General features: G+C 46.8%; 8 protein-coding genes across 10 annotated transcripts; 2 read left to right on the top strand and 6 right to left on the bottom strand.

The window, feature by feature from the left end:
* Window positions 1-3,134: 3,134 nt before the first annotated feature.
* On the bottom strand, window positions 3,135-32,180 carry LOC126539006 (kelch-like ECH-associated protein 1B). 2 transcript variants are annotated; one of them, XM_055075281.2, is made up of 9 exons: window positions 32,089-32,180; window positions 26,479-26,899; window positions 25,760-25,958; window positions 22,768-22,917; window positions 20,756-21,037; window positions 18,554-18,966; window positions 17,982-18,187; window positions 6,411-6,587; window positions 3,135-4,507 (listed from the first exon to the last, which is right to left on the bottom strand). In XM_055075281.2, the coding sequence occupies exons 2-9, from the start codon at window positions 26,832-26,834 to the stop codon at window positions 4,356-4,358; spliced, it is 1,935 nt and encodes a 644-aa protein (XP_054931256.1). In that variant the 5' UTR covers window positions 26,835-26,899; window positions 32,089-32,180; the 3' UTR covers window positions 3,135-4,355. The 2 variants fall into 2 exon arrangements, with proteins under 2 accessions (XP_054931256.1, XP_054931257.1); XM_055075282.2 differs by lacking the exon at window positions 25,760-25,958 and having other exon boundaries at window positions 22,768-22,888.
* LOC126539230 (uncharacterized) lies at window positions 9,029-13,021 on the bottom strand. The gene has a single exon (XM_050186000.2). It carries the CDS (start codon window positions 12,047-12,049, stop codon window positions 9,779-9,781), a length of 2,271 nt encoding a protein of 756 aa, XP_050041957.1. The 5' UTR covers window positions 12,050-13,021; the 3' UTR covers window positions 9,029-9,778.
* Window positions 32,181-35,188: 3,008 nt separating the features above from the next.
* Window positions 35,189-113,120, bottom strand: LOC126539007 (gamma-interferon-inducible lysosomal thiol reductase-like). The gene is made up of 8 exons (XM_050185695.1): window positions 112,698-113,120; window positions 67,834-67,902; window positions 46,896-47,048; window positions 44,855-44,932; window positions 42,861-42,956; window positions 42,027-42,179; window positions 37,474-37,560; window positions 35,189-37,047 (listed from the first exon to the last, which is right to left on the bottom strand). The coding sequence occupies exons 1-8, from the start codon at window positions 113,118-113,120 to the stop codon at window positions 36,988-36,990; spliced, it is 1,119 nt and encodes a 372-aa protein (XP_050041652.1). The 3' UTR covers window positions 35,189-36,987.
* A 2,101-nt stretch (window positions 113,121-115,221) lies between these two features.
* On the bottom strand, window positions 115,222-146,770 carry LOC126539225 (uncharacterized). Of its 2 annotated transcripts, XM_050185991.3 has the most exons (17): window positions 146,437-146,770; window positions 136,458-136,550; window positions 135,494-135,709; window positions 134,528-134,854; window positions 131,905-132,120; window positions 131,361-131,534; window positions 128,682-128,826; window positions 127,652-127,812; window positions 126,966-127,037; window positions 125,596-125,778; window positions 124,476-124,563; window positions 123,763-123,954; window positions 122,930-123,103; window positions 121,090-121,268; window positions 120,170-120,347; window positions 119,024-119,319; window positions 115,222-115,439 (listed from the first exon to the last, which is right to left on the bottom strand). In XM_050185991.3, the coding sequence occupies exons 1-17, from the start codon at window positions 146,671-146,673 to the stop codon at window positions 115,299-115,301; spliced, it is 3,072 nt and encodes a 1,023-aa protein (XP_050041948.1). In that variant the 5' UTR covers window positions 146,674-146,770; the 3' UTR covers window positions 115,222-115,298. The 2 variants fall into 2 exon arrangements, with proteins under 2 accessions (XP_050041948.1, XP_054931258.1); XM_055075283.2 differs by lacking the exon at window positions 119,024-119,319.
* Window positions 146,771-147,294: 524 nt separating this feature from the next.
* LOC126539008 (uncharacterized) lies at window positions 147,295-154,740 on the bottom strand. The gene is made up of 5 exons (XM_050185696.2): window positions 154,241-154,740; window positions 150,929-151,083; window positions 150,651-150,816; window positions 148,300-148,451; window positions 147,295-147,581 (listed from the first exon to the last, which is right to left on the bottom strand). The coding sequence occupies exons 1-5, from the start codon at window positions 154,606-154,608 to the stop codon at window positions 147,295-147,297; spliced, it is 1,128 nt and encodes a 375-aa protein (XP_050041653.1). The 5' UTR covers window positions 154,609-154,740.
* Window positions 154,741-169,797: 15,057 nt separating this feature from the next.
* Window positions 169,798-196,272, top strand: LOC126539227 (post-GPI attachment to proteins factor 6-like). The gene is made up of 12 exons (XM_050185994.2): window positions 169,798-169,988; window positions 171,862-172,027; window positions 173,935-174,148; window positions 174,828-174,955; window positions 176,158-176,432; window positions 179,563-179,909; window positions 180,989-181,120; window positions 182,115-182,320; window positions 184,115-184,275; window positions 185,500-185,678; window positions 186,892-187,152; window positions 188,111-196,272. The coding sequence occupies exons 1-12, from the start codon at window positions 169,907-169,909 to the stop codon at window positions 188,489-188,491; spliced, it is 2,532 nt and encodes an 843-aa protein (XP_050041951.1). The 5' UTR covers window positions 169,798-169,906; the 3' UTR covers window positions 188,492-196,272.
* A 2,767-nt stretch (window positions 196,273-199,039) lies between these two features.
* On the bottom strand, window positions 199,040-200,993 carry LOC126539244 (BET1 homolog). The gene is made up of 3 exons (XM_050186024.3): window positions 200,822-200,993; window positions 200,198-200,283; window positions 199,040-199,317 (listed from the first exon to the last, which is right to left on the bottom strand). Exons 1-3 carry the CDS (start codon window positions 200,856-200,858, stop codon window positions 199,105-199,107), a joined length of 336 nt encoding a protein of 111 aa, XP_050041981.1. The 5' UTR covers window positions 200,859-200,993; the 3' UTR covers window positions 199,040-199,104.
* A 1,128-nt stretch (window positions 200,994-202,121) lies between these two features.
* Window positions 202,122-215,015, top strand: LOC126539237 (coiled-coil domain-containing protein 130 homolog). The gene is made up of 7 exons (XM_050186011.3): window positions 202,122-202,319; window positions 203,321-203,454; window positions 204,461-204,635; window positions 205,583-205,667; window positions 207,739-207,911; window positions 210,601-210,739; window positions 214,626-215,015. The coding sequence occupies exons 1-7, from the start codon at window positions 202,317-202,319 to the stop codon at window positions 214,916-214,918; spliced, it is 1,002 nt and encodes a 333-aa protein (XP_050041968.1). The 5' UTR covers window positions 202,122-202,316; the 3' UTR covers window positions 214,919-215,015.
* The last annotated feature ends 6,341 nt before the right edge of the window (window positions 215,016-221,356 follow it).

Raw genomic sequence — 221,356 nt, forward strand, 5'->3', positions numbered from 1 at the left:
TTGCTGAAGCGCTCGACCGAAGCACTACATTAAACAACATGACATAGTGTGTCTTACAAAACATGTACTTAAAGTTTGTTGAGGTGAAATGGTATCGGAAACACCACAAGAAGTCGAAAATTGTGTAAACTAAAGCATGCCACAATAGTACATTGCATGCTTTATGCAGTAGTGATAAATTGCAATGAAGTAGTGATCTTAGATGTGGAGATCAAACTGCTGAAGGAGGACTGGGCAAGGTGACGCAGTGGTTCTTTGCTTGAAAGGGCTTGTGGAAACATGGGCAGTCAGCTGATGTGTTTACGCTGAGCTGAGCGACAACATGCGGATTCCGGCTGTTTGTTTATCTCGCTGTGGTGGTGCGGCCATGCGGAGCTATGCGGCCCTTGTTCCTTTGCCTGGCCCAGCGAATCACTGCTGCACAAGTAAAAACAAGGTAACCTTTTCCATGTGCTTCCTGCATATATTTATTGAGGGCACGCCAAGTGTAAGCCAGTTCCAAACTGAACAAACTTCAACCTGGGGTGCCTTTTTTTTTAATTAGCAGGATTTTCTTGAAATCACATGTGACATGTAGCACTATTCTACTACTTGAGCTAGGTTACCCTCAGAGGCAGGCGCTATATTCACGAAAAATCTAAATGAATGTCTGAATAATTATCAAAGTTCTCAATCGGTCAATCAGCTTTATTAGCCGAACATAGAAAATGGTTACACAATAATTGAACCGATAGCCATTAGGCTAGTTTCCGATCTAAAAAGAATTGCATCTACATATAGGTTACAGGGAAGAACTCAAAAAGAAGAAAAACAAGGAGACAAAAATGAAATACTTAAAATGTGAACAATTCATCAAAATTGCAATCAGTCATGAATGTTGCAGCGACAAAAATTGGCTGCAGTTTAGCTCAGCTAACCCTGGATATGCAAAGCTTGGTTTAGCCTGGTTAAGTGTTGGTTTCACTTGGTTAACCTTTGATTCAGCTGTAGTTATTATACTTGAATGTACAGTCATCATTAAGCTAGCTATGACAGCTGTGCCTAGGTCGGTGGCTTGACGTGACTGTGATTAGGCTTGGGTAGACACGCATCGTTAGCCAGCTATATCTGTTGGGTGGTCAGACGCTGCTTGGCGACGACAGCTCAAAGCCTCCCGCGCCCACGCAACGCTCGAAGAAGATGGCCCGGCCTGTCCCTCATCGATGGCCAAGCTTGCACTCAATAGGCGAGCGCGGCGCTCCTCTTAGCCAGGTGCGCGGTGGGTCATGAGGTCGGGTGGTGACCCAGCTGTAGAGAGTGCACGCGCCAAGCCAGCAGCGGCAGATCTCAGCACGGCGAGTCACGTGATGCGTTGCCAAGGCTACGGCGCGGCTGTGGTCAAATGAAGGTCAAATTGCAGGCGATGACGAAACTCGGCTCGACTAGGTTCTTTCCCTTTAAATATACAACTGTGCATAAGCGAACTGGTAGGCCACTCGAGAATATTTTGATGATTTACGTAAAACAGCTTAGATAATAGTTTGAAGTTTCTGGCAGTTTTATTACAAGTGGCGATTCATTCCAAACCTGCTAATGAATGCTAATTAAATTTTAAGCTAATTATTGTTATGGCACATGTTGCAATTTACAAACCGTGTACAATTACGTCAAAAGTCATATCCACTTGGAACCAATTCGGAGGATGACACCGGTTTCGAGGTATGCGTTCCCAAAGTTTGCGATTAAATGCATTGATGTTCCAGTAATTTTCTTACTTTAATGTTTAAAAAGACATTTTCTTGAAGAGAGTTTTTTAAAAAAAGAAGTAAATTAAACAACAGTGCATTTTTACCACAAGTTTGACAGTGCTCATCTCAATACTGGTGCTTGTTTCTAAATTTGTTCTGAGAGAGTGCGCCTTGTAAAATTGCTGACTTGAATTCGTGCATTAAAGTGCACCTGTGCACTAAACTAACTAGTTACATAGTTGATTTGTGAAATTTTGTTAATTAGTCAAATATGCATATTGATTTCTATTGCTACCAATGTCCGCCTATTCGTATAAACCAGCTCATTGAGTATAATTCTGCTATATTTCACAGGCAATTTTTCAAAATTCTGTTATTAGAAATAAATGCACTTAGTATGTATATATATATATATATATGTGTGTGTACAGGTTGTTTCAGCGAAAACTTTCAAAAATCCTTAAAAGTTGCCTGTGGCAGATATCACAATTCTAGTTGATGAGCTGGTCTAGACAAAGCGGCGGACAATACTTGAAAAAAAAAAAATTGGGATTGAAAATCGGCTAATTAATAAAAAAAATTGCTAATTCAGTCTTTAACTTATTACATTATGGCCCACATTGCAATTTACAAATTCTAGCCGTGGAGTTCACAAGGTGGATCCACTTGGAACGAATTCTCAGGACGACACCAGTTTCGAGATATAAATTCCCGAACTTTGCGGAGAAATGCATTGGCGTTCCAGTTAATTTGTAAACAAAACGTCGTTTCATGCACTGAAGCACACAAGTAACTGAAACGCCAATGCATTTCTCCGCAAAGTTCGGGAATTTATATCTCGAAACTGGTGTCGTCCTGAGAATTCGTTCTAAGTGGATCTGCCTTGAGAAGTCCACTGCTAGAATTTGTAAATTGCAATATGCGTCATAAGATCATTAGCTAAAAAGTTAGTGAATTCTTGTTAATAAGTCGATTTTGCATTTCCATTTATTTTTGCAAGTAGTGGCTGCCGCTTCGAGTAGGCCGGCTCATAAACTAGAATTGAGCTATCTGCCACAGGCAACCTTTAAAAAATTTTGAAAGTGTTTGCTGAAACACCCTTTATATATAAAGTAGGCTCATAAAGAAGCTTATTTAGTATCTGGAGAATTCAGCTTTTGCTCATGAATTGTGAGTTTTGGTTAGGTGAATTGAAAAAAAAAAATGAAAAGGAACAGGTTACAAGCTTACCTGCAAGGTTAGTTTTGCTGCACTTCGTGAATTAACGAACCAAAGGTATTTCTCACCTGTATGTGAGAACAGAGAATTTTCTGAATATCCTTCATGGGAAACTTTCCTGCAGAACTTTTCCCGGAATAAGTGTTCGCAGCACACACCGCCACTAGTAGAAGTGAACGAAAGTAGTAGTGCCCGCTTATAATGCCATTTATTTAGGAGCAACAATAAATTTTGCACTTGGAACTTCTGTACAGCCACTGCTGACCTTTTTGGTTGAGGAAAAGACACTACGTACTCCACCTCACTCTAATTTCACAGCAAGTGAAGGCTTCTAGGACTTCTGGCTGCAAGGTTGGCAATCGATACTTCATTTTTGTATGCCCGAGTATGCGGACATTTGTCTGTCAATATTCTTTTTTAATTATACTTCCTAATGAATTTTTTGTTTAAATTTGTTATGAATTGCATTGTGAGAAGAGAGGAATGGTGGCAAAACCTGCATTCAGCTTGTGTTAACATGACAGTTGTCCGTAATTGTCACAATACCCTTGATTGAGTGTGCTTCGCATTCATTTTAAGCTGTATACTGGCCAAATGATTCTCTGTTCGATTGACCCTGTGACATCCCCCATGAAAGATGTGGAATTTCTGTCATATTAAAATAGACATCAAATCACATATAATATTAAAAATGAAAAGGTTTTAAATGCATCTGGAGTCATAAGCAATCAAATACCTAGCTGCCTTTGCGATACTGTCTCAGCTCTCTGCTCTTCTTCGTTGTTCGTTGTTTAGTACTTGTTGACATGCAATGATGCCACTGTTCCTTCTCACATTGTTGTGCAAGGCTTTGGTAGTTTTGGGATGGTCTTCAAGATATGTTATTAAGGCTTCGTGATCTTGGAAAGCATAATGTTGGCAAAGTTTGCTCCAAGTTTGCTACCCTGTCTACAAAAAAGCAAGGAACATATGGGGGACAGGGGGTCATAATAGGCTTAGGCAGATTACTAAAATGCATTGAATACAGTAAGACCTAATTAGCCTATGCAGGCTAGGTGACTGTTATCATCACCATGATTCAAGGGGAATGCCATTAGAAGTCAACATGAGATTTCTGTTTTTGGTTGTTCCAGAGGGACTGCTTTGTCAAAAATATCGGAAAAAGCTCGACCAATGTATGTTGTGTGTATTGGGATGTTGCGGCAAGCATGAAAACTTGCAGGGGTTTTTAGAAGTTCGCGGAAAAGGCGAGTGGTTAATTTGTTTGAAATCATGGACTTCCAGCTATGTGTACAAGAAGAAGATTTGAACCCGAGTGTTCAATGCCATGGTCTTGTTTACTCATGTGCCTGCGTAGCATTCACATTATGTCAAGTTACAGTGAGGGGGAGTATGTAGGTTGCCTCGGAGTCATAAGACTTTGTGGAGTACGCAAGGTGCCGGGGAAGAGCACGATGCCTGGCCGCTCTTGCAGGAAGGCATGGGTGGCCCCGTCGTCCACACGTTCGTCGCAGGGTCATAGACTTCCACAGTCGACAGGTACTCCTGGCCATCATAGCCACCTGCCAAGAAGACGTGCATCAAAGCACGCATGTTAAAGTAAGGGAGCAGCATTAAATAACGAAAAAGTAAGCATTGATTACTACAGCTTAATTTTTTTCAGCCAGAGGGAGACCTGGATGACGTGCTTGATCCTGTTTTCATTGTGTCTGTTGGAATACCTTGTACGCTTACTGCTAATTTAGACTCGCATGCCTGATAGTGTAATCTACTAAAGCAGGAACGATATGAGGCTCCTATGATAGTTTTACTTTGGGACTTCCTCGTGTATCACTTATACTCCAAACGCTTCTTTATCTTTATGCTGTAATAATAAATTTCAAACAGAAGGAAGTGGACCTGCCGGGGATGTGGTCTGTGGAACACATAAACAGTGGTTTATTAGAATAACAGGAAAGGTACTGAGGGTAGGTAGGTAGGTAGATGTAGTAATTGGGCAGGGTAAAGAATTTGGCAGTGTTAGTGGTTTAGGAGATTCGAAGCTCTGCTGTGGACGTGGATTACATGAAACAGGGTTAACTGGCAAACAAAAAAAGGTTTTTGTTCCACTCCTGACTTTGTTCTGTTGATGAGGACACTTTCTGTTGAGGCATGACATCAGTGGTCACAGTCGTCAGGGTCATCATCACCGTCATGCCGTACTAGATGATTGGTCTACCACACTTAATCTGGAATATCTTGCTTCGTTCCTGGGCGTTAAAGTCTACTTAGCATGGTCGTCGCGGTAAAAGCTTGTCCTCCCTGCGTGGAGGGAGCCTAACCGACTCTGCAGGCGTTTTGCACTAAAGTTCTTCTCTCTCTCTCTCTAGTATGTTTGCACTACCGAAAGCAGCTGTGAATGTACTTAGCAAATCTGCTGCGTATAATATGCGAACGTTTGTGGTCTAGCACGAAGGGTCGTCACTAACTTTTCGTTATGGTAACTCGGGTGCTATTTTATCTCCAAGCAGCCATGGTTCTTCCCCGTCACAAGCATGACTACTGACTTGGGTTGTACATATGTTCACAAAAATACTCGTGATGTTGCTAACATGCATTCAAACACAGCTACCTACACAACTACAACCCATCTCTTTAGGTAGTGGTGTTACTATATGCCGTCATGGTCCACACCGTGTTGGGGTGCACTACCTGACCGACCAGATCCCTTTGTGCATTTACTCTGCTTCATCCTCTGTTGTATGCTCCTTATCCTTAGATTTCTGTATATTTGCTTTCCTGCATAATGTTATCAAATTTTCTTGGCACATTGTATCAAGGTCATGGTCTGAAATTGATTTAACGCACTATGTTTCGAAACATTAAAGCCTGTTGAACCCTGCATCAATAGCAAGCTCATGTATTTATGTTCCACTTTTAATTGACTCTCAGTTTGTTCGAGAGACGTTTTAGTATAGTTTCCTAGTCAAATTAACTGTTTCTATTGTCTGTTGTCAAACATGCATGAACAGATGGTAACTTTTAAAGGTTTCATGGAAACGTCAGCTACAGTCAGTCCTAACTAGCAGCACTTCTAGAGGCTACGGCGCTATTCCTTCCTGATGCATCAGATGTTGCTTATCAGTTGCCCAGTGAACAATACTAGTGCCCTGTGAATTTATCTTTCACTTTAATGAACCCTCACTAAAGCAAACGATTTCTTGAGGTCCTTTGAAAGGGAAGTTTTACTGTAGCATGTTAATCACTACTAACGTTTGTCTATACATGCATGAACAAATGATAATTTCTAAATATTTTGTGTATTCGACCAGCAGATACCCACTAGTGGCAGTTAGAAATAGCAGACATGTGTGAAAATGTTCTTGGTAAAGCTCTAAAGCTACTGCATGATACTCTCCTTATGTCTTACTATGCATCTTATTGGCACTCCACACAACATATATACTCTTGCCTAGAACCACTTACCTAAGGCATAGATCTTGCCATCCAAGACAGCAGCACTGAGAGCACTCCTTCGTGTGTTAAGGGGTGCCACCATTTCCCAGATGTCATGGTCTGTGTCATAACGCTCGACGGAGCTGACTTGGCCTTGACCATCGTAGCCACCAATGACATAGATGTGCTTGCCAAATGCTACGGTTCCTGCATGTGTGAGAGTGTCAAGACTGAATGTTAGGAACTGCTTTCTTCTGGGTAGGATAATAACTTCACCTAGTTGCGGTATGTCTTTCGATTTCAGAAAGTGCGATTTTGCTTTCTCTGGTAGCTTGTACAACGGCTGGTATTGTGAAGTTTGAGTCTTGCCATTTGTGGAATTCAATGTTGAATGCAACCGTATGGCCTTCTATCAGTGTACAGCCACACTGAGAACACATGTGCAGATAATCGTACAGCCGAACCCCAGTATAACAAATAAAGGTATAACGAGTTATCAGATACAAGGAAGTCTAAAATTTCTATTGCTGACATCAGCATGTGACGAATATAAGCTTGTAATGACTACAGCAAAGGTATGTTCATGTTCGATGCAGCCTCATTACGACATGGTTGGACTGTATTGTTACAAAAGATACATGGTGACATGCTTGTGCATTGTGACATCAGAAGTACAAATTTCTCTCACTTGTGGAACCTGTATTAGTACATTACCCTTCTATAATACCAAGAATGGCCCTGTTACTGCGAGAAGAAACTTGGTAAGCTGGAAAAGACGTGAAAAGTAAACACAAGTGGCGCCGCTGCCTTGAAGTTCTTGCACCAGCTTGCCGTGATGTCATCAATTTTGACAGCATACGGTAGGGCCTAGTATTGATAAAAATGGACTGAATTGTGTTCTAAAGGAGCCAAAGATCGAACATGGCAAGTTTCGGTAACTTTTGTTGAGCCAACACAACCCAAATACGAAAGAATATGTTGAAATCCCTGCCATCACATTGGCGCAACACTGGGGTTCTGGCACGAAATTAAAACGAAAATGGAACATCAACATTCAGTTCGTTTTTTCTAATAATCAACCTGTTATCACAAAATTAATGGAAATAGAGTTTTCGATATGAACACTTTATCCGTCTAAGTTTATGTATTGTTTCTCTTTGGTGTCCCTCCAAGGCATTTGGAATGGAACAACCTGCCATACATGATGACAGCCTATAAATTCGGTTCAAGCTCCCTCTACAAGACTGCTCTGCACCTGGCCTTTGAGCTCTATTGCTCCAAAACATAGTTCCAGGGAAATGCCGATAACAGAAGCAGCTCATCCCTGCTGCAATTTCACAACAATGTGGAAACATTGTTGCCAGCATCTGCACGAATTCTCTTCGAGTTGGAAAGTGGTATGTTCGCCACGGCATTCTTAACTCGTCCTTGACTTTATCGAAGAAGCTAGAGCAGTGATGTGAAGCAGGTAGCATTGATTCTTGGTAAAGTAGAGAAAAAGTGCACCTTTACAAATGCCATTGAACCCCTGATGATGAGCTAGGAGATGTTGACTACACACTAATTAGTGAATTGGCCTACATTTTGGCCAATGAGTAGTGGTGCGGGCCACTCAAACCTGGTACGCTGTGGCAAACATGCTGTATCTCTTCAATGGCTACACAATGAAACCAGAACTGTAAGTCGGAGGCTGCCGCTTTCCCCGTTTTGGTCAGTTTATTAGACCTAGTTAGCGTCACATCAATTTTCTTTCATCGCACATCATGCGGAAGCAAATAAGTGGTTGCGGGACAGCAGCAGCAGCCAACAAAAATGGTTCATGCTGTTGCAACAACAGTCGTATAAACTCAAAATGGTTGCACCTCCGCAGTGGATCACAGGCCACCATGCATTGTGGAGCAACTGGGCAGGCATTGTGTGAATATACAGGACATTACAGTTAGACACTCAGTGAATTTTGCGAGGCCAAATGCCATCGCACCGCCATATTCGTAAGAGTGCTTTGATTCATACCTTTTCCATTAACTGAACCGAGCACTAGGCAGCGCTGCCTCCTTGAGTGGAGTAGGTGTCGCACTTGAGTCAAGGCTACTCCGAGATTCGTGTCACAAAGAGTTGATTGAGCAATATGCCTTGATGCCTGTGCCTTTCAATGTGTGTTGAGAGTGCATGGCTATGATTGTTAAGCTTGGTGATCATTGAAGAGGACTACTGATGTGCTCGGAGCACTATTGTCCAAGAAGAGTGCCTTGAACTTCAACTTAGCACCCTGGAGCGCCGGTAAGTGTTCACTGTAACACTAATACATTTCGCCGCATATTTTGAGGACGTATTTCTTGAAATTTGTGCTCAGATTTCTGCTAAATGGATATTACTTCATTGCTGCTGTGTTTCAATTCTGCTATAGAGACATGTTCTAAGATGATTAACTATAAGGTAAATTGGTGTAATTTTGTTAATTAGCTTACCTAAACCTGCAATTTGCTTTGCTCATGTCCACTGATACAAGTCATTCAGCTGATGTAACAATTGTGAACCACAGGAGATCTGTAAAATTCGTTCCCATGAAAATAGATAACCCAGTGCGTTTGTGTAATGAGAATCTAAGTCATGTCAGGAAATTACTTATGTGAATGAAAGACACTTACGCTTTAAAGATTTTATTGAAACACTTGATTACATAATAGTATCACATTCATGAACTTTGTGGTGTGCAACAAAAACATCTAAATACACAGTATTGGTAAAGTTTATATTAAAACCCACAAGTCAATTCATGTTTAAGCTTTCTAGACTGGACTGTTGAAAGCTAGCAACAGTGTTCATAGCTACATTTATGCACTTATACGAGGTGCCTGGCTTTTGTAGAAGGCTGCTGCAAAGTAGGATCTTTTAAGACTAGCAGGCACAAACAACATTCATCCCAGGATAATGTTAATGTCTTGTAATTTTTCAAGACCTCTAAAATTAAACATGGTGGGAGCCGTCATTTAAAACATGTAGTAGTTAGTGTATGCAAGTTTATCTTACAGTGTTGGTTTTTAATACAATGCTGAACTGCACATAAAAGTTTAAAAAAACGAAGCAGAATGTTAACAAAATGTCCTCCAGCCTTGAAGACAATAAAGATATCCCAATGCAAATTTGATGGGAACTAACATTAAGATCACAAGGTAACTAGTCTATGAAAGTCTCTTTGGTAAAACGCTGAAATGTGCATAATATTAAGGAAGTGAACAAGGATGTTAAGAAAATGTCCTCTATCTTTTGAAGACAGTGACAATCTCCCAACGTAAACCTGGTGGGAACAGTCATTAAGAACATGAGGTAATTCGTATGCACACATTCTATCTTCTAGGGCCAAATCTCGGCACAATGCTGAACTGCACCAAAGAGGCTCAGAAAGTGAACCTAGGTGCTGAGTCGGCTGCCCCAGCCATGGAAAGGAAGCCGCCTTCTCCAGAATCGTCATCTTCACCAAACAAAGTGAAACCACCGTCTTCAACACTGGCTCCAGGACTCGGTGCTGCGGCACCAAAGGAAAACTCGGACTGTGACGGACTCTCCTTCGGACTTTGACTATCCACACGCTTTGGCATTTCCCCTTGTTCGGGAGACTGCATATCAAGAGAATTCCATTCAGCTGATGCAACTGGGGACTGTGCTACCCGTTTTTGTCCCACGTGAGAAGCACCGACTGTGGGTGTTTGTTCCAGCATGTGCCCTTGTTTGAGATGCTGTGCAAGCTCAGCTGCACAGCCTCCCTGCCGCTCCTGGCGTCCCCTGCTCGCTTCGGATAATGCAGTTGAGGGATGTGGAGGTGCCTGTCTCTGTGTTGTTTGGGTAGGACCAGGAAGGCCCAATCGTTCCTGCTGGAAACTTGCAGGCTTCGCAAAGTGAGCTGTGTGGTGGGATTGCTGCTCTTGCAATGCCGCGATCCATTTAGCTGGCATGGTTGTGGACTCTGCAGGCTCTCTTGGTGCCATGTTGGAAGGACTAGGCAGGGGCATTTTTTCCACAACACGCTGGTCATCTGGAGGGTGTTCAGGCTGAGCTGCGCAAAAGAGTCTCTCTTCCACCGGTTCTCTGCTCCACTGAGACGATGACATGGCCAAGGACTGCGGAAGAGCTTGTCTTTGTGCCGTGCTGGAAGGACGAGCTGTAGACAACTGTTCCAGAAAATGCTGACGAGCTGGAGGCTGAGAAACCCGAGTTCCATGGAGGGTTTGTTCGTCTTGCTGTCTTCCATGTCCGGGAAGCTTGTGATCATTTGGTGCGGGAGCACAGCGGTCCGTTGGAGAAGCAGGGATAGGGTGTTTTTCTCGTAGTGTTCGTGGAAAGGCTTGCTTGCCAGAGGGTAAGGCAGTATTAGCAGCTGCAGGCTTGGAAGGAGTGGCTTGAGCAGGTGCAGAGGAAATTTCATGCTGGGCACCAGGTGGCACAGGAGTGGCTCTAGCTGCCAGAGAGGGTGAGGTTCTCTCACTGGGAGAAATGTGAGGGCGTTGACGTGGTGGTTTGAGAGCCGGTGTAGATGATGAAGCACTACCATCATCGATTCGTGGCTGCTTGCGAGGAGGAGCAAATGTGCCGAAATCTGCAGAAGTGGACGACACAGGTCGTCTCTGAGCTGGAGGCTTGGGAGCAGGAGCGGACTCAAGCAGCAGTTGTAGTTCACTTAAGAGCGTCAAAGGATCAAGCTTAGGGCCTCCGGAGGCAGGCCTTGATCGTGCCACAGCGCTACTTGGTGGCGGCATCAATAGCGGTGACATGCTTGGAGCGGCACTTCGAAGCGGTGGTCCTTTCTCTAGCCTTGAAGGGGCTTCCGTTAAGATGCTCTGGTTCTTGGTACTTGGAATGGCATGTGTTTCAAAATGGAATGAAGTTGATGCATCAAATGACACTGAACAGGACTTGTTCTGAGGAGTCTTGACGACAGGATAAAGCTGCAATGTCCGAGTCTTTCCAGAAGTGTTGTCCCTTGCTTGTGTATGTAACTTGCCCTGAGTAAGTGCTGCCTTCGTGGACTCCAACTGTTGGATTTCGTCTTGCAACTCTTGTACTTGCTTTTCTTTAGTTGCGCCGTCGACCTTAAGCTTGGCGAGCCCAATAATGAATGCATTGAGTTCATCTTGAGCAGACCTCTGTTTCTTTGAGCGCGCCTTTTGCAGTTCCTCATCAATGGCACGCTCAGCTGCTTCCTTCGATTTGCATTCTTCCTGCAGCTCCGCGACTCGCTTTTCCAGGTTCGGAATGTCATAAGGGCGTTTCACTTTTTCCTCCAGCTTTTTTGTATGCCGAAACATCGCGTCAACACGTTTCTTGTGCTTCTCCAGCTCCGCATCTAGGTCGGTTGACCTTTTCAACTCTTCGTCGAGCTGCTTCTCCATGGCACTAGCCTTTTCCCTCAACGGCTTGTTCATTTGTTTCAGCGACTTCACGTACGCTTCCTTGGTTTTCACATTGTCTTGCTGGGCTTTCACAGCTGCTTCGTCATTTTTCACCGCCTCTCGATAGATCAACACCTCCGATTTGGCCTTTTTCAGTCGTTCTTGAAGCCATATTTGTTGGTGTTCTGCGGCGCGGACTTCTTCGTTAGCGAACGCTATTGCGGCAAGCTCGGCATTTATAAGCGACCGCGCAGTTTCTGTGGTCGCCCTGGGTGCGTCCATTGCTTCGCAATTCACCGTCTGGCACCGAAATCACTTCTCAAGGTTGAACCAAGTCTAAACTTAAACGAGACTCACGCTAGCACAACGGAAAGTTGGTTGCTACGGGGCACGCACGCAAGGGACTCCGAGCAGAAGTGATAAAATCGTTGCGTTCGTTGGCGTCCAGACGTGGGCACCGAAAATGTTTACTGTCAATAAAACGTGCCCTACTAGCGTCAACTAAAGTAGCTCACCGAAACTTCGCGCCGAGGCTGCCGAGACGCAGTTTTGGTGGCTAGATGAATATGTGCACCGACCGACCCGTCTAGAGAGTACTTCACCATTTCTCCGCATCATGACGCGAAAGTGTCGCTGCGGTCCGTAGAACGTAAAGCCACTAACGGTGCTGAGTGGCGCGTGTCGTCTGGTACGCCTGGTATTCGTGGCCAGACCTGGCCAGACCATATGGCGAGTTGGCCCGCAACAAATATTGCACGCTCAATGAAAAATTATGTTTGTCACAGTAAGTTTGCGCAGTGAGGCTCTACGGGTCTCTATTATTGGGTGTCTGGATGTTGCTGAAGGATCTGTAGACTTCTACGACGCAAACGTGAGCGGCGGAATTAGCGCAAGCTCGCTTACGAGGACAAATAACCGTAGGCCACATATTTTAGTGTTAGCATTTCTTTCTCAGAGAAGATTGACACGCACACTTATTTCTTCGCTCAAAACTGTACGTCAGGTTTTAAGTTTGCGAAGACGGTGCTTAAAGCAGCATTGTTCTCGGCATCTACAAGAGCAACAGATAGAAGATACGTATACCAGCTGTGTTCGAAGCCCGCGCTTAAGGACAGTTCCTCAATCGCGATTTCACCCATTCGATCGAACAAGATTTACCAAGATGCCATGATATGGTGTTCCCGCTCTTCTCTATGATATAATGCCTGAAAAAAGAATTAAAAGCGAAACATTCTTTCATGTTTCTGTGCTTGAGCTTACCAGCGGTTTCAGCGCGTACGTGTTGCCCCATGCTCACTGTATCTGGCAGCGGGAGGTTCTGCGGCTACTGCATTTTCTGTTAGTGCAAAATTAGATGGCGACACCACCTTCGATAACATCATTTCGGAAGCATATGAGTGTCTATGCCAGGAACCGACGGCTGAACCATATCTCTGCAGGTAATTCGCTTGTTCCTGAAATAATATTATGCCACCTGCGGCATGAAAAGCAGTGCAACTTTTTCACGAATCTTTAGGAAGGGCAAATGACAATGTAAACTCATATGGGAGCAGGCAGTATAATTGCAGCTGCCAGGCCAACATCCTTGCTCCATACGCGGAACCCCATAACTTATTTGATACAAACAATACTTGGCTGCACCGAATCCACGATAGAAGCTACGTGCTAGTTCATATAGACTAAAAGTCTAAACTAACGCCCCACTTGCCGCGAAAACTGCAGTGCTATCTAGGTTCTTGCACATGAGCTAGAAAAACAATTCCAGCACTGCGTGACTTCTTTCCCATCCGGCTTTGCTTGCACTGCTCAGACTGGTACTGCTGGTACTTTGAACGTACAGCATAGGTTAAGCCAGCGGTAGCGATATCCTCAAACTTGTTATACTGATAGCAGCGCCACGTTTGCTTCATGATGCGGAGAAGTGGCGAACAACCCTCAGTTGGCACTCTTACTCCCATGTCGCAGTTGTCCCACGGTCACGAAAATCTTTTCTCAGCCTGGACACACCGCGTACCCTCTCCGTTTCAATTAGTGAACATTTCCTGGGCACACCCTCTAGTACTTAAGGATTTTAGCGCCACCAATGGCCAAACATCCAGGCATAGTTTTACGAGATATTGTGCTTACAATGTGAGAAGTAAGCTTGTATTCGCGTTTAGGAGGCGACAGAGCAATTCGTAAAATGATTATTTTTTTCTGACGCGAGTTTTGTGGTAGGAGGGGAGGGGGCTTGCACTAGAGTGGTTGTTTATTCATCGGGCTGCCCGCCAAAAGTTGCCGCCAAAAGTCGTATCGGTTACGAAGTTCACGCAGTGCGCGTTCATGTTTTGAGGCAACAGCAACGGCAACAACATTTATCTCCTGTTTCTTGGAGTGCATTTGAAGAAGCAGTCCTGTCGCGGCGCGCATCGTGTTATCGTAGCTCGGTGTATACATAGTACGTGGAAAGTGGCGAAACATTCCCGAGTGCGACTTTTAAGACCGTGTTAAGTGAGCCTGCTGTGTGCATCTCCCGGATGCATAGAGTTTCCGAACTGATCACAGGTAATATTCGGTGCTCCTCCTTTCCGACGCCATGGCTACAGTTCTTGTCACGCGTGGTGAGTGCATATGTACGATGTTTTACGTCTCGGCGCGGTTTAGCGAGATAACGTGCGTTTTTGAGACTGGCGTGTTTCGAAGACTTGCTTCGCCTGATAATTTCCCGCCGGAGGTTATGCTTGGGTTACGTGCTTCACCTCCAGTCTAACGGCGTGTGCCGTAGGAGGCTAGGAGAGCGAAATTTGGCGCAAGCGCGGATGCCAACGTTATCTTGGCCTATCGCGTGCCTTACGAAGGGGGCGTCGCCACCCGTCTCACGTGCCTCCACGCTGGTCCAGAGTAAGGTCGCTGGATGTTTTAATACGAAAGCATTATATGCCCCATTACGCGAAAATCCGGCGTTGTCGTCGGCGGCTTGAACGAAAGAAAGATGGTACCAAAAGATGGCCGACGGCGCGACAAGTGAAAACGCTTCAAAAAAATGCTCGGATTGACGTCAGTTTCTCAGGGGAGGTTCCTGAAAAACGAAGTAAATGAATGGCTTTGAAAAGAAAATTGGGTACATTTCGGTATGGGTAGGTATCGATCCCGGGCCTCCGTCGGATTAGACGAGCACGCTTCTCCGATGCCATGGCGGCTCCGCGTTTCTGGCTTACTAAAGTGCGTGTGTCAACAACGACAAGGACATTTATCTCGTGTGTTCTTTGAGTGCACTTGTTGAAGCGGTCCTGTCGCGGCAGCTCCCATCGGCACATCGTAGTTCGGTATACGTATGTGGAAAGTGACGAAACGTTCCCGAGTGCGACTTTGAAGACCGTATGAGGCGACAAGTGAGCCTGCTGTGTGCATCTCCTGGATGCATAGAGTTCTCGAACCGATGGTCAAGTGATATTCGGTGCGCCTCCCTCCGACGCCACGGCTACAGTTTTTTTCACGCGTGGTGATGTTGCGTACACACGCACGTCACGTTCAATTTGTGGCCTAGTGCGTGCGTCACAGGGCACGTGACGGCGCAGACAAGGTGGCGCCACGTCACCAGTACGAAATGAGCGCGTTCATGGCGTTCCGAGGCCTGCATACAAACGGTACAATTGCTTTCGCATTCCCACACGTGAGCAGTCTTCAGTGTGCATACTGAATTTTAACTAGGGACCTTAGTCCAGGGCGTTCATGCGCGTCCTAGCTAAGCGGGGTACGTCGGCGTTACTTCTGCCGCGTGACTGGCCGCTCGATGCACTTTGCGTGTATTCGCGGGCCTCATTCACGCTCGGAAAAACACGTCTACGCAGCACGTATTGAGCAACAGAAAGCTGTATCGGGAGTTTTTCATGTCGCTCTGCAATTATCTCACTGACACATCGAATCTACTTACGATATTTAAGAAGTTGATTAATTAATTGAGACTAATTATCTAATTAGGCGGAATGAATAAAATAATCCAAGCGACGACAAACAACATTACGTTAGTGCGATCTAGCTACGTGGCATTCGCATATTTTTAAAACTCTGGCTAGCTACGTGGCATCCGCATATTTTTAAATCTCTGGCTAAATCTAGCTGAGACACCCTCTATGTGTGACGTAGCGATTTATGGGCTGGCAGCGGCAGTTGTATTAGGACAAGGCCAAGACAAGGCACTGTGTAGTGCAATTTCATCGTAGCGATAAGACCCATGAAATGGAGCCGTTGCAGATGACAGCGGGAACTGGAAGCCCAGTTCGAACGCGCTGATGTCTCGGCTCGACCCTACGCTACATGCGTGCCGTCGTTGTCCATGACCAAGGAGGGTATAGTAGGAAGAAAAACCGGTCCAGACTCGTCGGACGCGAGCTCATGCGAACGCAGTCGCGTCGGGATTCGGTCAACCCGATTTCTGGCTCGACCCGCTTCTGTCGGGTTCATGTAACCAGCAATGTAACCAGCTGGCTAATGTAACCATTAGCCAGCAACGCACCGTTCGATCTCATTGTATCGACGCAGCATACAGACAGCATTCTAGACAGAAATACGGACGACTTTACGTGGCCGCGTCTAGAAATGGCATTTCGCTACCAAGGAGTGACAGCCGCTACATACATATTTCACTTAAAATCATTGCAAAATCTTATTTCAATGTCTGTAAGCGAAATATGCACGTGCCTACATGTGTCGTTGCGTTGCTGAACTCGAGGCCGCGGTTTTGGCATGTAAAATCCCAGAATTTTTGAGTGACAGCCGCTAGCGGATTCACGGGTGGGGGGAGAGAAGGGGGGGCTGGGGGTCGGTACCTCGGGGTCACTCCGGATTCGCTCCTGGTGAAATCAATGTTTTGCCAACACATGCCAAGCCTCGCAGGAAAGCAGGACGTTTCGAGCAGCATTGTTGCTACAAAAGTAGCTAAAAAAAAAAAAGGTTTGCACACTTTGAGGCGTATCTTGTCGCCAAACAATGATCGTCATACGCCTTGATTGCGTTTCCTTGAACTCTGCGCTCCCGGTACTTCCAGGTCACGAGCCACGTGCGCTATCAGCGTTTACCGGAAAGTAGCGCGCACAGAGTTTTTTTTTTTAAATCTCTAGGCATGATGACCTTGCTCATAAAGAAATAATAAACGAGTGCTGCCGTCGTTCGCATGTGGCATGAAAGTGACTCGTTGCAAAAAGTACAGCAGGTCCTCGATATAGTGAAATCGTTTTATTCGAACTAACGCTTTATTCGAACTTTTTCGTGGTCCCTACTGCAGTGAATGCAAGCGCAGTGGTGCGGGACTCCGCTACTTAGTACAGAGTGGAAGCGGCAAAACCGCACGAGACTACTCGGTGCAGTGCACGCGATGGTCCTTTGCTTTTCTTTGTATCAACCTAGAGAGTCAAAAAGCGCTGTGAAGGCCAGTCTGCACGTGGAAAAATCTCCTTGGAACTAACTGTGTCACGTGGTGATAGCCGACAGACGATCCAGCTGCTAACGGACGTCAGCACAATTTCACCTCTATCATGCCGCCACTAAGCGAAGCTTTGTTTCAGTATGCGTTCTACTAGCTCCCGCGTCGTTGGAGCGCAAATTTCGAGTTACTGCGGCTCTTTTATAGCCTCTCCGTTTTAAACGAAATATCGCATATAACGAAGTCCATTTAGTGGTTCTGCTACTTGTCTATAACGAGGGTTTATTTTGTGATAAATTATTTAGGACGTGCCGACGGTCGCCAGTGTTTTTAATGGAGAATCTTCAACCTTCATTAACCAAAAAAATGACAACTCGACAATGTCATGTCAATATTTATGGAGAGGTTTAACTTGTCCATACACGAAATTACTGTTTACGAATGCAGGACTACGAGGTACATAAATGTGAGCAGCCAGGTTGGTGGCGTCATCTTGTGGCGGAGAGTTTAACCGGAAAGGACACAGGAGCGCTTGTTACAATAACTAGCCACATTCTGCTTATCTGCTGGTGTAAAGCGTCGGCAAGCGGTGCAGTCAACAACCTGTGGCCACCGTTCATTTTGCTTTACTCTTTCGACAGGAACGCACATGTAACACAAGTACGTTTCACGCGTTGCTATTCGACAAAGCACAACTAGGTGTCGCTACCATCGTTACTCCCGTTCGCATTTATCGTAACCCGGCGTTCCCGTAAATTTTAAGACCCGCATGCGCACACGCTAAATCTCCCTTGTGACGTGGGAAGCACTCGCCTGCTCCGCTGCGGGGCACCTTGAGAGGAGCCACGACGTCCCACCGGTCCCGCTCCGGGCAGTAGCGCTCGACGAGGCCGAACTTGGTGGCGCTGTCGCAGCCGCCCACGGCGTACAGTCGCCGACGGACCACGGCCGCGCCGAGGCCGTACCGCGCCAGGGACAGGCCGGCCACGCTCGTCCACGCGTTCGTCGATGGGTCGTACCTGCGCATCGCACACCGAATAAGCGCCGGCCTTGTATAGGCAGTGAGTTTTTGGGCGCCGGTGGGCCCGTTATATATTTCTGACCCTGCTTTAGTGTTGCTTTCTTGGTGTATCCAATGTAGTCACCTACAAATAACGTTCTTTTTTTTCCCCCCAGTGTGACAGGGTCGTTAAGTAGGCCGTCGTTCGTTCCCCCTGGCGCCCGTTCAGAAGTGGCTTCGTTGTAGACGTATCGCGTGTCGCGTAAACACGAAGAAGTCGACACGGAGTCTTAGCCATGTCAAGCTAAACCTCCGTCACATTGACGCGCGCGCTCGGGAATCGCCAAACCCCGAGCCCGAGATCATCGACAGGCATCGCGCTCACCTCTCGACGCTGCTGAGGCAGTTGGTGCCGTGCGATCCGGCCACGGCGTACAGGAGTCCGTCAAGCACGGCAAGCCCGAGCCTGTGCCGGGGCACACCCATGGGGCAGCGCTCGCTCCAGCAGTTGCGCGCCGGGTCGAAGCAGTGGACCACGGGCACGTCCTCTCCCAGCTCGGGCGGCGGCCGCAGCACGCGACCGCCGACCACGTAGAGCAGGCCCGCGAGGAAGGCGCCGCCGGGACCGCTCCTCTCCAGGGGCAGCGGCGGCAGCGCGCTCCACAAGCCGGACTCGGCGCTGAAGTAGTCCACCGTGCACAGCGAGCGGCGCAGGTAGCCACCGGCCACGTACAACAGCGACGGGACGCTGGGGCATCGCTCGTCGCAGCAGCTGCAGCCACGGTACAGCGTCAGGTCCTGCGAGCGAGCGCGGGTCTTATGGTTCCTGACCAAATAGATATAGACGGGTTCGTGGGGTGCGGAAAGGCAGGCCTGCAAATACGGGCGCAACCGGAACGAGACGGACAGCAAAAATTCCGGCAGAACCAGTCACTCGACGGCTGTCAACGTTAATGAGAACACTATAAGAAAAACGCACATAGAGGACGTAGAAAAGGAACACACACCACACGCACGTGTGTATCCCTTTTCTACACTCTTAAAACGGTTGCACCCTTTGGGGTGTATATTTGTCCCACAACAATAATCGTCATCTGCCTTGCTTGCGTTTCCTTTCTTGAAAACTCGGCGCTCGCTACTTTCCTGTCGAGAATGCTGCGTCACACTGATAACGCGCATGCCGTTCGTCACTGGGAAGTACCGGGCTCGCAGCGTTAGAAAGGAAACGCGGGCAACACAGATGACGATTATTGTTGTGGGACAAATATACACCCGAAAGGGTGCAACTGTTTTTAGAGTGTACGTCCTGCGTTTTCACAGCGCTCTAAGTTTTCCTAATAATGCATTGCCAACTAGCCCACCTGTCCATTATTCTGTAGTGAGAGCATTAGAGCAATGTAGCGACGCCACCGTATCGCCACCGCTCGGAACGCCCCCTTGTGTGAGGCGCCTGCTGCAGCTGGGCTCCTCTCTCACGTTTCCCTCTGTGGACACGATGTCCCCCTCCTCTTCCGTGGTCTCCCACAGACCACCTGTAGCACGCCAGTGCGTGAATGACGCCGAGAATTAATCCTTCGCTACCCGTGGGCATTCGCGGTGCAGCGGCATAAAGCGTTGGGCTGCTTTGCTTGAGGGGCCCGTATGACGCGGGTTCGAATCTGCGCAGCGCCGGATAAATCTTAAAGTATCTTTTTGATATTGAAAAGTGGCGCAAGGACGCTAGATGGACACAAAGTGACCGAAGCATGCTAAGAACGTTAATCGCATTAAAACAGCATTTACGTTATCCTTGCTCTATTCGTGTTCATGGTTTGCATGCGTGTCTTTCTGTATACCATGTATCTCCCTGCCAACTTGCTTCACGCTCAGTTGCTCTAGAAGATAGATGAAATAACGGCTTCGGGCCTTGACGGAGTATGACCGCGGTTAAAGGGAGGCAAAATAGAAGACAAAATAAATTCGATCTGGTAAAGATTGAAGTATATTCAAGTCAACTTGTCGGTTTCATTTCACGGTAAGAGGTTAATTACTAGAACAGAGTACGTGGAGGTCACTGTCATTTTTTTTTTTCGAATTTCGCGCAGTAACCCCAGCGCCAGCACTTTTAGTCCGACGAAGGGATCAAGAGTGGTCGAGTACGATATGGAGCAAACGTTTTCCGACAAGGACACTTCCGTACACAGTAAACCTCCGTCTTCCTGCCTACTCCTGTCTTGTGTAACTGTGACGTCACCTATTTCAACGTAGACGTCGTATTCGGGACATTGTTGCGCAGCAGCGGTTCTCGAAACTTGCATGATAGGTTGAAACTTGCATGAAACTTGCAATTGGCCGAATAAGCCAGAATTACTTCGTTATATTGATCAGCACATGTACTGCACTACACATTTATATAAGGATTTCAAGGGGAATTTCACTTCGTTATATTCATTGTTTCGTTTTGTCCAGTTTCGTTATAACGAGGTTGGACTGTAGCCCGACGAAATCGCTCGCTGACCGCGAAATTAACGAAGACAGCGTTTCTAAAGCGTACCTTATCAGCCTAGAAGTTAAACATAGAAGCTAAACAGCTCCTGCGCGCCCTCACCCGGACGACGTCCGCGACGTAGTCCGCGCAGCCGGGCCGGTCCCTCAGCAGGGCGCACTGGGCCAGCTGGCGGCGCAGGAAGCTGGGCGCGAGCCGGTGGCAGCGCACGGCCTTCCTGAGGGCGCTCTCGAGGTCGCCCGCGCGCCGGCGCTCGTCGTGGCGCACCCACCGCACCAGCGCCTCGTACACCTCGGTCTCGCTGCGCACGTTGAGGCCGTCCCTGCGCAGCAGCTCGAAGAGCCGGGACCACGGCAGGGACAGGAACTCGTCCAGCCGGCACACCTGCGTGGCACGAAGAACGAAGGGAGGGGGGGTGGAAGTGGTGCGACGTCTATGCGAAACCACGTGCAAGCAATTTTGAACGGTGACAAGCGACAGGTTTGGCCGTCGCGTCGAAGAAGAAACACGGCGATACAAGGATTTGATGCGTGGAATGAAGCTTATAGTTCGTGCACCTCGCTAAGGTTGGGCATGTTGGTGTGCCATTAGAACGTGTATAACGTTGCGCGTAAAAAGGCGCGAACAAGCGTGTGCATCTTCGTTCCTCGTTTTCGTCTGTGTCTTTTACTTGCAGCGTTACACGTTTGATTCGTCCACCTCCTTGGAATCCTTGAAAAACATCGAATTAGGGATGAAAAAAGAAAGCTTATTCAAGGTCCCTTGAAACTAATTGGAAATAAATTATTTCCTTTGTTTTCCTTATAAACAAGGGCTTGGGGCGACTTCTAAAAATTCAAGGTGATCAACTCCTCATCGGTGCTATCCCGTGGACACTCTCTCTCTAGGAAAACGAACCTATATATTCTCTTTTGGGAGTTTCGCTGAGCGACTGCAGTCTCCAATGCCCACAGCCACTCACGACTGGCTTGTTTGAATCGCCATTACCTTCGTGGTGCTAAAGACGAAGCCATATCAAGCGACCAAGCCGTACCACCATTTTTGTTGTTTTGCTAGCTTACCGACATTGCAGTCATCGCGGCTTCGTTTTCGAGGACTGGGCTCTAGAAATGCCTGGAGGAAAGTAAGTTTTAACTATTTGACTTTAACGTGACGAATATCCTTCAGTGAAGCCGTGCACTATTGACCCTTATCGAACGAACTTTGACGTGCCACAAGGCGATTGACATCGCTACAATGGGAAAGCCAACATTGAAAAGCCACCTGACGAGCTTGAATCGTTCGTGTAATTCAGTTGCTAAAAAAAGAACTGCAGCTAAGTAGGAGGAGATATGAATACTTAAATTTATGTGTATGACTGAAGTTCGTTTCAACCTCCTTGAATTTTGGCCTTCAGCAACCCGGAAATCATTTAATTTTGCTTGGGTTAATCTGCACGAACCCTCATAATGAACAAAAGCTTTGTACTTCTTCGTCCACGGGCATGTGCTGTCCTTGCAGTTCAATAGTGGAATCAAGAACAAAATGAAGCCGTCGCTTCGTCACAGCGACCAACATTCGTCACATGAGAGGAACTGCTTCAATCCTTTAAACTATAGGCCATTCGGTCTCGGCGAGGATCTCGAATGCGACAGCCTTGGTTCATTGAGGTAACGTACGGTGGTTTACCGGCCAGTTGCCTGCTCCTAAGCTAGCGCATTACGTCACTGCTACGCGAGTGGCGCTGGCTAACACACCCAGTGCTAGATCTAGTACGCATAGTCATCCGCCTATATTATGCTCAATGCAGGACAAACGCCTTTCCCAGCGATTACTCGTCTCTTGCGTCAGCTAACCTCATCTTTATGTGTACAAATTTCTTAAGTTCATCACGCCACCTGATTCCCTGCCCTCCTCGACTGTGCTACCCCTCCCATGGCACTAATTCTTCAACCCGGGGTTATCTACCCCGCGAACTACGTTGCTTGCTCAGCCCCATTTGTTTCGTCTTAATCTCAACTAGAATATCTGTTACCCCCTGTATGCTCTCTACTCAACACCGCTGTCTTCCTGCCTGGAAGCAGGATCGGCAAGCGTTGGGCGTATACTGTATAGTATGCAACGTGGACACCCACCATGGAAAAGTGCTGCTCGGCGAAGCGCTCAGCGCGGTCTTGCAGGTCGCGTATGTGGTGCTGCTGGCAGAACTCGGCGATTCCGATGCAGTTTGAAGGGTCCAGCTGGCGCTCGAGGAATCTGCAGCAGGCGTTTGTTATGCGTTGCACCTAAAACGGTGCCGCTCGGAGAATCACTTCCACTGTTCCCCGCCACACGGGAAAGAGAGAGAGAACAAACATGAATGCGCTCAGCTAACGACAGCTGCTGCGTACTGTACAGCTTCAACTTGGTCTGCGTATAGACCTTTCCAACGAGAGCTTCTGGGGCGTCGCCATAATGGCCTCTGGACTGTTGTAATTACGCTTGAGCCACCAGCAAAAACACCGCGCATGCCTTTGGTTGTAGCCCCGCGCAACAGCCCAAAAAAGAGGTGCTCTCTCAACCTGATGGAAACGTCTATAAACTCTAGTCCATTTGGCATGTGGTTGACGTGCGCGGCCACTTTACATCCTGGTGCGTCGAAAGTTAGGGATGCAGTTAGGTGCAGCGGAAAGGGGAACATAGCGTACTATGTGGAATAGGGAAACGTGCGCATGCGCCGGCTAAACACCTCGTCCTATAGTCAATGACATCAATGCGTAGAAAACGCAACACACAGGTGGCTCCCGAAAAAGCGTGATGCGCCTGCTTTTTATCCCTCCGCGCTCAAGAAAACGACTACCCTGCCCCCCCACCCCTCCCCAGAGTTTTGCGCGCGGTGGAAGACGGCACGCTTCCTCCCTAGCGCGCGCGAGATCAAGCCATCGTCTTCGGCTCAGCCTCGCACTCTTTTCACCCGCACTTGCAGCATACGGCGCGCGGCCACGCTTTTATCCCAGTTGGACGTTATATGGAGCATCACGGCGACGCCGACGGCGAAAATGCGCCTGGAGTGTCCGTATAATTGCTATCGGAATAAAAACAGCGTCGTATAGACATGCCACCGGCGCTAATAGGAGGTGTCCCTGTTGTATATAGCAACCATGAACACGCCGCCTTCGCGCACTACACGCATGAACATTGTAGGGACGAAGAATGATTATAGGACAAAGGGGTCGTTAGAAAATGGATTAGGATTTGTGATCGGCCAACGCGAGCATTTTGCGAGACGAGGACTTGGCGCAAGCTGCTGCTTTGGCGATGGCTGCAAGTTAAGTATCTGCGGCGTACAATGCAGAACGCGTGGTTACGACTCTTTTGTTTCTTTTTCTGCATGCAAACTGGAGCGTTGGCTGCACTATTTCAAATCCCACGCATTGCTAATGCAAGATGGCGTCCCTCAGAGATATACTGGTTACTAGATGCTTAAATCTGTGAACCAGTTGTCTCATGAATCTAGACGAGCATAGAGAGGACAGGCAGTGAAAAATGCATTAGGAAAAGTCCGTTTCCCCTCGAGGCATCCTTTGCGTGTACACTTCTAATCTCGCTCCATATAAGTCCTGCTAAGTAACTTCCACTAAGTGAGTGGAACGAAATGAATACCGTTATGTTGTAGCAGTGGCAATGATCTACACACACACACAAAAAGTAAGAAGTCGACGTAGATTCCACTTAATATGTGGAACAAATTTGCAAATATGTTCCCCTTGCGGCACCTATGTGGAACAAGTTTAAGTGTACATACGTAGACGGTCGCTGCGCAGGCGCACATTTCAAAAGATCGATCGAAGCTGAACTGCTCGTTTCGTTATATCTCGTTCTTGTTCGCTTTACAGAGGTTTTGGTACCTCTCACGACATTACAAGCCGTTGGAACATTCTGCAGGTGGAGTGTTTAAGCATGACCTCAGAGATCGGGCAAGTGACAAGTGTTGCGATTTCGGAAGCAAGAGTTAGAGCCCAGGGCTGCACAACAAGCCAGTGCGGGCCAAAATCAGCCTCTCTTGAGAGCCACACCGGACGCACTTTTGTGAGAACTGTTGGATGTTTTGATCGCGGAAAAGGAGGCGAGTCTTTTGGTGTCATCGCACTCGTTGCTGTCCTCAGAAAGTCTTGTAACGGTCGTGTCGGTCATAAAAAAAAATTATAATAATAGAATGATGCTGTTTTGCAGAGTCGTAACAAAGAACGTCTGCTCACACATGTAGGTGCTTACGAAGAGAGACGCCAGTTTAGCGCCCCGATTAGAGACGATTCTGTATTTGCTCTCTTCGAAGTTCTCATAAAGACGAATGAGGGGCTGCTTTCGGTTCGTGTCTTTTATAGCTGCGGCACAGCAGGTTGGTGCTATAAATGTTATAAATTTCGCATTCATGCGTATATACACACGGGCTGGTCATCGTTGAGTTCTAAGGAATACTTAAAAATCGCATGTGGCATATGGCATAATTCTTGTTCTTGAGCTGGATTATTCGGAGAGGCGGACATTGCTAGCATGGGAAATCGACACGCATATTTAGCTAATTCACGAAAATCCCCCTAATTAACTTCTTGATTACTTTACGGCACATATTGCAATTTACGAATTGTAGCCGGTGAGTTGGCAAGACGCACCCACTTGAAGTCAATTTCCAGGAGGACAGACTTGGCATGCAGTTCAGACATGGCATTGCGAAATTTCCGTACACTCGTCGGTTTCAGTTTATGCATGTTATAATGACGGATAAATTTAGTTTTCTTTTTTTCGGTGACCCTGTGGTCCGCATACTTTTGCTCACGGCTGTACATGTTGTGCAGCCCCTCCCCCTCTGTGGTGACTATAAGTATGGCAAGCTCCCCACCATTGAGGCGCCTTCTGCGCATGCGCATTTGATGCCTCGCGCGAGGATGGCACGTATACGTATATAGCGTCCGTAAAACGCGTGCTCTCGCCCTCCCCTCCCCCTCTGTGGTGACTCGGTATAACAAGCAGCTCCCCCCGCCGTTGAGGTGCCTTCTGCGCATGCGCATTTGACGCCTTGCGTGAGGATGGCACGTATGCGTATATACATAGCGCCCGTAAAACGCGTGCTCCCGAGTGGACGCCCACCTGCAGCATGTTTGCGGCGAGCAGCAGCTGGCAGACGCTCTTCTCGTCCACCTCGATGTGGCCGGTGTACGCGAAGTGCACGATGAGCTCCATGGCGCGCAGCCCGACGTCCTTGATGGAGACCCTGCGCGCCTGCGACTCGCGGAGGTTGCTCGTGAACATGGCTCTGAAGTACGGAATGGCGGCGGCCAGCACCACTCTGCGCACGTCGAGAGAGAGAGAGAGAAAGATTGACGCCAGTATAAAGTATGTGACGAGAATCGCCGAAGTCCCGCGTTTTTAAAATGTATATGGATGTTGCAAATTGTGTCATTTGGCGACTCGCTCAAACTGGGAAGTCTGCTTATCCATTGGAAATCAATAGAAAGTGTATACGGTTATTTTTTATGTGGTTCGTAAAAGGGTTGTACAAGGTGCCTATGAGATTATGACCTGACACTGTTCACTTTTCTCTCTCCACCTCTCCCTCTAACTGGACTTTTTCTTTAAGCTGTAAAATTTATAGATTGCTCACAAAAAACTCTTTAAAATGTTTGGACTACAAACAAATCAAATTAATGGTCACTTGTCTTCGGCCAGTTATCGCTAGTTTTTTGGCGACCCGTCTACAGCTATACAACACACAAAAAAGAGGACAAGTCAGAGCAGTCTCTACGGAGTCTAATATTAGACAGTCTGTAAAGCTTCTGAATTTTTTCACGAATATTCTTCCCGCATACCTGTGCGCCTGGACTACGCCTTCGCCGGACGCGTCAATCTCGACATCGCACAGCTTGCGGTCGCGCCACAGGGACTCGAGCGAGGACAGGGCCTCGCGAGGGTACGACGCCCACTCGGACTGGTCCTCCCGGTCGCCTGAGGACCGCGGCGGCAGCGGCGGCGGCGACGACCTCAAGGCGTCGTCTTCGTCGCTGTCTCCGCTCCCATCCGCACGTCGCGCCCCCACGCGGAAGCAGCGGCCGCGGCGACGTCTCGCGGCGGACCACGGTCGGCACACTCGGCTTCGGCCTCCTTCGCCGTGGGCCGTGCATTCCGGACGCATGCCAGAAGACTCCTGCTGCTGCTGTCCGTCCATTGCAGCCCGCGCGCAACCGCTGGTGGCCGACGCGAGACCGCCCCGCAGGTCCGTGACTTCGTGCTCTGTACGTGAAGAACGGATGTGGCGAACACGCGAAAAGGTTGGAGTCCAAGACGAATCCCCATCATGATCATCATTAGCTTGGTAGAATACATAGCAAGGCAACGTCCTCTTTCAGACACGTTCATAACCCCTACCAGTCTCGCAACAACACATTATTGTTTGTTTATTTTTTTACAGCCAGGCCGTATACCTCTGCCGTCCAAGGAAATTTTCGTGTCGTTGTTGGTGTGGTAAGCAAAACACTACCTATGCGTGGGGCGATCCCGAGGATAGTGCATAGCCGGGCCGACCTGCGGCGGAGGTGCAGTTCGCCATTGAGGGGCCCACATGCACAGCTTCGCTGGTCATCCTTGTTCACAGAGTGGAAGGGCACCGAGTTTTTTTTTTTTTTTTACGCGGCTTGGATGCGAAAACGATCTGAATATTCAGGTCCTAAACTGTGGCAAAGCGTACCATACGTGATCTGTAGACATCGTCATCATATTTCTACGTCCACTCCAGGACGAAGGCCTCTGCCAGCGATCTCCAATTACTCCTGTCCTGCGCCAAACTGATTCCAACTTGCGCCTCCAAATTTCATAATTTCGTCACTCCGCCTAATTTTATGCCGTCCTCGACTGCGCTTCCCTTCCATTGGGACCGGTCATTCTGCGACTCTGATGGACCACCGGTTGTCCGAGCCCTACGCATCTACATTGCCTGCATTACGTGCAGTGTCACGACACTGCAAACATGGCACACTACATACATCTGCGACAGCTTGATCGCGACCAGCCAAAATAAATGCAATGTAAGGTTTGTCGGGTTTAGCCCATGCTTTCTTGCGGCTTTGAATTCCATTGTGGGCGTTTGCGCCGATATTTAACAGCGACTTGAACTGCGTTCGTGAAGTGTGCACAGTGCTCGAAATCGTAGCGAGGCGCACCGCTGTTCCAGTAAATACTTTGCTGCACTGTGGAGAAAGGCAGCGGGGCAAAACGTTAACTTGAATAGCTACGCATTTTACGACGTAATTTCAGTTCGTATTTGACGAAGCTGATGCAATGTACAAAGTTTACAGCACCAGGGCGTTCTAGCATTGTGCGATTACAATGTTCCCCACAGTGCAAATGATCAGAGAGTTTATCAGTGAATCTTTTTCGAAAATTACTAATAAATTGGAAATTACTGCGTATACGTTACGATGTCCGCCACTGCTACAAAACTTGGTAGAGAAAAAAAGAAAAGACGCCGTAATTCGTAATTTTACTTCATGTACCTTACTTTTAAAAATAATCAGGCCATCGTCAAAGAGGCACGCGGTATACGAGGTTGTGCGAACTTGCCACATATCGCTCTGAGCTGACTGATCCTAAACACCTCTAGCAAGTGACCCTACTTCTCGTCTCTGACATATCGTAAGCTTAGGCGCCGTATTTCCTCAGTAGAGCTGTGGCTTGGGGCTCCACAGTCATTAAAATTGGCAAGTTCGGAGACTCTAAAGGCACCGCGTTGTGCGACGTTCATATTTCTGGTCGTTGTGGTTATTAAAAATATGAGCCAACATGAAAAAAGCCGTCCCGTAGTGCAACCTTAAATTGCCGTTATTTGCTAGCCTTAATTCAATGATTGTGGGCGTCTTTGTGGACTTAGCAATATAGGAGTATCTCGTATGTTAAAAAAAAAAAAAAAAATGCGTCACCTGATGTGTCGAAAATACAAGCACTGATACTCGTATTGATGACTGTATCAAGATGCAGATACAAGATATCCGAACAGTATCGTAAGATGGTAATAATATATGGTTGTCTTTCTTACTGCCAAGACCTTGGCGACGGACATTGGCTTTTAAGGCGAGGCGTTATGGATCCGAGTCGGACGTGCTGGTGCTGCGATCAGTGTTTGGACTCGGGTTGTTGCGGATGTTGCACTAAAGAAGCGAAACTTTCTTTGTTGGGTCCGATAGCTTTAAATCGTAGCGTTTGGACTGTGCAGAGGAGTGTGGGTGGTGAGCGGGATAGCATCAGCGCCTGGGAGAATTTCGCGGCAACAGATTAAATACTAGAATAGAAAACGAAAGTCAAATTACTACTTTCTCTTTCTTTTTTTGAATTTCGCGCCGGAATTCCAGCGCCGTCAGTGACGTCAGTGCCACGTGTCACAAACGTCAACGTACTTTCTCGTATTCGGGTAGTTAAATGGCGCAGTGCAGATGTTCTCAAAACTTGCCAAGACCGTTCCTTTAGGCTCCTTTAGGCTACTTTCGGCTCCGTTACAATACGACGTGGTTCCATCTTTACCGCTAAAAAAAGGTTAACTGGGGCCGAGAGGCTGACGTCACAAAATCAGTGGCGTCACGGCCAGTTGGTGCGGAAAGTTCGAGGCGGCGTCGCCACCCGTCTTTAGTGCTCACTTTTTTTTTTCCTGACTTACAAAGTTCGCTTTTGCGGAAACGGCGACCTTTCTTTTCTCGTTTTGTACGAGTTCAGTTTACTGATGGCGCTCAATTAAAAATTTCTTTCTCGTTAGTGGGTCCCTTTAAGCTCCATAATTTGATTAATTAAAGCTGGCTGCGCAATTATGTATACTCATCGACGTCCCGTCACGGCTGCACTCGTGGAGGGAGGAGGAGGAGGCCGAGGACGGATTCGCGTGGTTTGATAAGAGAGCTGTTTCCTATCTAGCCGGGCGCGCGTGCCGATAAGGGCGAAAGTGCGACAAGCCGCGGAATGCCGTTCTTGTCTCCGGGGGCGGAGGGGGAAGGGGGGTGGGGGGTGCGATAAGTGACTTTGCGAATATTACTCCCATGGAAGCTACGCTCCGCTATCTCGCGTACTACTTAACTGCGAACGCGCGCTCACACACACACGAAATACGAATGATGTTCGCATTCCGTTGTCGTGTGACCCAAGCTCTGACGGAAATGGAGCGAGAATAAATCCGCACGTGATAATAATAATAATCATGATCATAATCATATTATTATTATTATTATTATTATTATTATTATTATTATTATTATTATTATTAAGCATAACACTCGAAGACAGGCTCACAGCTATTCGATTGAATGGGGTACGTGGTATTGTCGACTATTCATTTTTTTTCTTTTCGTAAAGTGAAGGTCCTGCCCCTCTAAATCTAGAAAAATATGGTGACAAGCCTCGGAGTACCGCGTAAATAGTTCAATGCAATAGTTCTTGTGCAGTAAGTTTCGGTTTCATTTCTACTGTGTTGTGACGTCATGACGCAGTATGTGATCGCATGGGAGCAGGACATTGCGTGTGGGGTAAGATGCGGGCACCCCAGCTCGGTGGACTTATAAAGTTTTCAATCAATCAATCAAATTTGAAAAGTTTTGACACTCGCCCCGGATCGTCGGCTATATGCTGCCGCATCGGCTGTCGCAAGGAACGAGTAGCAGCATAACGGACGACCCAGCGAGCGGGAGCGAGTGTCGATACATCGCTCTCGAGTGAGTGATTTGAACCACTGATTTATGAGTGGGTTTTCTTTTTTCTTTTTCGATACTTTCGTAAACGCAACAATTTCCCTCTCCGCTTGAGATGTATCTACAGACGCAATTTACAGAACTGCGATTCTTGTTCTTGGTGCAGAATTGCAGGTTTGTGATGTTTGTGCTTGAATTTCTTGTTTTTTAAGCTTCTCCATTTTCGACAATATTTATTTTTTAAATCTAGGAGGCCATCAATTTATATTCCGCTTCCAAAAGACGGCACATGCAAGTTTTTCTCTGAAGTTCAGCAAATTTCATTTCAGACGGGTCAGCCTATACTTGATGAAAGAAAGGTTCCGGCGTTTTGCATGTACTTGAACACGGAAATCGGAGTTGGCTCCGAGCCATAAGATTCCTCTCAAGGCTCTTCATAATGATATGACTGCGAAAGAGTTTAATTGTTTGCGTAAGGAAGACGATGAGCTGCAGTACCTTCGGAACCGTTACAATATCGTACAGAGTGGATCCAGTGGATAACGATGACGAAATTTAGGGTGGGGACGTATGCGTCAAAGAGTGCTAATCTGAAATGCTTTCATGCGCCGCATTTGAGCCACGTGGTTTCTATTGTTTCGAACCGAGACGTCGAAGAATGGCGTGTGAATATTTCTGAAGGTTCGTTTGTTAGATGGCTCCATGTAGAGAGCGTCGTGGTATAACAGCGAAATTGCAGCTAGCACGGCTTCGCTACGTAAGCGAGGCTTCTCGGCCGGGAACGGTCTCTTCCACAGACCCGTCTTCGGCCCTGACCTCGTCGGTGACGTCATTAAAGCGGTGTAGCATGACGGATCAGACACGTAATAGCCACGTGACCCAACCTAAAGAGCTCCCTGACCGGTGCGCCTGGAAAGAACGCTCGGGTTTACGCGCTAATAACTGACGACTTACACACGGTTATATCGTCCAATGCCCGAGGTTTAGCAGTCGGTATTTCGTTGGTTTCTGGAATGGTATAACTTGTTATTGAAGACGACCGACCAGCAATGCGGTTGTGTTGTCTTCCATGGAGATGGGGATAGCTAAACCTCCTCACGTGGCAATTATAAAGCGTGATAACTAAGGCCCTTCGCGTGCCTCTAGACAGTGTATTATAATATGCACATGTTTCACCGTCAAATGTATATAGCAGCTAAGGAAGAGCCTGTAATCACAAGGCCTTGCACTTATTGTTGTCTCCAATTTCTACCGTCCTGGTTTAAGCAACTTGCCTGAAGTCTGTATAGACTATACGCGCAGGGTAGCAAACCGGATGTTTCCGTTTTGGCTAACGCTCTTTTCCCGTCTCTTCTCACACACTTGACTGACATGAGTGACTTAATGTGCCGTTAACAGGCTGTGTACGCTTTTAGGTTCATAGACCACAGTAGACCGACAGAAAGAAACTTGTTAGCGACTTTTGAACAGACTATGTACAGAATGCCAAAGCCAGTCTGTATACTACCACAGTCACTGAGGACTGGCCTGTACAGCACTTGATACTTTAATTAAAGAGAAGGTAAATTTAAGGGTACGGAAGGTGTCTGTCTGTGCAGGTCCTGTGGAAAGGCGAGGACAACGCAAGCAGATGTGCCCGCAGAAAATCTATCGACCCTGTACGCAAATTCGTTTTCTTTCTTCTTCTTCTTTTTTTTTTTTTGCTTACATTAGGGGTCCTAAATGCCCTGGTCTGGTTACGCTTGTACAAAGACTTACCGTAATCCGCGGGCGATCACGAAGAATCCGCTGGTCCCGGCGTCTTCCCGCGTCCGGTCACATTCAGTGACGGGCGCTGCGCCCGAAGCCTTCCGTTCACACAATCCTCGACGTTCTCCCCGACGGGGCTTCCGAGCCTTTCTCCGAAGCTTCCGTCGTCTCCCACTCGCTGCGACGTCGGGGTTCGCCCTTATCGTCGCGGGTGAGAGACGCCAGCCCCCTGACGCGCGAGATAACGTCGTCGCCTAGCGGCGGCGTTGAGAAGAGCGCCCGTCGTGGTCCAGGGCGATGCGTCAAGGACCGCCGCAGCGGCCGCACCGTAGCCCCGCAGCCCCGCGTGTGTCGACGCTTCGCGACAGCTAATAGACCGCCGTTGAATCATCGCCGGCCTTTTGGATTACGCGCTAAACCACCTAGCTGGGCTCATCTCGGCCATCGGCCCGATCTACTTTGCATTTTCTCTTTCCCACCGGCGCAGCTACCTGCTATTTCCGTCCGCCCTCGACTCGTCCCTCTCTGCGAAACGCGTGGTGACATTACCCAAAATATATGCTCCAGAGGGGCCTTTTTAAATTGGTTGCCCAGTGGTTATATTAACTGAGAGAAGCAAAGACGCCCGTCTGGCAAGCTATAACGCTGTTGTGACGTAATCAAACGCGCTGCAGGCATTCCTGGAAGAGCGATTTGGCAGAAAAGGAGCCAAGGGGACTAACTTGGAGGGACTCTTTGTTAAATGCTTCAGAAGGAGTGAACTGGGCTAGTTTATGGATATTTGTGGTGTTGAAATGCAAAGACAGAACAGAGGCCAAGGCAAGTGCTTGCCCTGTCTTGGCCTTTGTTCTGTTCTTGTTTGCTTTTCAGTGTCACGAATTCAGAAAATTGGTTGATTGACTGCATTTTATCTCTAGAAGCGGCACCTCTGGTAGAAGCTATTAAGGTATGTTTAATCGCCTTTCTTGACTGGTAAAATCCAGTGGTCCCATAGCTCTTCAATAATGGCCGCACAAAGCACTCGGTAACTCGGCATTATTAAGACACTAGTTATCTGCTCTAAACTGACTTATCCTCAAAGTGCAGCTTGAATGCTATTTTATGCAACTTTGTGCTCTGGTGCGCTCTGAAACGGGCAGCCAAGGATGGACGTAATTTGTATAAATTACAGTGCTTGGACATCTTTTACACTCCCCTCTCATTGGAAAGCAGCCAGAAATGTCCCGGCACTACGGAAGACTGACATGTCATGGCTTTTATGGCCACTAGATTACAAAGAGTTGTGGGTAGGTCTTTCTAGACCGAGTAAAATATTTTTGTGCGCACAATTGACAAAAACACAGTGAAGGGGGACACACGAGTGCTCGTGTGTCCCCCTTTCACTGTGTCCTTGTCAATTGTGCGTGCAAAAATATTTTACTATGAAATTGTACCAACTTGCCCAACTATCAGTTCTGCTGCAGTTTATTTCTATACCGAGTTGGCATAGCATGTGCAGTGTGGCTTACTGTTGAAGGGAAAACATCGGTGTAGAGCACATGCGATTTTCCCCCCTCTGGCGAGTGGTTGGTGGCACTGGTACCTTTCTACACACTGGTGCAGTGCGTTGACATTGCCTCAACCGGAATTTACATCTAGAGCACCAGCAATGTGAGAGCCACCCATTAGTGTCCCCTTTAAAAGTGGACTGCTGCACAGGGTGTTTCAGTGTAAAAGGAATACCTTATTGGTATTTGGTGGCAACTGCTGCAGCAATGACCTCCGGCACATCTCACTCAATCATTCTTGCTAAGTAGAAGTTCTCCTTTAGAACATACTGTTTGTACAAACGTGCCAATATAGGAACCTACAGGTTCATGAAAATCCTGCGGAAATGACAAAGGGGGGATGGTAGTATGATTTTTTTAGTTTCTCTTGAGCACAAACCTGTTGCGGGATACATATGCACTTTATTTATGATGATTCACCTTTAGATGCAGCACAAAAATGAACAAACTAGAAACAGCAAAGACTGAAAAGCAACACTGTTTTGATCACATTTACTTTTTCAGCGACTTTGCTATTGCTGGTTCTGCCTACTTCAGAAAGCTATCTGAATAAACTTGCTTGATGCAGGTAGTCCTCTGTCATACGATATCTTGTGCTGCCTCAATAGGGTGACTTAGAATAAACTTGCTTGATGCAGGTAGTCCTCTATACGATATTTTGTGCTGCCACAATAGGGAGACTTAGATGCAATCACAATTTCTTTCTTGTATGCATTTTTTGCAGTCTTGTTTCTCGGCATTTTTGAACATTTTGAAAACTTTTTTTACGAACAGAATCAGTTTTTTGTAGAACTTCACGCAACATTCGTAAAATCGTAAAACAGGCCTCAACTCGTTTACCTCATGAAAATTTGGGAGTTGGCAGGTATGCTTTATGTTTGTTCATTTTAGTGTAGAAGGAAGGACAAAGTTTGCAGTTATAAATGTTAATGACATCTTCCCTTCTGTTCTCTGCTGTAAAAAGTTCTTTGTCACACTGATGTATTTCACTATGCAGTGTCTTCATAGCGTAGCCTACTCGAGACTGAAGAATTGCACAGTCCCTGTTGTGGCTTTCTAGAGCGTGGAAGACCCGTGGTCCCACCTACCAGAGCAAGCTGGAACAACATAGTTGCTTCTGCGCATGTGCTGCCAGATGGACAGAGCTTCGCCACTTGTCATAGCCATGCCCCTTTCGGATGAATCTGCCCGATAACAGGTTACAAGTGCACGCAATTTTTTGTCATGTGATGAGTGGCTGTGTTGTCGTGACAGGATGTGCACCGATTCAGAAGCGTTCCTGGCGCTTTGCATCTATCCCGAGTCTCCCTTTCATTGGGCGGAATCATTCAAAAGAGTGAGTTTTGCAATGTACATGGATACAACAGCGAGGGGTAAAGCCTTGTCCACCGGGCAGTGCATGCTCAGAAGCAACTATATCGTTTAAGCTTGTTTTGGTAGGTGGCATAAGAGTCTCAAAATTGCACAGCTCCCACGCTCTAGACAGCAGTGTCGTGTGCTCATAAAGGTGTGGAATGAAGAAAGCTTCATGCAACACATAGCACAAAGGAAAAGAAGAAAAGGAGGGTAAAACAGTTTTATTCATTCTTCCAATCACACCCTGCGTGCTACAGTTGAATGGGCACAGGTTCGATTCTGTTGTTCATTGCATTTGATCGATCTGCAAACTCCTGGTTGATACAGGCAGCACTGCATCAAACCTATTTTAAGAAAGACTAAAACAGCAAAATGACGGCTAAAATGAAGAGCTGTAAAAAGCTACTTTGAGTATGTTCACAGCAGCTGACAACACACCTGCCAGTACAAATCATAGGGACAATGTCTTTGTTCATAGCCTCCAAAACGCAATGTTAAGCAGCACTGAACTTGCAGTGTGTGTCTGTTCCCTCTGTGCACACGTGCTTATAGAGTCTCCAAAGTGCATACAGGCACGTGTATTTATCAGTAGTGCTGCCATCATCTTAAAACTGTGCCTGCACATTGTAAAATGGTAGCTACTTTAAAAGCACAGACAGCGATTATAGCTAACAATTAAGAGAGTGCAGCCTCAAGGAATGTGAGGCCTGGAAACAGTGCATTCACAGAAACTGTTTTGTTCAACAATTCACACCCACACAAGCCACACCTTTTCACATGCTTAGTTAAAGTAAACAGTGAACAAAGCTGAAAAGAAAGGAGAATGGCACATAAAGCTATTGATGTGCTTGGCTTGGTAACAGTCATATGAAATGCCAGGATGTGGCCTCAGATCAGGATGAGCAGTTAGTTTGTGGCTGCAGCGCAGCGAGTGCTATGCAGACCCTGCAAACTAACATAAGAAGTCTAACATGAACACGTATAATGGAATCGGGACATTTGAGGCCAGCAACACATACAGTACGTGAGATCACCACTACAACAGATGCGGCTACAGTACATCAATTTTCCTAAAAAGCAATATTGCTTTGCTTATCATACAGCCTTGAAAACCCCAGTACGCAGTTAAAAATGTGTGGGAAGCCACATTTAGTTGCGAACAGTTTGAACACTAGCTGAAGGAACTGCACGTGCTCAAAAAACCATATTGCCGGCAAATGTGGGTCTGTGCATGTACTGGCCCTTCAGAAGTCGTGTGACATCACAGGCACTACACGTAAGCTCATGGCTGTTCATAGGTCGACCAACACATGTTAAGTCACTGCCACAACATACTATAGGCATTTGATATAAGCACAGCTGCATTCCTGTTCAAGTGGTTCATATGCATTTGTTTCACGTTTTTCGTGTAATTCATGTGGAAATCATATAGGGTTAATACTATTACGCAGTCCTATTTACATCAGACGAATGCACGAAACATATGGAATCATTGGTACACGAAATTTTCCTGTATAAAGGTAGTTTGCAACAGAGCTGGAGCAGAGTGTTAACTCTGCTTGTGATACGCAAGTAGAATTCAAATGTTCTAGAAAAGCTTTCTGAACCCTTTGTACAAAAGCTAGCGATGCTGTTTGCATCAGTATTTAGTGTTTACAGTGTGTGTTTGACACAGTGAGGAATGTCAACTGGAGAAAGGGTGTAACAGTTCAAGCTCTCCAATGCACTATACATGGTGTTGCTTAAAAGTGTGTGACTGGAAAAGAGAATAAATGAACTAGTGTAAACAGACACCTCACACGAGTACATAGCCTTCGCTAAGGAAAGAAAAAGAAAGGAACATATACGCAGAAATTAACTTGTGTGATGATGTCCCAGTTCAGTCCAAAACAGTTGTTGACACTGGTCCCACTGACATTGCGAAAGTCCAGGCAAAAAGGAAAGTTGTTTCGTTTAGATGGCCAACAAGATGATCAGTTGCAGTTCAGTCGTTATGGTGTTGTCCCTAGGAAAGGGCCGCTTTACAGGCCTGCGGAAGCTCGATTGGCTGCGTGCTCGGGCTGTCCTGCATTCAGAGAAGGCAAAACCCTGTTTCACTATTTTCATTCTCAGCTGTATGTGCAGTACTTCCTTAAAAAATTAACTTGTCACCACTGCTTTTTAGTACATAAGGATGTCCAGTATGTCTAGTTATCAAGGGTCATAAATATAGCGAGGAATCTAAGGCCTGAATCTTAAAAAAGCACAACTGCCCTGAAATAAAACTTATTTGTTACAGTGTATGACCCTCGTTATTAGTGTAATAAGTCAACTGTGTAGGAGGATGAAATAAGGAAGGAAAAGTATGGAGGTCAATCAGACGCACGTCCAGTTTGCTAGCTTACATGGGAGAAGTGGTTTAAGGGATGAAAACTGCGTAGCCGCATCACAGTCTGTAATGTGATGGCCACACATGAAAAAGAGTATTGAATTGTAAACACAGTGTACGTACCCCTGTGCACAGTGTTTCGACCATGCTCTTGTACTCTTCGCATAGTGTCCTCTTGAAGCTGGTGAACGCGTCGTACATCTTGTCCTTCTGTGATAAGAAAGCCAGGAAGAGAATGCTGAGCACATTTCTGAACATAAATGAAGGAAGACATGAAACAGCTTCATATAACCATGAAGAAAAGCAATTGCTTAGCATAAACGTACATGCCAACTCTACAAAACATTCTGTGATGTTTACGAATTTGAGTCCATTAAAGTTGCTTCAAGCTTTATGAAAAATAAACTTTGTTGCCGTAAAGGTTTTGCTCGTCGGTATCTGAACATTGAATCGGAAGTCTTCTGATGGCGAAAGGAGATAACAGGGGCACTTGCTCCATGCAAGTTTTTATGGTGAAAATGTTAACGCTGAAAAAAAAACAGTGTAATATCAAAACGTGTTGCTTGTCAGTATTTGCTGTTCTAAGTACATCACTCTTTGTGGGCCTATTATAACGGGGTATCATATTTAATGAAGTACATACATAACCATAAAAAATGTGCGTGTTCAGAACAAGCTTTAGAAAAAATTGTGTGCTGTCCTCCAGCCTTTCCTTCCCACTCGGTGTCGTGTCTTCAGGATTTTACAAATGTTGGCAGGTTGGCAGGTAAACATGAATTGAAATAGTGACATGACATTTTTGACTTGTAACTTCTTTGCCTTTATGAACCAGCTTTGGTTTTTGGTAACCACCTTATTATACTTATTTAATGAGCAACATCATCATACTTAGCCTTACTGCTACAACATGTAGTGTTGTGTCATGATGCGAAGTCTGGTATTTCGAAACTGGCATCAAATTAAAGTATCATATCAGCCTACTCGCCAAGCATAAACTTTTTACATGTGAAGAGCATGTGGTAGAGCTTCTACAACTTCTATATTTGTCAGTATACTTTTGTGGATTACACTTCCAGAATAGCAAATAGGTTGGTCTGAGTACGGCTAGCGATGCCACCATGATATTCCTGCATAAGCTGCCCGTGACATTGTATCTTTTGATGGCAGCTGCTCTGAAATGGTTAACTGTATACTAGTAATAAAAAGATAGATGTCATTGTATTCAGAAGTGGGGAGAGACGTGCAGCCTGGCAACTTTTGTGCGGTTTTCATGTGCAAAAAGAAATTATAATAAAGGTCAAGATACGTGAATATACTGTGGAGCCCGTGACAGACTGTTGTGGTTGGTGCTGCTGTTATGGCGTGAAATTCTAAAGGGAAAGTGTGGCCTCCTTTTTCTCCCACGATGGAGTTTTCTTCCCATTCTTGCTTCCTATATCAATAAATAAGTATATGTGAAGAAATGATTGAATGAATGAATAAGTAAACAAATAAATAAAATGCAAACATACCTTCAAAAAAGTAATGTACAAGTCTGAAATTGTGTAGCGTTTGTATTTTTGATCACTTTTTACAGCAGGAAGAGGTGTTGCTTATGCTGCAGAAAATGGCATCCTTCGTCTTGAAAATTTCAAGCTTAACATTGGTGCATTGTTTCAAATTGGTTGCTTGTCTTTTAACGTTTTCTTTGCATAAATAGAGTTTGCAAGCACTGACTGGACCCATAGCCCTATGCGAGCGTAAGTTCAAAGAAATAATTTTTTGTAAAGATGGTTAGGACAATATAAACACTGCACAAAAATGAAATATTCAGAAATAACATGTTGGGGTTCTGTATGTGTACAGTAAAAACACACATGCAAAAAGAGACTTGTATAGTAAAAGCCTGAAGGAGTCTAATATTTGTTTACATCAGATACCTATAAATTGCTCCAAAAAGTGTTTCTTTTTTCGTTTTTAATGAGTTAGAAAAGATACTTGACGTTTTTATTCATAGGAAATTCCATGAGACCATTCGGGAAAGTAATTTTGTCTGTTTCTTATGGTCGATTAAGAAAGTTACTACAATGTGTTGCAGACAAAGATAAGCCTTTGCCTACGAAAACTTACCTCTGGGTGCTGCAAAACAAAGATTTCAGTGGTAAATTATTTTAAGCTGAAGCATTGGCTATTCAGAAACTAAAGCACGTCTTATAGTTCAACGCTGGCTCATTTGTGTTACAATATAACCTGTACTTTTATGTTCCAATGATATCAGGGAGTTTTGGCTTGTCAGAGGCAGCTGTAGAGGGGGTGGCCAATCCTTCAATAGAGTTTTAGCATATCCGGTATTCCCGCAAACGCGGGCGGATTGCTGGATGAGCGGGGGCGTAAACGTGAGCGGGCGGACTGGTGACGCCACCTAGTGGCACAGTGCTCAACCAAACACAGAGCTAATGTTGCAGTAACTTTCGGTGCTGGAGCAAATTTTCGACAGCCGCATAATAGTGAACAGGATTGCGCCGCTATGGAAAATTTACACGATCAGCGAAGAATATAATTGGCTCCATTTTCTGGTTGAAATTTGCGCCACGAGGTGGCGTGATCAATCCGGCCACCCACGTTTACGCCCTTGCTCATCCGGCAAAGCTTGCCAGAATACCGAACATGCAAAATCTCCGATAGAGAGTTTTAGCTACACAACTACATTACTGCAACTCTTTAATGTAAAGTTTTAGCGTGTCCGGTATCCCGGTAAACGCACCTGGGCTGGGCGTTTTACTGTTTGAGCGGAGGCGCTAACGTGAACGGTCTACATGGTGTAACCACCTGGTGGCTCAGAGCTCAACCAGACAAACAGCTAATAATCGCAGTGACGAAGTGTATTTTACTTTTCTGTTGATTTAAATTTTCGGCACCAACACGATTATGACGCTGCCGAATATTTACAGGAGTAGCAAAATAGGCTGCACTTAGTTACTGCATTATCATCTTAGTGCAGGCCGCTCACGTTTACGTTTCCGCTTATCCGGTAAAACGCCCAGTCCGTTTGCATTTACCGGAACACCGAACACACTATAACTCTCTATGAGAGAGTTGTAGCGTGTCAGGTATTCCAGCATATATGCGAGGGAATTTGCGTAATATCGGACGCTGGTAGCGACATTTTGTGACGCTTCATCTAAGCTTGTAGCCTTACATAGACATTTTGGTGTTTAGTGAATGTTCTTGCTGACAAAAAATAAATAGGCAACGTATTCAAGATTATAGCGCGTCCGAACATTGAATATATATGAGGTTTTATGGAGCAAGGGCCAATGGTGGCCAAAAGAGCGCAAAACTTGCGTTAACAGCGAAGTAGAATACACTTGGTAACTGCAATATTAGCTCTATTAACAAAGAGATAATATTGTAGCTTATAAGCGCAATCAATCAGACCGCTTACGTTTACGTCTCCGCTAACCCGGTAATCCGCTCGCGCCTGCCGGAATAACAGACACACTAAAGCTTTACTACCGCCTGACTGCCCATCAGCCCCCTCATAGCACCATGGAGTGCCCCAAACAAAAGTGGATAATCATGTTCTGCCTCTTAACAGGGCAATTGTGGCGCCACCCCTGTAACTTGTCGGTATACGTATTACCGTTCACGGAATACCGGGTTAGCAGAGAGGTGTACGTGGGCGGTCACGTTGGTGGGGCGATCTTGTGGTGCCGATATTAACCAGAGGTTGCAGCGATCTACTATATTCTGCTCAGTTGCTGGTTTGAAACATTGGTAGCGATGTAATTAACACACATTTTAAAAATTTCACCATTCAGAAAACGCCCATGAAACGCAAGAAAAAAGACACGTTTCTTACATGTTGTTTCGTAAGGCGTCACAAGATGTCGCTAACAGCGTTGCTTGTGTCGGCCACCTGTCCGGTAACCCGGTATATCGTAAAGGGTAATGTGCTTACTTACAAGCTAAACTCTGTTGCCCGTTATATATCGTAAATGGATAAATATTCATGTTTATGCGAGCGGCTTGTAAGTTTTCCGTAGACCCAGCGCATTAGACAGGCAAACATATGAGCGTTTGCAGAATAGCGGGTTACAGGAGAGGTGTGCGGCAACAGCGCTGGTAGCGACATTTCTTGACGCAGATTTTAACTAGAGAGCGAAGCTAATACTGCAGCGACTTGGGTACACTACTTAACTACTGACTTAAAGCAAAGGTAGCGACATAAATGTTAACGTGCAGTCTTTGAATGATTTTCCTTCTGCGAGAACGCTCTCGTGACACAAATTCTACAAACGCTTTTTAGTTAGACAAAGGGTCGCAAGATATTGCTACCAGCTTTACTGTTGCCTCCCACGGCATCGGTAAGCCAGTGATCCGTAAATGGTGACAAGTGTTTACTGCCAACCTGATACTCTATGTGCCTATTCGCTCCGTCGACGTTACAGTGCCGGAAAAGACAAGATCATCGAAGAACGCACAATGCGCATTAACCAGACGCGATGATCAATTCTTCGCGACAGGCGTCTGGGCAAACGAGGGGACTTTATTTTTAGGAACCACGTGAAGCCACGAGGAACACCTAACAGCGGTATTATAAGACAGGGGTAGTTTACATTGGCGTCATTGTCTGTTGGGTCCGTACGGTTTCTTCTAGCGAGTTCTTCGATATTAGAAGAAAAGCGTGTACTTGCCCCGTTCATGCGAATCCACGGAACAAACTCTAGCCGGCCCTTGCTGTTCACGCTCTCGGTCCACTCGGCGAATCTCAGCTGGAGGTCGTTGCCCTCCTTGCCGGAGACGCACTTCTGCAGAGCCTCGGTGTCAAAGCCCTGCTTCTTGGCGCACTGCGCACGTTGGCGAAACAAAAGGTTGCACGCACAGGTGAGCACAGGAGTTCGCTTGCTTGCCATCGTCTCGCTCAGCTAGATCGCCCAAGTTGAATAGCACGACAGCCTCTTCTCTTTTGAGAAATTTCGAGTCTGAGACGCACGCAGCTGTCGTCGCTATACAAACTTCCGTTGTAACGACGGGAACTTGCAAAGTGTATACACTGTCGTGTATACCGTCTGTATACCGTATACCGTCTGTATACCGTATACCGTGTATACCGTCATAATGTACACCGTCTGTCGTCTTCCCATCACAACAAAATGAGTTCTGCCGTCGAGACAGCAGATTATGTCCCGGCTACAGGAAACTATCTCGTCGTGACAAAACCGCAAACTTACGACAGAAAAATTTGCGGTGTTTTAGGCTATTCTGTGTCGTCTGGGAAACTTCACTTGCAGTTTCCCGGTAGTCAGGATGTAGGACCTAACTCACCAGCCAGCGCGCTTAACGAGTGCGAATTTACTTTGTGCACAGATGTAGCTTGAACGTTCACGACATTTTTGAAAATGTAATTTTATGCCGACTGTTGCCAGAAAGCTATATTTCAATACCCGAAACAAAAATAAAGAAGAAAAGAAAAACGCTAGTTTATTGTTACGAAACACACACATTTTGAAAAGAATAGGTTTACTCACCGCTTCATACGCCCGGTTTGGATTTCTGGACGAGAACATGCACACAACGAGTGGCAGGTGTTGGCTGGGATCTGGGTAGTACTTGATCACGCATGTCTGTAAAATAGAAGGCAACTAAAGTAAATGCGAAAGTCTGTGTTGCGTGCAGTAAGGAATCGCAGTACAGTAAGGTGAAGTTTCGGGGTGCGCAGTACTACGCTCAGTAACCTCTCAATGCACTCCATCTACTCTAGTATTCGGTATTTACTGCGCTTTCGCGTTGCTTTTAACTGGTGGCTTTGGCTTGAGCTATGGGAAGAGAAAAAAAAGTGCCCAGCGTTCCTGACGCGAGAACATGCTGCAGCAAATCTCGAGGAACTTCGATGTAACAAGCACAGATATAACGAATTGTCTAATACAACGAAGTACAAATAATATAATTCCCACCGATATCGTCATGTAACAAGTGCATGCATATGAAGAATACTAGGTATAACAAACGTTATCGTATCGGATGTGTCTTCGTTATAGAGAGGATATTACAAAATAGCAGGGAACGTACACACATCGGTGACCGCATAGACTGATCGCATAGGCTAGGAAATCCTACGCCATCTTACGGCAGAGACATACTACAGTGCGAATAATTTTCTTGCTAAGCTGTAATACGTTCACAGTGTAACATTCGTTTTTTGCAACGCACTGCTAATCGAGATACCTGAGCTCGTAACATCTTTCACAACCCTTTTCCTTCTTCCCTCACTCGGCGAGACCAACAGCTATTGTGCCACGCAGTGGAACCTCGATATACCTAACTCGGATATTATGAATTATCGGATATAGCGAATAATTCTAAGTTGCTTCTCGCAGCAGTCAACCAGTAATGAGCATATGCCTATAACGAACATCGGATATAATATTTTCTCGTAGGATGCTACTTCGGTGCAACGAGGTTCTACTTTTACACGGAAACTGCTATCCTCCCGTTTAACCTGGCCAACTTCTGCTAAACAGCCAGGGCAGAATCTTGTTGAAGCTAGGCTCTGACATTGTCAAGGGCCCCTGAATATAAAGTATGTTCATACCAAATTTTAAAGGGTTCAGGTGCTAGCGCACAAGTTTCTTTTGCCTTCTTGCCACCCAGTCGTGATCACTGATGCGTTGGGGCCGTTGGGCATTTCGTTCTTAAGGTTCTCCGTACAAAGTCGAAGGAATGGCTTCGTGGAGACATCTGTGGAAGTCGTCTACAGCGGGCAGTAAACAGTAAATATCACTTCCGCCCTTTTTTTCTTGAGTGTCCTGTATAAATACCCATAGAAGCAACAGTCCAGGTTGTTCACCGTCGTCTTTCTGAACATGTTTCGTTAGAAACTGATAATAGTTACTAAGCGTAGGCTTCTTTGTAGCACTTGTAGCTGGGCTTGTTGGTTGGTGCATATTCAGCAAATACAGAGAAGCGCTACCTGGAACGCGGATGGAGAGGGTGGGACGAGTGCTGTACTGTCAACTGTATACATTTCTTTGACTGTTCAGCCCCTCCCCGCCCGCTCCGTTTCACCCTCTCCATATGTACTGTTTAACGACTATGTTCTCTGCGGCATTGTGTAATGAAACGACAAGAGTCAACGATAAATAGTGACTAACAAATGTGCGCCGTTGAGAGCATCATTCCTTTAATAAAGCGAATAGCTTCGCATAAAAGCATTCGCCTTTTCGCTTATATAGACAATCGTGGTCGATGATTCCTGCGCAAATGTAGGTACAGGCTGATCCCAAGGGCAGTGCAGCGTCATATTCGCCCGCGTGTCTCGTATATCAATTAGCCAGTAGATCTAACCGATAAGTATCCCTAGCAGCACATATCAACGGGTCTACCGGGCAGCTACCACTTGCCGTTGATAGTCAATCATCCTCTAGTGGTTCCTGCCCAGATTGTGTTCATGCGTCATTGGTATTCGCGCGGTGCTTTTGGTATTTGCGTACGGTACAAATAAGGTGGGTGGCGTGGCGCTTACCTGCAATAGGTTTCCGTAGCATTCCTTGTCTCCGTGCTGGCAGTCAAAGCTGTACCACTTATTTGGCAGTTCCCTCCTCTGGAAGCAATAGGAGTGCAAGAAATAAAAAAGGAAATTGCGGTGTAAAATGAGAATTTTTTTTTTGACTGCTAGCCATCGTGAAAAGAATGGTTGGCGGAATGTTGTATACTTACTCGAAGATATAATGTAAGGGATAAATACTTACCAACTGCGTGTGTGTATGTGTCAAGAAGAAAAATAAAAGGATCAGACCATTGAACAACCTCATAAGGGTAGCTGAGTGACAAGCCAGTATCGCTGACGATTGCGCGGTAGGTTGGCAACAAGTACTGTACATTTACGCTGGCGAACAAGGACGTAGTGATTTCAAAGGATAATAAATCGAGCTGCGCAACACGTCAAGAAAATAACCACAGAAAATTACGACATAATTTAGCCAACGAGTTCATTTGGAAATGTGGTTTGTCACAGCGTAAAAATGATGAAACTCCCTACATTAGCTTTTCACGCGTTTCCAAAAGATGACTAACTTTGTTGAAGGTTAGGGAATAAGGCTCTCAAACCGGTAATTAATTGCGTACATCGATACCTTGCGCAAAGTTGCGATGACGATAAGTTTTGGGTTGCTCTTACTGTATCTGACGTGAGTTAAGGGTCTGTGTGAATGTTCCGTTCGATCCTAGAAATCTGAACACGCGAAACGCTTGAAATGCGAGGACACAGGTCGGGTTAACCGTTTGAAGGAATGAATTACAGTTCAACGCTAGAAGCACCCTTTAATATCCAAAAGAACGTTTAGGGAAAAACAACGGGAGACTGAAGAACTTCGATAGATACTGTTGCATTTAGCAGGCTGACTACCATCCGAGAAAACCTGGAAAAACTGGAGTTTTCAGGGAATTTTTGTCACCTCTGCAAAATTCAGGGGGATAAATACGGTGAATTTTCGCCACGGTTGCTTTGAACCAGGGAAATGGGTATGTGCAGTGGTTAAGGCAAGGCTGGTGGTACGAGCCAGAAGGGAAGCCCAGTTTTCGATTGAACCTACGCAATCTGCAGTTAATGGCGTCTTTTGGCGATTGTGTGAGTACAAACGCAGCCAGGAGTTTAAAATATGGATAAACACACGATTGAGTCGCATCTGATAGTGCACATTACACCTGATTTACAGCTTACAAGTACTGTCCTTGTTGAAAATTTAAGGACTCGCATAGTAGCTTTGCCAGCTATAAAAGACCACTTCTTCCTCGCGCCTGACCCTCAGTGTCACAGACTGCTAGGAAATATTGATAAGACAAATTCATGCCAAAACCCGGGAAAAATCACGGAATCGGAAGAAGTGCCAACGTATAGTGGAGACTTTGTTTAAGTGACATTAAGTAGAAAAAATAAACCGAGTTGTATTAGTAAACTTCCCCGCTAATATAGCAAAAAAGCCTCTCTTACCGTCAGAGTATAGGCTTCAAAAGCTAGAAAAAGCGGCGAATGGAAAGGCTGGTGACGACACCGCCTTGAAGTTCTCGCACCGGCTAGACGTGACGTCATGGATTTTGAAGGCGTCTGCTAAGGCCTAGTTAATTTTTCTTCGCCGGTAAAGACGGCCTAACACTGTATTTATTCTAAAAGAAGCAGACACCGAAATTTGAAGATTTCCAGAACTATTACTGAGCCACAGGGACGCAAAACGCTAAGAAACATCGAAATCTGTGACGTCACACTGACGTGGCGGCACCACAGTTTCGGTGCGAAATTAACAAAGAAAAAAATGCGGATATCGGGCTTCTACTTTGTCTTTTAGTATCAATGCTAAATTAATAAAAAATGTGGAGTTTTCAGAGATTGCTTTATCGGTCGGTCCATAAACTGATTCACTGTTTCTATTTAGCGTCGTTTTAACCAGCTTGTAATGTGTGGAGTTGGCCAGAATGATCCTTGGCCAGCAGTGTAATTATTGTTTGACAGCTGTCGTCGGCTGTGACACCACCGGGTACACTGGAAAATTGTGGCTGTGAAAACTTACAGATGCCTTTCCGTACGGGACGAGCTGAAGCTGCACGATGTTTGGGAGCTCGGCGTACGTCGAGTTCAGCTGCTCGAGGACAAAGTTCCTGCTGTCCGGGCAGTACGTCTCGTAGAAGACCTCCACGGAAACCTTTGGGTCGTGCTCGCATGCCTGCGCACAGGAATCGGAAGGGAGGAACACGAATACGTGAGTGAATATAGGTGGGCATTTGCATATTGTACAACACCGCTCGACGTTTCACAGTTCTGCAGCGAAATGAGGTTTGTTGCGCGGTTTCGAGGTGTGTCCCTGCGTGCGTGCGTAACCAAAATCGCGTATTGCATGGTTTTGAGCGAAATTCCTAGCCCATGTTGTTTCGCCTCGAAGCTTCCGTAAGCACTCGAAAAAAAAAAGAAAAAAGAAGATGGTAAAAGCACACAGGATAGATAGCAGCAAATGCCATTTCACATTACAGCATATATTCTAGAGCACACTTCCTTCCCCGCCTTCCCCCCTTCACGTTTACGTGATTGCTCAAGATTGAATTATTCTTTAACGTGGCCATATACACAACTGCACATTATACGATATGATTTAGGGTAAAACTACCTTTCGCTGTATGTTATTCTGTAGTCTATAAGGCAGAGAGTTGGGCTAGTTGGGATTTAGACGCACACATGTTCCATCGTGTAAGAAAAATTAAGCGGTGCGGAGGCAAAAGGAAGGCAGGAAAGGTAGAGAACGATGGAGACCTTTTGTATATGGATACATGAAATGGACTTCCTTTTTATGTGGATACATACATATAATAAGAAAAGGTATTTTAGAGACATGTCCCTGTATTCTGTAGTCAGTTATGCATTCTTTTGTCGCACATAGTTTAAGACCAAGATCACATACAGCTCAAAAATAGTTATGTGTACGACACTGTGGTGTGGTTACCGGTGTCAGAGTCAATAATCAACAGCTGCCACACAAGGGCAAGGCTGAGTGCGACCGGGGAAGGTTAGGTGCCTGCTGCAATTATAGAATGTTTGTGTGGTATATCGCGATTTGCGTGCCTCATTTCCTCAGTGTAAATGCGTTATAACCGTAGTCGCTTAACTATCTCGCCAACACCACGCATTGCAAAGTAAGCTACGCACAGCGTTTGCCGGTTTGTGGCATGAAGCAGAATAGCTGCCCAACCGCCGCTAATCCATTCGTGCGGGTTGGATGGATCATGGAAGGATTAGCGGGATATAAAGAGCGGGGCTATCCGTCCGTCCATTCGTCCGTCTGACCGTCTATTTCCGTGCCGCGTGACTACAAGCGCCTGTATTCACAAAAGCAAAAAAAAAAAAAAAAAAAGGTTCGCACGCTGGAGCTTTTAATGTACAGAGGGTCTCACGCAGAGTTGCAGAGTGGAGAACCTCTAATCCATTCCCACTCCACTCCGGAGAGTGGACGTATACCCGTTAATAGTCCTCGGAATGGCGAGAGCTGCAGACCATTCCCACTCCTGGAGTCGTTGAGCTGGCCCATTCCATTTCTCCGGTTCCAGTAAATGAAACGCTGTCTCTATACGGGGTGATCATGTTTAAGTTGTACATAATTTTTAAAAGTCGCGTGTTGCAGATGACGTAAATCTAGCCCTTAAGCTGGGTTATTCAGCGAGGCGGACATATTTGCACAGGGAACCGAAACGTTTGCTCAAGAAATTAACGAAAATTCACTAATCAACTTAATTATCTTACGGCACATATTGCAATTTACGAATTGTAGCCGGTGAGTTTGCAAGGCGTATATGCTTGGAATGAATTTCCAGAATGACAGGTTGGGAGATATGCGCGAATCAAACTCGCTGTAAAAAATGGAGTGTTGTTGCACTTACTTTTTAAAGGCACACAATTTGTAGATTGCAATATGTGACGTAAAATAATTAATCATAAAGTTAATTACTGAATTGTTGTTAATTAGTTGAATGTGTTTCAATTTGTCGTGCAAGTAATGTCCGCCTCCGTAAATAGTTCAGCTCAAGGACTAATTACGTTATCTGCAAAAGGCGATTTTTGAAAATTTCGTAATACTTAAAAATCGTGACCCAGTATAATTGTTTGCTACTTGCCCTTGCGTGCTCAGCGACAAAAAACAATACATGTTTGATGTTTCATAAATGTGAGAAATGATGTTCCCAAAAGAACAAACGCGCTTTTTCGCCTCTCATAGCTTCAGGCCGTTGTTGCTTTATAATCTGTCTATTTATTAACATTTCGAATGCACCAAAGTACAAGATAATCTTACACAATGCACGTGCAGGAATTCTGGAAGCTGACTCTGCAGTCATCTGTCGAATTTCGCCGCAGTACTCCAGCTTAACTCAATGGGTAGCATTAATATATATTGCCACATCCTATATGGTCGCCGCGGGTATGTGCCAGGCGATGAGAACGACGCTGAAGTAGCGCGCGAGTAGAAAAACAGAGACGACAACGACGTCGCGTTGACTCCTCTCATAAAGTGCTTTTACACGTCCTCGACACCGGCTTTGCCGTCTCCTACTAGGCTGTGACAATATTATATATACTAACTTCTAGCTAAGCTAACTTCCAAGTCAACGACTTGGAAGCCGGCAACGTCGAGAGGGTACGCCCCTTTTATTAACGTGCGCATCGACGGCACTCAGTCGTAACACGACTTTGCTCCGTCGTAGCAGAACATTTGTCAGGATTAAAACACCGCCATCGCGCAGCGGGATAGCTACGGATAAGTGCTTGGCTAGCGCTATAAGCTGGGACACACAGCGCATGCGCAATGCATGCTCTCTGCCGTAGAGCGCGCTGCCGTTACACGCGCGGACAACGTCGCCGTGTTCGCCCCCCGTCCAGTGGCCTTTGGCACCTTTCCTATTTTTATGCTCCGTCTTCGTTCAGTGCAACCCACTCGATCACGCATGGCTGGGGACACGGCTTCACTTCCCGCCTCCACCCCCATCCCTCCCCCCTCCCGTCACCAAGGCCGGACCAGCCGGCCAGGTGGGTGGAGTGCCGAGGTTGTTCGTTTTTTTTTTTTTTTTCATTTCCCACACTCTACGTCACGCGAGAACGGCGACAGGCACGTATTATAACGCCCAACTTGCTCGTTGTTTCCCGATCGCGACCTCCGCGTATGCCGTGAGCAGTGTGTGCACACGTCACACGCGCGGGCACCGACCGGTCCCCCCTCGCTCTGTGGAACTACCGTGCAGCGCTACCGGTGCTACTGGAAACATATTCGCGAGGATTCAGTTTTTGCTTTTCTCTTTTCTTTTTGGGCTATTTTCGGTAATGGCGCTTACGAAAAAAAAAAAAAAGAAAGAAATCAGTGGTCTGACGAAACACCGCTGTCTTCTCGGCGAAGGTCGCAGAATAGTTACGTATACAGCGCAGTTAATAGGCTAGGCGAATGACCATTCGCCTTTCGCTGTCGTAAAACAGTACTTTACGTTGACCGGTGCGCTATTATATGGTTAAAGAAAAAAGAAAAACGGTTCTGCTGTGAGTATTGCATTCTGGGAAATGCTATATGGCACGGGAGATATCAGCCTTTTTTTTTTTTTGCAGTCCCTCAAAAGGTATCTCTGCAGATTGAAAAAAAAAATGATGATTATCCCACTCTGTAAAGATGAAATGGCAGCGAGAGCTGACGACAGTAAAAGCTCTCAAACGAAAAGCAAAAGTCATTTCGCTGCCATTCCATCGTCACAGAGGGGGATGGTTGCCCGGGCTCGCGATTGTCGTTTTCGTTCAGCATCGCGGGAACGTTCTTCGTCGGGTAGTCGTTTCGCGCCGTTTACATTCTCGTTGCTGTTCCCTCCGGCGCTCCTCGTACGCATGTTGTTCTTCGGGCGCACGAACTATACGTGTCCGCCCCCATCGATAACGCAGCTGTTTTTAGCGCCGTAACCTCTCCTGCTTATACACTGCGATAACCTTGACGTCTCGCTATTTTTGACGGCGAGCGTCCTAACCTGTTTCGCATTTTGACATCTGCGCCGCCGCACTGCACCCGTACGTGATCGCACACAGAGCAAACAATGAAACCCATTGTGTATGGGCTTGTATCAATCAATCAATCAATCAATCAATCAATCAATCAATCAATCAATCAATCAATCAATCAATCAATCAATCAATCAATCAATCAATCAATCAATCAATCAATCAATCATTTAGATTTGAAGGAACGCCGTAGTGGATGCCTACGGATTAATTTTGACTACAAACGGTTCTTGAACGCGCCCCTAAATCTAAGTACACACGACCGTTTTTGCATTTTTGCCGCCCATCGCAATGCGGCCCTCGCGGCCGGGGATCGAATCCGCGACCAAAGGCAGGAGACAACTCGCAACGTACACGCGTTCTGCAGTCGCAGCGCTAGGCAACACGAAATGCACAAAATAAAACGAACGGCCGGAACGCACAGAACCTTCCTCGCATTCATCTCAGTCGCCGTTATGTCGCGCTTTCGTTGCAAAATGGAAGCCTATATATAGCGACTCCAGAAGCATTTACACGTTGATTGCATTCGGGGCGAGTAACATATATCATCGCGATGCGCCTTCCGCCCATATATATATATCCGAGACAACTTGCCTCTGAGGCGCATACTCGTCTTCCCAAACAACGCTGTGTACACGTATATGCTACTGCGCTTTCAGTCGAGACGACGTATGGGTCCTTCGGACGGGGCTATGAACAATGCGGTGCGCGGCGGCAGACGAAGAGGAGGGTGGGGAGGGGGGGGGGGGCGTCTCCCCCCTCCCACAGTAATGACGACGCACTCGGCTGACTGCTTTTATGGAACAGCTGTCGTGAGTACGCGAGCGTGAGCAGCACTGGGGCCGAAAGTATGCAGTTGCCCCACGCGCGTCTGGACTCAGGTCGGGCGCCCCATTCGCGAATGCGAAGTCGACGGGGTTGGCACAAACACACGCTTATAGTGCGCGGATTGGGATTTATTTTTTAAGGGAAGCGCGAATGTTAAAAAAAACAAAGAACTGGATGCGTATATATATATTCTGCATCTGAATATAGGAAACAGTTGTGAAGGGGAAACTTGTGCTGCCAAAGCAATCCCGGTATAACCATCTATACCGATGACTGACGATGTCAGCGATAGCGTTTGAGTGAAGAAGACTGGTTATAGTCATCGCCATCGTCGTGAGAATAACGTCATCCCCACCCTAACGGGCACCGTCATCGGCATCATCTAATCACGTGGAAAGCGAAGATGTCACCACGTCATTATCACCGTGGAATATAAGCATCGTCGTCAACATCATAAACACCGAGGGTCATCATCATCATCATAAGCATTCATAGTGCCGTCACATAGTCGTCACGGACATCCATCATTGTGTGTCGTTATATAAGCGGTACCGTTGCTCCGACATGCGCAGTTTGTGCTCGTCAGACAACATTGTGTCGCCGTCTGCGGAGCCATAGAAAGCACATAGAAAGGCCAGAAACCCAGATTCAACAAAGCGCGGGTGTACCCGTAGGGAAAGAAATGCTCGAGCATTTTAAGAATATTATTTCAGTATGCTTGCAGCTACTTGCTGAATTATGATGGGCACTTGGGAAGCTGGTTATGGACCAAATGAACGTACATTATTTTTTTCTTCTTGCATAAACAGGCTGACTTAGCAATTGTGATAACGTACATCCTGTGTATTGCTCCGTAATAGTATATTCGAAGGAATTGAACATACTTAGATTCGAAAGAAAAGTCAGAGGAAGCAAAGTGACATTTTTGTGGTAATAAAAAAAAAAAACGACGGGAGGCATCATAGGGGAAACGAACGTTTGTATTCCTCTCGTAAAAAAGAAATAAAGAAAGACAAGAAAAAGAAAAGGACAGTTCATATAGTCATCGCAAAATTAATTGCCGTTGATGAGCCATTAGTCATATCCGGGCGTGTCCACATAACTGCTATCGCAACAAAATTAAAACGATGACGCGCGAACGAAACGAGAAGGCAGAAAACGTCTTCATAGGGAAATTTTCGATTTTGCTCGCGCTTGCCGCGCCTTGTCCACGGTCTCGCAAAGACCACCGCACACGTGTCGCAAGAAGAACCGACTACACCCGGTACGAGCAGTTGTGCAGACCGCTTTTCTTTTCCCCTCCGAAAGGGGAAATTCCGCCGGACGCGCAGCAATGCTCGCTCGTACGCGGCGACCTCTAAACGAGTGCTGCGAATTAAGTCGCCGCCGCCAGCGGCGGCGGCCATGCCGCTCTAGTGTGTGGACTCTCGCTCACTTTGGCTGCTGGTCACTGTCATCGCGGAAACGTCCATGCATGCTGTTACGCGCGCTTACAGGAAATTAACTTCGGTGGTCTATAGATTGTGTTTGGACTCTATGCAGACTGAGTTTGCCTGTTTACGTATTGGTTTATTGGAACGTCCCGAGGCAGCACGTCGGTTGGGAGAGACGCCGTATCAGAAAAGCCGGTGTTGAATTTGACCACATGGGGTTCTCTAACGCCGCACCCGAATGCTAACTCTACGCTGCACTCTAAAAGTGGGGCACATCCTGTCACCAAACAATGGTTGTCAGCTAATGTTGCTGACATTTTTTTTTTCGGCGAAGCTGTACAGCTCTACCTCTCAATGGGTTTGTCGTGTCCGTAGGCAAAAACTCGGCAGGTGCGCCGCGTGCGCTACTGGGTTCCTTGCAGCACCACCAGATGGCGCTCGCCTCCGCGGCGGCGGCGCCGGCCGTGCGGGCGAATAAAAGAAAAGAACCAGAAAGCTCGCCTTCGCGCACAGTGCATGCCGCAAGCGTTTCCCGGTAAAGATTACAGTTGCATAAGCTGATATTGCTGGGAAGCGGCAACTGCAGCATACGAGACAGGGAGTGACGTAACAACACTTTCGTATGCAAAAGAAGAACCCGCCTAGCAACTGATTTGTGTTGCGACGGTGTTATGGGAAGGCCACGTATAGTGAGGACTCCTGAAAAGAAGTAGCGTGCGTACGAGGCGCGGCGAAAGTGTGGTTAAGTGCACTTCTCTCTGGTTCACTCTTTCTACGTGCACGAAGTCGCAGCCTGTTGAAACGTCTGAGGCTAAACATTAGGCGAAGTGCATGCGAATGCCGCCAGGTGAATAATTCCAAGCTACGTCGCAATGTGCAATCGTTCTACTTGTCTACAGTTTCGCTTTCTAGCCGCCTTCACAGCGTTGATTTTCGCTTTAACACTCTGCACTCACTACTCTTATGTCAAGAACACTGTGTCACGAAGATACGCGCTTGCGGTTCGTAACCTGAAAGTACCGGGCTCGCAGCGTTAAAGAAAGGAAAGTTACGCAGTGTAGATGGCGAATAGTGTCTGGGGACAAACCCCGAAGGGTGCAGACTTTTCACACTCACTCACTCACTCACTCACTCACTCACTCACTCACTCACTCACTCACTCACTCACTCACTCACTCACTCACTCACTCACTCACTCACTCACTCACTCACTCACTCACTCACTCACTCACTCACTCACTCACTCTCGAACAACTGTGTTCAAGGGTTAACGGGCGACCAATATAAAGAAACAAGCGTATTAACCACGTTTTTCCACACACAGTCTGGACGGCATATGTGAAATTACTTTTTTTTCACACAGTTTGCCCGACCATTTATGGCAGCGTTTCCGGAAAAAGTTCGTAGGCATATGGAGCAGCGAACAGCGGCCGAAACACGTACAAAAGGAATCAAGGAAACCGAGCGATGAGACGTATTAGGGAAACTTTGCCTTTCTTCACAATAAAGTCCACTCAAGAAAACTGGGCAACGTCTGCCCAGCTGCCTCAAAATCTAAACAGTCGGTGCAATGAGCACAGTGCGCGACGTTTCGCTCAGGGACGTCCGGCTGCATATACGGTACGATTTCGGCAAATGCGAACTTCGCATTGCCATTTCACATGCACCCCGTGCGGCAGCTGCGATTTTTGGCATTTTCGAGCACCTAGCGGATGGTTGAGTTGTTCTTGGCGTCAGCTTGTTTCGGCAAGAACAAAGTAAATTAACTTAGAAACTGTTTTCGTGAAAGTTCTTTGTGTTTGAGCGCGTTACTTTACCGAAACAAAAATTAAGTAGGAAGGCCACAGTGACGTGTCTACGATCCACGTTGCGATTGGTTCCGCGTCCTTGCTTCACGTGCGTTTTCGCAGAGAGTAGTTCACCACTGCGAACATCGAAAAATCGCACGCACGAAGGGTCCGACGGCCCATTTGCTGCATCTGCGAATTCGCACGTGCGAAAACGCAGTCAAAATCGCACCTTGTGAAACGGGCTTTTAGAGAGTTTTAGATTAGGGGCGCCCTTAGGGCGTTGTGGTCCCCTAGCGCTTGGGGACTCGGCACTGCACATGTGTAGACTGGCCCCGAAGCGCTAGGGGGCCCCAACATCTCCATGCGCCTAACATAAATCTCTCTATAGCCTTTGGGGGCAAGCCGCGTCTTTCAGCGTTTGCTGGATGAGACCTCTCGATACGCGGTAAACAACGTTCGTTGCACGCTCGCCTGCTGGAGATTACGGCTCGAGTCACCTTCTCTGGCTGTGGACTGACTAGCGTTCTTCTTTCGTCAACGCACCTAACCTGTCTCGCCTTATCTCTACGCCGGCAACAGAAAACACTCACGTTGTGCCTAGCTCTGCAGAGGCAACACAATCGATGCGCTTCTCCTGCGTTGTGTATAAGTGGACGTCTGAGAGCTTCGAGTGCGTTGCAACTAAAGCGTTTCTCCTGGGGCATTGGGTAAAGGGTAATCCAAGTGTGCCAAGTACAAGAAGCTGCTTGTGTATACAGCGGCACACAGTCCAAGAGCTTCGAACGAACCAGGATGAAGCGAATAATTCAAGGGGTACTGACACGATATTTTCGACCGTTCATTTTGTTTGTGTGTGCGCGTTTGCGTGTTAAGTGAAGGCCCTTGACCTCTGAACTCTGAACAAAGTAGTGACAGGCGTGAGAGCATCGTAAATAACGTAATATAGTACCTTTCCAACAGCTGGTTTCGGTTGCCGGAAAGGATACTGTGTCGTGACGTTACGACACAGTATGTGGTCACGTGGGACGAGGACAGTGCAACGTTTTTGACGCTCGCTCCCGCTCTCTCGGTCGCCTCGTATGTATGCTGCTACTCGGTAGGTGAGCGCCGGACGCTGGCGTAAAAATAAGTTTTTTCTTCTCTCTCTCTCTCTCTCTCTCGTTAGGCGAGGTCCGAAATGGCAGCATAGCGGACGACCGAGTGTGCGAAAGCGAGTGTCGAAACGTCGCAGTGACCTGCTTCCACGTGACCACATACTGCGTTGTGGCGTGTGTTGTGAGGTCACGACACAGCGTCTTCTTCGGACCTTCAGTTCACAATCATAATGGCGTGAAATGTGGCCAAAGAATTATTTGAAGACCATTTTTGTGCCACCCAACGTAGAGGGCCGTGTTTATCTACGGCGCAAAGCATACAAATTATGCAATTAGCACTGCTGACACTCGGATTTTGTGCAAGCATCTTTGTTTTTCTCGATGTGGGATATTTCCCGTAAGATATTGGTTCCTATGGAAATCATCTCACCAAAAATGGGTTAAAAGGCATCCACATTTTTTCACTGAATTTGTTTTTTTTTTCTTTGGCAAACTATAACAAATAAATTATGCGCCAGCAACTTTGTGCAGGATACGATGTGACCGGCGTGCGTATTACTGTCGCGTAGCTTGGGAGACGCATGGAACTCACGGAGACGTCTGCGTATAAGGCAAGCCTGGAGAAGGAAGCTTCCTCTGGACAATGCAGGGGAACGATGACGGCAACGATAATGACCGCGCCGCCACGTGGGCCGTCGTACGTCGGCCACGAACAAAGCGATGTGACAGGTCGCTCGCTCGCGCGCTCGCCGCCGTATATACATTCCCGGCGCTGACGAAGTGAGCGTCGCAAGACGACGCAACCAAGAACAAAAGAGGTGGGTGGGACCGCTTTTTCGATTCGCCCGGCCTGTGCTCGGTGCCTATTCTGAAGCTTCCATAACGGGCGTCGCTCGAAAACAATGCATGCATCATAAGCTCCCGGCCGATGTGCCGCAGTAATGTGCAGCATGCTCTACGTGTGCCTCCGGAGAGATGTGTATACAGCGTTGTGAAAAACGAGTGTGCGCAGTAGCTGTTGCGGTCGCTTTCTCTTACGTGCGATAGTCCCTCGTTATAACGAAGTCGCTTTATTCGAAACATCGCATTACTCGAAGTTTGTCGTGGTCCCGACTGCAGTGCGTTCTATATAGACGGAAGTGGCGTCAGAGTCCGCTTGATACGAAGTGCAAAAGTGGGAAATTCACACGGGATCGCTCGGTGCGTAATCCACGGTGGCTCCTTTGAGTTTATTCGTGTTAACTTCGACGGGTAAATACGCATTACGTAAGTCTTTTAGAGAGTCTTCCCTTTTAACGAAACACCGCTTATAACGAAGTCGAGTTCACATCGTGTTGAATTTTTTTTTTCATAGCGAGTCTTTACTATACTTAACTTTTGTTGCGTAAGAACGTTTCCCCGTTGGCTGGAGTTCAGGCCCTTTTGTTGATAGCGATCAGCTTGGTAACCAGGCCATAGGCTCGGCGATGGCTAATCACGAAGGACATTTGTATAATGGAAGTTTCGCGAGTCTGCACCGCACAAGTTCGTTACGATTGGAGGCAACATCACATGCAGGTTGCAGTTCGCACCCGGTGTGCGTACCCGTATACAGTAAGGAACTCCGTCATAGTAAACCGACCTGGCTGAGGCAGTACATTCGCTATACCGAGAGTTTGCTACAACGGGAATCGTGCCAAATACGTGTACGACGAACTCACCGACGTTATCGTTCGTCGAAAGAACCCAGGTACATGGCGCCAGGCTTTTTTCGCGAGCCCGCTGTTGTCGAAAACAAGCCAACGGCCGAGATTAAGGTCATTCCAGAGTATTTCCCGAGATATTCGTCCCCGAAATCTGTCACGAAATGCAGCATTCCGCTGTTTGTGCCTCGCAGTGCGTTATAAACGGGTCTTAACATAAGCGCAACACGTTGGACGTATTGCGCCGGGACTTTCAGAACACTATCGGGATCGCAAATAAGTCTGCATGCTCTGAACACTGATCGGATTTAGTTCTGCAGCATATACATATTAAAGGAGTAATTAGCGAATGTTTAGTGAAGGGCCAATCGGCGATTACCGCGGAACTTGTGATGTCAGCAGGAACTGACACTGTGTCGCTGTAGACGCAGTTCCATCTTGAAATAGTCAGTGAGCATCCTACAGGTTATCGTCATCATTGTCATGATCACTTCATGTCCACTGCAGGACGAAGGCCTGTCCCAGCGTTCTCCAATTATTACCCTTGTCTCACGTCAGCTTACTCCATCCTAAAGCCTGCGAATTTTCTCACTTCATCACACCACCTAATTCCTTGCCGTCCTCAACTCCCGATTTACTTCCCGTGGCACCCATATTTTGTAGTACCGATTTTGTAACACCGTAGTCTTAACACATTGTCACACATCTCTAACGCGTTTCGTAACACCGGTAATACGCTCTACGCATTCCTTGGTCAGTACAAGCCCGTTTCTTCTTCCCTAATTCCAGGCTCTTTATGCCAGATGATAGAGGTTAAGACCGTGAATGCACAGTTCAGGACTTGTGGAAATCTTGTACATGTGTCCATAGTACTTATGTTTTTTCACGTGAACGGGCACTTTATACACAAAGAAGTTGTTGCGAACGACATCCGCCGCATGCTCTTGCCATGTGCTGCGCCCAATTCCAGCATCCGACACGCTGCATGCATTTAACGATGCATTGAATAGAAAGCGCTGGGAGGGCGCAAAATAGCTTCTGAATAGAGAGAGCGAGAGTGACGGGGCCGGCTGTTTAGTCTATTCCGAGGGCCGGCCTCGGAAGTATACTGTACGGCCCGCATAAAAGAATGTACAGCTTCATTTAGGTACGCGTGGTGGCACACGGGAGTTGTGCAGTGTGGTTCATCTATGAGGAGCATCCGGCTGCTCCTCTAAGGAGCAGCCGGCGCTGTTATCTATAGCCGCCGGAATCACGCGTCGCGGACCTGTTACGTTCAACGAGAGAGAGAGAGAGAGAGAGAGAGAGAGAGAGAGAGAGAGAGAGGGAGGGAGGAGTGCCTAACGGTTTCCCTAGTTAAATGGCAGTGAGGCTTTTGGCGCGCTCTCTCTTTCGACATTGTCAGGGATGAAGTAGCGCAATACGCAGGGTGCTGTGGGCAAGACGAAACAACGAGAGTGCTATTGGCGAGCGTTTTGTACGTGCGTCTTTCGCTTCCGTTTCCGTTGCTGCAGCGGTTGCAATCGGGCGTGCGCGCCCGCCTAGCAGTGTTCGCAACGCTCATGGCCGCCGCGGAATGAAGCGTTGTGACGCCGCTACATCTCGGCTTCGCTGGTGTGCATTCATATTGACAGCGCAGTATCGAAGAAAGCACGCGCATGAACAAGGGGGGGGGGGGAGAGAGAGAGAGAGAGAGAGAGAGAGAGAGAGAGAGAGAGAGACGAAGTAGATGGAACGAGCTTCGGACATCGCCGAAAGCGCGACGCGAGTACGGGTGCGCGAATTGTCAATTGTTTCATTTTTTTTTTTTACACCGAATTGCATACGAATTGAATAGTACCAGAGGCGAATAGAACCGAGGGTCAGATGCCTTTTCGAATAGTTTTCAAATAATTGAATGCCGTTTTCACCATATTATGAGAAAAGTGCTCACAACGTGGTATAAGATAACGTTAGCAAGTTTCTGTCATCACATCGCACTTGATGAAGCCTCGCGTATTGAAAACACAAGTGGAACGTTAGGGGAGAAATAATGTGCAGTCAATTGGTCGCGTAAACAAGGCTCCTGGAAGAGTGCGAATCATTGCTGTTCAGCAGGTATATATAGTCTGACTCCTGTGGGCGATGTAGCCTGCTCCCATGCTTAACTTGTATCACTGCGTAACTTATGCCAGTATGCTGTGGCCGCGGATATACATAATGTAGATGAAATTTGTGGCGCTTTTCCTCCAATGTCGTGTTTGATTGAGCACAGTTGATGATCGTGATATATTCAAAACCTATTGGCGAAATGTTTAGAATATTTAGAAAGTTTAGAATATTCGCGCCCCCTTATAGACGCGAGCCCTGGACGAAAGCGAAGAGAACACGTCTTGTGGTTCGATGCTTAAAAGCAGGCGTCTCCAGGGTCTTGGTGGTGGTGGTAAAAACGTTTATTTCCTCTGAAAAGAGGGAGTTACATGGAGGGTGCTCTGGAGTCAGGCTTAGTGCCCTTCCCCTCACAAACACTAGGTGGAGTCCCTAGTACGGGACCCCAGTGGCTTCCGCTGCCGCCATAGCTCGTTCGACCATCGCCTTTTGGGCTTTCAGGTCGCAACAGGCGAGTAGGGTCGCCTCCCAGTCCTCCCGGGTGGGGTTTGGGTGTGGAGTAAAAGCAGGGTTGGAGGGGCACGCCCACACCATGTGGTAGAGGTCCGAGGACCTCTCCCCACAGTGCGGGCACTCCCCGGAGAAGGCAGGGTCAAAGTGCTTTAGCGAGGCCGGGCACATCATGGTGTTCGTGACAAGGCGGAGGAACAGGCGTTCCTCCGCTCTCGTTAATCCTTTACACGGGTGGGGGTACAGTTTATGTCTATCTTTGTATAATTGTGTTATTTCTTTGTAAGTGTAGGTCGGCGTGGCTTCCGCTACTTCTTCAGAGGAGGCGGGGGACGAGGTTGCCCGGTTAGAGAGCGCGCGGGCGGCTGCATCTGCTGCCTCGTTTCCTCCTAGCCCCGAGTGGGCCGGAGCCCAGACTATGAAGCGGTGGGATGGACCTCCTACGTACGAGCTATTTTGCAGTAGCCGGTAGGCCAGGTACGGGACCCAGCCCTGTTGGACGTTCCGACACGCCCCTCGCGAGTCGGTTATGATTGTCTTGGAATCGGAGTGTGTTGCCGCTAAAGCGATGGCGACTTCCTCTGCTTGAGTGACGCTTCGGGCTTTGAAGGTGAGCCCGTTCACCGTTTTGGACTCGTGGATCACTGCCGCCGTGTACCACCCGCCATGGTGCGGGCCGGATGCGTCCACGTAGTATACCCCGGGTTTCCTTCCGTAGTGGTGAGCTAAGGCCTCTGCCCTGGCCCTGCGTCTACCCTCGTGGTCGTCCCTGGACATCTTAATTGGGAGTGGTCTTACGTGCAGGGCGTAACGCCATTCCTGAGAGAGTCTTACTCTCTCCTCGGTTAGAGTCGTGTGTTCTATGTGCAGACGGGCCAAAAGGCGGCGTCCTGACGGCGTCTGCGATAATCGCGTGTATTGACCTGTGAGGTGGGCTTCTCTAAGTTCATCGAAGGAGTTCGTCATACCCAGACCTTGGAGTCTCAGGTTAGACGTGGTTATCGGGAGGTCGAGGGCCTTCTTCGCCATTTTGCGTATTATCACCTCGATGATGTTCTGGTCGTGTTTGTTGAGGCGGAGATAGGGGGTCGAGTACAGGATTCTGCTTGTTACAAAGGCATTGGCCAGCCGCAAGGCGTCTTTGCTTCGCAGTCCCCCTTTCTTGTTCGAGACTCTGCGGACCATTCGGCCCACCTGCTCTCCCACCTTCTTTAGTTTGTCGAGCGTGGTCGTCGCCAGCCGACGCTGGTGGATGAAAAGACCTAGGACTCTAATTTCTTTTCTTTCGGGTATCGGTTCCGATCCAAGTCTCAATTTCCAGGGTCTTGGAGAAAGTAAATAGCGCTTCATTCGCCTGCTATGGTAAAAAAAAAAAGTTTTCAATGCTAGAACGCAGGCGTGAAGGTGCAACATCACGCGGTATACCACGTGGTGTTGCCGGCACGTTGAGGCTGGCAGTTTGATGCTGTACGTCCAGGATTTTCGTGACAACTCGAGGCTGTTCGAAACGCACTCTCTTCGTCATCTGTGAGACACGACAGTGCAGACCAACTTGGCGCCAACGTTCACGAAAGCTGACGGCACGGTTATGAATTGGGCCCTTCTGGGCACGAACCTGACTGTACAACCGGAATAAACTTCTTTACCCTGTCGTTTCCGAGTTAATTTCGAAAGAGAGAGAGAACGATTGGAAGCAATGTGCTTTGTGATATAGAGTGGTGGCACTAGGATGTGGTATGCGTAGATGTCAGGGTGAGTCTAAGCGTATGATAGACCTAATGATCGCAGCGCCGCCGCGCGGATTTATGTCGAACCGGACCGCAACCGGGTTCCGCCATGGAACATTTGACATAGTACTTCCCGAGGACCAGCGCTACTATTTCGCAAGCGACTTGGTTCTGACCACAGCGAGGTCGCAGGCACGACTCCCGATCGTTGCGGCGGCGTTTTGAGAATAGCGCATATATATATATTTAGAGAGAGAGAGAGAGAGAGAGAGGCTAAGTAATCTCTGTATGGTCCACGTTAACTCGCAGTAGTTCAAGCCGCGTAATCGGCGCGCAAATGTGAAAGGGAAGATGCAAGTCCACTCAAAACGAAGTCCTTAAGTGCCGCATAAAACTGCAAGAGGTGGCGACATCATGACGACGACGATGTCACAGATGGCGAACAGGTGCGACAACTTTCGGGCGGCGCGGCGTCAGCCTTTCGCTGTTTTCATGTTTTTCTTATCCGCGCGGTGCTTTTCCTTGCGTTCTGTCCCGTATGGGTCGTGATACTCCACACGTGGCTATTTTAGAAGCTTATAGTTTTTCCAATGCCACTTAGCGTCTTACAATTCCTCTGTATCTTTTCTTTTTTTCTTGTAAGTGCGAGCTCAGTCCTCTCGCGTCGTCTCTAACCTAATCGCTTCCAGGCGGGAGGGCGAGGCACGTGAGAACGTTTGAAGTGCCACCACATTTGAATTTTAAAACAAGATCGCTGCAAGTAAAAAAAAAAAAAAAACTGCGACGAGGCTGACTGGCGCGCACCTGTCCGAGCAGTCGATGTATAAACGCGTCCTTTGTACGCGCTGTCATCTGTTCTCTCTTAGCCATACTTTCGTATGTACATACGTCCCGTGCAGTTGATGCTCGCCTGAGCACGCACTCTCTTCGCGCACCAGCCGGATTGACTGTCGCCCAAACATTAGCGTGAAATTACGTTTGGCCCTATTCTCTGGGCACACACACACGGGAGTTGCCTGTACCGTGCACCAACAGGCTGTATATGCTAGGGTTTCTAGTACCAGTAATATCAAAGGTAATAGCAGCGCAATTCTGAATTTACGTTATCGAGCCTTGCAACAACAAGAACAGTCTTTATTGCGTGTGTTGAAGCGAAATACAATTCTGGAGTTGCCAAATTAAGGCACAGTGGGCTATATAGAGGGGCAGTGCCCGCCAGTTGCGGGCACGTGACTTATTAAACAGAATATGTCACGAAAGTATACCCGACTTGCAAGGCTTTCGGGGCTCATCGACGAAGTGGACATGCCGTTTGGTATAGGCAGATTATAGGCTGTAGGTACAGCGCAAAACGCATTGAAAGAAAAGGCAGTTTTTTATTGACGAATGCCTTTTATTGACGTATGAATAGTGCATGGTGAAACAAGATGTGCCTATTTAGCCAACGTTTCGACATGGGGACAATGGGCCTTCGTCATGACGAGGACAAGTCCATGTCGGAACGTCGGCTCCAGAGACGCATCTTTTTCGACACACTGTTCGTCATTTCAAGCATCTATCTTCCTTAATTTGGACCAGTGTTTCGCCTGGATTGATGTGTACATGTCCGATTAGCTGAATAGATCAAGAAATTATTCTATCTTTTTGCATGTGCCAATACGGGACATATATGTACAAGTCCAAGACGTTCTTCAATAACCTATATAGTTGGAAGTAAGCGCTCGTGTCTGTCGCATTCTTGTTATTCTTTCTTTCTTTTTTTTTTTCGCTATGCATTAACAATACAAAGGGGTCACAGGAAGATAGAGTCCAATTGATCGACAGTGTGAGAACAAAGGGAACGTCAGCCCGAACTAAACGCTTCGACAAGGAGGTCGACTGCACGAAGGCGGCGTGTCCCTCTTCTCAAAGCCTTTGGCTACGGACTGACCCGTCCCTTGTCGGCTCGCTGCCTAACAATACAAATAAAGCAGGAGTTTTAGATTAGATTTTAAGTAATTCTGGAGCACTCTAGATAAATGAAAAGAAAAAGAAGGAAAAGGTTTCCGTGGGCTCATTATTTTTGCCAGTGGTCTAAGAAATTTCTCGGTCAACGATTGACCGCGTTATCTAACCGTCTAGTCTCTAACTAAACTTTATATAATTACTCTAGGACACACGTTGCAGTTGGGTGAGTGAAGCCGGCGAGCGGTGAAGGAATATGTCTTGGTAAGAATTCCGAGACTGTAGTATCAGTTTTTGACACACGCATTCGCGAGTTTACGGTGAGAGTAGCTGGCGTCGCCCTTACGCGTTGAGGAGCAAAACTATGCGAAACTGCCGTGTATTTTCGCTGTCGCAACTTCACGAAATTCACGCTCGCATCAGAACTTCGCGATAAAGCAGTGACATTAAATTACTTAGACTCCATCTTTAGGATTTTTCTTTTTGCGTTTAAGCGCTCCCGCATACAACGGGTATAAATTTCGTTCAGTATCGTCTTCTTGGCGCAGGCGTTAATAAACTAAAGCAAAAAAGAAAGAAGCGAAAGTCTGCAGATTCAACACACATGTTAAAATTTGTGAAGGGAATTGCTTTCGTGAAGCAGTTGATCAAATGCTATTAATTTGTCCATTTTAATTCCTGCGTCTCTGGCATCAAGTAAACTGGCATGTGCGCGCATGTGCTCCCGCGTCACCATGTTGCGCAATGTGAAACACGCGTGCGACCATCTCAAAAGAGCCAGTCATGGCGTTCGCACTATACAAGTATTTATATGGCTCAATGGCTAGAGCAACGGGATACTAGCTGTGCTGTGAGACCGTATAGGTTCGATCCAACCAATCGGGCACGTAATTCAATTTCTTATGTAAAGTATGAGCTACTCGGCAAGACAGCAGCAGCAGCAGCAGCAGCAGCAGCAGCAGCATCGGCGGTGGCCACGGTCAGGAGAGTCCGGGAAAGTTGGCGAAGAAAGCATCGCTTTAAAACGTGCGACGTCCGATTGTCGAGCGCTGCAACCCAAACGAGCTCCGCAAACCAACGCCCAAAGAATGCGAGGTCATTACCCTCCCCCTCTCCCCCTTCTTTTTGAGTTGTTTCGTAAACGTAACACTAAAATAATTCGCGCTATCACTTTTGTAGCGCCGCTGTCTCGAGCGCTCTAGCTCGCGTTCCACATCGTGCCGGTTGAATGAGAGATTACGAGACGAAAGCGAACGTCCTCGCTGTCGCGTCGACCGGAGAGAGGGAAAGCATAGCGCGATATCGAACCAGTTCCTTATCGGGCGGTCGGGAATCGCTTTTGCATGCCGCCGCATTTGCGACGCCCACGACGCCGCGGCGGCGCCTGGAGGGGCGGATGACTTCCAAAACTCGTCTTCCGAACCCACCCTCTCTTTTATTACGTCTTGATGGTGGGGACCCGCTTCGAGACCGGTGGGTCTTTTTCGCGAGTTTCTGCTATGGATTCGCGGTTTTCGCGGTTGTGTTCGTCGATGTCGTCTGTCGCAGCGAGTTCAATCCATATATAGGCTCGCCTCTACATTTTTTTCCTTTTGTTCCAATATATTTTTTGAATGGAGGCGCCCACCCGCGTAGACTACCACTCTGAGTCGATCGGACGAGTCGTTAGATAGCACGCTTTTCGGGTTGCATGCTTTTTACGAGCGTGCTATTTTAAATACGACCTTCATCTTATCCGGACACACGTTAGGTAGGCGCGGAAGGCGGTAACAGCGCTGGTAGCGACTTCTTGCGACGATTCGTCCAACTACGACGCGTTCGATACATTTTCGTTTTCTGTGGATGTTCTCTCGTAGGAAAATAATAATAATAATAATAATAATAATAATAATAATAATAATAATAAAAAGCACGGTAATTATTTCGTCTCTGTCGACACCTTAGATGCCAGCAGCCAAGTAGAATGTGGTTGCTCACTTGTATACTTAATACCTCTGCACCCTCTCTGGTTAAACCCTGTGCCGCAACGTGGCGCCACTAGTGCGACCGCTCGCGTGTGCGTCTCTGGTATCGCGGTATTTCTGCTAAACGGTAATTTGTTAAACACACACTAACTCTCCCTGTCCTTGATGGTGCGAGTTCGCCGTGATTGCGCAAGCTTTTTGGCGTTACTGCTTTGTACACTGAACAGCACTTTCTTTTGACTGCTTCCCCCGTCGAGGGGTGATAAGGAGCGGTTTATCTCAGCGAGCGAGAAGTTGCGACGCTGATAACGAAGAAATCGCGTTCCAGAATGTTTGATTTGGCCGCGTGCGGCCAGCGCAGGAAATGACGTACGGGGTGTTACATAACGTTCGCCTCGCTACACCTCCGGTAATAGCCAGAGATTTCAATAAAGACCTTTTCTGGCGATTCACTCCCCGTCCGCCCGTGTTGCATAGGTGTTGAGAATGAGAGAGTTTCGCGTGCGGCTGTATAAGGCGTCGTAAAAGGAACTAGCGCGAAAGGACGAACGTCGAGATAGTTCTTTTCTTCTTTTTGTACAGCCCGTGTTACACGCGGTGATAAACCGGTTTCACTGCCGCTCGATGCAATAAGAGCGAAAGGGACCGCATAGACAAAAGGCCGCACTAAAAGTCTTTTCGTGTGCGCCGTGAATGCTCTACACTACTTTTGCCTCCGCTGCGCATTGCGTGCGTGCAGAAAAGGCACAAGGCGTGCTGTCTGAATCACCTGGCTTCTTTGTGGGCGTTTTTTGTGAGATCAGATAGCGTATACAAAATGAGCGAATTCGTGTTTTCTTTTGTTTTTGTTTCTGGGACAATCACGAATGGTTAAGCACTGACTACAAGAATGCGCCACCCGCGGGGAAACCGCGAGGGCTCCATTTTTTTTTTAGGACATTTTCCATGGCGGCAGCCGGTCTCGACGTCTCCTGTCTGGCTGTTTTCTCATAACCCGCGTGTAGCCAACAGAAAGTGGACGACAGACAACAGGATTCGTTGAGGCGCTAATTGCGAGGTCCCGCGTTCGATCCCCGGCCTCTGCGGCCGCTTTTCCACGGGTGGGTGGGTGGGGGGTGTTATGCAAGAACTACCGTGCACTGTACATTGGACAAATGTTGAAGGGACCTCGGGTTGTCAAAATTAAACCACAGCCCCCCCCCCCCCCCCCCCCACTCATAATGATATCTCGGTTCTGGGACGTAATACAGTAGGATTTCAAATAATTTGTTGAGTTTTTTTTTTCCTCTGCTTTGCGAACACTTTGCAGCCCTCTCCTCTTCAGTACTGTCCAGTGAACAATAGATGAATCAATCCATAAGTTAATCAGTATATTTTTTATCTATTTTTACAGATTTTGCATTTCTTAATGTTTAGTAGACTTATAAACAAATTTACATCTGGTTGTACAAAATCAGCTAGAAGAGCCGCTAAGTTGACTAAGTTTCAACTACGGTTGCACATGCTTACTTCACTACGTACGTGCTAGCGTCAAGCTGCGTGAGAAAAGCAAGACAATGAACAACGTATTAGCAAACAGACATGCCGAAAAAAATCTTATTCGAGAAAAAAAAAGTTTTTCATACAAGCGAGAAGTGCTCACGACAAACAGTATTGCAAAGCAAGACACGTAGATACACACGCACATAAAGCGGTCGGGTGCTGACAAATATGGACGAGCAGCCGATGCTTTTCTTTTTCTTCTAGGTTAGACAATATATACACAGGACGTGCAAGCACAACGGACGTGTCAACACGTAGAACATTAAAGAAAAAAAAATTGTGCGCATATCTTGGATATTCACGGCACATTATATGCACACATGCGCGTGGCCTACCGTTTTTGGATGACAGAGCCCCACCAGTGAGCACCCGTACGAGGTCATCAGAAATATTATGACTAGGAGCTGCAAGAGAAAGGGAGACCGGCTGATACACACAAACACACACTCATGCAGACCGCGTAAGCAATGACACAGCACATAAGGTGCCTATAGTCTATACGGGGTGGTACCACACATACGCGTTGAAAAGAAATGTCTATAGGCCATTGCAAGAACACCGTGTTTGTATAACGTTCGGGGAACGTCTCGCGTAAGGAAAATACGGAAGCGCGGTTTTGCGAAGTTTGCAGAAGCTGCGTGTGATTTAATCGACCGTTCGATGAATCGGGGTAGATAGAAATTTCGGCATTCGCAGGTATATTCAGAGTGTGCGTGCGACAGATAGGGCTTCTTATTGTAGAGGGGAAAAAATAAAGAAGTCAGTTTTCTAATGGTAATGGAAACTGCACGGAAATAAGGGAGATGAAAGCTGATTGGACACGCGAAGCTTTGCTAATTGTATCCTAGTATTGTACCTTATATCTGTCGCTCTCCCACCCCTTGTATTGTTGGCGGCAAGTTTCCACAAATACGATCATACCAATGTGACCAGTCTGCAAACTCTGCGGAGTTGGGACTTTTCCACCAACAACCAGGTTACAACAGTAACTTCGTTAAATCGAGAGCTTCGTTAGGTGGAGAACTTCGTTAAATCGGGAGCCACGCTAAACCGGGTTTCAGATGTACGTCTTATAGTAAGGGGTGTACGTTGGTCTCTTTCCATAATTATTACACACCAAACTGACTAACGTGCTTGTCTTTTGAGTTGACCTTTTCCACCGGCAACTTGGTCAGACGGTAACTTCGTCAAATTGAGAGCTTCATTAAATGGGGAACTTCGATAAATTGGGAACCTCGCTAAACCGGCTTTAATTGTATAACTGTTCGCGACGTTGCCTTATCGAGGTGCGGGCAGACGAGACTCGGCAACTCCTTTATACTATAGATACCGTGGAAGTACCTCGCAATCGCCTCTTCTGCCGCAAAATGTTGACGATTTCGTTATGTATCCGGTGTTTCGTACTACGCCGCATTCTTACCTGGCTATTGCTCCGTACAGATTAACAGTCGTTCAGAAATAAGGATTATCTCTCTCTCCATGGAATACATCGCTGGTGCGTATGTATTACGAACTGGTAATACAGATAGGTCTACATTCTTTTTACCCAGTATTACTGAGAACCATGAATTGGGCCAAACAACTAAGTATTCGTTAGGTGCCTTGAGATTGCACATATGTTTTGCCCAGAACAACAATTATACCCAAGTGAAATTATCGTAGGGGCATGTCGGATTCTAAATAAGTTTCGCGGGGACTTTTTGAATGTAGAAATACGCAAAGAATGGGGAGCACAAAAGTAAGGTACGCTAATAATATAACTAAGATAAAGCGGATATAACAGGAAGTAAACTATTCAGATGTCAGTAATATTTTTTTTTTACCCAACACTCTGTTAGCCGCCAGGAAATTTCCTGGTCCACACACTTATTTCATATTTTAATTGGGCGTATGCTCAATTGGCGAAGAAGATGATGATGATGATGGAGATGATGATGGGGTGAGCAGTGCTTCTGTCAATGCAAACAAAGTACGCAGTTGTCGTTCGTAAAAATTCGCGGTATCCACACTACAGCGGCACGGCCATTTTATACGGGTGATGTTAGTCAGATGTGCACCCTTCTTGCGTGTGTGTGTACCAACGAAAGAAAAATATATATACATATATATAAAAATGTTAATACAAGGGAAGTGTTGTTGTACGAACGATTCGCCAAACGGCCGCGGCGAGGTGATCAGCGCCGGGAACAATCCAGGAGACGAGCCAAGCACGCTTTACGACGACCGCGCGAAGCGTAAACTGCGACCTAAAAGGCTCGCGTTGCACAGACGCCACTTTTGTTCTTGCTGCAGCTCGACAGAAACAGCTCGGCAAGAACGCATTGTGCAAACGCGCACAGACGCACATGCATCGGGAGCTTATAGCACTGCCCAATCGTCGGGAAAACAATCTGCGACGAAGCTCGCGAATCGATCCTTTCCGGCTTGCAGATCGAAGCGGCCTTTGGTCCGTGTTCGGCTCCGTCGCCTCGTACTTTTTCTTTTCTGCATTTTGATTGCTTTCTTCTAGTTTGAATATTTCTCGACTCCTCGTGCGCTAGCTTTTTTTTTTCCACTTAAATATCTTTTTTTTCCAACATTTGCTCTTTCCTTCTAGCGGACTCCATCTTTTCTACTTTGAATACTTTTTTTTTCTAGTTTGATCTCCTCACTCTACTTCGACTCCTTTATTCTACTCGAATTCCGCCTTTCCTGTGTTGATTCCTTCCTTGGACTTCTTTCTTACCTTGATTCCTTTGTTTTACTCTTAACAACTTCAGTTTGCGTTGGCTCCTTTATCTTACTCGAATGCATTTGTTTTTTTTTTTTTTGTCCTGCATTGACTCCTTCGACCGAATTTTCTTCTCCTATACTTAGACTTCTTTCTCCTTGTTTAATAGCTCTATAGTCTACTTTGATGCCTTCTGTTGCAACCCACTCGTCTTCGGTGTTTTTCTGTCGAGTGCCTCGAAGAGAAGGCATATGTCTACCCGATATCAACGGAAAACCGGTTGGAGCACTTTATTTTATTTATTTCTTTATTTTGTCCTTTGACGTCGAAACAAAACTGAACACTTGGAAAGATCAGTCTTGCCACGCGCACGGGCAAAAGTGTGCGTTTTCCCTGTCAAAGGAAATAGGCTCTGCGAAAGTCGATTTGGTCAGTTAGCTGCGTGCGCCACAGTCGACGCTGTGCCATTTCGAAAAAAATTAATGAAAATAAGAATAAAAAAGAATAGAAATAAAATTGAATAAAGAAAGAAAAAGGTTAAAAGAATGGTTCCGCGGTTGCTTCCTACGAGAGTTTTCTCGGAATTCCAAGTCATGTCCGGATCTAGGAACGATTGGTTACCTTGTCGTACCAATGGAAGTACGACGAGGCTCCTCGTATGTATGTATGTATGTATGTATGTATGTATGTATGTATGTATGTATGTATGTATGTATGTATGTATGCCTGTATGTATGTATGTATGTATGTATGTATGTATGTATGTATGTATGTATGTATGTATGTATGTATGTATGTATGTTGGTTGAATGGGGTTTATTGGCGCAAAAGCGGCTGAGGCTATGCTGCGCCAAACACGAGGTGTTTTAAGATCAAGTTTATGAAGGAAAAGGCTTTGTTAATCTATATTTTATGTAGAAATCCAGTGTCGTGTAGAAATTTACGGACGTCACATAATGGGACTAGCGGATCATCACCTAAAATTAGAGCAGGGTGTAGAGGTATGTGTAGTTGATATAATTTGTGCAAAAGTGTTCGTCTGTGTGTTTCAGTCTGCGTACATGTGAGTAATATGTGCATAACTGTTAGTGGCTCTTGACATTTCTCGCATGTTGGTGTGTCTTCTTTGGTGAGTAAGTATGTATGTATGTATGTATGTATGTATGTATGTATGTGTATGTATGTGTGTGTGTGTGTGTGTGTGTGTGTGTGTATGTATGTATGTATGTATGTTCAATGTCGCGCCGAAACCTGTGCGACAGCGTATACGTGATTGTAACCTCACATATCGCTATTTGGGTTGCTTTGGCCTCAGGAAAGGTTGGGTTGAGCCCCCTTGATTCTTCTAGCATGCGATGTAATCATTCTTTACCACCGATGTAAATAACTGTACACCTCCGTATAGATGTTGTAGATGTTAGTGACGTCACGTGTTGGTGACGTCACTGGCACTGACGTCGCTAGTTGGTGCGAGAAACACAGGGCGGCGTCGCCGCTAGACTTGCGTGTTCGCATCTTTTTCTGGCTTGCCAAATTTCCATTCATTCATTCATTCATTCGGTTTAATTATCGTCCCGAAGCGACACTGGGGCTATGACAGACGTCGTATTGGAGGGGTACGGAATCATTTTCACCGCTTTAGAAGAAGAGGAAGTATTCTATTTGTGTATTGTACAGAAAATTGAGGTTGAGCTAATGGCCGGAGGCTTGACAACGGCTTACCGCGAAAATATAAGCATTTTGTAATTCAAAGCAACAATCGTCATGCATGGCAACAAGATGCAAAGCGGGTGAACGAGAAAAAAGAAAATGACCTGGGGGTTTCCTTAACGTGCACTTGAATGCACGAGTGTTCTTGCATTTGTAATTTAAGGACTCTTTGATCTGAGGAACGAGGAGCGGGAAAGAAAAAAAGGAAAGAACAGTGTGTGCCAACATTTTATCCGCTGCAAACCTAAGTACTTCGCCCCAGCTTTGGTCGTCAGGGGCGTTAAATAATGGGGTTCTTAGATTGGAGTAAACGTGATAACTTAAAAGTGCGAGGCCATTTAACGAGCATATAGCCATCCTCAGGACTTGTCAAACTGCGCGCGAGCTTTGTAAGTCTATGAAACGCATATATGCATCACGAACGCCCGGCTGCATACTTTCGAAAGAACAGAAAGTAACATTTTATTATTCGTAATCAAACAGATTACAAGCTTTGTATAGTCGCATGGGTCCCAAAACCAAACTCAAAAGTGAGTTGTGGAACGGATATCTATGTCAGAGAGCGGCGTCTGATAGCGCATGTGGTACAGGGACCAAGATTGGCGAAAAAAAAATACACCTGTTATAAACAAGAGAAAGCAAGCAGTAGTGGCTTTGTAACGACAGAAGGTGCGAACAAGAAGTCGGCGAAAAGGCATACGGTTGTATTTCCTCGCGCGTCAAAGTTAAAGAATAAAACAAATAATGAAATGGGGCACTCTGCGGCAGCCATATACAGTAACTCTAAAATGGGAGATATTCAGAAGGACGCAGACAGAGTTTCCCTATCAACGATGCGATTCCGCGTAACCGCGGTATTTCCCGCGTTCGGTGCGTGAAAGAGTCTAAAAATAAGTCGGCGAAATCGGACGTGAAAGAACAAAACAGTGCTATAACGCAACATTAGTTTTTTACCGATTCTCTCTCTCTTCTCGCGCGGCCCTTCGCTTGTACGAAGGCGCCCCCCGCATTATTGTAGGTATAGCGCTGGCTACTGCGCTTTTTGTTTGTCGAGCTCAGGTTCGGCACGGCAGGTTCGATGCTTGCACGCCGAGCGACTTTCCTGGCATAGCATCTCTAGCGCTCGACGAATTCGCCCACGCGATACGCCTGTCCACGCGCAGGCCTTTGAAGGGAAATCGATTTGTGCAAGTGTAAGCGGTCAGTATTAACAGAGAGAGAGAGAGAGAAACCAAGGCGTACATTGTGCTCGCTTTGGTCTGCGTTGGCGGGAGGAAAAACACGCGGATTCGGCGGTGTTCTCCGTTTCTGCCACGCGAAACAAAGAGGAATATTCCTGCAGCGATGAGTTTCTTTTTTTTTTTGCTAGCAGCTTGCTTGTATGTACTTTATTTGATGCGAGATAACACTGAGATATCAGCTTGCCGCGGCGGCCTTATCGTTATCCTCTAAAAAATAAAGAAGTGTACAATCATCGCATTCTACCGATGCTAATATATATGGTGCAGCGACTTGAAGGCTGACAAAGGAGCTTAAGAGGTTAAGGACCGCGCTAGCAGGCGATGGAGGCGATATTCTAGTTGGCATTAAGAGAGAGAGAGAGAGAGAGAGAGAGAAAATAAACTGTCGGCAGGACATATAATGCGCAGGGCAAATAACGGGTAAGCATTAGAGTTACAGAATGGGTGCCAATTGGGAAGGGAAGCGCAGTCGAGGGCGGCAGATAATTAATGAGGATGGTGTGATGAAATTGGGAAATTTGCAGCCGCAAGATGGGGCGGGCCAGCGCAAGACAGCGGTAGTTGGAGGTCTCTAGGAGAGGATTTCGTCCAGCAGTTGACATAAGAATAGGTTAATGATTATGATGAGCATTGAGATCTTGCAACGGCTTCCTAATAGAAGTGGTCGCCTATAGTCTGATGAAAAAAAGAAAAAGAAATGTGGTTATATATTCAATCTTTGTTTCGTTATTTTCTCCGTAAGTTGTAGAAGAAAAGACAAATATAACCTGCGCTGAGGGACGCCGTACGGTGAGGTCTCCGGACTGATTGAGTGCTTGTTTTTTTCCGCATTCGGATGCCTTATTTTTGTTGAAACGTGCCAAGAAAGGTACAGAACTGGGATGTACGGCAATATCTGACAGAGGCCGCTGTACCGCTTATACAAATAATAGATAGTATTTCAAATACAGTTCTCTCGCGTGCGCCAAAATCGAAGTGCTTGAGCGTTTTTGCATTCTGCCCCATCGGAATGCGGCCGGCACCGACGGGTATCGAACCCTTGACCTCGCGCTCAGCAGCAGCACCGGGCCATCGCGCGGCGGGGGTGTCCGTAAATATAGCGTCATGCAGTAAAATGTACACTATTCAAAATTGGGTTTATTGCTGCGGCAGCATCTGTAAAATCTCGAAACTGGGTCTCGCTTGCTCGCTCGTTCGTTCGCTCGCTCGTTCGGTCGTTATATGCTGAAGATTCAGTTCAGCACATCAGAAACGCAACTATGGGCTCTGCGTTAAGCCATCCCGCGTTTAATTTAGCATTTTGACGCATCAAAGTCATCGTATATGGCTATACGATGCGTTGGGCATTGCAGGGATAACGTCAAGAAGATCGTAAATTCCGTTATTTAAATTTGGTTCATTAATGAACGAACATTCGCGATTATCGCGAAGGTACTGATATCGGCCGCTGCCGTGAAGCTTAACTGGTCAGCAAAAGTTATCACTATGTCTCGAATCCGCCATTCGTAATAATCCTAGACGGCTATAGTCGCGTCGCTAAAACACAGCACGCGCCTCTGTGCACCTCGTTCAGCAGGCACGTGGTGCGTGACCGCGTGCTCTCGGCTGCAGCCTCCAGCGGAACAGGTTTCTGACGGCCAACACGGGTTTCTTCCCATCCGCTTCTCCTTGTCTTTTTTTTTTGTTTTTCCTATCTCGAATAGCGCGTATATTCGGACCCCGGCCGGCTGTATAGCAAGCATGGCTGTGGCACGAGGGACTCGCGGAGAGGAAAAGACGTTACACGCGCCAGCGCACGAGAGACTGACCGCGGCCGCAGTTCGGCCGTGCGGTCGGTGCGCCGGGCATTAATTCGTGCTCCCGGAAAGACCCTTCCGCGTGACTGCTGTTTCGTCGTGCGCGGTGCGGTGTAGACGTTGAGGTGTTTTTGTTGTGGTTGTTGTTGCTGTTTGAGCCAGTGCTTAATTGCGGTCGCTGGGCTTTGTTTGTACCGCTGCCCGAAAGAAAAAAAAAAATCTGGACGCTCTCTCGTACCCGTTCCCCAATATTTTTCTCGGGCTTTGTGCTCGCTCTCCTTCATGCTCGCGCCTAATCACACTGACCAACACCCGACACGTGTTCGTTGGTCACTTCGATTCACCTTTAGCGTGCGGCACGCTCGATTGTACTCGCATCCAATCGCATTCGTGTCGACGGTCACTTACATCCGTGCTTACTTACGTCCAGTCGAAATCACCGCCGCCGGACCTTTCGTTCGCATCTTACGTTACATTCTGCTCGTGTGTACTCTGGCTATACTCAAACTCGTCGGCGCCCGCCGTGGTCGCTTAGTGGCTTTAGCGTTTTACGCTGCTAAGCCCGAGGACGCGGGTTCGAATCCCAGGCCGCGGCGGCCGCATTTCGACGGGAAGCGAAATGCAAGAACCTACGCCCGTGTATAGGGAAAGCGTTACGGAACCCCAGGTGGTCGAAATTAATCCGGAGTCCCCCACTACGGCGTGCTTCATAATCAGATTATGGTTTTGGCACGTAAAACCCCATATTTTTTTTTAAAGCTGTCTGACTCGCAGCGCGATTACACGCCCCTTCCGATTGGTTCAAAACCGCGAACGCGTGCTGGGATTTGATAACGCGACGCAATTTGGATGCCAAAGAATGCCCTTGGACCCGACAAGCCCGGAACGATTTGATTCAATTAAGCGGTTCGTTATGTGGAGTAAGGTTCGTACCGCGTGGACAAAGGCCGGGCCTCGAGCATATGGAACCTAGGTTTGTCGAGCTCCTTAGTACAACCTTAGCTATACCCTGCGCCGCGATGGGCTGAGCTGCTGTGATGTGCTGTAGGTGAACGCGACGCCATGGGTTCGACTCCCGGATTATATAGGTGACCGCGTTCATATGGGCACGGATTCAGAATGCTCGCCTACCTAAATTCGGGCGCAAGTTAAAGGAACTGCAAATTATCTAAAGCAGTCCGGGACACTCCACCATGACATCGTTCGTAGTCCCAGTCGGACCATTGTTTTACGTAAATGAATCCAACTGGTTGCGCATATTTTTGCAACGGCGGGCTGCACCTACTGCAACATGCATGCCTGCGCGATGTACGCTTGCCCTTGGAAGTCCGATAGCGCGATACTCTGCCTCGCGCTTTGGGCACAGATTATATAGACGAACAAAGGGCGAATTGTGCATACTGGCGCACTGATAAAGATGCTGCATTCGCCTTCGTGATTAGATTAGCCAGTTAGGCTGCGAGTGCAAAGTCCGCAACTAGAACTGATTGGTTCACTGTTTCTTCATTAATCGATGGGTCGATCGAGTGATTGGCTTTTTTTGCCGTCGAGAAAGATCACACAAGCGCTGCATGGGTCTCCTGATCAGTGTTGAAAACTTCCGGTTTCGTAAACCTGCGACTAAGCACGAGCTGCTTTTCGCGCTCAGAAGTGGAACGGCGTACATACAGTGAGCCACTGCCGCGGTTTATGGGAACTGCGGAGTAGCGAGAGCCCGATGAATTTCGCAGTCTCTTCTTGCCTTTAAGGCGCCATAATGAGGTGGGCTTTGTTTGGCGCTGCCACGTCTCACGCTGAAATGTGCAGCGAGTTCCCACCGCCTTAGTATATACGGTACGTGCAAACGTCCGGTTGTGGAATTACCCTGAGTTGCACGTTCGTAAACTAAAGGTTGCTACTAAAACGAGCAAGTGTATACAGTCAGCAGCTCCCGTCGATTCGACCCTTGGGGAAGGGGGAAGGGAAGGCCGAATTATCCGAAACGTCGAATTAACAAACGGCGGCAAGATGAACCAATCTAAATCTTTCTTTTATTGCCTGGAGTAGTGCAATAGTCGGCCGGCTACTTCAATCCAGTATTAGAACAACTATACTTGTAGGTCAGTAACCCGCAGACCATCCTAGAGACATCGTCAGGGACACCCGTCGCGGTGGCTTAGCGGCTATAGTGTCGCGCTACTAAGCAACGAGGTCGCTGGATGAAACCCCGGCCGCGGCGGCCGCATATCGATGGGGGCGAAATGCGAAATTATACCGGTGTCCCCCAATACGGCGTGCCTCACAATCAAATCGTGGTTTTGACTCGTAAAACCCCAGAATTCAGACATCGTCAAACAGACGTCGTCGCACAGGGCACAGTGCAAACCAATGTAATCACTGCAGCACAGGTTCCTGACGTTACCGTCGTCGCCAGGTAACGCCGTGTGCTCCATTTCTTGTGTTTTTAAGCTTTTAGTAACCGTTGCGGCGCATGAGAAGTCACCGGAGGGGGTCAATGGTGCTCGAAATAAACGAGCTTTCCCACCACATCAACGAATTGTTTGATACCTTCTCGACGCGCTCGTATTAAGCGAAAAGTCGGATTAACCGAGGCCCAAATAAAGGGACCGTATCCTCGGTAGGGAACTATCTAAAGCTCGCCACGATGAGTTACTCCTCTTTCAACAAAGACTTCCGGCACTGGAACGGTAGCACTGCATGTATGGTACTGTACGGTAGCAAACGGGACGCTTGTCTCGTTGACTTCCTTATGCGTTTCCGCATTTTGCTTTCTCAGCGCAGCCGCACAACCTGCAAGCTCGTTAGAGCACGTCACTCGACTGGAATTCTCCGAAAATACATCCTGGTTACCTAAGGGTGCACTGAAAGACGCCTCGTCAGACGCTTACGTCCCGTGTGACGAATAGACGTTTTCAAAAATGCTTGTTTCTAACATAGGAGAAAGGAGGGGAGGGGGGGGGGGGGTCATCTCACATCGGGCAAACCTTAACCCTCTTTCTCAAGGCGGAAACCTTTCTGTGGCAGACCCTCGGAAAAGTCGTGCATGATGTTCAGTTGCGTCTCAACAGAAAGTCAATTAAGGCAAGGAAAAGACAGCAGAATTTCTACGGCGACTCTTGGAAGGGAGAAGGCAGGGAATGTTCTTCCAAGTACTTATAACAAGCCCAGTGCTACTTTACCTTTGCTAATAGTCTTTTTCACATATTTACCCAGGTGGAAAAGTGACGCTGCAGCGCTCTATACAGTATGCGTGGGAATTTCGAAAACTGCCGTAATGCCGGAGCTTTGATTGTCATTTTTTTTTTCTTAAAGAGCCGGGACTCCCTGAATGCGTTCCTTTGCGAATAGTGTTTCGTCTTTCCCGATCGTCGGGAGAGTGCTATTTCTTGGCGCCGTGGAACTCCACCACGTAAGTGGTCGATCGAATTTCAGCATTCTGGCGTGTTCCAGCCAATCAGAGACGCCGTGGCAGCCCTGCCATCCAATCAGAACTGACAAGTTCGCGAATTTGGCAATGCCCACAGTAGCAGCGCCACTCTCTGCTAAAGCAGCGTGTGAAATACTGCCTTTTATGGTTATGTAAGAACACTTTTTCTCGACAACTTAAACACTCGTGCGCGCCGAGTGCTTTATACAGATGTGCAGCGAACGTTAACAGATTCCGAAGGTCGGTAAAGATAGACAAAAGATACGAACGTCTACGTCCATCGTGCGTCGATAAGTTTTAATCGTATGTTTCCGTATTGTTCGTTTACTTTCAATATGTTTCGCAATAAATTAAGACTCACTACGTGACAACCAACACCGTTTATGAATGTTTCTCACGTTTTGAGAAAGCTTTAATATCTCCGCATCTATGTTTTCTAGGCCTACCCATGTTTAAGCAAGACTACGTCGCTAAATATGGTGGGCAGTGGCACAGCGCAACGACGTCTCTTAGGAAACTCTCATTGACGGTGGTGCTAGATTTTCCTCCTGTGTACAATATTTCAGGAGACTATGACTTCGGTCATGGCCTTCGAGATCAGCTCGCAATTTCAGAGGATCGTCATTCGGCGATCTGACGAGAAACCGGCGTATTTATAGCAAGACTTGGCCGGTGGCCTCGAACGAAGAGTTGCGCCCCTTTATTTTTGGGTCGACTGTATCAAACGCGCACAATGCATTATAGCGGAAAGAGGAATTACCGCGACGAAGTGGGATCACCACGACGGAGCTGACCCGAAGAGATCCAAGCGATGATGGTGACTGATAGAAAAGTTGGCTCGCGTATATTGAACGCGCCATCCGTCACAGAAGCACCACTGGCGCGTCTTCCCGCAGCTTCCTTACGAGTCGAGTCGGCGTCGCGCGCGCACGAACAGAGGCGCCTCATTTGCATATCGTGACGGGCCGATGCACCGCAGCGCACATTCTGTCTGCCTCCGCGTCCTGTGCGAAGCCGGTCCCGCCTAATACGTGCAGAGTGTAGCTTATAATATACTTCATCTCAGTAGTTCAGTTCAGCGCTGTGGATGTTGCAGTTTATAGCCTTATGAAACGAGGAACCCGCGGACGCGTGCTAAAAGTGTATTCGTGCGCGCGTCTTCGTCTGCATCTCGATCGTCTGCGTGTCGCCTAGCTTGTCTGCTCAGCGTTTTTTTCCGTGGTACTCGTGAGTTCATCGATGCAGCATCGATAATTATCCGCGTTACGTTATTGTAGTTATCGAAAACATTAATAATTAAATTAAAATGAACACGCAGGCGCAAAATTGAAATCTTGAGGTGCGGTCCTCCTATGCTAGTATGAGATCTCGGAAGAAAGCAAGCAATCAGTGAACAGGTAAAGTTACAATATACGTAAGCGTTAAAGCAGAAACACATTGTGCTGTCACACTCCTCAAAACAAACAGTTAGGCCCATTTGCTCGCAGAAGACATATAAGATTCATCGTAAACAGCTGCAGTGGGCAATTTCTTTTATTATTTTTGAGGGCTTCATTCATTCCTAAATGAGGTGGCAGAAAGAGAAAAAAGGCACCGTGAATTTTTCGTAGGTGTTATTCAGTTTCAGTAACAACAGTTTAAGTCGAAATGCGAATAATTTCCTATTTCGATGTGGGATCGCATGCCTGCTGATGCTGAGAAAAAAAAAATGTGTATGAAACGTGTGTTTAAAGAAGGCTCCATCGTGATGAGACTGGTAAGAAATGCGCGTTGATATGCGGTCTACTGATAGGAGCCAGGGGACTCTCCTGCATTTCAAGTCTTCCCGATTGCACAGGCGCGCGCGCACAGATAGCATTGACGTGCACTGAGCATGCGCGTGGAAACTCCCTCATAGCGTTGTCAGCGCTGAACGCAACTAACGGCGGGAGGGAGCGCATAGGTGCACACCCCGTGGCAGGCGCGGCGAGCGCGAAATCGCGGAAGCGTCTTCTGCCGTGCCGTTGCCTCCCCTTTCTGGCCTCCCTCGACTTCGTACTTTTTCTCGGCTAAGCCTGGTTGCGCGCGTGGTTGGAAACTTAAGCAGCTGTCGGCCGCGGTGTGCCCTGTCTGTAGGGTCGGGTCCGAGAGGGAAAAAGAGAGAAGGGGCTCGCGAACTTGCTATACGCGCTCTCGACATCTCGGCCCGGCGCGCCTATGGGAGTCTGTATCACACCAATGGTTTAACACCCTTGTAAGGATGTATGGCGAGTGCTTAGGTTGTACCGCGGCAAATACCCTCACCCTTAAGGGGGCTCGAGCCCTCAGGTGATGTCACTCGCAAGGCGATGTGAGCAGCCGTTGATAGGCGTTATTTTGACATATGTCGAAACTTCTGCTGTGCAACCCGATGATTTATTTCGAGCTTGGAATTGCGTGCAGTAAACATCCAGTTGAACGCCAGCTTCTTGTTGTGTCTGCTGTTCCTGCCCCCTTTAATGAATCCACTAAGCATTCTGAAACGACGCATCAAATAACCAGTATGCCCCTAGCTGTGAACAGCGCAGCGCAACGTAAGGGTAACGGCGCAGTCTGTGTGGAGACGGCGACCTCGTTGGATCTCTTTCCAACCCCAGTGCGCCTTCACCTTCTCCAAGGTACCACGGAACGCCCCCATCCCCCCTCCTTGCATACACTGCGGCGACCGCCCGAACACCAGTCACATCGTGTGGATATGTCGTCCTCTCCCTCCTATACTTCCTTATCTCACCTCTTTGTCCCTGCCACCAAACCCCAGGTGGCTGATCACAGCCACTACGTATCAGGAGCGGGAATACCTAGAAGCGTATATTCCATCCGCCATATCAAGCACGCTGACAGAGGCGGCCTAGACTGAGGCCACCTGCTCAGTAGTCCACTGAGCGACAATGAAGTTCTTTCTTTCTTTCTTTTTCTTTCTTTCTTTCTTTCTTTTCTTTAAAGTTGGATCTCGCCCAAGCAGTCGTGAACAAGGTTACGCCGAGAGCAATAGTAAAGTGGCTGCTACTTCGGACGTTCCGAAAAGCGAGACAGTGCTCTTGCAGTGGGAATAGCGTATGGCCAATACATTCAGCCACCTTGTACGTATATACCACCACCTGCTGAAAACTGGGCAGATAGCCCATTCGCGTGTGGCGCGGGCGTATCGCGGCGGCGCACCCGACCTCCCGTGGAAGGCGTCGCACGTGCACGACAAAAAACGCAAAAAGTTAAAAGGGGAACAAAAATATCGCGGGCGTACTTGCAGCAATTTTCATTTTCGTTATAGGCAGGCGTTTCCGCCTTTTAACGCTGTCCTCGAAGCGTTAAATGAAGGGGGGGGGGGGGGGGGGTGCACGACGGTTGGAAAGGAAATTCAAGTGACGGCTTTCTGATAGCCATCTCTCATTCGATTGCTTGTTTTCTTTACTTGTTCACACTGCCGGTGCATGAATTCATGCCAAGGAAAGGAAGAACGAAAGAAGGAAGGAAGGATGGAAGAAACTAATGGCATGAATGAATGAAAAACGAAGGTAGGGATGAATAAAAGAATGAATTAGTGAATGGAATGGATTAAGAAACGAATAAACTACAATTGCGAAAAAGAAAAGAAAATGAAAAAAAACGGGGGAATAAATGAATGAATGAAAGAAAAAAAAAAGAAAGCGAAAAGCCAATCGCCGAGGTGTATAGTTAACAATTCAAGGACGCTTCGACAGACGTCGAAACATCCTTCAGATTTTGTTAGACGTCCCTATATTATTATGACTTTTTTTTTTCTACCGGGCTATTCGACCCACGACTTCCAACAATCGCGTTCGTCGCTGCCGGCCGGTCAGGAAGGAAGGAATAACAGGAAACGACAGATGAAACAGCGACTAAGTAGGAGGCATTGCACCGTCGAAGTTAACACTTGGAGAGCGCGTTGCCGTGCATTCTATCGGAGCAGAACGCTACATCCGTTTCGGTGTAATCGAAAAGCACAGTAAGCAGTTGAAACAGAAATTCGTCCAGATTCGGGAATCGCACCCATTACCAAAAAAAGAAAAAGGTGGCACGCAGTGTAGTGTAGCTGACGAAAGCGTCAAAGTCACACGAAGATTGAGGTAGGAATGATTAGCAGTGAGCGAATAGGAAAGCTTCGCAACAACTTGCTCCTGAGCAAATTAAAGTTATGGGGTTTTACGTGCCAAAACCACGATTTGATTATAGGGCACGCCATAGTGTATGTGTGTGTGTGTGGGGGGGGGGGGGGGGGGGGCTCTGGAAATTTGTACTATTTGGGCAAATTTGAGCAAATTGGTTGATACTTGGTGAAGGCATTGTCACTTCACCAGCGTCCTCAAAAACTTCGAGGACGCTGAAATGTGGGTACTTTTGTATCAATTCGCTGCAGTCACACGAACGGCAACATTTTTCTTTACGCGAAACTTCCTCCACCTATCGGATTTCTGCAAAAGTAATGGCATGCCACGCGAAACATGAGTGTATGACAGCGCAGGCTCGAAAAAAGGCAGAAACTGAGAAGAGGGAAGCTTTAATCACTTATAAAAGCAAGCGCTTACCAACATATAGCGCGGAATCCGAATACACTGAAGCGCAGTAACGTATTAACCCTCACCCTTATACTCCGCCACCCCTATTTTTTCTTTATTATTAATTTTCTTCAGTACACCTGGGAGCTAGATAGAATTCGTGTGGGAGCTGGATAGAATTCGTGTTTTCATCGTATCTCATCGCTATTCCATGCCTTATGAATGTCTGTGTAGCGGTCAGCCTTGGCAACTATTCGACCCTTTCCGCAGCGAAAGCTTGCTTTTTTTTTTTCGCAACATATGCACTTTCACATATAGGCTTTCCCTCCGAAATCCTTGGCTTTCCGAGTGTTTCAAATGTGTTCCATTCAGTTTGCATGCACGCGCTGTCTTGAGTCGTTGCATCTTTAGTCCTTGATTTTTTTTTTTCTTGCATGCTTGTGTATAGAATAAGCTCACGCACACGCTTTCTGCTTGCGCATTTATACGCAGGTGTATGCGTACACTACGTGCGCACACAGCTATATATATATACATGTACGAAAGGTTCTTGGAGTTCGCGCATACGGCTTCATTGCCCGGCTCGTAAACCATTGTTTGCAAGCGCCACAGACACATTTTATAGCGTCGCTAACGCAATTCAACACACGCGGCTACACCGGGGAGGCGAGACTGACTATATACACGCTCGATTGTTACAGGCCGCTCCGGTGTGCCCAGTCGAGAAAAGCGAGCCGTGAATGAGGAACATCTCGCGGAGGACGATGCTTGCGGCTCGGCGGACAGCTGCTGCACAATGGGAGGGAAGATCACGCTCGGTCCTGAGCGCTATATATACAACCTACAACCGAGACGCCATTGATTTCGGGGCGCTGGCTGCGCGGGCCGACCGCTCTCGCGGTTAAGACGCAATGCGTATATAAGGTTCGGGTGGATAAGTAGAGCCGCGCCTTCTTTGGCTGAAAAACGGCTGGAAATGCTTGGTTCCCTACGAAATCCCTTTTCGCCGATCCAAACTGCTATGTGTGTGTATTTCATGGCAACGGCTTCAGTCTGAAAAGAGAGACAGAAAAAGAGAAAAGTTTGATGCGTTCAATAGAGAAACCTCGTCTGCATGCAACGAACGCGCCGCGTCGTGATTATACTTTCCGCGTTGACTGTTTCTGCAAAAGCGGAGAGGAAGCCCGCCTTGATGAACTGTTATACACAGAACTGATATCATTAGACTGTGCTATAACAAGGTGCAGCGTTCTGAGGACCACGCGTATTGCAGAGACGGTTTCTTTGCACGTAAGTGTTATCGATACGCAACATGCTTCGCCCACACATTACGCGTGATCAACAGTATATAGTCGTGCGCATCTATCTGGTGTTGGATGAATGCGTTTTCTTGGGGCCATGCACAGCGCCAATAGTTGATCGACTTTGTTTATAGTCCCGAAGTTGTGCGCCTGGCGTCATAATCTTGGTCGTCCGGGTGAAAACGCCGAAATTTCGAAAGGACGCCATGGTTGGAAGATCAGTTTTGATCGTCCGTGGATTAACGTGCAGAGCCGTCACATTGGTGCGGGCGCCTTTCTGACCATCAATCTACGCTTAGCTTTTTTTCCCCCCCAACCCTATTGCTTCCTATGCCGGACTGCAGCAAACCTGCAGTTGTGAGCGGTGTAAGGATTGGGGCGCTCAATCCCATCGCTCGTAATCAGTTGTCAAGACTGGAGTCGGGCATGAATTAGATGGTAGCTGGCGTATGCCGTCGTCCAACTTATCAACGCTGAGGACGTTGTTGAAGGGAAGGACTGCTTCTCATCGAGAACGAGGAATATGGGTTTATTTACAGTATCTACATCAAGATGTTGCAGTTCAACAGTCTAGCATGACTGCGAGAGAAAATACACTGAGCAGCCGCACAACGGCGGTTTATAAACACTCGGTCCTCAATCGATCCCAAGGTGAGGGAAACGTTCGACCAGGCACCGTATACGAGACTCCTCTCTGCGCGAGGGATTACACACACACACACTTCCGCACAGGTTCACGGTCCCCACCGAGGGCAGACGGCCTTCGCAGAACTCGGAGCTGACGTAAGGAAAGGCGCCTTTTATTCCCCGAGCTGACCCCCGCAGCGCGGCCGCCGGCTGTCCATTGTCTGAGTCTTGAACGGCGCGTGGGAAGGGGCCTCCGTAGACGTTCCCTCGGCAACCCCCCGCTCATAGCATATCAGGTCGGCGGTGGCGGGTTCAGTAACAATAGTTGGTCCGCCGATCGCGTTTAGTCAAAACAGCGCCGAGGCCAGAGCGTAACGGTGGCTTTCCAAGAAAAGTTGACGCCGCTGTCGCAACTGGCTGGCAAAACTTGCACCTCAACGGGCCGTTCTTAACAGCGGATGACTGTGCGAAAAATTAATTCCTTGCTCGGTGGTAAAAGGGCAATGACCCTTCTTGAGTCCGTATGTCAAGGTGAGAGGTATCTTATTAGTACAGAAAATAAGGGTCAACGTTAGATTTTTTTCTTTTATTCGGTGCAGAAACCCCAGCGCTCGTACATCAGTGTGACGTCACTGATTTCGGAATAACTTCCCCTTCATTGGACGACCGTTGTTGCTCAGTAAAATTTCTTGCAACTTGCTAAGATTTGTCGTTAGACTAATTTTTTAGCGATAAAATCCAGTCATGAATCTTTACAGTAAGCCTGAAGAGGCGCCTCTAAAATTTATGACATCATGGCCGGCTGTTGCGAGACTGTCAAAGCAGCGTCGCCGTCTTCGTCGATGTCTTCTTTTCTAGCTCATACGAAGCCTCTTTTCACGGTGAGAGTGCCTTTGTTGGCATCGTATAACGGTAATTTACTAATGCAACTTAAGCAAGATTATTTTTTTCTGTAAGTGTCACTTTCAAGTGCAGCGACAACCCCGTACAGCATACACGGACGCACTTCGTTTTGTCTCGTAAACTATGTCGTCCCATTATGCGCGCTGGCTGGCGTCGCTAACAAAATTCAACACGCCGCTTGATGGCGGAAGGCGAGAGCGACCGCGCTCGGTTGTTACACGCTGCGTCATTCTTCATTCAGCGACGAGCTCATTATGGCGCACGGAAAAAAACAAGAACAATGGAGAATTACGCCTGCTCAGGCCGATCGACGACGACAAAAGCGTGCAGAATGGCGGACCCGTTGGAGAGCCGTTCAGCGCCAGGTACATAGCATCTGGATTTCGTGTGTACGTGACAGCAACAGTGAAAATATAAGGTTTTATTTCACCGACGACCGCCTCCCCAGTTATTAAACAGAAAGGCGGCGGGGGGGATTCGATACAGATTGAATTTATTTTTCTGACCAAGGTTCACAGCGGAGGTGGTTTCTGATTGGCTCAAAAGGTCAACGTGGCGAAATCGGGGGAGCCCATGTTTTCGCGTCGGATTATGCGATATATATATATGGTACGCTACTCCAAATTAAATTCTGGGGGGCTGTAAGTGCCTACACAACGGTTTGATTATGAGGCGCACGACGTAGTGGGGCGAAACTCCGGATTCATTTCGACCACCTGGGTTCTTTTCCTCTTTTTCTCGCGTATTTTTTTTTTTTTTTGTTTTATCGTGCATCACAATTTAAGTGCACGAGCCTTTTTTTGCATCCCATCCCATTCGGAATGCTGCCGCCGCGGCTGGGCTCGAACCCACGACCTCGAGCTCTGCTGCGTAGCCGCAGCGTGTTGTTTTGGCTCCCACAACGCATACCTATGCGCCGCCGATCTCGGGGTCGCGGGTTTGATCAACAAAAGCTTTTAGGAGGTACTGGTTCGATCCCTGTCGTAGCGGCGGCATTACGAACGCGACGGGTTGAAAAGAAAAAGAAAAAAACGGCACGTGTACCTAAAGTTAAGTGCACGTTAAAAAAGGAGAGAGAAAGAAAACAAACAAACCGGGTGGTCATAATTAGTCCCGAGTTTCCCACTATACGGTGCGCCTCACAATCAGGGCACGTGAAACCCAGGAATTAATTTTCTTCTCTCTCTCTCTCTCTCGCTCTCTCTTTTTTTAAGCTTCCGCGACGTAGTGCGGTATTCGTCAGACACCTCTACGTGGAGGACAGCTGCTATTTACGAAGAGCACGGCAAGGAGAAAAGGGGGGAATGAGGGGAGGGGGGAGCGCACCGCGCGTGGCCATACTGCGCATGTATGCGCAGCCGCGGAGATACGATGCAGTTGATTCCCCGATGCTTGGCGCGCGAGTGTCAAAGCGTGCTCTCTCTCGGGGTTATTGCGGCGCCATCACTCCGCGCTCGCTAGCACAGCGCAGCTGTTCGGAGCGCGCGATTTCCGGAGCTCGACCGTGTACGTGCACGGCGCACGATTTACACCTTTCGATGAAAAGGACGGGGCAAGCCGTCGGACGGCGCGTGCGTGTGTGTATTACGGCGAAAGACGGCCGCATGCCTAGAATGCATGGCCCGTCTGCATACGCGTGGGCCGCGGCTTTGCTCAGAAGTGTGTGTGTGTATTACCGCGAAAGACGGCCGCATGCCTAGAGTGCATGGCCTGTCTATACCCGCGCGTGGGCCGCGGCTTCGCTCAGACAGGACAGTGACGGATACAATAGGACGTACTGGAGGGGGCGGGGCGAAAGGCGGTAGGGCGAGGGGGAGCTATGATTCTAGCAGTCCTTCTTAGAAGTTGTGGACACCTAACTTGTATTGAGCGAGAAAACGAATAAGGGTGGCGAAACCTCGAGCTTCTTTTGTTTAGCGAAAGCCACGTGGCCCACGATGAAACCAGTGTTGGGCTGCTGAGCATGAGGTCGCGGGATCGAATCCCGGCCACGGCGGCCGCATTTCTATGGGGGCGAAATGCGAAAACACCCCTGTACTTAGATTTAGGTGCATGTTAAAAGAACCCCAGGTGGTCGAAATTTCCGGAGTCCTCCACTACGCCGTGCCCCACAATCAGAAAGTGGTTTTGGCGCGTGAAACCACATAATTTAATTTTTACGATGAAACTAGAGAGAGAGAGAGGAGAACGCGGGAACAAATAGCCGATATATGCGGTAGACAAGGAGAGCCAGAACATGTTCCAGCTATGAGCGCACAAAAAAAAGTAACCAGCAAGTCGTGCCAAGTGTAATTTCGCAGGTTATGGCAACCGGTTTAGTTTATACTGCTACTGTAAGCAGCTTCGTACCCCCTCCCACCCTATAACCTCTTGTTTACATCGACTTTAATACGAAGAAAGAGCGGTGCCTCTTACAGACGAGCCAACTTCCCGGAGGCGAAGGTCACGGGCGCACACACGTTGAACAAGTTCCGCCGCTGCAAGCAACAATAACGCCAAAAGTGTCCGTGTCGAGAACGTCGAATTAGTTATGCAATAGTTGCGCGTCGGCGCGTGTGTCTGATTCCGTATGCGACCTCAAAACGAGGAGGCAGAGCCAAGAAGGTATATTGGAAAAACGGCCGTTTCGATGGCATCGTTAGAGCAGGTTACAAAGTACCACAGCTGCACTCATTTTCTCCCTCTCTTCTTTTTTACCCTCCCTCGGTTCCCGCTGATTTGTTATGCAAAATGTAGCCTCACGGCTTTGTATTTACTTTGTCTATATACAGTGAGGCCCGCGATGCCAGATCCCCGCTCCTTTCCGCGAAGCATGAATACCTACGGTCCCCACCGCTTGCAACGTCACGTTGCACCCAATACCACATTCACCTTGTTTCGCGCATGTGGTTTCCAACTGTGGTGTGTTTAACGTCTCGAAGCTGCACAGTTTTTATACTCCGCTCCCTTCACATTACGGTCGCCGCGGCGGCGGAATCGTACGCGCGACATCGCGCGCTCAGACGAACCCCTTGTGGGAGTGTTAATAAAAGTCACTGACGTCACATTCGTCACGTGACAAAGCACCGGAGCAGCGCTAACTAAAGCCCCTTAAACTTCGTAAATTAGCGACACTCTCCTCCTCCGCCTTCACTCCTCGTTTCTCTTTCACGCTCCCTCCTAAACCCCTCAAACTTAGTAGCGACACTCTCCTCCTCCGCCTTCCCTCCTCCCCGTTTCTCCTCTCTTTCACGCTCCCTCCTCGACCGTGGCGCCGCCTACATTGCTCGAGCGTAGCAACGGCGCCAGGGCCCACGTGATACTATTAGGCTAATAGCGACGGGGCATCCGCCAGAGCGTGCGAGGAGGAGGAGGCATTCTTCAAAGCGTGTCGCTACTTTACGAAGTTTAAGAGGCTTTAGCGCTGACGAGTCTTATGAGGCGCTGATCGGAGCTGAACGAAGGCGAGCGTTCGCGGTGACGCGAATCCGTTTCCCGGATCTCGGAGGCCGCACCCGTCTCTGCGACGACGTGTGACGTCAGCCTCACACCTCTCCTCTGTCGGCGATCTCGGGAGTTTGCAGTGTAGTACGCCGAAACGATGGCGGTAGCGGTGGCTCGCGTGGCATCAAACAGTAGCGACCCAACATCACTTGCCGTTAGCCGCGATCGGGGAGGGCGAGGGTGTGCGGGAGGGAACGCACGGGCGGAAGCGCCTCGCCGCTCCTGCCAATGCCCCACGCGTCACGGATGGCGTGGGTCCTTTCGCAACGACCGCTTTTCCGGCGCGACTGCGTTGTCCCATACAGCACCTCCCGCGCCTATTTGACCTCACACACCGCTTCGTGTTCCAACGTTGTCTCCCCCTGTTGCGTACTCAATGCGAGGTCCTCGACCGATTACTTATCGGCAGTTGTTTGTGGGTGCACCGCGTTGTGCCTACGGAAAGAAGTGGCGGAACGCAACGGATGACGACTTCGAGGGACACCAAAGAGGAACGCTAAATCTGATTAGTGTGATGAAGTGTTCTTTCAGAAGTCTGTTTTGTTTTTTTTTTTCCTTTAAATTTGCGCTAATTGGTTGGTAGAAAGGAAGGTGGAGGTCGTAATTTGATCTTTCGAATTTCGGCGCCGCAATCTCCAGCAGAGCTGCGCCACTGTGACGTTACACGGTTTTCGAAGTATACTGGGTGTACCGCGTGACTTGTGCCGAAATAAAAAAAAAAGAAATATTTAAGTGCCACGTAGCTGGACAGAACAGAGGTAATGTTGTTCGCCGTCGCTTGAAGCAAGTAGGATTATTTTGTCGTGTTTCGCCTAAATACATACTTAGCTGTTATTGATTAACCAACAACGGGAGCGATTCATGAACTCGTCTTCTTGCGCGCTGCTTGAAGTTGTGCTAAATTGATCAATTTCGATAAAAAGTACAGAGCGTCCACATAAAATCTCCCCGATTTTAAAACAAAACGAAACAGAAAGAAAGCTGATACTTAGAAACCTACATAGAAAGAGAGAACAAAAGGAAGAACGAAAGAACCTATAGGTAATGCATTAGGCGCTCGCATGTGTAGCTGATGAGGTCGACCTACATCGCCACACGTTTACTTCACACCACTGTTCATTATGTATCCCAGTAGGCCTGAGCCCTGCGATTTTATAACGTAATGCATTACCACGTGTGCAGCAGGCTTTCGCCTTCACGCGTTACAGGAGTGTAACATGCTGCCAACTTGTGTGCATCTTTCCTTGCTCACAAAGCTTTCTGGCGTTTTTCCTTTTTTTGGTATGTAGGATCGTCATTTGAAATTATATTTATAGCTCGAGCACCTGTTGTTTGTTTTTACTTTATTGTCCCTATAGAAGCAGTGCGAGGAGCGGCATTGGTTATCAAAGGGCGGCGTCACAGAAACTTGCGCGCGGAGAGTGGTACGAGAGCGCGTTTGCACACCGCGCTCGTACCCACGCATCGAACCCACGACCTCGTTTCCGTTACCCGCCGCGCGATGATGCCGTGTCAATGGAGTTGCATGTTGCTGAGGTTACGGGTTCGATACCCGTAACTTCCGATCGGGGCGAAATGCGAGAAATTGCTGGCGTTGTTTTGTGCTTCGTCTGCACGAGCGCTTTGAGGAACCGCAGGTGTGTAATCGGAAGTGAAGTTACCAGGTTAAAGAGACGTTGGCGGGCTAGTTGGTTTGAATCCATGACAGAGTGCGTAAGCGCGAGGACGTACTATAGAATAAAGGAGGTACACGGAGACAGCGCTGTCTCCGTGTATCTGTTTATTTCTGCGTCCTCGTTCAGTCGCGCTTACACCGTCACGAATTTACCAGGCTGTATATATATCGGGAACTTTCGAAACTGTGCGCAGTATACGTTGACGGAGAGAAATGGCCCGCGTTCCGTAGCCGTCGGTTGGATAAAGACAGCGCGCAATTGAACTGATTCCGGAATCATTTCGTTTCTTTTTTCTCTTTTGGACGCCCTGAATTGAGCGGGAATGGAATGATGCGACAGTTGTGCCTGGGAGAAATGGAACCGTTACCTCCTTTTGTCGGAATGGAATAATGGAAATCGAATGACCGCCTCGTTTCCATAAAGCTTCCTTGCTTTTTTTTTTTTTTTCTATAGGAGGCACCAAGTACGCGCGCACGTGTATGTAAATTGTATTGGGGCGTCTCCGCTATATGTGCTGTCTGAAAGGGTAAAAAGCACCACGTTGTCGAGGCTGTTTCCTTGTGGCACCTTGCCGGATTCAGAGGAATGTAATGGTTATAATGTGCGGCCATTTCTGGAATAGAAATTTGCTCGGTCTTACCAACTACTTAGAATTGATAAAAGGGAAGGTGATCTATGCCACTAGCTTAATTTATTCCGCGAAATTAAATGACAAATTGACAGCCCCGTTTCGCAACCCTGATCTGCACCATCTGCATCATTTCTCCTCACGGCACCGTCCTGGTGAAGGCGTCGTCCTTACCACAGAATCACTCGCGCGAAAGCAAAATTGAGGAAAATCCTTCTTTGTGCTCGCACTCAAGGCCTTGCGGAGGAAGTTTGGGGGCGTCACATTTTTATTTTCTTTTTTTAGCGGCGTGGTATTCGAAAGATTCAGGTTGCATCACAGTCGCGTACAACCGCCTGCAGGAACTCGTGTGTCTGACAGTGCACGGTGCTTACACACGTTTTTTTTTTTTCGTTTTTTTTTTTTTTTCACGCGTCCGAGTCCCCACAGGCTGAGCTGCGACATGCGCCTCAAATGCGTGGATAAATTTTTTTTTTTTTTTTGAGCGTTTGCCCGTGGTTGCATGCGAGATCAACAGGCGTTGGCCTCTGTACGCCCTCTGTGCAACCGACCGTCGTCGGAAAACCTTTTACTGGGACCGTGGCGGGAGTGCGATGTTGTATATAGCGAAGGATACGTCTGGACACAAAACTAAGCACATCTGTCTGTCGTTTATCTGTTCATACTGTCAACCATCTAACGAGTGTTCTTACAGGGAGGGTGCACAACTGAAAGGAAAGATGAATCCCACGTGCAGAGCGATGTCACGATGCCGTTTATTTCTTGGTAACTCAAATCTAGAGAGCGTTGAAATGCACGAACATCGCTTTCGTTCACTACAAGGCCTTGCCAACGTAGTGAACAATGCGCTTAGCCTCAGTCTCCGCATCGTCACCAAACAGCCTTCTCTTTTTCACCCTCTTCTGTTTCCCCAAACCACAGAGATAGCTTACCCTTATTATCACTTTTTTCTCTCTCTCTCTCTCTCTCTGCTTGCAATGTTTGTGTGTGTGTGTGTGTGTGTGTGTGTGTGTGTGTGTGTGTGTGTGTGTGTGTGTGTGTGTGTGTGTGTGTGTGCGTGCGCGTGCGTGTGCGTGTGCGCGTGTGTTTTAGCTAGCTGCCTTACACGTTGTCTCTATGTAGTCTCTGAATCTCTCTCCTCGGCGGCGACCCTGCGAAAGCGGTTGCGCAGACGCAACACAAACACAGACGCCTGTACCTGCGCGCGTTGTCAGATGCAGCTGCAGCGTCTAATGGGATCTCGTTCATTCGCGTTAATAGCGTATATCTGCCCCACTCGCCCGTCCCGCGAGGCGCCGGTCACACTCGCGCGTGCAGCTGGTTCGCACGCGTATTCGCGTGAAATAAACGCGGTCGGCGTTCCCTGTCTTTCTGTCGATTTCCTGAAACCCGCGCTAACGAGCCTCATTCCGAAGAACGGCAACCTACGCTCGGGCTTCCCCTTCCCCCCTCTCTCGCTTTGCTGTAGATCCGGAGGGAGCGTGCTGTAGAAACTGCGACTGAGGGGACGCCTGCTATAAACGTTGTACATATCTATTGACGAAGAACGACATGAGAAAGAGAACGTTTTGTCATCATCATCGTCATCAGCCTGGTTACGCCCACTGCAAAGCAAAGGCCTCTCCCATACTTCTCCAACTACCCCGGTCATGTGCTAATCGGGGCCATGTTGTCCTTGCAAACTCCTTAATGTTTCTTTTGTAACTTTTTGAACGTTTTGTAATTATCTATAAAAGGACGCACTTCCTTTCCGGCACCATCGGATGTAATCGGAATGGTTCCGTTCCCGGTGATATATGTCTAATTCACCCCCGACCCTCATCGAATGTCGCCCCCATCGTGGCCCCATGATATCCCTTTCCGATCCCGTGGAAACGGCGTCCGCCGCTACACCTCCAGGTGTCGAACCCTCGACCTCGCGCTCACCAGCCGGACGCCACAGCCACTGAGAATCGGGCACGTTACACGAAGGTCTAGCGCAAACGAAGCGACAGCGCCCACCCACACAGGGCGCCCCTGCAATGCTTGTATAGCAGGTGCCCGACTCTAATTATTTATTACACGTTCGCCATACTTGCAGCCGTGGCTGTGGACGCCAATTCCAAACTCGTCCGTACACGCATGTGACGTTGCTTTTAACAGTCTCAAACCCCTGTTCGAGCCACTGGAGATAGAGCCCCGTTGCAGCGTCGCCGGCGTAGCATCGTACGCTTGCAGCTCCGAGCGGCAGCCGTTGGCAGATGCGTGGGAGCGGCAATTTGGCTGTCAACTACCGTGGCTGAAGCGCAATCGAGTTGTCGAGAGAGCGCTCGCGGTTCAACTCTCACGACTGAAGGTATATATGCACGTGTATACGCGGAAGTTTGCGCTGTCGGCACTGGCACGCGCCCGCCGAGATTTCGCTATGTTGGCCGCCCTTCGAGACTCGCTGAGTAATATATACGCTTACGTGTGTACGCGAAGAAACGAGATACTCGCATCGTAGCAGGATCGCGGCAGTGTTATATTTGTCAAGCAATTATAGGGAGTTGTAGAAACGGGCGGCCAATAGGTATAACGGGGCGCCATCGGCTGCAGGCCTGAACGATGGAACGAATAATGATAGGCGTAACGTTAAGAGACTGGAAGGCCGCATGCGGTGTGGAATGTAAAGGAGACGTGGGTATAGCCGATATTCTATAGTTGAGAATAGATGAAGAAAGTGAGTTGGGCTGGCAATGTAATGCGCATAGTGCAGATAACCGGTAGAATGTGCCAATAGAGAGGAAGCTCTGCCAAGAACGGCAAAGAATTGTGTGGTGTGATGAAACTAGGAAATTTGCAGGCAGAGTATAAGTAGTGCCAGATGGCGAAAGACAGCTGGGGTAATTGGAGACCGTTTGGAGAGAGGCCTTCGTCCTGCAGTGTACATACTTGGGCTGATGATTATGATGGGGCAGGCGAACCAGAGAGTTTGGTTTTTGGTTACGCGAATAAGCCGCTCGGTGACAGTACTTCTAAAACTCTCTATTGACTGAGTGAACGTCCCGAATCAAGACAGCGGCGATGAGAGACTCCGTACTGTGGGGGAGCTCCTGGTTGATCTAGAAAATTTCGGTTGTTTGCCGCCAACCGAAAGCTCGCGGTATGGACAACATTTTCGATTTGTGGGCGCGCGCGACGCCATCTTGTGCTGTCACGCGAACAATATCTCAGTTTTGCGCGAAGCGAGGTCAAATTATAACGTAGTCATGAGACATCAAATACATCTGAGCACACATTTTTGTACGTACCAATTCTGACTGCACAGCAGCGTGAATTTGGTTGTTACAGATAAAAAGCGCGGCACCGTTAATAGTCCAAGAGGGCAACTCTCATACGCTTTCGTACGCTTTCGATTTGGTGCTTGCATGCATTTTCGATGTAGCTCGAGCGTGAGCCGAGTACTGCATAAACATGAAAACGGGATTCAAGTTGCTACCCTTGTGGTGGACCAACAAAAACACTGCCTTGACATTACACCTTGTACTGCATGAAAGTAAATATGATTGTGCGCATCGCTGTTATTTGCATATCATTTAACAGCGTCGTTTCACCTCAGTTCCAACACGTGCGTTGTTCCTCTCGTTGTTGACATAATACGTCGTAAAAACAGGGTTCTAAGCAACCCTCCCCCTCTGTCATTCTTTTTCCAGGTTGGCAGATTAATATGAAGAGGTGCAAGCGTTGCAATTCAGCCGCTCTTTCGAAAGGTCCTTAGCGGCCGTCACGTCACTGTAATAAGATACTATAATTGGCTGGTTCATCGGCACAAAATTCTCTACCAATCGGAGAGCGATGTATTAGCCATTGTATGAGCTGTCGCCGTCGATAGGATATCAGTTACACTCGCGCTTACTCTTTAATCAGTACTGCAGCCATCTACATATATCTTTTTGCGTTATAGGCTTATCGCTTCTCCTTCTCAAGTTGTTGACACAACACGTCGTAAAAACAGGGCATTATCACAACACCGGTCTCTTTTTCTTTCTTTTTTTGTTTCTCTCTACGTCGGCAGTTGAGGTCAAAGTGCTTTCGCACAATAAGCAAAGGGCGACGGTATGAAAAGGCGAACGCGGCGGAATTCAGCGCCCCTTTCAAAAGCCCTTAGCGCGCTGAACGTGCGGCTCTCGCCTCCCAAGCAAACGCGAAAGTAGGCGCAGCGTTTTTATATAACGACCGTTACGGTCGTCCCCCGGGCGCAGCTGCATGCCTATAAAGCCGCCGAAACGTGAGCGCAAGGCTATTGCGCGGTAAGCGTCGCGGTGTTTCACACCATAGATGAAAGTATTTCAAAGCCCGCGAATTCCTTGTGCGGGGTCTGCTTTCTCTTGCATAGTTTCGTTTTTCATCTTTTTCCCCCCTCGAGGGCGAAAAATGAGCTCGCTTAGCGTTTTTCGTCGTGCGGAGGCAATTTCAAAATGTGAAAAAGACGTTATTCGGTGCGCGGATACAGCGTTGGATAGACCCGTGCATATATACAAGGCAGTTGCATTAGATGTACGACCGCGCAGTTTTCAGGGGTGTGCTGTTGCTATAGATCGAACTTCGCTACGTTGCTGCAGCTCTGACGTTGCCCACAATGTTACGTCACACCTTTCGGGGCGCTGCAGCGTAGTTTCAGCGGACGTTTTGGTGTGAAATGTAATTACGGTGTTGTTTCGCGAGGCCTCCCCTGCAGAGAATCACAAACGGAGGCATATGGTGCATAATACGGAAGCAGTCGAGGATTGTCCGTCGTGCTTTCCGAAGTTCTTGGCGACGTCACACAGTGACGTCAAGGAGCCTAATTGTGACTGCAATTGACGTAATCAAACGGGCAGCATTTTGACGCGCTTTTCGCGAAACCTCGCGAAACTACTGACGTCACGATTTCCTGGTGCGCTACGGTGACATGTGTCACGCAACTGAAGGAATCGACGGACTGCGTCATAACGAGGCGGATCTCTATTGATGTCGTAGTTACAGATCACGTGATGTTGTGCCTAGCGACCCAGTTGATGATGGTGACCGGCGCAGTGGTAGCGATGATGGTTATTCGCTGTTCTTATCGTTTTCTTACATACGACAACAGGGATGTATGTAGCAGCGAGAGCAGTTTGGATCCAGTAATGAAGTAGAAGAGATCGCCACTTCCGTTGTTTCGCTGTCGCCGCTCCATGCTTCTTCAGGCATGCGTCATCACGTACGCGATCGTTTGCGGAAACTTCGTTAGACACACGTGGAACGGATAGCGTCCTTACGATGGCTGCACGTATATAGCGCTTCGCGCTGCGCAGTTTGTTCTAATCAGTCTCAGTTCTCGGGAATTCTTATTTTCCACTGAAGCACATCGTTAACGCTACCTTTAACGACGCAAGTGGACAACACGCTGCACTAAATTCCGTAGTGAAGGCGATCACGTTACGCGAGCACATTGACGCGCGGCCGTTACACTCAGCCGCTCGTCATATAATTGTGGCCTTCCATCGAGGCTTTCAATTGCTCGCGGGTCACTAAGCTTCGTTACATTCACAAGATAATGCTCAATGTCTGCGAGGTCCACACGAGGCAGCAGTCCGACATCGCGCCGAAGCCTTTGAGTTCGAGCGGATCGACATAGTCGCACCCGCCGTGGTTGCTCAGTGGCTATGGTGTTGGGCTGCTGAGCACGAGGTCGCGGGATCGAATCCCGGCCACGGCGGCAGCATTTCGATGGGGGCGAAAACACCCGTGTGCTTATAGATTTAGGTGCACGTCAAAGAATCCCAGGTGGTCGAAATTTCTGGAGTCCTCCACTACGGCGCGCCTCATAACCAGAAAGTGGCTTTGGCACGTGAGACCCAATAATCTTTAACATAGTCGCACACGCGCACTTTGTTTTCACAGCGTGAATTTTCTGGTTCACTCAGCCCGCGCACTATACGCTTAAGCACATCGTTGACGTAAGACGTATACCACTCGATAGCCAAGTCAGAGAGATACCTTGAAAAGGACGTTGGATGGTTCGCGCTGCGTATTGGCAGCTGCTTGGCGACACAGGCCTGCTCGCGTAGGCAGCGCGAACTCGTGACCAAAGTTATGGCGGACGCCGCTGTAGCGCTCCTAGCGGATGACGTCATGTGCGTATCCCCTATATACACGTTAAGGGGCGGTCCTGCGCCTATGACGTCTCGCGATATGTCCGAAACAAGAGAACTTTAGCACGGCCTATCCGCCTACTGCTAATGCTGTCCAGGCTATAGCTTCTAACCGCGAACATACTGGTGAGCTAATCAATGCCTCGTTTACACCTAACAAGGGCTGCGCGGGCGAACTACAGCTCGGTGGAACGCTAGCAGGTGCATGGCATAGGACCAAAGCTCCAACGGCGAGGGGTAACGTTACGCTGATGCCCTCGAAAGAACATCGACGTAACGAACGCACATATATCGAATTGTCGGATTTAACGAAGTGAATGTAAAGATGTTTCTCGTCGACATCAGCATCTAGTGAAATAGGCTTACAACAAATATCAAATATAGCGAAGGCATTTTCTGGCCCGGATGCGACCCAAGTTCGGCTCAGCTGATTCGGCCTTTCATAACCCCGCGGTGCAGCCTCAGAACGTATGGGCTGTAATATATAAATATATTTTTTCTAGCATGGTCTTTTAAGTGGACAGCAGTGGCCGAACAAGGGAGCCCTCAGTCCTTGTTTCTGCCGCCATCACTCACCTCAAGTCTCCGCCTCATTTTACTTGGTTTGCGTTGCCGTGATTTCTAAGTGTACAATACACAAGCGAAAGACTCGTCATTATAAGGTCCGTTTGCGCGTCATCGATACGAGGCTCCAGCTTCTGCGCACATGCCCCAAACTCGGCTACAAGACAACCATTAACGCTGCAGGAACAAATGCGCAACGCGGTCGTGGGGTTGCATTTTTTTTTTTTTTTTTTTTTTTTGAAGAAAGCAGCTCAGCAGCAGCAACAACAAGAGTGTTCGGAGCCAGGTGACGACAAAAAGGGGGGTCGAGGGCGTCGATAAGAACGGGAAACTGTCAACGACGCCAATTACCCTCGTCAGCATACGGCAGCGAGAAGAGACTGGACGCCGATACTTCCTCGTCCCCCAGTAGAGACCGTAACGACTTCGGAGAGAGGCTGAAACGAGCTGTAAAAGGGAGGCGTTGGAATAGCCGACACTAATGGTATGGCGTTTGCAACCGCTCCTTATTGAAAAGACGGTGTTGGTCGGTGACAGAAGTGCCATATATATATACACGCACGCTGTACGTGCGCGTCAAACGCCTTCGTCTGCAGTCGTCTGCAGTGCGAGGAGAGAGAGAGAAAAGAAGCGAGCCTGTAGTGACGAAAATTGCGGCAGACGCGCTGCACGTCTCGCGCCGCCAAAGTACGTTCTAGATACCGTGTTTTCTCCTGTATGACCCACATAGCCTCATTGAAGCTTTCTACGCTGCTGCTGCTGGTGCTGCTGCTTGTCGCCGTCTTTGCGAATAACGTGCGGTCACGTGGGTCGCGTGGTGGGAAGCTTCCGCGTCTTGCTGATTCACTGGAGAGGCACGCGTATGCGTATCGCTATGCTGCAAAACAAGTTGCAGAAGGTGAACAGCTTCATAGCATACAGCATTCCAGAATGTGCGTTTGGATCTTTGTACATTATATATATATATGACAGGATGCGTGCGTTTTGCAACGACTCAGGTGTGTAAGCTTGGTGAGAGTGAAAATAACAGTTATTCAGTTATTTGAGCCGGGTGTTCTTCGCACGAAGTGGGCGGCCTCCCTACAGTCTAGGAAGCCGCGGGCCTGCGCTGCCAGCGTGGCCCTGTCCACATGCGTTGATGGTCATGGATGTCCGCACCCGACAGCCGATCATCCCACTGCTTTCCGGTACATATGCTTTTTGGTTAAAGCACAATCGGAGTATATATATTTCGACCATACTTCAAGCTCTTTACGAATTCGCTGAGACGGCAGCTGGCACCGCCATCTTCTCAGGAGCGCCTTCGCGTTTAGCAGGAAGCCGTCTTCGTGCGCTACTGAACAGGGTGACTGCGAGGCCGCTCGGTTACTTAGATTTAATCACTCGTTAAAAAAAAAAATCAGGAAGATGTTATCAACAGTCATTTGGAGCTTGCCAACACGCCGTCTTGCAGTCTTGTGTGTTGCATTCGTAACGCATAATCAATCAATCAATCAATCAATCAATCAATCAATCAATCAATCAATCAATCAATCAATCAATCAATCAATCAATCAATCAATCAATCAATCAATCAATCAGTCAATCAATCAATCAATCAATCAATCAATCAATCAATCAATCAATCAATCCCAGCTGAGGCTTTGTCTTTGGAATCCTCGAGCTCCGATGTTGGGAGGAGTGCGGGTCTTACGCGAGTAACTACGGTACGCCAGAGCCGGCCGGGTCCACGGTCAGCTCTTCTAGACGCGGCTGCTCCCCTATGTGTTCCCCGTAACGGTTGCACTCCTACCGTGGCACGCGGGTTGCTGTTCCTGCTTATTCTTTTCCTCCGTATTGTTGTTCTTTCCTTCTTTCGTGCTTTCTTTCCTTTTCTCGGGGGTTGTACGTTCGCACGTCAATCTAGGGTCGTGTGTCCGCACTGCGAAACTGTGCCTTGCTCGTCTTTCTTTCTTCCTTTCTTTCTTTCTTTCTTTCTTTCTTTCTTTGTTTTGTCGGCTTCGCCACGAAGCCTCGGCCATGCTCGGTCCTGCTTGTCCTCATATCTCGGTGTCAACTGTTTTGCTTACCGTCTTCTACCTTGCTTGACAAGTTAACGCTTGGACAGCGCTTTGATCATTGTGATCTTGCTATTGAACGCTTTACTCTTATGGGGGGGGGGGGGGGGGTGGCTCGAAATTCGGGGTATACCGGTATCGCGCAGCAGTGCTTCTGCTGCGGCACACTGAAGCGATACGCTGAGCTTCCGCGGCTTGTAGCTTCAAAAAAATGCCGAACGAAAAGTACGAGACGACTTAAGCGGCGTCGCTCGTGAGGAAAACACTCTGAACGCCCGAAACAGTCCGGCGACTGGGACCGCATTTTATTTGTCTCGTTGCTTTTCGTGCACTGAAGTCGACAAGCGGAAGTGCTTGAAGTGTATACGGGCGCGTTTCTAAAACTCGCCCCGACGACCACGGAGCTTCCGCTCGATATCGACGTGGAAACACGGAAAGCACCGCCCTAGCCATCCACGTACACCCCCCTCCCCCTCCTGCCCCTCCCCTCCTCCTCCTTTCTTCCCAGGCTCCTCACAGTAGCTGCGGTTGGAAAGCTTGCATCGATACGCGCGGCCACTGTTTCCCAGAATTTTGTTCATTGAAGCAGCCGCAGTACAGAGTGTGTTTACGCGGGGTTCTTTAATTCTATTCTGACGTCGAAAGTAGCCACGTGCGCGCTCGGATTATATATAACCCGGCGGTTTGAGAAACTGCACGCCGATTCGTATTTGGGCGTCTGCGTATTGACGCGTCACCTGTGGGAAGGCATATAAAAAGTGTTGGCGTGATTTGTTGCCACCGAGCCGGTGTACTAGATAGTTTGGCTGTTTAATTATTCGCGGAGGGCGCGCTCACGTCTGCATATATATATATATGACTCCGAGAAAATCGGCATTGGACGAGACTGGAGCTTTGAAAAGCATTTATACGCAATGATCTGGCTAAAGGGACGCTAATGAGCTAAATGAAAGTGGTGTACCCCCTTAATCCTATTCTCCCTTCTTTAAAAAAAAAAAGAAAAAAATAAGAAAAAAAAAAACCTATGCGGGACGAGGTTGATTACTGTCGGAGGAAATGAAAGCGTCCAACCTTTACATAATGCGGTGGCTCAGTCCCTGGGTCATTCCGCTGCTGTAGTTGGGCGCGAGGTTGCTAGTTTGGTTCCCGGAAAAGGACGATTGGTTCTTAGTTCTGGCATAGCTTTTTCACTTATTACTTTCTTTACGACCGCACTTTGCCTTTTTAAATTTAGTCTGGAGTTCTCCACTTCTCATCATAATGACCCGTGTGTTGCAACTGCGGTGTTAAAACAACATCGACCAGACGAACTAAGGATGGCCGTCTGCTGGCCGTGTGCCTTCAGGGTATCGAGAAATACAGCGCTAGCGAAATAAAAAAATACAGGCGAAATACAGCGCTAGCGAAATAACTGTTTCGATGACGGTATACTGGTTAAGTTAGGTTAGGTTCGTCTGTCATTATACGAAATTCATGGAATACACGTCATTTCGAGAAACTGTCATTACTGAGCGGGAAGTTGTGAGCCGAGAAGGAGTCGCCCGGTGCCTCGTGGTGACGGTGTATATACGTATGCACTCTCAAGGACGTGAAATATAGAAGCAAGGATAAAGTCTCGCGTTTTTTGTTTCCCTTTTCTTTTTTTTTTTCGGTATTAATCCTTCCTAATTTGCAGCGACGAACGAATGAAAAATTATACTTTTTGAGTCAATGCTTCGTCAGTGACGTCACGGTCCGTCTGATCAAACTGACCCCGATCGTTCTGAAACGCGGCAGGCGGCCGGGTACGTGGGCTTGACGAGATAGAACAGCACCGGATCGAGCTCGATCCGATGTATCCAGGTCGCACACGCGCCGGACAGTAAACAAGGTGCGGAAGGGGAGGGGGGGTGCGCACCGTCCTCGTTTGTGTCCGAGCCCGCCAGCGAAGTCGGCGATTACGAGGAGTAAGTGCGGAGTGCGCTGTTTCACAACGGGTGCTCCATATTGCACGGGCGCGATAGCGAACGCGCTACACTCCGGGCGACGAAGTATGTAACACGGAGGAAAGAAAGCGCCTTAATACGATATGGACTGAGAAGAAGCGGCGACCAGAGGAAATTTAACTGCTTCGGTCTGAGCATTGCGGTCCTCTTGTTTGCGCTGGCTCTCCACGCCTGAGAATGGGATATCCGATGCCCGCGGCTTATGTATATATATAGGCTATGGTTCAGTTCTCGTTGGTCGGCCACGTCGTGGCGTTTGAACGTTTCGAAACTTCGCAGCGGGTTGTGGAGGGGGGGGGGGGGGGCGACGTGTGGTGGAGGACTCTGGATTAATTTTTGACCGCCCGAGCTTTCTTTAACGTACGTGCGGCCAAAGCACAATACACGAGCGTTATTCTGGCGTCCACCACGTGCTAGGTGATCGCGTTCTTGCACGTGCCCACCATCTGGGTCATCGAACATATATCACTTCTTGGAAAACGAAACCGAAAGCTAGCTCAGGAAACTGTTACAATAAACTATTTAGGGCACACTGAGGAGTATATCAGTATTTTCCAAGGTTCTCCAGGTCAGAGCCTTCAATTAACGCAAAAAAAAAAGAAGAGTAAAAGTGAAAGTCGAGAGAAAATTGTACATATTGTCAATGTAAGCGAATAGCCCGAACGAAAGAACGAGAGAGAGAGAGAGAGAGAGAGAGAGAGAGAGAGAGAGAGGAACAGAGAGAGAGAGAGCGAACGTTCTGCTTCCCGATTCCGACTATCGGCCGACTAACCACGAAAACAGTCGAAAGATCCAAAGAAAGCCATTCGCTTTAAAAGTAGGGTCATTACTCTTTTTTAAAATCTGTTAGAGAGGGCATTCCTCACGCCCGGTCTCCTTTTCACAATGAAACTGCGTGTAACGACGCACAGCACTGAGTGTATTCACTTGCTCCGAGTCCTATGCACTTAACAAAAGCGCCAGAAGCGCACAATTAAGAGACGTTTCGACTCCGGCAGAGGTCACTTACAATGACGCCGGAGGAAGCGTTTCTCACCGCCTCTGTGTAGGACGCGCTCGAAGCACCATTCACATCGCGTTTTGAAAGGCCGTCCGCGTGTTAACTGCCTCTGGACATTGTCTCGGAAACAATCGTGGAAAGCGTAAAACTGTAAAATTACGAGTGCGGATGTACACGCGTTGCGCCTCTGCAGGACGTCCCGAAAACAGCGCTTCAATTAAGTGCGGTCAAAGCGCGCGCTAGTAAATTAAGACAAACAGAAATAAAGACCTAACCGAAAAAGAAAAAAAATAAGCGTTTCGTTCGCCAATTACGCTTGCCTCAGAGAATACTAACGTGACATTTTCGTATTGGCATTATTTCTACGCGAACGCAATAATTAGCGAAACTGAATGCGAAGTTATATAGCGCACACTGTGGGTGCCATATTTGATGACGGAATATAGTATCTCGAAACACAAGCTCTCTTGAAAGAGACAAAACAGCTCCCTTGAAGAAGACAAGTGCACTTGTCGAAACGCTGGCTCCCGCTTTCACCTTGTTCTCGTTTTGCTCAAGCTCTCTGAAGGAATCACACAGATCGAAGTTGTAGTATGCTAACACGGTCTTCTTCGCCTATAGATCTCAAATAAAGCTGCATGTGCAATAATCGCGAGCTTCTGAAAAATTAGCAAGTATTTGATAATGACGTGTGTGCCGCGTCTGCTGGTTGGCAAAAAAGAAAGAAATTGTGTCCGCCAAAGCACACACAAAGCCAGCCGTGCGAGCAACATTTGCTTATGGCTAGCCTAGCGTGTTTATTAAAATCACTAATGCAGCTTCGATTTTGAAGGCCTTGTATAAAGGCCCGCCGCGGTGGCTCACGTGGCTATGACCTTGCGCTGCCGAGCCTGATGGCCGCGGGTTCGCGTCCCGCATTTCCGTGGGATCGAAATACATGAACACTCGTGCAGTTTAGACTTACGTGCACGGTATAATGAACCCCAGGTGGCCAAGCTTAATCCGGAGCCTTCCACTGCGGCGCGCCTCATCGTCATACTTCTGTGGCAGAAGTGTTAGTATATGGTGTTCACCTTTAGAATGTCCCTCTACGCTTTACCAGCTGTGGTCATTCGCCTTGGTTGTCAAGGCGGCGGCCGCATGCGACGCGTCGTTGTCGCCGGGAGCGGCGCTTTTAATTATACGTCGCTCCCCTTCGCGCGACGCGGTGGTTGGTCCCTTCCTCGTGCGTAATAAGCAGTTCCACCCCGGCGCCGCGAGCTCTCGCTACAGGGGGAAGTTCGTGACCCGAAGCGGCGAGGTTGCCTCCGCGAAGGAATCATAAATCGGGGCAGCGTAGCGAAACACAGAGTCAACGTGCGGCTTCTCTTGAGGTATTTACGAGCCGCGCCGAGAAAGGGTTGCGAGTCGCCGTTTGTTCCTGCGTACGTATTCGCGCGTACGGAAGGGTGGGGGGGGGATTGTAGTGCTTCTAATTTTGTTCGTCCGCAGCTACCGTATGTTCCCGACGATAACCCGCGTGTAAGCCCGGTTTTCTTCGGTTCCTGCGCGTCGCTGGTCGGTATTATATGCATGAGCCGATGCTCAATCACACTCATCCACCCGTAATTTCGCAGGCTATGTATACTGCACTCGCACTGGTGAGCTTTCGTGTACGCTGCCTCTCGGGCACACCCACTCACCATGCCGCTCACGGAACCGTACTCGCCATCACTTACTCGCATCCGCTCACCCTCGCTCAATGTGGCAATGAGGAGTGTAGCATATATGCTATCGTGCTGTTGTCGGCCACTGCTAATACGCGATTTTGGATAAAAATATATAGTTTATGGTTGTAGTATAGAATGTGTTATGTAGATAGCTATAGTATAACCTGTAGGCTTCGCAGTACGAAATACGCGTTCCTAAACGTGTATACAGTTTGCAGGCTATGTCGCGGAAAACTCGGTAACTCTCGTTAGCGTGCGTCACCTGGCTCCGAGTTTCAGTATCGATGCTGTCAACGTCCTCAACGAGTTCGTCGCGGCCGTGAAATCAGCATCCAGCTTGTACTAGCTTTTTTTTCGTTCTGTTATTTTCCCTCCTATAAACACATAAAACGGGGACAGCTGCCCAGTTCGGTGTATATACCAGGCAACATCAGTTTTGTGTAACTCGCTGGGCAGCCAGTTTCCTGACTTACGTGACCGGCATAAAGCGAACGAGCGAATGGAAACGTCAGAATAGCCGGTGACACGATGACACGTGTCGACGATATAGCTGGGATGGCGTTCGCATTCCAGACTGTCGTCGCTTTGCGGAGATGTTAATCGCACTGGTATAGTCATCACCACTGCGATTTTGTCATCGCCAAAAAAACATCCTAAACTCGCCGCTCTGGCTGGATGGCTATGGAGTTTTGGATAACAGTGGTCGGGACTTTATGAAAACAACGCACACTTGTTGTCAGGACCACGGATGCTAAATCATTGCTGAACAGAATTTGAAAATACTGCAGTCCTTTCAAATTCTGTGTCACATCCATGGATGTGACAGGGAACTTGGTTATTGTCACAGTTTGGTTAGTGCCTGACCAAATGATTATGTTATGTACCCGGCGTTTTCGAGCTATAGAACGGCTGTGGCGCCGCGGAGCCCTTCGGCGTACAGTGGGTCAGAGGCTTGCCAAATGACCGGTTGCCATTCTTTCTTGTCTGTTGTGCGCCATTTCGCTTGGCGAGCTCAATTAAGCTACTCAGTACCAGACAAATATATGTGTTTCGCATACGTGTTTCGTTTCTTCCCCTCCGTTCTCTTTGGATTTTTTCATTTATTTTTCCCCACATCGTTGATTTCAGCGGGAAGTCCTTTAATAACGCAACATCCGGCCTAAGTCTCTGAACGGACATCCGTTACTGAGATGGTGAATCGGCAGATCCGGCTCAATACAGCCTGAAGGAAAGTGACAGCGCCGCGAAATATCTTGTCCGCTGCATTCTGCTTAATAAGGGAATGAATGAATGAATGAAATCAGTAAGCTGCGTATTAGCAGAATTTATTGCCTTGCGAATAAAGTCTAACTTTTGTGTGCGCTGTGCAGCAGCCTGTACATAATTTAGTGGTGCGCTTTGTCACGATAATTTAGTAGGCCAGTCTGTGGAAGCTCTGCAGATGCCTGTGGCCTGTGATGTCTGTAAACCATTTTGCACCCGCACAGTCATAGCCTATGGGACGACGCCAGATAATCTATGATATTGTACTGATAGTCCTACTCGATCGAACGTCGTCAGGAAGGTGGCGATTTCGCACTCGCCTATTTAGTTAATGGAATGCCTGTAGATTGTCTACAAATAAACTATAAATACAGTCAATTACAAAATCTTACGGGACACGAGACTTCAGAAAAAATGCTGAATACCTGCGCACGCAGCCTCACAACGGAGCCTATGGTATTCGCCTACATGTTCGGTTTTACTGACTACTTGTTACAGGCTGTTCGGAAATTGATCGTTTTCCGAGATCCCCTAGTCCGTAAACTATTGTGGTTGACTGTACATAGGCTGTACATAAGGAATGCGCATACTTATGGCCAGACGTGTTTTCTGAACTACTCAAATAGCGTGGGCCCGTGTGATAAGGGTAGGCAAAAAAAAAGTAAGCCTACAATAGGGAGGCGTTAGTAGCTTATCGTGCCCCATAGATAAGCTAAACTGACTAGTATACGCCTCTTTTGGAGACACACGGTCGTAGCTTATTGGCCCTTTCTGCGTTGAGTGAATCTACCCCGTTATGTGACGAACATTGCTTTTATTCTTATTGTGGAGTATGGTGGAGCCGAAGCACAGTATGTAATATCGCGGTTATCGAAACTATCTGTATGTCATTGACCCCGCCGTGGGCGTTCCGAGCGCTCGCGCCACGACGCTGACCTCCGCGGCCAACAAGCTAAAAAAACAAAAAAAAAAAAAACAAAGATAAAGCAAGCGATCGTGTCTGGTGGGCCGTGAACAAGACGCGTCCGCTGTACACATGGCACGGCTCCCATTGTGTGTTGTTACGTCGCAGGGTCGATCGAGCACGTTTCGCGACGTTCGACCCACGCGTGAAGCAACGTCGTGGTGTACCCGTGGCGCCCGCCCCAAAGACAGTAAACGTTGCAAGCGCATTGCACTACGTATACACACGCCCCCGCCGTCAGAGGTCGCGTTGTGTCGTAACTCCCCGCCCTCCCTTCATCCTTGTTGTTACCACACGGCCCGCTAAGTTGGCTGTTTGTACGAAACTGCGGTTCGGGTAAACTGGGGGTGTGCGGTTCAGGTGTCAGCAGACTGCGCTATACAGTTAGTGCGGTCGGCAGGAATTTCTTTCTTGTATTCATTTTATTGATTTACCTCATTCAAATGAACAACCCGTTACTACTGCTACTATACTAGACTGGGAAACGGGTTGACAGGGAGCGCTGATAGAATTTAACGATCGTGCTTAAAGGGACGCCAAGCAGAAATGAGCTGTATAACCGGTGGGCTGTAAGAACAGTCTTTTACATAGCAAGCACAGACTTGGTACGCCAGAAAGAGAGGCTGCGGTGCCACCTTTAGATTTCCGCTTCAGCTACCCATGGCATCATATAAGTATATTGTTATCGGTGATTAGTTCATCGCGTATCATTAAAAATATAATGAAAAATACAGACTGCGTTCCGCCCTCACCTCCCTCTAACGTAAGCAAAGGAAAAAAAATCTCAGCTTGGTAACTTGCACGAACTTCTGCACCAACTTGGCTGATTTGCAAAGTTGCTAGTTCGAAATTCGTCGCTTCACAGTGATCGCGGTTGCGCAGTGGCTATGACCTTTTTTGCTACTGAGCACGAGGTCGCGGGTTCGATACTCGACCCCATTTCGGTGGAGGGCAACGAAGTGCACAAACGCCTGGGTGCTTAGATTTAGCTGCACGTCAAATAACCCCGGATTGTGAAAATTTATTCGAAGTCTTCCACAACGCCACCCTTCAAAGCGCCAGTGCTGCGCCGACACGTTAAACCAATAAATAAATAAATAAATAAATAAATAAATAAATAAATAAATAAATAAATAAATAAATAAATAAATCATTCAATCGGTAGTCAACACACGAATATACACAAGGATGCAAGGACGAAATGAGACACAGATGAAGCACTTAAATGGCTCTCTTGTTTGGCATTTTGGCAACGACTTTTGACGTAAATACTTTTTACAGGCCCAGTGGTCGAGTCAACTGTGACCAGTTGTGCAAAGTGGCTCATTTGGTGATGCGGACACGCAGCTATACCCGAGATGGCCAACTAGACTCAACAGGAATTTTTTTCAGTTAATACAGAAGACAATGTTTGCACGTCGTGTGTCACGTGTATAGCGTTACGCAGCCCGTAAGATATTACAATCGGTTCGCTGATATCTCCGGAGGAAAGCGCAAACGCTTACGATATTTGAAAGCGTGGGTATACGGACTATACACATGCTAACGTGCTACCTCCGCGCGAGCACACGCGGCTTAATACCGCGTCGATTCGGTAATCGAAATACTCCAGGTGAAAGCATCGCACCCGGAAGGCCTGCTTTTAATGCGATGGCATTATAGGCTGACTACACCCAATTTGGATGCGTCTGTAGTATTTAACAGAAACTGAAGGTCGATCGCGAGGAGAGTTGCACATAAAACAGCGCTTCGAAGCGCTAGCTAGCTGTCACGATCGTGGACTAATATGGTTAGAGCGTATTGGTTAGAGCGTATTGGTTAGAGCGTATTGGTTAGAGCGCATGGTTAGAGCGCATGGTTAGAGCGCATGGTTAGAGCGTTGGACTGTGCGGGAGGACGAAGGTTCGATACCACCATCGGCCGCGCATTTCGCTGTGTAGCATTATAGGCAGACTTTGCCCACTTTGGAGCTAACGGCATGCAAACTCGAGGTGCTTTGAGCGTACGTGCGACTGGCGTCACAGTTTGCCCGATATCCCAAGAAACGAGGTATTTGGGAACGTCACTTTGATAAATGAGAGCGGGCGCAAGGTCGCCCGTGATCGGCGTTTAAAGCCACTGTGCCACCAGGGCGAGTTGCTCAATAGGGGAGAGAGAGAGAGACAGAGACCGTCGGACGCGGAATATGCGTTGGACTCCTCCCACATTGGGCAATTTGTCTTTTCGTCCACTTTCATTCCTCCGATTCATGTTAGCCTTATTATTTCTGCGTGTCACTTTAAAAAAATCGAGTCACCCGGTTTCCCCCATTGTTATTCTCGCTGAGCGTGTTTTTATGCTGCACTACATCAATCTCCTGATTCTTTTTTTTTTTTTAGACCTGTTCTTTGAAGCGTTCCATTCCAGAAACTTTTCCGCCGGTGGTCTTTTATCATCATGTTGAATTTCAGCTGTTGTATTTTATCTTAATAGGAACGGAAAGTTGGGCTATGGTTGGTTTACACTAAGCGTGGTCTTAAGTAGCGCTAACTTGACGAAGCACAAGGGAGGTAAACTCTTAACTGAAGGTTATTGGAAGAAAACAATGTTTTTTTTTTTTTCTGTAGTAAACCAATAAACTTCAGTTGAAAGTTGTAGCACTTGGTGTGTTTACCTCTCTTGTGCTTCGTCAAGTTAGCGCTACTTAAGAGCATGCTTAGTATTTCATATTTTGCGATTCGTGCCATTTATATACTTGCACCTCTATTTCTAAACCATAAAGTGAGGGACCTGTAATGTGTGTGTTTTCGATAGGGCCTGCGTAACCTGTTCCACTTATTTATTTTTTATTAGTATCGTTTCAAGCTGCCAATGTAGGCTGGCCTGCGGCTAGTCAAGTTGTCGTGATGATAGCGTTCATTATTTCTTTCCTGCTGGCCTGCAGCGTCTTGTACTATGTATACGTTGATGTAATGTGCAATCACGCCGACGCCTTCTATACGCCGTTCCCGGCAGGAAGGAACAAGACATAAGACGCTGTGTTTGTGCCAGCAACCGGACGCCGTTCACTCGGCCTCGGGTAGTTTGCGACAGGTTCATTAAGAGATCCAGGCAGAAAGGAAAACGAGGAAACCATAGGCAATCGTCTCTCTTTCTTTCGTTCGTTCTTCTGACCCTCTCACAATGGACTAGCGGCGGTGGCAAGGGTGAACGCCAGTGGCCGAGGCCTCGTGTGGTGAAAGGCGGTGTTTGACGCGCGTACGCAACCTCGGACTGTGTCAAGGTACGCGGGATCATTGGCGAGAGAGAGGTGTGAGGGAGAGGGAAGACCTTACGGACACGCGTCTTGGTTCCGAGCCGGCGGCGGCGCCTTTACTCTGCACGCTACAGGGTAACCTGCACGCCGAGTTGCGAAAGAGGCAGCAAACGCCTTGAGATGTAGTACGTCTCTCTCAAGCGTCGCAGCGAAACACGCCGACGACCGCATTCGTTGAGGAGCGACCAGAGTCATGTGCGACGCGAGACCCGTTCGCAGTAGGCAACGCGTTAGAGTAGTCAAGTGTAGCAAATCACCGTTCCATCGGTTACCGGTATAGGTAATAGAGTGGCAATGCCATGCTAGAGAAATAGTCCAGCGCGAAACTTCTCGAGTAATCCGTGCGCCACTACTTGCGTGTAAACAGCGCAGACGTGCCGAACTGGGAAAAAAAAAAAAAAAAAGCTTTCTCGTTGGACGCGTATCGGGAAAGTTCTCGTCTTCAAGAATGTGTCACGCGATAGATTGTTTTTTTTTTTTTTCACTTCGCAGTGAAATGATTAAGAATGCATTTTGATGATGATAATGACAGCTTTTCTTTTTCTGGCTCAAGGAAATCTATGCGCCATTGATTGCCGGAGACTTCGTGGGCACCGCTTCACGAGCTTAACGTTATGAATAAAGGCAATGTTTTAACAGTGTCGAGTTTAACGTCCAATGCATCGGCTATGGTAGGTTAATTTCTGACCAGCAAAAGCGCGGTACACGAATTTTTTTTTTCCCCGCCGCGATAGAAATGGGGCCTCTGCGACGGGGAGTCGAACCGCGGACCTCGTTCTCAGCAGGTGAACGCCACACAGCCTGCGAGCCGGGTACTGTTTTAAATGACAAAGGGTGATTAGGAAAGCTGTATACTTTGTCAGTCTGTAACACATTTGACGAGGACTTGGTTCTTCGATGTCGGTCCGGAAAGCGATCCTCACGTGTTCTCTTTCTGTAGAAATGTTTAACCGTCAGGGGACTCCCGAGTTGAAATGGCGACAGGAACCACTGATCGCAGGCTCCGTCCCGTTGGGCTTCGACCGACAAAGGACTTCGAGCGGTGCAAACGTTGCAAGACGGGGACAGAGCGCAGTGTCCGATTGCGGTGCGCTTTTAGAGTGCACACACCGCCCAAAGGCCGCCCCCCTAAAGAAAGGGGTTGTTTGCGGGACGCAAACAGAAAGAGGACAGGGTTAAACGACGAGTGTACTTGTGAAATCAGCAGGCTAAAAAAAAAAAAAAAAGGGTGACTCCGCGACTGGACACACAATGGTAGAGAGTCGCTGTGGGGGAACGTCCCCGGCGCGACCGGTTTGTGTAGTCTGTGTTGTGCGCGACTTCGCGCCTCGGGCACTCCGTATAATGGGCAGAACACGGTTTAACCTTCCAAAAACGCTATTTTGTAACTGCCGCGAGAGAGTCGACTCTGTATACACAAAAGTCGGAATCCTTGTCAACGCGGTTTGTTTCGGTCACTGGTGTATGTCGCGACCTGAACGGGCGCTGTGTCGCATCGTACATCGCCGTGCCGTCTGCTCGAAGTTGCCTCGAGGAGAACGGGGGGGAGCTTTCAAACCGTGGGCACAGAATCATCTACTCGGCGGCGTATGGGGAGATCTCGGCGCCGAAACATTACCGGGGACTCTCAGTGTCGTTTGTATATGCATATGTCGTATGCAGACGGCGTTTTTACAAAACTCTCTCCCGACTTGAAATAATCCCTATTGCATCGAGCACGACGCCTGGCTGTTTGAAGTTCTCGCAAAAAGAGTGGTTTCGCTTGGTCGGTACAACTTTCAAAGTGTAGTCACATCGGCTGCTCGATGTTCTGTCGCAATGAGAAGGGTTTGGCGGTTATGTCAAATGGGGGGTTAGTGTGATTAAAGAACCATCCTGTATGAATAAACCGTCCTCTATTCCGTTTGAACGATACGACTTCCGAACGGGCGACACATTCGTCTGCTCGACGCTCCCTCCTTGAGGGGGAGAGTGGTTTGCAGAGAACGCCTCTTTTTTTCCAAATCCGCGGCTTTCTCAGCGGGGAGCCGGGCGAAATACGTTCCCGCAGAGAACCGTCACAGCGCGCGTCTCTGAAAAAGCGGGCAGCATCGCATCCTGCCGGCGCCTGATCTTCTAGCGAGAAGATGGGAAGGGGAAGAGATATTTGTTTAGGGCGCTGCTCTCTCGATAGGAGAAGGCGGGTACCCACCTGAACACACAGCAGTGCAATGATGCCGATGAGGATAACGGGTAGCATGGTGGGTAGGAACGACCGTCGCGGGCTCGGCAAGGCCACTTGTGAAGAAAGAAGTGCCGGCGTTTTGCCGTCGAGGATGGGACGCGGGCTGGAGCGGAAAGCCGGTTTGCAGCAGTGCTTCTCCTGTCTTGGTGCTGCGTCGTCGCGACTCGGTGGTTGCTGGCGCGACGACCGCCCCGGCGCGGTGTTGAGAAAGAGGAGCGGTGTGTGGTGGCGGCGCGCTCGCGGTGCTCGCAGGGCCTCTCTCAGCACACCGTTTCCTTTTTTTTCCGCCCTCTCCAGCGGCGTGTTTTCCTTTCGTATCGCGAAATCGCGCCCCACGTGACTGGCCGGCGCAGCCCCTGACGTCACCGACTCGCAGGCTGGTGCCGCCATCTGGGATCGAGCGGTGGAACTTCGCCGACGGGCGTTTCGAAACCGAAACCAGGGCTCTTTGATCCGAGGTCGCGTCTGCTGTTAGGTGCTGTCCGGCTGTTTCGCGCGACGGCGTTCTTGAGAAGTCCGGTTAGGAGGCTGAGTAGTCTTTCGCACACTTGTTATTGCACTTACGTTCGGTTTAGTTAGCCTTATGCGTTATTTTTGTTTTTCATACTGCCTCCCCATTTTCGGCCAGTCCTGCAGAGTGTTTGTTTTAAATTAAAAACAATGTCTAAATAAACTGCAAAAAAGATTTAACAGAATAGGTGCTCGCTCCTGACTTTTATGCCGTCATCGACGTTGTCGGCATCAGCGTTATCAACTACTGACCCTGTTTTCAAGCTTGAACGTTTATCAAATAAAGCGAAGTGCGACTCGGACGACCGAACTGTTACACAAACTAAGTAACCATTCGGGTCATTAATCGCTGACATCACTGCGCTGTAAGCAACATCAGCTATTTCCACTACGACGCGTACGTTTGCTGTTTCGTTCATGATTGTGGACACAGACATACAGATCAATGAACCTGTTGGTTCAAGGCGAGCTTCTGCGTGACCGTTATCGCCGATAGCTTCAACAACCGTGAATAATAATAATAATAATAATAAAATTAAGTAAGCTGTCTGGTTCTGGTTGAAACGGTTCGTGGTGCAATCAACGTTCCAGTCTTCCAGCCGTTGTGACTGTATGTCGTTGATATTACTCGAGCACTATAGCGGATATGGACGAAAGAACGAAAACGTGATACCTACGTTGAACATGACCTAGTACACTCGAGCGAAGGGCTAGTCATTTTCCCATTGACGTGCCGTACCTCAGTGCAGATGTCACGGTTTCTTGCGGATACGTCATATGCGTTGCACACGTTATCATCATCATCATCATCAGCCTGGTTACGCCCACTGCAGGGCAAAGGCCTCTCCCATACTTCTCCAACTACCCCGGTCATGTACTAATTGTGGCCATGTTGTCCCTGCAAACTTCTTAATCTCATCCGCCCACCTAACTTTCTGCCGCCCTCTGCTACGCTTCCCTTCCCTTGGAATCCATTCTGTAACTCTTAATGACCATTAACTCTTAATGACCATTGTACGTATGTAATGATCATTGACCATTGACCATTGCACACGTCACACAGAGATTATGAACCGCGTTGAAGTACGTTTCAGTGTCTACAGCAGGAAGCTCAATCACGCAGTTACGTCGACGACGACGTGTCGTGACACGCCGGATGTAGTTTCTTTTCTCCTTTTTTCTGATAAACTATCGGCCACGTATAATTCTGTCTTAAAATATTTTAGGTTTCTGAAATGTCTTCGTGCACCCGTTTGTAACACTTGTGACGTCACGGTCTACCTGATGAATACCATAGGCCACATGTCCGATTTCGAACGCTGTGCCTATATGACCCAAACAAATTCAATTTCTTTTTTTTTTTTTTCGTAGCATCCGTGTTCGAGAAGTTATCCAGGTTCTGGCAAGATGGGTCGACCGAGAAAAGTCGTAGTTTATCGACGGTTGAAGAAAAGAGAAACTACAGAAATAATTTTATCCGTTAATTTCCTCCTTTCGTTTATCATTGCTTTAATTAAATTAATAAGTACAAGTAATTTCCCCTGTGTTGTCCTTGGTGTCTTTGTTCGTTGGCTTCCTATGATATGTATTGCTACGTGCAACTCGAAGACGATGATGCGGACGCTCAGATTTAGTGGGGTACAGTTCTATCGTCCCACGCTCCACTATCCAAATATAGTTTCGCTTTACTTCTAAGCATATGGAAAACCGCCTGCTTCTTGGCCAATCCCCCATAGTGGATACGCGCCACTGTTGAGGATACAAGACAAGACAAGACGTTCCCATAAGAGGCCTCTGCTGATCTGATGACGAGGAAGCGCCTTTGCTTGATGTTGGCTGGCTTCCATGTACGCCAGTGCTTGCTACCCTTGCAAATATAGCCTCTACACAGTCTCCCTACTGTGCCTTCACGTAACGTATATATGTATATATGGGTGGTGTACCCCCTGGGGAAATGAAATGACTTGAGCGGGAGACGTGATGTGTATGACAAGCCGTGGCAACAAATATTTATGTACACAATACGTTTAAACAGTCTCAACAGGCGTGACGCCCGTGTCAGATGATGACGCAGATCGAGCAACGAACAACTCGGTTGATCACTCGGTTCGGTCGGTCCCAGGACTGTGGCGATCCCGGATTACTGGCGTCGGACTCTCGGTCGTCGTCCATTGGGACGGATGCGGCGGACTGTAGTTCCTTTTGGGAGAGAGAGAAAGAGAGAGAGAGAGAAATTATGACCTAATTTTGTTTAAAAAGACTCGCATCAATGCCGCTTGTTTGTCCTATAGCACAAGAGTACTCGACACAACACAGCGCGTCTGTTTTTGCATTTTACGCCAATAAATTAAAAAAATTATTTCTATTAAGGGTGTATAAAGGTGATGGACACACGAAAGTCGGCATGTTGGGCACCGAGTCTTCCGCGACGATAGTAAGAAAAAAAAAAAAGCTATAGCGAGGCAAGAAAAAGGCACGGCGTGATTTATGGCGAACGATTTGCCGCACGACTGTATAGAACCAAGAACGGCATGCATTATAGCCACCCCATTTACGTATCTATTTTTTTTTTTTTACCATAGAGAATTCTTTATGTAATTGCCTCTGCCAGATAGAGCAATTGTAGTCATTGGCTTGAATACTCAGTGGGTAGTCACGTGCGAGAAGTCGAAATGCATAGTCAACTATCAGAGGATAACTAATTAACTTTTTAAATTAATTACTTCACGGCACATATTTCAAGTTACGAGTTGTAGCCGGTGAGCCCACTTGGATCGGATTCTCAGGATGACACCGGATTCGAGATATTTTTATTCCAAAAGCGGGTGACGAAATACGTGTGTGTTCCAGTTACTTTCGGGCTTCAATCCATAGAAGAGCGCCTTGTTAAAAAAAAAAAGAATGTGAGAGGAACAAAAGTGCATTTTTTTACCGCAAATTTGATTGCGGATATCATCGAACCGGTACCATATATATTCAGATTTACTCAGAGATTTACTCAAACTCTTGCCTTTGCTTCGAGTTGTTGACAAATCCGACTTCGCCCTGCCATCTGCTAACCGCCTGGTTAGCTCAGATAGGGGCATATGCTATCTATAGGTGACATACTGCTCTTAAACGTTCTTACTTCGAAAATGAAAAAAAAGATGAGCGAAGTGGACTGTGGCCAACCCGCCCGCAGACGGTCTTCCCCCCGTCGTCTGCAGCCGCCCCTTCTCGCATGCAAGGGCCGGCAGCGCGGGCGAGTTGTGACCGTGACCACGAAGGACCCTCGCCCAAACTTAGGACGAGGATGCGTCGGCGGCCAACCGGGGCCACACTACCGCAGTCCACCCAGCGAACAGCCCGAATCAGGGTGATCTATGAGGACACCCCGCCACAACAATGATCTCGAACCTTCCGCCTACCGACCAGACAACGTCGTGTACCTTGACCACTCTGTCACCGATCGGGTGATGACCTAATAGTCTTCGGCTCCCAATATGCCTGTGGACTTCTTGCAAACCGTGGCGTGCGTGCGTATAGGATAATTTATGTGTGTGGGCTGCCACGTGCTATATCATCAGTGTGCTGATGTACAGTGCAGAAAAGTGTTCTACAGTTACGCGGGCCGCGCAACAGTTAGCAAAATTTGGCGGCTCACTGCCGCGATTGCGGATGCCGGCCGTACTTCGATAACACTGGCACAGTATATCGCGACCCGGACTTGCCCGCACGGCTGATAGCAGAGGCTGCCGAGATGAAGAGGGATGACCTCATAGCGGTTAGCGCGCCGTCCATTTCGTTAACTAGTATAAGGAGCGGCTGTTTCTCGCGATGCCACTTGCGCGTGTTGACGTTGCATGATGTAAACATTCTTATTCGCACGGGTGAGCACCATATATTGGGATAACCTGTCTGAGTTTCTTCATCTTTCGTTCCTTGTTCAGGGTCTATCACGAGGGTAAACGATGGATGCCTCGCCATAAAGCTTTAGTCGAAACCATATATATATCGCCTGTCTTGTATTCCTTGTTCCGTCCTTCGTCTCTTTTGAGCTATACGAAGTTATGGATTTGTTAAGACTGGCTGTTCAGTCTAGGTGGAACTCCATTGATGAGGAACAACGCTGCATGTAGAGTTATATTCCATCAAGAGGCAAATAATCCTGTCCAGTTAAATTTTAGTTCCGCCACATCTCTCCCACCTGCAGAGTCGTTAGAAGCGCACTGCAGTTGTGCTGTACTGCAGCTTGAGTATTTTCAATATTTCAGTGATATTTGTCAAATTTACTAAATGTGGATGGACTTCGGGCGTCAACTTTGTACACGAACGTGTGATGCGAGAACGTCACCTATTTATTCCGACATGTGTAGGCAACTCGTTTTAAAGATCGTTATCTTGATGACTGTTTTTGCCTTTGATGCAATATTTTAGCATGCGCGATTGTGCAACATGCGTCTGAAGCTGATGTTGCGGTCGCCGTGAATTCATGTGCCAAATTTCTCTGCTTTCTATGTTTTAACAGATGAACTTTACAAAACTACGATATCTGCTTTTCGTGCAGAGTTGCGAATCTTAACTCTCTGCTTCAATATTTTTTTTAACTTACCCATTTTCTAGAAATTTTGTGAATATTTCCAGGCCTTCAATCAGCATTCTGATTGTTAGTCAGTGAATATTTCCAGGCCTTCAATCAGCATTCTGATTGTTAGTCACTACAGTTTAACTTTATCTCTCAAATGAAACATATTTAAATAATGTTGGTGCCACGATTGTTTCATAAGAGCATTTCTGCGTTTTACATCTATTTGATTAGGGAAATCAGAGTTGGCCCCGAGCTAAGATTCCTCTTAGTAGCGCAAGGAATACGAAGACATGAAAGCAAAAAAGGTCGCAGTTTAGCCCGAAAGCCGAAACATCGATTGCGATAGCAAATTAGTGGACAGCTATACGAAATAAGGATAGTACTTTTATCGGCCGTATAATCTTATAAACATGGGCATACTGTAACTAAATTAACAAGAATTGTGTCACGCGCGCACGAGCAAACATGAACACATCCCACTCGATGACCGCGAAAACTCGCTGTCGAAACGCTTGAGTGAGGAAGCGCGGCAGCCGCAGCGAGCGAATTGACCTTCGTGCTGCGTTTCGCATCAACGCGAACGAAGCCGCGAAAACACAGCGCGCGGCGGACTCTGTCCCCGCTGCAGATGGCTTTCAAGATACAACGGCCCGGGCGAGTGCGTGCGGCCGGCCGGGCCGCCTATCCTATAGAGTAGAACGCATCCTTCCCCCCCTCCCCCCGAAGCCTTGCGCGCGACGGAAGACGGCGCGCTGCCTTCCCGCTTTCCTATTTTGCGTGCACGAGATTTAGCCGCAATCGCCGGATTACCCTCGCGGGATTTCCCTCGCACATACATCACACGGCGCGCGGTGATGGTTTTATCGCCCTTGAACTTTATACGGAACCTCACGGCAACGGCGACGGTAGAAATGTGTCTGGCGTGTCCATATGATTGCTATAGCAATAAAACGATAGGACGAGCGCTTCTGTGAGGAGACGGAAGCACTGCAAAATAGAAAATCACAGAACACATAAAAGAGCCCCGTGTACTAGAAATTAAACTTATAATAACCGAATTTTGGCCAAGTTTTGTACGAATGCACGTTTGCCTCAAAAGCGCCGTCTTCCCTTCGCTATTGCGGCAAACAAACACATTTGCATAAGCTTGCCCATATTTCAGTTCTCGCATATAGGCCAAGAGAGCTTCACTTTTAGAAGGTCGTTCGCTGCGTACCCGTTCGTCGTCGTTCCGGACCGGATTGGCCTGGCTGAAGCTGGCCCTGGGTGACGGTGTCGCCGCCCTGGCGGCGTTGGTCGACGAGGCGGCGTTGGCGCTGGCGGCGGGGCCAGTCACGGTCGCGTGCTGCGCGAGCAGCGGCGCGAGCGTGGCGGCGGCGGCCCTGTGCTTGTTCGAGTGTGGCCTGGGCGCGCTGGCGGGCGGCGCCAGGAACTGGGCCACGCGCGCCACGATCTCCTGGAAGCGCATCTCCCAGTCGGCGCGTCGGCCGCTGCCGCCGTGGCCGCCGATGCCTGCGCGTTGTGCGGCATCCGTTGCGATATCACAGTATACATGGCATGCACGTGACGTCACGTCCGCTGCTGTCGCCTGCTTCCGGCATACCTTCCGCCATCTTGGGGAACCTCATCAACAGGCGTGCGCATAGGCATAGTGTACTAGAATAATGTATTCTTCTAGTACACTATACGCATAGGCCTATAGGTTCCCCAACATGGCGCCGCCGTTAACCGGAAGTCGTGGAGTATCCTTGAATGACGAACGTGCATACTGTGTATACGCTTTTCTTCCTTGAAAAAAAATATATATATATAATAGCGTGCAGTCATTGCATTTTACCGGTACTATAGCTTATGGGGCCCAAACTTGGAGGTTGAGGAGGAAGCTTGAGAAGTTTAGAAGCGCGCAGCGAGCGATTGAAATGAGAAATTTACGGGACAGGGCGGTATGGATTATATAGCACACCTTCGCGTATGCATCCATCTCGAAGGCACATGCGACACATAGGAGGCGTCGGACAAGAAGCTCCACTGATTAGTGCAGGCAGTAAGTAGAACTTTTTAAGTTTGTGTAGTGAAATTATTGAATTTATTAAAGTTGAAAGTGCACTCGGGCAATTACGGCTGTTGCTTCCGAGATTTGGGCGCGCACGGATGTGAATACACCGATCTCGGAAGCACGTATGATATTATAGGCTTCAGACAAGAAGCAGCGCAGAAGAAATGTGATTGAGCAAGCGACAAGAAAGCTTACTCGCGCAGTAACTCTTGTCAGTTAAAAAGCGTTAAACCTGCGCACCGAAAGGAAATCTAACGATCTCGGCGACCATGGCGGGCCGGCGGGATAGTCCCAGCGCGTACTGACCGCACAGGTCGACGTAGACGAGCGCGCTGAGCACCACGGCCAGGGGACCCGGCGGGGGCCAGGGCGTCGGCTCCACCATGACGGGCACGATGGGCTTTCGCAGCACGTCGGCCAGGCTCAGCTCGCGGGCGCACGCCGACGACGAGGCGTACCGCGGAGTCAGGCAGCACAGCACCACCTGGTTGCCGAGGAGGAGGTGGAGGGTGTGGTGGTGTTTTCCGGCATTCCCCACAAGGCCTAAATGTTGGCCCCCGAACACCTTCTTCCCTTTCCGACGGACGAACTCTCAGGCCGTGCTAGGCAAGCCTGCCTGCCTTAGGACTGATGAATTAATTTCGTCGTTTGTACTATGGGATATCTATATACATTGAATTACGTACAGCCGAGAGCAAGAGTCTGGAGACCACGGCATCAACAAGACAAAAGAAAAAATCTAGCCCTGCAACGTTAAATCATCTTAATGCGTGACGCTGATTGGAACAGGCGCACGTATAAAAAGTCAGTTAGTACCATTTGATTTCAGCCTTTATGCCTAGGCTGCGAAGAAAAAAGACTTTAGTGCTAGCTCTGGTCACCAAACTTTTGCTCTCGACTGTACATGTATATATACTTCAAGTAATTGCGCAGAATACAAGACAGGCAATTAGCATAGGACTACACCTTATTAACACAAACTAGCCTAAACTAATTATTTGAACCATTATTATTCATTGACGTCACAGCCTAAATATTGTAAATAAGTCGCGCATCTAATTAAAAAGTTTACGAATTCACTAACTTAATTAGCTGCAAATTGGCATGACCTAACCTAACCTTACCCGAGCGTGAAGGTCCTCAGTCACACTGACACGGCGGCGCAGTGTACCAGCGCAGTCGCGCGCTTTGTACGCGTCACACACTCGGGCATCGCACCCACGCACCTTCGCCCTGCTGATGCCCTCGTAGATCTTTCCGTAGAGCGAGTCTCCGCCGCCCACTTGTCCCACGTCCATCCAGCAGGGGAATCCCGAGAACTCGAGGTGCTGGCGGATGTTTAGCACCACCTCCTGGGCGTCCCACTGGTAGCTGATGAACACCGGCGGCGCCAGTGATTCGGGCTCTGCGTGTCGGTGATTGGCCGAGAGCGCGCATGCGTCCCGCTATGCAGGTACAGCTGTGCGCGTATACTTGACAACGGCGTTCATCGCTATGCTTCGGAAGAATCGATGAGCTGGGAGATATATATGTCACTCCGCAAGGACATCTTAGTACGCTAGTCGTGCAGTTCGCCCCTTTGCTATGTTGCAGAACGTCTCAGGGCAGATGGAACGGTTCAAGTCGAACAACCGAAGACCGTGATACTAGTTGTAAACTGCCTCTTTGGTAGACGATATAGCATCTGTTGAGATATAGTAATCGTGTGCTACACGTTCTCCGCATGACAAACTGTGACTGTACACTGTGTGACGCGGGATTGTACGGTGACACTGCGTAACGATAGGCACGCCTTCGCCGACTGCGTGACAGTGCCCACAGAAACAGTTCGTGTGTATGTATGTTATTTCAATATTTTTGTTTCATTTTTTTATTCTTTTCTCTCTCTCTCACCTATCGCATCCCTTTGCCCCTCCCCCAGTACAGGGTAGCCAACCGGAGATAATGTCCGGTTAACCTCCCTCTCTTTCCTTTGTCTCTCTCTCTCTCTCTCTCTTTCGTCCTCGCATGTTGACGAATCGCGTGGAGATGTGCGTCCGCAGCTGAGGCGTGCACAGCATGCAGACTCGCTGTGTGTTTACATCGGTAACCTGCGAGATCGCGCAGTGCGCGCGTGCCGTCCTATACTCGGATGTCACGGTCCATCGTTTCCAGTTTCGGGACTTGCCGCTCCTGGCGCGCTGTACAGTCTGTTCGCGCACGGCGGACCGTTTCTTCGTCTCTCCAAACCTCGAACTTCCGAAGGAATACTCGCGTACGTGAGCGATGTCAGAGGAATAGCACCGCGAATACTAGGAAATGGCACGCGCTCGCGAGTCGTGCATTCGATCCGGACGTGCGAATCTGTACGAATTGTTATTTCGACTGGCTGGATATTTCGCCTCGCCGAACACAAGGCTTCGTTCGGCACGTTTCGTCGGCGTGGCTTTCTTTTTCTTTTTTTGAATGCAAGATTGGGTGCGCTCTTGTCCATCGCTGAAGAGCGTGCGTTCATCTATACACATACACGCATGCGCTGGATGTTCACGAACCTACGTTACCCAGAGGTCAAACATGTATATATAACATGAAACCGCCCAAACTAAATCACTTGGAAGAAGTGTCGCCCGTACGTTCTTCTAATCTTGAAGAACTTTAACGTTTGCTCTCTATTAAGTGTCGTGCACGACAAGCATATGTACTACTGCTTGGGGTGTAGTTGCGCATTACTCTCCACGTCGAACGCGAGAAAAGAAAAAAAAACCGACCTGAGCGTTCGTGACATGCCGCTATACTAACAACAATAGGGGCGGCAAACTTGCTGTGTGCCGTGGTTGCTCAGCGGCTATGTTGTTGGGCTGCTAAGCACGAGGTCGCGGGATCGAATCCCGGCCACGGCGGCCGCGTTTCGACGGGGGCGAAATGCGAAAACACACGTATATTTAGATTTAGGTGCACGCTAAAGAACCCCAGGTGGTCAGAATTTTTGGGAGCCCTCCACTACGCGTCGTGCCTCACACTCGGAAAGCGCTTTTGGCACGTAAGAAGAACACCGTAATCTTGAAACGTGCAGTGCCGCCCGCTCACCCATCTCTTCCTGTATGAGCCTGGCGACGTCGTGCCGGCTGATCTGCTGCAAGCACGAGATGAGCACGTCGATGCAGTACCGCGTCGCCCCGTTGCTCTCGCGCCAGTCGCGGAGCAGCGCCACGCCCGGACTCGTCTCCTCCACGAAGCGACTCAGCTCCTTGTCCGTGTAGCCTGCGCGTAAGTAGTAGTAGTGCGGTCGGAGTAGAGAAAGCTTACGGACCCGCGGGGTGGGCAATAAGACATTGAATTTGCGAGCAGTTTCCGACTGCATCTGGTAAAACGATACATCACATCACCCATAAACATCACCCATAACCCACGTATCCAGTTTGTGAGCATATTGGATCGGCACATGTTCATATACTCAATATAATTTCTCGCATGTGGATGTAACAATTTATCCTCTACTGTAACAGTTCTTTCTCTCTCTTTAAGTATTAACAGGAGGTCTCGCCCTTACAGTTTGAGACTTACTTCGGTATATATATTTAAACTTAAGTGCACCTAAACTATATGTAATTAATAAAATTGAGTGAATTTAACCATAATTGTGATGCTGTCTAAAGCTCCATGCTTGCAGATCTTACGCACACTAGGGCCTGGAATTACCTCCTGTAATTTTCCAGGAAATGCTGCGCGCAATTGTGCCTAGAACATCGAACGGCATTACCGGCGACACAAGTGAGGCAGGTCTCCAGCGGCTGGCACCGAAGTGTTTCGCACGTTTCTAATGGAAGGGTCTCTATGTAACGTTCACTACTGCATCGTCCGGTAAACTTAAGGAGCGTATATATATTGCATATTACTTGTGCTCGGTGCAAACAGCGTACCCAGCCTCTTCGCGAGGGCGAGCCAGTCACGTCCCGTGTTTCCGGACTCGAGCAGCTTGGCGGCGTCCCGCAGCCAGGGAGGCTCCTCCCAGGGCCCGAACCGTTCCTCCCAGCCGAAGGCCGAGAACCCCAGCGGCGGCTGGTCCGGGTCCCACACCGCGGTGGCGCTCGAAGCTCGCTGCATACCTGCGCCTGCGATTGCGCAAGTTGGCTAGCTTGAATGGACACTGCGCGGTGTCACAGCGTCGCTGAACAGCCTCAGCACTAAATCAACTAATAAACCTTCGAGTATTTTTGAGTGAGTAACTTTGTGTGCCTCTTCCTCCAGTTAGTGGTTGTTCGTAAGTCGCGCTTTCATCGCCGAGCGTTGGTATAGGGACTAATTGTTAACGTGATAATAAAATTATTGTGCATCGTCGAGAACACTCACGTGACACAATTTTTTTTCAAGCACATTGTAGTTAGACAAAGCGTTACAAGGGGTCGCCACATTCGTTGGCGATTGCTGTCCACAGCTCTGGTAACCTGGTTAAGCGCAGACGGTAAGAAGCTTGCAGACAAGCTAGAACTGTCTAAAATTCAGCTCTTTCATTGAAAGTCACCTGTTAAAGCAAGCAGCGCTAGGCATCATGGAACATTCTTTTAAACTGTAACTGTTCGAACTAAAAAAATTAACAGGGTGGTATGTATGATGACGAGGCCGTATACTCAACTGTATCCTCTCATTCCGTGGAACGATGCGTAAGGGAAGTGCCGCCTCACGAACTCAGTTTGGACTCGCCTGTAGTCGCAGTACACCACCTGCGTGACAAACGCCGTTGCTGAACGCAACAAAACTTGCCGGTGGGCAAGGCGTGGTACATGGAGATGCGCAGTAGGACGACTGAAAGTTGGGCATTATTGGAAAGGATTCATTATAATCGATGCGCAAAAGAAAAAAGAAAAAGGCCGAGTCAGTACACAGCGCAAGGAACGACAAGGACGCAGCGCTCTTGCGACTGAAGAAACCTTTCGCCGCAAGTGACAGCGCTCCCATAGATAATTAGCACGTGACGTCACGAGCACAGCTTCTCGCCGTGATAATACTCCAACATTGCGGCTAAGATTACCGTCAGTGTATCATATTAAGTGGGTTTCCTCAATTATTTGTCCCTGAAAGTCCCGAACTGCCCGAGGCGGTGCTTTTAGCCAATCATCGTTGCGTATACAGCGTATCTGACAGTCCGGAACTGCCAGGAACGGATGGTAGAAGAGGCCGCCTGCCTCGGGTAGCCTGCTTCAACATTATAGGGACGCGGCCGAAACGATATTGGCGCATATTTGCCAGAACGACGACAGAACCGGCAGAACGACCTCGCGAGACGCCAACAGAGCAGTTTCTCGCCCTGTTGGTCTTCCAACATGGCGGCTAGAATGACGTTATTGCAAGGTTCTAGAAGTGGTGTCCAAATCCACGCCCCAGCGACGGCTCTCTGTCTCTCTCTCTCTCTCTCTCTGGGTAACAGTATCAGATCTCGAAGGCCATGCTTTCGCTCACTGCATGCACCGGAAGCAATTTTGGAGCAAGAAATACGTCATAGACGCCACGTTTTAAACACCCCACCCCCCGTATTTCTTGGTTTCTGTCCCCATCGTTTTGCACATTGTTTATATATACTGGAGCTACAGGATGCGCACTTGTTGCAATGCAAATTCAATATCAGTTGTATTTGATTTGATTTGATTCTGTCAAAGGCCTTTTCGAGCAACTCGCTCGGCCCATAATTGCGTGATTCACCTCCAGAAGGAATGGAGCCCAGCGATATCTGCTCTCGCGACGTTAACGCGCAGTACCTTTCTGTGCAGGCATTCGTCGAGAGGCAAGAAGTGCAGGCAGTTCTGGTCCTGGCAGTCCTTGGACGAGTGCAGTGCGCACGGCAACGACTTGCAGGGACACGTGACGAAGCACTTGAAGCAGAGCCGGGTGTACCACAGCTCCCGGAGGGCCTCGATCTCGGCCTCGATCAGGTGAACCACCTGCGCGATCAAATCTAATCCGTTTATTTCAACAGAACAATCCGAAGAGAACTCACTTTAAGGTTGTGACATAAACTCCACAAAATGTCCTAGCAAGGTTCATGGTACTTTGAATTGATGCAGGTGGGCAGGAACATAAGCGCAGATGAAGTAGATAGTTTACCTTTATAAATCAAGAAAGTAAAAACGATGTATGTATGTATGTATGTATGTATGTATGTATGTATGTATGTATGTATGTATGTATGTATGTATGTATGTATGTATGTATGTATGTATGTATCTGTCTGTCTGTCTGTCTGTAATTAAATTAGAACAATCCGTCTTGAGAGGGAGGGACCACACGGACATATTCGATGAAGGAGAAATAATTGCCTAACTTAAAGGCGTGAAGCCATTACAGGACAGGTGTCGAAAGCATGCCCGCCTCACCCACATGTTTGTGTGTGTGTAATGCGGCTTCGCAAATAACCAGCTCTTTTCAATCGCAATCCTCAAGAAATGAAAAAAAAAACGATAAAGAGCGCATAACCGGCACACGTGTTGCATTCAACAATGCCCAGGCGCTTATGTAAACAATTTCAGGCAATTAATATTGCCGCAAGGCGGATTTTGAGAAACATGTCTCTATTCTATAATCAGTCGTGTTATAGTTTTCAGAACTTTCTGTAGAAAGCATGGTGCAGCTTCACGGCAATGTGATACGAGATGCCGTGAAGGCGCAGCGCAAGGGAAATTCCGTGTAATACTTGCACCCCCGTCTTCATTGCCGAAGCGATTTCATTGGGTCTTTTTTGAGCGTGCTGTGCAATTTTTTCCGGTTGAATTTATGGTCTATAGACTATAACGAATGCTTAAAATTTAGCATAATCGAACTTTGCTATTCAGCTTGTTTATCGCACTTCCAAAAATAGCCTGAGCAATTGCTCAAGTCGACTTCAAACCGTACACTGTTGGTCTTATTCAAGCAAGGCGAAATCCGTTTTTCAGGAGCCAGTAGCTGGTTCGAGCTGCGTGGAACACTCGGATGTAGCGAACCGATAGCCCTGGGAGTGTTAGCAAATGCCACTCACGGCATGGCGGGAGACGTGGAACATCATTGCAGTGGCCAGGTAGCATGTGACTTCTGCAGTTATAGGTATACACCATACAGTGTACGCCATGTACTACTTGCAGGAGGGGTATACCTTTTCGCAGATGCTCGGTTGAGGGATGCCGCCCATCCAGTTCTCCATCGTACTCGTCCTCTGTATGACCACCTGCGCCGACGAGAAACGGGGATGAGGTTTGTGTTGAATAATGGAACACCGTGATTTCGTCAGTCTAATGAGCCCTAATGTACGCCAATGCGTTCGTCCTTGCTTACCCCTTTGTTTGCCAATGCCGACAGTTGATGTTACCGCCGTTTGCGTTGTTAGCACTCAGGCTTTATTGAAACTTTGAATATCAGTGGAGAGCGTGTGTGATATTCACCCCCCTCCAAAAATAAATAAATAAAGAAACCAAAATTTACGGGGTCACCGTTCGTGCATTTGGGGAATGATTGAACAATTGATTCATTGGCTGACTTATTGGTTTGATTGACCAGACTTGTGTGTTTTAGACTTACTTGTCTCAGTATGATTGGTCGATGGGATCAAGCGTTCGAAAAGAACATACGGACTATATCAGACGCCTCATCGAGGAATTTGACGTTTTGACGACCTTGAATTTTTCGGTCGCGAACCCAAATCTGCACGAGTGACGAACAAGAGCCGAAAATCTCAATTTTTCTCCGATTTCATAAAGGGAAACAGAGTGGTCCATGAACATAAAAAGGAGCGCATTTCATAACCTCATCCTAATCTGACCGCTATTTGTTAGCCTGGCTCACCTGGATCCTTCCTCGGTTCTGGCTGGGCGCCGTCTGGTGCAGCTTGAGCAGCAGGTCGTTGTCGCGGTCCAAAGGTATGGTGGCGAAGCCGTTGACGAAGGTCGCCTCGCGCCAGTCGCACCAGCGCAGTAGGCGCACCACCAGGCGCGTGAAGAATCCCACTGCAGAACGAAGGTTTCGCCAAACAACAAACTCAGCTAGGCAGCGCTGTTAGAATAGGTAGGGCGTTATGAACAACCGCTTGTGCTATACATTTAGCGTTTTTGTTTCGTTAGAGCTTTTCGACTGCCTGAGAGACATCGTTTACTCTTTTGATGGAGCATGCTTTCGCTCTGCTTGTCGTGTCCAATGAAACTGTACGTACTTCGTCCGGCACAACCAGATATCTTGAAATTTTGGAGTCAAACGTGGAACAGTAATTCAGTGTTTTCTTGTTGTCAGACAACGACAGTGAGAAACAGTTGTTTCTATTCTTAAGAAGGCACCAGCGCCTGACAATTTGTCAGACCCATTTCAATCACGGTTCTCTCGCGCACATTACTCATACTCAGAGAATAAGAAAAAAAAAAAGGATTAAAGTACAGCGGTAATTGAAATAAAAATTTGTTCAAAAAATCAACGACAGCGAACTCGTTCAAATTATTCACTTCAGGGCATGCATGAAAAACACGTCAGGACGTCCAAAGTCAGAACACACACGGCCCACAGAAAAGTTTCGTGAGGTAATGTCGGACTTGAAAGCTTTTGGTCACACATTAACAATCACAGGTTCGAATCCGCAGATCACGCGTCATTTTTGCTTAAAAGCGAATTCATTGTTTCCTTATATTGGTCTTGACCGCGCACAAGTATTTATTAATTCATTATCAGAGTATAGAAATGCACGCCTCCTCCAGCAGCACATGCTGGTTAGTAAGTTTTGTGGCATATACTGTTTGTTTACTCAAGATTTTACCGGGGCTTCTATTTTTCTGGGCGTCACCTTTGTTTTGACCAACATTGCGGAATCACACTTGAGACGAATACACACCTGGTAGAAGTCCTGCGAAGTCGATGAAGAACACGAGCGCATCACTGCTTGGAGAGTTTCCCAAGGCCATCGACCTCGTCTGTAGCGAGGTCGTCAACCAAGGCACGACGCAGAAGGCCTCTTCTTCATCGCCGAGAGACATTTCCTGCAAAAAAAAGAATTAGTGGTGGGTTGGAATCCGCGCCTGCTTTTCTTCAACCCTACTTGCTCCGGTTCGTCGAGCGTTCGCGTGCGTCATCACTGTGAGCTCAATTAGAATTAAATTGTCGGGTTTGAAGTCCTTAAAACTGTACACTTGGTCATGAGGGACGCCCTAGTGAAGAGTTCCAGATTCATTTAGATCAACTAGAAATTCTTCGTGGAGCACCTAAATCGAAGTGTGCGCGAGTATTTCGAAATTTAGCCCTCACCGAAACGCCGCCGCCGCTGACTCGAATCGAACCCCTGACCTTGAGCTCGGCAGTAGAACGACATGGCCACCGTGGCCAGTCGCTGTGAACTCAACACTTTCGTTCGGTTGCAGCTAGTCTACATTATTACAGCGCGCACATCCAACACGGACAGAGATATATAGGAGACGTAACAAGAACGCTAGCTAACTCACGACTAAAAGTTTATTGCTTACAAACAGTCATATAAATAGAAAAACTCACACGCGCGTACACCCGCGCACCATACATTCCCTCAACCAAAAGCGGAACAAGACAAAAGAGTGGTAAAACAAAATAGTGGGATATTTTTAAGGGTTAAATACTTAAAATATATTTTGTTGTGTAGTGCGAGTGACGCCTGGCTTTTAGTCGTGAGTCAGCGCTCGTGTTACGTCTCTCCTCTTTGTCTGTGTTTGATGTGTGCGCTGTAAGTAAATAACGCAGGTGTACCGACTCGCCCAGCTAGCTACCGTACTGCAACTAGTCTATAGGCAAAGGAAAAAGGTCTAAATGAGGGCACGTAATATTTCTACTGGTAAATGCACGACTTCATGCAAATAACAGCAGCTGATGTCAAGCGGACGCCCTGTGCGTGCTTGACGGTTTCGTCTTGTTTTCACCAGCGCTGTTAAAGGAGTACTGACGTGACATTTCTGACCTGTTATATATATATATATATATTTTTTTTTTTGTCATGGAGGAGGTGTTAGCCTTTTGTTGGTTGGGAGTCTCACCCCAAAAACAGTACCGCCGCCTAGCGGCCGCGGACACTGGGACAGACCTCAAACGGCAGCTGGAAAATGGCTTTGTCTTTGAGTATCTGCAGCTTGTAAGTAGTACTTTACAAATTTTCTGACGCAATTTACTTCGAGAAATGCAATTAGTTCAACAATACATTTGCGTTTGGCGGAAGGCCTAGGAGAACCAGGATGTATGCTGCACTTCCGTACACGTGCGTGCGCGTATTACGTACGTGTGCAAAGAACGTGTATGTCCTCGATACAACTCCACGTATATGCAACACAACGTATGTGTCCTTGATACAACACAACGTTTGCAACATAACGCGTATGTGCTTGATACAACACAACGTACACGCAGCACAACGTATGTGTATTTAATACAACACAACGTTTGCAACATGATGTGTATGTCCTTGATACAACACAACGTTTGCAACATGTGTATGTCCTTGATACAACACAACGTACACGCAACACAACGTATATGTCCTTGATACAACCCAACGTATATGGAACACAACGTATGTGTCCTTGATACAACACAACGTTTGCAACATAACGCCTATGTGCTTGATACAACACAACGTACACGCAGCACAACGTATGTGTATTTAATACAACACAACGTTTGCAACATGATGTGTATGTCCTTGATACAACACAACGTCTGCAACATGTGCATGTCCTTGATACAACACAACGTACACGCAGCACAACGTATGTGTATTTAATACAACCCAACCTATATGCAACACAACGTTCGCGTCCTTGATACAACACAACGGTTTCAACATAACGTGTATGTCCTTGATACAACACAACGTACACGCAACATAACGTATATGTCCTTGATACAACACAACGTTTGCAACATAACGTATATGTCCTTGATACAACCCAACGTATATGCAACACAACGTATGTGTCCTTGATACAACACAACGTATACGCAACACAACGTATATGTCCTCGCACAGCGTGTGCTGCGACCGTAATCTACGTTATGGCAAGCACTGTCCAAAAACAGTACCGCCGCCTATAGCGGCCGCGGTTACTCAGACAGACCTCGAACGGCAGCTGGAAAGTGGCTTTGTCTTTGAGTTTCCGCTTAACAGAAATATGTTTTCTCGTATATTCGAATTACAATCCGAAGCTGTCGTGTCTGCAGCTTGTGTGTAAGTCGTACTTTACGCATAGTCTTACGCAAACCCTGAGGCACCAGCTAGCGACCAGGGAGGACGGCCTTCTGGAATCTGAAGGCCGCCTACCTCGGTCGAAGACTTCGCTCACTCAGAACAGTAAAGTGTAGTCCTCGTCATCATTTTAAGTGCTTTCTAACTTTCAATAATTTTCTGAAGGCTAGAATAAGTTTCTTCAACAATTCTTTTACGCGCGATAAGCATGTGGTAAAGCTTCCACAACTTGTAAAGTGTGTGTCAGTATATAACTTTGACATTATTTCGGAATAGACCTAAACGCGCGAGCCTCATTTGGTTTATGCTTACCGACGGAATTCGTTCGTAGTGCGCCACCAGGAAATCCAGGGAACTGAGTACGGCCACCAGCGTTTCCAGCTGGTCGGTAGAGTTGCTCCACAGTGACCTGAGCTGCTTGTAGCTTATCCTGTAGCTGGCCGGCTCTTTCTTGCCCTTGGGGACGTCCTCCCAGCAGGTCTGCTTCTGAATGAATGAATGAATGAACCATTTATTTGAAAGGATGTCGTAATTGGTGAATAGGGCGGCATGGGTATATATATAAAAAAAGACGATTCAAGGCACGCTTTGCAAGCTGTATGTGGCAAAGCTTTCGCGAAGTGATGAATTAAGTGCTGCAAAAATGTTCATCTTCTGCGATGCGTCACATGTTTGCCCCGGCAAATCAACGAGTCGTGCGAAAAAAAAAAACTCTCTCACCGCGAGACCCACGTGATCCACGTAACCGCGAATCACACCGCCTCTGTGATCGGTCCACTTTTTATCGCGCCGTCTCCGTTGCAAGTCCAGTTTACCATTGTAGTCTCGCCTGGATAAAAACAGCGTCGAGACCCACCTGCGGTGCCGAGCCGACCAGCTTGTAGAGGGCGTCGAGGAACCACTGCGGCCTGAGGATGACGATGCCGTCCCAGCGACTGTCGAGTGCGCCGACCCCGGTGCCCCGGTGCTGGCAGCCGAAGCACACGAGCTTCCCCTGCTGGTGCAGGAAGTGCACGACCGAGTGGAAGCCCTCTTCGCTGTCGATTCCTTCCTGGCGGCCGATCTCCTCCAGCTGCGGGCACAGAGTTCAGAGAGAGATCGTCAGCTTTACGCGACAGCGCAGCCCCCGGGTGGCTCGGCTGCTCTTGTCGTTCTCCACGGTGCGCTCAGCACGAAGTCGCGTGTTCGATTCGTGAAGCCGCCATTCGAAATGAACCCCGAATAAACACAAAAAAGAGAAAAAGCTGGTGTGCCGAAGTTTGGGTACAAGTTAACGCCAGAATACGGCCTACGAGCTTACCGCGTTTGCTGGTAAGTATCAACCATGGTCGCAGAAACTACTAATGCACCGCACATCGTGCTTGACATTACCCCCTATAGTTGTATTTTATTTTCTGGCTAATAGGTCTTCTCTCTCTCTCTCTCTCTGGCTAATCGTTTTGGCCTTCTGCCCAGACCTACGCCGAGCCTTATCTGCCTAGATGTATGTCATTCGTTTCTTGTGAATGCCTTCTCTACTGTAAACGTTGGTTTGTGCTTTCCCCTTGCGCTCTGCTGCTGTGTGGGAGAGCCCTCGCTACGACCTACTCGGTGAGACGCCGATGCCAAACACGGAAAAGCTATAGGTCCACGTGAGCGACTATGAAACGTTAGCATCGTCAGCATCGATGCAAAAAAAACGCCACCTCCACGATCGCCTCGCGTTACAAACCACATTGAAACCCCTGCAGGCACATGCACCATGTGCCCCCCATAACTTGCGCCAAAATTTCAAAATAAGCCACGTAGATCGACAGAAGCGAGACAATGTTATATGCCGTCGCTCGGAGCAAGTCAGACCTTTTTGTATTTCGCCTAATTACATAATTGTTTTTAATAATTAATCAACATCACAAATATTCAGAGCGAAGAAGTCTGTCAGGAAATTGTAGACCGCCTTGAAAAACTTGCTCTCCAACTTTCTGTCGTTCAATACGTGGTACATCACTTTTTTTTTCCAAGCCTGAAAGAAAGCCTACAAGATACGAAAAAGTGCTGCGCGTCTGGTCACGCGGCACGTTTTTCAGGCTTTCGCAAGCTTCTTTCAGGCTTGAAAAAAGAAATATTGTGATGTACCAGTATTGAATTATCAATATATCAAATTGAGGAACCTTCGATGCAGACGTACTTCTCTCGAACTTGGCACTTCTAGACGTGACTTTTTCAACGGTAAAATAAATATTTTTGTCAGCTTTCGTTAAAGCGCCAGGACTGTTGCGTAGGCTATCAAACTAGGTTACGGGCGACAACCCCGCAGGCATACTAACTCGGCTTTTTTCGTAGACACGGGCTTTCGTAATATAACCTTGACAGAGTCGTGCGTGCAAGCATATCGGGGTCTGGCCTGCGAGGGGGCGGTCCTGTCGCGTGACATCATTGGGGTGTCTCAAGGTTTAGATTCTGTGTTAGAGCGCCCGGGAAGGACAGCTCCTTCTTCCGCCGCTCTCTCAGAATCCCCCTCAGACCCCTCCCCCCCCCACACACACAAACACACATAGTGCTAGGTGGAGCAGAACGCCTTCAGCTACGCTACAGATGTACTGGTTAATGATTCTGTTGACCTGGCCCGTTATGCATTCAAAGAATCAACGCTGCACGAATCTCTTAACTGCAACGGATATTCGCTTTCAAGCGCACTTTTGTCGAGCGCCTCTACACAACGAACGACTCTGCAACGAAATCACCTGTATAACGAAGGAATAATTCCGTCCCATTTATATTGCGAGCGGTGCTGTGCGCGACCTTTACAACGAAGTAACCTATATAGCGAATGATATCGGGTGCCCCCTGCACTTCGTTATAATGGCGTTCGTCTGTGTTGTTTTAATAAAGCGAACAGCTCTGTAGACGCGTTTGGCTGGTCTACCTTACATTTGCAATCATCGTCGATGGTTCTGTGATTTCATTTTTGTATTCACCATCTCTAGTATCGACCCCATTTACTCGCTGTCTGCCGGATCGGCGGAATCTACTGGACAAAAAACCCAGAAACGAAGGAAGACAATCCTCGGGCTGCTAGGCCAAGAAAAATCTTCGTTTTAATGAAACGAGAAGTTTAGACCCGTTTGTGGAATTGTGCCTGCACATACAGTTTTATAAGAAGAATTATGGGGTTTTGCATGCCAAAACCACGACCTGATTATGAGGCATACCGTAGTAGGGGACCCCGGAAATTTGGACCACCTGGGGTTTTTTAACGTGCACGTAAATCTAAGTACACTAGCGTTTTCGCTAGTGTACGCCCCCACCGAAATGCGGCCGCCGTGGCGCGGGTTCAATCCCGCGACCTCGTGCTTAGGAGTCCAATACCACAGCCACTAAGCAACCGAGGCGGGTCACGTACAGTTGAATGTAATGCTACAGATGTATGGGTTTTAGCTTGGGCGGATGAGTGCAGCAGGGGCGTCGTTCAGAAATTGCGGCCCGCGACGTTGACATACCTGGTACAGGCTCGCGAAGTACACGCCGTTTTCGAGCAACCTCGCGAGCGCCCTCTCGAAGGCGAGCCACCGCAGCGGCACCTCGTGGCCCACGCAGTCCATGCGGGCCGCCACGTGCTCCACCTTGCGGCGGAGGGCCTCCAGGGCCTCCTCGGGGTCGTCGCCGCCGCCGCCGTAGTCGCCGCCGGACTCCGTCGTGGTGGCCGGTGGCGGAGACAGCGGCGACGGCTCCGCGCAGCTGTCGACGGCGAAGTACATGGGCAGCACGTGGCGACCGTACGCCTTGCTGCGCAGGGTGTCTCGCAGCTGCGTGAACTTCTCCGAGATCTGCGCGCGTGCGAGGCAGAGGGGAAGTTCATTGACCTTGTCATTGTACCTAAGACGTCAGCTTATTAAAATTTCAATACAATTTCAGTTTACTTACTGCACGTAGTACAAGCACGTTTAGTTACGCAGTGTAAATAAAAGTCGTGGAGCTGTGAAGGTGAGCTGTGAAGACTACGTTTCTGCACGACATCTGCACTACGTTTATACAAGTCCTCGCGATATTTTGCAAGTCTGCTCTATACGTTTGAAACCAGAAATATACTTGGCCATGCGGAAGACCGTGTCCCCCACTTTCCTGAACTTCTCGTCGCCGACTCTCTACAAGATCGCTCAAACGATACCCGGTAGAGTGTTCTCGCTCGCGTTTCGACTTTGAAACTAATGACAAAAGGTGTATTCATAGATCAGCTTCAAGACTACGAATACATGTCCAAGGCCAGAAACGCCACTAACACATTTTGTAGCGCCGCCCTCGGAAGGGTCGTCGACTGTTAGCGCTGCTTCTACCTTCCCAACCTTGCAGTCACCGCAGCAACATGTTTGCGCAAAAGTGACTATCGCGTGTTTTTGATCAATCGAAAAGCGTAGCATAGCTACGTGCTATACGCGCAAATCAACACTCGCTGGCCGTGGACTCACCGTGTTATTCCTGGCCTGGGCGTTTCCTCGGAGCCTGGACCGGTGAGTGCCCACGAGGATGACGGTGGGCAGGAGTTGTGACGTGTCCACGTCCTCCACGTCCTTGGCGGCCCCGTAGTCTCCGTCCTGGTGCGTCCTCGCCGCCGACACGTGGATCGAGGTGAGCCACTGATGCACGTAGTCGATGGTGGACAGCGGTGTACCCGGGTCCTCCATCTGGAAGTGAGCGCGGCTGGCCTTATAATTTCCATGCCTGCCAGCTATCCGATTTTTTCGTAAGCTTTACGCATTTGGGCTCGTTCTTTGATCTTAGGAATGTCTGTTTTGGGCGAAAAATACATTTCCTTGGCGACAAAGACTTGCTCGTCGGTCTCCGACCGTACCCTTGGAAGTCCTTCTGATTGTGAAAGGACACTCGAGGGCTACCTGCTTCGAGCAAGTGTATCAATGCAAGTTCCAGAAGCAAGCGATATTGGCAACAACAAAGTTGCTGAAATGGTCAGTGTGATCTAAACATTGTTGTTTTTTCATTTGGTGTGGTTCCAAGTTTGCTGTTGCTTGTGCGCTGGAAGGTAAATGATCGTTCATATAACGTGCGTTGTATCGCACGAAAGGTGTGTGCTTAGGATAAACTAAGAAAGGCCTACGTGCTATACCCCCTCTACCCCCTCCCTTGTTTTTCCCGCTTTCCGGCGTTGTGTCCGCGGAACTCTTATGAATTTTTAAGTTCGCAAGTATCACGCGTGCACATGACAAGTTTTGCAGGCATTCACCGTCAAAGTCTGCACAGTGTCTGCTGGCACCAGACTTAGCACTTTTTTATCAGCTGTTTGTGAGAAGTCTACATCATAGCCAAGAGGGAAACAACTCCGCTTCCGACGCCCCAGGGCAGTTAGTTATACGACTGCCAGTATGAAATTCGCTCTTCACCGACAAATTTGCGTAAGTTAAGCGCACTGCTTACTCCACGAGTCTGGTCCGGGATGTGAATTGGCTCGTTCAGGTCCCTGGTCAGGTCGAAGAGGAGTAGGTAGATGCCGTGAGATGAGTAGAATGCCTGCAACGGTTTTTCGGGACCAATCAGCAAGAACACTATCACTTTGATTTGACGTAGAGCAAGAATGCAGCACTCGAGCACAAAACACGTAGCAATGAGCATGACTTTTTTCAATCATTCATTAATTCTTTATTTACAACATATTTTACAAAATACAAATACTTTGAGTTTATCTTCGTTCCGCAGCTTCATCTCTGCACTCGTTTCTACGTTGGCCTTCCTAGATAGAAAATCGCCTAAAAACCAGGTTTAGAAACGCCCCAATGTGACTTTGCGTGTGTTGTGTTCGTCGTATGTCAGTGATACGCGATATGCTTACTTTGCTGCTTTTAGTCCCTGTGGTCTTCGTAATAAGACGAGACCTCTGTCACTGGTTTCTGCGCCGATAATTTTGGTTGATATTATTACGATATGCTCAAGCGATGCTCAAGAAATGAGCCGCCGCGAGAACGACGACGAAGTTGGTCGGTGCGCTTGGCGCGAGCGAGTGTCAGCCCGGCTGCCTGGCTCCAGTGTAAATAGCCTGTAAATAGCCTCTTCTGTCTGTGTCTTTCCACACGCAACATTCTGGTGGAGGTCAGCGATCCCCGTCCTCACCACGGAACTCAGAAGTGGTCGGCACACCGAGCTTGTCACCATGCCTCCCGGTGACGCGCCCACCTCTGCAACGGCTTCGGCATGTCCCACTGCTCCCATCGTCACGGTCGCCCCACATCGCGACCCAGGTGTGTTCTCTGGCCTGGACGGCCAGGATGTTGACGACTGGATCAAACTCTATGAACACGCAAGTGCTAATAACAGGTGGGACCCAACGGTTATGCTCGCCAATGTCATCTTTTATCTCGGCGGCACCCCACGCGTGTGGCACCAAACGCATGACGACGAGATAACTAGTTGGGACAATTTCAAAGAGAAGCTACGGGAACTGTTCGGCGACCCCATTGGGCGCAAGGCTGCCGCGAGAAAGGCTCTTGCGTCTCGTGTACAGTCATCTACGGAGCCGTACGTTTCCTACATCCTCGACGTCTTAGCTCTATGCCGCAAAGCTGACGATGGTATGTCCGAAGCCGATAAAGTGTCACATATTCTAAAAGGCATCGCCGACGACGCTTTCAATTTGCTTGTTTTCGGCAACGTCTCCACTATCGACGCCATCATCAAAGAATGCCGTCGCCTTGAGCAAGCTAAGAGCCGCCGTATTACACACCATATCACACGGCTTCCCAACACTGCTGCTACGTCGACATGTGAGGGTCGACCACGTCAGACCGCCACCTCTGACGACGTCACCAGTATTGTTCGCCGCGAACTCGAGGCCACCTGTTCGCCAGCTTTCTCCACGACGCCTCCCGATCCGCCAGCAACCACCATTGCGATGATCCAGGCCGTCGTCCGACAGGAATTTCAGAACATGGGTCTGAACTCTGTGTGTTCCACGTCTCAACCCAACGTTTCCCGGTTCTCTAGCGGCCCTCCTCGTCCTCGGCAGTCCTTTTCCGCCACCTCTCGCCGCAACCCGTCCGATTGGCGTACCCCTGATGACCGGCCGATCTGCTTCCACTGCTGTCGCATCGGCCACGTCGCTCGTCACTGCCGCAACCGATGGCCACCAACTCCTCGGACATACACCGCCGCTTATTCCCGCACCTTTGGACCTTCCGTTCCCTATACCAGCCGCCATGAATACACTGCCGCTGATGCTCCTGCTCCGAACCTTCGGTACAGCCGCTCGCCCTCACCTCGACGCCATCAGTCTCGTTCGCCCCAACCCCGTCGCTTCTCTTCGCCGCCTATCGCCTCCCGGATCCAGCCGGAAAACTAGGTACTGCAGCTTCTGGAGGTGAAGCTGCATTATCGACCCTGTCCTCAAATCCTCTGCTCACGTTACCCACGAACCGAAACCTTCTTGACGTTGACGTTGACGGCTATCCTGTCACGGCACTCATCGATACAGGAGCACATCTTTCAATTATGAGTGCTGCCTTCCGACGACGACTCAAAAAGCTCCTCACCCCAGCGTCGGCCCGCGTCGTACGCGTTGCGGATGGCGGTACTGTGCCTATCATCGGCATCTGTACTGCCCGCGTCAGCATCGCCGGCCGCCACACTCCTGTCCTCTTCACCGTAATTGCTCATTGCCCCCACGACCTCATTCTCGGCCTCGATTTTCTCTCCGCACATTCTGCTCTTATTGACTGCTCTTCCGGTACCCTTCGCCTTGAGTTGCCGATGCTCGCAGAACCTTCTGACGCACCCCACTGCCGCTTACGTCCCACCGGTTTTCTTCGCCTACAGCCAAAGTCAATAGCCTACATTGAACTGTTCTCTTTCCCACCAGTTCCTGATGGCGAGTACCTCGTCACTCCTCTGCCCGACATTCCAATAAGGTATGACGTTACAGTGCCTCACAGTATACTTAATATTACTGGGAACCGCACTCGAATGCCTGTCTGCAACTTTGGATTGGCAAAGCAAATTCTACCGCAAGGTATTTGCCTTGCCACCATTGATTGTCTCGGCGACCAAGACGTGGCAGCGTTATCGACCGATGATCCTCGCGAGCTTAGCAGGCCCCTCGCGCCAGCCTCGGGTGCCGATCCCAATATAAAGAAAATGATTGCAACGGACCTGTCCTCGGCGCAGGCTGAAGAGCTTTGCCAAGTATTATCGTCCTACCGAGATATTTTCGACATCGACGATCGCCCTTTGGGCCAGACGCTCGCGGTCAAGCATCGTATTCTTACTGGCGATGCTACGCCTATTCACCGACGACCGTATCGAGTTTCTGCGTCAGAACGCCGAGTAATTCAAAACGAAGTCAACAAAATGCTCGATAAAAACATCATTGAGCCTTCTTCGAGTCCCTGGGCGTCACCTGTAGTGTTGGTTAAGAAGGACGGCACGTGGCGCTTCTGTGTAGACTACCGTCATCTGAACAGCATTACAAAGAAGGACGTCTACCCGCTCCCACGTATAGACGACGCCCTTGACTGCCTGCACGGTTCCAGCTATTTCTCGTCTATTGATCTTCGTTCGGGGTACTGGCAGATTGCTGTTGACGATATGGACCGCGAAAAAACCGCGTTCATCACACCTGACGGCCTATACCAATTTAAAGTAATGCCGTTTGGATTATGCAATGCCCCTGCCACCTTCGAGCGTATGATGGACTCTTTGCTCCAAGGTTTCAAATGGTCCACATGCCTCTGCTACCTCGACGACGTCATTGTCTTCTCGCCAACGTTCGACACTCACCTTGAACGTCTCACAACTATACTTGATGTATTTCGAAAGGCGAAGCTGCAACTTAACTCGTCCAAATGTCGTTTTGGCCACCGGCAAATTACTCTTCTGGGCCATCTCGTTGATGCTTCCGGAGTACAGCCTGATCCCGATAAAACTCGCGCTGTCAGAGAGTTTCCGGTCCCGAAGACAGCCGCAGACGTTTGAAGTTTTGTAGGGCTATGCTCGTACTTTCGTCGTTTTATTCAAGATTTTGCGGCAATTGCTAGACCCCTCACTAATCTTTTGAAGAAAGGCGTACAATTCTCGTGGGGTACTGCAGAAGCCGCCGCCTTCTCTCGTCTCGTTACTCTTCTCTCCTCACCACCCATTCTCGCCCACTTCGACCCTGATGCCCCTACAGAATTGCGTACAGATGCCAGCGGTCATGGCGTAGGTGCCGTCTTAGCACAGCGTCAGCGTGGCCAGGATCGCGTAATTGCTTATGCGAGCCGCCTCCTCACACCATCGGAGCGCAACTATTCCATTACGGAACGAGAATGCCTTGCTGTAGTCTGGGCGGTTGCGAAGTTCCGTCCTTACCTTTACGGTCGCCCTTTTTCCGTAGTAACTGACCATCATGCTCTCTGCTGGCTCTCTTCGCTAAAAGATCCTACAGGTCGGCTTGGTCGCTGGGCTTTGAGGCTACAAGAATTTTCATATTCCGTGGTGTACAAGAGTGGCCGCCTGCACCAAGACGCCGACAGCTTGTCGCGTTACCCTGTTGACGACTCTGACTCCCCTAATATTGCCAGTGCTTCTTGCGTATTCTCGGTATCCCAGCTGCTTCATTTCGCCGACGAGCAACGCCGTGACACCTACATCAGAGCACTCATCGACCGTTTTGAGCACTCTCCGGCCGATGCTACTCTACGCCTCTTCGCCCTCCGCGACGGTACTCTGTACCGTCGTAACCTTCATCCGGACGGCTCTGAGTTCCTGCTTGTAGTACCTAAACACCTCCGCTCCATCGTTATAGAAGAGCTCCACGACGCACCAACGGCAGGACATCTCGGCGTATCTCGAACCTATGACCGTGTACGTCGCCGTTTTTTCTGGCCTGGTCTTGCCCGTTCCGTACGACGTTACGTCGCCGCTTGTGAAGTTTGCCAACGACGCAAGAAGCCTTCCCAGCTCCCCGCTGGTTACCTGCAGCCGCTCGACATTCCTGCCGAGCCCTTTCATCGTGTCGGCTTAGACCTTCTTGGCCCATTTCCGGAATCTACATCAGGAAACAAGTGGATTGCAGTCGCGGTGGACTACGCGACGCGCTACGCCGTAACCCGTGCTCTTCCGACCAGTTGCGCAACTGATGTTGCGGACTTCCTCCTACATGATATTATTTTGATGCATGGTGCTCCGCGTCAATTGCTAACAGACCGTGGCCGTACGTTTTTGGCCAAAGTCATCGACGACATCATGCGTGCCTGCTCAATACGTCACAAATTTACCACCTCCTACCATCCCCAAACGAACGGCCTCACTGAGCGCTTGAACCGCACCCTTACAGACATGCTATCCAAATACGTTTCCGACGACCACCGTGACTGGGACCTGGCTCTACCTTACATTACCTTTGCATATAACTCTTCCCGTCTCGAAACTGCTGGCTTTTCCCCGTTTTACCTCTTGTATGGCCGCGAACCAACGCTACCACTGGACACTGTGCTACCGTCCGCCACAGCTTCAACTAGCGCTTATGCCCGTGATGCAATCGCCCATGCTGACCACGCTCGCCAACTTGCGCGCAGTCGTCTACAAGTGTCCCAAGACAAGCAGAAGCAACGCTACGACCTCCGTCACCGTGATGTCCATTTTGTGCCCGGCAGCCTCGTGTTGCTTTGGTCACCTTCGCGTAAAGTTGGCCTATGTGAAAAACTCCTTTCTTGTTACACAGGCCCATATCGCGTGCTCCGCCAAGTGACCGATGTCACCTATGAAATCGTTTTAGCTACGCCCACTACGTCCTCCGCTGTGACAACCAGGGACATCGTTCACGTCGCCCGACTCAAGCCCTACAACTCTCCACGCGCCTTGGATATTTAACAGCACCGTGACGGTGCTTTTGCCGCCGGGGGGTAGTATTACGATATGCTCAAGCGATGCTCAAGAAATGAGCCGCCGCGAGAACGACGACGAAGTTGGTCGGTGCGCTTGGCGCGAGCGAGTGTCAGCCCGGCTGCCTGGCTCCAGTGTAAATAGCCTGTAAATAGCCTCTTCTGTCTGTGTCTTTCCACACGCAACAATATTATGTTAAGTTGTAATCGCTGGTCGGCGCGATGCACTGTACATTCGTTGCACTATTCGGCGAAAGTCTGAAGCCTATCGAATGTGTGAACGTTTGGTAAGCCTGCTTGGTGAGAAACCTACTGCGAGCTTTGCAGTCATTGGCTTCCGTTTACATGGTGTCAGGATTGGGGGCTCAATCCCATCGCTCGAGATCCGTTGCCAAGATTGGAGTCCGGCATGAATTCGAAGGTAGCTGGCCCATGCCGTCGTCCAACTTAAACACGCTGAGGACGTTGATGAAGGGAAGAACTGCTTCTCATCGAGAACGAGGAAAATGGGTTTATTTACAGAAATTAAATCAGTCTAACATGACTGCTTAAGAAAAAGAGTGTCAGTCCAACATGACTGCTCAAGAGAAAGTGTGTCAGTCCAACCTGACTGCACGAGAGAAGTGAGTCGAGCCTCCGCCCAACAGCCGTTTTTAAACGCTCGGTCCCGGCGATACAAGGCAGCGAATGTTCGTTTCGTCATCGCAAAACTAGCCGCCTCCCGCGACAAGGTGACGCACACACACACGCAAACACACAGGTGCGAAGGACTGGAGCCGCCGACAGAGGGGAGTCGTTCCGGGAAGCTCGGAGACATTCTGGGTAGCTCGTTGTCCCGCCGCGGCTTGCTCATGCGTAGCGAAATCAGGTTCGCACTAGGGACCTCGGGCACAATAGTTCGTCCGTCGAACCCGTTTCGTCACAACGGAGATGGGGCTCGTGGATGGAGGTGGTTTTCAGCACAAACCCGCTTCTTCGAACGCAGTCTAGCTGCAGCGACGGAGAGTGGGGGATGCGCGCCTTGCCCCCAGTCGTAATTGGGTGGCAATTTTCCTTGCAGCTCGCCATTCTTAACAATGGTGGTCTGTCTACACATGTGCCACTGTACGTACCGATACTGTATAAATCTATGTGTTAGTGCGCCTTGTTCAGTTTTTTTCCGGAATAGCTTCAATGCGGCGCATTCTTCCAGGCCTCGTAGTTGGATTCGGTTGGAGAACGCGTCACCTTTTGCAAATCAGTAAGACGTGTCAACGATGTACTTAAGCATTGTTTATGTAATTATGGCACGTGCCCGTTCCTCCTTTATGCCCCAACTTTTGCTCGCCCATTCTGGCATTCCAGCCTCTTTATATATACAGAGAGAGAATTTTCGTAAAGGTTTCCGTCGACCAGGTTAGAGTACCGCCAACGTACCCTCCTGCTCCTCTTCAATGCACCCCTCTCTCCCTCGTTCCCTCGACTTCCGGTGTCAAGCGTAACTTACACCGATGTCACACGTACTCTTGTGATCGCGATCAGCAGTGGTCGCTGGTACATGGTACAACCATCGGTTTCGAGTTATTAGCGTCTGCTGATCGTCAGCAACTCTCAGAACTGATAATGTATTGGCTACACATTCAGATTTGCAAAACTTGGTTAAATTTGGACAATATTTCAATGTTTCAGCTTATTAATGTTGGTAGAAAAATTTTAAACGTTTTTTTTTTATTGAGCTGCCTTCACTTCGTGTTTTTAGCGTTTTCAGAATACTGCGCTAGAGGGCGCAGACGTCAGCCTGCGATAGCGATCAAGGCACCTGATCGCGATTCTCGGATCGCGATCGCAAATTCCCTGTGTAGCAACACCCGATACGGATCAAGCCCGATCCGGATGGGCCCCGATTGCGATCAAAAGTGTACGTGTGCCACCGGTATTACGTCTTCTCAGCTTCTGGTTCTAAGCAGAAGTGATGTTTTCCGTCTGCTACTGCTGCGTAGACGGTACGAAGTGGTAAGGGGAATCGCGGAAACGGAAATTAGGTAAGGAGAACTTCGTGGCTTGCTAGACCGCAAGTACTGGGACGTTACCTAAATGCTCTTTTAGAGCGTACGCGCATCACTTCTCATTCCTTCTTCTTATAGCTTTTCAGTCGTCACTTTTGTAAAGTCCTGACAGCCCAACTTGGGTCGTCCCATGTGTCTAGATCACGAAGTACGCCTTTGTTCGCTGAGAACTCGTCGCCTATGAGAAGTGTACAGAAAGTGCTCACACATTATGCGTAAGCGTTCTTGTAAGGCGCAATCGCCCTTCACAATCTTTCCCAAGAACCCTAGCTTTCACTCGTCCCTTTTGTCGAGACGTAGAAATCAAACTTCGTTCATACTTCTTCAAACGTTGACAATTTGTCACCTTGTAAGAAGCTTTGTAAGCAGTCGACAGAAAGTAATTGGAAACTATGCCTAACGTTCTTTTAGGACGTACGCGACCTACAGCTGGCATTACTGCACCACCCCCTGCACCACCTTCCCACCCCCCACCCCTTTTTTTTGTCCAGTTCCAGCATTTCAGCTGCTTGGTCTACCCCGGTTGTCGAGACGTCGAAGTCAAGATGTGCTCATAGCTTTTAATCATCGAGAATTATGCACTTTTACGAAAGCCGTAAGAGGTCTACAGAAAGTACCCTAAACGTTATACGTAAACGTTCTTATAGAAAGCGCCAACCCTCCACTCGGCGTTCTCTCCCCCGCCCCCTAGCTCTTGCTGGACACGTTTCTCCAGCCCTGGCACTCCAGCTCTGTCCGCTTGGAACTCGTCGACGCGGCGGATAGCCGCGCCTTCCTCCACTCCCGCCTGCCGTTCGCTTTGGCGGCGCAGCCATCCCTCCACTCGGAGAACTCGGCCAGGTCTCCGTGCTCGATGAGGCGGAACGGGCCGGCGTCCAGCCTGACGCACGGGTTACCCCGGCGGCCGCACTCCGCGATCCTGCGCAGCTTCAGCGAGAACGCCGAGTTGCGGAAGCCCGCCGGAAGGAGGTCGTAGAGGTAGGCCGCCTGCTCGCGCAGGTCCGGTCCCCGAGGCGGAGACTCCCGGTCGATCGGAGTTCGTTCCTCCTGGAAGTACCGGACCATGAGACCGGTTTTCGGATCTCGGCGCGGCATGTTCTGGTGGCGCTCGGCGATGTAGGACAGCAGCACCAGGGCGAATTGGAAGCTGAGGATGCCCGCCACCAGAAGCACGTACTCGAGCGCGTCCTGGCCTTCGAAGAACTGCTGTTTGCGGTGCCACGGCTGGCGACGTTGCATCTGTCGTTGGCGCTGGTGTCGTTCAACGCAGAAAGCAAACGGTGTCGTTGTTGTTGTTGTTGTTGTCCTATGTGGCCGTGGCACATACCCACAGTGGGGGATTGGCCAAGAATCGGGCGGATTAATTAGGTGCCTAAAATAACGGTGTCCCCTAGCCGAAATGAGGTCTTCTTCTTTCTTGATGTTGATCGCGCTCGCTGTACTCGCGGTATATTCAAGGGAGTGCCCCGGTGGTGGTGAAGGTGATGGTGATGACAACGACGACGACGACGACGATGATAATGATGGTGATTATGGTGATGATGATGATGATGAAGGTGATGGTTCTCAACTATAACACCCACTGTGGGGGATATCCCGAGAAAAGAGCGGAGTAAAGAAACGCAAAATCACATTACGCCATTTCCTTGGTGCCAGTCTGGAAGTCACATTCAGGAATCGAGTGAATGAAGATAGTTGCTTGTTGGAGTACGGATGCAACTACATATTAGTGGGTAATACAGAAATTGAAGGAGGAGCTCTAGATAAGTTGAAAAGAAATGGAAAAGCTCGACTAAGACAGTTTATACTTTTCGCTAAGTCGCGGTAGTCGGATGATAAATAGAAAAAAACATGCACGTCAAAGGTCAAATTTTTGAATTGTGCGCCGACACCTTACTACGGTACTCAGTGTGACGTCACGAACTTTAGGTTCTTCTTTTTTGCTTTTCTCTTTTCTCCTATTCGGGCCGTTACCACTTAGTAAATGTCCTTGCAACTTGCTAAGTTCAGTCTTTGGCTCTTTTAGAATATGATGTAGTCTACTTTTATTGATAAAAATTGCTAGGACCACTGATTCCTGCTTTAGGGTACAGATCGATGGCTATAAGCCCTAGCAGGCGTCGTTAATATTCGTGACGTCACGTCTTTGTGTCTTTTTCTGGCTTACCGAACCTCTTCTCACGCTACGAGCGCCTTCCTTCCTTTTTTATTATAGGCGGATGATCTACTAATACAGCTCAATTTATATTTATATTTAGTGTCCCCTTTAATGTACAAATTTGTAGGAGGCAGTTGATTCCAGAAAAGCGATCAAGAATTCGAAAGCTCGGCACTGAAAAACGTTCCGCGCTGTTCCAATATTCCAATATTGCGATTGTTGATTCCGCTGTTACGTGAAACGGTGCTGTATGAAACGTGCTCGGCACCTTGCGAAAAGGAAGGTGGTTAACTGGCACACAAACGGTCCTTTTAGATCAAGGACCGCACTACATCCCAGCTCACCTGGTGGGTGATAAAGTGCCTGGGCAGGCCGTCGAAGTCCCAGATCATGAAGGTCACCTGACTGCTGGTTACTTGCGCCGTGACAGTGCCGGTGGTAGCGTTGCCACCTCCCGAGGACGACGAGGTCAACCGGGGTCCCTTCTCGGTCTCCCGGGCGTCCAAGTCTTGTTTGCTTTCGGCTTCCTTCAGCAGGCGTTCGACCAGCGCCACCACTTCGGCCGGCAGGTCCTGGGGCATGCCGTCCCAGCTGGTCGCCGTGGGCGTGTCCTTCGTGTGAGTTGACTGCGATGGACAACTTCGTCACTCGGATGACAGTGGCGTCATCAAAAAAAGAAAAAAAGAATATTGCTTGCTATGCCCCCTGACCAGTGGCATAGCAAGCAATATTTTTTTCGAGGAGGAGGTGTGTACTTGACCTTGGGAGGGGGGAGAGGTCGCTGACACATCTGACACGTCGCTTCGTGCCAGATGTGCTTGTTCCTAAATTCACGCGCTACGTGACGCCTACGGTTAGAAGCATGCTCCTCATCCGCCGCCTTTGCCGTCAGGGAGCACTGGCTAACACTCCCAGGGCTCGTCGTGTCCACAAATACCCAAGAAACTTGGCGGTGAGGACGGCCGCCGTGGTAGTCTAATAGTAAAGCACCGCACGCGAAAGGCAGTAGGTTGGGGGTTCGGCGCCCACCTGGAAACGACTTCTATTACCGTCCACTACTCATTTGCCTTTACCTCTACTTTACTTTGCCTTTACCTCACTTTGACATTTCAACGAAATGCTACCATTAGTTTTCCCTCTGCTACCTGCGGCTTCGTTGTCAGTTTCTTAGTGTCGCTGCAACGATTAAACAATGCCGTCGTTTAACAGCCGTGCCTCTCGTTCAAATCCAACGACGTACTCGCCTTGACCGAAGTCGAGCGCGCCGTTCCGTGTCCCCCTGCCGATCCCTCGGTGACCCCGCCGTGACGCGCGTGGTTGTGCCGGTGCCGGAGCACGCCCTGGCCCTTGACCGAGCTCCGGGTGGAGCCGAGCAGCCGGCGCCGGTCCTCCTGGTGCTGTCGCTTTCGCTGCTGCAGCGTCATCTCGCGCACCACGTTCAGGGCCACGGCCTGGTGGTACTCGGCGTCGCTGATGTGGCCCACGTCCGCTGAGGGCAGGCAGGGTGCGTCACGCTTTCGTCGAAGGCCGTTACCGTCGGCAAATGAAACGAGTAGTTCTCTAGCCTGTCTGCGTTACGGAATACCCGGAGACTCGAACGTAGTGCGTGGGTGGCGCAGTTGGTTAAGCGAAGCCGGTGTGGAATGCCGGCTTACCGAAGACGTGGCTGGCACTAACAACACTGTTGGCGGCGTCTGGTGACGCTTTGTCCAATAGCAACGAGTTATGAACCTTTGTGCTACACTTCCCTTCGAACGGAAGTAAACGACGTAACTACATATTGACGGTTACGTCGCTGCTGATGCAGTGGCTAAGTATAATGTGGTCGGTTTGCGCAAAATCAGCTCTGGTTACACAAAGTTCAGTAAAAATAGGTATTTCTCATTTTATTCATCGGTAAGCTTCTCATACCGGTGGGCCATCACGTGGACCGGCTAGGAGGAGCTCTTGCCCTGCGTTACGGTGACTGCTGCTCCATCGTAATCAGAAGAATTTTTATTAATCGATCAAGAAAGGGAAGGAGGCTTGAATTAAAAACGAAATCACTTCACTTGAAGAAGTTTCGAGCTACCTTGACCTAGCAGTTATAGAATTGAGTTCGACGAAAAATATTTGCCCTGTAGAGACAAGAAAGAAAAAAAAAGGACAACACCCGGCCCAGCAAAGTTGTGCAACCGTCAAGCCAGGATGCGGAATTCGGTCCTTACGCTCCACCCAGTTCTGGTCGACGTCCTCGGGCGTCCGGGTCAGCAGCTCGGTGGGCAGAGCCATCCACGGCGCCCCGTCGCCTTTCTCGGACGTCCGGCAGCAGTGCACCGCGTCCACCACCGACCTCTCCCCGCTTTCTCCCTCGGAACCGCTGGACAGAATGGGGGAGGGTACCAGTGTCTTACAATAGTTACTAAATGTAACGTTGTAAGCGCTTGCTCATCTCTTCAGCAACGTTGGTCACCGCACGTCATATTGGGTGCTTGGCGGGTCCGTAAATCTGGCGTTCGGGCCGTCCAGGCCTTCCTTAATTGCGCGTTTGGCTTCTAGATTTCGAGCAGACCTACCCGCTATGTGCTTCGCCTCCTTCCTCCGTCAGAAATGTCACTCGCTTTCGCTCTTCCAGGACAAATATCTGAACTGCGGCTTGCATTTCGTAGAAACAACACCTATGAAAGCGTTCTGCAGAAGGCAGGTGGACTGCATTATTTTTTTTCTTTGTCATTAATTTATGTGGGGAACATTGAAGCCGTTTCGAAGGTGTTTGCATGTACGTAACTTCCTCCAACCCCTCCTCCCCCCCCCCCCTATATAAAAAAAGAAATTATTCCTGAAAGCAGTCTTTCCCGCACTATGATAAACTGATAGGAGAAGCTCTCTTCTGCGAACTGTGAGTGACTTCCTTTGACTCGTTTTCACACAAGTACGCAGACAACACATGAGCAGCTGAAACTATAGTGTCTCCTACAGGTGCCTCGTGCTTTGTTATAAAAGTTTTTTGAGTTTTCATCAGCCGTCTCATTTGTTGCACTGTAACCAGTAAACGCTGGTAGTCAGAAAGCTTCGAAACTTAGTCACCTGGCTTTTGTAGACACATATTTCAGCGACGCCTGTAACTGCTGGTGACTTCTAGACTACTGGTAAGTATGGAGCCTCACAATTCTAACATCTAAGATGATTACTACCCTATGTAGTCGTGATTGGTGACTAAGAAAGGGAAACTCCAAATGAAGACTTTGAATTGACAGGATTTTAATGACCACACCGCAATAGCTTCAACCAGGTCACTAGGCCACGACCAATCGAGTTGTGTCTAAACCTTCATCACTATCTTTGCACAGATTCAAAAGAAAAGTATAATTATTTTCTCCCTGTCGTACTGCGACACTCTTAAGATAACACGCTTTAAATAAAGGTGCGTTAAAGGGACAATAAAAAGAGGGGGGGGGAGACAAAGGGAAGGAAAGAGAAGGAGGTTAGCCAAACAATAAAACATTAAATAGAAAAGAAAGAAATTTTAATTAAGCTGTATTAGTAAAATGCGCTTCTGTAATAGCATGACAGCTGATCTTACCCTGAGAAGAGGTTTAACAAGTTACACAAGGACGCCAGTGCTTAAGACGGGTCGCGACGCCGCCCAGAAGTTCCCGCGCCAGTTCGCTGTGACGTCACGGATCTTGAAAGGGTCTACGCTAGTCCAGTTGTTTACCGGTAAAGGATTACATCGCATTCTTTAAGAGCCAGATACTCATCCCAGCAAGTTTGGAGAAATTTTCTTGTGCCAGAACGACCCCAATGTGAGAGAAGCGCTTTGAAATCCGTGATGCCACGCTAACGTGTACACCCTCTCTGAGGTTACGTGGCGCGAAGTTCCAGGAAAGGATATTTAGCGTTCATTTTCTCGTTCTTAATCGGCCCTTTGCTGCTCAATACTTCTGGAAGGTGGAGACTGCCTACGGGTCTCGCTGTGTCGATATCTTGGCTTTCCATTTTCTTATTGATGATGATGGCCGGTACTATTATATCTATCGGCGTCCCCTGTGAAGCGGAATGGTGACAAATAGTCACCTAGCCTGCTTCTCTAGTTGATCAGGTATGCTATGCATGCTTTTCATTCTGGCATATCTTTTTTTCTGTACACCTCCTTAATTTTTTTTCTATTATCTTCCTCAAAACTTCTCTATCTATACCTCTTTCTTTTGTTCTTTCTCCCTTTCTTTCCTCTTAGATCCCCCCCGTTTTTTTTCTCTCTTTTTCTTTCTTTTCTTTTCTCCCGCCTTCCCACTCTCCCGCTCTTGTCCCCTCGTCTTGGGAACCACGCTCACAGACGTCAGGCGACAGCGCTCATTACCTCTGAAGTCACTGCCTTTATAACCAACCGCCACCGACAACAAACGCACGTGGCGTCACTGCACTAACCCTTTAAAACTAACATGCCGAGGATGAGAAGGCCGCCTTTGACGAAGATAGGTCTACCTATCGAAACGTTGGCCAGCCTTTCTGAGGCACCTTATCCCTGTTTACAAACTTTATACCACACTATCTATACCTCGTGCTTCGTCTACCTTACCCGGCATTGAGCAGCGCCCTCTTGAGGCTAGACTTCCCGGCGCCGGGGCAGCCGACGATGTACAGCCGCGTGCGGTAGAGCGGCACGCTGCCCTCGGCGCACGCCTGCTTGTACGCGCGAACGGCGTCCGGACCACGGGCGACCACTTCCACGGGCGCCGAGCTGCCTGCAGGGAAAGCGGGCATATCGAGGAACGTCTCGGTGACAGCGCGCAGTGAAAAAAAAAAAAAAAAGTAGGAGAGAGGCTCGCGACGTCGAGGCAAGTGAACTCGACTCACATGGCGTGACAAACTTTGCCGAGACCGTGATGCCGTAGAGGTCGACGACGAGCCAGAGCCGCTCCTTGGTTGGCAGTCCGGAGAAGAGCGCTCCCTTGTAGTCGCTATCTACGAAAAGCTGAAAGTGACCCTGTGCGTTCACGTAGAAGGTGAGCCTGCGGTGGAATGAGGAGAGGTGCGGCTGTGCGTTACCCGTGTGTTACCCACTATACCTTTGCCTTTGTACTATGAGGCGACGGGAGTTTTAGCCTTTACGGAGTACCGGCTTACAACCGGATACGTAGATGTTAAGCACTCGCGCATGGTGGGGTCACCTTGCGGTGCAGACTTTAACCAAAAGGGAAACGGCTTTTATTGAACTTGCCAACCATTAACCAAACCGAGTAATAATTACCAACGGGAGTAATAGGCATCCTAAATAAAAAAACAAAGCTCCGCCGCAGATCGAATTTAAGCAAATTAATTCACATTGACTTTTACCTTTACGATAGGAAATTAGCTCAATAAATTGTGAGGTTGTGTTGTCCTTATTTTCGCCTGATCTATCGTACAATCGTTTTGCAGAGATCATGCGCTCAACGTATCAGAAACACTTTCCTTTACTGCCAAAAAAACCTAAGCATCCCCGTAAGCCAGGGATGAATGCTTCCATACTCACAATGACAAAAGAAAATAGTAGACTTTTAAATCTTTCCTATAGGACGCGAATCAGTTGCCTTGAATACTTTCAAGAAGTATGGAAACAATTTGAACAAAATTCAGGGGCAAGCCAAACATAATTATTATTTCACAATGTTCGATGGTGTGATAAACGTGAAAGAAATCTGGAACAGGCTTAATGCTGTAACATCTGCAAGGCAACCAGAAAACAATACGGACGAACTTGTAACAGGCAATGACGTGTACAAAGGTGAATAATTGGCTAGCAAATTCAATCAGCACTTTACTGCACTACTTCAGAGCACCAGCGGTGACAGCGCTCTCAACTACCTACCGCCTCCCATGCAGAATTCCCTATTCGCTGCAGCAACAAATGAACACAAGATAATAAACATCTTTGGGCACTTTAAGGTGAGCAAAAGTGAGCACATAAATTGTCTTAAACTGCAGCCTGCTAATTTTTTTATCGACTTAGTCCATACTAACACACCTATGTAATCTTTCCTTAAGTGCTGGTACCTTTTCACAGCCAATGAAGACTGCCAGGATAACCTTAATATACAAGGGAGGTGAAAAAATTATTTGAGGAACTATAGGCCGATTTCAATACTGCTAATAATGTCAAGCGGAATGGAGAAGGTTTTATTCACTAGATTGCCAAATTTATTTGACGAACACTCGGTTATTACGCCATCACACTACGGGTTTAGACCTGCTCTTTCAACGGAAAGCGCGTTACTTTATCAAAAATAACTAATCGTAAACAATATAGAGGCAAAAAGAATAACTTTAGGAACTTGGATAGATTTTTTCAAGGCTTTCTATACCACAAACCAAGTAACATTGCAAAAAATAAATTGCTACGGAATTCGCGGTGTTGTCTTTGAATTAATTGAAAGTTACTTGACCGGCCGATAGCAAAGTGCGTAAATAAAAAAAAAAAAGAACTGTCGGGTACTAGAAAAAAAATACATATCGTGCACCTCGGGTCAGCATACTCGGTCCACTTCTGTTTATTATTTTAATGAATGATATTGAAAGTACAGACAGCTCAGCACAATACGTAATTTGTGCGGATGATACGAGTTTATTTTCAGTTTTTTCAGGAACGGATGCGGGTACCATAATAGCATCGGCAAATAACACATTAAAGAGACTACACACTTAGACAGTAGAGAATTCACTATGCATTAAGCGTGCTATGACAAAAGCTGATTTTTTTTTTCCGGGCCGAATCTACATCATGCAAAATGTTTAATTCTCTAAATTTAAACAATGCCAGAATAGAAGCGTCGTCGTCTGCAAAGACACTGAGTGTTGTGTTTCACGAGTGCATGTCCTGCGAATGCCACACAGACTACGTAAAATAAATTTAACGGAACCACAGGCACCCTGCAAAAATGTCAGCCCACACTGCCATAGTCGCAAACGCTTGTGTTATATGACGCTCTCTTCGCTCCTCATCTTCGTTACTGTCATCGAGTCTGGGCTACTAGTACCGAGAAATCGTTGCTACCGGATTTAACATTTTAAAAGTTACGACCCTCTACTAGTATCGCCCGTTGAGAGCTCTTAAATCCGAATTAATTCAAACGGCCACCACATTTGTGCTGTAGCAAATTATCGCCTCGAAATTATCGCTGCGGCGCTATATACTGATCTGTGCAACTTGTACACATGATATAATGACGTAATGTCGATATACCAGGTGATCAGTTTTAAAGTTTACAGAATTTTTTAAAAATCGCCAGCGCCAGATTATTCTTGTCCTTAGCTGGATTATTCAAAGAGGGGGACATCACTTTCACGATTAATCGAAACACATATTCAACTAATTTACGAAAATGCACTAATTAACTTCTGAATTAAGTACTTTTCGGCACTTATTGCAATTTAGAAATTGTAGCCGTAGCTGGTATGGCGATGTGCAGTGCACTAGGAATTAATTTTCACGATGACCCTTGTATCTAGATATTCATTGACAAAGTGTACGATGAAATACATGGGCGTTCCAGTTACTTTTTTGCTTCAGTGCATGAATTAGCGTCTTGTTAAAGTGGATCAAGAATGCATTTCTACCACTAGCTTGATGGCACGTTTCTCGGAACCCGTACCATCCTCAAAAGTGTCGTGCCAGGTGGATGTTCCTTGCAAGCTCACCAGCTACACTCCGTAATTTGCAATGTGCCGTAAATTATTAAAAAGAAACATCAGCGCTGTAGTCTGTGTCCTTCTTTTTGTCCTGTTGTTTAGCGCTGCTTACTGATCGCAATCATGAACCAAGCAGCCCAAATTCGCACTCTTCTGCACAAAAAAAAAAGAAACGGATTTTTCGTCAAATATTTGATTCGTCATCATCATAATCAGCCTGGTTACGCCCACCGCAGGGCAAAGACCTCTTCCATACTTCTCCAACTACCCCATTCATGTACTAATTGTGGCCATGTTGTCCCTGCAAACTTCTTAATCTCATCCCCCCACCTAGCTTTCTGCCACCCCCTGCTATGCTTCCCTTCCCTTGGAATCCAGTTCGTAATCCTTAATGACCATCGGTTATCTTCCCTCCTCATTACATGTCCTGCCCATGCTCATTTCTTATTTGATTATGTGTGAATAAATCCATAAATCTATAAAATGAGCAAGGGGGCTCACTTCAAACAATGAGCGATCCATCGCTCTGGCAGTGGTCGGATCCAGTATCCCTGCTTAGAGGCCAGCTCGGGCCAGCTGAACCGGGGCAGCGCCGTCGCGCCGCCGTTGTTTGCCGTCGAGCCCGACGTCACGGTCGTCGTCACGGTCGAGCTGACCACGGCGGCGGTGGCGGGGTCGTGCGCGGTCAGCCCCAGCCTCAGCGCGCCCGTCCAGGACTCGCTGGAGGTGAGCTGCAGCGATAGCCGCGAGCCGACGGCCACGGGCTTGGCGCTGAACGTGATCGCGTCGCAGAAGGACGCCAGCCTTGTGGCCCGCTTGCCGCCCTCGTCGATGAGCACGTTGGCCCCGTGCACGCCGTGGAACCGCATGCCGACTCCCCTCCTTCCCCTATGCTACGGGTCACCTGGCGGCGACGGCTTCCTTCCCGCTTGTTACGTCATCGTATATCGCCGGTCGGCCGTCTTCGCGGAGACTTGTCGGCTGAAGACACTTCCGGGGCAGCTCTCCTGGCAAGAGGAACAGAGACAGAGCGAGAAAAGTATTGCAAGACCTGTAGGAGTACAACATGAGCAGGCTGGCACACGCACAGAGAGAGAGAGAGAGAGAGGGAGATGAAATTTATCACTTTCGCCCGAAGTGCACTGACAGCGGTGGCAAAATTTAGAGCTGTGCTTGAACTCCTCATACGGTGCTCTAACAATGCACGGATGTGACATGATGGCGCGACGCAGCACGCAAGGCCAATCCTGCTGGGCAGAAGAAACAGCTCCCAGGCAGCTGCCAGGCGTCTCACGACGCTAAGGCGACGAGGGGCGTCGCCAGGTGGCGTTGCAGCCGTCGCACCTAGATGGTCCGCGCACGAGATGACAGACCGACGGGAAACTGTCGGCGTTAGTCAGCGCACAGTGAGATATATTGGGTAACGTTAGCTCGACGTTTACAGCCTGTTCGGCTCAGACCAGTGCGCGCGCACGGTGCAGTTCAGCAGGAACTCTGGTGCGCCTGCGCACGACGATCGTGCCAGCTGCGGAAGGCAGAACTCTGCCCTGGCTTCGCCACCCAGGTGATTGAGCGTAGCGTTTAACGGTGTGTCCACCTCGCTTAGTCGTTCTTTTTCTTTTTTGAGCGAAACTCACTTCGCGATTTTGGAGACCCTATAATCCTCTGCGCCTGTGCTGCTCATTCGCAGTCGGTAGATAAGACACGACAACGCCAACGACGACGGCGCGAACATGCCTCTGGTGCGCGTATAAACGAATAAAAGGAAAAGGGTTGACCAACAGTCGACGCTAAAGAACACGAGGTCGACTTACATGGTAGTTCAAATGATTCAATTATATATCTCTATTTTGTCTCACATGTTCATTATTCATTAATTTCTTATTTTCTTTGCGTCGTGTTTTAGTTAAATTGCGTTGCCTTTGTCTTTTTAGCGTCGATAATTGGTTCACCCTTTCTTTTGACCAACTTGGCCGATCCCGGGCACAGTAATGTCTGTGCTGCAATGGGCTTAATTTGTTACTTTACTCGCACTAATTACCCCCGCACCATTAATTTTACTTACTGTGCGGCCTACTCTGTCTTGTGGCCACCGATAAATCCGCCATTCAGACAAGTTCGAGCGAACTCTTCATTTACCAAAAGTCTACCGTACGGCGGCATTGCCTCAACGTGTCTATGTCGATGGTGGTGCACCCTTTACAGGGGTATCGTTTAATGTGGTTAATTTTCGACTTTACTGGTGCTAATTACGCCCGCACCATTAATTGTGCCTACTGTGCGGCTTACTGTTTCTTGTGCCCATCGATGAAGCCGCCTTTCAGACAAGTCGAAGCCAACTCGCTCCATTTACCAAAAGTGTGCCGTACGGAAGCTTTGCCTCAGCGTCTCTGTGTGGACGGCAGTGCACCCTTCACAGGGGTATAGTGCAATCTAGTTAATTTTTGACGTTACTGTCACTAATTACGCCCGTACGGTTAATTTTACTTAATGTGCGGCTTACTGTCTCTTGTGGCCATCGATGAAGTTGCCTTTCAGAGAAGTCCAAGCCAACTGGCTCCGTTTAACAAAAAGTGTGTCGTACGGAGGCTTTGCCTCAACGTGTCTGTATCAACGGTGGTGCACCCTTTACAGGGGTATCGTTTAAAGTGGGTAATTTTTTACTTTACTGGCGCTAATTGCGCCTGAACGGTCAATTTTACTTACTGTGCGGCTTACTCTCTTGTGGCCATCAGTGAAGCCACCTTTCAAAGAAGTCTGAGCGAACTCCCTCTATTTCCCAAACGCCGTGCGGCGGCTTTGCCTCAACTTGTATCAGCGGTGGTGTACCGTTTACAGAAGTGTATGACAATGTGGTTAATATTCGAATTAACTAGCGCTTATTACGCGCGCTCCGTTATTTTTACTTACTGTGCAGGTTACTTTCTCTTATGGCCATCGGTGAAGCGGCCTTTCAGACAAGACCAACCGAACTCGCTCCATTTACCAAAAGTTTGCCATGCGGCGGCTTTGCCTCAATGTCTGTATATCAACGGCGGTGCACCTTTTACAGGAGTATAGTGCCATGTGCTTGATTTTAACGCGATAGCATTAAGAGGAAGCTTTAGCTCGGGCGCTCCTATCTAAATACATGTAAATAGAGAATTCGTTTTTCTCGGCAACCACCGCACCAAATTTGTCGAGGTTTGTTGCCTTTAAAAGAAAAACTTGATATCTAGTGAATGTTGGTTTCCAATTTTCGAGTTAGTTCTATAATTTTTTATTAAAAATTGGCAAAAATCGCAAATTTTCAAAAAAAGGAACTATCAGGTTTACAACTCTGTAACTCAGAAACGAAAAACGATAATACAATTCTGTGAATTGCATATAATAGTACATCTAAAGCGGACGAAATTGATATGCTATAGATGAATCTCAAAAAATTTAGTAATATGTAAATACAGCTTTTGCAGAACCTTTGTAAACAACGTAACAAGTTCACGTAAGATATAAAATGACAAATAAAATTTGTCCGCTTTCAATGATCTAATGGATGCCGTTTACGGATCTGCGATATCTGTTTTTGATGCAGAGTTATGAATTTGTAAACTTCGTTCTTCTATTTTTCTTTTCGAACATCAGAATTTTTGAAAATTCTTTTAACAGAATCCAGGTCCTAAATCGGAATTCTGCTTCCAAGAGTCACTAGAATTTCACTTTCTCTCTCAAGTGCAACAAATTTGATTAAAATCGGTCCAGGGGTTATCTCAGAAAAACGTTTTTGCGTTCTACATGTATTTGAATAGGCCGCGTCGGAGTTGGGCCCGAGCTAAAGCTTCCTCTTAAGGGCCCCGTATCGCAAGAAATCCTATTTCGGCGTCCCGCATCTCACGTCGGCCGTCTTTTCTCGAGAAATCATGCCGAACTACGCATCCCCAACCACTCAGGCCCCCTGCGTGCAGCATAGGCGTTACTGAACTAATTGAATTTCTCAAAGTAAAACACATCAGAAAAATTTTGGCTGTAAGAGCAGCAATCTCAACATTCAACTCCAGGCTGTCCAGAGGGCCCACGACATTGCCGCGGGACTTGATCTCCCGGTTCCATCGTGGGCGGAGCCACCGACTTGATCTTCGGGAGCCTTCGGTTTGGCTCCCCGAGGTCTCAGTCCCTCAGGACTCAAATAAAGTTCTTGTCATGTCATGTCTGCTATTGTACAGCTCCCATAGTATATGGATTTGTCTAATCGCACATGCGGATTGAGAGGCTCTTGTAGTATATTTATTACGTTTTTTTTTCTAAACATCCACGCAATCAGACATTTCAAGAATAAGTCTCTGCGCGCATGAGGAATCACTATGAATTTTTCAAATTGGGAGGTTTTGTTTGAATTATGATTATTTCGTAAAGTAACGAAGTCGTTCGGCATTTAAAGAATGAAATTTACAGGTAATCGACGCACGCTGGACCGCCATGTACTTGCCATATACTTGAAACTATCGTAAACACTATCTCCAGATTTCCCTCTAATGGACGGAAGTTATGTATGTGACGGCCATATGATAGCAACTTGGAAAGCAGGGCCGAAATTGCTCCAACGTTTGGCCATAATCGCTCTAAGATTGAACCACTTTTGCAGTTCATTGGATATACCTTGACCTCGCTTTCATTGTACTTGAGGACTAACGCGTTGAAACCTGTGCGTGAAGTTAAAGGTCTGTTACGCTTTGCCTTCAAGCTATTTGTTCTAAGGAAGTCTTCGTGACAGAAGATCCTTCTGGGAGGTTAGTTTTAGCCAAAATGTGGCTGAATATTAGTTTAAAAAGAAACCTGTCGCATAAGAGATTCTGGACAAGAGAAAGAAGTTACGCGCACGATTGGAGAATAATTCTTCTTTCCTTCAAATCGGGTTACATTGTCTGCGCTGAGTTCTTACGCGCATAAATTCGCAGATGGAACTGTATAGTCTTGCCCAACAAGTTTACTGTGCTCCTTTGCGCGCGTTACAGCGTTGTCATAGAATGCCCCCCGTCAATTATTTCGGGTTTGGGCCAAAAAGTTTTGTTTTCCGGCGCGCCTGTCAAGGTTAAAGGGGCACTACAGAATATTTGGCTTTCAAATACACGTCGAAAATAATAAGTTCGATACAAACCGAATAAAGTTTACAAATATAACTCATTAGCGAAAACAGATGTCGCACTTTTCTAAATTGGATCTCTGAGAACATCAAAAGCTAGCAAATGCGAAATTTTCGCAACGCTAACGAAAGTTTCGGAAAAGCCCTTCTCATAAATTAGCGCTATATTTCAGAGCGCTGTAAAGAGCATCATGTTTGTCTGCATTAGACACATCAATATGCGCACGTATATCGTTTTTCGTTTCTATTGCTGAGTTAGAGTCGTGAACTTGATTCTTGAGTTTCTTTTTTATGCAAATTTCAAGAATTTGTGTAATAACTTGAGAGCATAAAATTTTACAAATATATGCCACCTGCAGTCAGTGGCTTATAGCTATAGCTTTACTTTTAAGCGCAACAAATTTTATCGAAATGGGTGCAGTGCATGGAGAGAAAAGTGATTTATCTGTTTCCAAGTATTTACGTGCCTTGTCGTACATAGCTACACCACACCACCTTCACGACACAGTTGCCGGATCGATAGGCACTAGTCGAATTACAGGAAATAGAGCGCGCAACTTCATTTACGAGGGGTGGTATAGAATTGTCCGGAAACATGCTGCTCTGCCTCAATAGAGTGTAGTACGCATCTCCGCTTTCAAGGTGGGGGTGGGGTGGGGTGGGGAGTGGGGGTTACGCTATGAGTAATGGACAGACCTACGAGATCTTGTTTGCGAGGATTGCGACTATCATTCACATCGTGTGTTTCTGTAATGCACAATCGATGTTTCGCTTTGGCGTGCATATGTGCGTGTGCGTGTAGCGCTTTAATTTTATTCGTGCACTCCCGAACTAGACGCAAGGCTTTTCAGTCGTAACACGGTGGGAGCAGTTTTTTTTTTTTTTTTATTTGCTGCGGCGCGATTCATTTCGAGTTGATCCGTCAATTGCGTAATGGATCTGCAAGGGGAAAGATACCGCGGATGGCAAAGTGGCGATGTTCGCGAATCGTTTCGCGAACTCTTGTCTATTGCAGCCTGCGTCGGCAATCGCAGTCGTATGAGACGTCCGAAGCGCTCGTCATTGTCACCCTCGTGAGTTTTAACTCGCCTTTACAACTATATAGGAATCGAAACTTGGCACGCATTCGTTGTTCTTCGAAGTCGCTTATCACGGCCCGACGCGAACTAGCATCAACGCTGGTTCGAAGCAGTGTTGGTTCTAAACCAGTGTTGGTTCTAAACCAGTGTTGGTTCTAAACCAGTGCTGATGCTGGCCGTGAACCAGTTGATGCTGGTTCACGGCCAACGCTGTATGAGCTGCTGGTTCGCATCTCATACAGAACGTGTATAGTCACCTTCTGTATGAGCTGCAACACGGTTTCCCGTGCCGAAGGGACCTCAAGACTGCCTTTGGAGCGCCGCCGACATGCGAAGAAATCGGCATTTTTGTCCGAAGGGCGAATCACTGTCACCGATAGCAAGTTTTAGCATTGCGCCTGAACTGGTCGGGAAGTGTTCTAACTATATATATGTGTGGATCAGACTAACGTAGAAGGGACATACGCGGTTGTGGCAAAAAAAAATTTCTGGAACCTTTGAAAGCTTTAACATGCCGTGTATAGGGTCTGTAATGATATCGCACGGGCGCCATTACGCTGCCCGTAAGAAAAGCCACGCCAGTAAAATTACGTCACTTTGAGGTTTGAGCACTGACCCTGTGTTGTAAAGTTATTATTTGATAGTCTGAGAAGATTTAAGGCATGCGCTTTGGATGTTGCGTTCCGCGAAATTTGTTTGCGCGGGCTGCCAGTCTCAAAGTTCCCGGGAATAATTTAGTCGAGAACGTAAGACCTGGGCAACTTAACCCAGATATACCTCCATAAGTGTATAGCCTAAATATACCTCAATATATGCGGAGCCCCACGGCGACGCCGACGCCGAAAATTCGCTTGGAGTTTCCATATAATTGCTATCACAATACAATCACTTTAATAAATAGCGTACTGTATACTGTTTTTTTCGCGCTGTATATATATATATATATATATATATATATATATATATATATATATATATGCGCACTACTCCTTCTCAAGCTATTTGCTCGTAGAGGCGTACGTTACTTGAGCGAGAAATTTAAACGCAGAATTGCCTTACATTGTCACTGCTTAAGATATAATTTAATTTAGGACACGTATATTGCAATGTATGTACGTTTGAGAGCCGGTGTGTTCGCACGGCGCGCCAGTTGTGATTCCCGTGGCTGAATTTAGTTTCCATATTTGCGTTCTCAAAACATGCTCGGAGTTCCAGACATTTAGGTGCTTCCTGCACTGCTCGAGAGGTCGTTTTGTTAACCAGCGGAACCTATACAAACAGTACATTTTTCCCCACGTTTGGCGGCGCCTATTTTATGACTGGTGCTGTAGATTCAAAGTGCGTTCCGAGTTGACGTACCACAGGCCAACGTTCCGACAGGATGACGTGTCCGACAAGTCCGCCTGGACCCGAGTGCTCAAAATTAATCTGTAAGCCTCCACTAAGGCCTCCCTCATAAACCAACGTGCACATTTTGGGCGTTTAACTCTACAATTAATTAATTAATTATTTTTAAAGAACTTGCTAAAGCTAAAGAAAAGGGTGATATTGTCGGAGCAAAAATGATGTGCGCCGCAAACAAATTTTCCCCTAATTTTACGTGTACAATGTTCACGTAACGATGATCGAAATATTTATTTTGGCTTTATGCATTGTGTCTATAAGTTTCTGTCGCTGCGTTTTGCGGTTGTTGTCAGAATAATCGAAGCGTTCGAAAAATCGTGCAATGCAAAATCGGTCAGCTACGGCATTTGTGTTCTTTTGAAATCGGCTTTCCTCTAAACATGACGCAAATGAAAAATCATAAACCAATCGGTGTCATTGCGACAATCGTAACAAACCTTTAAAAAATGGCGAATTTTTCGACAAAATCGTTAAATTTTTGCAAGTATGTATTCGAAACGTACTCGCACAGGCAACAGGTAAACGGTAGGCCTAAGCCCAATTACACGTAGTATTCCCACTTCAGCGTAAAACCTTTTTGACATAGGTGGGCCTTCTGCGCCAGCCCGCTGCCGCAAGTCTATGCACTAAAACAAATATCTACGCCCGGAGGAAAAAGAACAAAAAAAAATAATGTTCCGTATAATGATGGCTACTCTTCTGAAATGTTGAATCTCTGACCTTCTGCCAGGCTGATAGCAACGTAACATATATACCCAGTCATACGAAGTCTTTTTCAACACCGCGGCTTAAACATCAAGACCACCATATAATGATGTTTCGGCGGAACAAATCTGGCGAAGCGATCGAAACCATATTACGCTAAGCACTGGGAGTTGACAGGCCGTATTCTTTTTTTCTACGACTATCTCTCCGAACGATTCGTTTCGTTGGAGCGCTGAGCGGGGGGGTGGTGGGCTTTTGGCACACGTATGAACGCTGGAAAAGAGAAAAGCGACTTTGTCCGAACCGGCGAATGTAACCGGCCTAAGCTGCAGTATTTCCGCAAAGAGATAAATTAGCTTGAAGACGTGTCCACAGGCCTTTGCAGACCGTCTACAAAGGTCTAATTTGAAATTATATCCTTATGTGTTGGTTTTCTTTTAAGCATTCAGCGCCTTCAGAGGCACGCGCTTGAAAGTATTGCGCTCACTTGTACTGAAGGTATTGTGTACAACCTTACCACGTTAGTAGGCTTCTAGGAAGGCACGGCACACGGCGTGGATTTTGGGGCGTAGGTCGAAAGGAGCGATATTTCCTCACGTAGTTTATGTCCCTCGACATGGCTGATAACGCCAGATACATCCCCACATCTCCAAGACAACACTTCTCGGTGAGGAGAGATATAAATCTACAATCTTTTTTCTCTCTCTCCATCTTTCTCTCTTTCTTTCTTTCTTATGATTTTTTTCTGCCCTTGGAGTCACGTCCATGTCATTCGTGGAAAGGCGTCCAAATAAGACATTCTATTTCAATTAGACTCCCTGCGGCGTCGAAAAACAGCGGTTCGCGTCATACCGAAAGGTTTGCCTCCCAGAAGGCGAATACTCTTGAGGAATCCAGAAAGGGACTAGGGCGATATTTCACGCCTTGAGCGGACGCGAAGGAATGTCGCCGGTCGCCTCACCGATTTGGAAACCGTCGCCTCGGCTGCCTCGCAGGACCGTGACTCCAGGGAACCGGACGTCTTCACTCGTTCGCACGCCAACTTCACATTTTGCGGCCGCGCGACTGGACACGATTAGCGGAAGAAAAAGAAAGAGAGAAAGAGAGAGAAAAGCGACACGAAAAAATCAAGAGAACGAAGGAGTGGAAAGGTCGGCGTAAAGAAAGAAAAGCGTCCCACCACGCGGTTGTTCGTCTGCTGTGGGACTCCAAGCGAAGCAGACGAGTTTTTGTGTCGCGGTTCGTTTCCATGGAGACCCGATCGCCGCACCGTGTGTGTCCTCGACGCGAGCTCCGCACAGAGCCTTTCAATCATCGCAGCTGCGAAACATTCCGCGTTCGACGTGTCTCTAAAGTCGTCACAATGATTGATCAAAATATTGTAGTTCACTGATTGTGGCGCCATCTGCCCATGTGCGTGCAAGGACAAATTTGTATTATTTGGAGGTAACTTTTGTCAACAAATACTTACATTTAATTCTGTAAGAGGCCGTCTGCATCTGCTACTTCTCGGAACTGTTCAGATTACAATGTCAGATTTCGAAGTGGAGTTTCACTACTATTTCGTTTAAAGCACTCTGGTTCTACGCTTGCTTCGTGGGCGGCGCGCACGCGGATTGACTTTCATTTTTGTCGTTCGAAAAACAAACAACAAAACAGTAATTTGGTGTAGTCACGTGTCGAATGCGCAAAGGGAAAGGACAGTTGATGCGCTCGATTACAAACATGGCTCTCGCGCGGTTTACGGAAAGGAACAGAGCGTTTTGTGTGCCGTCTGGACGATGGTTGCTTCGGTTTTTGTCTGTTTTCCGGTTCCAGACGTAAACATGCGTGCACGTCACGAAAGGCTTAAGGAAGGAAAGATAAAGGCAATTAACTTAAGACAGCCCAGCTGCATAAAGTGGTGATCCCGGCATCCACATTTTTTTTATTTGTTTGTTTCGATCGTTCTCTTGCCCTGATCTTTTCGTCTGTTAGTGACTATCGGCGTCGTACATCGCCTGTTGCAATTGTCGCGCAGGTTACGACTCCGCGAATGCAGATGAAGCTATTACGGCGGCGCGCCAGAAGTCGATTTGCGCAAGCGAAAGTAGCACTATACGCACATTAGTACGATAACGGTGCGTGGTCTCGCATTTTTTATGAAGGCGAAGGTTAAGAGCGGCTAAAAATGCTTGTGACAACGTGTTGATGGAACCGGGAGAAAACGAAACGCGGTTACGCGCGTTATATCAATCAGTGCATCTGGTATAAAGGAAATAATATATGCCGCGTTATACATACTAAATGTTAGCTTTTAAATCTTGGCAGAACCTGTGACAAACCGCACAATTTAATTCCTCCTATACGTCCTATTAGTCGTTACATGAGATCGCCGCTCACATGCAAGCAACGTTTGTTCAGAAAGAAAAAAAATCGTCTCGCGTCAAACTTATGAGGAAGCTTTAGCTCGGACCCAACTCCGACGCGGCCTATTCAAATACATGTAAAAAGCAAAAACGTTTTTCTAAGATAACCCCTGGACCGATTTGAATGAAATTTGTTGCATTTGAGAGAGAAAGTCAAGTTCTAGTGATTGTTGGAAGGGAAATTTCGATTTAGGGTCTGAATTCTGTTAAAAGAATTTTTGAAAAATTCGGAAGTTTGAGAACAAAATAGAATCACGAAGTTTACAATTTATCTCTGCATAAAAAAAAAGCAGATATCGCGGTTCTGTAAACGGCACCCATTAGATAATTGAAAGTGGACAAATTCGATATTTCAATTTATATCTTACGTGAGTTTGTTACGTTGTGTGCAAGGGTTCTGCAAAAGCTGCATTTTCATAATAATAATTTTTTTGAGATTCATGTGTAACATATCAATTCGGCCGCTTTAGATGTACTATTATATACAATTCACAGAATTGTGATATCATTTTTCATTGCTCAATGACGGAGTTGTAAACTTGATAGTTTCGTTTTCTGAAAATGTTCGATTTTTGCAAATTTTTAATAAAAAATTGACGACTTAAATAAGTTCAACAGCAACAGTCACTAGATTATCAGTTTTTCTTTTAAATACAACAAACCTCGCCAAATCTGGTGCCGTGGTTGCCGAGAAAAATGAATTCTGCTTTTACATCTATTTAGATAGGAGCACCCGAGCTAAAGCTTCTTCTTAACTGGGTATACTTCAGAAGATCTTACTTCTTTTTTTATTGCGCTGGCGATGATATGGACAATCCAAGCGAATTTTAGTCGTCGTCGTGGGGCTTAGAATTTATATAGGTATTGGTGGGATATTTGCATATTTATGCTCTATATGAGGTTTATGTTGCTACACTATTCAATCAATAAAGTTCCTCATACCAGGTCTTACGTTCGTGGTAAACTGCATATTTTTCTCGGGAAAAAAAGTATTAAGCATACTCTAATCCAATTGACAGCTACGTGTAATGCTAAGCATGCCAAATTCGCAGGTATGCTTTCGGGAGACTTCTGCGTGACCACCGTAACGGCCACCGATAGCGCGAACTCGACGGGCATCTCGTCACTGCACACGAAAACGGTGACGTGAAAATAATTATGACGGGTGGTATGCGACAGTCGTATTACATATATACTTTCGTGGTACATTCTACATGAACGAGAAGGCAGGTCCAACGCTCCCAAGCTGAAACGAGCGCTCTTTGCGGTTGAGTTGCTTCCAAATTTATTGCGATCAAATAAACTGACAACTCACCGGGCTGAACGAAAAGGAAAGACGGCATCTTCTGTAAGGTTTCCACTGCGCTTGTTGGTTTCCCATTGTGAACGTGTAGCGTTGCGCGTAAAACAAAGACACACGGAGGAACACGGTGACACATACGGGGCACAACACAGTGCATTTCATGTGTGTCGCCATGTTCCTTCTTTTGACTTTGTTTTACGCTGCAGTGCTACACGTTCGTAAAGCATCTTCTGCTTGCACCGCTAAACTAAAGCACGCAAGGTGAACGAAATGTCGTCTCGCAACATGACGTGTCGTCTGTCGTCCGTAACGGAAGTCTGTCGTCTGCTTGGAGCCCAACCCCAACCCGGATCTAGATCAGCCTTTCGCCAAGGCAGGAATCGTGCCAGCCTTAAGAAACCTCGCGAGAAACACGACGAGTTATTTTTCCTGTTTCACTGCATGGAACGGCGTTCTGAAAAAGAAAAAGAAACAGTGCATCTTTAACGCAAGTTTGATGGTGCATATCCCCGAACTGATGTAATCCTCAGAATTAGTTCCAAACGGACACGCCTTACGATGTCGCCGGCTACCCTTCGAAAATTGCAATATGTGCCGTAAGGTAACTCATGTAGCCCTAACGGTAGCGAGAAATAAGTCTCGGGTAAGCGTGTTTACGTTAACCTGACATCGCTGTCGCCCCGAAATATGGTTCGATGTTCGATATACCGTACGTTGAAGTATCGTCGCAGTAATTGCAATCCCAAAATGGCGCGAGCACTTTAACAGTACCCAAAAGCAATTCGCACCGAAAGGAAAATAGGCGTTCGTCTTAGTCCTAGTATGATTGAGGCTATACTGCCCAACCAAACCAGGCCATACAAGTATACCCTATACATTCATTCTTCAGTGTCTCGATGGAAAAAGACAAAGATCGAAAGCTATGATCATAAGGCCACTGAAAGAGGTGCTCTCAGCAGAAGCGGTTGCCTCGCTTCGATTGTCATGGCTTAGAGCTGCTAGTCTGAAATCTCCGTAGGAGCGAGCCAGTCAATATCACCGACAAGTAATAACTAGCAGAACAAACAAGTCGCTGCAAAAAAAGAAAAGTCAAGCAGGGCAACAACTATAAAGGCGCCAAACCGAATCGCGTTCCGTTTACCATTGGCTTTGCTCCTAACGTTATCGTGCACTATCACCGCACAGCGTAATGTTTACTTCGTTGTAGCCCATCTACAGCGGCGTGGTCTCTTCTCATTCCCTTTTGTTCTGTCTTTTGCTTTCGAGTAGTAATTGCAGGAGTCGTTGATAACGCCCTTTGTTCCTTGCAGTAGAGGAAAAAAACAAAAGCCTGAGGCTGTATACCAGTATATTATACTACCGCTGCTTCTGCGGCGGTCGTTCGCTCGTGTGTTGGCAACGCGTACACTGGCGAACAATGCCCGGCGAGACGGACGCGTATGCCGCGTATAATGTAGTACGTGCGGCCACGGCAACGCACGCCATCACGTGTTCGCTCCTTGATGGAGTGCGCCGGTGAGACCCTCCCCCACCCTCGATAGTATGCCGCGTTATACGCTTTCTGCCAGGGACACTTACCTGTCGATGCTGTGGCCCGTTCGCGGTCCGTGTTTGCGTCGCCTGCTGCCGCGAACCCTGCGATGTGCATTAGCGGTGCAAAGACGAAGCACTCCGCGTGTGTGTGGCGCTATTCGTCCCTGTCCACCTCCGCTCCCGAGTTGTTTTCGACGAGACGTGGGTAGCAGCGAAATAACGCTTTCGGTGTAAACAGAAACGAATGGGCTGAGGGGGCGAATAGCAACGGTTTCCCTATTAAAAGGAAAGCGTATGACCCCTGCTTATTAACTCGCGGGTTTATATGTATGTCGGAACATACACGTTTATACGGGATCCCCATTGTTATTGTACGGAATTGCGGATATGTTTCATACGGTTTAATAGAGTTACGAAGTAACTACGCGCGTATATTTTACTGCAATAACTTTTAAATGGTCACTCACGAGGTTTGGGCATTGCCAACAAACAGGCGCGGTGGGTAGAACCCTTGTTTCCGGAAAAGCCAGTCTGTTGCAGGGATGGCGTCGCAGCTCCCGCCTACCGCATAACCGGTCCCGTCTGTGTACATCTCGGGGATTCGCGTGAAACGCAGCGCGCGCGAAAAACGCCACCAGTGAAAATGCAACGCGAAGATCGGACAAAACCGTGTACTAGCATTCATCACTCCCGTGAAAGCAGAATGGTCGCAGCACCGGAGTGACGTGGTCGAAACTATTGTACTTGCAAAAAGAAATACACAAGACAAGGGAGGTAGAGAGAAAGTAATGTCCCTGGGGTCGTGACATGCGTGCGTCAGTCCTCGCGGCGCAAGACTTTTGTCAGCGTATATATTCTTCCATGGTCTCCCGGGCTGAAGCGGTGTTTGTATACGGGATATATAACAGGTGTTTAATTGGCAGGTAGCACAGTTCTAGTAGTTGAGCTGGTTTACTCGGAAATGGCGGACTTCTTGCCCGAGAAATCTCAATGCGTTAACAAAAAATATCACTAATTACGTTCTTAACTAATTATATTACGGCACGCATATTGCAAATTACAAATTGTAGCCGTTCAGACTGCAAGACATATCCACTTGAAAATAATTCTGCGGATGACACCATTTCCGAGATATGCACCATCAAAGTAGCGGTAAAACTGCACTGTCGTTCCCCTTACCTTTTTTTTAGTAAAACGCCGTTCTATGCGTTTAAGCACAAAAGTAACTGGGCCGCCAATGCATTTCTTCGCAATGTCTGGGAATTCATATCTATAAACTGTTGGCATCCTGAGAATTCGTCCCAGGTGGATCCGCCTTGCAAGCCCCCTGGCTAAAAAATGGTAAATTTCGACGTACCGTAATGTAATTGGAGTCAATCGATAAAAATCTAATTAGTGACTTTTTTGTTAATTAATCAATTGTGCATTTCAATTTCTCGTGCAAATAATGCCTGCCTGTTTGAGCGATCCAGCTCAAGAATTAAGATTGCGCTATCTGCCGCATATGGTTCTTTAACATTTGTTAAATTCTTCGCAGAAGCAGCCGTGGTGTATGGCTTACTCATACGCTGCCGAACTTCACGATATACTCCTGAGCGTTGATTACCATGGCATCGTGAAAATTTGGGGATATGTTACTTTGGAGGAAGGAGATTGCTGAATGAGTGTAGGGCGGCCGGAAAGTGGGTGGAGAAGGAACTTGGTGCAAGAGACTGCAGAGGGAGTGCACGCACCAGAAGTGATCCTCAGGCCAGGCCTCGTGATGTAATCAACGAGCACGTGATCAAGTGACGCGCGCCCTGATGACTACGAAAGCAAACGGCTCTACCCGCTCGGACGCGTTGAATGAACAGCTAATACTTAGGCACTCCGTCGCTGAACACCCTATAGCAATTAGGAGCTGCAAGAGGGAAGTGACGTCATGAGAATCCGCGCAACGTTACTTGATGAGCAATGTTAATTTAGTGTCCTTTCTTCGTGCACGTATCGTAGCTTCGCGAACGCCGATGCGCTTCGCATTCTTCCAGCCGTGAGCGCCAGGGTTGAGCCGCAAGCGCATGTCGTTACGTAGTTAGTTCCAACGGACTTCTGTGGGGCACCGTAACTGGATGTGAACGCAAAATGCCAAGTTTCTTCCGAGATTCATGAGTTGGAGTCTAGCGCACTGTCGGGCCAGCCGCGTCTTAATTTTTCAAATCGCGCGCGCGCGCGTTTCCTAGGCAACCGGCCGCGGTTACGTTTTCGAAACGAGTCTCGCGCCACCTACGTCACGCGTCGCGAAGCTCCAGCCAGTTTCGGATTGCGAGGGGGATCCGCCGCGTCGTCTGCCGGAATTTTACGCGACCGAATCGCCGCCCAAACGTGGTGGCGACGTTTCCGCCACGTTTGGTTTTTCTAATCGCGCCCAAATAACGCGCACTTGAACAACGCAAAACACACCAGAGACCGTTTTCTTTTTTTTTCGGGACCCGGGGACCCTGGGTCCGGCGGCAAAGACGCGCGTAGCAAAAACAAGCGAAAGCGAATGAACTCGCGCGCTCGGCGACAGTCTCCCACAAAAAAGAAAATACCGCTCGGCGCTCGGAGCCGAAGGGGGATGGCTGGCTAGCAGCCGAGAAAATGGCGAACAGCTGTTCCCCCACGGAGCGGTTGCTACGGTTGTGTTGGCTTCTGCACTCCGTTCGCCTCGCAGTTCCGCTAGGTGAGTACGTAAGTCGTTTACGTCACCGTTTAAACGGCTCGCGAATGCGTGTGACAGCTCGGCCCCACAGTCAGTGCGATTTGCGGATGGGGCTCGAGGAAGGAGAGGCGATGCATCCTTCCTCCTGCCTATTTTCTACTTTATTTTTCTTTTCTCACGTCGTTCATTTTATGCTTCGCGATCGCTCAGTGCAGCTGTGGGGTTTCGCGCGGGAACCTGCTCGTGCTCGGCACTTCTCGTTTCGTAAAGCGCTAAGTGTACGAGCCCGAGTTGGTTCAACGCGCTGCGCTAGCTTGAAACTACGATGACCAAGTGATTCCGCGGCTGAGAGCAGTTGTGCAACGGCTTTAGAAAGGGAAAGAAAAAAAGAAACTTGGTGAACGATACTTGTGGTTGTACGTCTGCGCTGCAACGTCGATATTTACGGCTTGTTTTCTGGAATTGGAGGCCAGCTTCGATCGTAGTTTGGCGTGCGCTCGCCTTTACAACGGGTTGACTCGATCCCCGCACCCCATACTGTTAAATATGCCGTCGGTAAGCCGTGTCAGCGTGATTTTGAAGTGATCAATAGCTATCCATCTCCCGTTAGCCATAAGCGGATTGCGGGACATGCCCTTACTTAAATATTCGTGTTCGTATTCCGCAATGTGCTCTAATTCATTCACAGCGGGCGCGTTTGTAAATGGCAGAAATGTTCCACTAATATTATTCACGCACACACACACACACATGCGCGCGCGCGCGCGTGTGTGTGTGTCAGAAAATACAATAAAAAAATGAAATGCAGTACTTAAGCTTAATCAAGTCCGCTTGAGTAGTATATATAAAACGTTCAGTCAATGGGCAGCCAACTAAGAATGAGACATGAGACACAATCTCATGACTGTGCAGTTCCTTAACACCACTGTAACCACCACAGCATTGACAGCCTAAAAGTCGCACCTAAACTGCGACTGCATGGTCAGCTGCAACGTTGGTTCTATTAGAGCCCATAGTTTACTGCAATACCTGTTCTCTGTCTTTTCCTCTAACCAGCCAACTGTTTTGTGTCTGTAATTTGCCACAACATTGTTATAAAGCCAGTGCACTTGTCAGTGCTCGTCATTCATCTTCACTTCTTCCTGGCATTGTGCCTTGCCTCACTTGACTTGCTCTCAAATGCCCTCTGACGCCACTGCTTCTATGCGTTTCAGTCGCTGATGTAACTTAACTTGCTATGCAGCATTTAAACAAGCCCCATCAATTACAACTTGCACCAGTGGCATTAAAAGGGGGATGTTTCAGTCTCCAAAACACTTTCGAAAGTTCATTGAACCCTATGACACCACGCTTCTAAGAAATAGAATTGACTTGAATCCACAAAGCATAACAGTTACTCATAATTGGCCATATTGCCTTCTTACAATCTACTCCAGCATGCTAGTTTCTCTGATTTTAGGCATACATTTCCTATGAATAAAGGAAATGGCCTTCATGGCCTTTGCTTCGTGTTGTCGACAAATTCGACTTCGCTCTGCCATCTGCTAGCCCGCCTGGTTAGCTCAGATGGTAGAGCGGCTGCCCCGGAAAGGCGGTGGTCCTGGGTTCGAGTCCCGGACCAGGACAAAGGAAACCCGTATGGGTTTCCTTTGTAGCAATTGCTGCGAACGGGTGGATGTCTGATTTTCCTTTTATTCATTACTTCTCTCCACCTTGCGGGTTTCTGCAGAACTACTACATCATACATTTCCTATGTGCTAAAGGCACCCCTTTATCTAAAGAGTTACAGCAACGACACTGGCTTCTGTGTTCATACTTTGATTCCGAGATGAAATAATCATGATGAAACTTCTTTTCTACCTTGCACTGCTGCTTACCGTCTTGGGCGCACCAGTGTACACCCCTTCGGACGCCTACCAGGAGAGCCTTCTGCGGCCATATCGGACATTCAGCGATGTGGCCATCTTCCACTTCACAGTGCCTGCTCAAACGTCCCGGGCAGCGTGGCAGTTTGTGGCCTTCATGGACGATAAGCACTGTCCGTCACAACCAGTTTACATGTCAGTACGGCTTTCGTCATCGTCCGCAGCCTATTTTAATTCCACTGCACAAAAAAAAACCCTTTGTGTTATCTCCCAGGGCTCTTCACTTACCCTTGTCATGCACCAAACGAACCCGTCCCATGCCTCCAAATTTCTAATTCCATGACCCCATCTAATCCACTGCTGTTTTATACAATACATGGCGACAACATAAGAACTCACTATAAGCTATGCCCATGGAATCGCACTGCTGTGTGCCTGTGCACTCCAAAACATATATAGTTCCAAAGAGGTGCTGATGTTGAAGTTTGTCTCCTATGTGATGTTACAGAAATGAGCAAACATAATTGGTGGTGCATCCATACGAATTCTACAAGTTGGACAGCAGTGGGTTTCTTAGGCCGTCATTGCCTATAGACTTTGTCATTGCCTACCCTTGTCTTCTAGCTTCTATTCTAGAGTACTCATTTCAATAGGTGAACAGTTATGTGCTTTACACATTGCTTAAACTGCTCAACAAGTGCTGATATTGAACATGATAAGCATGATGTTAAAAAGCCAGCAAAGAACATTAGCTTGACTGTTACTAGTAAATTGTACCTGTGCAATAGGCAGAATGACCACTCTTACTTACTCTGAGATGATGCTTGGCAAGCCAGAAAAGATGCAAGAATGAAATGGTGGTGTTGATGCCATGCTGAAGTAATTGCATCATTTCAGTCATGCATTTTAACTGCATTTGCTTGGACGTAGTTAATTCTTTGCCAGTGAAGGACTAAATGATATTCAAAGGCCACCGAGGACTCAGCTTAGCAAATGTCAACAAGTTTTCTTGCGCTGAAACAGCCTAAGTGGCATGAGAAAGCATTTTGAAATCTGTGACATTGCACTGATCTATCGCTGTCAAGGTTTCGGCATGAACTTTTTAAAAGAGAAAGGTTTGTCTTTTCCTTGCCCAGTAATAATCAACCCTTTATTGCCCAATGAATAAAAAGAAGGGTTTTCAAAGAGTGATTTATCAGTTTAAACTGATTTCGTTTTGCTGTTTAACGTCTTTTGTCAGTATGGACTGCAAATAACATGTTGGTACAGGAACTAGACAGTTTTGGAATAGTATTTTTCACTTTATGTAATTTAAAAGCAATTGCCCTGCAGGATGCAGTTTTTTTTTTTTCTTACCCCTTGAATACATTTAGTTAGTGGGCAGGGTGCCATCTGGTGTCTTGTGTTGAAGGTGTCTAAGCCAAGACTGTACATGAGGACCCATCCTGTTAGCAACAAAGAAACATGTTTCATCAGATTTGCAGATGCCAGAATCAGTGAACAATCTCTGAAATTTGAAGGGCTAGCCACTCGTAGCTTGTGTTTCAGTTGAGCTTAGAGAAAATGAAAGGAAAATGCACCATTTATTGGTGATCAATAGTAGTGAAAACGCAAGCATCTCAACATTTCACACTGAAGTAGGAGCCAAGGGCACCATCATGCTAAACAATTTTATTTCTTATACGTAAACACTACCTATGTTAAACTAGCCGACTAGTATACGTTAGGACAGTGTATGTAAGCCACTGAAACCAAACAGCGTATGAGGTATAAAAAAAGGGGGGGGGGGGGGAGGAACAAGGCTGCAACTTCCTGTGTGAAGGTCTTACTAGAAGAGAAAATAAAAGGTGATGATTTGATCAACATCAAATCGATCAATGCTGCAAGACTGCCAGCTTCTGTATTCTTTTATAGCACAGATCATATGCAGTGAAAAGAACACTATTTCTTCGTGTACGTTAGTGTTCATGTTTGCTTGCGAACGCTATGTAATGTGTGCAAGGTGTTCAAGTTTGCTTTGTGAGCGCTATTCTGAAATTCTCTAATCGGTTCACAGCTGCAGGCGTTGCTGAAGTCCGTTGTTTTTTTGTTATGTTTTCCAGCTACCTCAGGCATGGCAGCTATCCCGTGGTGGCGGCAGACAACAGCTCTTTTCCCACTCATACTCACCTTCCGAGCCAGTCCCTATATCACCTCAAGACAGAGACCAAGTTTCAGCCCACGGAAATGCCAGAATTCCACGTGCTCAACCCCCTGCCTGGCAGCTGGTTTGTCATTGCCTTTCTTCAGGAGTCGAGCCGGCAGATCAAGCAGCAGGTATTCAGTGTCTCCTATTATTGGTGCATATACTTACGCTTTAGGGTTGTGCTAATACTGAGACCGAATCAAATGTGACTCAAGCTTTCCCAGAATCGAATCAAATATTTAATGGTTGACAAATATTGAATAAATAGCTTTTCTCATTATTATTAAACTGAGAAAGCTCGAACACCATTCCACATCAAGGACACCTGACGACCTCTACTTCGGCAGTGGAGAGAACATTAGAACCATTGTCTCAGTAAACGTTCTCAAAACTTCTTTGGCTCACTTAAAATACGATGAAGTCCATATTTACCAATAGAAAAATTAACTGCGCTTGAGCGGACACTGAACATTCTTGGCATAATGATGAGCTTGTGCAGGAACTTCGAGGCAGTGTCGCTGCCTGTCTTTCGGTGTTGCGTCTTTTATGGCTTACAGAGCCTTTTTTTAAGCCAAGAGTGTCTCTCCTTGTATTGAAAAAAAGTAATTTACTTATACAACTCAAGTTATATTTCCATTTAGTGCGCCTTTAACAGTTTGCTATCCTGTTTGTTGCTATCAGTTTGTTGCAAGAAACCACATTACAATTTGTGGTTCTTATTGGTTCACACTTTCTTCCTTCACTTGTTTCGCTTTTATTTATTTCATCATTTTATAAGACTGGCAATGTCCATATTTTCATTTATTTCAGGGAATTCACCGAAGCTGCCAGTACAGCCTAGGTAGTATGGCTGCATGGACGCACCACCATGAGGTCATATTGCTCAACGTTGGTATGCACCTTAACGTTACTTCGCCACCTCAGCTGACTGTGTTCAAGTGAGTATAGCGCTTTTGTCAGCCAGTACTCAAACCTTAACCTTTTGGTACTAACCCTGTACCTTGCACCACTTTTGAGAAATGGCATGCACTTCAAGTGGGCCACGAAATGTTACAGTTGTGCTTTATTACTGTATATTTTTTTATTCACAGCGCATGAAGAAACATAACTAAAACAACAGTGCTTTTTCTTGGACTTGTTTCTTGAGATTGGTGCAAGGCAGAAAGTTTCTAGCTAAAGGTTCGGCCTTGAAGAGTGGCTGACCTCAATTCTGCAATTACAACATTCCCCCTAGAGTCTGTAATAGATGATTTTAATTAGTTAGATGCTGTTAATTGCTGTGTTGCTGTTTATTGTACAAATGATGATGCCCACTGTTGCTGTGATGTTAATACAGTCATTTTGTCTCGAATCCTCTGTTTTTAATAATCTGAGAGAGGCAGTCATTGCAGAAACATGCAGTATATTGCAGCCTGAAAACTTGTGCAAGCTGACACTGTTTTATATATAGATGCCACATGTACATTACGATGTACTGTCAGACAGAGCACCCATTTAGTATTTCGCTAGAAGTTGAAGCTCATATAGGGCATAAAGGCATGCAGATTATCTGTAATTCTTAGATGTTAGTCTAATGCACCCTGTTAGCACCCCCCCCCCTTTTCTTTCACTACAGTAGAAGTGTTTCATCTACATTGACTTTATTACTTGCTATGTGTCCTCTTTAAGAGTAGTGCTTACTGTACACTGAATTAACAATACTTATTAGAGCATGGAAGTCATGAAAAGCATAAAGCACGAAGTATCTTCACGACTTGTCCTGTAATTTAGAAGAGGGGTGCCGAGATTGTACTGAGAGATCGACACTGCGTCTTTCCAATTCTAGGGTGAACATGTTGAACGCAAAAACGTTATTGCGGATGCCATGCTCTGAAAACTTTGTAGATTGGAGTTACCGCCGTAGACAAATGAAACTACAGCTGTAAAATATTGAGATCGATCAGAAGAACACATGACAGATTCATAATATTACAGTTGAGGCTGGTGAAATATTAACTTTTATTCTATCGTTTCTTTTATTTGATTTCTATAAAATGTGCACGTGTGTGTATTCACATGGTATGTTGTTGGTTGTATAAATGTCATGGGTAAATCTGCATTACGAGGTAATTTTCTTTTCTTTTCTCCCGTTCTCACGCAGAGTCTACATTCCCGACGGTGCATGGCAGCTGCTAGTGAGGATATCGGGTTGCGTCAACATTTCTTCAAATTTCTCCTCAATCAAAAGCAAGGCGGTTGCGCCTTGCATACGAAAGTTTGCGCTGCGTGCGAGGGCCCTGCCGTACGCGGAAGACGTTAACGTCACCGGAAGTGACTTCTACAGCATTGTTCCACAGCCGGAGGTGGAAGCATATTACTACATTGCCGTTGCTGCTGACATGCACGTTGGCTACTCTATTGTTGCTGACATAAAAGGTACGTGCAGAAGAATGTTTGCAGGTTATGTGGAGTCAGGTTACAGCCGAACACACTTATAGCGATACTGGTTTTAACAGTATATCAGATATAGGTGGTACACCATCAACTTTTGTATGTGTTCTATGGCGAAATAAACAGCTTGCTACAATACTACTCCAATGCGGCATTATCGATTATGACAATTAGATCTGCCTACTGGTTGTGCGCGAGACACCTACCGGTGTTGTGAAAGGAAAAGGAATGCAGAATCCTTGAAAAAAGAAAACGAAAATGTGAGGTGCCACATTTGTCACACCTTTGCCAAACCGTTGCCTTAGTGCCTTGCACACCGCATGGAACGCCTTTGTCTTAGTGCTACACTGTAGCATCTCCTTACGCATTGCTGGCTGCGTACCCTTCTCCCTTCCACCTCACTGAATTGGTGCAGTCGACTCACTGGGGTAGGAGGGAGACAAGAGAGGGGGCATGCAATGTATAGGGTGGGGCAACGGAGGCATGCCATGCAGGGTGCAGGACACAATGGAGAATGTGGTGAAGGTGTTGGGCACGCCAGGTTGATGTCATAGCTCACACTTTTCGTTCCTTCTTTCTTCTTCTCTTTGGGATGTCGCATTCCTTTTCTTTTTGGCACAGATACCCAGTAGCTAGATTTAAGTGTTATATATCTAGTATATTATTTCACCATAGAATATACATTAAGGTTCACAGTGGGGTAGCTTCTCATTTTTACATTCGAATATTGCGAAAACCAGTAATGCTGCAAGTGGGTTCAACTGTACTTCAGTCTGTTTAATTAATATCTTTGGATGTTTATCTCGTCTGCTTTGTTCGTACAACCCCAATATAACACTTATCAGTTATAACAATGGAATTTTCTTGGCATTTGAACATTATAAGTGGGTTCACCTGTAGTTGGCACAGTTAAATTTCATTATAACAAAGTCACACCTGATGTGAAAATGCCTTCATTGTGCTACATATTTGCTAAAAGCGACCACTTTGTTGGAAAAAAAAGAAAAAAATTGTGATCAAGTTTATGCGAAAGAAATGTAAGTGTGATACCTCTGTGACGAGACAAAAAGAGGGTCTTTTGTCAATATTGTCCAACCATCAACAGCTTACCATGCCGATACATGGCATGTAAACAGTGTGAATTATAAACACATTTTGCACCATCATCACTAATACACATTGCAATTAGTGCGCTCACGCACGATCGGCACGTTGGCTTGTTTATTATGGGCCAGCCAAGTTGCTCGCCAAAATTTACATCCGCATCTAAAATCTGCCACGTTTAAGTTGCTCTTGCTGGGTTTCTGGAATTTTTAGTTACAAGAATACAAATCTTTAGCTACAAGTGATGAAATATGTGCTCCGCTATTACGGATATTGCCTTGTATCGTGCATTTTCGGTTTCATTACAACAGTAGAACATTCTTTTAAATGGAGATTGACCAACCAAATTCTAGATTTATATTGATATATCAGATGGTTTGTTATATCTGTGTTCATTGCTATATGGACTCATGTAAGGACCGCATATATGTATATTTTTTTCCCAATTTTTGATGAGGTGTGGCCTTTACGCGGGACTGAACCTTTTGGTCAAAATGGTGATGGCACAGCCGGTGACTTGTGCACACTCCGAATCCTCGGATGTACAGGCACCAACAAAAGTGGTATACTCCACGCAGCGGGAGCCGGAGCAGCGGCACGCTGCATCGCGACGCCACCTACATTGACAGGAGTCAAGCGACATGCCTGTAGATAATAAAGGGCACCCATTGGCTGTCCCGATCCCAGATGCTGCCTGTAGATGGCGTTGCGATGCAGTTTGCCGTTGCTCCGGCTCTCGCTGCATGGAGTATACCACTTTTGTCGGCGCCTGTACGTACCATTGCATCAGAGGTCACTGCACAGCTCTTGCCATCTAGTAACAGTACGTGGAAGTACACAGCGTGCAGAAATTCTCAATGCAATTCGCATGCCGCATCAGGCCACCGAACGTGATTTATTTTTTGTTGCAAACATTCTTTTCCCCCAATTTTGGGATGCTAAGTTAGGGGTGCTGTTGTTTTTCGATGAGGGTTGTGTGAATGCTTAAATATTCAATTTCGAATGGAGTGGTGAATGTTCAAATAATTCAATTCACAAATTGAATAGCTAGTATTTGATTTCTCGAATCATTCATCACATTCGGTGAATGGCCCAGCCGTAGTCGGCGCCTTGACACATGTAGTATTCTCACAGTGCACGAGCTGTATCGGTACAAGGTTCGACGTGGTCCACCGGACTGATCGAAATGTCTACCGCTATGCGAACAGAGGGAGCAACAAAAGCAGTGCATGTGGAAAGCACAGAAGCATGTGTGAAATTTGGGCAAATTAGCCATCGGAAGCGTGCTGATCGCATGGATATGCGCGTTCAGTGTTCATGCATGCAGATTTGTGCACTTCAGAGCTTTCTGCCCATGTGCGAACACACAGAGAAACTTTGCACGCGTGCTTGCAATAGTTGCCAGCTGGTCGGCCACAGATCCAATGCCGCTTCAACGCCTGGCAATCTAGTCCGTACATATGACCTCACAACCGATTACTGATGAGCCAAATGCAAGAACATATTAGCAACAAGCTTTCCAAGATTGTTTGCAGCACGTTACCACATCGGCTGGTGGCAAATTTTCGTCATGCGCACTAACTTTGTTATTAGCCAATGTAACATGGCGTGTTGTCGTGCAAGTAGTAATTTGCCATCTGCCATGACAAATACTTCTTAGAAATTCTGTAAAGCTATAAAGAAACTAGTTTGTACAACTTTGTTATTGGACAGTGTACTATGGGTATCCTGTCATAAATGTAACTTGCTCTCTGCCATGACAACTTTTTAGAAGTTCTGCATAGCTTAAAGGAGCCAGGCGCTCTTTACTCAAAGCTGTCTCATCAAGCGGCCTTTTTAAAAGTGTGAAATGACTTCCATTTGCACTATCTTCTTCTCAGTGTGAGCACTGTTATTTCATTTAAGCTCTTTAAGCTTTAGAATCCCTACTGATCAGTTTTACAACATTTCGATGCCCTTCTGCTTGTGCTACAAAAGCATCTTGACGCTCTCAAACTACATCTTATTGCAGATTGCCCAACCCCATGGCACTTCCCAAATCGCAAAGCGAGTCGACAGCCACGCCATTTGGCTTCCGGCTTCAACGAGTCGGACTCCAGCAACGAGACCTCGTCCAATCAGACGGCCTCCGCCCTGTCCGCCGTCAGCCAGCTGCACGAGGATCACCAGAAAGTGGCGTCGGGTCCCAGCACCACTGCGACCACGACTCCCACAGAGTTTCAGGCCCACACGGCCCACTTCGTGAAGGAGATCTTGGGAGAACAGGGCATACTGGCCGCCATGCAAGGATGCTTGCCAATGATACCCCTGACACGGATCAAACATGCACAGGACTTCTTGGACTCTTTCCTGGTGCAGGTATGTGATAAAATGTTCCCGCTTGTTCACATATTAAAGGAGGCATCTTAAAGAAAAATAAATTGACCCGCATTAGTAGATCACCCTTCTACAGTAATAATAAAAAAAACTCTTACCGCGAGAGAATCCCTAACAAGCTAGAACAAACACAGCAACAGAAGACTGATTGCAATGCTCTTTTAAAGTTCCCTCACTAGCTCGCTGTGTCGTCTTGCATTTCAACACCGCTTGCTCAGGCCTAGGTAATTTTTTATCAGTAAAGATGGACTACATTGTACTCTAAAGGAACCATAGACCACATTGTTTTGAAGGCTTTTACTGTGCTACAATGACCCAATTACAATAAGATGCATTGAAATCCGTGATGTCATGATGATGTTGCAGCGATTGGTGCAGAATTTTAAGAAATGGGAGTTTGGCCTTCAGTATCTCTCCAAACAATCGACCTTACCACGAAAATAATGAAAATATAGCTTTTAAACAATGCATAATCAGTCTATACTGATTTAGTGTCTCTCATGAACGTTGATAGTGCCGCATCGTGACGCTGACGTGAGTGGCCCTCTGATCCAGCAGACGAAACGTAAGATCCTCATTAGTCAGGCCATGTGACATTGCGTACAAGACCAGGGCCCAACGTTGGCAAGTGCCAAGCTGAATTAGGCCAAGCAGAACGCAGCACAAGGGTTGTTTGTTCATTATCGTTTTTAAAGCCGTCATTAAACAGTTGGCATGGGCGCTTGTTTTATGCCTGCCTCTTCTCTCCTTCCCATCGATTATGTTGTGCCAAGTGGAATAATCCATAGCAAACCAGAATACCAACTTGCCTTAGAACACGTTTCTTTAGTTGTGAAATGTAACTGTTAGCTCTACCAGCACTACGTCTCTGGTGTTATTGTGTTCCGTAAATGGTGATACATCTGCAGGCAGGCTGAAAATCGTTCTTTCAATTTGCCCAGCATGCTGCATTCGTATGGGGCACCAGTGTGCTCCCGTGCATCCCGTTTTTTGTGTGTGTGTGTGTGAAATCATACAGGCATTGTGCCGAGCTCTTCAAGGCTTCCGTACAATTTTTCTAGGGACCAGAGTGGTTTTCGTCGTGGCTTGGCCTCACAGATGCATTCCCAGTCGTGGTTGGCTTGCAGCTGGAACCATTTGTGGACATAGGGGGCACGCTGCAGACAAAGATACATCTAGACAGCATGGTTAAGGTAATGGAGCTCCTTTTGACCTGTTACTCGCCGCAATAGCTGAATGGCTATGGTGTTGTGCTGCTGAGATCAAACTCGCGGGTCTGATCATGGGGTGCGTCGGCCGCATTTCGATGGGTGCAAAAGACAAGAACATCCGTGTACTTACGTTTAAATGCTCATTAAAGAACACTAGGTAGTCAAAATTGATCCGTAATCCCCCTGCTACGAAATGCCCCATTATCAGATTGGGGTTTTTACATGTAATACCTCAGAATTTAGCTTACATTTTTTTCCCTCTTGACCTGTCGTTGTGCAACATGACAATAACTGTCACTGTGCTGCGTGGAATGTTGTAAAAGTTCTTGCGAAGTTTTATGTTATAGTTCAGTTGAGCTTGGTGTAGAATATTCGTTTGGTTTTAAGATTAGCTTCTCGCCATGTTTAAGCTTGCTTTCAATGATGCTATTCTCCAGCCATAATGTTGCAAACCACTAACTTGGAGTCAGTCGCCAACAGAAGAAAGACCGCGAGATGAACTATTTTGCTAACTTCACTCCGGAAAGCTTTGAATACAGACGTGAGACTACATAATCATGTTCACGTCTAGAATTTCCTGACTTAAGCACAACTGTTACATAAAACCACTGTTTGTCTGAACCCATGCCTTCAAGTGCTCACTTCTATTTTTTTCAGGGAACAGTCTCTCATTGGAATGCATTGCCTGAAAATTCTCATTAATTACAGCCACCTGTTTGATGTATTTTTTGTTGACTATCCTGTTATCTTTTTTGACTGATGATATTTTTTGTGTATTCACTTTTTGTTTTTTTATCTAGCTGTGTTCAACTTGCAGCCACCTCCTGCTTGGATATTATGACTTCAGTGTCGTGAAAATAAATAATAAAGCAAGAGTACAACCACAGCTTGTTTCCGAGCAGTGTACTCAGTCTTCTTTGGTGCAGGCGGTTTCCTCGTGCGCTTAAATAACTCACTTTTTTTCTTCTCCTTTTAGAATCTAACGTCCCAGGTGGTCATCGTAAACATCTGCATTCACCACAATAGCCCGCCGCCATACCTGTCGGGACGCATTCAGTGCCCCCCGGGACTCGCGCTAACTGTCGCCACCAACGACAGCTTGGTCGCAATCAAGTACTTCCCTTTTCCGGAGCCCGGCACTTGGTTCCTGTCCTTCACGGCAGCATGCTTCAACGGTTCCAGGTTAGTGGCCTTGAAGAGCTTCAGCGCTGATCCTAATTCCAAGGGCAATGAGTATGACAGCATATGCGAGGGTTGCTCAAAGAGCAAGGCAACGAAAGCCCTCAGAGGCAAAGTCATCCCCCTGTTAGTCATGTTTTCTGTGGCAAATTATGGCACCATGTGAACAGCACTGATAGATGACGCAGATATTGCACCAGCTCAATGAGACATTGGTTTTAAGGTGGCTCCGCTAACGATATCATGTTTAAACGTTCAGGTACACAATGGGGTAAGGTCATTTGCATTTAATGTCGTCAGCTCATTGAAGTGTGCTCGGTACTTCCACAAGAGAGCTGGCTCCATGGTGTGGAGCGTTCTTGGTCAAGCGTTGTGAAGCATGTTCAGAATGGCTCCGTTCTTCCCAGCATTGTGTGTGTCAGTAGGGCTTAAGAAGTATACGAGACAGAAAAGTGCAAATTTCCTCTGCGCTCTGCCATTCTCATCAGACTGGCCTGGTAGTGTATGTTACTCTCTGCAATTCGTATCAGATTTGCAAAGTCTGATGAATACCGAGTAACTGCGGCTGTTGGCTTTCAGGAGTAATATTGTGCTATTAGTTATGTTACTGGGTTTGTAATTGTTAGGAGAATTTTAGCTAGCGCAAGTATATTTAGCATTATCGTTTTAAAAGAATACTAGTGCAAAGCCATTAACTACAGCACTTGTCATGACATAGATGCTGTGCCCAACCAATATACACTCGCACCCATTTATAACAATAGTGATGTGCCAGGAAAATCACATTGTTATAACTGATAATTGTTGTAACTGCAGGCACCTAAACATTTTAATTAGGCAGAAAAAAGTACAGTTGAACTCACTTGTAGTATTACTGGTTTTAACATACTTGTATGTATGGTTTTAACAATACTTGTATATAACAATGAGCAACGTTTATTCTGTGGTGAAAAAAACCGCTAATGAAAATGCTCCCATGCTGCATTATCAATTATAACAATTAAATCTAGCTACTGAATGTGTGGTGGTAGAGTGGCAGGTGGTGCAGCATTAGAATACCAGGCTTTTAATCTAAAGGTCGTAAGTTCGAATCCTTGTCTAGGCCGCTACATTTTTCAGGCTCGAAATGGCACCTCGCCCTGCGTATCGCCAGCCTAGCATGCATTTCTTCTTTTTTATTTTTAGGAATTTTGCTTTCTTTCTTTTTCAGCGCACACACCAAGTAGCTGAATTTTTATACCCGACAATGTGGCATGGAAGCATTGTAGTAAGCAGCTTGTTTTGCTGTAGAAGATATACAGTAGTTTAGGTGCATCGGCGGCTCATTGTTGTATACTATATAGTGTCAAAACTGGCATCGTTATACAGGCTGTATTATTGGCACTTTTTTGCATCCAAAATTTTGTTTCAAATAAAGACATTGCTTAGGTATACAAAATGCTAACTGCATTACTAATACAGTGAATCCGTACCAACTTGCCGAAATATCAGCATCGCCATTCAATGAAGTCACGCAGGCCTCCAGTTTCACTTTCCATATTTGTGCTTTATTATGTGCCATGTTCGTAACCCTGAATTGCTTTTCCTCATTTAGAGGTATTGCGTAGCAGAAGGGTGTCCCAGCACATCGTCTTGTTCAAACACAGCTTTAGCAGGTGCCGCCACCAGCGCTGCCAGTAAAACAAAAATGTATACATACTGCTTAGAACTTTCTAATGTGTGCTAAGTAGTTCTGCAGCATCCTGTGGGAAACCTTAATGTCTCCCCCTCCCCCCCCTCTCTTCGTTCTTTCCCAAGCTCATGGGCGCCCGTACGATGCGAGTTGGAGCAGACCATAGTGGACCTTCGCATCCGACTTCAGCCGTGCGTCTTCGAAGGTTCGCCCTGTGGCCAGCACGGCTACTGCCAGGAGAATCACTTCCGGCAGTTCTACTTCAGCTCCTGCCACTGTGTTGGAGGTATGAAGTGTTACCTCTTTTAACATTTCCTTTCCTTACCCTCCTCAGTGGCTGCTGGGCATTAGGTCATGGGTTGGATACCCAGCCGCGACAGCTGCATTCTGATGTGACGGATAACAGCACCACTTGTACGTGTATCGTGATTTCAGTGTGGGGTCTGTGGAGTTCTAAGGCAAAGGCGAATATTCGAATAAGGCAAATATTCGAAATTGAAATAATAAAGGCGAATAGCCCTTGCAATTCTATTCATATTCAGTTTACCTCGTTAAAGTAAAACCCTGTTAACACAGATGACGTAAAAAATCTATTAAAAAATTTTGAGGTGAGTGGAGTCTCAAGATAAGTGAATTCACGCAAATATAAATCCCTGGCCACGCATAAACCACAGAGAGCCTTTCAAAATAGGCACCTCTAGCTGCTAAATTTTTCACAAGAGCTCAATATACCATGAGTGGTATATTTGGCGTATCGGTTATGACTCGGCGCTCGACAGATTGGGCGTCTACGGCCAACAAGTGATCCTCACACTGAGCCCAGTAAACACTGTTGCGTATAGGCACTGGCGTGTCCAAATCCTAGTCATGCGAAACGTCACGAAATTGCTCACATCAGAAAAGGAAGAAAAGAAATTCAGCCAGGAATACTGTCCCAGGGCCACAGTCTTGTAGCCATGCTTTCTGCTCGGGTGTACTCCACTCTTTCATCCACCGTTTTCAGCTGGCTTGTCCCATTGATGATGCAGGCTGAGTGTCCCTATGACCACTGATGAAGTGTAATAGGAAAAGACATTGGAAGAGGCTTCGCTACAAACTTGTGGTCTTGTCACTTTTTGGCAATGTCGCGACTGCGCACAAAGCATGGAAAGCTTTTAGGTAGTGACTTTTTCCCAACATTTTCGCAGTTAAGATTTCGAGATATCTGGAGCACGGCGTAAAATTACTTTGAGATAAGAGGTTGAAAAATTTATGCGGTTCACACTGAGCCAGGGAAAAATTTCGACTTAACCAACATTTCGAGATAGTATCAGATTTCAAGTTAACCAAGGTTTACTGTATATAAGAAATAACAACACTTATGGGAGTCTAGAAGGGGGACGATCGAGGCAAGTAATGACCATTCCAAATGTCTCTGCTCCTTTTGAACTGCAGTTCTTTGACTGTAGCGAAAGAAACGTTGCTAACACTAATGTTCCCACTTTGTGAACAACATCCCACGTCATTCTAGGCTGGCGTGGCTGGGGTTGCACCGACAACAGCAGAGCAACACCGGCGCCCCTCCTTCTGATGCGGACTCTGCTGCTGACACTCAGCAACCTGTTCTTCCTGCCTGCCATCGTCCTGGCGACCAGACGTCAGTTTTACACCGAGGCTGTTGTCTACGGCGTCACCATGTTCTTTTCAATGGTAGGTTTCCCATTTGGCCCAAGCTTTACCCACTAAAGGTCCATTGGAGTACTGTAGGGAAATTTTGAGAAATTAAATCTTCGGTCAAGTCTGATTTTGCCATTCGAATGTACATATGAAACACAAGCACTTTCGAATGAAGCACATGCTGATGAAAAGTATGGACAAAAACATAGTGGGAGGACACACGACAGACAGATTTGTTTGTTTGTGTCATGTGTCCTGTAACTCCGTCTGTCCATTTTTGTGCTCAACATGCCTTTCATTCAAGACCGTGACAAATTACCATTTCCACATCATTTAAGATATGAGAATTTTCGTTTTGCAGCTTCTGAACCAATTTCAATTAAATTTGTGGCATTTGAGAGAGAAAGTTACATTCTATGAAGTGTCGGAAACATAAACTTAATTTAGTAACCTAAATATGTGGTAAAGGCTGCAGGAAATTAGCAAATCTTTAAAATGTTGAAGTGTGGTCTCTCTCATTAGCTCTCATATGCCACTCCCATAGCTATTGTGTTGCTTGGAAATGTTAGATGCCATCAGTGAATCAGTTGGTTGATGACACCTCTCCGATGCTCAGCACAACATTCGAGGAACAATTCCTGGCCTCAGAAGCTGCATTTTGACACATGCAAAATACAAAGACACTTGTGCACTTACCGGATTTAGGTGCACAAATAAGAACTTCAGGTAGTTGAAATTAATTCAGAGGCTTCTGCTGTAGCATGTTTCATAGCCCTGGTGTTTTTGTGAAACAGGAAGCCCCGGAAAGCAGTTGGTAATCATGCCACTGAAATGTTTTTTAATAAAATTGGTGAAAATTGGCATTTGAAGCACTTTTTGTTACAGTAGATCCCAAATATGGCTCTCTTAGTCACAATCTTACTTTAGTACAGGAAACCCCAGGAAGCAGTCGGTGATTAAGGCATTAAAATATTTTACAGATATTGCTCAAGGTTGGCAAATTTTTAAAAATTTGAAGCACTCATTCACGTGGCAGCCCTTGAACATGGCTCTCATAGCCACAGTTCTGCTTCAGTATGTTCAAATTTCATGAATCAGTCCTATGTAATAAGGAGGCCACAAAATCACAAAACTCTCGGAAGGTCACCCTGACAGTTTCGTAACTGCGCGACCTCCCTATGTACTAATAATGAATGAATAAAGGAAACAATCGGTTGTTGACACATCTCCGTGGCCTGTTCCGCAGTTCTACCATGCCTGCGATGTGGACATGTTTGGCTTCTGCCTCCTGCGCTACGAGGTGCTCCAGTTCTGCGACTTCTTCTCGGCCGTGCTCTCGTTCTGGGTCACCCTGGTGGCCATGGCTAACGTGCCACCCACGCTGGCCTCCATCGCTCACGTGCTGGGTGCCCTGGGCGTGGCCCTTGGCGTCCAGTGCCAGCGCACCAGCTTGCTGGTGTTTGCCGTGCCGGCAGGTGTCGGAGCCTTCCTGCTCTCCGTGTCGTGGGTGAGGCCATCTTCATCCGTTAGTTTCGGCGCCACTGTTAATCGGGTCAAGTAGCCAGGGGGGCATCTCGAGAGGAAAACTTCCAGGCCAGTAAAGATGGGCTTGTGGCTAATATTAAACATTTTCGAACATTCGATTGAATATTATGCTATTTGATGTTCGCTTCGACTTGCATTTCATGTTTTATGCAAATCTCACAAATATTCTAACTATGTGCGTCTCAATTTTCCAACGCTAATTACTATTCCCTTTGACTTCGCTTCGAACCAAAATATTGGTATTCGCACAAGCCTAGTACTTACGCATGGTGCTGAAGCATTGCATATAATAAAGAAAGTTAAGAAGCTCAGGATTGTGCTACATATGAGCAGTGGTGTGGAAGATGATGGGCATAACATTAAGAAGTGGGAAGACAGCAGCATGGACTAGAATTTGTGCTCCCCAAATGCAACAGAAGCGAATGGGGATGGGTTATATTCCAGTTGAGGCTCGGTGGAAGAAGTCAGTACTCCACATAGTGCGTTGAGCAGGTAACACGGTGGCCTTTAGATTGGCAGAATGGGTGCCAAAAGAACAAAAACAGTCCAGAATGGCACAGAATTAGGTGGTTTGATCAGAATAGGGAATTGGCAGGCATAGGACAGGGTAGAGTGACTCACTTGGAGATTACTGGGACAGGTCTTTATTCTGCTGTGAGCATCAAGTAGGCTGATGATGATTACACTAGGTTTTTACAGCGTTAGCTGGTATGGTTTGAGCTCTCGACGTGTCTGTATGCCTAGTCATAGACCGTGCCACAGAACAGACTCTTGTACACAACCTCCGTGGTTGCTTTAACAACGGGGACACTGCCTAAAGCTTTCTGCAGCACTTATACTGGCCAACGTTCATACTTCAACACTCGTACTATAAGTAAAAGGCATGCAAAGTGGACAAGCATGATCGATTGCACTCGCAGGTCCGCAGGTGCTACCAGTCCCACTCGTGCCAGCCGACACTGCGGGAGTGGCTGACCAACCTAATTCCCGGAGTTCTTCTCGCTGCGGTCGGCCTAGTCCTGTTCGCCTTTGTGGAGACCGAGGACAACTACAAGTACATCCACAGTGCGTGGCACATTGTGATTTCTCTCTCCATCAGTTTCCTGCTCCCCAAGCGCAACATGAGCAACGTGACGCAGTGCAAGAACGGCTGCAGCGCCTCCGTCATCAGCGGGGACACCATGCAGTCCATCTACGAGCGGGTGCAACCCGTGCTGAACAACGACTCGGAGCTCGTCGACATAGCCGACTACCGACTCGATACGGATCTAACGTCGCTGATCAGGGGCCTCCACCCTTAACTCACCCGCCCGACGTCCAGCAGCTAATGTGTTGTTATTGTGCTTGAGTGAGATCCACCCGACGATCTGCACGAGTTCGCTCTGCAATCTGTGGGACGAATTCTCAGTGAACTTATTGTTGGAGTGAACTGCTGGTTCAATTACGAGGTCAGAGTCAGACGTGCAGTTATGTATGACATGACGTCATATGTTGTGAGGCATGTTTAAAACATCAGAACAGTGCTTGGGTGCAGTCAAAGCATCTAACAGCATAAACTCAAGCTTCAAAGTCCTCTGAACAGCCAGCAAATTAACGCGGCCAGCTTCTGTTAAGATGGACACAGCGACATGCAAACTTGGTTCAAATGCATGGGCACCTTTAGAGACCTCTGAACAATGTCGAGTTAAGGATGGGTCAGATTCGTTGGTGTTGAATTGCTAGAAGTTGATGGTACCTGCAACTGCATGGGCTAAATTCTGGAAGCTCAAACAGGCTTGGCAAATCTATTGCACCTGATTATCCAATTTGCACGTCGACACTCGTGTTTCAGCAAACCTGTATGCAAAAATGTGTTCACGACTAAACGTCGACCTGATGTGCTCCAACTTTAAACTGTTGCAAGACGTTATGTGAAGCCATGTTGGCAAGCAGCCAGCAAATGCAATTGGTGAAATCATACTGCCTGTCGCATCACAATGACAATGCTTACTAGCATTGCTTTCCAACCGAACATGCGTTACGAGGCTTTATGCATGAAGGCCACACTAACATGCCAACTTGTCAGAGCTGCACCGTCTTTCTGCGCCACTGTATGTACATAGTCCTCTTAGAGTGTGCCCCTGGCAGCTGCTAGTCACATAAATCTTTCAGCTTTCAATTTATTTACACATCGAAATGAGCAAGCAGTCCATGCTTGAGCCATAGATTTCTTTGGGCAAAGTGATATGGATGGGCTTCGGTCTTTCTGGCAGTCGAGCAGCTACGTCTAAGCAGCTTGGAAGTTCTTGGCAGGCAGCGTTTGGTATTTAGTGTCTATACCCTATGGCAAAAAAGCAAAATGTCACTGGCTCTGGCCAGGTGGCCTTTATCGACTATGACTTGACCGCTACTGACTAAGACTTGAAAGGCACTTGCAACCCACAACTCAGGTGGCCTTTACCGGTGACACCTTGGGTGGCTTTAACTGGGGTGGCCTTTACCGGTGACACCTTTGGTGGCTTTAACTGAGGTGGCCTTTACCGGTGACACCTTGGGTGGCTTTAACTGGGGTGGCCTTTACCGGTGACACCTTGGGTGGCTTTAACTGGGGTGGCCTTTACTGGTGACACCTTGGGTTACTTTAACTGGCAACGACTTGGATGTCCTTTAATGACTAAGGCCAACTTTTATTGCCTACGGCCTGCTAATCTTTACTGGCTACAGCTGGTTAGCCCTTATTGGCTGCTGCGGTCTGGCCTTTACGTTTCTGTGGCAGTGCGTACTATCGGCAATAAATATTTAGGTGCACAATATCCACAAAAAAAAAAATGGATGTTTCGGCAGCCTGGGCGTGCAAGCTGTGCCATTGTATGCAACTAACATGGTGTGTCACTGTTTTGCTGACCTTAGGCACAAACCGCATGGAAATCTTCTCTTTTTCACATTTTTTTTTCCTTGTTATTTAATGTTACCAGGCAAGAATGACATTCTCAATGAAAGAAGAAAAAAATCAGTCACAAAAGACAAAGAACCAGAAGAGAGGTTCACACAACGACTGTCTCCAGTCTTTGTGGTGTGAACCTCTCTTTTGGTCCTTTGTCTTTTGTGACTGGTTTTTTTCCTTCAACTATGTACCAACTGGCCCAGATTTCAACCCTTCTGCATGACATTCTCATTCAAGCGAGTTTAGTGAGATTATTAGCATCTGTTTCTGAACTAAATCTGTAGCCTAAACCAAAGGGCAGCTGCAAAACGCACAAACCTAATATGGTATATAGTAAACTGAAAAGTTACAATTTCTGGTAATACAAGTGCTCCTTTCTTTTCTGTGGGAAAGTACTGATGTTGTAAAGCCCAAGAGAGCTGAAATCATCTTTAATTAAGGAAATGTGACCCAAGACACTTCGTACATCCTTTTAACGTGCTCTCTGTGGTATTTTGTTTGTCATGTCGTCATTGCACTCACCCACAACTGTCATTATTCCGATCGCTTTGTATAATTGCCTAGCATTGAATGCCATGTTATGTGCTGAATGTTGTTTACTAGTACTATAATTACGTTGAATTTTGTTATGTCACCTTACCGTAAAACTGCCTGTACTCTTAAGCGTAAGCTGCACTTCAAGAGCTGCAATCTAAATGCGGAGCGATTCGAAAGTTATGGAAAAAATAAGCTTAGATAGCACAAAAAGTATAAACTATAGCAAGATGTGGTTTTCAATGCATAGGAAAGCATAGGGTTTTCTTTCCATTTTAATGATAAAGAATGTCTTGCTGCCAGAGCAGTTGTATTTGTCCCAGCAAGGTGGTGGTGTTTTAGCCCAATAGCCACCTTGTTTCAGCTGTGATGCCATTAGAAATCATTGTCATAAAGCACCACCTGCTAGTGGAAAAAGAGATACTCTGGCTAAGAGGTGTATTGTAAAAAATTCCACATCTTCTTGTGCATATTTAGGAAAACTGCATCTTGCAATGCTCTATACTAAAAAACTAAAATTTAAACATTTTAGTTTTTTTTCCTGCTACTTTTGGTTCACCCATGGGAATAGAGATAAGGCTTTGCTTGGAAGCCACTGTACCAACTCTAATAAGGTTCACTGCATTTGAAAGAGGAAGTTGCCTATAGGAGTAGATCTGCCTACTTGAAGTAGACTGCCTACTTGGAGCAGATCTTTAATGTAGACCCTCAATTTTTGTTTTTCACAATTAGAATTACTTCCTGGAAAGAAAAAAAAATTGTCACCCACCTGACTCTAGCACGAAGCCACAGAGGAAATCCAATATGGATTTCTCAACAAGAAAGCTTCGCAATTGAGAAAAATTTGTCCTGCTCTAGGGACCGAACTAGGGACCAACGCCTTTCCGAGGCGGTCGCTCTACCATGTGAGCTTACCATGAGGCTAGCAGATCACAGAACAAGGCTGAATCAATGGAAAACCTGAAGCACAGGGACAACGAATATGGAAAATCAGTTCTGCAGTGATTTGAGAGTTGGAGTAAGGGAAGGACTATGTGAGGTAAAAAATTGTAATCTGCCTTACTGTAGCACCAAGCTACAAATGATTACAACAAAAAATTACTTCCTCTTTTGAATGGAACAGATTTAATTCCTATTGGTACACTTGTCTAATTGGTTCCTACACTGTGCATGTATTTGAATTGGGGAATCGGAGTTTGCCCCAAGCATGTTTCTTCTGAAAGAAGTACTGACATCACATTTTCGACATTTTTTGCATTAAATGAAGGTCCAAACTTTCTAAATCCTTTTAAATATACCGCCCAGCATCAGTGCATCCCAAATAATGTACTGTAAGACTTACTTCTCTGAATCAGTTTTGGTATCGGTAACCAGCAGTTCTATGCATCATTACGTCCTGATACACTGAATCGCCCTATTCCTGCAATCACTGTGACTTCCTCACGGTACATGCAAGGTACATGCAAAACATTTCTGTTTATTTTTTATGGGCAGCATCATCATATGCAGGCTTAAAACTACACGACGTCAGCAAATTTTGTTCTGTCTTGAGACGACGCGATAATGTCAATGACGCCAAGGCAGCATTTCGAGAGCAACTTTAATATCAAATTAAAATGTTTTACGAGTGTATTGAAACCTTCACACTTGTTCAGTATCAACCATTTACATGCGAGAAGCATGGGGTAGAGTTTCGACAAATTCAGAAGTGTATGTCAGTACTCTTTGAAATATAAAAAATGTCATGGCATTGTTTCTTTCACTGCTAGGCAGCTGCTTTCTCATTTTAAACATTGCGAGAGATTGTGCACATGTCTGTGAACCTTTGTCAAGCGCTTCTGTACACTGTTAACACACTTCCGCGCATTGCGCAGCAATCCGGCAATGTAAACTGTCGCCAAACTGTAATGTTTCTCACCCAGCCTAGACTGCTCAGTCAAAATAGGCAGTCCTGCACTCAAGCTCATGATAAGACTCTGGTCAGTTTTTGTCTGGTGTGGGATATAGGCAGCAAATAACAGATTGTGCAGTGTCATGGCCATGGCTGCCAGGTCTGCCAAGCTTGTGCTGAACTGGCTTCTTTTAAGACCTCTTATTATGCAACATATATGCCTTCTTTTAAATTTAGCCACTAGTTGTCTACTTTTCACACTGGTATGGGGCAATTCATTAGTGCTATAAAATTGCTGCTAATGTTAGATTTTGCTAGAGGAGTTATGTTTTGCACTCGAATAGCAACAAATCGGCAGCTACACTACATATTGCTGTCTCCCCAGCTATGCCAAGGAGCAATAGTTCTGTCATTGTTCAGAGGCATCTTTTATGTATGTCCACTCGAGTCGTGTAAGTGATGGACACTTGCGATGGCCGTTTAGTCTAGGCTTGGCGACTATTCTCACTTGTGACCGTGGCAGTGTGTTGGGGAATATTGTGGCTCGGTTTTGAGTTTTAGACCTGGCAACTCTGGTCATGGTCAACTGCTCCTGAGGCAAGCGGGTAGAAGTCAGCAGATTGAAGTGCTCAAGGTGTTCTCTAGTGATGTCAAAACATGAAGGTTTCGGACTTAAAGGGATGCCAAAGGCTGACTCATTGCCTCCTCAATTTAAGGTTCCTGAGGAATGGAGAGACGGAAACATTGTCTATAAGACAGCAGAGCCAAGAAATAGTGCACTGCTCAATGATCTCCAAGGTCTTGCTTTACCGGGAGCTGCTGCATTTGGCGATTCAGTTCGTGGCAGAAAGTGGCATGCTCCTACAAATAGTTGCATGCAGTTCAGTGTGAAGAGTGTCAGAACCAGGAAAATCCATTGAAAAAAAAAAGTTCAATGAAATTTACAATTATTATCAGCTGTTGACCATTGGCAAGTTGTTGACAAGATTATTTATGTCACTGCAGTTCCGTATTCTACGTTTTCAAAGTGGTTGTGCTATTCCTTGTTGGTGGTTACAGCATTTCTTTGCTTAGTGAAACTGTGTTCTGTGGCAGACATTATTTTTGTTATTATGCTATTTTTGAACACTATATTCTGTGAATTCAGCTTGACTTCAATTTTGCCTATGTCACCCCTTTGACATTATATAATCTCTACTGCTTTGCTGTCGGTGCAAAATGTGCAGGATGGCATACCCCATGGCAAGTTTCTGAAGGGATTCATATTAGCCCAGTCTCATGCATTGCAACATTTTTCTCAAGCAAGTTAATTGCATTGTGCTAGAAGATAACAAAAGCGGCTCACCGTTGCTTTGGTTCGCTTTTGCTTCGCCGATGATGTCGTTAGTTCTAACTAGTCAAATATCAAGTTGTTGTTTGCCACGTCTGCCAAGTGTTTGTCATATTGATTCCAGCAAGCTGGAACAGAACAAAAAAAAATATTGTTTGTGTTTGCTAGTCCTTCTGCAGAGGCTTAATTTTCCTTGTGTGCATTTATGCTTTGTACAGTCTCATCTATGTTTTATAAGCATCTAGTCAACCATTACTTCATTTTATATTTTAAAATGTGTTATGGCATTTTTGACGGCAAGCCTTTTTTTTGCTTGCTTCAAAAGAGAGCCCTTGCCCAGAGTGATGATCACACAACAATGTTGTCAATCCAACAAAATATTCTAGCAAAGATTTTGTATCAGAGTGCATTTGTTCAACTCATTATGCACAATGCTTGCTGTGTCAATGATGTTTGTCTGCTTCTCTAATAGGAAGCGTTTTGGCTCTTTGCCTGCTTGCTGGGCCGAAACGAATGTGAAATGCAGGAATGCTCTAGTTGGCCATGCAATTAATCAATTTTTTGTGATATACATTGGATCTAAAAGTTGAAACTGTAGTAAGCTTTTTTTGGGAGCAGATGTTTTATGTAGGTACTCATTCCTTGTTAAAAAATTGCTGAAATGGAAACTTTTTGAAAATAGAAGCATATTGTTATCAGCTGTGTAGCTCTGTAACAAAAACTGGTATTGCAGTTACACAAACCAAATTCAACAGGGTGCACAAAGCGAACTATACATATATATATATACATATAGACAGACAGACAATAGACTTCTATTGATTCGACTCCGCTTAATTCAATTTTTCTGTTATTTCGATTCCAGCCGAAGGTCTCGGCTAGCGACCATCCATTTCTGCGGGCCCAAATGTTCGTTATTTCGGTCCTAAAATTAGTCTTCGCCGAATAACCCGAACTTGAGCAGGCAGCATGCATGGACCTGCCCTTTACGGCAACCCCATTACTGGCAGCGTGTGTCTCGGCAGAGCTTAGGTAACAGTGAATGCATTTACATGAAATCTCACGTCGGTAACGCCAATTTTCGGCCTGCCCTAGGGCGATTTTCAAGCAATAATGGTACCTCACAATGTCTGATGATAATATTTACCAGATTCTGAGGCGTGACCCCCCCACCACTCCCACTAATACGTTTGGACCGAAACCGCTTTCGTGGCGATTGTATGCTTTCGGCATAATACAGCTGTACTGCAGCGAAGCTGGCTTTGAAAATTCGGCCGTCGCTGTGCAACTCATTTAGACCCTTGCCGATTTGTCTTGCTAGACAATCGAGTGCAGGTTATATTTCTGCTTTGTTTTCGGAGGTGTAATGTTATCTGTACATTAGTTTTCTACTTTGTACACGTAGAAAGCTGGCACACGTTTGTTTTGGGGGCACGTTAGAATTGGGAAAATACTGCAATTAATTAATTGTAGTGTTTTTAAGTATTTCCTTTTTTTGTTTAACTTGTTTCATTCAACCTACCAGATAATTTGGTCCATTTTGGCGGTCCCGTGAGGGTCGAGTTAATGGACATCAACTGTATTATAAATTTCCTGGAAACATCCGTACAATTTGTGTACTGCAGAAATTTCAATAAACCTGCATAAACGAAGCGAGGATTTCACATGAGTAAAAAAGCAGTACCTCAGAAACTGTAAGAGGTGCAGTTTATGGAATTGTGATATCTGCTCTTTGTGCGGAATTAGTGGTTAAATTTATTTACCGATTTTTGGTAATTTGCATTAAAAATTTGAAGACCTAAATCAAATGTCTTCCTCCAACAGTCACTAAAGCAGGACTTTTCCTTTAAAATTCAACAAATTTCATTCAAATTGGTTCAGCAGCTGCCTGATGAGGATTTCTGCGTTTCACACGTACTCAAGTTGCAAAATAAGAGTTGGCAACAAGAAGCTCGCTCATAAGAGCACCGTTTGATTCAGAAGCACTACTGCACAAAATTTGCCCTCACTACATGAAGGAGCCCCACATATCAGCAATACACAATGTACAAGCCATCTCTGTTCTTGTTTCACCAAGTTGTTCCATGTCATCACTGTGAGTGTGTACGTTACTAGCCGCCAACAAATGTCCATTTGTAATAGACAAAAGCAGATACGCTTTCCGAAGCATTGTAAGGCAGCGTTAAGTTTTAAGAATGTTGTTCTGTGTGTTTGATGGCTTACTTAGCGGGAGGTTTTCTCTCTCCCACTAAATGAAAACGAAACCACTTGCTTTGTGCATTCGTTAAGTGTACACTCATCGTCGTCGGGAGGCAGCTTGCGCACTTTGTGCGTGCGCAGGTCGTGAAACGCTGATGTAATTTTTTGCAGCAGTAAAAAAACACTGATATTTTCTTTTTCCCAACAGATGTGTCTTGTCTTCTTCATAATTATCCTAATTTATTTCCAGTGCAGGATGGTTTCTCCCAGCGATATCCAGTTTACAGGCATCTTGGATTTGATGACTCCATTCAGTGCCTGCAAGTTACCCAATTTTATCACGCCACTCAATTATCTGCTGTATTCATCTACGGTCTTCTTTTTTTTTTTCCCTTCCCATGTCACCTGTTCAATTACCCTAGTAGGCTGTCAGTTATCTGCTCTAAACATTACATGGCCTACCAGACTCTATTTCTTACTCCTAACCCTACACAACCCAATGTATCATTCTTGATATGCTCTGTTTGGTGCTTCCAAACTCTGATGAAAGCGGGGCAAAGTTAACACAAAGCCAATACAGTAGGCTTTGCTTAAACGGAACTCAAAATGACAGGAAATACAGTTTTATTTTATGAGAAGTTTCGTTCATGCCAAAAACACAACAACATAAAAAGATTGTTTTATTTCACAAGCGTCAAGTGTTCTTAATCTCACTGTGGTTAAAAAAAATGACATTATTGAACTCTGCTTGGAGTATCGCAGCTTCTTTTGCATAAGGTTCATATTCTCTCGATTTTTTACTGTTGCCATCATGATGCAGAGCAGCCGCTGATGTTCTTGGCTATTTGGTATCACCACTTGAAGTTCTCGTGAACCCAATCCTGTTTCACATCAAATATAACTGACAAGGTAGGTGCAGTTTCAGTTAACTGGAGTTTAGAAAAAGAAGCATGGAGTTTAGAAAAAGAAGCATTTCGTGTAAATGAAGCTTGTTGACATTGTTCCTATGGATGGCCAACCAAAGTCGGTACCCTCATCCCGTTTATCCGGCATTTCCATTGAAGAGAGTTTCGCTTATCTGAGCTCCACTGTAGTAGCGTTTTTTGATTCACTGAATCAATTTTCAGTTGTAGGTAGTTCACTGTTATTAATTACTGTACTAATTATTTGTGCAAAATATATCTTTTTCTTTAAAAGACGGGATAACTCCAAATTTAAATTTTGATTGGAGTTTTCATTGCTCTTTAATTCAACTGTCCCCTACCAGGCAGATATCTGCTGAATGTTTACCTTTATATACAAATATATCTGAGAAGAAAGGGGGTTAATCAAGGGGCCTGATATGTATTAATCATAAGAAGTAAACAAGCATTGACACCAAGGACAACAAGGGGGAAATTACTTGTACTTAATAATTGAATTAAGGAAATGATAAATCAACAGAAATGAAAACAGATGAAAGAATAACTTGCCACAGGTGCGGAACGATCCTACGTCTTCGCATTACGCATGCGATGCTCTACCAATTGAGCTACTGCGGCACCGTCTTCCCATCTACTTTCTTGGGTATTTATGTTTTACATGTACTACTAGAACTAACCCTGGGTGGGCTGGCCAGCGCCACCACTCACAAACCTTGGCGGCAGATGTGGAACAACCTTTCTGCTGCAGGCGTCACGAGTATGTGATCTTTTTGGGTGAAGGCAACTGGTCAATAAACCCGCACATGCTATATGAAGGCATCAATGTTGCCAGATTCGAGTTCCTTGCTATGTAATAAATGAGAAGAAAGGGGGTTAATCAAGGGGCCTGATATGTATTAATCATAAGAAGCCAATAAACAATGACACCAAGGACAACATGGGGGAAGCTACTTTTACTTAATTGAATTAAAGAAATTATAAATTAATGGAAATGAAAGTGGATGAAAAGACTATATATATATATATATATATATATATATATATATATATATATATATATATATATATATATATATATATATATATATATATATATATATATATATATATTGTACAAATGTGCTCTCCATGACCATAAGCAAAGGGGAACAAGTTTTTAACTTTTCTTGTGGAATGGTACTAAGCCTTTGTGGGGTTAACTTTATGTCTGTGCCGGATAGTTACCCCTCGCTATACCAAGGTTGCATCACACAGAAAAATATATTCGTATTATATTATGTAATTTGTTATAAGTGTATGTCCATCACATGTTGGTACTATCAGGAAGAGCTATTTTAGATTTACTTTGCTCATCCGTGTCTGTCAATTATTTGATCAAGCTTTGACTGTACTGGCTACCCTTGTTTGAAGGTGGAGGAACATCTTGGTAAAAGCCACCAAAGCGGAGCTAACGGTGACGGCACCTACAACACATAGTTGAAATTGCTCCTCGTTTCACACCAGACAACACGATACTGTTGTGTATGCTGCCACAATGTGGTGGCTAGGTTTTAGAATTTATCCCTGTATCTAGTTCTTTGTAAAATATAAGTGGCACCCACCTAGTTACCCAAGAACTTATTGTAAAGGCCGAAGCTACTTCCCCCCCCCTCCCCCCCCCCCCCACTCTGCTTGGGTCCCTTAACTTCTTTATCAGTAAAGATGGACTGCATTGTATTCTCAAGAAGCCAAAGACTAAACTTAGCAAGTTTCAAGAACTTTTACTCTGCCACAGCCATATAAATTCATGAAAGTACTTTAAAATCTGTGGCATCAATTGGACGTACAGGCATAAAGGTTCTGGAGCAAAATTTTAAAGAATAGTACTTTGGCGGTCATTTTATTTTGCAGTAAAGAGCCTCATACCACAAAAGTATGGAGAATAAAAGAGTTTTGCTAAAATAATTTAGCAGCGTAAATTGAACTCATGTTTCTCATTAGTATGCCTTTAAAAACACACAACACATATTGGTGTCAAGATACAGAGGCAGCTTTTCATCCACACCAAAGAAAGCGAGTACAAAGGCAGTTTATTTACAAAAACATTTTCTTAAAAAACAATTTTTTCACATCTATTAGCCCAGCTTCATCAACATGTATATGACAAGAAACACAAACAGGGAGAACATCATGAGGTAAAAGATGTAGCGGTTGTGGCCGGACCGGCTCATCTTCACGAGTCGGCCCATCGTCGATTTCAAGATGCCCTCGCCAGCGTCGAAGTCCAGGCCCATTTCATTTAGCATCTTGTTTTGGTACTTGACTTCCTGGCCAATGTCTATTGACACCTGTTGCATAACAGGTAAAGAAGAAAGCACTGACAATCAAATTTAGTGTCTCAAGTCAAGGTCAAAGACTAAGAAAGATATTGAGCACTATAAGCTACTGTGAACAGCCTAATCAATAAGCTTCACTGATTTAAGAGGCAAGAGATAGGATGGTGAACGTTGGAGTTGGTGTTGCATGACCGCTGGTTCGGTTAATGAATCTGATCATTTCATTTATGCTCGGGCATAACATTTCACAGAACGACCTGCAGCGGAATTAACGGCAACAATGCTTAGTTTGTTCCTGAAAAAAATTGCATTAGTAACAGGAAGACTTAACAAAAAGCTCACATCACATCCCATCAAGCATAATTAGGGTCTTGGTGTGTTTCAGTAAATATTAGATTGGTTTTACAACTGGTCAGCCAGGTATTCTGTTACCAAGACGTGAGACGTGCACAAGACGTTACATTACCAAGACGTGATACTAACACCCCTTTCGAAAATTTCATTGGGAAGGCCCTTGTGGCATTTATGGTAAAACATGTTTTTTCCCCCCATCATTCTTCACCGTCAAACAGTTCTGTAACATATAGCTTTGTATTTAAACAAGCGCTGCAACTTAAAAACTGGAACTGGCATACTTTAGCAATGCACCACATAGATTCTTGTGTTTAATAGTCAGCTGACAGGTCAGCGATTTTAGACATTGGGAACTTTCTATTTCTCTCCTACAATGAGGCGCATGGACACAGAGTAATGAGAAGCTGGCTAATACAGACGTAAACTGCTTAGCTCCGTAGCATGTTACTGAGCCATTGGTTTTTATTACATCACTTCTGTCGTGCCGTTGCACAATTCAACGGGATACTACATTATTAGATAACACAATGTTATATACCGTCTTCAGAGCAGAGATCTTAGATTTCAGGCCGTCAATCAGCTGAGTGTTCTCCTCCTCCACCGTGTCTCTGTAACTGGATCCATCTGAAAGGTCATTTACGTGAAATTGCAGACGAGGAACAATTCCACGCGGCATGATTTCGCGTGCATCCTCATGAGCAAGGTGACGGGCAGGCAACGCCGGCGAACTATAGTCTTCCTCAAAGCACCACAGAACGAGAAAATAAAACTGTTCTTTTCCTTCTTTTTTTTAAATTTACACTAGAGCAACAACGGCTGTCTGCGCGGTCACTGAGCTCAACTGCTGTCGCTGCACCCGTACACTTGAAACTACACATTGCAGAAGCGAAGTTTCCATTGAGTTGTGGTTTGCAAGTAAGTAGGAAGTGTCGATTTTTAATCGGTATGACCTGGCCTTGATCCCCAATAAGTTCAGCACTCATAGCACTGAACTGCCAAAGCACGCGCCACTGTGATACCGGCGCCTAAGTGATCGTGCCAACGTAGCGAAACTTCAGTTTGATCGTGTTTGACCAACATCCTAAACACAGCTGCTCCAATCGACACGCCAGCGTTGACAAACACGTAGTACCACATAGTTTAAAAGGTAAGGCGCACTCACTAGCATGTCCTTGTGATGACGTTTGGGCTCGCCGCATTTTTGCTAAGTTTGGATTTTGCTAGAGTATCAATATTTCCCGATAAATGCCAGATCCATTCGGCACACACGTGATTTCGCAGCGCCCAGCGCTCAAGCTGGCTCAAGCAAACACGGCTTGCGCTACGTCATCAGTGCGCGCTGCTACGTCATTTACGATGTCAGCGTTGCCTGATTGCAGCTTTCAGACACAGCTTTAGGTGGTGTCCAGGCAACTATGACGTGTTTCGGCTCTCGCAATCGCTTCCGCCGCATACAAACAGCAAAAGCATTGCCTTCAAGATTTACATAGTTTTAAACTTATGAGACCTTACTGCTGGGGTCTAAATAGATGGTGTCCGAAATCCGACGTCTATGACATGTTTTTTGGCTTTCGAAGTCTCATTCGGCTCCTTCAACCTAGCCTTCAACCAGCAAAAGCCATGAGCAAAGACACAGCCTTTAAGACCCGCATTTTAAATCCAGAGGGCGCCATCGCATAAGGCGTAAATTCGGACACCACCTATTTGGCCACCTATGTGCCTTTACGTACGTTTAAGGTGCTCATAAAGTACTTCAAAGCTTTATACGTGCGCAACGGGGACTTGTTTTAATGAAGAAGCCGATAAGCTGATCCTTGATAGGCGGGGTCGTGTTTTCAGCTTCCGCCGCATGCAGCCAGTGAAAGCATAGCCTTTAAGATCTGCAGTTTAAATTCAGAGGGGGTTACTCTTGGTACGTTCGATTCGCCTGCACCACTTGAACCAGTTCACGAGGTGCTGCACCCTGCCATTCGTTTCAGCGCTGCGGCAATGGCGGCCGCAGAACCACGACGTTCGTTTCAAAAGGTGCAGGAAAGGTGCAGGGCTGGTTCATGATTTTGCTGCACCCGCTCCACTGTCGGTGCCGACTTGGTGCAGGCATACAGGTGTGAAGCAGCGACGCAGCAGACGACGCAGCACACGGGCGCGAGCACCGTAAAAAGCCCGCTTACACACGTGTGATGTGTCAACGCAACTGTAGTGTGTATTTACGCCCCAGAAACCGATCATATCTGCAGTTCAGGACCTCTCAAACTTACGCACTCCATGCACATTAGTCTGACATAGCATAACATTTACACCGCGTCTGCACCTTTGCATTCGTTTCGAGTGTTTCGCTGGGCTTGCACCTCCGGAATCGAGCTGCACAGTTTTTGAACTTCTCGTGATCCGCCGTGAACTGGTTCACAGTGGTGCAGGCGAATCGAACAGACCCTCTATGATGCGTTATCTCTATTCTAAGCCGAGCCAATCCACAATATGTAATGACGGGATTTGAGCGTCTGATTGCTGTGATGGGTTTTTCGTTTTTGATGATTCCTTGTATGTAGATATTTCAGCTATGAATACCAGCTTGTCGTGCGGCAGAGCTTCAAGATTACTGTGACAGCCATCCCGTGTTCGTGAGAACCAGTGGTTTCGGACCCTGACCTCCGAAAATGGTAGGTAGACAGCTTTCGTGTGTGTTGCATGTTTACGAATTTGAGCAGTAAGGAATGATCGTTGTCTTCAGGTTATTGTGATGCTGAGACGGTGACACTTGCACTCTTGTGTGTGCATCCCTTCTGTATCAATAGTAAGGAATGATCGTTGTCATCTAATTTTTCTGTTACTGAGACGGTGACAGTTCGACTAGTGTGTGTGCGTCCCTGTCCGAAACACGCTCTTCTGTATCGGCAGTAAAGAATGATCATTGTCTTCTAATTATTCTGATGCTGAGACGGTAACAGTTCGACTAGTGTGCGGGCCTCCCTGAGGAACATCATCTTCTGTATCAATAGATTTCTGAGCGGAAACAGCGAACAGAATTCAACGCTTGCTTATCTGCTGCTTGCCCGGCTACCTGATTAGAAAGCCTTGCGGCGGTGGATGTTGTCGTCTAATATTGTTGAATTACAGTCAACTCTCTTTAATTTGACCTCGGTTTATTTGGTTTTTTCGCTTATTTCGAAGGCATTGAAAAGTCCAGTCGAAAAACCATACTTTGCTACGGAAGAAAAACTTCGCTTAGTTCGAAGGCGAAAGCATGCCGCTTCGGTTAATTCGACCCCTGCCAGCGTTACCTCATGCGCACAACTGTTACTAAGACATTAACACAAGACAACAAGAAAACACAAGACATTAAGCATATGGTGCTAGTGCCAAGCAGTTTTACTTTTCGGAACTTTCAGAACTACTATTCTTTTTTTGTTCAACTCTGAGGCTGCGTTTAAAATGTCGTTCGTCGCTGCATGCCAGTTGTGTCGCTCTTAAGCAGTGAGAAGGAGAAAGACATTACAGACAACTTTGAGCAATAAAAAGAATATTTGGATTCAATAATTGTGCCTCATTTATTAATTCGACCTTTCTGATAATTAGACCAAATCTTGCTGTATTTGGTTGCAGTAATTCAAACAATGAATGCAGCAAACTTTGTCCTAACTTATTGATTCTTCTTCTCCAGGCGGAAAGGAAAGCAGTGAACAAGTACTACCCGCCGGAATGGACTCCTGGCCACGGCTCCATCAACAAGTTTCGGAACTCCCACCCATTACGAGAGAGAGCCCGCAAGTTGCACTTGGGAATTCTAGTCATCAGGTGCGTGCACTCCTTCATCCTCAACTGGCTTAACATGTTTCTTTTGATCAAACGTGACAGCCCCGCGATTCTCACCTTGAGAGACAGCTTGGTAAACAGGGCTTCGAAAGTCTCCATGTTGCTGTGCTGAGAATCTTTGTTTGGAAAACTTGATGCAGCAGCATTTGGACATATATCTGGTGGATCAAGAAGTGATCGTTCTGTTGCCATATTTTAAAAAATGTGGAGTTAGGTTCAGACAAGCGGGACATTTATTTGCCAGGTACAAAACTCACCAAGATTGTTTGCAACTCGCCAATAATTTCGAAGGCTATGTTTAAAGTGTTTTCCAGGTGTGCAAATTTGAATGTCACAAACGAATCTTCCTTGTAGCGTTCGTTAGGGAAAGACATTCTTGTGAAGACCCATCTTGTAGACTCTGTGGTTATATTATGCTGCCACCGATCACAAAGGGTGCAATCTTGTAAGCGTTCCAAAATCGAGCGGAGGCGGTCCGTTCTTTGCGTCCTGAAATAGGCAGTCCGTTCCATTGCGTTCGTCCGATAGCAGACGCCACGGAATGATTGACAGCAGCAAGACACCACGACTCACGTCGCAATTGATGCCATGGTGTTCGTCACGGTTCAAATTGACCAATCGTGTGTGGCTCGGTGGAACCAATCGCCTCCGTTCAATTTTGGAACGTGTACAAGATCGCACCCAAGGTCACTGCTTTGATCCCAGGGCTGCAGCAAGTGCATATTGATGAGGGCGGAAAGCTAAGTGATCATGTGCTGCACTTCTGGTGTGCATTAAAGGGTTACAAGCGTTCAACCTCTTTTATAGCCTCTGTGTAGATTTGGTTCGTTAAGCCTCATCAGTGACCATCAATCATTCATGTGAAACCAGTTCATTCACGTATGACTGCTTTTGACCAGTGTAACTCAAAGAAACTGCTTTAATGAGGCTACGACGCCCGATTTTCCTGTACGGTCATGAGTAGTAAGATAAATTATTGTCTGCTTAGGTTCGAGATGCCGTACAACATATGGTGCGAGGGCTGTGGCAACCACATCGGTACGGGCGTGCGCTACAATGCGGAGAAGTCCAAGGTGGGCATGTACTACTCGACGCCTGTATACAAGTTCCGCATGAAGTGTCACTTGTGCGACAACCACTTTGAAATCAAGACCGATCCACAGGTAAGCTACAGTAACTATTGCTCAGAAGTAAATTCACCGCAATTTATTCTTTTTTTTAACTTTGCTGTGATTTTTCTATTAACCTTAAACCTCAAGCCGAAGCTGTACTCATCCTGCCAGTTTGTATCGATGTTCCCACGGACGAGTCCTACTCATTCGTGACGCACTTTGCATCACTGGGGTAACATGTGTTGCGTGTTGGCTCATTTGACCGATAGCTGCTAGCTTTGCGCAGTCGTGCAGGTCATTGTGTAGCTTACCATTTGTGTGCAGCTATTAGTTTAGAGTACGTTAATGCAGGTTCATATGTTCTCTGAGAAAAACTCTGCTGATGTCTTACTCATTGTTTCCATTGACTACGAAAAAAATAAGATTTTAGTTATTTTCTTTAATGAGAACACTATATGCGATAAACTAAGTGAATATATTTAGTAGGTTTTATGAACTTTCTTCTGGGAAAAGCTCCAGAGTTAGTTAAAGGGTAAGCTTTAACTTAGCTAGTAGTAGACAAGAATACACAGAGATAGATAAAAATTGTTTCCTCGCCCGTGCAAATGTCTTGGTCAATCCTGTCGAAGCTAAATATGAGTTGGTGGTTGTGTTGTATCAGCATTTCTTGCATGCGATAAATAGTGCTTAGGTGAAATTAAAGAGTATTCACATTGCACTGTATGAAATCGAGATATGTTGCATCATTTTACAGTAGTAAAACCAGGTTGTGTCGAAGCCAATTAAAACCAATTATCTTGTATCTGCAGCATTTTCTGAACATTCTTAAGCTGCAGTGAGAATGCATAGCAAAACAGACAGCTACATAGACTTAAAATTGTGGTCACACCCACAGATGTCAGATAATGTCATTGTCATTGTCGAGATAATGTCATTGTCATTGTCAGATAATGTCAGATGTCAGCATAATGTCATTGGCTTCCTCTGTTGCCGTTCAGAATATGGACTACGAAATCATATCAGGAGCAAGACGTCAAGAGAGGCGATGGGACCCCAGTGAGAATGAGCAAGTTGCCCCAGATGGTGAGCTTTCTTGTTTTCTATTGTTATGGAAAATCATACTCGCCATGTTGGAGCAGTTGCCTGAATCGTTAAGTGAGCATTCAGACTTTGCAAATCCAAATTTGTGAGAAAGAAATGAAAAGTTCTATGTTTGGTTACACACAAGCTGTTGCATATGGCCAGCAGAACACAATGTGCTTTAGAATGGCTTCTCATTAAATTCATGCCTCGACAGCAAAGAAAGAAAGAGTGGCCTCCCAAGCAAGCAGGGTGACTTGAAGTGGCTACTGTGAAACGATCTTGCCGCCTCGAAGCCAAAAGCTGCTAAGAACAAGACAGGCAGTTGAGAAGTTTCTGAAAAATAAATAATAAACGACAACGAAATTAAAACCTCAGTGCTACCATTAAAAGGGGTACGTGTTTCCTTATCTGCCTTCAAGCTCCACATAAGGTTACCATGGTGACAAGGCAATCACTGTGACTTGTCAGTCGTTAAAAAAAGTTGGGTGATAGGGGGGGGGGGGGGGGGGAGGGAAGCACTGCTACTCTTGATAACAGTGGCACTGAGGTGTTTCTCTGGTGACCTATTAGTATTGCATGCTTTGATTTAGGTGCACATTAAAGAACTCCAAGTGGTAAAGGTAATCCATGGCCCTCCACTATAATGTTTTTCATAACCCACTGAGCATTTTATTATTAACGCAAAGCATTCTTTGGCTAAGCGCCTGGGGCCATTTTCTCCTTTGTTCCGTTGGTCCTTGCATTTTGTGTTCCAAAAAACCTGTAGCGCCATGTAAACTTGCATAGATTAATTTCTGTGAATACATAAACTTCTGTACATTTATCGCCGCCTACTTGTGGCACATGGATCTCAGTTTCAGTTTCAGTTTAAGTTTATTTCTTTAATAAGGAGGAGACATACATGTTTACACAAGTATACAGTAGGAGGTCCCAGAGCATGTGGCTGAAAGGAGACCTCCTGTCAGAAAATATATACATTATAGAGGAAATACAAAGCATAAAACAGCAATACAGTAGTCACTATGACTGTGAATGTGATATTTTGTCAGAAAGCTGCCAGGGGGCGACACACATCTGCCCAAAGAGTTTTGTACAATAATTACTAGAGGGAACTCTGGCACTGGTGTCCACAAGAGCCATTGGTGTTGGGCTGCTGAGCACGAGGTCGCGGGGTCGAATCCCGGCCACGGCGGCCGCATTTCGATGGGGGCGACATGCGAAAACACCCCTGTACTTAGATTTAGGTGCACGTTAAAGAACCCCAGGTGGTCGAAATTTCTGGAGTCCTCCACTACGGCGTGCCTCATAATCAGAAAGTGGTTTTGGCACGTAAAACCCCTTAATTTAATTTAATTTTTTACAAAAGCAATAAGTTGGGTGGTTCAGCCAGTGTGAGAGTAAACTCATTTTAAACGAAGTACTGTGTTACAAATAATTAAATAAACAAGGACAAAACTATCTGACGGCAAGTTTCGAACACACAATGTCCAGTACAGATGCCCGATATTGAAACCATTATGCCACATACGCATGCATCGACAAACAGTATCGAACACCCTCGCAAATTTCTCGCAGGCACATGAATGCAGTGAGACACTTGGCGCATTTTGATTTGGCCTTACCGAAGCGCAGTTAGAACACAGACGAGAGCTTGAGTGGGCAAGGTGTGCATGGAAAACACAAAACAACCAGAGAAGTGCCTAGAACATTGATCGTAAGTTTTTCAGAAAGCTTGATCTCACTTTTATTTCATTTTTCGTTGGACAGGAATGCAGACCTTTTCTGCATTCAGAGAATGATAAGAGGGATGCAGACAGTGTTAAATTATAAGATTCTGACACTGAGAAAGTAAAGAGCTGTTTATTGTTCTTGCAAAGGGCATTCCCATAGCCCCATGTCCTGTTTACAGCTTCAAACAAGGTTATCAAATCTGTATGAGTAAGTAAGTAACTATATAATTATTATTGCTCTTGTATTATCCTGTAGCATATCCTTCATAGCTGTCAGGTTAGTGAATTTGATTGTACTCTGTAGTAATGCCCACTCACTGATTTTTTTTTCTCTCTCTCAGACAAGGAAATTGGCAAGAAAATGGCCACTGATGCCATGTTCAAGCTTGAGCATGATGTTGACGACAAGGCCAAGGTTAAGGTTGCAACACCTGCCCTGGCCAGGCTAGAACATCTGCAGGATCGTTGGCGAGACGACTACACCGCCAACCAGTTGCTGCGAAAGTCATTTCGGGTATAAAAGTGCTTTCTGCTTTCTTGAATGTTGTCTAAAAGGAGTAAGTCTCGTTTATTAGACAACTTAATAGCAAGTGCATAGCCAACTAATTAACGCATTCAACTGTGGTCGACTTCCACTAATTCAAACTTATTGGGGTGTCCAGAAGAAGTGCAAATTACATACGAGGTACGTATTACTTGTTCTGATTAACTCAAAATACCTTGCAATGGCAGTTGGCACTTGCACCTGGAAGTGAACTTTTTGCAAGAGACATCAGGGCGTACAGTGGACGCCGAAAGTTTACAGGACACCACTTCCCCATAAAATCAGAGTTTCCACACAGTTTTACAGTGCAGCTTATCAAGCAGTTGAGTCATTTTCCGGTGGGACATTATTATACAGGAGGCTGCAATTTGCAGTTCCAGGCTAAATGCCTGGACTTTGCAGAAATTAGGTTTTCTTAAAAGATTTCATGCCTTGTAAACTTTTGACATCAACGTAATTTGTAGGGAATCACCTGCATTTGTATTGTTGTGGCTTTACCACAAGGCCATCTCTGATTTCCTTATTCAACTACATGGGAAATGCATAGATGTTCTCGTTAGATAACCACTCAATTGAGTTGAATTAAATGTTTGCATTCAAAAGAGAAAGCTGAATGCAACTGATTGCAGAAATCAGAATGTTGACCTGCTGCCTCAGATTTCCAACCAAAATTGGCAAGTTTCAAAAATGATTTAAGCAGAAAGTTTATAAATGTGTAACTCTGCAACAAAAGCAGATGCGATCACAGCTTTTTAAGCTACATCTGTTAAATCATCTGAAGTAAACAAATATGATGTATTGGTTTATAGCTTGTGTGAAATTGGTTGCATCGTTTATCAGCTTTGGCAAAGGTTTACTCTCATATCGGTGTTATATCTGGAGTGCTTTATTATACATTGGTCTGATCCGCTTTAGACATTTCAATAGATGCAGGTTACAGAATTGCTACATATACTTTTTTCTTTATTGCTGAATTGCAGAGTTGTTAACTTGATACTTGACTTTGATTTCCTGTAATTTTGTGCAGAAATTAATAGCCTAAATATAAAAATCAACTTCCTACAGTCGGTTGGCTTTAACCCTTCCATACGGAAACACAAAGGTACTCATCTATACCAAGATTTTTCAAACTCTGTAAAGATGATCAGGTGTTCAAAATTAGATTGTAGCCCTCCACTACGGCGTATACTATAGCCCTTGCACTGTGTTTGGTTTAGTCAGTTAATCGATTGGTGATTGAAATTCCAAAGAAATCCTCTCATTTTGCCACTGCTCGACTGATTTCTATTAGATCTGTTGCATATAGAGGGAGAAGTTCAATTGTGGTCACTTTTGGGGGCAGTTTTAAGCTTAAAGACCGTGTTAAGGTTAAAGGAAGTGGACAAAAAGACATGATTGACATAGACTTGTTGCCATTCCCTATTTCTGCAAGCATTTCTTTCTTGCTCTCTTGCAGTGTGTTGAATGTGCAACACTTCTTGCCAGTTGAAATGATAAAAGTGGCCTTACACTACAATATACACACAGAGGAAGCCATTGTAAGCCTAAAGAAACTGCCATGTTTTTCTGCATGTAACTTGCACCCTCAATAAATACACCCCCAAAAGAAAAATATCCACGCATAAACCCATAGAAGTAAGTGAACACAACAACGCTCGGATGCTTATAACAGTCTCGAACATGCACAACTCTTCCACATCATCTCTTCGGTCAATGGCTCTGGTCCTTACCTCTTCGGCAACACTGGTAACCTTCTGCTAGACTCAAATGACTGCCGTCGAGTACAGCTCTCGTACACCGTACACCATACAGCTCTTGTACACCGGCGCTGCTTGCACAATTTGCCATCTGCTAACACAGTGAGAATGTAAAATGGTGGTTCAAAAAGAGGAGAATAGGCGACCACGAAAGCGCGTAAAGGGAGCTTCAATATACATGGCTTAGCTACCCTAGCAGATAATGAAACTTTAAATGGCAGAGAACTTTGCCTTGATGTGTGGCTTCATGGCAGCACGTTTGGCACTAACGTGAAGCCATGCCTCAAGGGGAAATTGCTACCAGTATCCTTCTTGACTTTACTGCTAAATATTATGCTTTGTTGTGGGTTACATGCACAAAAATATGGTAATTTGGTCATTTTTATCGCTAATGTCTCGTTCATGTTCATAAAACCAGCTCCGCTATGTTTATTGACTGTGTCACTGAATTGAGACCATACTTCTTATATAGAAGTACGATGTGTTGGGCACTGCTAAATCAGCCTTTTGCTGCGTCCAAGACATGTGCCAACAGGTTGAATAGCTGTTCTATCACTTCTGGGAATACTTGAGGCCGACCCGCTTCGGTGGCTTGAATTTGACTCAGTGGGCTAAGCTCACAAGGCTGCAGGTTCAATTCCAGACGGGGTGGTCACATTTCAGTGAGCACAAAATACAAAAATGCTCATGTACCATTCATTGAATGCACATTGAAGCACTCCAGCTGGTCAGAATTAATCTGGAGTCCCCCACACTATGGCTTCCCTAATAATCAGATCCGGGATAGGGCACATAAAATTGCTAATTAAATTTTTTTAAATATTTGGAGCTGAAAGTGTTTCTAGTACAACCACTTTGCTGATGGCATTCTGTCTCTTATCTTCATGATGCATTTGCAACAGAACAAAAAGAAAGACCTGCACGTCCAAGCCGAGAAGGACAGAGCACTGCTGAAGAAGTCGTCGCTTCACATAAACCTCATGCCGGAGACACCGGAGGACAGTCGCATTGCCAAGCTGCTCACGTTGATGCCCACACAAAGTATGGGGACCTCATTGATTCTTAGCTGTTTCGGCGCTTACCATTGAGCGCTAGAAGGACAACTGCAATGAAATGTTTTATTGTGTTGGTATCGGTTTCGGACAGCATAGATAAAGGCAGCCTCCACATTAAATTTTAGATTGGAAATGCTTATGCTTCAGCGCCAAAATTTAGCAAAAATGGATGTTTGTCATACAGAAACTTAAGAAAACACCGCCATTACTGCTTGCTGAAAGCGATGCAGAACCCAGAACAGTGAGAACTAGCATGCCAGCGCCTCAGCATGACCTCCGAGACCAGGTGGTGCCCATGCTGCACTGAACATCTCGGAGGCCGTGTTCCAGGATCTTTGATAGTGTGTATGCTGCTCATTTGTGACTGGTTTAGCCAAAGTGACATTTTGTTGACCTTTAACTGTCTACTGAGCAAAGGCATCACACTTTCAATAAAATTTGACAGACTAAACTGTAGTCAACATCTACATAATGCGAAGCATTCATGATTTATAGAGAACAGTTGTAGGATTAATGTAACCGGTTGTGTAGAGATTATAGACTTTAGACATTTATAGTTAGTAAGACAATGTTTGTAATCATAGATTATAGTATTGAAAGCAAACTAAGAACCAGTGGCCGCAGTGCACAAACCTTATCGCCGCTGTGGCACATAATTTTAAATGGCACTATCACCAGGATCGACTCACCCGCCAAAATGTGACTGGACTCGGAGAAGAATACTTTGCATTAAAAGAGTGGACAGGAACACCTCGTTTCAGTCTTTTAGAGCAGTCTTTTAAATCCAGTTGTCACCTGTCGTCACCCCATCGTCGTCACTTGCTGTCAACTAAGACGGTGTAGAGCTTTCCTGTATGACATTGTTATGGTGGTTCTCAAAAGGGTGATAGGTATGTATGCCATGTTCACTCAAAGCTGTGCAAGGCTATTTGCAGCAGGCATTTAACACTTTTTTCAGAAAACAACTTTCTTTAGATGGCACTAGCTTTTAGCCATTCTCATAAATGCATTCTCATAAACACTGTGCGTGCGTGTGCGCACACACACACATCACTATTACAAAGAGTGATAACAAACTTGTCGTCTTGTTCTGGTTGACCTGTGCAAAGGTATATTAGTGGCAGTGCTTGGATTTAGATTTACAGGCTAATGCCTTCTTTAAGCAGTTGAAAGTTGGTTTTCTAAGGGTGGCAGGCAATGCATGGCCACCAGCACCGTGATGGTTCCACTCAGGGCGCACACTTGAATATGTAATCGCTTACGTGTGACCACTGTAGTACATAACAGCTGTGTGCTGCATGTGGTGAGTAGCTTTTCGAAGACGTGCAGGATGTTTGTGAACTTTTAAAGTGGTACTTCTGGCTAAAGCAGCATGTGACAAGGTTCTCCAATACGAGCTGGACCAAAAGGAACTTCAAGGAGCACATTTCATATCTAATGCATAGATTTGGACAGCAGAACTTGTATTGTTCTTTGCCAAGGTCTTGACCAAAACAAGGCCTTTTGTCAGGAGCTCAAAAATGTTCACTCCAATCTGAGGCTGTACCTTCTTCCTTCTCTCATCCATATTGTTAGGAGCGCTATCTTTTTTTGCTTGCCCTGTACCAGTAAGGTTTCAGGTCAATGCATAAAATGGTTGAGCTCTAGCCACGAGCAGTTTATGCCTGCGCAAAATGCTTTTGTATGGCCTAAGGAGAAAATCCTCCCCCCCCCCCCCCCTCCCCAAAAGAAAGCTACAAAAACACGGTGCAGGATACAATTATCAGACCTACAATATTTAGTCGCCAGAGGTCTGATGGCTAAACACCATAAGTCTTATAATTGTATCTTGCACCGTGTTTCTGTAATCTTTCTTTTCTTTTTTTTCATTGACCAGCTTGGCCAACGTTAACTGGCACACGGTATAGTACTCATGGACAGTATTCTGTGGCAATGACGGAAAAGAGACAAAGATGAAATGTGCACAAGCAACAGTGTTCCTGAAAGAAGTTGCACATTTTCATCCACGTTAGTTCACGCTGGGGACGAGAGAACAAACAGCTTATATACCACAGCATGCTAAGAACAATATACCATATTTACTCAAATCTAATGCACACTTTTTGCGTGATAAAACGGGTCCAAAAATTGCCTACGCGTTAGAATTGAGTCTGACCCTAAATCTGTGTTACCATATCGCCATCGGCTTTTCAAAATGGCTGCCTCATATGCCTTCGAGCCTAACTGCCGTAGCTTCCTTCATGTGCTGTAGTACGTGTCTTAGGTTAGGTTCCGGTTAGACCGGAACCTAATGGTTAGACCGTCCGTCTTCCCGTTTTCTTCGTTTGCTCTACTCAGCGTGGAAGTGCCTACTGCGAAGACACGCCACGTGTTCATCACGATGGCACATATAAAAGGAAAGTGACCACGTGTGCGGAAACGGGCAGAATTTGGGCCGCGTCACGGGCGTTCGGAGTTCCCGAAACTTATGTGCAGGACTGGCGCAAAAAGGAGAGGCGTTCAACTCCAGTGGTGGCTGCGTAGGCACGGCCGCACAGCCCCTATCTTGAAAGCAATCTGCAGTGGAGACAGTCTACGCATCTAGGCACACCACGCTATCTTCTCAAAGCTTAGTTCACGTTGAAGTGAGAGGCCATGCAAAAGTCAACTCACTTGTTCCTGCTACCGCACTCCAGCGTTCCGATAAAAAGTTTCTGCGGTCATTGAGTGAGATGTATTCATGTTTGCTTGTGCGAGTGTGACACCATGCTTGTTAATTTAGTTAGTAAGCGAATGTTTAAAACTTTATACGGCCAATAAAACCACTATCCTTACTTTTCGCATAGCTGTCTACTAATTTGCTATCGCAATCGATGCTTCGCCTTTCAGGCGAAACTGGGACTTTCTTTATTGTTTGCAACTTTAGTACATTGGGAGTAAATCCTTGTCTTTCCAAATGAGAGAAAGTTTATTTCTGTTTGAAATAATGTAAAGGACTGGTAATGTAAATAATGTAAAGGTTTGGTACTGTAAAGGACGTTTCTTTTTTTTGGTCACGGCAAATGGGGGGCGCATTATACAATCGTGGCCGTTCCCCCCCCCTTTTCTTGGTCACGAAAAACGGGTGCGCGTTACGATCGAGTAAATACAATACACACAAGTGTTAAATTTGACATATTTTTCTGCTTTCCTCTTCCGTGTTTATGCAAATGCAAAACCATCGTACATAGAAGGTGTGTTGAGAGTGAGAGCTAATAAACATCTTTTATTACGTGAATGTAGCTTTGGAGCTCAAGGCATTCTAGAATGCCTTGAGCTCGGCTCGTGTCCCAATTCAGCATTGGTTCCAAAAAACCGAAAGCACTGTCAAACGCTGCCAGACATCTTGGCGCAGTAGGACATGTGTCCCACCCCTGTAGCTTTCACTTGATTGTCACAGATAGCTTCTCGTGAGCATAGTCAGACGAGAGATATGTGGGCTTGGCAATGTGCGAAGAATGCCGTCACCCGTAGTTGCGAATGCATCTTGTGCTAGTCACGTAAAACTGAAAGTACCCCCTAATTCGACAAAGAAAACTGCACACCTTTTCTTGGGCACTTGTGAAACAAAGCGGCTTATTTTCAGGCAGCAACATTTTGGGCATTCAATATATTCAGACAATCTAATCTGAATATATATTCAGACAAGGTTTCTGAATTGTACTTGCCGGTGGCTTTGCTGCATGCAACAATTATATTGAGCTGGTTGCTACCGGAATGTTTTGTTGTGAAGTTGCACAGTTGGAAACTTGGCCTTTTAATTTCCTTTCACAAAGTTTTTTCAATCTGTACATTAATCCATGAGTTTTGGTGAAGAACGAAATTCACTTTGAGTGTCTTCTTACCTTTTGCAGCATCTGACGAAAGGCAGAAGCTGAAAAGAACAGAGATAGCCATCCGACCGCTGTTTGCGTCGCAAGCACCAAGCACTAGCTCTACAAAACAGTCTTTCACTTCACAAGGCCTCAATTCCACTAAGTTGGAGCTTGATTCTGGGACGTCAACACCACTGCAAAAGGACCTTGTCAAAAAACGGGCAGAAGACGAAGCCAAGGCACCGTCTTCCCCTCGATCACTGTCTCCAGAAAGGACAATCTCCTTGGTTTCTGATGCTTACTTTGACGACTCCTCTGACGATGAAACATAGCGCTCTTGTGTGTTTATTGTAAATAACCTGGAGCAGTCTATTGTACAGTATTTCGTTATGCAGGCATAAATACAAGGTGTATATTAAGCAATATTCAGAGTGAAGCATGTGTCTTCTGTTTTCTTCACCACTGAAGGTTGGCCAGAGAGCTAAAGGTAGGTGGGAAGGCTGGTCACCACGGCAACAACCAATGAGGAGCACACTTAAACAGGTAGGTCCTTGCTCACGACCGACTCGTATTTTCCATTCCAAATAACAGGTTCAATGCAAAAATTCCTCTTAATGTGCAGTCGTAGAAACTGTTTCCAGAAAGTTTGTTGATTCAGCAGAGTATGTCAAATTCTAGCTGCTGATGATGATGGAACTCATAGAATAAATTATTTCTTTAAAACAAATTTAGTTAGCTTTTGACATAATCAGTGACACAGTTCACAATGTTGTAATATCTACTTTCATTTCATAGTTGCAGAGTTGTAAATTTAATTATATAGTGTCCTTACTTTCTAGCTGCACCATTTTTCTTTAATTAGAGCAATATAAGTAAAGATTACGTTATGTTTACCTTTTGAGTGTTCAGACTGGTAACCAGTAGATAAGTGTTTTGTGCAATTATCTGCTGAACGAAGCTTTGTTAATTGCCTCGTCAAATTTGATCTAGGAGGCGGATACATTCGAACAGTTTAAAACCAGACCTCTACCGAGGCGAACAAGTTTTCCAGTACACGTCTCATGAGATGTACGCTGACAATTATTTCAACTTCGCAGGCTTACTGAAAGCACATTCCTCATTGAACAGTACTAACTTGCCAACAGCTATACAACTCGTGAACACTACCAACGCTACAACAGAGAAACCCCATAGTATTGGCCCACCAGCATGTTCAATGTTGAAACATGCGGCATATGGCAGTTTTGCAACTGATATGGTCGGAAAACATGAAACTGAGTTGGCGAATGAAAAAAAAGGTACTCGCCATTTTTTTTTTTTTTTTTAACAGCCTGAGGTAACGCTACAATCGACAAACTCGGTAATACTTGTCCACCAGTATGTTAAGTGTTGTAACATGCTGCCTGGGAAGTTTCTCAACTCGTATAATTAAATGCTACAAATCAATTGCAAGAAATACATATAACTAAGTAGTTTATTTGATGGCCAACAGTTGGCGTTGCAGTCAGACAAGTGAAAGGGGCTAGGCAACTTTTGTCACTGCCCCATATCGAAGGGGATGCCAGTAAGTCGTGATAATCATCACCTGTGGTGTTGACCTACAAATGTGGCGAATGTTAAATGTGCGGCCTGTTGGAGTTCACAACTTGCATAGCTGTAAATACGTACAATGGAGCTGTAAGCATTAATTGATAGTTCATTCCTTTGCCAACAGGTGACTCTGCGATCAGCAAACACCGTATTATTGACCGAAATCGTGTCGAATTTCGCAGCACGCGGCCTCTGATCGTCATAATTGAAAAACATGAGTATGAGTTGAAAAAGAAAGAAAATAAACCATTAATTAGTTTATGTATTTGCCGACAGGTAGCACTAGCATCAATAAACCCCTTATATTTGGCCCAAAAGGGGAGCGCGCCCGCAGGATGGTCAAGAACAAAAACGAAAAAAATAAATAATATTGCTGCAGGAACTCCGCAGTGGGACTTGTAACACAGTGAGTAAGCATTCTCTCCAGTCGCTCATTTTGCACGCATACATACCTCTCTGATATATCCGAACGCCTCTAGTATAACGGAGACGCTTGCTCGTTTATTTGTAATTAATCCTAATTAGTTGTGTAATTAATATCAATTATACTTAATTCGGATTAGCCTGAAGTCAATGTTGGCCATTCGAAACTAGGCTTAATTAACCTTAAGTACCCTGAATTTACCTTTATTATTAATTACTGTAGCCTCAATTGATCTTCTTTAGGCTAGTTAGCATAAGCAATCATCATCACTATTCTTAAATATACTCGATTAATCGCCACTTAGTCACATTTAATTGATAATATTTAGCCTTACTTTATTTAATGTTAATCGAAATTAGGTATAAGCAATATTAACTACCCTTTATTAATATTGATTAGTCATAACTAATTACTTGTCTAAATAGACTTAATTGTTGTGGCAACTGTAATAGCTAGCTTTATTTCTGCACAGACTGTACGGTACATTTGTTGCAATAACTGTAGTGGCACACTTTCTTTTTGCACTAACTGTATGATATAGTTACTTATTGTGGCAACTGTAGTGGCCGGCCTTATTTCTTCACCGACAGTATGGTTTACTTACTTGTTGTGGAAGCTGTGCGGATCAGATTTCTTTCTGCGCCGACTGTATGGTATACTTGTCGCAACAGCTTTAGTGGCCTGCTTTCTTTCTGCGTGAAATGTATGGTATGGCTGGTTGTATGGCATACTTACTGCGCAAGCTGTAGTGGCCTAGCTTCTTTCTACATTAACTTTATGTATAGTACAAAGAAGAAAGGGCGGAGAGCCTGCACAGTGGCAGCGAACTTCAAAAGGGTGGCGCTACTTAGCTATTTTGTCGTCCAAAAGAGCGAAATCACCCTGAAAAAATTTTCCCACGGTCTGTGCTGTTGTGAAGCCAACTACTCGACGAATCCTGTGCTGCGGCGAAGCCGACGCACAGTTCCGGACGGTAGCAGCGTCGCCGTCGAAGATGGTGACTGCTTTGCTTTTACCTGTGTTCGTTACGCATGTTAATTAAATCGCAAGATAGTGGCAGGCTTCCGCCATCCGTTGCGCGTGGTATCGACCCGAAAGTGTCCCGTAAACGTCAGTTTACAAACAAAAATTGGAGGACGCTTAAGCTTCGCCTTCAAGAGTGGAACGCGAGAGCGTTCCCGCCGACCCGCCAAGGGCGCCCCGCATCGGACTTTGCACCCACCAATCGTGCGGTGAGCCCCGAGCAACGCAGCGTTCGGCGCGGCAGCGAAACGTTGCGCCTGAGCAAGCGGAACGAACCAAAGAACTCGGTGTCTCGGAGGGAGAAACGATATACGCGAGCCAAACGTCGTGATCGGCACGGACAGCTGGACCGCGACGCGCCTCGCACCTGTCCCCGCACGGCCCCAATGCGCTCAAACGAGACGAAGGGGAGACGCGGGCGAGTGGCGCGCCACCTGTCGGGGCAGCGCCGTGCGTTGCGAGGAGGGGTCTTCTGTGTTTGGCGCAAGATGGCTCTGCGTGTGCGCCAAGCGCAGGAGAAATGTAGCGGAAACGTGCTTCGCTGCGTGTTTTAACTGCGACTTCTGTAATTTACATGCTCATAATTACCGATATACACCGCAGTATAACTTTCTACGGCACGTTTCTAAGGCAGTACCGCATTCACTAGGGGCGCTTTTGTCCCGCTTTGAAGCATCAGACTGATGGCTGAGTGGTAGCGTCTCCGTCTCACACTCCGGAGACCCTGGTTCGATTCCCACCCAGCCCATCTTGGCAGTTATTTATATTTATGAATTGCTTTCAGGGATTTTTCGTTCACGGCCAACGCCGACGACACCGGCTTTTCTGCGACACGAGCTCCTTAACGCTGTTGCATTAAAAAAGAGAAAGAATAAAAAAGAAAAAAATGCGAGAGCCAGTCTGAAAACGATCGGCTCTAAAGCACAGTGAGTGGTATGCAAAACGAAATGTACATTAAATTCTTTGTAACCGTTCCCAAATACATTTGTCAAAGGCAGCATTCAAATATTCTTAAGCTACCTACGAAATGTAATGCTTAACTCGCACAAATGAAAGCGGCACGACCAATTTGCTTTCCGACGTGTCCACGCGATTACGGTCGCGTAATCGAGACGAGCGACAATCCTGATTGACGGCGCTGGTGTTGTCGGCTTTCCCGCAACACAAGACGGGACGAGAAGTTGGCTTCACTATAACACAGACCGCGGGAAAATTTTTTGAGCCCGTTTTGGACAATAGATAAGGCTAAAGCCCCTGCATCCACGCGCCACCGCCGAACCTGGTCGGCGGAAACGTGTATGGAGGGGCTTTAGATAAGGCAAGTAGCAGCATCATTTTGAAGTTTCCCGCCCTCACGCCGGCTCTTGCCCTTTCTCCTCTTCCCGCACTTCGCCTCTCCCACTCCTTAGTCTCTCTTCTATTGCACAACAGCCTTCACGTCACACCGCGCGCTTTTTGAAGCTTTTCTTCGCCGTTGTTGTGACTGTGTAATATGCACTATGAGCACGCGATAGTTTTACGCAAGATGAGGCCTATTTACACTACACATCTCGAAACGATCTGTTTTTTTTTTTTTTTTGCCATAGCAATTACAGAAGCACTTGAGGCGCACTCACGCCGTGGACGCCGCTTCCGCAGTCGTGCTGTCTCCCACGGTGCATGCGCGACTCCCGCGCAGCGAGAGTGAGGGTATGCGTTTTGAGGAGGAGGAATAAACCTTTATTTAAACTCCGGAATTTCGCACGTTGGGCGGTGCCCTCAGTCCAGGACCTCCGAGGATCTTGATGCCGTCGACGCCCGGTATACCAGCCGGAGCTGGCCCTCAGGGATAGTGCTGTCTCTCCCACTGCTCGTGTGTCTTATAGGATAGGATTAGGCTGCCAGGCCCATACCACGTGGTAGAGCGTGGCTGGCTCGCCACAGACAGGATTGCGTGCGGAGGATCACATTAGAGACTTTTAGCGTGTCCGGTATTCCGGCAAGCGCAGGCGGCTTGCCGGTTTAGCGGGATTGCCGGTTGCCGGTTTAGCTTGCCGGTTTAGCAGATTGGTGGCGCCAGCTGGTGGCGCAAAGCTCAACCACACAAACACAAAGCTAATTACTCTATTCTGCTTCGCTGCTGGTGTAAATTTTCGACAGTGGTGTAATGGTGTTCGCAATTACGCCACTGCCAAAAATTTGCACCAGTCGCGAAGCAGGATATAGTGGGTTACTACAGTGTTAGCTCTGTGTTTGTCTGGTTGAACTCTACGCTACCAGGCGGCTGCAACGCTCTGGCCGCTCACGTTTACGCCCCCGCAAATCCGGCAATCCGCCCCGTTTGCCGGAATAGCGGACACGCTAAAGGTCTCTACTGTCTCCTGATACACATGGAGCGTTTCAATGCAAGAACGACGAAGGGAAGTGGAGCGCTGGCACTCAGTCATCTCGGTGGCGGAGCAAGTGCTACGTTATGCCTTCTGCTGTAGGGATGAGCGCGCGCGTGATGTAAGCACACTATTAAGCGCTTCTGGTTAGCTGCTGCTGTGTGCTCTGGTTTGAGCAGTGAACGCCAAGCTAACGTTATGTAATATTACACTTGGCGCTGGATAACGCCGGCTGTTTCCCGTCGGTCTCCGCGTCTCATGCAGCGTCGAGGTACCACGGCTGCGACGCCCCCTGGCGGCACTCACGACGCCAGCATTCTGAGACGCCTGGTCGCAAGTGCGTTGTTCCTTCTGCAGAGCAGGCGTTGTTCTGCGTGCTGCGTCGCGCCAGCATGTGGCCCCCGCTTATGGTTGGAACCATGGTTAGAGAAACGGTTCGAAGAGTTCAAGATACGAAACGTTTTTTTCTGAGATAACCAATGGGTCGATTTTAATGAAATTTGTTACATTTGAGAGAGAAAATTATATTCTAGTGACCGCTGGCAGCGAAACTTTAATTTAATGACTGGATTTCTTTTAAGTGAATTTTAAAAATTGCTAAATTTGAAAAAAAGAAAGATATAGAAGAACGAAGTTTACAAATTCGCAGCTCTGCAGCAGCAAGTGTTTTGCAGTTACATAAACTGCATCCGCTAGAGCATCTAGAGCGGGCAAATTTGATATATCAAATTGTATGTTATGTGACTTTGTTACATTGTTTAAAAGTGTTTTGCAAAAGTCCTACTCGCATATTAGTGGTCTATTTCAGAATCGTGTGTTATACATAAATTTTGCATGCTTTACATGTGCTATTAAATGGAATTTGCAGAATTGTCATGGCGTTTTTCATTGCTGAGTTACAGAGTTGTAAGCTTGTTAGTTTCGTTGCCTGAACATTTGCGATTTGCAACAACTTATATTAATTATTGACTGCCTAAATAAAAAATTCGTTATCAACAGTCACTACCTTGTAACATTTTCTTTTAAATTCAACAGACCCCTTCGAATTTGATACAGTGGTTGCCGAGAAAAACGGTTTCTTCTTTCCTATGTATTTGTAAGGGAGCCCCCGAGCTAAAGGTTCCTCTTCATACAAAAAACGCCCGTGTACTGCGCTTTAGGTACACATTAAACAACTCCAGGTGGTCCAAATGAACCGAGAGTCCCTACTACGGCGTGCCTCATAATCATATCGTGGTTTTGGCACGTAAAACCCAGGAATTTAATTTTTTGTCTGCTATCCGTGCAAGTGCTACGCTTTGCCGTCAAACTGTGAAGTTTATTCACTCACTGTCGTTTTTCTTGTCACCACTGGACAGAAACGGCGA

The sequence above is a fragment of the Dermacentor andersoni genome, chromosome 11 (genome assembly GCF_023375885.2).
Source record: "Dermacentor andersoni chromosome 11, qqDerAnde1_hic_scaffold, whole genome shotgun sequence".
Taxonomy (NCBI): domain Eukaryota; kingdom Metazoa; phylum Arthropoda; class Arachnida; order Ixodida; family Ixodidae; genus Dermacentor; species Dermacentor andersoni.

Excerpts from the sequence above, each read along its gene's own strand:
- LOC126539230 (XM_050186000.2), bottom strand. The coding sequence starts at position 12,049 with ATGGACGCACCCAGGGCGACCACAGAAACTGCGCGGTCGCTTATAAAT.
- LOC126539006 (XM_055075281.2), bottom strand. The coding sequence starts at position 26,834 with ATGGACGGACAGCAGCAGCAGGAGTCTTCTGGCATGCGTCCGGAATGC. Across the intron at positions 25,959-26,478 it reads GGCGTAGTCCAGGCGCACAG|AGTGGTGCTGGCCGCCGCCA; the intron begins GTATGCGGGAAG and ends CGACGTGCGCAG. Across the intron at positions 4,508-6,410 it reads TGGCAAGATCTATGCCTTAG|GTGGCTATGATGGCCAGGAG; the intron begins GTAAGTGGTTCT and ends TCTTCTTGGCAG.
- LOC126539007 (XM_050185695.1), bottom strand. The coding sequence starts at position 113,120 with ATGGCGGCACCAGCCTGCGAGTCGGTGACGTCAGGGGCTGCGCCGGCC. Across the intron at positions 67,903-112,697 it reads TTGCACTGCTGTGTGTTCAG|CTCCTAGTCATAATATTTCT; the intron begins GTGGGTACCCGC and ends TTTCTCTTGCAG. Across the intron at positions 37,561-42,026 it reads CGTGGATTCGCATGAACGGG|AAGGACAAGATGTACGACGC; the intron begins GCAAGTACACGC and ends TTCTTATCACAG.
- LOC126539225 (XM_050185991.3), bottom strand. The coding sequence starts at position 146,673 with ATGCCCCAGGACCTGCCGGCCGAAGTGGTGGCGCTGGTCGAACGCCTG. Across the intron at positions 134,855-135,493 it reads CCCAGGCCAGGAATAACACG|ATCTCGGAGAAGTTCACGCA; the intron begins GTGAGTCCACGG and ends GCACGCGCGCAG. Across the intron at positions 121,269-122,929 it reads GCTCATACAGGAAGAGATGG|AGCCCGAATCACTGGCGCCG; the intron begins GTGAGCGGGCGG and ends ACCGACACGCAG.
- LOC126539008 (XM_050185696.2), bottom strand. The coding sequence starts at position 154,608 with ATGCGGTTCCACGGCGTGCACGGGGCCAACGTGCTCATCGACGAGGGC. Across the intron at positions 151,084-154,240 it reads TGGATCGCTCATTGTTTGAA|GCTCACCTTCTACGTGAACG; the intron begins GTGAGCCCCCTT and ends ATTCCACCGCAG. Across the intron at positions 148,452-150,650 it reads AGGGCGCTGCTCAATGCCGG|CGGTTCCGAGGGAGAAAGCG; the intron begins GTAAGGTAGACG and ends CATTCTGTCCAG.
- LOC126539227 (XM_050185994.2), top strand. The coding sequence starts at position 169,907 with ATGGCGAACAGCTGTTCCCCCACGGAGCGGTTGCTACGGTTGTGTTGG. Across the intron at positions 174,956-176,157 it reads CCTCAGCTGACTGTGTTCAA|AGTCTACATTCCCGACGGTG; the intron begins GTGAGTATAGCG and ends GTTCTCACGCAG. Across the intron at positions 185,679-186,891 it reads TCACCATGTTCTTTTCAATG|TTCTACCATGCCTGCGATGT; the intron begins GTAGGTTTCCCA and ends CCTGTTCCGCAG.
- LOC126539244 (XM_050186024.3), bottom strand. The coding sequence starts at position 200,858 with ATGCGGCGAGCCCAAACGTCATCACAAGGACATGCTA. Across the intron at positions 200,284-200,821 it reads GTCATCACAAGGACATGCTA|ATGGATCCAGTTACAGAGAC; the intron begins GTGAGTGCGCCT and ends ATGACCTTTCAG. Across the intron at positions 199,318-200,197 it reads AGATCTCTGCTCTGAAGACG|GTGTCAATAGACATTGGCCA; the intron begins GTATATAACATT and ends GTTATGCAACAG.
- LOC126539237 (XM_050186011.3), top strand. Across the intron at positions 203,455-204,460 it reads TTGGGAATTCTAGTCATCAG|GTTCGAGATGCCGTACAACA; the intron begins GTGCGTGCACTC and ends TTGTCTGCTTAG. Across the intron at positions 204,636-205,582 it reads AAATCAAGACCGATCCACAG|AATATGGACTACGAAATCAT; the intron begins GTAAGCTACAGT and ends GTTGCCGTTCAG.